This window comes from Osmerus eperlanus, chromosome 5 (assembly GCF_963692335.1).
Source record: "Osmerus eperlanus chromosome 5, fOsmEpe2.1, whole genome shotgun sequence".
Taxonomy (NCBI): Eukaryota; Metazoa; Chordata; class Actinopteri; order Osmeriformes; family Osmeridae; genus Osmerus; species Osmerus eperlanus.
This window is the reverse complement of record NC_085022.1, coordinates 4242932-4446854: the sequence shown is the minus strand read 5'-3', so window position 1 is coordinate 4446854 and position 203923 is coordinate 4242932. Positions and strand designations below refer to the sequence as shown.

The window sequence follows — 203923 nt, the reverse complement described above, 5'->3', positions numbered from 1 at the left end:
TTGCATAAGGTACATTGAAATCTGTTCTGTTAACCCTTGTGTTATCTTCGGGTCATTCTGACCCATCAGTCATTGTGACTCACCGTCGTATTGCGACAAATTTACCTCCTACAAAAACAAAGTGAAGCATTTTCTTTTAACTGTTGGGCTGTCTCAGACCCCCCACATTGCAATGGTTAAAAGACAATTATTTTTATTTGTTTTTGTATTGGGTAAAATTGGGTAAACACAACGGTGGTTCGTTATGAACCTTTGGGTCATGTGACCCGAAGGCAGCACAAGGGTTAAGATATTTTGTTTAAAACACTAAAACTGAAAATTAATTATTGAGCTGACGAGTTGGTTAATGTTGAGACATTATAAAGAAAAATACAAAACCCCTAACAGTTATAATTATGTTGGGTTAAGTATCTACCATTATTGCAGTTTGATTGATTTTAGGTAATTCTTCTCGGAAAATTGTCGCCAGGTTGTTTGGTCGATTATTCAATGTTGAAATTGATAGTGTTGTAATCATTTTAATGGTGAATATAACAAAAATGGCCTACACTGCACAGTCTATTATAACACATTGAGAATCTTCTCAATAAGATATGGGGTGAAATTACATTGTCATTTAGCAGACGCTCTTATCCAGAGCGACTTACAGTAAGTACAGGGACATTCCACCGGGGCAAGTAGGGTGAAGTGCATTGCCCAAGGACACAACGTCATTTGGCACATCCGGAACCGAACCAGCAACCTTCTGATTACTAGCCCGATTCCCTAACCGCTCAGCCACCTGACTCCCAGACAAATTATTATATGTACTGGATGGCTAAAACATAGTTACCTTAAACAATAGCTTATATATCCAGAATACAATGTCCTTTGTCTTGGTATGCAATTATGAAAATATAATGAACAAAATACTGTATAGCCTACTGTTAAATATTTCTAATGGGTTTCAAATTGGCATCAGTTTAGATTATTAGTTGACTATTGTGAGAGGATGAGCATAAGTATGAACCCATTTGTTTATGGTTACTATTCTGCTCTTCGGTAACAGCTCTACTTTAGGGGTGCAGAACTAACTTGTGGGATTGACTGAGGGAAGGATCCCAGCTGACAGTGAGATGTCTCAGGAAACACAGGCCCATTAAAAAGTACTACTACAAGAGAGGAATGGGACATTTTTATAATAAAGTTCAACAAAATTTTGACGAGAAAAATAGTTCCTTTAATAAAAACTTTCACATGAGCCAGACAAAACAAAACCTGAGTTTCATTCAAGTAGAGTTAACATCAGGAGGAACTACAATGCAGTTCAAATAAAAAAAGAATAGATTAGATCTAAGGTCCTGCTAGAAAACCATGAATGGATTCACCAACCCAGGTGTATATCATGGATTCTGTTTGTGTAAATTAAGAGGTTCCATTCTACTGAGGTAGAGGTCATGTTCCAATGTCTCACAGGTTTAATCAAACCATATTTGCTCTCATCTCTGATACATCAGCTCGGCATATAGGACAGGTGGTGCTTTCCTGAAAATAAAAGACAATTATATAATAATTATTATTTTGATAATTATAATGATTTAGGCATTTTAAATCACTATTACCAGTACATATTCAAAAGTTTGTCCCACGTAAACAATATAAAATTAATTTCAACTTTTAAAAAACACTTGATTGAACTGCATTAGAACACTGCATCTATGGAAGCTTTTTGTAATAGCTCGATCAACTATGTTTATACTTCAAAAAGCCTATATCAAATATCAAATCACAATAACTCTTGCACCATCATCCGTTCAAAGAACTGATCAGAACTACCTTTAACCAGCGGTCTATGCACTGCACATGGTAGTCATGAAGACAGGGCAGCATCCTTAGCTCCTCCCCTTCTGTGTAGTCTGAGAAACAGATTTGACACCTGCAACAAAAGAGGAACTTCACTGACTGCTGGGGGTAAGGGCTGTAGAAGCAGGCCTCTAAACGCCTCTAGTTCTATGCAATGGAATGCCTGTTAGTATACAGCCAGACCCTGAAATGGAGCATGACACAGTTTTGCTAAACTTTAACCTGCTAAGGGAAATACACCCTGTTTGGGGGAATACTGCAGAGACAAAGGAGGAGGAAGCTAGACGAAATGCAGTGCGCTGAACATATCAACATGTGACTGCTGCTCTGAGACTCACTGGGTCTTTCCGGCACTGTGTGCTGGGTTGTAGGTCTTGGTTGGCAGACTCTCCAGTTCTCTCCTACTCAGGGAGCTCTTGCCCACCACTGCACCCTGATGTTCCTCAAAGGCCAGGAGAGCCTGAAGAATAAGATGAACACACTATTATTAACACATCCACATCCAAAACACCATTCAACTTCTTGTAACTCACAAATAGGCTGACACAAAAGCTCATTTGTACCTCATAGTCGTCTCCGATATTATTTAAGGGTTCAAACACGGCGAGATGAGGACGTTCATTTCTGGGACGCGAGCGACCACGGGAGCGACCTCTTCCTGTGCGGCGGCCCACTCCGTCTTAGAACCAAACACATCATTAGAGACACAGTCTCCTTCAGAGACGCCGAGAACCAGACAGACACCCGCACGACTCATTCCTAAACATTGTGCTAAACAGTCATGTGTGTATTGCGGTGTTAATGTTCACCCACCGAATCCGGCTAAAAAGGGAGAAAAAGCAGCCTGGTTCGCTGCGGTGGCCCACGGAGACATCCAGCCCAATGCAAAGTGAGGATCATACTAAGGGAGAGGCAGAAAAGCTTGAGAACCAGATTCCTCACATACTGACGCTGTACATACAAAGTAAACATTTGGCTCCCAAATTGACAGCAGGCACATCATGGTTATTGCCATTTTACATTCCCTTTGATATTTCTGAATGCGTATGGCTTGATCACGACTTTACTAGCTGAGATGGAGTGCGTTGTGAAGGGTCCAACCTGTCACAAGTAGACCAAGCAGTGGCAGAATTCTCCACTCTACCCTTTAATGAGAATCCTATGAACTCCTGGAATCTAATTAAGTTTGTCTAATTAAACCTGGGACCTGCTCAACCCTTGAGCTATGCCCATCTTAATGTATTGTCTTGAATGCATACAAATGCAATAGTAGCCTTGTGTTGTTTAAAATAAAATGCACAAGGTGGTGTTTTTTGAAGGTGGGAGACAGGCGTCAGGCTGTCAGATAGTCAAGCAACGGTACACTGCTGAACTCTTATTAGACCTACCGAATAGTTGTGATGGTGAAGTTGGGGTCTTAGGGAGTTGACAGCCTCCTGTCTGCTTTGCTGTTGCTGCTCCTCTCGGTCAAACTGCTCCTTTAGAAAGTGAGAAAAACCAACGTCTAGAGTTAATGAAATTTGCTTGGATATGCTTCGTAACGAATGATTGGTTAAGTGATGAGTGAGAGAAGTGATGGCACCTACTAACAATAAGGCGTTTCCCTACCTGGAGACTTCGGGCAAAAGCCTCATCTTCCTTCAGCTGCACAGACTGCACCATAGCCTGGATGATGACATCATTGTTGTCATCATCGCTGATGACTATCTCCTCATGCTTGGCCAGCTGCTCCTGAGCTGGTGGGGCGATACAAAGTGATGGTGAAGGGACATCAGCGAGATCACTCACGCTCTAGCTTACTAATTCACGATGAATTATGCATTTCGACAATCACACCCACGAAGGTTCACTTGCAAGCTGCTTCTACAGGTTCTGGTTCACTCTTTGCCTCCACTAGGTATAGTTTCAATTGAATCACTGAGTATTTCATAAATATAAATTTCATATATAATCTGCTTTATACTATATATAAGTGTTTTTTTTTGCTGTGTACATCATGAAATAAAGATTTCTGATGGTGGCATATGTTAATTGTGGTATCAATAAAATGTATGATTGTTGACACAAAGTGATTGTGTTAGGTTACCCTGGATTTGAACCATCCTCCTAAAATGTAACTCTTAACATGGCCTGCAGTTAACTAAAAACAGCTTCAAATAAAACTCAACATCAACCAAGACCAGGAATCAATGCTATCACCAGGTTATTGTCCTAACAGCCACTTACTTGTGGGAAACGCAAGTTTCTTGGGATTCCTGAGTCTGTTCTTCCCTGTGGATAGGGCTGATGTGGAGTGAGTGTTGTCTTCAGTGGATGAACGTGCCTGGGAGCTGGATTCAGTCGAGTTAGCAGAGCTGGAGTTAGCTTGCTTCGAGGTCCGTTTCCTCCCTCGACAGTGCCTTGGTTCCACTGTAGGACCCACCATGGGCTCTTGAGTGTTACAGTAAAACCCTTCCCCTGCCATCACCCCCTCCGAGGCTGCGACCGAGCCAAGAGAGGACGGGAACGACATGAATGAGGAGGGTAGTGGACGAGGTGGCTCCAGCCAAGTTGCCTGTGAAAAGTCTGTTTCCAATAGAGATGACGCAGGTATAAATCCATTGGTTCTCCAAGAAGTAGGATTGGTCTCACCTCTCAAGCTAGTGGCTGGTACTGAAAGTTTCCTGCGTTTGGAAAAATGAGTGCTAGGGGTAACATGCGTGTTCCCAAAAGACGGAGGGCTCAGGAGAGAAACCTGGCAAGTAGAGAGAAAACCAACAGTTATGCTATGCTTTAACATAGTTATGATTAGATATGCGGGTATCCCTAATGTACTTTACACAATGTAAGGACTTTACAGTGGCAGTGTTTTCAGCTCCGTTGTAAAGGTGTCTCCTGCGATAGCACTGAGGGCTGCAAGAGACAGCAGAAAATAATTAGGAATCTATGACAGAACATTAAGCAGACTACTGAAATCTACAGTACACAACAACAAAAGAGTTAACATGGCTATACTGTACCTCGGTGTCTCATAGATTATGAAAGAGGAGTTGTTGGGGTTGCGACCAGGACTGACCATGTCGCCATACAGCAACTCGTTTTCTCCCAGGACAACCGCTGTGTTGAGGGGTCCAGGGGTGTCTGGTTCCGCCATGTCCCAGGGTGGGCTGCTGGGCTCAGAGTTCTCCAGTTTACGATCCATTGCCACCAACACCTGTACAACACCTGGCTGCGCAATAAAAACGATCGCATTCATAAGAAAATCGCAATTTGAAAATAAATGTGCGATTTCCAAACCCCATAAAAAAATATTTTTTCCAAAAGAAACAACAATCTACAACACAATATTTGTATTTTTGATCAATTTTCCTGCAATGTCACAATTTTTGTCTGAAAGCAACAACAACAACAGGGGGTCTACCAAGATAGTAAAAACAGCAGTCGAATTTCTTCGAGTAGTTATCCGGTTTCCGGTCTTTCGAACATCTTTCCTTGACAGACTACAGATGAAAAATTGCCATTTGGCTAAGACGGTTTACCTCTTGGCATTTACAGCAATATCTTTTAATTGGCACTGTCCCTGTTAGCTCTAAATAAACCAATATAAATTATTAATTAAAACTGGTTGTTTTATATGGCATGCGAAGCATTGTTTGTATAGTAGATTAGCTTATATTGCTAATATGGCTTTCCACACTAGATAATACAAATTGGGTTATGCAATAAACCCTCATCAGATGTACTATTGTCTTAGCTAGCAGTTTATCCCCACAAACAGCTCACTAGCTAAGAGCTAACAATAATCAACTAGCTGCAGTACTGAATCACTAGCTAGCTATTTAACTGACTAGTAGCCAGCTAAAATACCACATGTGCTAAACAAGCCCCACAAGCATCAGAAAGAGTATAGTGCTAAATTAACTCGAACGTACCTAATGCTGAATACAGAACATTTTTATATTTGTAACGACTTTAAAATGTACGTAAAACTACTACCATGAAGCAAGAGCCAATAAGGGTTTTCTTCTTCCTTCTTCGAAATAGACGAATAATACACCGCCACCTATTGTGCCGGAGTGTCTGGGCCGTCACTGCCTACCTACATTATGCCCTACTCCACAACAACCTCTATCGGACCCCATCCCACCTCCCTGATCTTCTCAACAAACCTCTCCCAGTTTAAGTCATACAACTTACATAGCAACAAAACCCTGCACCTCCTCCATCCACCTCCACCCCACAATTATGGCCACCATCTCTGCGGTGTAAAGTGCCATGTCTTTACTCAGCCTTACTGGAATGCACATCCAAAGTTCCAGTATCCACACCCTTGCACCCACCCTTCCACCAATATACACACATACAACTGCACATATGAGTAAATCCTCCTCTCCACATACTCCTCCACCCCTCGTGTTACCCCATATTCACCTTCCCATCCCTTCCTCCTGTCAATCAGCCATATTTCCAAACGGCCGGTTTGGATTTCGTGTTTCAAGTTTTTTTTATTGTCAGGTGCACATTACAACACAAGGTCAGACTGGGCACTGAAATTCTTGGGACAAGACAACGCAAGCAACCTGGCATAACATAACATATAAGTACTAAGAACATAGATTACATCTATGATAAGCTAAAATAGATTTATGGCTGATGAAACAGCCATTGGGGCAGGTGACCTCTAGCCCTACCACCCTACTGCACACACTCCACCACCTTCTCCCCAGTAACCCATCTAAAAGCCTTCACCCCACTTTCTCTGTAGATAATACACTGTGCACCATCAACAAATCAAGCTGGTGTTATTGTAATTCACTTTATTATGTTCTTCTGAGGTAGATGTCGGAAGCTAAACTTAATGCAGCATCCCAAATAAACACACACAAACAATCCAATAAAAATGCACAAATCTGAGGATAATGGTCTTGGAGAAGTCTCTTTTCTCCCTGCGAAAGAAAACAATTCAAGTTAAATGTCCAATAGATTCAAAACTGTAAGGTTAGAGTTAGTTTTACCTACAAGCTGGTCCATTATCCACGTCCAGCCCCAGTCTGCAACACCTCTGTCCCCATGGAGGGCTGCCCCAGGCCTGGGGGGCTGGGAGGGGGGCTGGGGCACTCTACACGGGGATCCACTGCATCATCTAAAGACACAAACACCATGGCAGGATAAGATGGCTCTAACAACAGAGTTAGCAATAGAGCTCTCCTCTCAACTCCTCAGTAGAGAGGAGAGCAGTTAGGGGCCATTTGGAATGTGTCATCTCCACCCGGGGACGTAGCTAAGGAGACAAGACAGTGCTTTCTTTAGCATTAATGACATTAGGATCCCTGCTGGATTTGTGCTTATATTGGTATCGTTAAATAATGCTTTATGAATTGGATTGCTAGTAGTGTTAACCCCAACACAGCATTTATAGTCGATGCAGGTTTTGAGATAAACAGCCAGTCGGTATTTCAGTAAAGCTCATAGTTAAAAGTCCATAGCAGCGAGTACTAGTGATGGGCATTCCGGCTCTTTTTCGTGAGCCGGCTCGTATGGCTCAGCTCACCAAAAAGAGCCGTCTCTTTTGGCTCCCGAACGGCTCTTTAAAAAATACATGTTTTAACTATGAATTTGACTATGATGGGTGTGAAAACAATTTGAATTAAATTATTAAATGAAATCATACTCGACCGTAACCACATATCTTTAAAAATGCATTGATTTGTCATGGCTCTCCTCCGAGTTTTGACTGGCCCTCCCTCATGCAGGATTGACAGGAACAGAATGTGAGGATGATCGTGTGCGCCTTTAAGCCTACAAGTATTTTTTTGTTGTTCTTTGAATTAGTCAATTATTTTAAATACAATTAAAATTCATTATTTCATAATCATTTAGTTTTTATAGGCTGTATTAATCTATTAAAAATAGAGTCGGCTCTTCAGATATGCGAGCCAGCTCCCGACGTTCACCTTCAAGAGCCGGCTCTTAGATACGGATCGTTCGCGAACGACCCATCACTAGCGAGTACATGTGAGAGCCTGTTCACGATCAACTTGCCCATCTCTCTCATTTCCAATGAGAGTATCAATTAAGAGTGTATTGATATAACCGTGTTTGCTTTTCTCAGGGCTACCTACACTATCCAGCAGTAGCAGCAGTAGAACAGAAGAGAAAGAGCAGTGGTAGTAACCTGGCAGTAGAACCTAGTATGTCCAGCAGAGGGTGTTTAAATGACAGGACTGTGGTGGATATGTAGAGTTAATGCAGCCGCACTCACCTGAGTCTATCACCTGTCTTTCCATAAGCTGTCTGGTCTTTCTCAGTTTATACTCCAAGAACTGCTGCTCTGTAAACGCACACACGTACACATTTAGTACCCACACACATGAACGAAAACACACACACACACACAGATGGAAAGACACAAATGAAACAGACCTACTCTGTGCCGTCTCTCTCTCTCCTTGCCCAGCTCATCATTAAGGTTGTCCACCTCCCTTCTCTGCAGTTTAAGCTGGTTGAGTTCACAAACAAACACACACACACACACACACACAGGACACAGTCAACAGGTGATACCACTGAGGCAATTAGTGGGCCGCTTAGTCTTGATTAGATTAGAGTTGCTTAGAGTTAGTCCAGGGGTGAAAGTTGTATGTTGTGCCTGACCTGCTCCCTGAGGGTCTTGACTTCCCTGACCAGCCTGGCAACACACACAGCCTGCTGCTGGTAGGCTTCTAGAGCTGTGTTCTTCCTGACACACACACAGCAGACACAACACACACCACAGGGCAAACATGAGTCTCTGTGAACAGTGGGTGAACGGGTAGTCACTGGCGGAGATAGCGGAGGAACTATGCCCGGCAGCGTGTGGACATGAATGTGTCGCATTCTTGTATTGTTGGGGAGGGTGTTGTGCTGGTTCAGACTCACGCCTGCTCCACCTCTCTCTCCAGCTCTGGCAGGACCAGGGAGAATCCTGGGCTACGACTCTCAGACTCTGCATGGGGGGGGGCAGGGGGCAGGGGGAGGGGGGGGCAGGGGGGGACGATTTTTCCAAATTTTTAACACAATAAAACTGGCTTGTGAGGCAAAAGGACCCAGAATGATAACTCAATTACTAGAACCATATACCAAATTTGTAATATTACTAACAAACATGACCGTAAACACCCTAATTTGAACTGAAATGTGCTGTGTTCAAATGAGCGGTGTAGCTGGTCCTGAAGAGTGTATGTGTGTGTGTGTGTGTGTCTGTGTGTGTGTGTGTGAGAGCAGGTAGACCACCTGTGTAGTACGGCGGCAGGTAGCTCATCAGCGTGGTGTTGGTCCATTCATCCCTCACCTCCCTGAAGAACGGCAATGTTTGACACACTTGAAAAATGTCCTCCACACCGTTGTGCTCACGTCACACACGCGATGAGGTTGGTGCGTGTGTGATGTACTGTGGTGTAATGCGCAGGGTTAGGGCGGCGTGCGTGTGTGTGTGTATTACCTGAACTTGTCGTTAAGAAGGGCGTCGTCGGAGAGGCCGCAGCTGGCGAAGAATTCGACGGCGTCCGAGTCGGCGTGCGCCAGGAAGGCGTTGTGGGGAGGGCACACCATCTGGGTCTTCAGCAGCTGGGGACAAACAGAGAGAGGACACCACATGTCAACCTGTCCCCTCCTAACACAGGGGACGGAGAAGGAGGGGGCTGGTGGGAGGAGGACACCCTCACACCCAGCTCTGGGGATCGTCGGCTCTGCCAGCGTTTGGTCTGACCAGCAGGGGGCGCCAGGACGACAGCATCCAGGGCCGTGGCTCAGCCTCCAGTCAGACACACCCTAGCCGCTAATCACAGGCGCCGCGCAGCACACGGACCAGGCCTGTGGTCACATGCTCATTTCCATCAGGCAGGCCTAACCTCTAATATGCTGTCCTTCTGAAAGGTCCTCTAACTAGTGGATCGCTCAGTTGTTTTCTTTTTCATCTCAGTTATTTCCGACAAACCAGTAAAGATTGCTTTACTCTAAGCAAAGGATGGGAGGACACAGATAGGAGCCGGCTCGGAGGTACCTCAGGCCTGTGCGTGTGTGCATGCATGGGCTTGTGTGTATGGGCGTGTCTGCGTGTGTGTGTGTGTTTGCGAGTGTGTGTTGTGAGCACAGTTGCGTGTGAGCCGAGAGGTACCTCGATGATGTAACGTCCCACGCCGCAGTTCCTGTAGCGTTTTCTGGTCGCCATTAAGGACAGCTGCAGCACCTTGTCTCCTGAAGCCCTGGAAGACACGGCAGCATCTCTTCATCATCATCATCATCACCTTCATCATCACCTTCATCATCATCACCTTCATCACCTTCAACATCATCGACTTCATCATCATCACCTCGCAACCTTGCGTCAGCACTGTCATCTACCCTATCTGTGGTCACACACATCCAACACTGTATTTGTAATCCACTGATGGCTATTAATCGTGTATTTCAATCACTGAATGCCATACACTGTGACTTAGCCTTTGGGATCTGCTGACTGCGAATGTAGCTGAGTCACCCATGATTACTGCCAGTAATGCAGTACGTTCTACTGTAAGACTGTAGATCAACTTCAGCTGTTGGCAAAGGGGTGGTTGTAGAGAGGCAGAAGGAGGCATAACACTGTACCTTTCTGGATATCTAAACTAAGCTGACTGTGTTCCCCTGTATTTCCCCAGTGAGCCATGGTACCAGAATACACAAACAGAGAAGCAACAGCCATGGAGCCGGTCTGGAGGCTCCCGTAGTCAGCTGGAGCTGAGCTGGCAGAGAGGTGGTGGAGAGAAGAGAGAGAGAAGAGGCAGAGAAGGGGGAGAGAAGAGGGAGAGAAGAGGGAGAGAAGGGGGAGAGAGCTGAGGGAGAGCTGAGGGAGAGGCGGGGGGAGATGAGGGAGAGGGGGGGAGAGAAGAAGGAGAGGCGGGGGGGAGACGGGAGAGAGGTGGGGGAGCCTTGGGCGGGGCAGGGGTGAGGGAAGGGGTACTCCTGCTCTCTCATTAGGAAGCAATTACATTTCTCCCTCAGAATCCACCCTAGAGCAGCTCAATCCAGAGCACACACACACACACAGCCCAGTGCAGCCCAAGTTCTCGGAGTCCAGCCCTGTTCTAGGAATAGCCTTCCCACAACGACAGACAGGATAAAGGGTGTGGGACACCGGCCACCAAGGGCGGAGCCGCACCCCGTACAGAGACTCTTAATGACAAGGCTGCTCTCAGTTTGAAGATATAAATAAGACCTATGTGCTGAGGTTTGATGATGGGAAGAGAGAGTTAGTATTAGTGTTGGACACACTGCGAAGTCAGTTCACTGAGCTAAAGGACTCACTGTGCTTCTGTTTGTCCCCCATGGCCAAGAATTTAAACTGGGCATCGCGCAGTTGTGCCAGTCCAGAGTGGCAAAGATGTGGCATGTAGAAAACATGGCAGCTTGCTCTGGTGCTAGTGTAAAGTAAACACGTGCCTTTTTGTGGGGAAACAAACTTCCAGGTGTTTCCAACACCACTGTTGACACAGGAGTGCAAATATTTACTAACAGAAAATGGGGGTGGGGGTGGGGGGGTCACTTCAGGTCTGCTTTACCTGGAGTGACCTTCAAGGCAAAAACCTGCTGCCCCAGATGTGCCACCCAGGTCACCATGACACCATGTCACCATGACACCCCATGATCCCTGACCTCTGTTCCAAACTCCTGAGTTTCCCTGGAGATTTCCAAGCGGTTCAGTGCAGGGCCAGCCCACCCAGAGAGCAATGGTCTGGTATGAAAGACTTGTAGAAAAATAAGGTGGACCTACCTAGACTAAAATTATTAGCATTCATGCATTTAGCAGACATCCAAAGCGTCCGAAACAAATAGTGCTTTTAGTGAGTTCAGCAGACAATCAAGGGCTACAAAGAGGGCCGTTCTAGAAGGTCACCTCTCTTTAAGGTCTGGAGAAGAGCTGCTGAACTGATATATGGGAGGCTAAACTACTTGGTTCTGAGCGACATCGTACATGAGCCTAGGTAATATACGATACACATACAGTATTTTCATACTCACATTTGCATTCATACTCATACAGTTCTGACACTGAGGGGGAGAAGATGGGAAGTAATCTCAGGACTCTGTCTCCAGTGACTGAGGGTTTTTTTTTACATCATACTATGGGGACCTGCACATTCCAGTGCCTTTACTGACCAAAACAATATAGTAGTTCTGCTCACATAAAATCCAAACCTTGATATATTCCACCTGGACTAAGCCCCCCCCCCCCCCCCCCCCACCACAGCTGTCACTCACAGGGTCTTCAGTTCGAACGTGGCGGCTGCTACGATGAGAGACTCCACCCCCACAGCGGCGGGCGGTATCTGCCGGTTGTCCTCGGGGTTGTCGCGGAGTGCCCGGCGTTGCAGCGTCTCGGACAGGAAGTCCTCCAGGCCCAGGCAGAAGACCTCCCATGCAGACCTAGGCTCCCAACAGGAAGTGACGGGAGCAACAGGAAGTGAGAGCCACGAGAGATATAGGACAAAGGTTTACAGGACAGAGCACACCAGAAGACGTCCTGAGCTGGGACTGAGAGAGAGCTGCCCCACTGTGAGAACAGCAACCACCAGATGGAACAACTGATGTGGACAGAGGCAAGCTGGTGAGATATTTATCAGATATATCCTGTCTGCATATTTGACCTTTGTCCTCTTAAATGCATTTGTTTGCCCCGGGTTCCTGTGCTATGTTCTGCTACATAACTCCATTACTACATGATGATGATATAAGCTACCCTGCAGACAGGCTAGGGAGCAGGACTGGGCCTTTCTCCTTTCCAGGAAATCAAGTTTTCTGAGCATCCCTACAAGTGGGTGGGGGAGACAGAAGAAGGAGAACGTGTGTAAACACAGAAAGAGGGAATCTGTAGCATACACTGAAAACCCTGATAAAGGGTTTAACTTCAAACTTTTGTGAAAAACTGATTACATCAAACTATTTCATTAATGATCTAATCTCTTAAGTAACTAATATTACAAATCTATTCATTGAATCAATGACTAGATTGTATAAATTATTATTTACTTAAAGAAATTGCTTGGATTACTTAAATAGTTTTATGTAATCAGTTTCCACAAAAGTTATGAGTATTGAGAATGTATTGGGTTTCTAGTGTGAAGGCATTTGGCTGACAGTTCTGAAAGCACTTGGCTAGCAGTGGTGGAGGTACTTGGAAGTGGATTTCCTCAAAGCCCCATTAATCTCATTACCTATAATAGAGTAGCTGGTGTGAGCCCTGGTCTGGCCTCGGGTTCACTCTGTCTTGTCTAATACTGTCACATCAACATGCAGTGGCACAGCCTTCCAGCTCCAAACACACACCAACACACGCACCTTGGAGCTTGAGAGAAGAGCTTCTCTCTGGTAAACCCTCTGTAATGTTACACTGCCAATAAACTCCAGCATCCAATCCTCTCAGTTTCTACGAGCCCATTGGGGCTTCCCTTCAGCCCAGTTGGCTGGGAGACTGATGGCCTAACAGTGAGAGCCCTAACCCTAGCCTTCTAAATGGATTGCCCCACACTGCATTAGTAATTCATGGACTTGATGGTCAATCACTCAAATAAATCAATGACTTTTCACAGCAGTGAAAAAAAGTATTTTGAAATGACTCAAATTGATCATAAATGATTAAAAAGCTGTTGATAATTAGGAAGATTCCAGTAAAGCCATTGTGATACATGCAAAACAAGGCAGATGGATCACAGAGCATTTGCACCAATAAAAATGTGTGACAACATTAGCAAAAATAGTAATAACTAATACTAATACTAATGTACATTTAGTCATTTAGCAGACGCTCTTATCCAGAGCGACTTACAGTATGTACAGGGACATTCCCCCCAAAGCAAGTAGGGTGAAGTGCCTTGCCCAAGGACACAACGTCATTTGACGCGGCCAGGAATCGAACCAATAACCATCTGATTAATAGCCCTATTCCCTAACCGCTCAGCCATCTGACCCCCTGAGGCCCCTGATGTACTGAGGCTCCAGAGTAAGATAGAGGAAGCTCTATCTTGATGACAAGTTTGGCTGTTACAGCATGTATAAAACAAACACACCTGACATTTTACAAATGTCATGCTCCGTCAGGCGTGTTTGAGGAGGCTGAAGTATTGTAGGCACAGCAGGTTATAGGAGTGTGGGTGGAGTAAAGTTCTAAATGTGTCTTCTATACCTGGGTGGGGTGGTTGCCTCCCCTTCCTCTCGCTCCTCAGAGCTCTCCTCAGAACTGTCTTCTGATTCGCTGAAGACCTGGGAGAAACTTCCCTCTCTGTTGCGTTTGACCAATGAGGGAAGGAGGGGGATCCCCGTCTCCCGTCGAGGGCTGGGGGGCGTCCTGCTTCTATACTCTTCTAGAACATCTGAGGGGACAGAGACAGTTATGATTCTATACTCTTCTAGAACATCTGAGGGGACAGATACAGTTATGATTATATATCCTTATAGAACATCTGAGGGGACAGAGACAGTTATGATTCCATACTCTTCTAGAACATCTGAGGGGACAGAGAAAGTTGTGATTCTATACTCTTCTAGAACATCTGAGGGGACAGAGACAGTTATGATTCTATACTCTTCTAGAACATCTGAGGGGACAGAGACAGTTATGATTCTATACTCTTCTAGAACATCTGAGGGGACAGAGACAGTTATGATTCTAGACTCCTTAGTGGGGTCGGGGCAGAGACAGTGTAAAAAAATAAGGGGAATGGAGAAATCCATCCGGAGCTGAATCCAAACTAAGATAGCGTTATCTCAGAATAAAATGCAATACAGAAACTATTAGGGCTATCTAATTGGATCGACTGTTTTCCTACTAATATCCATGCAGCGTGCAAACTGTGTACTGTCTAGGGTTGGTTAGGGTGGGTCAAGGTTAGGGTTGGTTCGGGTTATGGCTGGCTAGTGTTACTCCATACCTGCTGGCTGCCTCAGCAGGATGATAGTGTGGGCCCCGTGGCTGTTCACAGTGTCATGGACGTCCTGGGGCCCAACGTCAGGAAGAGACACATCAAACAGGGCCACCACAGCACGCAGGACATCTAGGTTATTTACCTGGGAGGCACACACCCAGACACACATCCACACACACGCACCCAGCCCACCGAACACACACCCATGCACATGTACACAACTATATTAGATGTACCAACAATAGGTATGCCAGATGAGATGGGGCAAGGCTGAGTTCCGAAAAGGAAATGAGACGTTAATGAGAACTTAAAATGGAGAACTTAAAATGGAGAACTTAAAAGAATGTGTATGGTGTGTTTATTTGAATGCATGTGTGCGTGTGTCCGAGTGAGGATCGATCTGTGTTAGCGGATGTGTGGTTTTATGTGTGAATGTGAGCATGCATTATCATTGAGTAATATACAATGAGAGTGCGGTCCAGACCAGTCACATCCTGAGAGCATGTGGAAAGAGATATTAAGCCTTTGTAAAAGCCTACTTAGCTGTTCCTGGAAAATAAAAAGTGACCCGTTATCACACCAGGATGCAGCCACATGCTCATGTGTCAGTGTTAGGTGTGCACAGTTCTACTGGCAACAGTACACTTCCAGATAACCATACTGCATATACAGAGTTTCTTTACAGTGGTGCTTTTACAGTGAATGTCTACAGGATTCACTGTATTTATTTATAGGACGAGAGCTCAGCGCCAGCAGTCCTGCCCACACACACATAAACACAATGACCACACTCACAAGCGCAGACATGGACTAAGAAAACACAGCAGTTCACAGTGTGCCATCCATGCACACTCACACACTCACTTTGGTACAGTATATGGACTAGATGATGACTATGATGACTACATGATACAAGCATGGTACAAGCATGATGCCTGAGCTCATTTGGGTTATGTTTTAATGTATTTTCGGTATATGTGTGTGTATGTGCGTGTGTGTGTGTCTGTCTGTGTGTGTCTGTGGTACCTGAGTGACCAGTTCAGGTGCATCTATGCTTCCCAGAAGCTCGTGGAAGTTAACTCGGAGGGGCTGGGCAGTAAAGTCAGTCCGGCTGCCATCAACTTTGGGATTAAAATGTACTGTGTGTAGACGGACGACACAACCATCCATGTTAGCAGGCTGGTCATTAAGTCCTGAAAAACAGTCACATCAAAGTTAGCTAGACACGTCTACACAAAACAGCACTCGTTACACTAGAGGCTAGTTAACTACCGTTGGATATCTAGTTTTGGAATGTCAATGGTTGAACTCCTTTAAGTTGTAATACGTATTCTGCAGACAGAATTCATGCCCAAATGTACGCCCAGCCCGATTCTCAATGAGTCACCTAGGCTAGCCACTGTAGAAAAAGTTAGAGCTAGCTATCTCCTGTACAGTACAGTACGGTGTATTGATGGTTGAGAGCGTATAGGTAGAGCTAGCTACTAAGTCTATGGCCACTAACTGATATGTTAATAGCAACGTTGCATTCTCAAGCTACAGTACAATAAACCTTCAAAGGAACAAAAGCTGTTCCAAGTAAATATTTTGTGGGTCTGTCTTACGTGCCGGTCACAATATTGGTTTTCCCCAGCTAGCTTTAAAACGGTTCACTTTCTGCACTTTACGAGAAGTGTATATAGTAACTATGGTAACAGTATTATCCCCTACCACTGGCCTTATGGGAAATGAGGTCCTATAATGGTCATTGTCAAGAACACATTTCGGCAGAGTAGGTTAGTTGTCGTTTGTCTTGATGTTAGAGTGAGATTTTTTTTTTTTACATATACACAACCTAGAAAGCTAGTCAAAATACAAGCACTTGTTAAGCTACTTGTCTTGTTACTACCCAGGGCCGGATTAACCCCCCCCCCTGTGTTTGATGTGATGCTAGTTACGGATGTCCAAAACTTATGCGATCGCGCGAAGCGCGCGAGCGACATTTTTGGGCCTTTATTTGAGCGCAAAATAGTTTTTTGAGCTTTATGTAAAATAAACATTTTACAAGCCGTTTTTCAATTGGTAAAATCTTGGCAGACAGTAGGTAAGAAAGTAACAGCTAGCTGGCGCAGTTACTTGTAAAATGCATAGATAATGTTTAACAGTAAAATCTCAATCTTTGTTTTTTTTGGGGGGGGGGCACCATCGTAACTTTTTGTGAGCATTTAAATAGGCTACATCTCTTGTTCTGCCTGTTTTGTAATATACGTGTCTAATATTTCTATACTAAAATAATATCGGTATTATAAGTATTATAACTATGATGATTTTTCAGTTGGCTATTTTTTGGTGCCCCCTCAGGAGTTGGTGCCCTACGCACAGCGCGTAGTGAGCGTTATGGGAGCGGCGGCACTGGCTACTACTAGACTACACAAACACTGTTTTTGACGTGATTTTAACATAACATTTTGATCGAACGAGTTGTAATAAAGTACTCACATTAAGGAAAGTTGGGACTGCGTTCATAACGTGATGTAACATTTTAGTTGACATTGTCCAGGGTCCCTTAGATGTCATGTGCCCCTGGGCAAGTGCCCAGTTGACCTAATGGTTAATCCGGCCCTGTTACTACCGCTTGCGAGTTCAGTTCAGTTGTAATGGTTCACAGACCCGGAGCTAACCATTGGTTCATCACTTTCTTCCATTCGATTGGCGGCGGTCGTTATGAAAAGGGAGTGGCATCGTAGCCTGCGAGCTGTGACGTCAATGGGAGCTGTTCAAAGTGTGGTGGTGCTGGAAGGCAACTCGTTCGCTTGCAGTCAGTAAGCGGCCATGAAGTGGCCTGTCGCGTGGATTTGAAGGGATCAAAGGCTATTATCACTTCGGAGGAGTAGAATACTGAAGACAATTCAAAGTGTACCGTACTCCACCTGTTTGAATTCCTAATCACGATTTCCATGAAGTAAGTGTTTTTTGTTGTTGTATTGAATAGCATCTCTCATCCAGTTGCGCGCGAAGAAACTGGGTTGGGTTAGTCAAAGAGAAGCAAATAGAGAAGCAAATATGGATTGATGAATTGCTTTGGAGCACCAGAAAATTATTTACATGGTTATGAACATTCATTGGAAATACAGTAGCGGATTGCGTCTAGCATTACTATTGTCTATCCCATGCCTAAGCTTATAGTGCCTCGCATATATGTAGGCTACTATGCCTGCTAGAAAGCCTATAATTTGACTGCCATTTGCATGAGACTCGAGGGATCGAATGATCAGAGACAGTAAAGATACTAATGTAGACTGCATGCGCGCACTGTGTGGCATAAAAAAGCTGCCAATTTACCATAAACGAAACAACTATTTCTCATACTCATTTGAGGAATACATTGCTGCAGCTCCAGATGTTTCTGTTCCCAGTATTATTGTGACGGGATCAACTCTGCTTGCAGCCTTGATGTGGCACAGTCGTTGACAGAGGTAGGATCGCTTCTTTGGAAATTCGGCGGCCGAAACTCACTTGGGTGGGTGGATAGAAGTAGTTTAGATCTATACAAGTATCTTCCTTAACTCTACCAATTTGAAATGAAAACAAACAGGGACACATTGTGTGATCCAGTAATTATTTCCGGAAGAGAGCCTTCAGATAATCACATTTCGCTCTCCTTATAGGATTCAACTATAGCCTACACACGGAAATAGAAATGTATCTATGCGAATGTGAAAGACTGACATTGTGTGCCACCCAACAGAATGCATTTTAATGCTATGGACAGAGAAGCGTCCATCAGAGGACCTGCTCTGGTGCTGTAGGTGTGGCTCCGCGGCTATGAACAAGCTGCTCTCTGCGATAGTCTCTGATCGCCTCTTTGGCTGACGTGGTGAAAAGGAGTCAGGGGCATAAAACTATCTATCTCTCTCTCTCTTCTTCTCCACCCTTCCTCTCTCTTTCTTAGAAAATAATGAAGTGGGTTGTTGGGGCTCAGGGGGCTGCAGTTCCAACATGACACCTGATAGCTGACAAGGATTCCGTTTCTTAACCTGTAGTGCTCTGTGTGTTCTTAGTAACTGTTTCTGTGGCGCTTGTCCTGGTGTAAGTAAGACCCCAGTTACTGTGATGATTAAAAACCAGCTTCAAAATATCCAGCGGTAGGTTTGTTTCACTGCTTACAGCCCAAGCTGGCATCATCCTGTCTCCTAACTGCTATGTAACTCATAGATGAAGACACAGCAATGCTCTGTCCCTCTGAGAGTGAGAGATGACACCTGGTGTGGCATTATTACTACCTGACTGCCAGTCATTCTGTTCCTTTAGCCAGAGCCTGCTCACTGTAATTAAGGCCAATGTCTAACGAAGGCCTTTAAGCTAAAGAGCAGCAATACAACAGCAGTGCGTACAAACACAGATAGCTGTATCTTCAGAAAGTCAGTCAGCCATGTTAGCTGGATGATGGTCTAGTTAAATGGTGATATTCTATTCCTAGTAAAATCCCTGGGATATTTCATTATTTCTTCTAGTCACACGGTTTTTACTCATTGAGTATTATCATTGTTTGTAAAATAAATAAATAATAATAACCTGACTGGCCAACTGGCTTTTCTGTGTTTATGCCAACACAATGTTTGGCCTTGAGGACTTAGATGCTGTAATTGGCTAGGCTATTCTTTACTCCTCTCGTCTTCCTCTTCACCGTTTTTTCCTCTTTTTCTTCCATTCTAACCATTTGTCTCGACTTTTTGCCTTATACAATATATTTCTGTCCATGTCTTTGTCTCTCAGTCTCCATCTTTCCAGTCTGTCACCCATCCTCCTCCTTCTCTCTCTTTCTCTGTGCCGTCTGTCTCCCTTCCTGTGTTTCTCCGCTCCCTCTGTCAGTGTTACCAGGGTGGAGCGTGAGGCTAGTCCACACTGCGACTAGTGTGCCTGAAACAATCTCTTTTTCTGTTCTCTTAGAAATTTAATATGTTTCATTTAGTCATTGAAACCACTGGGACACAGTCAGAGGGTGGCGACCTAGTGAGCCAGACTTGCTAAGTGCACCTCAGGTATTTGTACGAAAACATGTACTGTTTTGATTTCTTGCGCTTTCTCTGGATCCGGAGCTCGCCAAATATAATCCACAGTATAGTACTTTAATAGCATTGGAACACGCGCAAGTTTCAAGACATAAATTATAGAAAGTGTAGGGAAAAAGAACACGTGTCAAATGTGTTCTGTTGCTTTAAGCTCCACGTGAAGAACACCAGCAGACTGATTACTGTCCCTCTGTTGCCCGCAAATCTCAGACAAGATTTTCTATAGATTAAACCAACATTGTTCAGCGTCAGTCTGTTCGGTGTGTCTTGGGCATGGATGAACGTGTGTGTTCAGTGTGTGATCTTTGCGTGCCTGATGGTTCGCGCGCGTGTCTAGGAGAAAGAGGGGAAAGAGAGACGTAGTGACAGTAAGCAATTTAAAAAGGGGGAAAGAGACAAGGCACAGGAAAGGTTCAGCGAGGTGTGTGTGTGTGTGTCAGAGAGACAGGCAGACATACGGAGGCAGCGAGGGTCCTGGCTGCTGTTGGCAGGGTTGTGTGAACAGGCTGTGTGAACACAGAGAGATTATGTGTCCTCCACTGGTACAGGAGCAAAACATGGCCCTGTGATGGGGGAGGATTTGAGGTTTCGTTGAGTTAATCTTAGAGCCAGTCTACACGTATGTGTGTGGTACATGTCTGTGAGAGTGTGTGTGTCATGGTCCCGTTCATGTGTGTGTTTGCATGTTCGTGTGGGTTCACGTGTACGTGTTTGCCGGCTTGTGTATGTGTGTGCCTCCATGCATGTCTGTGTGTGTGCATCCATGTGTGCGTGTTTGTGTGTGTCACGGGCAGCCTTGATCAAGGGAGTCCTTCCTTGGCTCCTCCATGCCCTGTGTTCACCCATTCATTCACTCAACCACCCACACACACTGGCAGGTTTGACCCAGCCACAGCTTTGCTATGTCATTAGACAGAGTATGTTCCCCCGGCAGCCTTAGTCTGCATGTGCATGACTGTATGTGTAATTACAGTGCCGCATGGGTGGGTGAGTTGGGTGAGGTTGTGTGGTTGCGGTCATGCATGTGTGTACGTGTACAGTCTAAGTATTGATGGGTAAATGTATGTACATGGTTGTGTGTGTGTGCGAGTGTGTGTGTGTGCACTAGGGTGTGGCTTCATCCCTCTGGAAACACTCACATGCTCTCTCATTACCCTAGCCATGAGGCGACCTCAATAACCTGTCGTGTGTATGTGCGCGCACCAGCCATGCATGCGCGTTAAGGATGTGTGTACATTTGAGAACGTGTTTGTTTTGGTGTCTGTTTGTGATGTATGTGTGTGTGTGTGTGTTTCATTTTGCTCTCACCAGTAGCTAGTTAGAGGCTAAACAAGGCTGAACCCACGTGGCAGGCTGTGTTGTCCCATTAGCACTCAGACAGACTAAAGGCTGCATGAGGTCGTGACTGAACCTGCTGTCCCTCTGTCCTCCGTCCTGCCATGGGACCATGGCGAGCACTGCTGTCTTGCAGGCTTCCTGCTCTATCCCTCCACACATTGAGGTCATGTTCAGAAAATCCAGGTTTGGGCCCGATATGATGCTTTACTGACTGTGTTTGCACTCGTCGACGGTTTCCTTCCCCCTCTTGAACAAATGAAAGTCTCTCTTTTTTTGTACCTTCAATGTTTTCTTTTCCCTCATTTCTCTCCATTTCATTCTCTTTCTCTGTCAGGTTTGTCACATCCCAACCACTTACCTGTGTTTGCTGTCGCCTGAACTTTTGGCCGTTTCCTTGACAACCCCTACCTCACTCTCCAGACACACTGTGATCTGCCCTCCTCTCCATCTCTCCTCCTCTTGCCTCTCCTCCTCTTGCCTCTCCTCCTCTTGCCTCTCCTCCTCTCTATCTCTCCTCATCTCTATATCTTCCCCCCGCTTCTCTTCATCTCTTCTCTTCTCCGCTTAACACCTCTCTCTCTTTGTTCCAGAAGATCTCTTCTTCCTGGTATATACTTGTATATCAACCATATAGTCTCTAATGATTTATCAGTGGTACTTAGCTTGGTTGTTTTTGCAGTCTTGGTTTAGGTCTATCATACACGAGTGCATGTACATTATACCATGGCTTCTGTAAAGCTGCCTCCGTCAAACCTTCATCTTTTACATAAGCACTATCGGCTATTCTGTTCTGTTACTCCCTCTTCCACAGTGACGTGGCATTCAAACAAAGTGCATTGAGCTACGTTCTACTGTACCTTTGGTCTTTCAGGAACACTTTAAATTTCACTCCAGTCATTGTCAGCACTGTACTTCCGTACTGTACGTAAAGAGGTTGTTCCTGGCGGTGTGATGTTGACTGGAGTCGTTATGTTGTTGTGTTGTGTTGTTGTGGCAGTGAGACTGTTTGGACATGGTGTGATCAGCAGGAGGTGTTAACACGACAGATGTAGAACAAATCAATGACCGGAGCGATCTATATGTGTCTATAGAGCATACTGGGTTAAGAATCAGTCAGCCTCGCAAAACATGTTTGTTTTAGAGTTGTGTGTGTGTGTGTGTTCATGTATGTGTTTGCACTGTGTGTGCTTATATTGACATGTTAATGCACACTGAGTGACTAAATGTGGGAGGGGCAATGTTGTCAGGCTGGAGGCTGAAGAGAACACAACCAGAGGCTGGGCTGTGAGGCTGGGGTCAAAGTTCATCACTGTGGGAGAGGGGGAGGACAGTCAGAAAGGTCAGGTGTTCTGTGTGTGTGTGTGTGTGTGTGTGTGTTTGGATGCACAGTATGCGAGTGCACATGTGTAAGTGTGAGGGTTCATGTTTGTCCATGTGCTTCTCTGGATGTGTGTGTTGTGTGTGTGTGTGTTGATGTGCTTGTGTGTGCACGTGTGTGTGTTTGTGTGCACGTTTGTGAAAGGGGAAGGGAAGGCTGCATGTGTAACACACTGATATTGATTCAGTGTGATCTAAATGTAGGTATATTTAGTGCAAGGGCGATGTGTGTGTCCATTTGGGCGGCTCGCCACCAGCATGCTGGGTAAATCTGAGTCATCATCATAATCCCCCGATGACATGCCAGGCAGGACTTGCACAGCTGTACTTCTGCTATGTACGGCTCTGTATGTCTATTTCTCTGTTTCTCTCTGTCTCTCATTCGTGCTCTCTCTCGCACCATGTTGGAGAGGGATGCTGCCCGGAGAGCAGGTGACAGGAGAAGCTGATTGGGTTATGAGGCTGATTGCATTGTGGGTAATAGTGATGGCATTATCCGTTTCCTCTGACAGCATTAGAACTAAATTACGCCAGGAACAGATCCCACTGACTATAACGAGAGCGAGAGAGACAAGAGTGAGAGAGAGAGTGAGAGAGAGAGAGAGAGAGAGAGAGAGAGAGAGAGAGAGAGAGAGAGAGAGAGAGAGAGAGAGAGCATAATTGACAGCGAAAGAGGAAGGCAAAGAAAGAGAGGAAGAGGAAGCACACTTGGAAGAAACTGAGAGAGACAGACAGTGTCAAAAAGAAAAGAAAGGATGACCTATTCTGACCCAGTGTCCTACTAGGATGAGAACATTCCTGAACCAACCGAAACTAACCTGGGACACACAGACATTTACTTGGAGGCCAAAAGCAACAACACACAAAAAGATTGATCTTGAAATGAGTGCAGAATATTGAGAGATAGTGCTCATGCTGGACCGGACATCCTGGCTGGCCATAGGGCTCTGGGACAGTACTAAGACCTGCTGCTGTTGTAGGCTCAGATATACCTACTGTATGTCAGCCTCTATGTGTGTGTGTTAGGTGGGGAGAGCCAGACCCAGACACTGACAGGGCCACACTAGCACAGATCCTAAGTCAATGTGACTGGGTCACCATGACAACTGAAATTCCTTATGCCCGCTCTCTGGCTGGCAGGCTGGCTGGCTGACTGGCAGGCTGGCTGACTGGCTGGCTGGCTGGCTGAGTAGCTTACTGGCTAGATGGATGGTTGTGGAATAAAAGAAAGAAAGGACAGATGGAAAGGGGGAATTAACACAAAGTGAGAAAGAGATAATCACTAACAAGAACGTTATGCACAGGAGAGATTTCAAATCAGGAAGATGGAATACAAAGATGCCATAGAAAGAGAGAGAGAGAGAGAGATGTGGAGAGGGAGAGCAGGGATATGTAAAACTCACTATTTCACTTTTAGTCATACCGCTGTTCTCTAGGCCATCCGCTCAGCGCTGTGTTTGGGTGTGAAAAACAGAGAAAGAGTGTGCATGTGTACTGAATGTGTGTGTGTGTGTGCATTTGCCTGTGTAGTCATTACTCTCAATGCAGCGGTTTACGCTCACCTGTATTGTTCTTCATTAAAAAATTGAGGGGAAAAAAAGCCCTAAAACCAAAGGATGGAGCTCAATTGACCTTCTGGTTAACCAGATACTCACACAGAGTGCATCACTCACTAAGGCAACTCCTTAACCTCTTCAGCATGCACACACAGTCTTTCTCTCTCATGCGGACACACACACATGGCTGCACACGTACAACTAAGCTTTTGAACACATTAATTGTCATACATGCATGCATGCACTATGACACACATGCATGCACACACACACACATTGACCATTGTTAGACAGTATTGATTCTGTGGCAGAGGATGTTGTCGAAACAGATCTGGAGAGAATGTGACAGAAGAGCATCCAGTCTGACTAGACATTTCCTCCAAACCTGTCTGTTGGTCTGCAAGCCTGTCTGTCTCTCTGTCTGTCTGCCTGCCTGCCTGTTCACTAACCCTCACTCAGGCCTCGTCAGTGAGACAGGCCCAGCGTTATGGGCCTGGCTTCCTCAGCCTTGGACACAGCAACCCACCACAGGGCCGTAGACAAGATTCTTACTGACACCACTCTCGAAATGCACTGCGTGAATGTTTGTGCGCGTTTATGTGTGTGTGTTTGCACTCTTGGTTTGTCACAGTGAATTTACGTCTCTTAGTACGCTGGAGTGTTGGTCTATGAATTATTTGTAGAGATAGGTCTTGTCTAGACGAGATCTCTACAAGTCAGGAAAAAGTACTGTAAGCTTGTGCTGCGTGTATGGTATTTGAATGTCTGTTAGAAGCAGAATCAAATATGCAGACACACACTGTCAGGATTAAAGAGAGAAAGAAAGTCGCAGTTATAGAACACATTTTGGATTAAAGATATAGAAAACAACAGATAGAAAGAGGGACTCCAAGTGAATGAAAGTGAAAGAGAGTGGCAAAGGAGGCGCAGAGACAATATGGTTCATCACCCCGAAGGAAAACACAATGATCCTCTGTCTGTTCAGAGTGCAGGATTAGTACAGGCTGGAGAAACTCTCCCCCCCCACCCCCATCTGTCCTTCTGCAGGGTCAGGAGTCAGTCTGTCTGTCAGGGTTGGGGGGGGAATGATAGCGAGATGGAGAGATGGAGAGATGAGGTAGGAGAGGTGATTTGGATAGGTCGGACCTGACACCTGTCCCCCTTTTTTTTAAATTATCACTACTTCTCTGCTCTCTTTCTTCCTGTCTATCTCTTTCTGCTCGCTCTGTGCAATGTCACATGGTTTGGCCCATTGTCATTTAGTGAAATGCATTAAGCATATTACGTCTGATCATCAGATATTACTGGAAATTCAGGAGGCTGGTTCAGGCGGCTGGTTGTCAGGCTCAGGCTCTCTTTCACTGAGCACCAGAACATGATGAGGATCATCACTGGGGATTTCCCAGTCTATGTCCTCAACAGGAGGTTACCCTGGGAGGAGCCAGGGGAGGAGCCATGAGAGGAGCCAGGGAGCACAAGAGCCAATAACAGCACAATATCGGTTCACGTGACAGTGATGCCTTTGACAGGACCTTAACTTTGAAGATGACAATGCAGAGTGACTATTGACGAACATTAAACAGTCAAGTAGCAGTCACATGATCCCAACCATCTAGTATACTATATGCCAACACGTGAAACTGTCTTGCTGGCAGACAACATGTTACTCCCTCACTATGTCTTTCTGTTGCTCTCACTTCCTGTTTCTCTACATAGAGACAGGAAGTTTTGCTTGTGTTCACACCCATCTCTCTTTGTTCTCGGCAGATTCTGAGGCGGAGATGGAGGCTCCCACTGGCTCTTGACGGCCCATCACACAATGACGACCCCCATCAAGAGACTGTAGTACCTCTGTGGTCCTGTGGAGGGCAGCACTGCTGAGGGGAGGGGGGCGGGTGGGGTGAACCTCTCACACACAGAGGAGGAAATAGCCTCTGGGCGAAAGTGAAGACAAAGAGCACATCATGTAGTGTCATGTAGTGTTTCGCCATTCATGGGGGAGGGTGACAACATCATTTTTTTATTTTTTATTTTTGACATTTTCACATTGGCCTCCTACTCAGCAGTCAGAACAGAACGGTGGAGCGTGTGAGCGGTGTGGTTTGCGTGTGAGGTTACCATGGTCCTCCACAGCTCCCCCTACGGCAGCGGCCTCCTGTCCTTCCTGGACGGCCTCTCGTGGGCCATGGTGTTCCCCTCCTACTGGCTGCTGGACCGCCTGCTGGCGTCGTGCGTGGCCACCTCTCTGGAGAAGCGTCGGCGCTCCCAGGACCCCTGCTCCTTCCTGACGCTGTGCCTCCTGGTGTCGGCGCCTCTCTACCTGCTCCTGTTCTTGGCCTCGCTGCCCCTCGCCCTCCTGGGCTTCCTGTTGTGGGCGCCGCTGCAGGCGGTCAGGACGCCCTACCTCTACACACACTGCCGTCCAGACAAGCACCAGGCCGAGCAGGTGAGCAGCTGAAGGCCATACCGGTCTCTTTGGAGCTTTGGATTTGTGTGTAAAATTTCCACCAAAACGCCATTCTTTTGGTTTTTATGAGTGTTATAAAATGTGACATGGTGGTAAAAAAAGGTGTTTGTGTCAGTGACAGACCTGGGGTTTATTGATGAATATGCATGTCCACAACCTCACCACATATAAACAGACTGTAAATTGTTACTAATCCCGCTCACGCACGCCATATTCACTTGACTGTGTCGGGTACAGTGTCTGTTTGCCTGTGTGTGTTCTCTCCAAACTAGCAGCGACTAAAGCGATGTGTTGTGCTGTGGACAGGGCGGAGCCGGAGCCGGCCTCAGCGAATGGAGACCTCAGGGACGGAGTTTCTGCTTCGGCAGCGCCAACGTGTGCCTGCTGCCGGACTCGCTGGCTCGCTTCAACAACCTGTCCGACACCCAGCGACGAGCCCGCGAGGTGGGCCGGCGCATCCGCAGCGGCGCCAGCCGACCGCAGATCAAGATCTACATCGATTCGCCGACCAACACGTCCATCAGCGCCGCCTCCTTCTCCAGCCTCGCCACGGGCTTCCGACGCACCTCCTCCCTCGACCAGCGCCCCGAAAACACACCCTTCGCCGCAGAGGCCGAGCCCCAGCCTGACTGCCCTCTCCACCCTAATGGAGAGCAGGGCTCCGCAGACTGCCCCATCCACCCGCCAGGGGGGGCTCCTTCCCCCGACTGCCCTCTGCACTCTGGCGGCGCCGGGGATGATTCGGCAGACTGCCCCCTCCACTCTGTCGGGGGTCAGAACAGCTCAGACTGCCCCCTGCATCCCATCCCCAGCAGCGGGGTGCAGATCAGCATCAGTGCCCCTGAGCCGGACCCCCCCCTGGACGAGGAGGAGGAGGGGGGGAAACCCCCCGGGGGAGTCGAAGGGGGCGGGGACTCCTGCAGCATCAACAGCCGTACCGCCTCCCGGGAGTCCCTGACCCGTTTCCACGGCGACGGAGGCGGCACGGGGGCCGTGTCGTCCAACAACACCCTCTCCCACCGCACCTCCGTCTTCAAGCGGCCGACGGGACGCAAGCGGCGCCACGGCGAGGACGGATTCGATCACGAGATCTCGGCCTTTTTCCCCGCCAACCTGGATTTCCTGTGCTTGCAGGAAGTCTTTGACCACACTTCCACCTCCAGGCTGCGGAGCCAGCTTCACCGCTATTTCCCCTTCGTGCTGAGTGACGTGGGCAGCTACGGCTGGAGGCACTGCTGCTCGCACTTCAAGTTCCTGAACAGCGGCCTACTGTTGGCCAGTCGCTACCCAATCCTGGATGCCCATTATGAGTGCTATCCCAACGGGCGTGGAGAAGACGCCCTGGCTGCCAAGGGAGTGCTCTTCGCCAAGGTCAGCTCCTCATTATCTCTCTAATACAGACCCTGCTAGCAGACACCTTTTTTGCTCAGGACTTTCAGTTGATCCCACCCCCAGTGCTGACATCCAGGGTTTGCCACAGTGAACAGTCTCCAGACTGGGTTCCTACACACAGCTGCTCTCAGCAGTGTCTAAGTGGCTTCTCTGCTGTATAGGACAGAATTCTCGGAACAAAGAATTACGTTAAATTATTAAAAGCAGTGTTCGTTGTACTCTGTCTTTCTTTCTTTCTTTGTCACTTCCTTTCCCCCATTCTCTTTTTTTAATCTCCTCTATATGCATCTTTCCCTCTGCTTCTCTCTCTCTCTCTCTCTCTCTCTCTCTCTCTCTCTCTGTCTGTCTTTATCTCTCTCTTTTTGCAATTTAAGTTGAGGATATGAAAATGGCAAACAAAGGCTTCCTTTTCCTTCGGCTGATTTCGTCAGCCGAAGGAAAAGGAAGCTGCTATGAGTCTATGAGCTGCGTCTGAAATTCTACATTACTCCAGGGTAAAAGCAACAACCTCCACAGCCATGTGTGTGAGAGAGAGTGTGTGACGCGTGAGGGCAGAGTATTGTCAGGGTTAGCGTCCATTAATCCCCCCCTCTCGCCACTGTGTTCAGAGGCTGGTAGAGAGCCAAGACCTGCTGGGTCAACTCAGCACCTCCCGGCAACATGATGCCGATGTTGGATCAGCGTGTGTGTGTGCGCGCGCTGTATGTGTGTGGTGCGTGTGTGTCTGGAAGAAAACATTGATGAGAGGAGCTGTAGGGATGCTGGCAGGTCTGTGAACCACAGCGACACAGTGGGGCTCTCATCACAGTGCTGCTGGGGGGGTCAGTGTCTCACAGACATTAGAGATCAACACCCTGTTCTGGCCGTGTCACTGGGGAGAAACAGAGGGGGGAAGCGAAAGAGGAAGAAGAGAGACAGATAGGAGAGACAAAGCGAGAGACAAGGAGGGAAAGAGCAAGAGAGGGGAGATATGGGACTTTTGAGTGTGAGTATTAATTAAAAATGTTCCTCTGAAGAATGAGAAAGGCAGTAATTAAAGCTGTTCAGTCTCAATATTTATCTAGTGTATTATTATTTAACCATTGAGCGCATGGATGAAGGAGGGCTGTGGATATGGGGTGTGTGTGTGTCTGTGTGTGTGTGTACAGACGAGCACAGGGCATTAGTTAAACCCTGAGGACATAGACAGGATGTGCCTCTTGCCTCAATGACCTTTTAGGAGGGGTCAACCATTGGTTCATATGGCTTCCTGCTCTATGCAGTGGGACCCTGGTCTTTACTTTACTCTACTCTAAATGAACCCCGAGCATGATAGAGGCTTACATCTGTTAAGATTAGGGTACCATGGTAGGTATAGTTTACTGGGCAGTGTGTTTGGTTAGGCCAGCATGTTAGGGTTAGAGCTGAACGTCAGGATCAGAGCAGCATGTTAGGCTAGGGCAGCATGTTAAGGAATAGGTTACAGGGTAGGGTAGTGTGTTAGGGAATAGGTTACAGGGTAGGGTAGTGTGTTAGGGAATAGGTTACAGGGTAGGGTAGTGTGTTAGGGATATGTCACAGGGAAGAATGTTAGAGTTAGGGCAGCATGTTAATTTTATGCTGTCTTTATACTGTTTCTAACGTAACATTTACTTTATACCATAATATCCATAGAGCGATTTTCATTACCTTCATTTTAATGTTGTTTTTTAATGAGAACACGCACTGGAATACAAACACTAGACACACACACAACAACAATAACCAGTTGAGAGCCTGCTGAATCCCCTATGACTTGTTGCTGAGCCCCCACACCAACCCAAGCATGGCTAAGCCCCTAAAATATTCATACACCACGACCCAGGACAAGACGGAGAGCAGGGGAGAGAGGAGGAAACAAGGGCAGGGAGAGCGAGTTGAAAGGAGAGAAGGAGAGAGGGAAGGCGGAGAGAGAAATGAGTTGATCCTAGCTGGAGAAGGGGATAACGAAAACTGACAGGAGAAAGGGGGGATAATCAGAGGAAAGAAGGAAGCAGTTAATGGCTGACAGGGGCTCCAGTACAGCCCTCATGCCTGCAGTGTTGATATGGGAGCGGTGGATGACGTCTGATTCGCGGGCTTTATTACGGCCTCATTAAACGAATGCTGCTAATCTCAGATGAAAGAAAGTCACTGAATGTATGTTTTTAGAAGGGAATCCTAAATGTTAAGGTCTAGTTACTTGGACCAAGGCTGTATTGTGGTTTATCATTGGGGTACAGATTCTCTTGCCATGAGAGCAGTCCTGTGATTGGTCCAGCCTCTTGGTTTGAGTCTCTCCAGACTACGAGGAGGCAGTCTTGTCCTCTGTTACATTACTCCATCTCTCCTCTGTTCAGCCAGCACAGCCTTGATCCCCTGGTGGAGATAAATGGATCCGATAGCAGCAAAGTGCTCTGTCACCACACAGGTCTCTTGTAGCATTGTTACATCGTTCGGTTTCCATTACCCTTACTGTTCCATTAGAATCTGTTTAGGTAAACAAATGATCCACAACGTGGTGCGAGACAGGATCATATTGATTTCAACTGTGGGATGTGGTGACCAGATGTCTCTGCTTCCCCCCCCCCCCCTCTTCCATCTTTGTCTCCGTTCCCTGGTCTCTGCAGGTACAGGTGGGCACCTCTCACCAGGAGCAGAGGGTTGTGGGATATCTCACCTGTACCCACCTCCACGCCATCGAAGGTACATAGGGCCGTGAGCACCACTCCACAGTGTGTTGGTGCAGCGTGTTAATGTGTGTGTTTTGTGAATGCTGTTGTGAGTGGATGTTTTTTTTGGGGGGGTGGGTGTGCGACTGTAGTCAAACACCCCAACCAGCCTTCTCTGCCTGTAAGCAGCAGATGAGGAGACGCATGCACACTCCCGCACATCCCCGGTTCCCATGGCGACGCGCTCCCACTGTGTCTGGCGTCAGAGAGTCCTATTTAAAGCTGCCGGTCGCCGTGTCTCATTCTTCACCAAGACTGATCTCTCTGCTATTACTGGCTCCTCCCACACACCACAATCTGCTAGCATAGCTAATTATAGACCACAAGCTATTTCTAAATACACATCAAATATGGGGTGGAAAGGAGAGAGAGAGAGGAAGGGGGATGGCGTTGAAACTGGGGGAGAGACCTACTAATGCAAGGGATAATGAAGGACAATTCTTTGATGCAAGATTTTAATTGAAGGATTATCTCATCCTTCCTAGTGGAAGCCTTTATATATTTGTGTGTGTATACGTGTGTGTTTGTGTGGGATGGGGGGGCCTATAGGTGTGTGTGTGTGTGTCTACTGACCCCCAGAGAGCATGCCGTTGAACATGAGTTTGGGGAGCCTGTCTCCGGTCCTCTCGAGGCTGCAGCCACTGAAGCTGCTCTGTTTCCTTCCACCCCCTCCCCTTCTCCCCTCCCCCCTCCTCTGCACCCCCTCCCCTTCTCCCCTCCCCCCTCCTCTGCACCCCCTCCCCTTCTCCCCTCCCCCCTCCTCTGCACCCCCTCCCCCTCCCCCAGGAGATGCAGCTGTGCGCTGTGAGCAGTTGGACCTGCTCCTGGAGTGGGGGGAGGAGTTCCGCAAGGCAACGTCCCGACCCTCGGACGAGAAGGAAGACCAGGTGGCCTTTGATGTCGTCCTGGGTGACCTCAACTTCGACAACTGCTCCTCAGGTAACACTATCTGTTTGTGTGTGGTGTGCACGTGTGTGTGGTGTGCACGTGTGTGTGGTGTGCACGTGTGTGTGGTGAGCACATGTGTGTGTAGTGTGCACATGTGTGTGTGGTGTGCACGTGTGTGTGGTGTGCACATGTGTGTGGTGTGCACGTGTGTGTGGTGTGCACATGTGTGTGGTGAGCACATGTGTGTGTTGTGTGCACATGTGTGTGGTGTGCACATGTGTGTGGTGTGCACGTGTGTGTGGTGTGCACGTGTGTGCCGTGTCTGTATGTGATGGCCGTGTCACGTTTTGCTGTCGAGTGTATGCGTGTTCCTGATTGTACACATGCCTTTATTTGTCTGTGTGTTTGCACGTGCGTCTTTGTGCGCGTGTGTGCGTGCCTGTGTGTGCGTGTGTAGCGGTGCAGTCTGTGTATCTGGGTTGTGTTGCTGTGTTGCAGAGGACAAGCTGGAGCAGCAGCATGCACTCTTCACCCAGTACAAGGACCCCTGTCGCCAGGGGCCAGGGGAGGACAAGCCATGGGCGCTGGGTGAGTGTACACACACACACACACATACGCACACACTAACACACACACACATATGCTGTGACATTGTGGTGATGACACTTACAGGTTTGGGGCAGTTCTGGAGACTGGGGGATGGCGAAGGAGCTATCCTGGGTCTCTAAGCTGCTAAATTAGAAAGTTGCAAAGTCTGGCTCCACACTGTGAAGTGTAGACCTAAATATCCTTCAAAGATAGAGACACAGCACCAGGCCTGCTGACCGTTCACTGGGGAGGTATCTAGTTTGGGTCTGGACGTGGTTCTGAAGACCAGAGGAAGTTATTTAGGACACTGGTGCATGGAGACTCCAAAGTGAGGGTCAAAACAGGACAGGGAGACACAGGGAGGGTGTTTACAGTACAACAATTATTATAATATAGGATTACAGTATATTGTGTTATATTATATAGTTCTGTATTGTCATATTACATATAAATACATGCTGTATATATTATTTTGATATTGTGATAGTATGATATTTGCTGTGGTGTTATGATCAATTAAATGCCACAACATTATGGGGTTCTGAAAACATTATGCAACTCTGTGCTATGCTGTTTGATTCAGTGTGTGTGTGTCTGTGTGTGTGTTCAACAGGTACACTACTGGACCCCATCGGGCTTTATGATGAGGAGGTCAGCTCACCAGAGAGTTTACAGAAGTAAGGCAACTCTCGTTCAACAGGCTTCTTTCCCAAAGTATTACATACTGTACATGTGTCCAATTAATAAATATACACTTCCCTTACTTACTCTTACACACGCTAATCCTAACCCCACAGGATCTACACAAACCCTGTGTGGGTGTCTCTGTGTGCACATCTGTTCATGTTTTGTGTGTGTGTGTGTAGGGTGATGGAGAACGAGGAGGGCCGAAAGGAATACCTGGTGTTCCCCCCCAGTAAGAACCAGTGCCCCAGCCAGAAGGGCAGGAAGATCCCTCTGAAGGGCAACGGTCGCAGGATAGATTACATCCTGTACAAGGAGGACAGCCCGCAGCAGGACTGGAAAGTGGTACGATGCTCTTGTTGTTGTTGTTGTTGTTTCATCTGAGGGGAGATTCCGATTTGTGCCTCATCGGAGGAAAACCAAATGATGCGATTTGCATAGCTTCTGTAAGAGAGCGAATGATGAGGGGCAGAATGTTTCTTTGTCCTTCGCTCCCTTCCTCCCTCCCCCTTCTCTCTGTCTCTCTCTCTCTCTCTCTCTCTCTCTGTCTCTCTCTCTCTCTCTCACTCTCTCTCTTAGTTTGACTCTCCTCCTTATCACCTCTACTTCTCTGTTTTTCTTTCACTATTTCTGTTTCACCTGTTGTCCCACTCTCAAAGAGTGGAGCCGCGCTGCCACCCTGTGGTGAAACTAAACAATGCCACACGTTCTCAGGGGACGGTCCTAGGTGTTGTTAGCAGGACAGCTCTACTGAGTCACATTTGCTGAGTCACATGCAAATCATCTGTGCTATGTATCTATCCCCATGGGCTTAATGAATACTCTGCGGTCGATGTGTCGATGTGAGGCTGATGTATCTTTCCGTCGCCCCCTGCAGGACATAGAGGAGTTCAGCTTCATCTCGCAGCTGGCCGGCCTCACGGACCACCTGTCTGTGGCCATGCGCCTCGCAGTCTCTACAGGGGAGGAGGAGCCGTAGGGACCGCCACAGAGCCAGGGAACAGCACGAAGAGGGACAAAGGAGAGGAAGATAAAACGAGACTTTCATAAGGACTGAGCCCTAAATTACTCAAAGGAAAGAAAGGATGGATGGATTCATAGATGGATGGATGGACACATACACACACACCCATAGTCCTAGTTGGACACACACCGCCAGGCCACTGTCCATCCCCATCCTTCCTGCTGGACTGGATGCTCCCAGATGATTCAGCCCTACTGTCGGTCCACCGGAATTATTACTTCTCGTTCGTAAGCCTTAGTTGATGATATTTAGATGTTTCTGCCTGTCAAGGACTGTTATCCACGTTCATAACTACGGCTGGAGAGGTTTCCTTTGAGGATTGTAGTGTGCTATGACTAGCAAACTATCTATTTACTTATCTCTGGCCCTTTGTTTGAGTCTGCTAAGCCCTTTTCTCTGTGTCTGTGTCTGTCTGTCTGTCTGTCTGTGTCTGTCTGCCTATCTGTCTGTGTCTGTCTGTCTGCCTATCTGTCTGTCTGTCTGTCTGTGTCTGTCTGTCTGTGTCTGTCTGTCTGTCTTTCTGTCTGCCTATCTGTCTGTGTCTGTCTGTGTGTGTGTCTGTGTTTGTCTGTCTGTCAGTATGAGTTTGCTGAACCCGCTTGTCTGTGTGTGTTTCTGTCGGTCTGTCTATCCGTCTGTCTGTCCGTCACTGTACGTAACGTTCCCTCACCCTAACCAACCCTCAACGCTAAGGATCAGAACAGGGGAGCATTGGAGACGTCCTACATTCCAGCTGTGAGCCCCGTCCAACCACTCTCTCTACGTTTCATCTTCCTTGCTCAATCCCAGGAACCTCAGCTAAAGTGTCTTTTTTCTAAAGTCTTTCTAACAGCTTTCTATGGCGACTGTGCCATCTTTGTAGGGAGTTTCAAGCCCCTGTGTTTAATACATTTGTAAATGGAGGTTATTGTTTAAAAGTACGGTATCGTGTTCAGAGGGAGATTTTCTTTCAGGTGCACACCGCTCTCTGGTTGGTCGGTAAAGCGGAACAGTGAGGAACTCTTGATATGAATGGAGAAAAATATGTTAGAATGGATTGGGGGGAAGTGGAATGGGAGGGGTTCTGCATGGGGGGGTCAGAATAAAATCCCTAGAGGAGGGGGGAGTCCTTCTAAAAAGAAAGCCCTGTCTTTGGTGCAAGAAGCATGTCCCCCTGATACAAATTTTTATGCTGCCAATGCAATGTTTCTGCATGTGTACTACCACCCTGCCAAGAATCTCCAACACAAAAACACACTCAGTGTGTACACAGCACACACGTCACACACACACACACACTAACAAGCTTACACACTCACCACCCCACAGTTGGTTGCCTGGTAACTGTGAACTCCTCCTTACTCACCTGTTCTAACAATATAATATTGACACAGTTGCTGGTCGTCTCCAGGAGTATAGGTTAAATACGCATGTGCGTGTGTTTGCGTGTATAAGCACGCGTATGATGAGATCCAAATGAGATCCATTCACTCCAGTTTAGCATGGGGCAGTATTTGCTGACGAATTTGCAGTTACTCCTCCCCCCTTGGTCGCGTCCATTACAAAGGCGCATGTTTACATGACATTGGTTTCAGGTCTGGGGGGGTGTGGGGTGGGGAGGGGGTGTGGGGTGGGGTGGGGGTGGGAGAAGGGGTGTGAGAGGGTCTGGTCAGAATATATCTTCTTTACTTTGTATGTTTGTATGCCCTCACTGCTGGTGTTTCAGCTCATACATCTGACAACGGCTAGCTTTTATACTCACTCTGTGAATCCTATTATTATTATTATCACTATTATTATTATTATTATTATTACTATAAGTAGCAGTGGGAGTATTGATGTTATTGGTAAGGTTTATATTAGCGCCCATAACTCATCAATCTGATTTTTGTTTTTTAGGAAGCACAGAACCTCAAACACGGACCCTTTGTTGTGGTCTGAGCCCGTTTCTCTGCCTGCCCTGTACACTGAGCCTGGGAGTCGTGATCTGGTGTGGGTCAGGGGTCAGGGGAGGGGGAAGTGCAGTAGCTGCATGTGGTTTGTAATGAATCTGCTTCATGGCTTCTGGTCTCCCCACAGGCACCACCTCGCCATATTTCTATTTTTATTTCTATTTTTTTTCTAACAATTTTGTTTAAAAAAATGTCATCTTCTTAGTTTACTATTTTCTTATTTGATTTGGGCATGGGGAATGCTGCTTTGGGGTAGTTTAGATTACTGAGTAATGTGAGAGGGTAAGTGTCTTTCTCTTTTTAAGCTTCTTTCAATTGCTTATTTTCTGCTTTTTAAAAAGAATTTCCCTCTTTGAATTACTGGGTGTTTGTGTTGTTATTTGTGTTCTACGTTTTTGGGTTCGAGTATCGAGTCAGAATCACTTCTCACACTGCCAAGACTGAACAGACTGGAGCACAGAGGGGTGTGTGGTTATTTTCAATATTGTTAGGCAGAAATAAAACCTACAGTATTGGCAGATCAGAGTGTACACTGAGCCACAAAGAAAATGATCTGTTAATCCTAAAAAAACTAAAACAGAAGTGAAACTTTTGGGTGATTTCCTTTTCAAAGATGACCTTCTGATGTAGCCTAATGGGAGGGGGGGTAGAAACAAATTTAGTAAAACACCAGACAGTCCCTTCATGAAGGTCAAATGCACTGTTATTAACATACGAACAACAAAAAATAACACGCTGAACCTTCATCTTGTATTTTAAAAAGACAGAAATAAAGAAAACATGATCAAACTGACATTCCTACCAATGACAAACGTGTGCTAGGATGTCTGTTTTAACGTACAAAGTGTCAGTTGACTCAAATATTTTTTCTGCTGAAAGAGTTTCGGTTCGAAGAACCCTTCAATCAGAACCTCTTGTTGACTACAACACGTAGACAGGATTCATTGTATCTTAAGATGAAAATACACAAAGTCATACTTCAACACCTTGGCCCTCGAGAGAGACAGACCATTTCTGGATGTGGACGGCCCGACACTGCTTCCCCTGTTCTCCTTCACCATCATCGAAACACCAAATGAGGGAGACTTCTGTCAAAGGAAATTTAGGTGGTGTGATGAAAGAAAACATGTGGTCAGTTAGGAACTATGAAAGGATATTAGGACCACAAAGCTAACACATTCAATCACTAAATGTAACTTAGAACCTCTAGGCTGTCAAAAAAAGCCCCAAGCCTCGACTTCCTCATTCTGCTGTTCTAAACTGGATTCTGTGGAAGGTGTTTGCAGTATAAAAATGTATCTGCAGAACTGTGAAAAAGGGGAAGTGAAAAATTACCTCATCATAGTGGGAGAAACACATGAACACATGAACGAGACTCGCCCACTGGTAAGCCCCCGCAATTGTCAGAATAGTGAAGATGACGAATTACCAGCCCTTTGGCCGGGGAGCCCCCTTCTCTTGTTTTCTGGTATATATGCAGCTGCAGTGCCAGGGCACTCACACACAGCAGGGAACCTGACAGACAGACAGACTACCAACCGGTCTCCAGCCATACCTTGACCTCCAGCCATACCTTGACCTCCAGCCATACCTTGACCTCCAGCCATACCTTGACCTCCAGCCATACCTTGACCTCCAGCCATACCTTGACCTCCAGCCATACCTTGACCTCCAGCCATACCTTGACCTCCAGCCATACCTTGACCTCCAGCATGTCTGCTTCTCGCCTCTCTCTGCTGCCTGTGCTCTTCCTGCTGATGGGGGCCATCACACTGAGCCAAGGTAGGAACCAGGGAGGGAGGGAGGGAGGGAGGGAGGGAGGGAGGGAGGGAGGGAGGGAGGGAGGGAGGGAGGGAGGGAGGGAGGGAGGGAGGGAGGGAGGGAGGGAGGGAGGGAGGGAGGGAGGGAGGGAGGGAGAAACAGAGAGAGATTGAGATAAAAGGAGGGAGAGTCAGTGGGGGGGGGGGCAGAGAACAAGGGAGCAAGAGAGGAGGGAGAGAGCGGGGTATAGATTTAAGAGAAGAAACTTAAAAAGAGATCCTGAGAAAGGTAAATCAAAGAGGGGGGAGAGAGCGCGAAAGAGGAAGAGAGAGACAGAAAAAGGGAGAGGAGAGGAGGAAGACAGAGAAAGAGGGAGAGAGAGTGGTAAGGCCTAAAGAGAAGAAACACAAAAGAGACTCAGCGAGACATTATAATCCTATTGTGCAGGCGTGTTTCTCGTTTGGATGTGTGTAAACGTGTGAATGAATCCACCTGCTTGTCATAACGAGTGCCTCTTTGTGTGTGTTTGTAGGGCTCCGTATGAATGCACCTAGGAAGTGCTGCTTCAGCTTCATCAACAGTCAGCCCAAACATCCAGTGGTCAGCTTCACCAGGACCAGCCAACACTGCTCCACCCCTGCCGTGCTGTAAGGATGTGTGTGTGTGTGTGTGTGACCCTCTGTACATATTCTGTTCCTGTGAAAGGCAGTATTGTCTCAAGTTCATGTTTGTGTGTGAATATACAATGTTCTGATTGGATTCTCGCAATTCTAAGTGCATTCTGATGCATCCCTCCCCTTTTGTCAGGCTGAAGATAAAAACTGGTCGCCAACTGTGTGCCCGCCCATCTGACAGTTGGGTGGTGAAGACCATCAGCTTCCTGGACAACAAGAACACTGGGGTCGAGACACCCCTCCAGTAACCATGGCAGCACCATTGGAGGGTACTGACACCCAGTGTCACCGTGGGACAGATAAGCTAATCGACATACATGACTATATAATGCTGAAAATATTGTATGTATTTACCTCTGAACAGCAGATTGTAATTTGACTTTTGGATATTCATTTGTTGTTGTTTTCTTTAATAATTTTGCAGAACCCTAACCTCATGACTGTAAACATGACATATACTTTACAAATGACCTTAATTATCTTACTAGATTCTTCTGAATTAATTATATACTTAATGTTTCACTGGCTCGTAATTGATCGAATCAAAGATGTGTGTTCAAATACAATAAAAAAGTGCATAACTGTTCATGTCAACTTTTTTTTGCAATATTGGTCTACACGTGTAGTACAGAGTCACCGCCACTAGAGAACGCAGAAATACCACTTACAGCCAGCCTTACAGAAAACATTCAACATAATCTACCATTTCGTAAAACAGCAATAGAATACAACTCTGTCCAAGTGATCAATGTCTTCTGATTTTTTTTTGTTTTGACCATGATGAATCTTCGCAAAACGCGTGAGGTTCAAAACAGCACGGTATGGATTTTAGACGACAAGACTGATGTTGAACGACAAAGCATCGCCGTCGAATGGTGTATGACATCACTATTAGAGGCAGATTCTTTTCATTCCCTGGGCCAATGGGAGTGCAGTTCCACCGGACGAAACCTTTGCCTTTCGAGACTGCTAGCTTACGCTGTAGCATTTTTCTCCGCTCGTGTAAGCGTAATTCCGTGCTAAAGTCAATGTTATTACCACCTACCCAAATTAATTCATTTGGGCCCACGAAAAGGCACGGCGGTTCTGTATCGGTACATAGAGCTTGACCCGCTCTTACATCTGTTGAAGAGAGACGTGTTTTAGAGGCAGCGTGTTCAGTTCCGCCGCGTTAGGACATCTTTTTATGCCTAATCTACTCGGCGCCTAGGTGGGTGGTGTGACGGTACAATGATCGAGCGACCAGAATCTGCTGTTTCCAGCATTGCAGTAAGTAGTATTCTCTTTATGCCACATGAAAGTAGCATCACTTGTTAATACTGGTGCAGTACGTAATTCACTCCGTCAATGTTGCCTGTTTATTACTCATTACTCATGCGACATTATCAATGTTGACATCGCTGGCGTTTTTAACTGCAAATGAATTGCCTTGGCTCGCGGCATTACAAGATTCATTGATATCCCTCGCTCATGACTGCAGGGACAGTGTGTAGCCTAGACCAACACGTAGATTATCTTCCAACGTGCTCTGTCTCCTGGGTTCTTGTTTACAGTGCAGTCTCATTTGTGTGGTGAATCAACGGTGTTAAGACATTATTTTGACGTTGTAGCTAATAGTTTGTGCGGTACATTATTATAGCGAACGATGAGATTCTAATAAACCTGCCACAGGGGACACATCTGTAATTACACCCTTATGACATCCCAGTACATTTAAATAACCTAAATTCGTTCTCACACTGACCGATCAAACTGAGTCGGCCTGGCATGACAGCTAGAACCGTTCATGGTCCCCCCAACCGGCCGTGGGCTTGGATGGAGAGGCATAGTAATCGCCTGCCGGGAAGACTCAACCCACAGCGTAACTTGGCCTACTCTAGGGAATTAGTGTGTACATCATCCAGTTCTCTATGACACAGTCCATACTCATCCCAATTTTACGCAACTTTTTGCGTGTTTTGTCTTTTCTAATATTTAAAGATCATCCTATATCTGGGGCTTTTTAAATCAAGGCTTAAGCAATCTGTCTTTGATGTGGTGTAAGGTACAGTACTTTATGCAAATGACCCAAATAAGTCATTGAATGAGTGGTGGAGGAGAATAGTGTTTCTGCTGCAGAGAAGAAACCTTCCTTCATTGGAATGCAGATGATGTCACCACCAGGCCTTCTTCCCCTCCACTAACCCTGTGACGGGGGAGGGGCCTGTGACGGAGGAGGGGCCTGTGACGGGGGGAGGGGTTAAAGAGCCATGCATGGACTTCAGCTGCTCCTTCTCTATCACCGTCCCTCTTGCTACAGACATAACACACACAGTCAGCAGACAGGCTAGGCTAGTTAGCAGACAGACAGATGGATAGGACAACAGACAGACTTGCTGACTGGTTGACACAGACAAGACGGACAGTCCATCAACCAAGCAGGGACACGGAGGATGGTACGTTACTGTAGGGTCAACTAGAGTAGCTCGACCTGCTCACAGAATGAACTACGTAAACAGCGAGATATCGATATTGGATCGATTCGTGTTGTACCAGTTGGATCCATCAATGACGTAAGTTTGGGGCTGTAGCAAATTGCTAAGGGCCCCATTCAGCTGGATTGGTGGGATGACATCATTGTCACATGTGGACACACACCAGTTCTATGAAATCTGTGATGTCTAGCCCCAGACACAGGTCAAGCCACACTGGTTTCATGTTGAGTAATGTGGATGATGATTGGACAAAGAGATTAGAGGCCAAGCTCCTGACTGGTCTATGAACAAGAGATACGATTTATGACAAAACCTATGAGATAAGACAGGATCTTATGAGATAAGATACTATAGCCGACATCCCTATTCAAGTCTGTAGAGCTGCTAAGGGTTGAATGGTTTCCTCCTGTCTCTCCAGGGTTAGGGTTGAGAGCTGCCCTCCCCTATCTCCCCTCCTTCTCCCCTTCCCTCCTCTCCCCTCTTCCCCTATGCATCCATCCATCCCTCTCTCCCCTATCCATCCCCCTCTCCTCTCTTCCTCTCTTCCTCTGTCCATCCTCCTCTCTTCCCCTATCCATCCTCTCCTCTCTTCCCCTATCCATCATCCCCTCCTCCTCTCAGCTCTAGTTCTGACCTTTCCATTGAGGCACGCATGAGGGAACCGCACAGTGGAGTACAGCAGCGTTAGAGCCAGGAGAACAATCAATTGTGTTTGCTCTGCGTAGCGTGCATGACAGCGTCTGTCCACACTGGTGCAGGGAGAGGGGGATGAGATGAGAGGAAACAGAGAGAAAGAGGGAGACATGGAGAAGTACGACACAAGGAAGGAGAATGGCCAGCTTGGCAACGCTCTAGCCGTCATCTGGTGTGAGCTACACTGTCTCCATGACGACGTTTCTCAGATGATGGATATGATGGATATGATCCAACATGTAAATATATTTACATGTTACAGAGTAGCCTGTTGATCCTTCCTCTCTTTCTAAACCATCCTGTTGATATGTCCCTCATCTTTCTTCCAGACCCTGCTAGTCCACCTTCTCCCTCTCTCACCCTAGTTCCCCTGCTAGTCCACCTTCTCCCTCTCTCACCCTAGTCCCCCTGCTAGTTTCTCTCTTCTCTCTCTCGCCATCTCTCTCCCTAGCCCTCCTCTGTGGCTCCCTTCTGTACTGCTGCTGGTCATAGCAGCGTTGAAAACATCCTCTTTGGCACTGTGTGGGCTTGTGCGTGGATGTGGATGGGAATGTGTAGCCGATACGTGTGTTGTCTATTTGTGGTGTGTTGCCAAGATTTCAGAGTAACTTTGTGTGTGCTTGTGTGTGTGTGTGTGTGTGCTTGTGTGTGTGTGTGTGTATTTTCTTTCAGCAGAGGAATCTGGAGGGTTATGTCGGCTTCGCCAACCTCCCCAATCAGGTTTACCGGAAGTCTGTCAAGAGGGGCTTTGAGTTCACTCTCATGGTTGTTGGTAAGTCACTCTCTTGCTGGTTGTATCACTAATGTCTGGAATGTTGCTGATTACAGATTGTTTGAAATATTACTTTTTTTCTGGGATTTTCTCATTGGTGGCAGTAAAACTTAAAAACTGTCTGTCTGAATGCTGTCTGAATGAACGATGAATCTCATTCTCTTGTCATCTCCTACTGCTCCCTATATTGATGTATTGAGCCATGATCTCTCTATGAGGTGGATGGCTGCGTAGATACTGTGGATTTTTCTAGCAGGGCTGCCAAGCTTTCCATGAAAGTGTGTTTGTCTGTTTGTGTTGCTGCCAGCAAAGCGCACACACACACACGCACACACATGCACACACACAAGCACACAAAAGAATCCGACCAGCTTGTATCCACATATACCCTGTCAGTGGTTTTGAATTTCCTGTTTGGTAAACTTGACACTGTGAAAGCGAGCAGGGAGAGAGAGAGATGTGGGCGTGCAGGAGTGGGAGCAGGGAAGAGCGATAGATGGGGAGAGAGAGCGAGCAGGATTCACACTCAACTGGAATCTGCTTCAGCCCTCTAACTTCTAAGCCCCCTCTCTCTCTCTCTTTCTCACTCTCCGTCACTCTTGGTCACTCTCTCTCCCTCGTTCTCTCCCTCTCCCTTTCTTTTGCTCATTCTTGTGTCTTGGCTCAAACTTGTACTCCTTAGCAGAGCCAAACTTCCCACGTCCAAACACCCATCCAACAGTCTGATGCTCACTGATAATATGGGAGCGTGTTACTAACCCTGGCCTCCCTCTTTCTAAGTCTTTTCATTACGCTATGTTTATAGAGGATTTTAGGAAGGTTTCTCTTTATCTGTGTGTGTTTATGTAAACAGTGTTTCTGTGAGTGTGAACAGTGGTTTGTGTGGGGGTGTGTTTGTGTGCACTGTACAGTATATGCGTGCGTGCTGAGGTTGTAGCGTGTCACCGTAGGCAGTTGTGTGTGTGTGTGTGTGTGTTTAGAGGGTTTCGGTGTTCCTGTTTAAGGGACAGCCAATCAGATGTCTTGTTGTAGCCGGGTTACGGCGAATTGTCCATTCTATTCTGCTGTCACTCCAAGAGATGTACACTGCAGTGCCCATGGGGCTCTTTCCAGCTCGGCATTCTGGGAGGAAAGGAGACGTTTCCTGTCCATGGGTCCAGCTGGCAGAGTTTGTGTGTGTGTGTGTGTTTGAGACAATCTGACAGGCTTAGTGGTTAGCTCCTTGCTTGCTGAGTGTGCGAGAGAGGAGGCAAACTAGGCAGGGTAATCTCTGGGATTAACTGTTTACTGTGGCTCAGTCTCAAACTAGGCTCTGCTGCCCCATTCTCCTCTCACAGCACACTCTCACTCGGCCCCTTCTCTGTTCCGTGCACACTCTCTTCTTCCTTGACCCTTTCTCTCTTACACAGACGCTCTCCCAGCTGCAGTGCTGCCTGTGTACAGAGCTGAAAGTTTTGTGTACAGAGAATGATCCCGAATCATGTGCTATAAACAGAGGAGTAGTGACAGGGATATGTGGATTGTCTGCAGACAAGGACAGGTGCTTATTAATAGAATAGTTGCGAGTTTTAGCACTTTCTGCGTCTGTGCTACATGTCCTTTGTGAGATTATTTCCTTTTTTAAATTTCATGTCATATCAATGTACACGTATGTTATGAAACAGGGTTCTAGACCAAAAACCCTGCCCCAGGTCCTTAAGAGTGGTTCTAGAAGAGACAATGCTGTCCTAGATCTTTCTGAAACATTGGGGTTGTGGAACACCAATGCTGTTTGCTTGTTCAGAAATATCTCAGAATAAATCTCCGGGTGATTGTTAGTGGAGATGTAAGACCAGTCAGAGGCCTCTGTAAGCTCTTTCAGCAAATCAGCCTGTCTTGTCAGTCTAGGAAAATGACAGTATTTCCCAAAGCCTCTGTCAGTCCCCCTGAGGCAGGAGCCACAGCAGGGACATGTTTTTGCTGTGTGTGTATCTCTTTGTGTATGTGTGACTGTGTGTGCGTATCTCTGTGTGTATGTGTGACTGTGCTAACTGAATAACATAACCACAGAACCTACCCAGCGTGCTAACAACATAACCCAACCAGCTTGCTAACTGGACCGCACAGTCTCTTCTGGGATCACTTTAGTCATCTGGAGGCCTCATTTTAGACTTGCGTGATTACAAACCATACATCCTCTTTCCAGCCGTCTTTACCCTTTAGCATACAGTGTGGGTATATCTCTGTGTGTGTGTCTGTGCGTGTGTGTCTGTGTGTGTGTGTGTGCGCATGTGCTTGTGTGCGTTTTTGTACTCATGTGGCCTTTTACCCTGCTCTTAACAATCCCCTTTGTCCTAAACAAGACCACTCACTCACTACTGCAGTTAGTCCACCTGAAAGACCCCTACTCACATCTCTCTCTCTCTCTCTCTCTCTCTCTCTCTCTCTCTCTCTCTCTCTCTCTCTCTCTCTCTCTCTCTCTCTCTCTCTCTCTCTCTCTCTCCCCCTCTATTTCCTTCTTAGTCTTGATTTCTCCCTACCTCTCTCTCTCTCTCTCCCCCTCTATTTCCTTCTTAGTCTTGATTTCTCCCTACCTCTCTCTCTCTCCCCCACCTCCCCTCCCCCTGTATGCTATCCAGATGTCTCATTTCACACTACTGTGGCTCTAGTCCCACATGTCTATTAAAAAGTGTTTGTGTTTGGCAGTGGAAAAGAGCCAGAGGGGTCAGACAGTGCTCCTGCACAGGCTCACTAGCCTGGTGGATGTAGGTGAGGAGTGGCGTGGCAGTGTGTGAGGCTTCTAGGTGCGTTTACGATTCGTCTAGCTGTGTCTGTGATGGTTGTAGGGGGGTGTGTGTGATGATTGTAGGTGTGTGTGTGGTTCGTCTAGTTGTGTGTGTGTGATGGTTCTTGGTTAGGTGTGTGTGTGTGTTGGGATATCTGGGGCCAGCTGCTACACAGAGGTAATTTCTGTCCATTAGCTTGTTGACAGGAAGAGAGAGGGGAGATAAAAGACAAGAATGTCAAGAATCTTCTGAGAAACCCACCCTGTCTGTGTCTCTGCCTGTCTGTCTCTCTGCCCGTCTCTCCGCCTGTCTTGTCACTCTGTTGGCCTGTCTGCCTGCCTGTCTGTTTCGCTGCCTGTCTTTCTGTCTCCCTCTCTGTCTGTCTCTTTCTCTGTCTGTCTCCCTCTGTGTCTGTCTTTCTGTTTGTCTCTCTGCCTGTTTTCCTGTCTACCCGTCTGTGTGCCTGTCTGTCTGTGTGCCTGTCTGTGTGCCTGTCTGTCTGTCTTTCTGGGGGAGAAGTTACGTAGGAAGAGAGACGAATGGAAAGAGGGGGAATCAAGCCAAAGATAAGGTGTCTGTCCATCCATTTATTTAGCTATCCCTCCATCTCTCCCCGCAGTGGTTGGTTTGTGGGGGATATAAAGCTGCTGTTCCAGGATCATGTGGAACCAATATCTAATTAAAACTGAGAGGAGGACAGCTAATTGGGGCACATCATCCCTCAGGGAGAGCCAGAAAGAAACTGGGAGAGAGAGAGCTGGAGAGAGATACAGAGAGGGATAGAGATGGAGAGAGATACAGAGAGGGATAGAGATGGAGAGAGAGGGAGAGAGAGGGAGAGAGAGAAAGCAAGAGAAAAAAATAATGTTTGTGTGTGGTATGTGTATTTTTCGAGATCTGACCAACATCCTTAAATGGATATATCACAGATAGTCATTCTTATTTCTATGGTAACTGGTAACTACAGTCTGGTGAAGTTGCGTGTGCGTGTGTGTCCTCTGACAGGCGCTGTTTACCCAGCAGCCAGTGGGAGGGGTTCATACATCAGTGTTAGACCTGACATGTGACCCTAACCTTAACCCTTGACCCTTAACAACACCCCACTACTGAAACAGACGACCAAAGAGGGAGGGAGACGGGGAGGGAGTGGGAGGAGCTATACCTGTCTGTCTGCTCGGTAGGTGTAGACTAGTATGATAGGTGGAGAATGAGGTCGCCCCCTGCAGGCCTAGTGGTGATAGTGCTGGTCTGGATGGAGGCAATACTGCCAGGACAACTAGACAACTACACAACTCTACCTCCCCATATATGTCCCCCTCCTTCCATCCATCCCTCTGTGCCTCCCTCTCGTCCCTCCCCCGAATCAAGTCTTGAGCCAGATGCTCTCCTATTATTCACAGCAACGTGTGTTTTTGTTAGGTCAGTGCGCTACTGTGTGTGTGCGTGCGTGCGTGCAGTTGAGTTTGAGGTTTTTGAGTCATATTTAAAAGGGAAAGCAGGGACAGAAAGGGGCAGAGACAGGAAGAGCAAGAGGGGCACAGAGAGAGAGAGAGAGAGAGAGAGAGAGAGAGAGAGAGGGAGGGAGGGAGAGGGAGGGTGAGAGAGATATAGAGAGAGGGAGAGAGAGATATAGAGAGAGGGAGAGAGATATAGAGAGGGAGAGAGAGATATAGAGAGAGGGAGAGAGATATAGAGAGGGAGGGAGGGAGGGAGGGAGAGAGGAGAGAGAGAGAGAGAGAGAGAGAGAGAGAGAGAGAGAGAGAGAGAGAGAGAGAGAGAGAGAGAGAGAGAGAGAGAGAGAGGTAATGGAAGGATGAAAAGGAAACGAAGTGAAAGCCTTTTCTCTTTCTCTGGCAAATGAGCCTCTGACCTTTCTCCCTGATGAAGCGGTGAATCATTTTGATTTCCTCTTCTGCTGCTCTCACTAAGACATTAAGGGTGGGGGTGTGTGTGGGGGGTGGGTGTTGGGGGCTCCTCCAGTCACTGTGTTAAGGTTATGGTAGTTGTGGTTTCCCGAGGGACATGTGTGTATGTGTGTGTCTCCCCCTTTAGGTGAGTCTGGCCTGGGAAAGTCCACCCTCATCAACTCCCTGTTCCTGACCGACCTGTACTCCAAGGACTACCCTGGACCCTCCCAGCGCATCAAGAAGACTGTGCAGGTACCATCGCTGGCCAGCGGCTGGCTTCCCTCTCTGCATCTCCCCCAGAGCTCTTCCCAAACAACCTCCCTGTCCACACAAACACTGGTTTATACAAACCCCTCCATATGTCCACTCTGGCCCCTGTTTCTCCCCCATCTCTCCCCATCCCAAACTCAATTACAGCCTCCCTCCCTCCACCTCCTCCATTCCTCCTCCCTCTCTTTTCATCCCCCTCTTCCTCATCCCCCTCCATTATGGATTGCACCCCCAGGCAGAGGCCACAAAGAGCTCAGCATGCAGCCTTCAGGCCTAAGCAAACAAACTCGCTAACCGCAGCAGACTGTCACACAAAGACCAGGCCAGAGCCAACGATCCCAGAGACCCAGGCCTGAGGGAGGGAGGGAGGGAGGGGGAGAGAGAGGCCACGGAGGGCTTTTTTCTTTTGTCCATATAAGGGCTTGATAAACAGAAGAGGGACAGATTGAAGAGCTTGCATCTGGAGGACCAGTCAGAAGGAGGGGGAGGAGGGGGGGGGAGGGTTGTGTCTGTGGTTGAGATTGAGGGAGGGTGGCGGAACAGTGTCGGGGGGCGGGGGGTGTGTGTCAGAGAGGGACAGACTGGTGCGTGTGGTTGAGGGCGTGGTAGGGAGGTGTGTTTGGCATGTGGACGCGATGGAAAGAGCCGGGGAAGGAACAGCAGGGAAGATAAGGGGGAAGGAGGACAAGGGAAAGACGGTGGGCTGAAAGGGGAGGAGGCATGTGGAAAGGTGACAGTGAAGGGGAGAGAGGAGGAAGAAGGGGTGACTGAGATGGGAGGAGTTGGAGAATGGGAGGATAGGGAAGAGGAGGAGGCCATGGTTTAGGAGGGGGATGGAGGGAGGAGAGGAGAGGGAGGAAGACGCCATGGTTTTAGGAGGAGGATGGAGGACGGAGAGGAGAGGGAGGAGGAGGGTCCCTGGGTCAGGGTTCTGAGGGGTCAATAGGAGGTCAGGAATGTTCCCATGAAACTCAACACCCCGCAGCCACTTTCCCACCAAATGCTGGGCCCAGTCGCAGCCTAAACACGACTACAACGTCCAGTGTTCATTCTGCTGGAGAAAAGCCCAGTTGGTCACACTGAGGGTGCCGATATATTATCATGGTAACCATGGGAATCATCAAATTCTCGGGAATTTGAAAGTGAAAGACATAATATACACATTGACTGAGTACGGGATTTTACAGTATTTGTCTGCATTGAAGTGATGATGTTTATCTAAATGTGAATGTGTGTGCGTGTGTTGACAGTCGAGAGCAAAATGGTGTTGTCTGATTTCAGATGAGGAGACAAGAGGCAGGGAACAATATTTACATTCAGGAACAATCTATTTTGTTTGTAAAACGGCCACATTCCCTAAACTCCCCATTTCACTCAGTTGACGGGTAGACATTTTTGAGGTTTTCTGCCACCGTTTTTGTCACCAAAACGGTTCAAAAAGCGGTGCTGGTTATGCTCAGAAATAACACACACACGCCTGCACACAAGCACGCATATGCCAAGCACATGCGCAAGGAAAGTATGCAGAGTGCATGTTGGGTGTATAATTTGTTTGAAAGTTTGAAAGTAAAAACAGAGTATATAAGGGGTTAGGGAGGCAGAGGAATGTGCTAGTGAGAGGCAGCCTTGAACGAGGTCATCCCAGAATAACTGTCCATGTGAAACTAGCTAGCAGCCCTGCTCCTCCTGCCGCAGGACATGATGCATCTCACTGGCCTGACCTGTGAAGACACACACACCACATTGCAGTGTATTGTGTGTTATGGCAGCTGAATACACACACATACTGTATAAACGCACATGCACACACACACAGGAATATCCTGCATTAACGTTCCCTGAAAAAGTTCCAGCGAACTGTGTGTGTGTGTGTGCTGGGCATGCGTACTTGTGAATGTAGGTGCTGTGTAAGAAGTCTGTGTGTGTGTGTGTGTGTGTGTGTGTCACTCCAGGTGGAACAGTCCAAGGTGTTGGTAAAGGAGGGGGGGGTGCAGCTCACTCTTACCATCGTCGATACTCCAGGTTTTGGTGACGCCGTGGACAACAGCAACTGGTGAGTCGTGTTGTGATGTTATGCCCTGTGTTGGCATAACATTCCATAGACAGTCGGTACACGGCTGGAGTGGGCCGTGTCTGAATCTCTGCTTCTCTCTCTCTCACCTTCTCTTCTGCCCTCTCTCCTGCATCCCCGATCCGTCTCTCTCTCCTCTTCTCTGTATCCCCCCCTGACCCTTTTCTTACCCCTTCTTACGTTTTGCCTCCCCTCCTTTCCTCCACTCACTCTTCTCCTCTCCTCCTCCTCACTGTTTCTCAGCTGGCAACCTGTCATCAACTACATTGACAGTAAGTGTGAGGACTTCCTGAATGCTGAGTCCAGGGTGAACCGCAGGTTGATGCCTGACAACAGGGTGCACTGCTGCCTGTACTTCATCGCCCCCTCTGGACATGGGTAAGGTGGAGCTCTTGTAGATCCTGCCTTCGTTTTTCTTTTTCTTCTTCCAACAACGTATCTATCAAAACATCTGCCCCTACTTCCCTCCATCCATCCCTCCATTCCTTTCTCCATCCATCCCTCCATTCCTTTCTCCATCCATCCCTCCATTCCTTTCTCCATCCATCCCTCCATTCCTTTCTCCATCCATCCCTCCATTCCTTTCTCCCTTCATCCCTCCATTCTTTTCTCCATCCATCCCTCCATTCCTTTCTCCATCCATCCCTCCATTCCTTTCTCCATCCATCCCTCCATTTCTTTCTTCATCCATCCCTCCATTCCTTTCTCCATCCATCCCTCCATTCCTTTCTCCTTCCATCCCTCCATTTCATTCTCCCTTCATCCCTCCATTCCTTTCTCCATCCATCCCTCCATTCCTTTCTCCATCCATCCCTCCATTCCTTTCTCCATCCATCCCTCCATTCCTTTCTCCCTTCATCCCTCCATTCTTTTCTCCATCCATCCCTCCATTCCTTTCTCCATCCATCCCTCCATTCCTTTCTCCATCCATCCCTCTTTCTTTCTTCATCCATCCCTCCATTCCTTTCTCCATCCATTCCTCCATTTCTTTCTCCCTTCATCCATCCATCCCTCCATTCCTTTCTCCATCCATCCCTCCATTCCTTTCTCTATCCATCCCTCCATTCCTTTCTCCATCCATCCCTCCATTCTTTTCTCCATCCATCCCTCCATTCTTTTCTCCATACATCCCTCCATTCTTTTCTCCATCCACCCCTGTTCTGTTTATTGCGATACCCTTTAGCCCTATAAGGGCTAATCATCCAGGGCTAGAACAATTAACAAATACACACATGTATGACATATATATATACAGATTACAGATCCATTCCTTTCTACATCCATCCCTGTGTACCTCCATACTTCCTCTATACATCCATCCACCTGTTGCTGATCTTAGTATTGCATAATGTACGTTTGGGTCTGTAAGTCTGTTTCAGTGCCTTTCCGTTTGTGGCCTGCCCAAACCTGTGACTCACATAGCAAGCTCGTGTCTGAGCGTGAGCCAGAAATGAAAGTACGTGTTCACATGTTGGAGGAAGAGTGAGTGAGAGGACAAATTCTTTTTTTCTTTCATCTAATCCACCTAATCAAGTGAGAGAGAGAAAAAAGGAATAGAGATAATAAAATCCCCCAAAAACTGGCAGAGATAAAGAGAGCTAGATGAAGGTGTGCAGTGTTGTGACCCAGCAGATTACATAACGCCCAGTAGACTGAGCACGCTCTGTGGAGGCAGGGATGGGGCTAGTAAGTAGCTCACTCTCACCATCACAGAGCCAGCCAATCAAAAGACAGGATGCAGCTCACCGAGTGTCCCTGACATCAAAATGTCTGGATTCTAGAACATTCTCATTGATTCCTCAGTTCTAGATCGTCACCATTGATGCTTGGATTCTAATATACCAATGTAATGCCTGCTCTTTAGAAATGTCCTTCCATATACACCAGTGTAGCAAATTATCTTGACTCAAATGATTTTATATTTTAAATTAAGACACGGATCAAACTACTCTTATGAATAAGATTTGATCATATGTTGATAATAACTTTTGAAGGGACAAACAATCTCTACAAACATACACACACACACACACACACAACCACAACACACATACCCTGTGTGACCTGGGAACAGCTGGATGTTTGACATTGTCTGCATTCTTGTAATACACAGCCCTCCTTCTCTGATAATTCACACACACGCGCACACACAAACACACACACACGCGTACACATACACCTCCAGGCAGTCCGCCGAGCCTTCCTCTTGCCCGTGCCTGGACAGAGTTCTCTCTCTACGGACGTGGGGGTGGAGAAAAGCCCCTTTGTTTTCTGATAGCTCATCAGACCCACAGCAAAGACATCCTACAGCATCAATAAGAACGACACACCATGACTTCATTAGCACTGGTCCTCAGAGACAGAGAGAAGAGACTTCCATTGTCTCAGGCTCTGCACCTTTGGGTTTCGTCTTGGGAGACATCTGCGGGTGACTTGATGAACTGCGCCTCCTCGTACTTAACATTCGGAACGTCTTTGTCTCAGTAATAAGCCCACTAAGAAATAACCCTAGTAGTCAGAATGTATTTGAAACGTTGTGGGGTTTGTATTGTGTGTAATATTTCTCTATCCCACTAATAGAGGATTGATGTTTGATGGCATTTACCAACATTTACGTTGTCTTCATCAGTTAGTAGTCAGTTAGTTGTGGTTTTTACAGTTTGTGTGTGTCTGTCTGTGTGTGTGTGCCTCTGATAGGTTGAAGCCTCTGGATATAGAGTTCATGAAGAGGCTCCATGACAAGGTCAACGTCATCCCTCTCATTGCCAAGGCAGACACACTCACCCCTGAGGAGTGCCAGCTATTTAAGAAACAGGTCAGTGTCTGGTGTGTGTGTGTGTGTGTGCTTTGGGGGGGTCTGTGCGTGTATATGTAGGTAGGATAGTGTGTTTGTCAGTGGGGAGGGAGGGGCTATGCATTTGGGTGCTTGTGCCTATTTGTGAATGTAATAGTTGTTGCTTTGTCCTGGTCTCCCCAGATCATGAAGGAGATCCAGGAACACAAGATCAAAATCTATGAGTTTCCTGACACGGAGGATGACGAGGACAGCAAGCTCATCCGCAAGATCAAGGTACATCACGGTAGAGTGGAGCAGAGTGCAGCAGAGCAGAGCACCGTCGGGTAGAATCAAGCAGGCGAAAGTAGAGTTGAATAGAACACAGTAGAGCCCGGTAGTTGAACAGAACATAGTGTAGCCAGGTAGGACTCAGTATAGCAGAGTGGAGCAGCTTATGTAACTACACTGTGCATCAATATTGTGCATCAATCTTGATCACACCAATCACAATGATGAGGAGATGGAGAGATAGAGGGCAGTGACAGCTAGTCTATAGAGGCACAGTTACATCACATATTGTTCCATGCTCCAGCCCATGTTTGTTATTTAACTCCCTATTGGTCGATACCAGCTCATTACTAACCTTGTGTCCTGTTCTGCACCGTACGTGATGCTGTGTTGCGTCAACGTGTTTCTGTCATGATGCGTTGCATCCAATTAGTCCGAAATATAGAATGTCTCCTGGATCACTTCTGACTGACAGTCCAAAACCTGAGGGATAGTCCAATCGGAAGTGCATCAATGTGTCTTCCTGTTCCTTTTGCGACGTCACGTCCTTTTCCTGTTGTGATGTCACGTCCTGTTCTGTTGCAGGAGCGGATGCCCCTGGCAGTTGTAGGCAGCAACGTGGTGATCGAGGTCAACGGCAGGAAGGTCAGAGGTCGGCAGTACCCCTGGGGCGTGGCTGAAGGTAGGCTGAACGGCTGGGGCATGGTGGCGTTTGATTGGTGGGCCGGGACTGTGGTTGTTACTGGTGTTGTTGTTGAGATTGCCAGTTATTAACATCACAACACCTGTGGGTGGAGCATGGCTTCTTGGTCAGGATCCAGAAACACGGGGCATGTTTTTTTTTCTTCAAGCACTCTTCGCTCTCTCCCCCTCACACACGCACACACACACGCACGCATATACATTCTCCATGTAGTGTGTGTTACACACTGACAGGGATTCTGGAAAAGGGTGATGTACAGGGTGTGGCGTGGGTATTGTAGTTGTTCGGGCAGAAAGCACTCCACCACCCCCAGTGACATCAGAGAGAGAGACTGTGTCACCCTCCTCTCACCATTGGATTGTTGTTGATGTTGATGTTGTTTTCCACTAAGTTTTCTTTTGTTTTAGTCCTCTTCTGAGAGTCAATTTTTATTTCATTCTCAATTGCTCTGTGGTTGACCGTTTACCAGTCTTTCAATTTTTCATTCTTTTTCTCTCTTTTTTATCCTTTCTTCCTGTCTATTCTTTTCCATGACTGACAGAGGGCATTTTTGGTAAACAAAACCATCTTTCACTTTTTTCTCCTCCTCTCCTTCTGACCCTCCTCTCCACCTTTCTGTTGCCATGGCATCATTATGCATTCAGAGTGGCACTCCACAGAACTGGGTCCTAAAGTATCACTATTGCCCTTGCTTTAGTTTAGCTACACTAAAATCATGTCACTCAGACTCTATTGGAACTAACAGAGTCATCTTACAAGCCAGAGACCCGCCCGTCTCAGGGTATCCAAGACAAGTTAAATCCTACAAGCAAATCATCTGTATATTGAAAGTATTTTAGATACTTTTGGACCCTAGTTAAGTGCTATTACTACTTGATGTACGAACCTAGGGGCTACACTACTGCTGAGATAGACATACACCAGTACACTCCTAATATGCTGATATGGAGACAAACACAGTCTACTAGTCTACACTCTACTACTACCCAACCTCATTGGAGGTGCTTCTCTTAAGAGCAGTTTTATTAGTCCGGTGTGAACACCAGCGCCGGCACACCAGGGCAGCTTATCAGCCAATCACAGAGCCTGATGGTGTGAGGTGTACTAGTGCATTTACATTGTCATTTAGCAGACGCTCTTATCCAGAGCGACTTATAGTAAGTTCAGGTACATTCCCCCCGAGGCAAGATTGGGTGAAGTGCCTTGCCCAAGGACACAACGTCATGGCCGAGAATCGAACTGGCAACCTTAAGATTACTAGCCCGATTCCCTAACCGCTCAGCCATCTGACACAGTACAGGTACAGGACGGACTTCACCCAACTTTCTGAAATCCAGAGCTGGGCCACGCTGCTGTAACTCCTGCTCACACTTGAGGTTGTTCACCTCCTTGTTAGTCTCAGTAATCATCAGCCGTTAAAAACCCGATGACATGGTAAGGGTGGGATACAGTCCAAGAACATGGATGAAAAACAATGTACTCGCATACCAGGTTTCTCAGACGCACACACAAACACACTCACACACTAACACACGCTGTGTGTCCACACCATGGTACCACTATGCTGATGTAACCCTGCTAGTAGCTCTAGCAGTCTGTCTGGGAACACCTGATTGCCAGGCTATCTGATTTGATGGTCTAGTTGTATCAAAACACTGTTCAATCACTGTTTGAGTAGTGTACCATTCAGACCAGGAGGCATCAGGAGTTTTTAGCCAATCAGCAAAGACCATACTCTGCTATGTCGTGTTCCTATTTACCTGTGACCCCCAACGACCCCTCACCTCCCCACCCCACCCCTCCATTACTGCTCACATAGCGCCCCCTAGTGGAACTTCATCAACAAGTCATATAACCCCAAGCCATCACTCAGTAATCACTCAGAGTGGACACAGGTTAAAAGGCAAGATTAGCCCATTAGTCTGGGCAAGAACTGGGCCAGACCTGGGTCTGTGGCTCACTGGTACCCTAACCCATCCCCCCATCAGGACTCGCTCAGGTAGGTGACTAAGACGTGATTGGCCAGACACGCCGGGGGGCCAGTAAGGGGGGGCGGGGCTACTGCATGAATGTCATAAAAGTAAGGAGCATTCCTGAGTGGCTCACCATGATGGACTGCCAGTTGTGATGACAGGTTGTGCTGTCCAATAGAGAAGTATCATGTCAGTCATGCATACAGTACGACCACCACCACCACCCCACCCTATACAGTATGACCACCACTACCACTCCATTACAGTGTGCTGCTGACCTGCGATCCTATAAAAGCAACATACTGCGTCTCTGCAGACCTTTTCCAGAATCCCATAAAATCATCAAACCATACCTGTGTTGATAAAGTAGAGAGACTTCAGTCATCATCTACCCATGCCGGGGGTCAAGCACTTAGCTAACCATGCGACCTGTTTGGCTGGAGTGTGGTAAGGCATGTGTTGTGTCTGCGGTACGATGGTTCTGGGTGTGTATGTTTGTGTACTGTAATCAATAATGGGATGTGACATACCTGTCTCACCTGCTGCATGTCTGTGTGTGAATAGCCCACTGTAACAACCCCCCAGCTGTGATTATACAGCACAGCAGTAGAGCCCTTTAGCTTCACAAGATAACACAGTCATTTGATCTACAGGCTGCTCTCTTAGTGGTTGAACCCCATGGTATCATTACATGGTCACCTTCCTGTAGTCGTGCCTTTATTCCATCTTTAGTTTCAGTCATGAGGATGATGAGTGTGATGTCGCACGCCACTGAGAGATTCTGAGTGTGTCTGTCTCTTCCTTCCAGTGGAGAACGGAGAGCATTGTGACTTCACCGTGCTACGGAACATGCTGATCAGGTGTGTGTCTGAGGGGGTTGTGTGTGTGTGTGTGTGAGGGGGTTGTGTGTGTGTGTGAGGGTGTTGTCTGTGTGTGAGGGGGTTGTGTGTGTGTGTTTGTATGGGGGGGATGTGTGTGTGTGAGGGGGTTGTGTGTGTGTGTGTGTGTGTGTGTGTGTGTGTGTATGAGGGGGTTGTGTGTGTGTGTGTGAGGGGGTTGTGTGTGTGTGTGTACGAGGGGGTTGTGTGTTTGTGTGAGGGGGTTGTGTGTGTGAGGGGTTTGTGTGTGTGTGTGTGTGTGTGTGTGTCTGCACCGTTGTGTTTGCACTTGTGTGGGTATTCTCTTTTTTTCCTAAGGAAAGGTATTTTAGAAACCATTTGTGACCTTCTGTACTGAGTTTGTCCCTGTTGTCCTCCCCTAGGACCCACATGCAGGACCTGAAGGACGTGACCAACAATGTCCACTATGAAAACTATCGCAGCAGGAAGCTGGCAGCCGTCACCTGCAACGGAGTGGACACCACCAAGACCAAGGGCCAGCTCACCAAGTATGAGGCCCCTTATCAGTACTTCAGCCCTATACGTCCTATAAGGAGTGGTGACAAACGAAAAGCAGAGGCCCTGAACTGTATACTAGACTAGAACATAGGCCCTTAGGATACCTATATAACATTAGCCCATAGGAACCTTCAATGTACTGGATGTGACAGGTATCTCCAACCACGCCTTTGGGAAGGAAAGTCTTCTTAAGTCTGTGAGCTTCCGTCTCATCAATGCTTGAAGTCTCCTGACCTCTGACCCCTGGCCCACAGGAGCCCCTTGGCCCAGATGGAGGAGGAGCGGAGGGAGCACGTGATGAAGATGAAGAAGATGGAGACGGAGATGGAGCAGGTGTTTGAGATGAAAGTTAAGGAGAAGAAGCAAAAACTGAAGGACTCCGAGGCTGAGGTACGTGACCAGGCTGCCGTGAGTGCGTCCAGGCTGCCGTGTGTGCGTTTGCGTGTGTGTGGGTCGAGAAAGACAGAGAGTTTCAGACGTGTGTGTGTGTGTGCCTGTGTCAATTTCTGGTCATGACCCTGCCCCCGTCTCTCTCCACCTTCCCGTGTCTCCAGCTGGAGCGTCGTCATGAGCAGATGAAGAAGAACCTGGAGGCCCAGTACAAGGAGCTGGAGGAGAAGAGACGGCAGCATGGGGAGGAGAGGTCCAACTGGGAAGCCCAGCAGAAGATCCTGGAACAGCAGAAGTTGGATGCCTCCAAGTGCGTTACCCATTAAACCGCTCCTACTGGAGACTACTCTACCATACCAACTAGGCTATGCAACGTTGTTGTTTATTTTGCGACATTGAACGTCAATAGCTACTTCCGAAACTTTTGTTGTTTTAATGTTATCCACACATATCCTCACGAACATTACTTTCTTTTTTCTTTCTCTCACTTTCTCTTTTGCTGCCCCCTCCTCTCTCTCTCTCTCTCTCTCCTCCTCTAGGACCATGGAAAAGAACAAGAAGAAAGGAAAAATATTTTAAATGTTCAAACTGTTCTTACAATTTAACACAAGAAACTTATTTTACATCCCTTTTGATGCTCACGTGATTTGTGACCCTCAAACCACACACACACACACACACCAAGACATTCCATAGCAACATTCCAGATGGATGCTCCTGTCATACTCTTACACACCACATACCCACAAACATACATACACACACATCCCTCAAAGCAGGGCTTATCTGCCAAAACTGTTAGATTTTGTGTGGAATGCATGTGTTGGTCATGAATAATCTTTAGTATTCTGGACAACGAGGAACCTGTGTCCCTCTGAGCTGTGGATTAGTTCACATGGCAGGTACCATGCTTAGCCATCCTCTACACTTAGTATGTACTACTGTAACTGTCTCCTCGCTAGTACACTTAATATGTACTACTTGCCGTCTGTCCTTGCTAGTACACTTAGTAGCTACCTACTCTGCCTGAGGGCGATTCAGCTTCTCATCTGTTTGTTCCTGGAAAGATACCTCTCACCTTTTGATTATTCATTCTAACACTCCATGGTGACAGGCATGTGCAACATATAATCACAGACATGCACGCAGGAACATTCCCCAGTACACCTGGATAGTGTGTTGTAAACAGGAGTGTGGACAGTACATGTGTTTGGAAGTGGAATTCACAGTACGTTCTGCAGGTTAAGAAGAGTATGTGTCAGGTTGGAATGTGTTAGAGACAGGAAGAGAAGGATGGAAAAATGGCCGTGAGAGGACAGTTGAAAGCCAGGTATTCAACAAGAGATGACCGGTTTGTGTGTGTTTAATGTGCGTGTCTGTGCATGTGTGTGTAACATTAAACCGTGTGTTTGAGGTCATAGACTTTGCCTGATGATGCAATTCGCACCAAGTTTCCATTATTTGTGCTCTATAGAAAACACACAAAACAAAGCTAACATCAACATTGTCATTCTGGAAACACATACTGAAGCTGATCTTCCTGTTCCTCTTTGAATATATGGTTTATTTAGCAAATTGCGTCAATTCTTTTTTCTTTTTTGATATGACTGGTGGTGATGATGATGATGATGATGATGAAGATTATGTTTTATATTGTGAAATTGTGGATGACCCTAACCCTAACAAAGCCCTTTTACCTGTCTGTGTTGGGAGCCTCGTAGGAAGCAGAGGTCATTCTGACCTTGGGCTAGTCTCTTACCACTAACCCAGGCTCTCTCTACTTAAATCCTACAAGTGTCCACTCTGAGGGGTAGTACGTACTGTGATTGGTGCTACACTGCATTGCTCACCGTTCATATGCTGTTCTTTGACCCTCAGAAGGGCACAGGAAGAAGAACTCGGTTTTGGAAGGGCCCCTCAATCTGCACCTGACTGTGTGACCCCTAACCCTTACCTTTCCACAATACATCGTGTTTTCTTATATGATGACGTGTATGGATGGATAAAGAGCTCAGATCCATATTTAAAACTGTTAGTGGGATTGTTCAGTGGTGCTGGTTCATAGAATCCATTATTTTAGCATTGGTCCCCTAGAGTCTTACAAGATGCACTCTAATTGAATGCAAAAGGGACACACAAACTATTCAATCATTCACACACAAGTCTGTAATCTCACTACAGAACATGTGGTCACTACATACACATCTTGCAATTCATCTAATGCTTTTATACAGTTCATTGCACATGGTGAATCACATGAAGTGGTTTCTTGATATACGCCATAATCTATGTGTTAACTTAATGTTAACTTCCACATCTCTCACCCTATACCATACCTCGCAAAGACATTCCAGTAAACATTCAGACACACGCAATTACCTATGCCAAGAGTATATTTTCTCAGGACCGCTCTCCTATTAGGTTTTTCCTGAATCATAAGGTAGACTATGCCCCCCCTCCACAGTCTCTGTATGGTTCCTCTACCCTACACAGTCTGTCTGGTTCCTCTACCCTACACAGTCTGTCTGGTTCCTCTACCCTACACAGTCTGTCTGGTTCCTCTACCCTACACAATCTGTCTGGTTCCTCTACCCTACACAGTCTGTCTGGTTCCTCTACCCTACACAGTCTGTCTGGTTCCTCTACCCTACACAGTCTCTGTATGGTTCCTCTACCCTACACAGTCTGTCTGGTTCCTCTACCCTACACAGTCTGTCTGGTTCCTCTACCCTACACAGTCTGTCTGGTTCCTCTACCCTACACAGTCTGTCTGGTCCCTCTACCCTACACAGTCTGTCTGGTTCCTCTACCCTACACAATCTGTCTGGTTCCTCTACCCTACACAGTCTGTCTGGTTCCTCTACCCTACACAGTCTCTGTATGGTTCCTCTACCCTACACAGTCTGTATGGTTCCTTTACCCTACACAGTCTGTATGGTTCCTCTACCCTACACAGTCTGTCTGGTTCCTCTACCCTACACAGTCTGTATGGTTCCTCTACCCTACACAGTCTCTCACTGAGACGCTCCCTCGGTCTGTTTTACCCTCTCTTCTCCAGAACCTCCTAGTGAACTCGATGTGACATTAGAAGTTGTTTTTTATTGTCGTTTTCTTTTATTTGTACTCTGTTTTCAGCTTTATGCTGTTCTTCATTTTATTATCATCTGTTCTCTCTATCTAACTGTACATTATTAATATTAAAGTTGAGAAGATTATGCTTCAAGACAAATGTGTGCTCCCTATCTTTGGAATCCTAATTCCACATAGATTTCACATGAACAATGTCAGTACAATTGCAGGTGTATTGTATCAGACATATCTCTTAGTAATCAATTATTAATGGAAATTCTTTATTACAATTAAATACATTGTTATTATAGCACTGTTAAATCAAAGGGTAAACAAATGACAATTGATGATGAAGAACATAGATACGTTTGGAATGAAAAGGTAGCCATGAACAGTATTTGCCTTATTACATACATTATAATGTAAATAACTTTAAAGTTCCTTCTTGACTCTCAACTCGACTGATTTTGTAAAAAGATATGTTAGAATCAGGACCATGATTGATGAGTTTAGCCATGCATGTGTAATTAACTATAGAGTAAAAAAAGAAGGGGGGGGGGGGGGGGGTTATGTTTAGTTACTCTTTAAGGCACTTTTATAAAACACCGTAAGCAGGGCCAAGCAAATAGTCTTCTTAGTGGCAACATTAATCCTTAAACAACAAAGACAATAGAAACACTCGTTGGAAAACAAAATTAATGTTTTGTTTTAACGGAGACCAGACATTTTTCTAACATGATTTCAGAATAGATTTTGTCCAATAGTAGGCCATGTATCAGGGGTGTAGCAACAAGGGGGCCTGGGTGGAATAGGCTCCCTCCTTTACATGTCCAGACCCGCAAGATTTCTGATTTCTTACAATAAAAAATCTATTAAATTGCGGACTTGTTGAGATATAGATTAATAAAAAGTATTTCCGGTTTTGTGAGTTCCCCTTCAGAATAATAGTATGGCCTGAGATATGCAATTTTTAGAATTTGCTGGCGTACTCTGAGCATGTTCAAAATTAAAATAACTGGCTATATTCAACATGTGAACAACAACATACTTTAATAGAATTAATAACTTTGTGCCAACCTAATGTTATTAACATGAGCCGTTTACATATGAAAAGCCAAACTATAGTTTGGCTTTTCATAAAAACATAAAAGCATTTTGGGCAAATGAGGTCTGCATATGAACCGCCCCAATATAAGCAGTAGAATTGAGAAATATAGGTTACTTAGTTAACGTTGCAGTTACGGACTGGCAACGTCACAAAATTACGTTGCTAGGAGGTCGCGGTTACGGACTGGCAACGTCGGGAAATGACGTTGCTAGGAGGTCGCGGTTACAGACTGGCAACGTCGGAAAATTACGTTGCTAGGAGGTCGCGGTTACGGACTGGCAACGTCGGAAAATGACGTTGCTAGGAGGTCGCGGTTACAGACTGGCAACGTCGGAAAAATAACGTTGCCACGACGTCGCGGTTACGGACTGGCAACGTCACAAGATTACGTTGCGGTTACGTTCTGGCGTCCCACAGATGCACGGTCCCGCAACGTCGCCAAAGACGTTGCGGCAACGTATGTTTGGTCATCGAGTGACGTTGCGGCAACGTAAGGGCAACGTAACTGTGTTAGCTGGGTAACTCTTGTGCCCTCCAACTGTGGGTCATACCTATGTACATACAAATATCATACTTTTGATACCTTATTCGTCTGCACAGACCTTTGCTTTGCCTTCTCAGCATTAGTGACATTTTTGACTCAGGAGAGGGTGAAAGGAGCCGTACTATGTTGTAGCTTCCACTCATTCAGGGACACTGTTTTTTATAACCTTGTAGTACTAGGTTGATGAACGTTTATAATGTTGATAAACGTACCAATAGCATTACTTTCCTCCTTCAGACAAACGTACTTTTGTCCTGTGACATTTTATTTTGAAAGCTAGATCAACCGGAAACGACAGTCCTTATTGACTCTAGGTTCAACTGCGCTCAACCCGCTGAAATTCAAAGTTTGACGGGAAAGGGAGCGGTGTCAAAATACCACGGTATGCTTTCCTTACTTGTCTTTAAAGACAGTTTTTACGTGTAGCTAATTGTATCAAGTAACTCACCGACTATCTGAACTACCGTTCTGTTGAGGTAGTAGAAAACAAGTTGCTTACAGTATACCGACAGCGATGGAATGAAATACTCCATTGACTAGCAAGCTAACTTACTGTTAGCGCTAGTTTTGAGATAGCTAGACTAGCTAACTAGCTACTAGTAGGCTAGTCTTGCTAGAAAGTGACATTTTCAAAGAAAATTTGGGTCGTTTTACTCAACTCTACTGAGCGAAAGTACAGTAGGTAAATACAGTTATTTTGATCATCCTGGCTGGGGCTGATGCCAAGTAATATTCAAATTATTAATTAATCTGGTCAGTTAGGCTAGCTAGCCTTGTCTACATGTATGGGCGTACGTTTATGTGTTTATTTATACTGTGTGCTAACGTTATTTTAAAATATAGTAGCTAACATTACCGTGAGCTGAGGAAATTGTTATTTCGTGACAGCAACTCTCACGCTGTTAATATGGATGTGGACGACAGCACAGGGACATCAGGTCCCTTAAAGAGACAAAGAGAACCATTCTCCGATATCGAGGAAAATGTGCCCATATCTGGTGAGTGTGCTGACCTTTGACTCTGATCGTATGTTTGTCATGACATTGCATGTTTGTTTAGAGAGCTGTTTTTGCTGAACACACATATGCAACCAAACTCTCATGAAATGGTCTTGTCTTGGTGTGTGTTTGTATGTCAGACGGGAAAGATGAGCAGAAACGAAGACGCCTGGAGTCGTCCAGCCAGGAAAACTGGAGTCCCAAGCCATCATCTCTGGGCCGGTCCCTGGAACTGGAGGTCAAACCAGACACCCCTGCCCTACCGTCTGTCCGGCAGCTCATCCAGAGGCGTGAAGGTATTGATAATGTTTTAAATCTATTAAATGATTACATGGAAATATAGAAACTTGATTATGAGGAATTTGATCAAATATGGAAATTTGAGAAACTCAAAACTACTAGTCTTCCTAGAGAGGACAGGAGGATGGACAGTCAGTATAACAGAGAACTTTTTTCTGTAGGAATGCCCCCGCTGGCCCAGAGGTTCCTGTCTGATCCTGGTTACCAGGTGACGTCCTTCGCCCTCCTCACTGGTAAGCTGGAGGCTCTTTGCCTTCTCACTGAAGTAAAACCTTCCTTATCGACGCAAAATTTTCAAACTGTGATTCATCCTATTTGTAATATCTCAATTAGATGATTGTTTTGCCTCCTGTGCAGCGCTTTGGTCATCCATGGATCTTTTTAAACATGGTTCTTTACTTAATCAATAAAATTGAATAACAGCTCCACAAAGTCTTCAGTACAGGATGCCTCTTTCTCAGCCCAACTACTCCAAATGCATTGAAGGTTAGGATAAGGGAAAGAGTTGTTTGTTTTGTCTACCCAGGCAGGGAGGAGTTACAGGCGACCGGCAGCCACCAGTCCATCCCACGGCCATCTTACACCCCCCGTAACCGATCCAGCCTCGTCAGTACACATTCCACCCAACCCATTCTGTAGCCTACTATTCTCCTGTCTGATCTGCCTGCGTGTTCGGCTGCAGAGCTACAGTAACTGGTTTGACTGTCCAGCAGGAAGACTGCAAGGCTGGGACCAATCAGGTGAATGATGGCAGCTTCACCGAAGTGGCTGTCCCTGCGCAGTCCCCTAAGGATGGAAGCCTGGACCACACAGGTGAGATTTATCCCCTAAAGAGTTTATATATTTATTTTAATTTTAAGGATGGGGCAACCTCCTGTAGGTTTCCGCTCCAATCCCAATTGTAAATGACTTAATTTATCTTAATAACCAATATATCGTTAGAGTTTGAAAACCTAGAACATAGAGAATCTACCGGACAATGTTTCTCCAGGAACAGGGTTTTAATACCCCTGATGTTGAACAGAGCTACCTATCTTTATGAGCCTGTGACTGTCCAACAGGTGAGGGGAATATCGAGGGAGGGGAATATCTATATTGTTGAATGCTTTATTTTTATGTAATTTTTTAAATTATTTGTTGCCCCTTGTGCAGCGCTTGGTCATCCATGGTTCTTTTTAAACATGCTCTATGAATACATATTGATCGATTAACAGCTACATAAAGTCTTCAGTAGAGGATGCATCTTTCTCAGGCCATCTACTTCAAATGCATTGAAGGTTAGGATAAGGGAAAGAGTCGCTTGTTTTGTCTACCCAGGCAGGGAGGAGTTACAAGCGACCGGCAGCCACCAGTCCGTCCCACGGCCATCTAACAGCTGCCCCCGTAACCGATCCAGCCTCGTCATTGACATGCATCAGAAACTGCAGAGCAGCGTGACTCCCAGCTCCAAGCAAGCCTCTCGCATACGCCAGGTCTGTTACCAGGGGGGTGATCACTTGGCAACCTGGGAGAGTACATATCGTAAGAGATCAGATAGTTCACTAAGGGGATATTCCACCGATTAGGAGTAGCCTGTTCATACAAGCCCTGAGCTTCATTCATGCAGAGGTCTTTACTCCAGTCAAATGGAGTTAGTTTTACATCTATATATACAATGCATACCAAAGTGCCAATGGAAATCGATTCTTAAGATTCCTGTGAAGTTTAAACGTACGTTTCCATCCCCGACCAATCAGGAGAGGGAGGAGGAGCTCCGCCTCCTAAGGTCCCAGCCAATCAGTGATAATGCCTGGCTGAAGAGAAGCTACTCTGACTCCTCTCTAGCTAAGGTAAGTTTCGTGTTGCTCCTCTCGACTGCAGTTATGTTTCTCTCCAAAGGTTTTCAGTAGATCCCATATTCGGACCCTGAACACCCCTCAAACTTGTCCTTATCTAACTTTAGGTGCGGTTAGTTTACAGCAGGTTTCTGCCTGATGGGCAGGGTGGCTATTTTAAGACTGTTTATGTCCCAGTTAAACCAAGGGAAAGTATGCTAGAGCAGTGGTTCTCAATCCTGGTCCTCGGGACCCCCTGCCCTGCATGTTAGATGTTTCCCTGCTCCAAGACACCTGATTCAAATAAATGGTCGTTATCAGGCTTGGATAACGACCATTCATTTGAATCAGGTGTGTTGGACTGGGCTAGAGACCTACATCCACTCTCCCACCACCTTTTAAATCCTCCCAGGTGGGTACCTCCCACTCCACCCCATCCTTCAGCTGGTTGGTTGGGAGGGGCAAGATGCATCTATGGCCTCCACTACAGCCCAGTGACGTGAGTCTAGGTTTACCCAAGAATGAGTGCACTCACTGGGGCTGGGGTCACCCAGGAATGAGGGCACTCACTGGGGCTGGGTCACCCAGGAATGAGGGCACTCACTGGGGCTGGGTCACCCAAAAATGAGGGCACTCACTGGGGCTGGGGTCACCCAGGAATGAGGACATATATCGGGGTGGGTCACCCAGGAATGAGGGCATATATCGGGGTGGGTCACCCAGGAATGAGGGCATATATCGGGGTGGGTCACCCAGGAATGAGGGCACATATCGGGGTGCGTCACCCAGGAATGAGGGCATATATCGGGGTGGGTCACCCAGGAATGAGGGCACATATTGGGGTGGGTTACCCAGGAATGAGGGCACATATTGGGGTGGGTCACCCAGGAATGAGGACACTCAAAGGAGTTCCAGGTGGTGCCATCTATAGTCGAAACTGGTCTATGATGCTTTAGTTCTTCCAGTCCGTTTTGTCCGGATCACTGGGGTGTCACATGCCAGGCAGGTGCACTGTCATGATACTGTCACATGCCAGGCAGGTGCACTGTCATGATACTGTCACATGCCAGGCAGGTGCACTGTCATGATACTGTCACATGCCAGGCAGGTGCACTGTCATGATACTGTCACATGCCAGGCAGGTGCACTGTCATGATACTGTCACATGCCAGGCAGATGCACTGTCATGATACTGTCACATGCCAGGCAGGTGCACTGTCATGATACTGTCACATGCCAGGCAGGGTTCACCGTTTGGGGTTTTACTTCATAATATCATGTACTGTAGATGCACTCATAACTCCTAAAGACACATTCCACCCAACGCATTCTGTACCCTACTATGCGCCTGTCCCCTCTGCCTGCGTGTTTGGCAGCAGAGCTACAGTAACTGGTTTGACTGTCCAGCAGGAAGACTGCAAGGCTGGGACCAGTCATGTGAATGACGGCAGCTTCACCGCAGTGGCTGTCCCTACGCAGTCCCCTGATGGAGTGGAGGATGGAAGCCTGGACAACACAGGTGAGATTTATCCCCTAAATCGTTTTTTTAAGGGGGTGGGCAACCTCCCGCAGGTTTCCGCTCCAATCCCAATTGTAAATGACTTAATTTATCTTAATAACCAATATATCGTTAGAGTTTGAAAACCTAGAACGTAGAGAATCTACCGGACAATGTTTCTCCAGGAACAGGGTTTTAATACCCCTGATGTTGAACAGAGCTACCTATCTTTATGAGCCTCTGACTGTCCAACAGGTGAGGGGAGAACATCTTCAGCTCAGATGATTCATGCCTCTGTTCCAGAGGCAGTGCTAGTTGAGACAGACACTTCACCGATCCACCAGCGGGGGGCAGCAGAGACAGAGAGCTTAGTGGAAGTGAAGGCCACCACAGCTGGTGAGATCCAGGGTGAAGTTGATGCTTGTTCAGAGGCAGAACAGAAAGAGGCAGAGCCGGTAACCTCAGATACAGACCATGGAGACCTGGTGCTGCATGCTACGGAGCAGGCAGGAGAGACCCCCAGCAGTGAGGAGCAGGCAGGAGAGACCCCCAGCAGTGAGGAGCAGGCAGGAGAGACCCCCAGCAGTGAGGAGCAGTCAGGAGAGACCCCCAACAGTGAGGAGCAGGCAGGAGAGACCCCCAGCAGTGAGGAGCAGGCAGGAGCGACCCCCAGCAGTGAGGAGCAGGCAGGAGAGACCCCCAGCAGTGAGGAGCAGGCAGGAGAGACCCCCAGCAGTGAGGAGCAGGCAGGAGAGACCCCCAGCAGTGAGGAGCAGGCAGGAGAGACTCTTAGCAGTGAGGAGCAGCCAGGAGAGACCCCCAACAGTGAGGAGCAGGCAGGAGAGACTCTTAGCAGTGAGGAGCAGCCAGGAGAGACCCCCAACAGTGAGGAGCAGGCAGGAGAGACTCCTAGCAGTGAGGAGCAGGAGGACATGATTAAAGAGCAGACAGGAGAGGCTCCTAGCAGTGAGGAGCAGGAGGACATGTTGGAGGAGCGGGCAGGAGAGACCCCTAGCAGCCAAGAACAGGATGAGGAGACAGGAGAGGCCCCCAGAGAGGAGGAGCAGATAGCGGAGGTCCAGTCAGTGAGCAGCAGTCTGAAGAAGGTGGGGTTTGTCCTGGAGCCAGAGCTCATCAATGACTCTGCGGTGCAGTCTGAGCCGGACTCCTCTTACGACTCCTCTAGGGAAGATGCTATGTCAGGTGAGACTGCAGGTGTGGGTCAGGCCATGGTGGGCAGCAGCTAGCTCGGCAGGGGGGTTCACCAGTACGGTCATTCACACATGGGCACAGGTTAGGCATGGACGTGTTGGGTGAAACCACTTGGGCATGGTTAAGATTATAATTGGTGTGCGTCGACTTTCAGTTTCTCAGTGGGGTGGTTGTGGGCACTTGTTTGCACTGGTGTCACCATTTCTCTCAAATCAACCGTTGGCAGTGGCAAATAATGGCTTTTGTGTCGGCCTCTACGTGTGACAATCCCTATCTACTGTCTAGTTGTGCTCTTACCGGTTTGGAAGGCCAGGTAAGCTCCGCCCCCCCGGTTGTGTGATGGTAACCGAGGGGGGTGTGGTTCGTCCCCAGATTTCAGCTCCCACGATGAGACCAACACGGCTGAGATGATCGACCAGATGTTTGAGGAGGTGCTGGAGATGGCCACAGGCGGCTGTCAGGAGGATCACGACAGCGGCATAGCAGCCGGCTCTACAGAGAAGGACGTGAGGGAACCCCTGCCTGATGAGGAGGAGGAGGAGGGAGAGGAGGGAGAGGAGGAGGAGGAGGAGGAGGAGGAGGAGAGAAGGGATGTGGACACCAGTGGAGATGATCTGACCTTCCCTCCTAGTGGGATCCTCTCACCCCTCGGCAAGTCTGTGGAGGCTGTGGTCACTCCCATGGTGAGCGCTGGTGGTAGTCCACCTAGCCGACACGCATTGTACTCTGGCCATTGGGCTGTTTGTGGATGTCTAATGCAAGCGACGTGGTCTCTCCACAGAGACTGGCTGCCAGCCAGCTGTCCAATCCTGCCTCGCTGCTGTTGACCCCTAAGGAGCAGACCACCCCACCTCCAGATACTGCTCCTCTCTACAGGTTAGTCACACTTCTGCCGCCCAACCCTATCCTTCTAGATGCCGGTCATGACAGCGTTTCTAAATATTTTACAGCATCGACGCCTACCGCACCCAGAGTCAGAGCACCAAGCCGGACATTGTAATTGTGACTCCAGGGGTACAGAGGCAGAACCCAGACAAGACCCAGACCAAGCCATCTATCAACACTAAGGAAAGAATCCTGGTGGGTACCAGGACTGAACTGGATGTGTGTCTGCGTGCTGGTGGTGGTGTTGACTAGAGCAGTGGGCATATTCATGATCAGCAGATTCACTAATAGTGGTGAAGTGTGTTGTGTGTGTGTGTGTGTGTGCGACTACAGTGGATTATTTTGATGATTACGATTTAACCTTCTTACCTTCTATTTCCTGCCTTGTGTGGCTCTGCCATGTGATTGGCCAGGCTCTAAACGAGGAGGCGGGGAAGTTGCAGACTGTGATCAGCCAGACGCTGCAGGCTCTGGGCTGCTGTACGGACGAGGTGCACGGGAGGGGCTCCCTGGAGGAAGCAGAGGCCGAGAAACTTCTATTGGTCTCCTGTACGCACACCTCACCCTCTCATACTACCCACACACCTCACCCTCTCATACTACCCACACACCTCACTCTCTCATACTACCCACACACACCTCACCCTCTCATACTACCCACACACACCTCACCCTCTCATACTACCCACACACCTCAACCTCTCATACTACCAACACACCTCACTCTCTCATACTACCCACACACCTCACCCTCTCATACTACCCACACACCTCACTCTCTCATACTACCCACACACACCTCACCCTCTCATACTACCCACACACCTCACCCTCATACGACCCACACACACCTCACCCTCTCATACGACCCACACACACCTCACCCTCTCATACGACCCACACACACCTCACCCTCTCATACGACCCACACACACCTCACCCTCTCATACTAGCCACACACCCCTCACCCTCCACTCCTCCCCAGGTGAGAAGAGGACAGCTCTCCTGGCGGAGGTTGCTCGACTGAAGGAATCGAGTTCTGAGGTGCCCAGGGCCGGAGGTGGTGATGTGGACTCCATTACCCAGGTTCCCTGTAGGGGCACGGTCAGCATCAGCAGCGTCCAGCTCCCCCTCAAGGTGGAGTTTGTGTGCTCCGCCCGGAACCGCACAGGTAGCTGCTGACCTACCTGATGTGTCTCTCTGCTGGACTCATGTATCTCACTGCTGCTGGTCAGCATGTCTCTGACTCCTGTCTCCTTTCTAAGGCCGGCCCAGCCACTTCTTCTTTGTCCTGATTCGCTATGGAGCCTGTGACATCGTTGCAACACCATTGGCCACGGCAGCTAATGCCATGAACGGTGACACCATCTCCTTCTCCACCTCCATCACCCTGTAAGTCGTTGTGCCCCCCCCCTCCCCAAACTCCAGTCAGACCTGAAATTAAGCTGTTGACTAGTATTTAGTGTTTTGGAGCATGTTTTGTATGTGTTAGTAATGTTTAATTGAGTCGTCATAGCAGTGTGTTGGCATGCTGTCATCAGTCCCTAAACACCATGTTTACCTGACTGACTGTGTTCATATGCATTCCAGGAAGGACATTCGCTCAAACTTTGAGATAGATGTGGAAGTCTACAGCCTGGTGAGAGAAACAGTTATAATCTCCAGTACTGCTACTAGTTCAACTGGTGTTCTAGAGGCAGTGAGAGGGTTACCTGTCATGCTGTGGATGTAAAGTACATGCCGATGTTCTAATGTTTGACCATGTCCTCTTCAGTCTCATACATCTGGGAACGCCTGTCCTGTGGAGCGAAGCACTGCCAAGTCACGAGTAAGCATATTCCCTAGTGCTGTCAGTTAAACGCGTTATTTACGGTGTTAGCGCAAACCCATTTTAACGGCGGAAACAAATTTTATCGCAAGATTAACGTTCTTTTTGGCCTTGCAAACTTTGTCGTATCACATGCTGTTGCAACAACCAGTGACGTTAGAAAAACTACAACACCACACCGGATCTAGCTAGACCGGAAACAGAACAACAGGCACGCCGCACACACTTGGGCTTGCGAGCCGGCTAAAGAGTAGTAGGCTAACGTTACGTTTTGAGTGGATGGCGAGCGCAAGACGCCAAAATGGATGCCAATAAGATTCTGAATGGAAAGTTTAATTGTAAAAAGTTGCCAAATGGTTCCATTGACAAGACCAAAGTGATCTGTGTGTTTTGTCGTTGTGAACTAAGCTATCATCGCAGCACGTCCAGTCTGAAATACCACTTGATGGCCAAGCACACAGCTGATGCCAATTCTCCGCCTCCTCGTCAATAAAAAAAAAAAAACATTTGCACTAAGCAATCCGATCCACTTTTCCAAGTTGATAAGAGCATTAAAATGAGAAAAAATTATGGGACAAAAAGAAATCAAGGGACATTTAGAATAGATAAAAATGTGCGATTAATTGCAATTTAATCGCGAGTTAACTATGACATTAAGCGATTAATCGCGATTAAATATTTTTATCGTTTGACATCACTAATATCCACTGGATGCTCCAGATAGATTTATAAATATATATACACATATACACACACACACTACTAAACACTATATATGCTCCAGATACTGTATATACACTAACATAAAGTATACTCTGACAAGGATTAGATGATCTGATACTTTGTGATTGCACCTAACGAGGGTCATCTGTCTCCTCAGGTCACCCCGAGGAAGTTACTGAACACCTTCTCAGTAAGTGTGTTTTTGTCTCGCCCTGGTGGCGTTGTGTTAGTAGTGATCATCTCTTGAGAATGGACTACTTGACTGTCTTTATGACGAAATAACTGTTTTCCTTTTTAGAAGTCCAACCACAGCGGGCCATGTAAGTGCACTGCCGCTCGTTTCCATCTTTCCATGATTTAGCTTTCAATAACTGGTTGAATGGTTCAATTCCTTCCAGCTGTCATAGTTCAAATGTACCTGCTTGAACAGAACATGATCTCCTCTCCTGTCTCATCCAGCCTCCGGGCTGCCCGCCAGGAGCGCTCGACGCTCCAGTAACTTCAGTCTGGTTGGCTCCCACAAGATCACCCTGGACTCCCTGGGCCAGAACAAGTTCCCCCTGGACAAGGTGCTGGTCTGCCCCCCCCCCCCCGGAACCTGCTCTGCGTACCTGACCTTCAGGGTGGGCGCACCAGGGTTACCCTGTCCCCCCGACTCCTGCCTGAAACTTGACCTTGACACGCACTCTCATTCACTCCTTTACTCACTCACTCCTTCACTCACTCCTTAACTCACTCCTTAACTCACTCACTATTTTACTCACTCACTCCTTAACTCACTCACTCCTTAACTCACTCACTCCTTAACTCACTCACTCCTTAACTCACTCACTCCTTAACTCACTCACTCCTTAACTCACTCACTCCTTCACTCACTCACTCCTTCACTCACTCACTCCTTCACTCACTCACTATTTTAATCACTCACTCCTTAACTCACTCACTCCTTCACTCACTCACTATTTTACTCACTCACTCCTTAACTCACTCAATCCTTAACTCACTCACTCCTTAACTCACTCACTCCTTTACTCAGTCTGGTCTGGAGGAAAGCACAGTGACCAGATTATGACGATCCCTGGGTTTAACCGTTTTTCACACAGTGTGTTAAAGTTTCCACCTGGGTGGGGTCACTGGTGATGTAATTTGTGTCACCCTCCTTTCTCTCTCTCTCTCTCTCTCTTCCCCTCCCCACCCCCCTCTCTTGTTTCTCAGATGAAGTTTGAAGGCAAAATCCGGAAGCTTCTGGGAGATGAGTTTCAGGAAAAGGTTTCACTTTCACTCACTGTCACCACCTCCACTTATCTCCTCTCACTCACTGTTTAGGGAGGACTGGCATGCAGCTGTGAGCACGTTGCCCTAATATGTGGAGCTTGATGAAGTTGCATGCTCGTGTGTGTGTGTGTCCATCCTTCCCTGTGCCCAGGTTCCCTTCCTGTCTCCTCTGGAGGGAAGCATTTACCTGCGTCTGGACAGCGAGGGGCACTCCAACGTCCAGCACCAAGGCTTCTTGGTCAGTCCCCTCTCCTAACCTTCCATCCTCACACACTTAAGTCAACCACTTACACTGTTACTTTCTCTCTCCGACTAGACCATGTTCGAGGTGGTGAATGAGTTTGGGGCGTGGCACCGCCGGTTCTTTGTCTTGAAAGGCGGCCACATGTTCTACTGGAACCACCCCAACGACCAGGGCAGCAAGGTGGGCACAGGCCACAGCCTGAACCCCCCTGTTCGATCAGATCTGGATGTCTACCTTGAGCTCGGTATTAAAGACAATACTGTGTGTTCGGACACCGACTCTGCTCTTGCCTCCCTCCCCATCTCTTCTGCTCCTCCTCCTTCCCCATCTCTACTGCTCCTTCTCCTTCCCCATCTCTACTGCTCCTCCCCTCCTCCTCCCTCCCCATCTCTTCTGCTCCTCCTCCTTCCCCATCTCTTCTGCTCCTCCTCTCCTCCTCCCTCCCCATCTCTTCTGCTCCTCCTCCTTCCCCATCTCTACTGCTCCTCCCCTCCTCCTCCCTCCCCATCTCTTCTGCTCCTCCTCCTTCCCCATCTCTTCTGCTCCTCCTCTCCTCCTCCCTCCCCATCTCTTCTGCTCCTCCTCCTTCCCCATCTCTTCTGCTCCTCCCTCCCCATCTCTTCTGCTCCTCCTCCTTCCCCATCTCTACTGCTCCTCCCCTCCTCCTCCCTCCCCATCTCTTCTGCTCCTCCTCCCTCCCCATCTCTTCTGTTCCTCATCTCCTCCCCATCTCTTCTGTTCCTCCTCCCTCCCCATCTCTTCTGTTCCTCCTCTCCTCCCTCTCTCCTGTCTTGGCCTCCCAGGTAGCAGAGGGCAGCATCTCCCTGTCCAGCTCCTCCAGCCAGAGTGTGAAGCCCGTCAACAGGGACTCCTGTGCCCGACCTTTCACCTTTGAACTGGTCAGCAACATCCAGACCCAGCAACAGGACGGCCACAGATCTCTGGCCAAGTAAGCGCAGCCTTGTTTCGTCTCATTCAGGTGTTCTACGAAAGCTTCCTTTCTGATGGACCACCATTTATTATACAAATAATAATAATACTGTCTGGAAACAGACAAGAGAATTCCTGTGTTTTTCGTCATATCCTTTACAAGTGCAGGCATGGACACAGACTGTACAACATGATCTCCTTCCATCCACTCATCAGTGTGTCCTCCTCCCCTGGTCGGCAGGTGCTGGTTCTGTGCGGACACGCGGCAGGAGCGGGACGAGTGGATGAACAAGCTGAACCAGGTTCTGCTGGACATTCATACCTGGAGCCACACCAACAGACAGGCCAAGAACCCTGCTTCTAGCTCGGAGAAGATGAGGGAGAGCATTCTCTAGTCCAGTGACGCCCACTTCACCCATACGCAATACCGCGCTTTATCGCCTATACAGTGATTATAGTTGGGAGTTTTTGATTTGAGGTAATCTGCCTTTTTGTTATGGGTAATTAACCTAACCTTTATGATCGAGTTTTGATTTCTCTTGAGGCTTAAATTGGAACAATGTTAGATTATATATAAAAGTATACAGGACTATAATATTCTTTCTTGGTTTTGAACTGGTTATTTGAATGTATACTCACCATGTGCCAACAGAATGTAAGCTAGAGCGACACTAACATGACTAACGCAGAAACAGGGTTCAGATAAACACTAAGTCTACAGCCTCTGTCATATAAGAGTTCAATTTAAAAACAGAGGCTATGACAGATAACAAATTCAACCTGTTTGGATGACTAGCACATGGACATCGTTAGTAAGAGGACTGCAAGTCCGGGAGGGGGGCAGGTTGAAAATATGGACTGTATTTTCTGGTGTTCCCATCTCTCAAGTGCCCCCAGTAGTCTTTAGTTGTATAGGGTCAAGACGATGGGAAGGGGGTAACCCTGGCCCAGCCCTTGACGCCTGGGATAGCAATGGCAAGGATGTATAAGGGACCTTAATAGATTCAGATAGTCTGAAATCTGTTCTTAATTAAGCCTAGCCCTGAGGCAGTCTTGCCTCGAGGCAGCGCTGCCTCGGGCACCTGCAGACGGTGAAGATGAAGGAGCCGCTGTGTAAAGTCTTCCTTGTATTTACTGGTGTTCTTTTCAATGTTATTGACTGTACTTCTGCCATATCCTTTCTCTGTATGTGTGTGTGCGTGTACATTTATATGGATGTTATTCATGTATATTCTATGCACTTGATATAAGGTACTAAGTAATAAGTAGAGAATAAAATGGCTATAACACAAATGGCACATCATAAACAAATGATTTTGATTCCTACTGTTCAGTCCTACATAAGTATTCCCTCACCCAGCGATTATTTATTCCATATATGGCAGAGCTGAAAGCAACATCACCTCATGAAAAAGCAGGAGGCTGTGTGAGATAAGTACATGGCTTAATGGATCTGAGTGAAAACCAGGAAGTGGGCCCAGGTCAGGAATGTCAGACAGGAAGTCCTCCCTGTGTTTGGTTGTGGCTATAAATACACTTCCTGTTCCCGGGAGTTTCTTGGGGACGGGGTGGGGTACCGTGTGAGGCTCAAGGTGATGACAACGTGGGTGTGGCCAGGATCACAGCTGTCACTGGCCAGTGGCTCATGGTTATGGCATTCTAGAACAATCAGGATGTGAGTGTTGTGGGTGTTCTACATTTATCAGACTATAGAACAGTTGTAAAACAGTTTTTGGTACTCAAAACAGCCAGCCTGGGAGTGTTCAATCTAGAACAATAAAACAGTCATTCATATTCTAGGACTCGGCCCCAGGGTCTTCAGAACAGACTCACTGTGTCCTCTTTGACTCCCAGCTGTGTTTGGCATCCTATAGCACCAACACCTATCAGGCTGAGTTATGGACTCCTCCACAAAGACAAGCCACTGAGGGCTCTGGGAGACACCAGGGTGTTTGTCCTGGGCCACTGAACCCAGCGCAGAGAGCTCTGGGAAACGAAAGTTGGCTCGGGAGGGGAAAAGGGTGGGGGTGGAATTGTGAAACGTCTTAGAACCCTGCAGCTGTGGAAGATCAGAGAACCTCCGTTACTCTCGCGTTCCTTAGCCTTTTCTCAACAGTGGTACAACCTTTACCCAATGTATTCTCTTTTGTTTAATGACCTATTACCCACATTTTTGTTTTTCAAGAACTGGCTACAAAACTATTTAGCAATACAGCTGTTGTCGATATTTTCGCCCAGCAAGCAAAATAATGGGTCAATAAAGGTAGCTTGGTCAACAACTCATTGGAGACTTAGATCGAAGTAATGATTTTGTGTGCGTGTGTGTTCAACATTGTAGACCATTTTAAGTAGATGGTATGCGTATTAGCATCAGTCCAAAAAAAGTCCCCAGTTAGCCTCTGGGACATTAAACCAGACCAGATCTCCCATATTTCTCTCCTCTCTGGGAAACCTCTTTCCTCAGCTCAGATGGGACTGCCCTCCTGTTCCTGTTCCTCGTACCCTCCTCTTACAGGCTCCCCCCTTTCCTGCTCCCCTTATGCCATACCCATTCCTCCCTCATTGTTGCCCTCCCCCCTTAATTTCCCACTATTCCCAGCCCTCCATGCCTTTACTGCCCTCCCCCTTTCCCTCTAGCCCTCCCCCTGCTCCCCCCCTTCCTGGCGGCCCCTGAGAAGAGGATGTGTCTGGGAGTGTGTGTGTGCGTGTGTGTGAGAGAGAGGAAGGCTGTCAGTAGAATGGATATGTGCCCTCTGTCCTCCACCCTTTCTCCTCTCTTTCTCTCCCTCCATCTCCTGCCTTCATCCCCCCTCTCTCAGTGGTGTGCCTCTGGCCATCTGGGCAGGGTTAACTCGGTGGCGGACAGGCGGACGAACAAACGGAGCGCTGACACTGTGCTTAAATGTCCGACGGGTGCCAGAATGGTGGTGAGCAACCTGAAGGTAAGAGACAGACGCCTGTACACACACACACACAGACACGCACACACTGCAGCACACACACACACGCTGCAGTCAGATATTACATGCCTCGTTCACTCACTTTGGTTTTCTCAACTTAGAAAATAATGTGCCGTTCCAGCTAACAGTTTGCTAACCAACAACCCAGCCCGATCATAATGGAGTTGAAATGTGAAGGCAGGATTGTGTGTTTACCTCCTCTGGCCCAGCCTCTGCTGAGAGAAGGGTTGTCAGCATCCAGAGATGTCTTGATGAGTGCCACAAGGCTCATTACTGTGTCTGTGTGGTGGCTGTGTGGCATGCTGCATACTTAGGCTCATTCTGCAGTGGAGCCTCATGGGTTTATTGTTGTGAGAAACTGCTGATGTCAAGAGGGGTCCTCTTACATTTTAATGATTGAGAGAGACTTCGGAGTCCCATGACCACCATTGAGACAGAGCTTGTTTGAGAGTTGTTTGTCTAATGGGCACTTAAACTCTCTCTTTCTCTCTCACACACACACACACACACACAGCATTGCTACATTGATTCATCACACACTTATGCAAGTTCCGAACATTCCTATCTATGTAGACTGAGAAACAGTCGGACTGCCTGTTGAACTAAATGAACTGAACGAATGCTTGACAGACGCAGCGGCCCCGGTGGAGGTGTGGCCGGAGGTGCAGCGGGCGGAGTGTCTGGCCCGTGGGGCGGCCTTGAAGTGGGCCTCGGGGGTGTTCTGTCGCCCGGAGCACCTCGAGAGGCTGGCCCAGTACCGCAAGAGGGAAAGCCAGAGAACAACCTCCATACACTCCAGACTCAAGGTACCCTGTCACTATGTAAATACATGCACACACATACAACACAACACACAACATTTTGAACACTGCAAGGTGTGTGTGTAGTCGGTAGTCCAGTCGTATCTGGAGGGGGTCGGCTGGGGTCTGGAGCAGCTGAGAGAGGCGAAGGCGGACCTCAAGGAGGTGGCTCACACCTTGCGGAAGACCAGGTCAGAGTCCAGCGGGAACGCAGAGGCGGTGAAGGTTCTGGAGAAGCTCAAAGACCTGTCCGTCAATCACTGTCAGCTCCTGGCTGCCGTGAGCAACCTGCCTCGCCTCTACGCCGGTGAGGCCAGATGTTGTTGTTCGGTCTGCATCCTTTCAAAACATGCTGGAGAAGCCTTGAACTGACACAGCCCTTCCTGATCTCCTCCCCAACCTTCTCTGTCCTTCTCCCTCCCCCTCCCCCTTTCTCCCTACTCCCCCTTCTTCCTTTCTCTACCTTCCCCCTTCCCCTCCCCCGCCCTCCCCAGTACGGGGCATGGTGCTGGAGACGGAGAGGCTGGTGGAGTCTCGGAGGCTGCTGGAGGCCCACAGCCGGCTGATGGAGCTGGAGTGCTGGCAGGACGACGTGCTGTGGCAGCTCCAGGAGGCTGGCTCCTCAGGGGGGGCAGCGTCTGGGCTCAGTGCCCAGGACGAGGAGCTGGTCAGGGCCTATTTCTCAGGAGTGGGCCGCCTGGTGGAGGCTCTGGGTAAGGAGACGGAGAAGGAGGAGAAAGGAGAAGGAGTTTTCAAAACATCTTGATGATGCAGCTGAAAGAATGAAATGAAAAGACTGTTTTTTCAAGGGTGATTAGTGACCAGGTCTTTCGTGGTTCTGCTGGGTCCCAGGTAAGGAACTGTGGGCAGTGGTGAGCAGTGGACTGGCTCTGGCACGCCAGAACCCCACTCCCTTTGTCTCTGCCGTTCGTATCGTGGAAAGAGAGGAGGCCCTGGACCACATGTTACTGGCGGAGAGAGGAAGTGGTAGTGGGGCTCACGGCAGACCCCTCCCGCCTGGGCGGCCGCGCTGCTGGAGAGATTGCTTTTTTCAGGTAACGGCAGTGAGGGGGATGGGGGGGGGGGGGGTTGGGGGCTGCTAAACCAGTTGTTACCTGGTCAAAGTTGTATGACATTCCCATCGCCCCTGTCTGACCTCAGGTGCTGGAGGAGGCGGTCTCCGCGCGCTTCCGGAACATGTCCTACCTGCACACTCGCGGGCCGGGCCTGGCGGGCCACTTGTCCGCCCTCCAGCACGGCATTGTGGGGGACTTGGGCACGGTCCGTCACCTCCTGGAGCACTGCGTGCCGCCACGGTACCAGCTGACGCGGGCGTACCTGCGGGCGTGTCACCACTGCCTTCAGCAGCACCTGGCACAGGTCAGCGGATGGGAGCTGGAGAGTGGGGAGATCTTTGCTGTGCTCAACTGGGTCCTGCACATCTACAACAGGTTAGTAATGTAGAGCAGAGTAGTGTAGAGCAGAGTAGAGCAGAGCAGGTCAAGTAGAGTAAAGAAGAGTAGAGTAGGGCTGGGTAGGGTGGGGTACATCAGATCAGAAAAGGCTGTTCAAACAATAGATACAATAGAATGGAAAACCGTTTTGTTCATCCAATTTCAACTGTGTGTGTGTGTGTGTGTGTATGTGTGTGTGTGTGTATGTGTGTTGGAAGTCCTGAGATGATGGGCCACCCAGATCTGGTGTGTGAGGTGGAGAACCTGGAGCCTCTTATCTCCCCAGAGGGGCTGGAGCAACTCCAGAACAAATATGTCCATAGTGTCCGGGTAAGAGGCCCTGCCTGCCTGCCTGCCTGCCTGTCTGACTAGCCTGCCTGCCTGTCTGCCGGTCTGACTACACCCTGCCTGCCTGCCTGTCTGTGTGCCTGTCTGTCGGACTATACCCTGCCTGCCTGCCTGTCTGCCTGCACCCTGTCTGCCTGCACCCTGTCTGCCTGTCTGTCTGTCTGCCTACTCGTATTCATCCTGTCTAAAGGGAATGTGTGTGTGTTCCAGAAGAGTGTGTCTGAGTGGATGCACAAGGCTCTGGAGGTGGAGCTAACAGACTGGAAGAGAGACCAGGAGCCAGACATAGACCACGAGGGTTTCTACCACACCAGCCTGCCCACCATCATCACACAGGTGTGCACACACACAGACACACATGCACCCGCAGAATACGAATCTGAGTATTAATCATGGCGCGTGTGACGGTCAGATGCTGGAGGAGAATGCTCGGGTGGCCCTGATGATCAGTGAAGCACTGAGAGATCAGACTGTCCAGATGGGGCTCTACGAGATGGAGAACCTTCTCAACAGGTGCGTCCCTCTAGTCTCTCCCGTCACTCTCACTCCAGCCCTGTCTTCCTCCCGCTCCGTTTCTCTTTCACTCGGTCTCCCTCCATCTCTCTCTCGTCACCCTCGGTCTCTCCCTGTGTTTGCAGGTTCCGCGAGGCTCTGGTGGAGTTTGGGAAGGAGCATCGCAGAGACCAGAACTCCAACAAAAACAAGCTCTACCTCCATTATCTTCTGGCTTCAATAAGCAACTGTATTATCCTCAAGTGAGATGGGGTGGGGCGTGTGTGCGTGTGCGTGCATGTGTGTGCAGATCGGTTTGCATGAGCCCATGTGTATGATTAGAACTGACCTCCCTCTCCCTCTCCCCCTCCGCCCTCCCTCTCCCTCTCCCTCTCCCTCTCCCTCTCCCTCTCCCTCTCCCTCTGCCTCTGCCTCTGCCTCTCTCTCTCCCTCTGCCTCTGTCTCTCCCTCTGCCTCTCTCTCTCCCTCTGCCTTTGCCTCTCCCTCTGCCTCTTCCTCTCCCCCTCTCCTTCTTCCTCTCCCCCTCCTCCCTCCCTCTCCCTCCCCCAGGACCTCCACAGAGCTCCTTCAGCAGCAGCAGTCTCCCCGCTCAGCAGGGCGTTTCTCCCGGACGCCCCCCAACCCGCTAGCGGCTCTGGAGCGGGCGGTGCGGCGAGCCTGCCGGCTGGTGATGGAGCAGCTGATGCTGGAGCTGCAGCCAGCCCTGCAGGGGGTGCTGTCACGTCCTTGGCTGGCTCAGGAGGACACCCTGCCCCAGCTCAGCCCTGTCCTGGAGAGGCACTTTGAGCTGTACAGATGCGTACGTCCCCCCTGCAGAGAGGTGAGAGCAGCATCTATCCCTCTGTCTATTTACCTGTCCATCCGTGAAAATAACATATCACAGTTTCCGTGTGGTCATGGTTTCTGTGTGGTCATGGTTCCTATGTGTGGTCATGGTTCCTGTGTGTGGTCATGGTTTCTGTGTGTTGTCATGGTTTCTGTGTGGTCATGGTTCCTGTGTGTGGTCATGGTTTCTGTGTGTTGTCATGGTTTCTGTGTGGTCATGGTTCCTGTGTGTGGTCATGGTTTCTGTGTGGTCATGGTTCCTGTGTGTGGTCATGGTTTCTGTGTGGTCATGGTTCCTGTGTGTGGTCATGGTTCCTGTGTGTGGTCATGGTTTCTGTGTGGTCATGGTTCCTGTGTGTGGTCATGGTTCCTGTGTGTGGTTGTCATGTGTGTGTTGTTTGTGTCTGTAGCGCCTCCTGGAGGAGAGCCAGAGGCTGGCTGTGGTGGAATATGTCCGGGTCTTCATGCAGAAGAGGTTAGTGTGCCGGAGCTCCGAGGAGAGGCAGAAGCTGGCTCAGCGCATCAGTCTGGACGCACAGCACCTCCGAGACATGTTCCAGAGACTGGTGAGGATGGGATTAACACCTGGGGGCAGCGAACAAGGACCCACACTTTGTTTTGTACGTTCACACTGATGGGTGTCTGTGTGCGCCTGGACCCATGTTCAGGAATGTGAGGGGTTGGTGGCGGAGGTGAATCCCACGGCCCTGCTGCCTGTCCTGGCTGACTTCATCCGACTCAAGGACCCCAGCATGCTGAGTCTGGAGGTGTCAGGCCTGGTGGCCAAGTACCCTGATATCAGGTCCATATACCACTGTACAGTTAAACAGTAGCCTCAATACTATAAACGTGCTACATACACTATAATCCCCTCTAAATCATGTAGGAAAATAAACATGTCATTCTGTTTATATGTACACAAAAGCTGTTTGTAGATGTATGACAGATGTCAGTATATGAGTGTGAATCCTTGTGTGTGTGTGTGTGTGTGTGTCAGTGAGGAGCATGTGTCGGTGCTTCTGGATGTACGAGGGGATGTGTCCAGGGACGTGAGAGGGACGGTTCTGGACCTGCTGGAGCAGAGCGCCCCGCCTCTCCCTCCTGGCTACAGGCCCATCTTCACAGAGATCCTGGTGCCGCCCTCCATGCCCTTCTGCCTGCCCACAGCCAAGTGTGCCTGACTGGGTCGGACTGAGGCACGAAAGCATCGATTTCAACTTTGAAAAACACTTTTTCATGGGCTTTGTAGTACAAACCAGGCTGTTGAGTCAAACGTGAGATTGTTGCTCCTGAATCGGACAGTATTATTTCGAGTTCTTTATGGAACTTCTCAGACTAGGCTTCATCTCTCTATGGGAAACCAGTCCCTCAGTGTGAATGAATAGTTCTGGAACTGGATTATTTAGTTAAAGCAAAATGGGATGTACATTTATGTCAGTGGCTAGGTCACACTGTAAGTAATCTGGAATAGCTTCAGACTATCTCCTGATTCACCAAGTGTGATTTTTTTTAACATTATGTGTAATTGTGTTTATATTCAGAGCAATGTACAATATAAAATAAATAAAAGTGACACGTATATGGTTGCATTCTGAATTCTTATTCGCATTAATGCAAACTAAAAAGAAAAGGTTAAAGAGTATGACTTTGCATCACGTGACTCCAAACCTGTGACGTATTGGGGAAAAACATGTCTGCCCTCATGGAAGCAATGCCGCTTTAAGCCAGTGTCGTATCGAGCAGGGACATAAGTGTAAAACGTCTAGAATTCAATTAAATTACAGAACCAAAAAGGCTGTTTCCAATTCATTTCAGTCTTCCGACGCTATGAAGACTTTTTGTGGCAGAGCCAACCCCACCACTGGTGCACTGGACTGGGTGGAGGAGAGTGAGGAATACGACTACCACCAAGAGATAGCGAGGTACCAATGCTGCTAGCCAGCTTGATTACCAGTCTGTTCCATGTATGAAACAACCACTAATGTAACATTGTGTCTTGTCCTAGTGGAGTACGAGTGTAGCGTTGTGCCTTTTACCACCGTGTGTATATCAGTGTATAGCAAGCCTATATACTATTGAAGCCCCGGTCTTGACAGCGTGAGTACTGATGGCCACCTGTGGCGAGGTTGTGAGCCAGTAGGTTGTCATCACTGGATTTGTGTCTCTCAGGTCCTGCTATGCCGATATGCTGCACGACCATGACAGGGTGAGTTTTGAAACTAGACGTATCGCACTTGATTTAGGCTAACCCAGTCCCAAGCGCAAACATGAAATAACAAAACAACTCATTGACTTTTAACCCTGTTGCTAATGATTGTCAGAATGAGAAGTACTACCAGGGCATCCGGGCAGCGGTTGGCAGGGTGAAGGCTAGAGGTGAGAGGGTGATCGTTTTGGACATTGGCACAGGGACGGGCCTTCTCTCCATGATGGCTCTCACTGCTGGGGCAGACCTGTGCTATGCTGTGGAGGTAAGCAGTGCTGTACTGAATTAGTATCTGTTACTCTAAATGCTCTAACTGCTAAATGACTAAATGACTACTCAGCTCAACTCTGCAGTACCAGCTTTCCTTGAGTAGGACTGTAACTGATATTCTACACAAGCTCAAGCAGAGGAACATTTGAGGAGACTGTATATCTGTGGGAGAGGTGCCGGTCTGTCTGTCTATCTGTCCATCCGTCTGTCCGTCCGTCTGTTCGTCTGTGTTTGCCTGCATACCTGTCTGTCTGTTCTTGCTGAGGTGCTGATGGAGGAATGTGGAAACACTGTAGAACGGAAAAACACTGTCCTTTTTGTCTACTGCTGGGGATGTATTCCACGTGTCACAAGACACTGAGTTTGCTGACGTTTGTCCGACGACCCTGAAGGTCTTCAAGCCCATGGCAGAGGCAGCCCAGCGCATCGTGGAGAAGAACGGCTTCTCAGACCGGATCAAGATCATCAACAAGCATTCCACTGAGGTGACCGTGGGTCCAGGTCAGTAACGGGATGAAGCGACCTCACAAACCCACCCATGCAGAAATACTGCCACAAGCATCCATGCGTACATTGTTTCACAAGCACACTCGCTGATGTTCAGTGTGTTTGGTGGGATTGCAGATGGAGACATGCTGACCAGAGCCAACATCCTAGTCACAGAGCTGTTTGACACCGAGCTGATAGGAGAAGGGGCCCTGCCAAGTTATGAGCATGCCCACATCCACCTGGTCCAGGTGTGTGTATGTGTGCGCGCGCACTTATAATAGCACTTGAATCCAAATACTAATGTAAGGATGCAGTGTCTGTATATGTGTTGAAGACAGAACAAAAGAGAGGCTGTGATAGCCAGCAGTATAACCTCTGTTCCGGCCTCTAGGACGGCTGTGAGGCTGTGATAGCCAGCAGTATAACCTCTGTTCCGGCCTCTAGGACGGCTGTGAGGCTGTGATAGCCAGCAGTATAACCTCTGTTCCGGCCTCTAGGACGGCTGTGAGGCTGTGATAGCCAGCAGTATAACCTCTGTTCCGGCCTCGAGGACGGTTGTGAGGCTGTGATAGCCAGCAGTATAACCTCTGTTCCGGCCTCTAGGACGGATGTGAGGCTGTGATAGCCAGCAGTATAACCTCTGTTCCGGCCTCTAGGACGGCTGTGAGGCTGTGATAGCCAGCAGTATAACCTCTGTTCCGGCCTCGAGGATGGCTGTGAGGCTGTGATAGCCAGCAGTATAACCTCTGTTCCGGCCTCGAGGACGGCTGTGAGGCTGTGATAGCCAGCAGTATAACCTCTGTTCCGGCCTCGAGGACGGCTGTGAGGCTGTGATAGCCAGCAGTATAACATCTGTTCCGGCCTCTAGGACGGCTGTGAGGCTGTGATAGCCAGCAGTATAACCTCTGTTCCGGCCTCGAGGACGGCTGTGAGGCTGTGATAGCCAGCAGTATAACATCTGTTCCGGCCTCTAGGACGGCTGTGAGGCTGTGATAGCCAGCAGTATAACCTCTGTTCCGGCCTCGAGGACGGCTGTGAGGCTGTGATAGCCAGCAGTATAACATCTGTTCCGGCCTCTAGGACGGCTGTGAGGCTGTGATAGCCAGCAGTATAACCTCTGTTCCGGCCTCGAGGACGGCTGTGAGGCTGTGATAGCCAGCAGTATAACATCTGTTCCGGCCTCTAGGACGGCTGTGAGGCTGTGATAGCCAGCAGTATAACATCTGTTCCGGCCTCTAGGACGGCTGTGAGGCTGTGCCCCACCGGGCCACCGTCTACGCCCAGCTGGTGGAGTCAGAGCTGCTGTGGAGCTGGGCGCAGCTGCAGCCTCTACAGGTGGGGGGCGCCAGGCTGCTGCCCCCTCCGGAGGTGGCACGCTGTGCCGGAGCGCACTCTGTCTGCGACATCCAGCTCAGCCAGGTGGAGCCACACAGCTTCACCCCCCTGGGACCGCTCTGCACCATGTTCACGTGAGTTACACACACACACACACACACACTGACCTCTCTGTACCATGTTCACGTGAGTTACACACACACACACACACACACTGACCTCTCTGTACCATGTTCACGTGAGTTACACACACACACACACACACACTGACCTCTCTGAACCATGTTCACGTGAGTTACACACACACACACACACACACACACACACTGACCTCTCTGTACCATGTTCACGTGAGTTACACTCACACACACACACACACTGACCTCTGTACCATGTTCACGTGAGTTACACACACACACACACACACTGACCTCTCTGTACCATGTTCACGTGAGTTACACTCACACACACACACACACACTGACCTCTCTGTACCATGTTCACGTGAGTTACACACACACACACACACACACTGACCACTCTGCACCATGTTCACGTGAGTTACACACACACACACACACACACTGACCGCTCTGCACCATGTTCACGTGAGTTACACACACACACACACACACTGACCACTCTGCACCATGTTCACGTGAGTTACACACACACACACACACACACTGACTGCTCTGCACCATGTTCACGTGAGTTACACACACACACACACACACACACACACACTGACCGCTCTGCACCATGTTCACGTGAGTTACACACACACACACACACACTGACCGCTCTGCACCATGTTCACGTGAGTTACACACACACACTGACCGCTCTGCACCATGTTCACGTGAGTTACACACACACACACACACACACACTGACCGCTCTGCACCATGTTCACGTGAGTTACACACACACACACACACTGACCTCTGTACCATGTTCACATGAGTTACACACACACACACACTGACCGCTCTGCACCATGTTCACGTGAGTTACACACACACACACACACACACACTGACCGCTCTGCACCATGTTCACGTGAGTTACACACACACACACACACACACACTGACCGCTCTGCACCATGTTCACGTGAGTTACACACACACACACACACACACTGACCGCTCTGCACCATGTTCACGTGAGTTACACACACACACACACACTGACCGCTCTGCACCATGTTCACGTGAGTTACACACACACACTGACCGCTCTGCACCATGTTCACGTGAGTTACACACACACACTGACCGCTCTGCACCATGTTCACGTGAGTTACACACACACACACACACTGACCGCTCTGCACCATGTTCACGTGAGTTACACACACACACACACACAGATCTCTGTACCATGTTCACATGAGTTACACACACACACACACTGACCGCTCTGCACCATGTTCACGTGAGTTACACACACACACACACACACACACTGACCGCTCTGCACCAAATTCTTGGGAGTTACACACAAACACACACACTGACCTCTTTGCACCAAGTTCTTGTTAGACACACACACACATGGACACCCTCTGATGCCCTCTCCATGGCCTCCCTCAGTGTGGACTTCAGTAAGCCAGTGAGCAGCGCCCCTCAGAACCACTCCTCCGGCTTCCCAGCCCAGTCCAGCGGCCGGGCCCAGGTGGTGCTGTCCTGGTGGGACATCGACATGGACCCCAACGGAACCATCGTGTGCTCCATGGCACCGAGCTGGACCTACCCAGAACCCCGCTCCGCTCCAGTGAGTACAGGCCTGGCCTCCTGTAAAGACACTTTACTAAAACTAGAGTTTACCACGACAGCCATCAGATCATGAAGTAAATACACTCGCCATCCGCGATAGGAAAGAAATATCCTCAGAGAAAAAGAATGAGAAGGAGGTTGAGCTGAGTGGTGATTATTGATTACTGATTGGTTGAATGTGGCATGTGGACAGTGGCGGGATCACTGGATGCAGAGCGTGTACTTCCTCCCTGCAGAGAGGACGGTGGTGCAGGGGGAGGAGCTTAGCCTCACCGTCTCCCACGACGACTACAGCCTGTGGTACAGCCTGGACTCAGCCAGGTGAGCGATTCTTTTCCACAGTGGCTTTATTGTACGTGCAATACGTACATGCATCCTGAATTCTACATCTGAAAATTCTGCGTTCGACGCAAATGGTTATTGTTGTGTGCGTTGTGTTCCTGCTGCCTCGGTGGTCATGGGTGTGTTTTGTTTTTGTAGCCAATCAGGAAACAGGGTTGAGGCCCCTCCCTGTCGCCCGTGCTGCACCTGCCAGGCTCACTTGGTTTGGACACGCCCACGCTTCGGAGAGCTCAACGACAAGCACAGAACAGAGAGCTACGTCGCCGCTCTGCGCTCAGTGAGTGTTATGGGATGGAAGTGGGCATTGGTCGATCACCTTCGTGAAGAGAGTCATGGGTGTTGTTTATTTACAGAATCTAATCATATTGATGGTACTGACATCCTGGTTACAGCAGACATGCTGGAGTAACGGGAGGGGTTCTGACTGTTGCAGGTTGTAAACGCAGACAGTGTATGTGTAGGAGTCAGCGATGGGAGTCTGCTCCCAGTGTTGGCTCACATGCTGGGGCCTAAGAAGGTACAGTCCCCTCTCTGCTCTCTTTAACTCTGGAATCAGCCGTTCTCTGATTTGGGATTGTCTGTGATTGTTTCCAATGTCCAAATATTCGATCAAGACCATAAAGTGAACTCTCTTTGTCTGTGTCCATGCAGGTGTTCAGTTTGGAAAATTCTAGAATGTCAAAGCAGGTCATTGAACAGGTGAGTGGAGAGGAAGGCACACTATCTTTAGCATCCCTCAGTCTCCCAAGCCCACACTCCCAAACGATTCTCTCTCCAGAAGTGTGGCCTTGATGTAGTGACGGAGGTATTTCCTCAGGTTTTGGACGCCAACTCCCTGAGGGGAAAGGTCCAGGTTTTGGGCATCCGAGCTGACCAGCTGTCCAGTTCTGACCTGGGAGGAGAGCAGGTACCAGAGAACTGCTGACTAACCACTTGACTGATCAAATACAGCAGCTGAAGAGGTTCCACCATAAGGAGGAGTCAGTCATATCCCACAACAGCTGATGTCCTATCTGTCGTGTAGATTTCAGTTCTGATGGGGGAGCCCTACTTCAGCACCAGCCTGCTACCCTGGCACTCCCTGTTCTTCTGGTACTGTCGCACCTCCCTGGCAGGCCTGCTGCGGCCCGGCGCCACCATCCTGCCCAGCTCTGCCACCCTCTGGATGCTCGCTGTGGAGTTCGAGGTGGGATGGCCCAACAGAGAGGAATAGTCCTAATAGATGAAAGACATTTTACAGAGCTTGTTTCAGTTGAGTCTTCATTCTCTCCTCCTCCTCCTCCCCCAGGACCTGTGGAGAATACGAGCTCCCTGCGGAACATGCGAAGGCTTTGATGTTGGCCCCATGGACGACATGGTTCAGGTGACATCACCGGCCTCATTTCCCTCATACGATCTTCACTCTTTCACCCTGCGTTGCACAGTGAAAACACGCTTCTTTCCCCTGCCAGTCTCAACCCGTTTTCTCTCTCTTCCCTCTCTCTCTCTCAGCGCTCGATGGATTTCCGAGAGTCTCGTGAAGCAGAGCCTCACCCTCTGTGGGAGTACCCCTGCCGTGCCCTGACCACACCCATGCCTGTCATGACCTTTGACTTCACACAGTGTGTTCCCCAGCAGCCAATCACCAGCCAAGGATCCGTTCAACTTAAGAGGTAGTTCAAACACGCTTTGCCTCAAATTGTTGGGGTGAAATCAGACACACACTGTGTTATAGGTATGCTGTGGTGTGCCTGGAATGAAAGGTTTTACTCTGTTGTTTCCAGCTCATTGTCTGACTCTCTGTTTCTCACTTTCCAGGAGCGGTCGTTGCCATGGCGTTGCCCTGTGGATGGAATTCCAGCTGACTGATGACATCACAGTCAGCATGGGCCTGACGGGACCAGTCGGTGACCAGGTGAACATCCTATCCTAGGCTTTTAAGGATTTGAACATCCTTAAAATAATCCTTTTGTTGCTAATTACATATAGTTTGGAGCATCCTCTTTGAGCTATGTACAGTCTTTATTTGGACTGAAAACCCCTTTAACGGAGACTCTCCAACTCCCTCTTACTGTAGGATTTTGTTTGGGATATCGGCAGTCATGACTGACAACACGTTTGAACCTCTCCTCTTCCTCTGTAGGGTGAATGTCAGTGGAGTCTCCACCGCAGACAGGCTGTGTATTTCTTTAGGACCCCCCAGGAGAGCTCAGGGGATGGGCGCTCCTCACTGACCCCCCTGGAGAGCTCAGGGGATGGGCGCTCCTCACTGACCCCCCTGGAGAGCTCAGGGGATGCACGCTCTTCACTGACCCCCCTGGAGAGCTCAGGGGACGGGCGCTCCTCACTGACCCCCCTGGAGAGCTCAGGGGACGGGCGCTCCTCACTGACCTACAGCTTCACCTTCCAGCCCAGTCTAGGAGACATCAAGATGGACTTGGAGCTGCAGTGATCCAGTGCATCTGAAGAACTTACCTGAACTGTCTGAGGTTAACTCAGTCCTTCATGCCTCCCTGTCAGTACCCCACTGAAGGAGATCATTCCCTTGTTCACACCATGTTCTCTAGGCTAGCAGAAAGCAAGGCTAGGAAGCAAGTAAACAAGGAAAGGTGTTTGTGCGGGGAGGATCTGAAGACAAGGATAGCTGTGTACAGGATCAAAAACTACACAATGTTATGACTCAAGGACAAGTCAAATACTTCTAAAGAACGTTAGACAGTTTTTATTTTATTATTGTTGACCTCTAAATTATCATTCTCATCTTGACCTGTGTGTTTGTACATCTTTTTTTGGCTGTGTGTCAGAAACTGAGATGGGGAAAAAAAGTTTCTTTAAATCCAACTGACCTGCTAGTGTCATACCCCGATTAAATGGAATTTTCTGGAAAGAAGTGTCATTCCTGTATTCAAATGAAACTTCTCTCAAAATACTGACATTGATTAACTTTATTTTTAAATTCTATACAGAAGTAAATAACATACAATTTGTGAACTGACAGGCATAAATTACTTGCACCTGTCCATTAAATCAGATGGCAACTTGGAAAAATAAATCAAAATCCTTATTGAATATATACAACATGGTATTAAGAACATGTTCTGACTCTTCAAGGAGGCTCTTCCTCTAATTTATTACAATTATTACAACTTTATTGGTATCTTACAATCAGCCAAGGGACAGTGCTATCCTCTTTTTGCCCCCGGTGCATGAAACGGGGTTCCCCTGACTACGGTGTTTCTTAGGGGGGGATGGAATGCAGTCATAAAAAAATGAGGCAGGGGGTGATCTTAAGCGTCCGCTAGTTTGGTGTTGTCCAATAGAATCTTCTCACCAGGTTTGAAAGCGGGCATCCCCAGGTATGGGCAGCTGGCACAGCGGAAAGCATCGCCTAGGTAACACTGGAGAAGGGGGGGGGGGGGGAAGGGGCATAGCTGGTAAGGCTTGTCTGCACCCAAACAGAACAGAGACTGGAGATACACAACTCAGCCTTCCAAACACACACCCCAAGCAGGCCTGTCAAAGCAGAATCATATGAAGAAACATGGACTGATGTGTGATGGTGTCGTTGGTCTGAACACTCACACTTCCACAAGCAGACTTGGGCTGGGGGGTTTTCTGTCCTCCTTGGCTTTCCCCCTCCAACTCCTCAGCAAGACCACAGGTGCTGAACAGAGAGAGTCACATCAACAAAGTCTCTCCGTGAGAATGTGGCAGAGATCCCACAGTATTGCCGTAAAAAAAAGACCCCCTCATTACGCCAGCTTTGTTTTGTTTACACTGAGCCAAACAAAGGCTGCATTATGCCATCCTGTGTGTGATTTTAGATAGCATGCCAGTATTCTGGAATCAAGTGTGATGCTTGCATCTAGTGTGTGGTCCTGTCATGCTGTCCTTGTTGTTCTCTCCCTTTTATAGACGTAGATTCGTCTCTGTGACTACCTTCCCTGAGAGATTAATACCCGTACAACACGTATGACACCCCCCCCCCCCACACATTGTGTTTTTGTACCTTTTATGCTGTATTTTAGACTTTAGAACTGTGTCATAGTGGCGCAACATTCCCACCTTGAACAGGCTGTGTACAGAAGGCTTCAGTCTCACCAGTTCTTGCAGGCCTTCTTCTTCTTGGTGGTCCCGTCACCACATGAGGGGGCCTTGAGGGAGGTGGGGTCTGGCTTCTTTAGGTCGTCTGCGTCTAACAAATCATCAGAATCCACCAGTTCCTGGATCAGGGAAAAGACAGGATGAGATCAAACAGAAATATAGCCAACTCAACTACATTTGGTCATCTTGTACGAGTCACAAGCAAGGGGCCATACATAAACACACACACACACACTCACCACATCATCATCATTCATGTCGTTGGCAGACAGGGTCCACATCTTTGCAGCATTGGGGTCCAGAGCAGGTTTTTCTACTGAAACACAAACATGACTAAATGACTAAATGTAAACAAGAATAGACAAATAAACAATGGATAGTCATATCAATGCACGGACAGAGGTTCAACATAGTCAAAGGACAGTGGAGCATAAACATCCTCTATATAGAGCATCTGAGAGGAAAAGAGCAAGCAGTACCACCTACCTGGTTTTGGGGTCTTTTTGCCAAAGGACAGCTTGAGCTGGCTGGAGGAGCCCACCTCGAAGTTGGGTTTGGATGCGGACATGCGGACTCTAGAGAGAGTGTTTCCCTCAAACCCAGTGGCTGTTCTCAAGGCAGACACGGCCCCTAAACTCAAAGGGCCCGAGCTCACCTGAAAAAAAAAGACAGAAATCAACCATGTACTTTACTGATCCACCAGACCTGTACTGGTAATAGACCCTCTACAGAGACACACCTCAGTCACAGACATCAGGCCAGACAGCTTCAGTGCTGACATCAGCTTCTCGACCGTCCTCACACTCTGGCCTTCACTTCCTAAGAGGAGGGGTCATAGTTCAAACTTGGGATTAGTCTGGCTGATCGTGAGGGATGTAACTAGGTACGAGACATGCTTTGATGCTGATTTTAGATTTTTCAGTCATGCGCTGAGTCCTCCCTGTCTTTATCCATCTCACCTGTGACTGGTTCCTCCAGGATCAGTCTGCCCCCAGGTTTAATGACTCTGGCCATCTCTGCCAGTGCCTCTGAACTGTGGACGGACGAGCCGTCAGGCAGCAGACCAGACAGGACCCAGTCATAACTGGACGCTGGATGGGAGGCTGGAGGGAAGTTGGAACATGTGTAAGCTGCAGACAGGTGTTGAAAAAACTAAACCCAAGAACCCCATGGGATGTTACACTTACACATCATCAGTCTCTCCGTGTTCTCTAGTGCCAACTTGCCCCCAGATCCCACCATGGCCCTCAGGTTCCCTGCCAGGTCCTTCAGGGTCTCTGGGGACGACGTTTGGGCCCACACCAGCAGCACACCGTCTCCTGCTTTGATGCCAATGTCTGCCATGGCTACTGCAAACAGCACAACATTATAAGGTATATAGTCTGATTCCATTAGCACGTAGTACATGAATACACCTTCTACAGTAGCAGGGGAGAAAGGAGACGCACATTTTAACAGCCTTTAGTAAAGTACGCTATCACGTAAGAGTTCACATAAGACCAACAACGACGGAGCAGCACAGTCCGCTGCGCAGCTGATTACACCCGTCACATGAGCTGTAAGGGAAACAAACTGAACATGATCTTGTTGTACCCCGTCTTTTAGCTTTAAGTATAAAATATGTTGCATGGAATCTCTCTGGTGTATTGTTTTATTAGGAAGCTGAGTGTGTAACACAAATGAGTGCTCATTTAAACACCCTAGGCAACAATAGGGTGGTGAATTGTCTTGACTACAATACCGGCGAATAGCTAAAAAGGAAATTAGATCATTTCAGATAAATATTACAGCCAATAACACTTGAGGCAGAAATAGTTCAGTCTCACCTTTTGTTTATCGTACAGAATCGTCTATACGTATGTTAAAACAGCTTGCTAACGTGTTGTTATCTCTCGGCGTGTGTTCCCTTCTCGCTTGCTTTTTACTACTGGGCTAGTATGTATGATGACACAAAGACGAGTGGCCTAGTTAGCTAGGCTAGCAAACTAGCGTGAGCTAACGACGGCAACGTAGTTGTGTGACGCAGTGAGGAGAAATAGCAACGATGATGACAATAAATGTATAAATAATCCACACACCGCGCGACTAACACTAATTTGCAGACATGTCGATTTCCAAACTTTCTACAGGTTGATGCAATATGTAGAGCTACCTTAGCTACAACAACTAGCCTAGGCTACCGGATGCGTCATCAATGTGCGGCGAGTTACGGAAAGCCTAGAGGCAAGACGTAGAGATACTAGACCCTTGAAATAACGTAAATGTAACGATGACGTGTTGTAAAACAATATAACTGGGGAACACTACAACACATTACAGTTTTAAAACACCAGAAACATTAACAGATAGGCTACACTACAACATTATATTAGGGACTGAAGACTCGAACGTGACTGTAGTTAGCTTGGAACGCACTCACGATTTCAGTGTCGCATGAAATCCTACGCTGAATTGGTGTCTAAAAAAACCCTTCTTTAGCTACTAGTGCAAGTTGTTATGGCGGCGCTGCTAAGAGGACTTCGAGCAGTGGGAGTCCTGCGGGGGCTCAGCCGCGGTAAGCCATAAGATCGTTTGTCGAAGGTACAGGTTTGCCTTGTTTATGGTTTAGCTAGCTTAATGCTGTCGCCACTAATCTTATCTAGTCTCGGGCTTTCTTGCCACAGCTTACCAACCTAGCCCACCAATGTCACTTGTCAAAGAAGGTGATCATGAAGGACAGAAATATTAGGTAACATAACGTTGCCTCGTTGCAAGCAAGTATTACACTTACTTTCCAAACTAAACGTGGCCATAGCGGAGAGATCTCTGTTAGAGCTCGTCCACCTTTACACCAAGAACCAAGGCATAGATCGGGGGTGCGTCCTCCTAGAATGTCAGTTTCAGAGCCTGTTGGTGTTTACTTTCAAGCATGTAGTCTGTGTGTGCGCGTTCAGCAGGCTTCCGTGCCTTTTTGTCAAACTAACGATCCTAACCCTAATAACGTACTTTTTATTTAACTATGATTATGGTACACCTTATTTAATCAATCAAAAACAAGTCACTATAATAGTTCCATACAGCCTGAAAGGCCATTAAGTCAGGGAACAACAGTGACATTCATATTTATCTACACCTACCTTATACTCTGGTGATGTCCCCTCAGTTGTGGTTCCGACAGCCCCCACTGTAAGTCCTCAAATCACTGGCCTGAGAGGTTTCCACTGTGCTGCCCTGCGGAGGCTCCCGGAGGACTCCAAGTCTGACAAAGACCCTGCTTCCTCCACCTCCACCTCCTTCCATGAGCACTACCAGGCTAGTCACGCAGAGCAGGAGCCCGGCACCACTTCTTCACAGGAAGCCCCAGGGTCTGACCCTGTCTCTGAAGAGCCTCCCCAGCCCAACACCAGGTCAGGACAGGGTCATGGCATGCTGACACTGCACATTGATACAACCCAATAAGTAATAATTTGATTATTACCCTATTTGTGTTTACCAGGATAAAGAACACACATTTTTTGCCACTACAACAGTAAATGTTTAATGCTGTAAAGTAATGTGACTTGATTCATGACCCCTAAGCAACTCAGAACCAGAAAGAAGGGTCTAATGGCCCAACTTGATGCTATTGGATGTCTCTGTGTTTGGCGGTGGCTGTGCAGCTACGCAGATCAGAGCGGAGAGCACAGTGAGGAGTATGAAACTGAGGAGCAGCTGCAGGCGCGAGTCCTCACTGCGGCGCTGGAGTTTGTCCCACTACATGGCTGGTCGATGGAGGCCATTGCTGCAGGGGCTGAGGTGTGTGTGTGTGTGTGTGTGTGTGTTTGTTGGTGCACCACATGTGATCTCATGGAAATCCATATTGTTAAAAGTGTGTTTTTGCCTTAACTAGACCATAGGCCTGTCCTCTGCTTCTACTGGGATGTTCCACAACGGGGCAGGAGACCTGGTCCTCCACTTCATCTCTCAGTGTAATGCACAGCTGACAGAGATACTAGCTGAGCAACATAACCAGGTCCAGCTTGGCCATGCAGAGTACGTACAGTACATGACACACACTCCCTCTCTCTCTTTCAAATTTCAAAAGCTTGGTTTGGTGTGGGATTTGTAAAAATAAACGAAATGGTGATTTGGGTTTGAATGCACATACTAGATTCAAAGATTGTATTTGTCACATACATGATTATACATGGTACAATATGCAGTGACGTGTACCTGCAACCATTTAAATTAAATGAAAATAAAATAAAAGGAGACTAAAAAGAGACTGTATAAAAATAAAATAGTGAACACACAGAAGTATTTTAATGCTTGGAGTTGAGCAGACATGACCTGAAGGAAGAAAGTCCTTCAGGTACTTTGTGCTTATGTTGTAAATCTCTTGCAGGCCAAAGAAAACTGCAGAATTTCTTAGAGATGCTTTAGAAACCAGATTGAGAATGCTGGCCCCATATATTGAGACATGGCCACAGGTACAGTATATTGCTCACAACATACATGTTAGCCAGCTAATAAATGAGTGACCTCTTCTCTTTGTGTGTGTGTGTGTATGAATACAACAATTACTAAAAATGATATATTTAAAAGTCTCTGTAAGCTTTTTACCAGCTAAATTCACCAGTTCGTACTTCATTCAGAAGTACAGTATCTCCAGTTTGCCACTATATCCATTAAGTTTTTCATCAACCAGACACAGTAATGAAAATATTGCTTTCTTATACTCATATGTTAACATTTCAGTAAAAAGTGCGTCTTTTTCTGTCCGTCTCTCCAGGCAATGAGCATCTTGCTGCTCCCCCACAACATCCCAGACAGTCTGAAGCACCTCTCCACCCTGGTGGATGACATGTGGTACTATGCTGGAGACCGCTCCACAGACGTGAGTGGGTCCTCTCTGCCTTCAAACCCCTCCCCTCTCTTCCTCTCCCCCTTTCGTCCACAAGTCAACAACATCAGGCCTGCCTCGGCAAAGGTTTTCACTCACTCGCTCACAATCTCTCTCTCCTTGTCAGAAATGCTCTACCCTAACCATTTAACTATGGTGTTGTTACACAGTTTTCCCTTTGTACCTTTCGTATTGATTAGCCATTGTTCCATGGGTTTCCTCAATCTTTCTCCTTGTCTCAGTTGAACTGGTACACAAAACGTGCCGCTCTGACTGGGATCTATAACACCACAGAGCTGGTGATGGTGCAAGACTCCTCTCCTGACTTCCAGGACACCTGGAACTTCCTCGACAACCGCATCCAGGATGTAGTCAACATGGCCAGCACAGCCAAACAGGTATCTAATGGGGAAATATCTGTCTTTTACTCAAAATAACTGAAATAATATTGATAACCTTTTTTGTCTCACTTTTTTAATACTTTTTCTGAGTTGTATGTCCATATTTAATTGATTGCCCTGTAGGTGAAGTCTACTGGTGAAGCCATGGTGCAGGGGCTTATGGGAGCTGCAGTGACGGTGAGTGGTCCTATTGTAGGTCGCAGGGCTCAGTGCTTCTCTGATTAGCAAAATACTGTACATCTTAGGGGCTATTATCTTGATCTTTGGTCTTGTTTTTACATCCATGTTCAAAATTGGATTTCCATGTACTGTCTTTAAAAATTTACTGTCAAGTGTCAATGTAATGAGTAACCTGCGTGTCAACTGTCATTAAATGTCAAGTTTAAGTTGTTTTCTGATTCTAAATGCATCCAAATCTGAAGTATATTTTACTCCTGTGCTTAGCTGAAAAATCTAACCGGAGTTAACCAGAGACGATGAACTAACATGGATCTGTCTATCCCACCATCCCCCCTCCTCCATCCCTTCTCTCTGTGGGACACTCCATAAAGCCTAGCTTCTCTGAGCCAGCCACATAGGCATGTCTCTGTGATACTATAAGGGTTGGTGTTGTCTAGGCCTCTCCTTACTTGGCCACTGAGCCAGATGTCTGATCTGTGCATATGACAATGAGTGGTTTTCTGTGAGGCTTCACTTGACTAAAGTTTGAAACGGTTTTCCCTCACATCCACTCCTAGCCCAGATTCTCCTGTTGTATGAAATGATACATAAATGTGCTTTGTGCATTGTTTTTGACATGTTTCCAATTCATAAACTGTTCCTAAATAAACAGATTAATTACTGATCAATTGTTGGACATTTCATTATTGTTATTATTATTATACAGGAAATATCAATTACTTTTCCTAATAGATAATTGCGTAATACTTTCTTGTCTTGAACCGAGGCTTTTATTGTGAAAAACATTGTGAGGCAATGTATGACTCGGATATGAAAAAAGAAACCGCCCAGTTCATCCACATGGCCAATCACTGATCTCATTTAACATTTTTGTCCAATGAATATCTTCGTAGGCTCTAGGCCTTCAAACCTTGAATCTTACATGGCTCATCTTTTATCCAACCTAGAGGTGATGCAAGCAAGACCGCGAACCAACGTTATTGTAAATTGCATGTTTTGTTTTGAGCCATGCCGTATGCCAACCAGCCAACCGTGAAGATCACAGAATTGTCTGACGAAAATGTCAAATTTGTAATTGAAAACACTGACCTGGCGTAAGAATTCACATATATAATTTTTTGCAGCTCTATGTTCAGCTAGTCTAGCTGTTTGAATACTGTCCGTAGCTAGCTCAATCGTTGGGGTTAGCTAGCAAGGCTAATAGCTGCTAGACTGTCATTTACGGTAACATTACGATAGCTAGCACTAGTTTTTAAATAGAATATTGGGCTACAGTGTCCAAAGTACAGGTAAATGTTACAGTTTGTACTGTTATTATATAAGTTTAACGGTCATGATTTTTGTGCGCAAAGAAGAGCAGGTGAGACAACTGACTGGGACCTGAACTTGTGCTACCTGCGCTGTATGGATGGATATTCCTAGCCACCCAAACAGTGCTGCATTCAGACTCATTTTAATTTATTAGTTGGCTCGTTTTTTTGACCCTCAAGATATTCAGTTTCTAGCTAAGTGGTCCGATTACCAACTAGGTAGCTGACTGGAATCAATGCATAGAACTTAAGGCATACGGCGTGTATTCTGATGTTATTAAATGTCCCACCTTTTCCTTGGATTAAAAAGCAGCATAAGATTGATTGTCCCGTTAATTTGTCTGGGTGATTTTACAGGGTTGCCAATTCTATTCGCCGTGTCTTTATGTCGGAAGTTGCCACAATAGGTAAGACCTTCACAATTCTCACACCTTTTGAATTCACACACTGAAACAAGTCATCAACTATATTCAACTTCCTGCATGAATCTTGTCTCAGCTATAGATTGGATTCAGATTGATGCTAATTCTTCTGTGCTCCATGATGAGTTTATTGCACACAGAGTGGGTATGTATTATTACTTCACAGTGATATAAAACCTCAGTACCCTCAAAAACATCCAGGAAGACCTAGTTCTGAAATGGTGTTCTCACCCAGATTTTATGTGTTCTCACTTTCAGGGCTCATCCCCCTCACTAGTGATGACATTGTGGACAAGATGCAGTACTCCAGAGTGAGTACTCACTTGATGAACAGTTCCATCGTTCTCACACTTAAACACACCCTCTCTGCTTCATTTAATTCTCTCACACACTGAAAGTCAATAACTCCACCAGACCTGCATTAAAGAAAACATAATGACAACCCTTCCTCCCAGGACTGTACCTGTGACGACTTCTGTCCAGAGTGCTCTGTGGAGCTGACACTGGACGTCCGCTGCACTGAGGACCAGACCCGCCATGTCACCTCCCGGGACTTGCTTTCCAACAACCCCAGAGTCATCCCAGTGAGTGGGCTACCTTCCACAGGGGGGGAACAGGGCTGACAGCCAGCCTAGAGTAGTGCAGACATTTACATGTAATCATTTAGCAGACGCTCTTATCCAGAGCGACTTACAGAAAGTACAGGGACATTCCCCCCGAGGCAAGTAGGGTGAAGTGCCTTGCCCAAGGACACAACGTCATTATGCACGGCCGATTCCCTAACCGCTCAGCCACCTGACTCCCCAGACAGACATGGATCTCCTTAACCCTTGTGCTGCCTTCGGGTCCCATGACCCAAAGGTTCATAACGAACCATCGTTGTGTTTACCCAATTTTACCCAATACAAAAACAAATGAAAATCATTTTCTTTTAACCTTTGCAATGTGGGGGGTCTGAGACAGCCCAACGGTTAAAAGAAAATGCTTCACTTTGTTTTTGTATGCGGTAAAGTTGTCGCAATACGACGGTGGGTCACAATGACTGATGGGTCAGAATGACCCGAAGATAACACAAGGGTTAAAAAGAATAACTTTTCAAGACAATGACGGACTTGAGTATTTTACTGTGTTCAGGTGACCTCAAGGAGTCGAGATAATGATCCGAATGACTACGTGGAACAGGACGGTAAGTCAAGCTTCATTGCTGGTTCCTTATCCAGTATTTAGTTGAGTCTTACACTTCACTGCCTGTCACTGACTGACGTCACTTTGTCCCATGCTAACCCTTTCTGTTGTCAGACATAATCCTGGTGAAGCTTCGGAAGGGCCAGGAGCTACGTCTCAGAGCCTACGCTAAGAAGGGCTTCGGCAAGGAGCATGCCAAATGGAACCCCACAGCAGGGGTGTCCTTTGAGTATGACCCTGACAATGCACTGAGACACACCGTGTTCCCACGACCCGAGGAGTGGTACGGCCCCGTTTGAATGATGTCTGCTTGAGCAGTGACATTAGCCAGAGTCACTGACCATAGTTTCCAGGGTTTAGAGTGTTCTATGCATAAACTTCCCCATACCTGACTGGAGCTGTCGTCTGTCTTAGGCCCAAGAGTGAGTACTCAGAGATCGAGGAGGACGAGGTGGAGGCGCCGTATGATCCAAACGGCAAGCCAGAGAGGTGAGTATCAGTCAGTGTGCTGCTGATACATTGTGTCTTCAATCAGCATGAGAGTCTCACGTAACACTGGAAATCAGAGCAGGATCCCTACATCTACATGCACCGTATCTGAAGAATACGTCTTTGGCCTCTGTCCGTCTGTCCCATGCTGCTGTCGGCAGGTTCTACTACAACGTGGAGTCGTGCGGCTCGCTGCGGCCGGAGACCATCGTCATGTCGGCGCTGGCCGTGCTGAAGAAGAAGCTGAGCGACTTGCAGACGCAGCTGAGCCACGAGATCCAGAGTGACGTGCTCACCATCAACTAGCACCAGACCCAGAGTGACGTGCTCACCATCAACTAGCACCAGACCCAGTGACGTGCTCACCATCAACTAGCACCAGACCCAGTGACGTGCTCACCATCAACTAGCACCAGACCCAGTGACGTGCTCACCATCAACTAGCACCAGACCCAGAGTGACGTGCTCACCATCAACTAGCACCAGACCCAGAGTGACGTGCTCACCATCAACTAGCACCAGACCCAGTGACGTGCTCACCATCAACTAGCACCAGACCCAGAGTGACGTGCTCACCATCAACTAGCACCAGACCCAGTGACGTGCTCACCATCAACTAGCACCAGACCCAGAGTGACGTGCTCACCATCAACTAGCACCAGACCCAGAGTGACGTGCTCACCATCAACTAGCACCAGACCCAGAGTGACCTGCTCACCATCAACTAGCACCAGACCCAGAGTGACCTGCTCACCATCAACTAGCACTAGACCCATGTCCAACTCACCTCCACTTACTTCATGATATCCAACAAGACTGGACAGTGCTTGATGGATCTGGGTCTACATTGCTACAGTACAGTCACATGATGACACTCTCTACTAGCCTATGTAGTTCTGGAAAAAATTTAACAATATTTGTAGGTCATGCATTCTGGTTGTAGCTGCACCTGTAAAAGCATGTTTATACAGGTCCATTGCTCTCATGTGTTTACCATCCTGTTTTAGTCTTTGGGACAATGCTTTTTTAATAGTTTATTTTGTGTATAAAAATGAATGTTTTTTTTACAATAAATCAATATAATTCAGTTTTCTTTTTTTAAACCAGTGGCTGAAAGCATGTAACAATGAACCATGACCACTTTTATCCAAAGGTTACCATTAAAGGCTGGGCCACGTTGGCAATATTGACCGAAGAGATTGAGTCCGGTCACGACAATGTTCAATTCTAGTAGCATAAGCACAAAACATTCGCACTCGTCTTGCGTGTGGATGTCAGGATGGAGGAATTCACTCTAGTTTGATCATTCGTCCTCCAAGCCGGAGTGTCAGCTATATCGGAACAGACATAGAAAGGGCCGGGTCGAGACCACCAAAGAAGGTCTTTTAATATTACCGTGATGAACATCTATTCAAGCGTATTTACAACGACAGCAGTATCGACCATCCTTAACCGTAATGAGTCACCCGTGGTCAGTTTCTGCACCGTAAATATTTCTGACTGAGGTAAGGAAAATCATGTGTAGTGTGCAGTCAATATCCAGAAAACTCGTTTACTTTCATTCAGAGATGGTTTCATTCATCCATAAACGTTTCGTCCATTCCCCCTGCTGTTTATATACTCAAATCCAAAGTTATACAATCAAAATGTATTTTCTTTGATTAGCCATAGGCTTTTTAAGCAAATTGTTGGCAGATATATGGACTGATAGATGACTCGGTTCATCGTTATTCTGAGTCTCATCTAGGAGGCGATATTGGCGCATTGAATATCTGTACATCACCTTGGAAGTGTCTTTGTGGAACCGAAGACTATCAATGTTAAGCCACGAATGCGGGCGTATACCGGTGGACATTATTACATGAACATACATACTATATTATCATTCATTAAGTACGTGATGAGATGATGAGATGTCCTTCATGGGAAAGCATTTTCCTCAAAATTCTTTTGTGTGTTTGTAATGTGCAGGTGATGACCTTGCTGCACGGAGGCAGGCTGACATGTCTGGAATAGACCACCCTCAAATCTCTTCCTCCCCCTCCTCACCAGAGACCGAAGATGATGAAGCACACCTCTTCTACCACAGTAACACCAGCTGTGACCCTGACATCTCTGAACATCACTCAGCTATGGACATGCTCTGGTACTGTCCCACACTTATACAGCCACAAGTACAACCAGTGTTCTAAATCGGACCCTTTCACTACACCGAGATAAGACACATGACTGGATGGATGGAATAAATATACAGTCAGAGAAGGGGGAAGGTGGTTGGTGGTTTAGACGCGTGTGAACATGAGACTGACTACTGTCGTATGACTCTAGCTGCCATAGTGTCCAGGACTCCCTGCTGAGCTCCAGCAGCTGCTTCACCAACTACAGAGGCATCCTCAACTGGATCATCATCCTCTTGGTAGGTCTCTCTCTCTCCCCCCCCCCCCCCTCTCTCTCTCCCCCCCCCCTCTCTCCCTCTCTCTCTTTCCCTCTCTCTAGCTCTCCCTCCCTATCTCTCTCTCCCTCTATCATTGGGAGTCAGATGGCTGAGCGGTTTAGGGAGTCTGGCTATAAATCAGAAGGTTGCTGGTTCGATTCCAGGCCGTGCAAAATGACGTTGTGTCCTTGGGCAAGGCACTTCACCCTACTTGCCTTGGGGGGAATGTCCCTGTACTTACTGTAAGTCGCTCTGGATAGGAGCGTGTGCTAAATGACTAAATGTAAATGTATCTCTCTCTCTCTCTCTCTCTCTCTCTCTGTAACACCTGTGTGTTTTTCAGATCCTGACTCACGCCCATCTCTTCCTGGAGAACTTTATACAGTGAGTAGGAGACCCCTTCCCCAACCTATGTAAACACACACAGATGCATATGTAACCTGTTTTCCCCCCTCATCAATCTTTACTGACTAGACATGGTTTCCTGATTGACCTGAGGAAGGTATTGGAGCACCTCATGCAGGACAACTACAACTGGCCATCTGTCAACCTCATACTGGGTGGGTGAGGCTTAGACACCACCACTGTATATATATAAAAACCCAAACAGGGAATACGACATTGGTCTTCTTCCCCAGGTTTAGATAAAGACAAGTCTCCCCCCCCCCGTCTCATCTCTTTCTTCCCTGTTTCCTGCATCCTCTCAACTGCAGCTGCTAACATGTTTGCGATCACAGCTTTGCTACTGGAACGGAGACTGCAGAAGGTGAGATCATTTTTTATTTCCACCCCTGGCCTACACAAATACACCTTCCCAACCCTATCCTCCACAAACACGCTTCGAACCCTATCCCACACAAACACATTCCTAACCCTACCCCATACAAGGCAAGCATTAGGTGTATGATTCTTCGACAGGGTGGGCTGTCCTCCAGCACAGGCCACTGGCTGCACCTGGCAAACCTGGGACTGCTGGCTCTCTTTCCTTCCCTTGTAATTCTTTATGACAGCTCAATATCCACAGGTGCTTTAAATACTTGAATATCTCTCTCATACATACACACACACACACACACACAGTAACTTACCTTTGAATTTTCTGGAGGGCTGCTGTTCATCCTTTGAAAGGTAACCTATGTGTCCGCTAGGGGGCGCGTTCTTCTCTCTGTGGAGCTACATCACACTGGGTCTCAAGCTGTACTCCTACCAGGAAACCAACAGATGGTACCGCCAGGAGCATGTGATCTGTTCAGGTCTGTCTGATGAGGACCTGGGCTACAGCACACTCTCTTACCCCTTTAGAGGTTATTGATATAACAGAGCAGTTTGCCTAATAAAGAATCCAGTTTCACGAATGGTTCTGTAGAGCGTATTTAGCTATCTTTTAAGTGTTCTGATTACTATAAAATGTTAACCTGTTTGATATCTGCTGATGACTTGATCTCGTTCATTTCAGAAATGACTCTTTTCTGTTTTTATTTATTTTTAGGAATGGAAAAGAGTAGCATACTGTTGACAGAGGAACACCCGGAACACCTAACAATTAAACGTGAGAACAGTTATTATTGTCTGTATATTATACAGTATTTATGGTTTATATGTGTTATGGTGTCTGTTTAAAACAGGTTCCTGTACCTAATATGCTTAATGCTGTCTGTAACATTTTACTTCCTGTCAGACCTGTACTACTTCCTTCTGGCGCCTACTCTATGCTACCAGAGAGAGTTCCCCTCCACCTCTCGGGTCCGCATCAACATCCTGTTGCATAGGTTGATGGAGATGGTGAGACCAGATTTGACATAAGCAGGCCTCTTCACTACCTGCAGCATCTTGCTTTACCATCCCAGAGAGTGTTGCTTTATTTATCATTTAATTATGAAGCGAGTTATTGACAGTTATTGGGAAGTCTTTCAGACCATAAACATTCAAACATACAAAACAGATAAAGCATTTTTTTTTTTTTTACTAAAATAAAACCAGACACATTACCCAGGTAGCTTCCTGAAATTGCTGTTCCAGGTTGAATCGATGTGTTAACTGTACAAGCAGCTTCTCCATGGTAACAGCATGTCCTTCCAGGTGCTCCTGGTGCAGATCATGGTGGGAATCGTCCAACAGGTAATGTGTACGTCAAGCTGTTACATTATGATGTATGTGTTTTGTTGATAGTCAAAGCCACATGCCACACATTTGTAGTCTATTTATTTGTATTCATTCTGAATATTTGAGTGTATTTGTGTATCCCCCAGTGGGTGACACCCCTTTTCCAGCAGTCAGAAAACTATTTCTCTGTGAGTGAACCATATTAAACATGTCTTCTTCACACTGAAAGTCAGTGCACACAAAATAAATATAAACCCAACTTTCTCCACACAATTTAAACAAATTTCCTTTCTACAGAATATGGACCTCACCGGTCAGGTTGGAATGTTGGTGGGGCTTGTGGTAAGGGTGTTATATGTTAGTGTGTTCTCTTGTCTGTACTTAGTGTTCTCTAAAAAAGAGACGGTAACCATGGTAACAGTCCAATTTCATTGACAGGCCCCTACGCATTTCCTGTGGCTCCTATTCTTCTTCCTGTTCACTCACTCCTACTTGAATTTCTGCGCTGAACTGTTATGCTTTGGGGACCGCAAGTTCTATGGGGATTGGTGGTCAGTGACATTCCTGCATACCCTCAGATTGCATCTGTCCACTTGTATGTGGCTTTGAAGATTAATGCCCTCTATTCCGTTGCAGGAATGCTCAAACACTGGCTAGTTTCTGGAGAAACTGGATTCTCCCTTTTGAAAAATGGAAAAACAGGTACAAGTGACTCTCCAATAGGCCTAGTCTACCACAGTATCTAAAAGAGGTTTCACATCCAGTATGTCTTTTCCGCCGTCACTCACTTTATTTTGTTTTTTTCCTCTCTTTTTTCTTCTGAATGACTTTGTCTCTATCACACATATGAAGACATCTGTACACGCCACTGCTGAGGCACAAGGTGTCTCCCAAGCAGGCAGAGTTACTGGTGTTCCTGCTGGCTGCTGCCTTGTGTGAGGTAGGATTAGAAACATACAGTCTAGAAACATATTTGTATATAGAGACATGTTCGTACATAGAAACATATCTGCATGTATTTGGACAGTGGTGGGACAGGATTGGAGGGATGTACATGTGACTGAAACCAGCACAGAATGATTTGAGATCTGTTCGTTTGAATGTTTCCTGACACTAAAGTGAATGCAGAGACTAAACTAGAAAAAGCCCCAAAGGTGAACCCAGAAATGCATGGAGAAGGTTCTGATTGATGTTTCCTTCTGTGACTCACAGTATATGGTGGCTCTGCCACTGCACAACTGTCGTCTGTGGATCTTCCTCACGATGGTCTTTGAGGTGAGGCACAGTTAGCCGACATAGTGGGTAATGATTCTTTTAATTAGGAGCTTCCACATGAACATTCCACATGACAAATATGACTAATATATGTTTGTGGTAGTGTCAAGATCTATTTCATATCTGTCCCTCTCTCCTGATAGCTCCTGGTATCTGTCTGCCTGGGACGATATTTTAGGGGAAACTATGGCAACGGCATGGTATGGCTTTGCCTGTTACTGGGCCCTCCTCTTGCTGTGATGACCTATTTCCATGACAACTACGTCAGTCATCATCACTATCACCATCATCATCATCATGTCGGTCAGTGTCGTCCAGGGCTGCCTGCAGCCATTGCCACGTGAACAGACCTCTTCCACATGGCAAGGGTGTGTCCATGATAGACCATACACAAGCCCAGTTATTAGTCTAATAATAGAATGTTGTTCAGCCAACGCACTGGGATTGATAAATTGTTAACTCCACTAATTGGGTTTCGTTTGTAATGGGGTATATTATTATATTATATATTATTATTATTATTTCTTTATTCCGGACACACAAAAAATGGTCCATAGCACAATACAAAACATAACAAAAGACAGACAAATACAAGATAAAACACATACAATAAGAAATGACTACAACAGTCAGAGTATACATAGTATTCGACTTGTAACATTTTTCGAAATTAATGTCATGGTTTAGACAATGATGTATGTGAATAATGTATATTTTATATATTTTATGATGTATTAAAAACAGTCAATTAGAATTCAAATATTGTGTATTGTTGATGTTATTGATAATTTGCACTATATATTTGATTATTTCATGTTGATTCATTTGAAAAAAAAAAGATTTGTTTCTAGAAAACGATTTCAATAAACTGATATATATCTGAAATAATCTTTTTATCCACAATTCATTGCGTTACGACTACTGAGAATCACGTGACAGTGTCATTGAGGCGGAAATGAAAGTTAACTAGCGATACCAGTGGACCACAGCTGAAAAAGGTATGGGGGGGAAATATAGGGAATGTGTCAATGTCATAAAATATAATATGATGGGATGTGTGCCGTGTCTTCAACTGTATCCCTTTATATAGGTCTGTTTACAACGTTAAGGATCATTATCAGTATGTCCTTTTAAAGCCCTCAAACCTATAGCCTAGCTTAGCATCAGCTGGTAAAATTCTCCGTCTTCCGTGTTTGTTTTTGTGCGCAGCCAATGGGTATTTAATAAAGCGGAGAACAAAGTATTTGGTGTTTGATCAGTAAAGATCGGTCAGCATTTCCTATGCTAACAGGATAACTGTATAATTATATAGCTACCAAAATATAGTCAGCGACCTGCATCAGAATAATGTGCCTCTTCGCGGCGCAGCTTCAAAAATGTTTATTATCACCTTCATAAGCTCCATATAGCTACCTAGCAAGTAGCATTAGCGGTACAAGCTAAATAGCGCTTATCTTTAAAATGTTGATTGTTTGCCTAACTACTTACATAGTCCCACCAAAATATTAGAGCTGTGCAAATTGCCAATTTATATTTTCAGCCAAGCCATCATTAAATATGAAAAGGAACTAGCCAGATAGAAAAACGGACGATGTTGTCGAAGACATGCAAATAGCTTTGCAGGCAAGATGTGTTTAGTCTAATCAGACCACCAGGTTGCATCTTTAGGGACAAATGTTATGCATCCAGTATTTATTCAAAAACTAACAATTGGAATTACCGGTCAAGTTAACAATGATAAAGGTCAGCGTTGTCCATCGTAGCAGATTACGATGTATTTTGTAAAGTGACCTAGTCATGGTCCAAGCTAGTCCTTCTTAGTAGTCTTTAGTGCAAATTTCGAATAAGTACTGATAAAATCAGTTATGTTAGATTCCTCAATGTCTGACTTAGTGCAAATGTCGAATAAGTACTGATAAAATCAGTTATGTTAGATTCCTCAATGTCTGTCTGTCTCAGGCTGTGATGTCATGGCAGCTGCCAGTGTGACCAGACCTGGCCATAGCCAGACCACAGAGAAGTCCCAGTTGACCTTGAAAGGTAATAAACCATTTAAAAACTTCAATCCCACTGATCTCTGTGTAAGCACTTCTATCTGCCTCCCTTTCCTTCCTCCTGTGCATCATTTTAGTTGTCTCTCTATGTAACTCTTTGTCTCTCTATTATATCTAGATATTATCCTGTGGGTCTTCACTTCATCCTAGACCTGATGTACCTGTTTGTAGCAGTAAAAAAAAAAATGCTGAACTGGATGATGAGATTAATTGCTAGTGAGAGCCTACAGGAAGCTAGTTCTCCAGGAACATGGTTGAGCGGCCATGATAAACACAAACGTTCTTATTCCCCAGGTGTCAATTAGAGGGCGCTGTTTATATACGCTCGTGGTCCAACTCGGATTCAAAGAAGACGCTTGGGCTATCTGTCCATGTCTTACCACAGGTACATGTGTCTATTGTGTGCCCATCACGCGTGACCCTCCTATCCTCTCTGCCCCAGTGGTCTCAGCTAAGCCACAGTCTCCCAAGCTGCCCAGTCGTCACTCCAGACTCAGCTCGTTCGTGGAGGTGACGGCAGATGGCCTGACCAGTGAGACCAAGAAAACAGGAAAACGCAGCGGGCACCTGGAGTTGCAGTGGAACGAGGACCTTACCCTGTGAGCACAGCCTACACGGCTCCACCGCTTCCTACTGCGTTATGACTGAGTGTGTGTGCCTGTGTAGCTGACTGTCTTATGTACCGCTGGGCTGCGCAGGAACGTGACTCCTCAGAGCCGTCTGGACCTGAAGCTGTGGAGCTGCCACACACTGAGGAAGGAACTGCTGGGCAGCGCAACCATTGACCTCCTGGACACCCTCAGGACACATCACGGCAAGAGTAAGGACACAAACGCACACAAACACACCCTCTCAGGACACATCACGGCAAGAGTAAGGACACAAACACACACCCTGGGGACACGCTACAGCAAGAGTAAGGACACAAACACACACCCTGGGGACACGCTACAGCAAGAGTAAGGACACAAACACACCCTCTCAGGACACATCACAGCAAGAGTAAGGACACAAACACACACCCTGGGGACACGCTACAGCAAGAGTAAGGACACAAACACACCCTCTCAGGACACATCACAGCAAGAGTAAGGACACAAACACACACCCTGAGGACACTACGGCAAGAGTAGGACACAAACACACACCCTGAGGACACATCACGGCCCTGACTGAACTGCTAAGGCCACCTTGCGTCACCAAGTGCTCTGATAAACTCACACCGACTGATTCCCTTCTCAAATAGTCCTAGACATATTCATGTGACACAGTTACCTGACTTGGTAACACCCCAGTTAGAGTCCAGAGGCGGTACAGGACTGGTACAGGACTGACCCACCTGGCAGATAAACTAGATTCCTGTGTCTCACAAGGGATCGTTTCATTTATGTTGTTTATTTTCTTTTTTCTTGTCAATATAGGAAATAAGGAAGGAGACGTTCTGATATTTGTATGAAATGGCAACACATTTCTATTTAGTCTAGACTTTTATTTTAAGTTTTCAGTGTTACTGTCCCAAATCTGTATTTTTCTTTCTCCTCTCAACTTTCTTCCTCCTCCCTGCTCTGTCCTCCTCCCATCCCTCCCTCCTTTGCTCTGCCCCCCTCTCCCTGCAGTGGAGAATCTGCAGCTCAGTCTGGTCTTGCAGACAGAGAACAAAGGCTCGGTTGTAGCGGGAGGCGAGCTCAACGTCTGTCTGGACGGCATGGCTGTTGATCTGGGATCTCTGCCCAATGGCAGCACGGCAACAGACAGTGAGTCCCGCCTCACAGCACTCGCACTCACTCTTACACTCATACCTACACACACTAATACACACACACACCCATAGACACACTTTCATACGGACACACACACACTTATACACAGAGACACACTTCTACATGAGTACATACACACACTATGTAAGTCAATGGGGAGACAGGCACATCCGTCCATGCACACGCTCACTAACACACATACACACATACTACCTCATACCACTTTCTTGACAAGCTAGTTTTTTTACGCAAACAGAAACACTATAGAGATCCATGTTTTTTTTTTGCCACTGTACTATATTCTGTATACACTGCCAATATTGCTTTTTGGTCACTTGTGTGTGTCTCTAGGCTCCACCCATGTGAAATATGTTGGTCTTATTTGGGAAAACCAAGAGGTTGTTCTTTGTGACTTTACCATGAAGTTGCTAGCTAACATAACATTTTTGTGCGCTGCACTGTTTCTTGTTTGTACCTGTAGTTCTCAAGGGGAGAAGCCTCACATTACCTTATAAGTGGGCGGTTAACATATGTGTCTATAATGAATAACAACCTTGAGCTGGTTCAGTGCTGGCCGACAGCTTCCTGCCTCATCTGTGTTTGGCCCTCCACACTGGGCCTTTCATGCCACAGAACCTCAGTGTGTCACTGTGAATGGACACAGCCCAAGCCAGGGCTGGGCCTTTGCTTCTGCTGCAGAAGTGTGGGTGGGTGCATGCGTGTGTGCATATCAGTATGAAGGTGTGTATTGTACTTTACAATAAACACGGCCTGCAAAGTCTCCAGTACAGTCCCTGAGCACACGTTCCTGCAGACACATACACACACACACGCACCTCTCACCCCCCTACAAACACATGCTCCTCCCCCAACACACAGTCAATCCTGCTCCCAGAGTAGACCATGCTCATGTGTAATTTCTTTCTCAGAATTGTGTAATTGAGTCGTTTCTCTCGGCTCCCAGGGACAATCGGCCCCTGTGATCAGAGACTGGGTGGGGTGGGGGGGGGGGGTGGGGTTTCCTCCCCCCACAAGCAGGGTCCGGGTGGGGAAGGGGGGTGGGGGGTTGGGGTGGGATATGAATATGTGCTTTCTGCAGATTTGGTGTGTGTGTTGGTCTTCATGTGTCTGCGTTGTTTACAGTAAGGAGGGGGTCAGTGAATAGAGGTATTTAGTGTGGCCTATGGAAGCCAGGTTTAATGGGGTTGTGTGTGTGTGTGCCCACAAATGTGTGCATGCGCTTGTCGTGTGTGTGTGTCTGCCTGTGTGTGTGCCCGCAAGTTTGTATGCCCGCATGTATGTGTGCATGCGTTGTGCTCATGTTGTGTGTGTGTGTGTGTTTGCGGGTGTTCTGTGTGGTTGTGTGCAAGGGATGCGCGCGTGTGTTTGGATAGAGTGTATAAAGGTTGGAGTGTGCCGCTCCAAGGGAAGGTGTGTTAAGGCCCTCTGTGTTCCTCTAAAGGCCCTTCTGTTAGCTAACGTTTTCCCTCATATCCCCTGGCTCTCCTTCTGACACACACTGCCACAGCACACACACACACACACACCCAATGCCGCAACACATTAACTTCCCTTATGCACACACACACACTTTCCCCAATAAACAGACCTTTGTGCTGCGAGGCAGAAAAACAGATCCAGACAGAGCTCACCTTGACACACATATAGACCAACATGGATAAACACATGTGCTTGTATCCATGTTCACACACACACACACATCACAGTAGTCAGAGCACATAAAATCAACATAGGATGCATGTGAGAGTCATTTTAAGTTGGTTAACCATATGGAAATATTGCAAAATAATGTTTTCGGGACTCCAAACTGTTAGAAGGGGTGGGCGGCAGAGTATTTGTGCATAAGGTGGGGGATTCTCAAAATGTACTGGGTCTTAATGGTACACAAGGCCTGTGCCATTTTGGCGCAACCTGATAAAGTACATTTTCAGTAAACGGGAGGCAAAAAATGTACCGTCGAGATCTTCTCCAACTCACTCGGTGACTTAGCAAGCACGCTAACACAAACAAACTCGGGCCTGTCTCCTCATGTCTGCTAGTCAGGAAGAAGGCTAGCTAGGCGTGCAAGCCGACGACAGCAGCTTAGACTGATGTCATTAGAGAATGAGCTCTGGGGAGTATGACACAATGCTTAGTCCTGTGACGGGGTGTTTATTTGGCCTGGCCCCACAAGCAGGCCTTTCATACAGGGGAGATAGGACTGGTCCCTGTAATGGCCGCCATGCTGGCTGGCTCTCACTCACTACCTCTGCATTAGGAGATCTATAAACACCACGGCTGTTTGAAGCTGTCATGGTCTGAGTGTGTATCACACATGCAGGCTGATCGCTCCCGTGAATGCGTGTGTGGATGTGTTTGACTAAGTATGTGCGTGTGTGTATGTTGGAGAAATAATGAAAAGCATGTTAGGGGTCTGTGGTTTCAGACCAGTGAAATGAAGCCAGTCCCACATTCAAAGCACGTAGCCATACAGACCCAGTGTATACGGGGGCCCACGGTGGAGCCCTACAGTAAAGAGGCAGACATTGTTCTGCTTTCTGGTCGCTTTTTCCTCTCCGCGCTGGAAATGGAAGACAAAGCATTGTTATTAAGCTTTGGTTGCTGTGGCAGAAATGGAAGGATTTACTCTTGGCATATGTTGATCCAAGTCGAGTCCTGCCTTATTAATATCCTGCATTAGAATGTCATAGTTCACATAGTTCATCGATGTTGATTTTGGTATTGCGGTCTTGGAGGCCTGTCTGTTGTCCCCATGTCCTGTACTTTGACCAGGAAGAAAATTCTTTCCTTTCTGTATACCAGCTTTCTTTTCTCTGTCTTCTCTGTGTTCATGGATTTAGCTCTCTCTATTTTGATGGTTAGGCATTAGGGGTGGGGGAAAAATCGATTTGATTTGAATTGCGATTCAGTCTTCTAGCGATTCATATCGATTCACAAATGTCAAAAATTGATATATTTTTTTAAAATAACAATGAGTTTACTAAACTGCAAGAAAAACTATATAATTCAAGGTTTTGATGGATTGGGTTTTTTCTTCAACAACTGCCTATCACAGTCAAATAGAAACAGGTAACACTAAACAGCAAACTGGAATGAAATGTAAGCATTTATTGAATCGAAATTTGATTACAAATCTAATTTAATCGAATCGTGACACCAAGAATCGATACAAATCGAATCGTGAGGTAACAAAAGATTCCCACCCCTATTAGGCATTATCTTTTGTTGTTAGGTGTACGAGTGTGTGCGCGCTTGTGTGTTTTTGTGCTTGTTTGCCCGTGTTGGGTCAGTGTGTGGTATTGATGTATGTTCTCATGTTAACAGAGATGCTGCAGTCGGATCGGCCTGACCTGAGGAGAACCCAGAGTGAGGAGACCCCCAGCGCTGCTGGTCCCCGTGGCAGGTAGACTCACTGTGTCTCTCTCTCACACACTGTGTGTGTGTATAAATCGGTCAAGCTAGCCTTTTCAGGGTGTCATGTTCTGTTAGTCTGTGGAGATGACCTGTAGGTCCTGGTGTTCAACAACTCTGTCCATCTGCCTCCCAGAAGAGAGGGACCACAGAGGGGGTCCAGGGAAGGCTATAGGAGCGCTGGATCCTGTGTTGTTGCCTCTGTAGTCTCCCATGACGGGAGTCATGTTCCCATCCCCTTCGCCACACACACACACACACACAATGTCTCTGTTCCGTTCTGCATGTTTCTCTTTCAGTGTTTTTCAGAAGGGTCCTCTTGGTTTTCCATTGATAGCTCTCCAAGCTTGAATCAGCAGAGGTCCGGGGGGGGGGGGGCAGAAACCAACATATTTTTATTGTATAAAAGTACTAGTCAGAAGCACAGCTATATTTAGCACTAGGAAAATATGAACGTGTTATTAGAGGAAAAGGAGCTTGCACAATGTAACGTGTGTGTGTGTGTGTGTGTGTGTGAGGGGGGTGACACACTGATGTCCACTCATATGACTCATTAACTTCTCCATGTTTCTCTCTTTCTCTCTCTCTGTCTGCCTGTCTCTCTCTCTGCCTGTCTCTCTGTCTGTCTGTCTGCCTGTCTATCTGTCTGTCTCTCTCTCTCTCTGTCTGCCTGTCTCTCTCTCTCTCTCTCTCTCTCTGCCTGTCTGCTGTGGCCAGGACTCACAGACACTCCCCCGGGGGCTCCAGGGGGGGCTCCCTGACTAACGGGGATCTGACTGAGGACCAGAGCCCAGGGTCCTCAGGACGGCATCGCTCGTCCAAGAACTCCCACAGCAGCCCCGGAAGTGCAGGTACACACACACACACAGACACACACACACACGCATAGACACACATGCAAAATTTCAGTCAAAAACAACATAACAGCAAATGTCTTTTTTTTTTCTATAAATATAACAGTATTGTATTAAAACATAAGCCATCAACCTTCCAATATTCAAATGTCAAATATATAACCCGTTTTCTTATGATTCTTTGCATACTGTTTTGTGGCCAATCATGTCTCTCCATGACCCGCCCTTGTCAGGTATAGTGGAACTGACAGCCAATGGAATGGAGAACGGCCAAGGCGACCCCAGCCATCACCCCCCTCCTCCTCCAGCCTGCCCAGCGTTGCTCCCCGCCGTCCCCAGCAGCAGCCCCCCTCCTGGGCCGGACGCCTCCGGGCCTGCCCCCCCCCCTCCCGCCGCAGATGCAGGCCCTGCTGGAGCCAACCCAGACCAGCCCAACGCCCCCACGGAGCCCCCCACAGAGTCTCTGCCGGCTGGGTAAGAGGGGATGGGGGTAGGTTAGGGGGAGGAGGGAGTGCTGGGGACGTGAAAGGGTTTGACCATGTTTCTGGGGTCATTGGAACTGACTCTTTCTCTCCGTTCTCTACCTCCCTTGTCTTTCTCTCTATTATCCCCATGTCTCCCCTCTCTGTCTCACCATGTCTCCCCCTCTGTCTCCCCATGTCTCCCCCTCTGTCTCACCATGTCTCCCCCTCTGTCTCACCATGTCTCCCCTCTCTGTCTCACCATGTCTCTATCTCTGTCTCACCATGTCTCCCCCTCTGTCTCACCATGTCTCCCCCTCTGTCTCCCCATGTCTCCCCCTCTGTCTCACCATGTCTCCCCCCTCTGTCTCACCATGTCTCCCCATGTCTCCCCTCTCTGTCTCACCATGTCTCTATCTCTGTCTCACCATGTCTCCCCCTCTGTCTCACCATGTCTCCCCCTCTGTCTCCCCATGTCTCCCCCTCTGTCTCCCCATGTCTCCCCCCTCTGTCTCACCATGTCTCCCCTCTCTATCTCCCATGTCTCCCCTCTCTGTCTCCCCCTCTGTCTCCCCATGTCTCCCCTCTCTATCTCCCATGTCTCCCCCTCTGTCTCACCATGTCTCCCCCCTCTGTCTCACCATGTCTCCCCCCTCTGTCTCACCATGTCTCCCCTCTCTATCTCCCATGTCTCCCCCTCTGTCTCACCATGTCTCCCCTCTCTGTCTCACCATGTCTCCCCATGTCTCCCCTCTCTATCTCCCATGTCTCCCCTCTCTATCTCCCATGTCTCCCCTCTCTGTCTCACCATGTCTCCCCCTCTGTCTCCCTCTGTCTCCCCCTCTGTCTCACCATGTCTCCCCCCTCTGTCTCACCATGTCTCCCCCTCTGTCTCACCATGTCTCCCTCTCTGTCTCACCATGTCTCCCCCCTTTGTCTCACCATGTCTCCCCCTCTGTCTCACCATGTCTCCCCTCTGTCTCACCATGTCTTCCTCTCTGTCTCACCATGTCTCCCCCCTCTGTCTCACCATGTCTCCCCCCTCTGTCTCACCATGTCTCCCCCCTCTGTCTCACCACGTCTCCTCTCTGTCTCACCATGTCTCCCCCCTCTGTCTCCCCATGTCTCCCCCTCTGTCTCCCCATGTTTCCCCCTCTTTCTCACCATGTCTCCCCCCTCTGTCTCACCATGTCTCCCCCTCTGTCTCACCATGTCTCCCCTCTCTGTCTCACCATGTCTCCCCTCTGTCTCACCATGTCTCCCCCTCTGTCTCACCATGTCTCCCCTCTCTATCTCCCATGTCTCCCTCTCTGTCTCACCATGTCTCCCTCTCTGTCTCACCATGTCTCACCATGTCTCCCCCTCTGTCTCACCATGTCTCCCCCTCTGTCTCACCATGTCTCCCCTCTCTGTCCCACCATGTCTCCCCATGTCTCCCCCTCTGTCTCACCATGTCTCCCCCCTCTGTCTCACCATGTCTCACCATGTCTCCCCCTCTGTCTCTCCATGTCTCCCCTCTCTGTCTCACCATGTCTCCCTCTCTGTCTCACCATGTCTCCCCTCTCTGTCTCACCATGTCTCACCATGTCTCCCCCTCTGTCTCACCATGTCTCCCTCTCTGTCTCCCTCTCCAGCTGGGAGCAGCGTGTGCTGCCTCACGGCAGGCTGTACTATGTGGACCACAACACCAAGACTACCACCTGGGAGAGACCGCTGCCTCCTGGGTCAGTCTCCCTGCAACCCTGTCAGTCTCCTGTGGGAGTGTGTGTGTGTGGGAGTGTGTGTGCATGGTGATGAGTATATTTTTGTCGTTAAGCATGTGTTTTACACCAGCTGAGATCTATAACAGGTTGTGAACTGCTTACTTCTCATTGTGTTGTGTTTTGTCCGGATCCAGTCTCTCATGTACGCTAACTGTTCTCATGTCTCTCATGTAGGCTAACTGTTCTCATGTCTCATGTAGGCTAACTGTTCTCAAGTCTCTCATGTAGGCTAACTGTTCTCAAGTCTCTCATGTAGGCTAACTGTTCTCAAGTCTCTCATGTAGGCTAACTGTTCTCATGTCTCATGTAGGCTAACTGTTCTCATGTCTCATGTAGGCTAACTGTTCTCATGTCTCATGTCGGCTAACTGTTCTCAAGTCTCTCATGTAGGCTAACTGTTCTCAAGTCTCTCATGTAGGCTAACTGTTCTCAAGTCTCTCATGTAGGCTAACTGTTCTCAAGTCTCTCATGTAGGCTAACTGTTCTCATGTAGGCTAACGGTTCTCAAGTCTCTCATGTATGATAACTGTTCTCATGTCTCATGTAGGCTAACTATTCTCAAGTCTCTCATGTAGGCTAACTGTTCTCATGTCTCTCATGTAGGCTAACTGTTCTCAAGTCTCTCATGTATGCTAACTGTTCTCATGTCTCTCATGTAGGCTAACTGTTCTCAAGTCTCTCATGTAGGCTAACTGTTCTCAAGTCTCTCATGTAGGCTGACTGTTCTCAAGTCTCTCATGTAGGCTAACTGTTCTCAAGTCTCTCATGTAGGCTAACTGTTCTCATGTCTCTCATGTATGCTAACTGTTCTCATGTCTCTCATGTAGGCTAACTGAAGCCAAGTCTTTTATGGCATTTTTATTTCTGTGATTATTTATTGATTGGGCGCTTGCTCCGGGAAAGGAGTCTGTTTTTAGGGAAAGGTCACCCCCACCCCCACCTCACTTTTTCCACTGGGGGGGAAGGGGCTGGAGGAGAACAAAAGTTCTTTCTTACACACATATGGAGTCCTACATATAAACGAACACTGCTGGCTGGCTGGTCCACTGACTGGTTGGTTGGCTGGCTAAGCTAGTATAGTCACAGCAACAAGTACATTGTACAAGTAATCTACTCCAGTTGGTAAACATCAGTTGGTGTACTTTTATAAAGAGTTTGATGTTGTAAGACACGTGACTGGACGTTCTCTGTTCTGACTGGACATTCTTTGTTTAGACGCTCTCTGTCTGCCAGGTTCCAGGCCTGGGAGCTGGATCTGGACTTAGTTAGCCTCTTATGGGGTCTGACACTACACAGATGAAACACCGTGTGTGTTGTGGAGACAGAATCTGTGACTGTGAATTAATGTGCCCTGATTCTCAGTGTTGCACTGTTCTCACCTTCTGTGTGTGTGTGTGTGTGTGTCTGTGGGTGTGTGTGTGTGTGTGGACGGAAGTCTTTACTGTTTTCTCTACTAGATTCTGTCCTGGTTGAGTCAGTGATATGAGAATAGCAGCAGGCAGCATGAATAACACCACTGCCGCACAGGGAATTCTCCACTGTTGTTCTACTGGGGGTCTGTTGATCTTTTGTGTGTGTGTGTGGTGTGGGGTGTGTGTGTTGTGTGTGTGTGTGTGGTGGGCGTGGTGGGCGTGTGTGTGTGTGTGTGTGCGCAGTCCACCTCCTCTCCACCACAGATCCATCAGTACAGCTATGAGGCGTGAGCCACACGACAGACATGACAGTGCAGGTTTCTGCAGGTCCACGGTCTGGATACACAGGCATCCATTCACCATGGGCATCCATTCACCATGGGCATCCATTCACCATGGGCATCCATTCACCATGGGCATCCATTCACCATGGGCATCCATTCACCATGGGCATCCATTCACCATGGGCATCCATTCACCATGGGCATCCATTCACCATGGGCACCCATTCACCATGGGCATCCATTCACCATGGGCATCCATTCACCATGGGCATCCATTCACCATGGGCATCCATTCACCATGGGCATCCATTCACCATGGGCATCCATTCACCATGGGCATCCATTCAGCATGGGCATCCATTCACCATGGGCATCCATTCACCATGGGCATCCATTCACCATGGGCATCCATTCAGCATGGGCATCCATTCACCATGGGCTACGAACGCATCGCTCCATTTATGTTGGTTGGTTCGAATGTGGATCACTCATCTCTCTCTCTCTCTCTCTCTATGACTCCATCTCTCTCTCCACCCCTCACCCCCCCCCCCCCCTCCCTCTCGCTCCCTCCATCCGTCGCTCCCCAGCTGGGAGAAGCGCGTGGATCAGAGAGGCAGGTTCTACTACGTGGACCACAACACCAGAACCACCACCTGGCAGCGTCCCACGGCCGAGTCGGTGCGGAACTACGAGCAGTGGCAGAGCCAGCGGAACCAGCTGCAAGGGGCCATGCACCAGTTCAGCCAGCGCTTCCTCTACCAGGTACACCCCTCCCTCTCCTGCCTCCTCTCCCCTCCCCCCTGCCTACCTGCACACAGACACCTACACGCGCACATACACACCTACGCACACGTGTAAACACAGACACACACACACAAACCGAACGCCTTGTGTGGATGTGGTCAGTAGGGGTTACCAGGGTTGCCACTACAGGAGCAGGTCGTGTCATCTGAGACCGTCTCTCAGTACTTTTCCACTGCAGCAGTACAGCAGGGAGCAAGGCTGCGAAGCTCCAGCAGTAAACCACCACATAGCCCTATTAAAGCTGTCCTCTCTGCCCTGAGCCCCTGCACTCCTACATACTCTTACTCTCCACCCCCCCACCCCCCACACCACCAATTGTCTGCAGTTGATAACAGGATGCTGTACCGTGCCTCTGAAAGCCTCTGGTCCAGTGTGTGTATGATTGTGTGTGTGCTCTCACTGAGCTGCAATGTGAAGGTGAGGTGCCACATTTCTGTCTCACCACATGACAATGAGCGGGGTCAGGGGGCGCACCTTTCAAACAGACGGTGGCTTCTCAGCCGGCTCCTCCTCTCTCTCACTCTCACTCACTGTCTCTCTCTCTGTCTCTCTCTCTCTCACTCTCTCTGTCTCTCACTCACTCACTCTGTCTCTCTCACTCTCTCTCTCTTTCCGTCTCTCTCTCTCACTCTCTCTCTCTCACACGCACACACACGGTCTCACTCTCAAACACGCGTATGCATGCACACTCCTATAAATGTTGAAATGAGCAACGATGCCCCCAGATGTTGACATGTAGCAGCTGAACAATGTTCCACAGTGGAACAACATGGGCTGTGTGAGAGGGTCTGGGTGTGTTTCGCCAGTAATTGCATATCGTTAGGAACCCCTGAGAGAGCAGTCTCACAGCCATTAAGGGTAATTTCCGGCTCCTTCTCTCCCTCATGCTCCCACCTCTCTCTTTGCCTCCTCCCACCATCACCCCTCCTCTCTCTGTTCCCTTCTGCCCATTCTCTTAAACGGGCGCAAGCACCCCATTGGACTAAGTCCTGTGATGCAGGACATGCGCATGCACTAAGACGCGCACATGAACACATTCAAGCTAACACTGAAACATTGATTTTCATATTTCATTGCAACTTAGTTTTGTAGAGCCATATTACTACCATATTGTTTCTACCCTGATTTCTCTTTTTGACCCACCTCCCCTTCCTTATTTTCCCTTCCACCGCCCTCCCCCCCGCCCTCCCTTGCCCTCCACCTTCTTCTGGAGTGGGTAGAGAGCTTCTTGGCCAGGGCAAGGAGCAGATGATGTCATGACATTATTTTATTTTATAATTATTTTTTTTAACCTTTTTTAGTCACAGAGACCCAGAAGGGTGGGTCCTGTGCATTGATTGGTTGCTGATCTGGTGACACACACTCACACAAGCGGACACACACACCCATGCACACACACTTACACTCAGTCATGCCCTTTTACTTCCATGATGCGCTGTTCTTCCTCTCCATCATGTTTCTGGTTTCACGGCTCAATTCGTGGCACCAAGTATTCTGGGAAACGGTGTACTGACTGCTACCAAAATACCACTGATTAGTGTCGTGATAAACGGCATTACATCATAGGTGAGTGATTGACAGGTTTGTGGCATAGTATGCTTCAGTAAGTGTAGTATGTATCGGTGTAGTGTGCTTCAGATGGTGTAGTGAGTAAAGGTTATGTAGTTCTGTAAAAGGTGGTTCTACACCAGCCTGTCTGGTGTGATTGACTAGGTAATGATTTAATGGCCACTCGGCATGGCCTACATAATGACCACACACACACACACTCACACACTAAACCAACATCATAGACCAGGTATTAACTGCTTACAAACATCTCTAGTGTTTCCACACAGGGTAATATATGTATGTATACACACACAGCCACGCTTTCACACAGTAACACACACACACACACTAACTTTTAAACACAGGCAAGCACATTGAATTTGTATTTGCCATACACATGTTCTGTTTCTGTGACACAAACGTGCACACACACACACACACTCACTCACTCACTTACTCACTCTGGTCCTCTGTGTATGCACAGGCTGAGTAAACTCCAGTGTTTCCATGGTGGGGGTGAATAAAGGTGCTTTTGTCAGACGGGGGGGGGGGGGGGGTGCAGGCAGGCAGTCTGGAACAGCCATGAATGTTCCCTCAGTGTGTTCAGACATCACGCCTCCCTGGCTACTTTCACAGCCACGCTAGAAGAAGGGAGGGCCCTCCAGGATAAGGGTGGGGTGGGTGGGGGTGCCAGGCCAGGCCAGGCCAGGGCGGGGGGAGACTGACAAGGGGTGGGGCATTGGACCTGCCAGTGATCTCATTGGAACAGCCTGTTTTTTTTATTTTTTTTATATATATATATATATATTTTTTTTTAGAACATATCCTCCTACAGAGGCTGTAGTTTTTGGAAGGCATACAGGCGGCCCGCATGCCCATCGCTCAGTCCACTGGTCGCCTCGCTACAGAGAGCACCCTCGTTTGCCCCTCCGCTGGCGTCTCTCTCCTCCTCTACGGCTCCCCGCCCGCCACACTGGCCCGGCTCAGACGCTTCTTGTAGCTTTCAGTGTTTTCTTTTCTCTTTTTTATCCTCTGTTTGGTTTTGGTGTTTTCCCCCCTCCTCCTCCTCCGGGTCACACGGCAACGAGAGCTGATGAAGGGGCTGTGCCGGAGCACAGAGGAGCCTCTCCCGCTGTGGCAGCCGGGGGAGGCGGCGGTGCGGAGGGGGGAGAGGAGCGCAGGCCGGCGGGAAGGTCCACGGCGGAGGGCGAAGGCCGACGCGTCCTAATGGATCTGTACTCTCTGTCTCCTTCTCCCCCCAGCCCACTGGAGCGCCCGTGGAAAATGACCCTCTGGGAGCTCTGCCTCCAGGCTGGGGTGAGTACACACACACACCTACACACACAACGATAGGAGTGTGTCAGGGTTAGGATCTTGAGCTATTTGTCTCTATCTAACTCCAAGCATGTGTGTCTTCTCTGGAGAGGACTGATGGTAGTCAACTTCAGCTTCCACGCAGCCCTAACACACCTTTTTAAAATGCGCACCCAGGGTTTGTCAGATCAGGAGATTGATGTGGTTAACTGTACACACCTGTTTGTGTGTATGGTTACTTTGATGACCAACGTGGTTGGTTTGTAATCAGGTTTGTCAGTGTTGAGTGAAAACGGGTATGCACACCTACACATAGACACACACACACACGTATACACACACAAACCAGGACCTGGAGTCTGCTTCCTGTGTGTGTCTGTGTGTCATTTTTCTGTGAGAGGCTAGCTGGTCTGTCAGTGGACAAGACATAATCTGGGTTAGTTACAGAACCAGCAGTGCCTGTTTCCAGTTTTGTTCATTGCTAGAATGTATATCAATTGTATCTATAAGTCATTCTTATATTATTGTAAATAACCCTGCAGATATATTCCCAAACACACTAATGTGAATTAGTGTGTCTGATTCACTAATGTGAATCAGACACCTATACACACAAACACACACACACACACACACTAACACACACACAAAGGGCATCATTGACAACAATGGATCTGATATATTCCCTTATTCACAAAGTTAACACATGGATCCACACCAGACAGCATACTTCCCTACTTTGAACCATGATGCCTTTTCAACATGCTGTGGTAGCTCCAGCATATCACAGGCTTCAGTTTGGTTTCTACGTATTTTTCTCTTTCATTTGCGGTCGTTCTGGAGAAAGGGAGAAACGGAGGGAGGGAGGGAAAGAGAGCGATAGAGGTGCTTTCATTGAAAGAAACAGTTTTACAAGAGAAGCAAATGGTTGAAGGAAGCGCGGGAACAGGGAGGTAAAGAAGGGGTGGATGGAGGGAGGGAGGGTAGGGGAGAGGGGGGGAGGGAAGGAGGGTAGGGGGGAGGGAGGGATGGAGGAAGGGGGGAAGTAAGGGTTGCAACGTGAGCTACTGTTCCTGCTCCCTCCGCACACCCCTGTTAATGAGAACAAGATGTCAGAGAGAGAGATATTGGGGGAGGAAAGAGAGATGGCGGAGGGGAGACTGAGGTCGTGGAGGGAGAGATGGGGGGGGAGAGTTTAGAGGAGAGAACTTAGGTTTTATTTGTCAGCGTTTTTGCTCCTCATTTTTTTTTTCATCCTAGAGTTTCACCACAGTCTTGTTCGGTTGTGTAGAGATCTGATGTTCCTGTAGCCAGGCCTGGGGAGAGGACACCAGGCCTGGGGAGAGGACACCAGGCCTGGGGAGAGGACACCAGGCCTGGGGAGAGGACACCAGGCCTGGGGAGAGGACACCAGGCCTGGGGAGAGGACACCAGGCCTGGGGAGAGGACACCAGGCCTGGGGAGAGGACACCAGGCCTGGGGAGAGGACACCAGGCCTGGGGAGAGGACACCAGGCCTGGGGAGAGGACACCAGGCCTGGGGAGAGGACACCAGGCCTGGGGAGAGGACACCAGGCCTGGGGAGAGGACACCAGGCCTGGGGAGAGGGCACCAGGCCTGGGGAGAGGGCACCAGGCCTGGGGAGAGGGCACCAGGCCTGGGGAGAGGACACCAGGCCTGGGGAGAGGACACCAGGCCTGGGGAGAGGGCACCAGGCCTGGGGAGAGGGCACCAGGCCTGGGGAGAGGGCACCAGGCCTGGGGAGAGGGTACCAGGCCTGGGGAGAGGGCAACAGGCCTGGGGAGAAGGCACCAGGCCTGGGGAGAGGGTACCAGGCCTGGGGAGAGGGCAACAGGCCTGGGGAGAAGGCACCAGGCCTGGGGAGAGGGCACCAGGCCTGGGGAGAGGGCACCAGGCCTGGGGAGAGGGCACCAGGCCTGGGGAGAGGGCACCAGGCCTGGGGAGAGGGCACCAGGCCTGGGGAGAGGGCACCAGGCCTGGGGAGAGGGCACCAGGCCTGGGGAGAGGACACCAGGCCTGGGGAGAGGGCACCAGGCCTGGGGAGAGGACACCAGGCCTGGGGAGAGGGCACCAGGCCTGGGGAGAGGGCACCAGGCCTGGGGAGAGGGCACCAGGCCTGGGGAGAGGACACCAGTGTGTGATCCTGCTCTGTTAGAGACCGCATACGGCTGCTGCTGGGAAGATAAATTAGTCAGCAGATTGTTCCTCACTCCTCGCTCTGCTGCCAGGCCTACACACACACACACACACAAACGTACACACCCGCACACGCCAACGCCCACACACTGCAGAGGCCAGATGAAGAGGTTGAGGCTGAGGTGATCCTGGTATTTTGGAACAAGCTGGAGAGAAATGCCACACGGACCCGTTAGTTTTCAATCAGCGTTGCCAGATTCACCCACCCTGTCCCTCCCCGCCCCCCCCTCTCCCTCCTCCTCTTGTCTCCTCCATGGTAGACGGCACAGAAATCTCAAATCCACACACTCCGGGAGCAGTAGTCATGTGTGTCGTTGTCTGTCCGGCACGTACGGCCAGTTGACGCCTATCTCTCTCCTGTCCGGGGCGAGCGTCTGTGCGGTCCTAACTAGGCGTCTCGTTTACCTCCTCCTACAGAGAAAAGGCAGGACAACGGCAGAGTGTATTTTGTCAACCACAACACGCGAACCACGCAATGGGAAGATCCAAGAACCCAAGGGTGAGCCTCTCTCTGTTCTTAATCCTGTGTGCGTGCGTGCGTGCGTGCCGTATGACATCACATGTGGCTGGACGCTGTCATACATTGCTCATTTCTGGTGGCGTCCAAGGGCCCAATTCTTCAACCACACACACACACACACACACACACACACACACACACACACACACTCTGTGTGGCTGAGGCAGACAGTGTGTCTCTCTTCTGACTGAATAGAAGGCTTAGAAACCCCACAGACGATCAAGACGGCTGGTTTGGAGAAAGATCTGATCATCGTGCTGATCCCCCCCGTCAGGTGAACCCATTCACCCGTAAGAGCACTCCCTTTGCCCAGGGCAGGTCCACCCGCTCTGCGAGGAATTCCTCGCGTCCTTTCACTCATGTTTACCATTCTCCTCAACCTCCCCTTATCTCCCTCCCCCTCCAATGCCTTCCTCTCTTCCTCTGCCTTTTTCCCTCCCCAATGCCCATCTCCACCCACCCACTCAGCCACCCACCCACCCATCCTGTCTCCCTAAGCCCAGAAGGCAGCGAGGGGCCAGGCTAAGCTAGTCCTCACACACACACTCGTATCTTACTGCCCCGCTCTTAGCGTTCAGATACGACACCAGGAAAGGACAGAGCTCCACAGTTCCAGGCGCTTACCGCGTGCGCTCGTTTCCGCTCAGCACGCAGCGCATGGACAAATAGTTAGGATGTCCACTCATGGAGCTGCCGTGCGACTTTCAGGCAACAAAAAAAGAATCAAGCGGACCTCTCCTAGTTTGGAGGGAGAAAACGAAAACGACACAGAAGCCCTTCAGCCTAGTCAGGAAGAGCAGGGGTCTGGGGTCAGGGCTGTGGTAGGGGGGCAGGGGACGGGGGTGGGGGTGGTGGGGGTCAGACACGTGTGCCTAGTCTGGGGACGAGCCCCCTGGGGGGCGCTGCTCACTGCCCTCTCCCTGTTTCAGGATGATCCAGGAACCCCCCCTGCCCCCAGGCTGGGAGATGAAGTACACCGCCGAGGGAGTCCCATATTTTGTGGATCACAACTCACGCACCACCAGCTTTAAAGACCCGCGTCCCGGGTTTGAGGCAGGGTAAATATCTCCACCCAGACAGACCAGACAGACAGACAGACAGACCATGATCAAATCCATCTCATTAAACCTTTACTTGAACATTTGGTCGCCCCAGTGAGCCCTGCGTCACCACAGATGAGGTCATCATTGATGAGGTCATGTGTATTGTGGTAGGAGGGGTTGACGTATGTGATCATGTGACATACACAGCAGACCCAGCAAACCAGGAAGTCCAGCCTTGATTTCTCTCTTTTTTTTCTTTTTTTTATCCAGACTTATTTTGGTGAGGGGTTTGAAAAGAATCACACACACTTCTGCAAGCCGACACACTCCTCTCCCTGAAAGCACACTTGAATCCTTCTTCCTTATATAGTCAAGTCAGAAAGATGGATACTATAACAAGTATCCAGGCAAAAGGGTATTTTCCTGAAGCTATTTGTGTGTGTGTGTGTGTGTGTGTGTGTGTGTGTGTGTGTGTGTGTGTGTGTGGGGGGGGGGGGAGTTCTCACAGGTCATACTGATATAATGTTATATTTTCAGTGGAGTGATCATGGAGGGTTTGAAACTGGCTGACATGTTTTGTATCAGGCTTCAGTCCCTATGAGTCTACGTACTGATGCTGTGGTCTCTTCTTCCTGAGCCAAACCAACTAGAGCCAGGCACTGGACGCTTCATTCTAGTCTCTCTCTCTTCACCTCATGTCTCTCTCTCTCTCTGTTTCTCTGTCTTACTCTCTCTCTTCTCCCCACGTCTTTTTCTCTCTCTCTCACTCTCTCTGCTTCTCGACCTCTCTCCTTTTTGTTTTTAGTCTCTGAGCTATCCATTTTCTCCTCTCCTTCTTTCTCTCTACCTCTGGGCCTCTCGGTTTCTTTTTTTGCTGACGAGGCACATATACTGTGTGTATGTCTGTGTGTGTGCAGTGGTGGGATTGTACTAACACAGCTGCACACCCAGGCTTACCTCCTTGTCTTGGCCCAGTTCTTTAACCGTTTTACGTCACATCTGACCACTTCCCATAGAACACCACTCAAGTCCTCACTGTGCTGCTCCTCACCGCACTGGGGTTCAGCTCCGCACTGGGGCTCCGTGCTGGGGCACGGCTCAGCTCCGCGCTGGAGCTCAGCTCAGCTCCGCGCTGGGGAACGGCCCAGCTCCGCAATGGGGATCGGCTCAGCTCCGCGCTGGGGCTCAGCTCCGCCCTGGGGCTCAGCTCCGCCCTGGGGCTCAGCTCCGCGCTGGGGCTCAGCTCCGCGCTGGGGCTCAGCTCCGCGCTGGGGCTCAGCTCCGCGCTGGGGCTCAGCTCCGCACTGGGGCTCAGCTCCGCGCTGGGGCTCAGCTCCGCCCTGGGACTCAGCTATTGCTGATGCAGCGTAACACAATGTTCTGTCTTTCCCTCCCTTTCTGTGTGTGTGTAGGTCAAGGCAGGGTGGATCCCCAGGCGCCTACGATCGCAGCTTCAGGTGGAAATACCACCAGTTCCGTTTCCTGTGCCACGTAAGTTCTGCCTGCGTTTGCGTCGCCACACGACTGTAGAAGTCCGTCAGTCTCTTCTCTACACACACTTCTGAACTGCTTTTATACACTGTTGTACACGGTGTTGACGGAGTGTGTTGTCTCTGCAGTCCAACGCCTTGCCCAGTCATGTGAAGATCTCAGTCTCCAGACAGACACTGTTTGAGGACTCCTTTCAGCAGGTGACACCAACCACATGACTCCACCTCTCCATTAAGTCGAATAAGCTCTGTTTGTAGGTTTCAATATTCGAATTAGCAACCGAAAGTCGTATATGGGGTTGTTGCTCAACTTGTGTGTGTGTGTGTTCTTTTCTGACAGATTATGAATGTGAAGGCATACGATCTGCGCAGGAGACTTTATATCATCATGCGAGGGGAGGAGGGGCTTGATTATGGCGGCATAGCCAGGTAAGTCCTGCCTCTCCCCTGCCTGCGTCGCGTCATCACTGCCCCCCTCTCCCTGGCTCCCTTCCCCCTCTCCACTGCCCCCCTCTCCCCTGCCCCCCTCTCCCTTGCCCCCCTGGCCCCCTGGTCCCCTCTCCCCTGGTGTCTTCAGTGGTGCTGCTGTAATGTTGTGATGTTGAATCCACAGTGTGTCATGCTCCTCTTGGTGTTGGTGTCGGCAATGGGGAAATCCTCGTTCACCCCCTCATCCCTCTCCATCCTCTCTCTCCCCTCCCTCCCCCCCCACGTGTCCTCCGCCTGGTCTGGTGTGTGTCTGAGTGTGTCTCTGTCTCCAGTGTCGTGCCAGTGGTTTTACCCTATGGTAGGTTACGTCATGCTGTTCTACCACAGGGTAGAACCACGGACGCGATGCTGGGAGGTGTCTGCGTCACCCCCGGTAACGGCCCCCTGGTGCAACCCCTTCGCCCCCGGGTCGGGGGGTATTGGTGGTTGGGCTTCATCCTCTGTGTACACTCCACACTGTGCCTTGTGTCTGGTCACATGTCTCTATGTGTGTTCGGGAGGGTGGGGAGTTGGGATATGTGTGCTTGTTTGTGTGTTTGTTTGTGTGTCTGTGTGTGAGTAGTTGGGTTAGGGTTGGATGTCTGCTTTTTTGCCTGTAACTGATGTGTAGATTCTATTGGGTGTATTCATGTGCTTGTTTGGTTTTATATGTTAAATGAGGATAATCAATTGTCATTGTCAAGTATCTTGTACCAATGTCTGGCTGTATTTATGTTCTTTCATATTGATTAGGAATCCCTTAAATATCCAGTCTCTATTGTTGATTAGTCATGTCTATTTCTCTAGATTAGTAATGTCTGTTCTCTGATTCTCCAGGGAATGGTTCTTCCTGTTGTCCCATGAGGTTCTGAACCCCATGTACTGTCTGTTTGAATACGCCGGCAAGAACAACTACTGCCTCCAGATTAACCCCGCCTCCTCCATCAATCCTGACCATCTCACATACTTCCGCTTCATTGGACGCTTTATCGCCATGGTGAGCTTCATTTCAAGTTCTGGAGAGTGTCGTTCAGTATGGCCACACTCACACAAGGTACTCCTGGAATGGGTCGAGCTTTCTGCTAGAAGGAATGTATCTGGTTTTCAAACAGCAGGATTGACAGGAGTGACCTGCTGCTAATGAAGGTTATTAGTTGGTGTGTATTTACATTCTACATGGATCTCTAAGAGACCGCTGGGTATGTAGGTACTGTGTGTGAAGAGATCTCTTCTACTGAGACACCCGCCTTCCCCCTCCTCCCTACCTCTCTCCTTGCCAAGCCTAACTCTCTCTGGGACAATATCCAGAAGCTAGAGGCCCCAAAACCAACAGCCCCTGCACCCCCTCAGAAAATGATCTCACTGCCCCACCCATCCCACACCAGCCAACCAGGGCCTATATTTAGTCTTAAAATGTAGTCAACTAACTCCCCTTACACAGACGAATGTCTTTCTCTCACACTCCTCTCTTCGACTTATACTCACTATTGGGTGACTTATACTCACTATTGGGTCCATGGGTCGACTTATACTCACTATTGGGTCCATGGGTCGACTTATCCTCACTATTGGGTCCATGGGTCGACTTATCCTCACTATTGGGTCCATGGGTCGACTTACACTCACTATTGGGTTCATGGGTCGACTTATACTCACTATTGGGTCCATGGGTCGACTTATACTCACTATTGGGTCCATGGGTCGACTTATCCTCACTATTGGGTCCATGGGTCGACTTATCTTCACTATTGGGTCCATGGGTCGACTTATCCTCACTCTTTGTTCCATATACTTTTCCTCTAATGCCTCATACTGCCCTCTCCCTCCCTTGTGAGGTGACTGAGCAGGTTCAGTCAGAACCGCAGAGGCAGCGGAGTCTCTGAGACAGAGGCAACAGGCTTTGAGGTGGAGGCATCAGTCTCAGACAGGCAGCAGAGTCACCAACAGAGGCAGCAGAGGCAGCAGTGTGTTAGGCAGAGGCATCAGAGTCTCAGACAGAGGCAGCAGAGTCTCAGACAGAGGCAGCAGAGTCTCAGACAGGGGCAGCAGAGTCTCAGACAGAGGCAGCAGAGTCTCAGACTAGGGCAGCAGAGTCTCAGACTAGGGCAGCAGAGCGTCAGACAGAGGCAGCAGTGCGTCAGACAGAGGCAGCAGTGCGTCAGACAGAGGCAGCAGTGCGTCAGACAGAGGCAGCAGTGCGTCAGACAGAGGCAGCAGTGCGTCAGACAGAGGCAGCAGTGCGTCAGACAGAGGCAGCAGTGCGTCAGACAGAGGCAGCAGAGTCTCAGACAGAGGCAGCAGAGTCTCAGACAGAGGCAGCAGAGTCTCAGACAGAGGCAGCAGAGTGTCAGACAGAGGCAGCAGAGTCTCAGACAGAGGCAGCAGTGTGTCAGGGTCCAACAACAACACAGACCCTCTCTTCTGAGTGACTCACAGTCTGAACACTCCAGCTTGGTCTACGCAGGATATGACAAACTCTGTGTGGGTGTGTCTGTTTTAATGTCTTTTTTTTGTTGACTTTTCTGTTAGTCTTGCACTGTGTGGTCTTTAGAGAGCTGTTCCTAATCAGCTACATAGGTACTGACAAGGGCTCTGGTCCGGTTCTGTTGACAGGCTCTGTACCATGGCAAGTTTATCGACACAGGCTTCACTCTGCCCTTCTATAAACGCATGCTGAACAAGAAGCCCACTCTTAAGGACCTGGAGTCCATCGACCCAGAGTTCTACAACTCCATCATGTGGGTCAAGTAAGTATGACAGCAGATCACATCTCTACACTGTATGTGCGTGTCGGAGGGAGTATCAGTGTGTGTGTGTCTGAGCATCACGCATGCGCGGTGTTCATTGACAAAGCGCGTGTGTTTGCGAAGACGCATGTCGACCGAGCGCGTGTCCGTGTGCCTAGGGAGAACAGCCTGGAGGAGTGCGGCGTGGAGCTGTATTTTGCCCAGGACATGGAGATCCTGGGCAAGGTGTCCACGCACCAGCTGAAGGACGACGGGGAGGACGAGCTGGTGACCCAGGACAACAAGGACGAGTACATCAGGTACCCTCCTCTCTCTGCCGCGCCTGTTTGTCCCATCCACTCCCCCACTTTAGGCTCTCAGTGCATAATAATAAGGGGGAATAATAAGGAAATGCCCCCCTCCCCCCACAGCCTGCTGACTGACTGGCGCTTCACACGAGGGGTGGAGGAGCAGACCAAAGCTTTCCTGGACGGCTTCAACGAGGTGGTGCCCCTGGAGTGGCTTCGCTATTTCGACGAGAAGGAGCTGGAGGTGAGTTCGGAGGTCTGGGTCGAAGGTTAGGGGGGTCCGAGGTGAGCTTTGTTTATCGACCCATGGGTTGGGTTGGCGTGTTGGCTCTCGCTTCACCCTCTACTTTCCTCCTCCTCTGCTCCAGCTGATGCTGTGTGGGATGCAGGAGATTGACCTGAGTGACTGGCAGAAGAACACTATCTACAGACACTACACTAAGAACAGCAAGCAGATCCACTGGTTCTGGCAGGTGTGTGAGGGTGTGGGACCCACAATATGTGGGACGTGTGTTTGTGTGTGTGTGTGCCGAGGACTGATCTGTGTGTGTGTGTCTCCTCAGGTAGTGAAGGAGATGGACAATGAGAAAAGGATTCGTCTCCTCCAGTTCGTCACAGGGACCTGTCGCCTGCCTGTAGGCGGCTTTGCTGAGCTGATAGGTAATTCATAACGCTTCATTCAACTAACCTTAACTTACCCTTAATCTGCTGTTCTCTACTTTATGCACTCATTGTGTGTCGCTTTGGATATGCCAACTAACCAAACTATATCTCTTCCTCTTTTTTCTTCTCTCATTCTGCTTCTCCTCACCCCACCACCTCCTCCCCTCCCTCCTTCTCCTCCTCTCTTCACCACAGGGAGCAATGGACCCCAGAAGTTCTGTATAGACAAGGTGGGGAAGGAGACATGGCTTCCAAGAAGCCACACCTGGTGAGACCCTCTAGCCCCGCCCCTTCCACACTCAGCCCCTCCCCATCCACACCCAGCAGACCTCTAGCCCTCCCCATCCACACCCAGCAGACCTCTAGCCCTCCCCATCCACACCCAGCAGACCTCTAGCCCTCCCCATCCACACCCAGCAGACCTTTAGCCCTCCCCATCCACACCCAGCAGACCTCTAGCCCTCCCCATCCACACCCAGCAGACCTCTAGCCCTCCCCATCCACACCCAGCAGACCTCTAGCCCTCCCCATCCACACCCAGCAGACCTTTAGCCCTCCCCATCCACACCCAGCAGACCTCTAGCCCTCCCCATCCACACCCAGCAGACCTCTAGCCCTCCCCATCCACACCCAGCAGACCTCTAGCCCTCCCCATCCACACCCAGCAGACCTCTAGCCCTCCCCATCCACACCCAGCAGACCTCTAGCCCTCCCAATCCACAGCCAGCAGACCTCTAGCCCTCCCCATCCACACCCAGCAGACCTCTAGCCCTCCCCATCCACACCCAGCAGACCTCTAGCCCTCCCCATCCACACCGAGCAGCGTCACCGTGGGACGATTCTGTCTGCCAAGTCCGAGCTGTGCACCTGAACTCTACCTGTTGTGTCTCCCTCTGTCCCAGCTTCAACCGTCTGGACCTGCCTCCCTACAGGAGCCTGGAGCAGCTCCGAGAGAAGCTGCTGTTTGCCATTGAGGAGACGGAGGGGTTCGGACAGGAATAAGGGAGAGAGAAGAGAGTGGGGGTTTCCAGTTAGGAGTGAGGGAAGAGTCATTTATGCAGACAGGTTATTTTTTTCTCCCCCTATTTCTTTTTGTTAATCACAGTGAATAATATGAACTCTCCCGTCATCTGTCCTTCTGAATCTTGAATCTCCTGCTGCAGACAGGGGGCTATTTCTCTTCATAGCAGGCCAGGGTGGGGTGGGGTGGGGACTCTTGTTCCAGCTTAGCACAGACACAGCTGATTCAGCCACAATCCTGATTCGGGACCCTGCTTGTAGTCAAATCAAACCATTCAATATTTTACTAAATGTGGTCAAATTCCTGTTTTACTCAGATTCTCTTCTCGAAAATCCTGTTCTAATCATGGCACAGAGACTTGTCATTATTTGGGTGCGTTGCGTGTGTGTGCGTGTACGTGCGTGCGCGTGTGTGTGTGTGGGGGGCCAGCTGCTCCATCATGTCTCCAGGACTGTAACTCAAGAGACCTGCAGCTGAGGCTGGGAGAGGGATGAAAGGGAACAAAGTGTGTGTGTGTGTGTGTGTGTGTGTGCGTGTGCGTGCGTGCGTGGGGCCAGCTGCTCCATCATGTCTCCAGGACTGTAACTCAAGAGACCTGCAGCTGAGGCTGGGAGAGGGATGAAAGGGAACAAAGTGTGTGTGTGTATGTGTGCATACGTGTTGGGGTGGGGGGTCGTTAGTGTGCAAGTGCACTTGAGTGTGATGGTGTGGTCGCAACAGCTAAGTATTATGTTCACCCAGAATCTCGCCTATTACATGGCACGCAGCAGAAACAGAGAACAGGACACAACTTCAGTAATAAAAAATCACCTGCAAATTGCAAGGACAGCACAGCTACAGCAAATATATCATATCTGTCGAAGAGAAATGAACATTTTAAGATGAATGATAAGACGTGAGTGAGTGAGTGAGAGGAGCAGTTTCAGTAACTTGTATCCTCTGGAACAGAGGCTAGAATGATGAGATGTGATGATTATTTTCTTTTTTGTTAATAGTGAAATTCAGCTGTTTTCCTGTACATAGCTCAAATAAATGAGACTCCAATCTTGAAAAAATGAGTTGTTTTTTTTCCTGTGTTTTAGTCTAAGTACTCATTTCAACCCATACCTCTTTCAGAGACAGAAAATTCATTGTGAGAAAAAGCATTTCATCATTTGGCCAGTTAATGTATGTTTAATAAAACAACACCAGGTAAAGTTATGCCCTTTATCAAGACAGGATTCTGAAGGCTTCCCGAGTCCCACAAAGAAAACCTGTTAGGCCATGCCTTACATTCAGTTCCGTTGACGAGCTCCAATGGCCTCTGGTGTCAGCAACATAATTTGGACATCGGTGATTCGGCTAGAGAGCATCGAGATGAGAATGCTCTCAGTAACACTTTATGCTCTATGCAGCATGACCTATGATTTAACCTTATGGTAATAAAGCAGCGTGGAGGCACTTTGACGCCGTCTATGAAGTCTGATTCCTATGTCCTAAAGTCTGACAGAATAACAGGATTGCAAGGACATCCATAAGTGAATGGGCACAATCGTTAAAAAGGTTATGGGTGAAACAAAAAGGTAGACTTGTATTTTGAAGATAAAGGTTAGATGCAAGGTTTCCCGTTTGGAGTGTTAAGTAGTAACGCTAATATGCCATAAAACGGGCAACTTTTTCATAGTTTCAAGTTGTCATGATAAGTAAAAGGCTATGTAGAGCAAGAATTGCATGTATAAATGTTCATTCATAGTCTTAACAGAGTTTGTATGTTTGCAGACCTAATGAGGTTTACGACTGTGCACGTGTACATAATATATGAGTGATGTTCAGATGATTACCATCTGTCCACGTACATAAAGTACAAAAATCCTGGAGACGGGGGGGCTGCTGGTGTTTCTGATTGGCTGGTAGGTGGCATTAACTCCAGGCTATATAATTCAAGACGAGACAGCGCTCAACTCTGCAGAAAAACTTTTCTCCGTATTCCTGTGCTTCATCCATTAATTGTATATAGCAGGACAAATTAAGCCTTAATTCAAGGTGTTACGCGAGAGCATGAGTCTCAAGGCGGATGCGTGAGAGCCCTGTTACATACTGTCAGACTTTTGGCAGGAATCTGACTCCGACCCTACCCCTCCCTGACCCTCAGTTATTCTTTACATTCAACGGAGGGTAGCCTACTGGGTGGAGTAGATTTAAAAAAAATCTAAATACATATAATATATTTACAATTATAGTAAACAGCAATCAGATTGATTTATAGCGGGCTTTTATTTTGACGTTCCAAATAAACTGACCCGGAAGATTTCCGATTGAGAATGTAGTTGAAACTAGCCCGCTCACTAGAACGTGGGAACTAACAAACGATGGGGATGTGGACACCTGATGAAATTGCTCTTCTATGCTACGACCATTTCAACGCGTTACCCAAGAGAGGAAAGCCTGACCCGGGAAGGGAGTGGACCTTGCTAGCCGCTGTAGTCAAAGTGACCGTGTCCCCTTGCCATTCCACGGGTTAGGACTTTACCATGGATTTCATGGGTTTACGCCATTGCTAACCTACCTTGGGGCACAAACAAATTGTCATAAACATCATAGTCATTTGTTCGAGTTGATAACGATTACAATACGGTCCTTTCTCCCTCACAGCTAAAAAAGAGGTGGTGTCTCTGGGAACTGGTACCAAATGTATCGGGCGTTCAGCTATGAGATCAAAGGGTTTGCATCTTCTCAGTGCCTATACACACCAAGGCGCAGAATCAGAACTTCGAATAAATCCTAATTACCAACATGGGCACTGGGTACCTGTTATCGCACGTCTCATTTTCACCCTAATCTCTGACTTCCCCCTCAGGAGATGTGCTGAATGACAGCCATGCAGAGGTGATTGCCAGACGGGGCTGTGTTAGGTGAGAGGATGTGTCTAGCTCATTCTTTCCTCCCTGTCGGTCTGTGGTTGTCTTTAGATGCCTGCCTTCATGTGCGTCCTTGTCTGCCTGCGTGTCTCCATGCATGTTAATGTTAACACCTCAACCACATGCAGTATAGCCTCGAACGGGGCCTGTCTTTGCAGTATAGCCTCTAACCTTAAGATCCTGTTGTACCACTGTCTCGTGATAAAACAGCATCCACAAACTTCACTTTTTGTTGTAATGTAATATGGCCAGGACACTCTTGAAAAAGAGATGTTATATATGTGTGTGTATATACAGTATAATCGCACATAGTACAGTGCAATACTCTATGTGCACTATTAGAATTGTATGTTGCTTTGGAGAAAAGCATCTGCTAAGTTAGTCAAATGTAAGTGAAAACATAATGTAACGAGCCGTGTCTGTCCAGGTACCTGACGGAGCAGCTGCGCAGGGCTGCGTGTGGCGAGGGCAGCTCTGTGTTCACTCATGCAGGCGAGGGCAGCTCTGTGTTCACTCATGCAGGCGAGGGCAGCTGGAGGCTCCTTCCTGGGGTGTCTTTCCTCTTCTTCACCAGTCACACTCCCTGTGAGTCAGTGTTGATGGAGGACGATCAGTACAGGCTACCTTCGTGTTGGATGCATGCATGCAGTACATACATACACCACACCTGCATTCAATCTTACAGACACTGTTACTGTATTTTACAACTAGTATGTTTATGTGTGCTATGTGCTGAATGCTGGTGTTTGTGTTCAGGTGGAGATGCCTCTATCATTCCCATGATGACTGACAGTCAATCCCAACCCTGCCCACCAATCACAACAGACGACCCCTCTAAAGTAACCAATCAGGTCTCAGAAGGAGGAGCTCTGAAACGCAGAAACGAGGAGCAGGGCGAGAGAACCAAAAAGCTCCCACGATTAGAGGTTGAGGCGGTAGACAAGGTCGAGAGCGGTGTGGGACGTGCTGTCTCGGAACAGCGAGAGCAGCGAGACGTTTCCATGGTAAATCAGCTACCCCAGCCTGCCAGCGCCGAGGCCCCAGTGGGCCCAGACATCCATCGGACTGGGGCCAAGTGTGTCCCTGGAGGCCCGGCAGACCCCCTCCAGCCTGGGGCTGGGTACCACCTCACGGGGGGCCTCCGGGTGAAGCCTGGTCGGGGAGAGCCCACCCTGTCTCTCTCCTGCAGTGACAAGTTAGCTCGCTGGACGGTGCTGGGGTTCCAGGGCGCACTTCTCACCCACTATCTGCAGGGGGCGCTGTACTTCAGTGCTGTGGTGGTAGGGAGTTGTCCTTATAGTTCTGAGGCCATGCACCGAGCCTTGGTGACCAGGTGAGACTCTGACCTCGCAGTAGGCTGGAGGTGGTACAATAATTAGTTTTGAATACATTTTTATGCATTTCTGTTTACCGGGATGGATATGGTGTAGAGTGACAGGAAATATAGGGTAGAGAGATGGGGGAGGATGTGTAGGGAATGGCTCGGACTGGAATCGAACCCAGGGGAGTGGAGTCCTTTGCATTTTCCCATACTGCTGTCATTCCTCCAAGGCAGCTAGGAGCAGTGGTCAGCCATATCAATGGCGACCCGCAGGCCAAGTGCTCTGCTCACCCATGTCTAGGCCACCCACCGTGGTACGCACTCTCACCCGGTGAGCCCCCTGGAGGTAGCACAATACTGAGAGAGTGGAAAGAGAAAGAGAAAGAAACCAGAAGTCAGAGTGAAACCGTAGTAACCCTTGATGTTAACACAGACATTTGACCATCCATAGGTGCAATTACAACTATCCCAAACCGAGACAGTTATGCATGTGTACCGTTTTTAGAGAGCTGGGGTTGTTAGGGTGATGTCCTCCTGTGCTGTGTAGGTGTTCCATGGTGACCGGCCTGCCTGAGGGCTTCAGCTTCCAGCCTCCAGAGCTGCAGCAGTCCAGCCTGGAGTTCCCTCACAGCCAGGCCCTGACAAAGAGCAGCCACCTGGCTACACAGGGCCACATCTCTCCCTGTGGAGCTGGTGGGTGTAGCAGTCAGGTGTGTGTGTGTGTGAGTGTATGTGTGTGAGTGAGTGAGAGGGTTTGGCATTGTGAGGGAGGAATATGTATTTTGTCTTCTTATTGTCCCACCCTTATATATGTGATGATGCTGCTCATTCTCACTGAATCCTCAGTAAATGTTGCCTTTGTTGTCCATGGTTCTGCTCTATAGCTGTTTCAGCTGCAACGCTAATGGACCTAACAATGCCAGCTCTGTCTATAATCCTGTCTCGCTGTCCCCTTCGCCTTCATTCTCACGCACGTTTCACTCACTCTCTTTCTCTCCTATCTTTCCCAGCTATAAGTTGGTGTCTTGTCCAGGACCAGCCACTAGATGTCACTGCTAATGGTTATAAACATGGTGTCACCAAGAAGGCTCTGGGCACTATCAAAGCTAGGTATCACCTACCAAACACTGTCGAAGCTAGCATAACACATAGAACACAGTTGTGATCAGGCTCACAGACTTTGCAGCTCCACAGAGACCCTGATCCACTGCTCTGGCCACCTGCAGGTCTTTGATCTCTAAGCTGGAACTTTTTCACTCCTTCCTGGCTCTTCAGGCTGCAACCCAACTGCTCCAACTCCCACCTACCCTCAGGTACGTGTGTGTGTGTGTGTGTGAGAGACAGTGAGTGAATGATGATCTGTTCTTACGGTAACAGACCCCCCTCTGTTCCTTGTGTCACCTGTTAACCTGATCCTGCCTTGCTTCTCCCCCTGCCTCCCCCTGCCTCCGTGCCTTCTACCTACCTCCCTGTCTTCTGCCTCCGGCCTCCCTCGCTGCCCCCCTGCTTCCTACCCCCCTGACCCCCTTTCACAGAGTGACTGGGCTAAATCTCTTGGTGTAAAGATGAGCAGCAGTGTTTATGACACTTGAATGTTTTCATTGTGTTTGTGAGGGATAAGTTAAAGTGTGTAAGTTACAGTAACGTGTATTGTTCATCAGCTTGAGTGTGCTCTCATTCCCACATCAGAATAGCTTAAGTTACAAGTCTATTCAACCCATAGATTATATAGATCCTGATTTACTGTAAATGTTCACAAACACGCATGGACACGCACTGTCCATTCTGCAGTCACATGGTTAGCCACATGTAGCCCTACAGGCCTACACCCTAGGCACAAGGTCTGTACCAAACGTCTAACGCCTAAACACCTAAACCCTAAGACTGAGCTGAGAAGGAGATTCTGTACATGGGGATATACTACCAGACAGATATGAGTTCTCATTCCGCACTGCGTTTGTCGCCATTGTTACTTTGTTTTCTGAACCATGTGCAGAGGGAAGGGACTCCAGACATACTGGGACTATAAGCAGGCCGCGGGTTCCTACCAGGCAGCCTGGCACCTGCTCCGCTGTCAGGCCTTCCCTCTGTGGCCCCGTAGTGACCGCAACCTGCTGATGTTCAACTGAAATCAACTCTGACCACAGCGACCGCAACCTGCTGCTGTTAAACTGAAAACACATGTTCTGCCGCCCAGGAAGGACAGCTGCTTGTCTTAGCTGGCCCTGCTCGGGCCTGGATGAGACGGATCGTCGTGTTGAGGATCTTTTCTGTACCCAGGGCTTACAGTAGTGCAAGTATGCGAGGGCCTGAGGATGGTACCCAGAGCAAGCTGGTCAGCTGTTGTGACTGTGAGAGTTAGAATGCCAGAATGTGATAAGATCCCATCTGAACAATGGTGTCACTGTTGGTCTGGCTCACATGGGGAGACTAGCCTATCAGCATGTACTCACTACTGAACAGCTTTGGGCATGTATGTGGCATGACCACTGCTCAGGATAGCATATTACATATTCTGTACAGATTCTTGTGCTGCATGCATCAATAAGTCAATAAAGAAATAGATTTATAGTTTTTATTGGTTCGGTCATCCAGCTACCTTACCTTCTGAAGTATTGAAAATTCTCCATAAATAATTTTAAAAGATATTATTGTAAACAGATCAAACAACATATTTATGTATACCATTTATGCAACTGATTTATTAAACTGTATTAATACTCAGACATTTAACCTGAAAGTACTGTAATCAAATGTACAATCTATATGACAACATGACAAAGGGTGTAATAATAGCCCGAAGCATCCATAACATGGTCAGTCTGAAGAAGCTCTAAAACATAATTTTCTATATGGTACAATCAAGCTTGTCTTAAAAAGAGGAGGGGGGTGATTAGGTTGTTAGACGGTGCGTGTTGATATAGGTTGGCCTGGAGCTGTGCAGGGTGTCTAGCATCCAAAGGTGTTTTCTCCACTGTACGCCACGTACAGGAAGCCATCCTCGTCCCTCTCCTTCTCGTACAGTTGCCCCATGGTTAGGCTACAAAACACGTCATGTACAAAGCAGACGTTCACTGTCCATTTTCCAGAACACAGACATGCATACATCTGCTCTCAATCTTACACACAAATGAACACGCATTTGATACAGATGCACATGTGACCCAGAAAACCAAACCTTTGGTATCCACATACGTAACTGGACACTAGGAAGTAAGTTTCATCAGTGTGAAAGGAGTCACGCTAATCCTCCACTCACACTCTCCACCAATCACAGCATTGCCCATCTACACCCCAATCACAATGGCCTCACACACAACCAATCATATGAATTCACCGTCTGATGGCTTATCTGCCATTGTTTGAACACAAAGAAAAAAATTATCTGTAAATTCTTTACTCAAGGTTTCCATTTACAATGTGCCAACAATACACATTCCGTAGTTGGAAACCTTGATGATTCTGTAAGACAATCTTTCACAGCTCTGGTAAACACTATAGAGAATCTATTACTACATTATGTGGATTGTATTTCATGGCCTTTTTAACTACTCCTGTGCGCCAAGTACGTGTTCTAACAATGGCAGATAAGCCATCAGACAGTGAATTCATATGACTGAATGTGTGTGAGGCCAATGTGATTGGGCTTTGTAGATGAATAATGCTGTGATTGGTGGAGAGTGTAAGTGGAGGAGGATTAGCGTGACTATGCCCCCTTTCACACTCATGAAACTTACTTCCTAGTGTCCAGTTACACAAATCCACTGCAGGGGTAGTAGTATGACTGGGACAGTGATGAGAACACTATGCTGAGGTACACCCTAGACCAGTCTCACCTGGACTGTGGGACCGTCTTGTCCACAAAGAGGAATATGGCCTTCTCTGAGGGCAACTGGATACGTTTCCTGATGATCCACATGAACTGGGCGACAGTGATGTCCGAGGGGACCAAGTACTTCCTCTTATCAATATCTACTATCTGAGAGCCGGAGACCTTCTCCACTATCACCTGAAACATTTGACAGACATTAATACACAGACAGACACTGACACACAGACTAGAATTTAACAAAGTCTCACACACACACACTAAGCCCAATGTATATAGTCTTTATTTGATAAGGTCCCCAGTCTGAATAACGTTCTTGCTAGTTGACATACAGTATAGTATGTGTGTACATACACTCATGTATGTATAGGGAGTGTATACATACGCTCATGTGTGTATAGCGTAGAGAAAATGTGGGCTTCCGTCAGGATCGGTTTCTGTCTTTTCATCAACATCAGTTGTCCCACTGGGCAGGTGAAGACAGATCCCTCAACAGGGATCACTTTCCTGGGCTTTTATGGCCACACAAAGGTCCCTGACTACCACACAGAAAGCCCTGTCATTCTGAGGTCAGTACTACCTAGCAGCCACGTGACTGCCTCACAGGCGTGCCAAGCTGGTGCCCTCGCTGGCTAGACAGTGGTGGAAGTTCTGTATCAGTCAGTGGAACCTTTGTCCTCACGGATGACAGGAAAACAATCAACCCCCATCACTAGGATGGCATTGAATGTACTTTTCTCTACCTATTAGCATAGGTAAGCATCCCGCACCTTTCCTCTATTGTCGACACGTCTCACATCCTCCCAACCTAAATCCTCTCCCTGTAGGTTACTCCCCTCAATACATACAGCACATCAATACAGCCTACGCAAATAGACACTGACTACCACTTCATCAATGTCACTCTGCCAGTCCGCCTACCTGTGTGCCTGTCTGCCTCTATCGTATCTACGTTCCGATCTGTCACTTACCGGAACTCTATCAGGATACTTGTTTCTTATTTTGGCAGACTCCAAACATCTGTGTTCTGAGAAAGGAGGAGGAATGACACAGGGTGAGAGGAAGAACAAGTCAATCCTACTTTTACAAAACCCTACCCTACATTTGCCATCTCCTGCCTTTACATACAGTACATGACTTGGATAACAACTTACTGGAAAACAGTCAGGGATCTACCCAGCCCATTGGTCGGGCCTGAAAATCCACCCTAGTCACATACTGTGGCCACCCAATACAGTAATGCAGTCTTCAGTATAGGCTACAGAGGAATACAAAGTACACTTTCTTCTTTGTTTTACACACATGCTCTTATGCCTATTCTTAACCCTTGTGTTATCTTCGGGTCATTCTGACCCATCAGTCATTGTGACCCACCGTCGTATTGCGACAAATTTACCTCATACAAAAACAAAGTGAAGCATTTTCTTTTAACTGTCGGGCTGTCTCAGACCCCCCACATTGGAATGGTTAAAGGAAAATTATTTGTATTTGTTTTTGTATTGGGTAAAATTGGGTAAACACAACGATGGTTCGTTATGAACCTTTGGGTCATGTGACCCGAAGGCAGCATGAGGGTTAACCACCACCAATCAAAAATATATCATAAATCCAAACTCCTTCAGTTACCACTGTGACAGACTCTGAGGTGAAAAGAGGAGTTCTGTTTCAAAGTGGGTTTTTAGCAGGGCAATGGAGAGCTGGTGCCTGTCTTCTGATGTTTTTAGTGTCATCATCCTCCCAGCTCCACACCAATAAGGATAAGGTTCTCCTGGGAGGTTCTCTCCAAAGTGCAGCCAGTCTTCATTAGCCCAGATAACGGCTCTAATTTAAGGTCTATCTGTGCAGGCAAAGCCCTACACCGGGGACAGTGGGGCAAATGTACAATGTGAACATGAACGGTTGTTAATAATTGGAACTGTCACAATGCTATGATAAAGTCATCGATAAGACATTGGTGATGTTGAACCCAGTAAATGTGTGTTTGAGGTGTTGGGGATCTCTGAGTTAGCTCTACTTGCACACTTGCTAAGATATTAGCTCTACATGCCCTTCCCAGGTTCATGCAATTGTAACCAGTGGGACTCGCATATCCCAGAGCAAGCCATTGTATAGTAATCAATAAAAACAATGGTGCTTGCAGAAGCTGAAGGACCGCACAACCAAACTTGCGCATGCAGTTATAAGGAGGGAAGATGGAGGCCTAGCAGTGAAGCCTGACAGAGAAAATATGTGAATTAGCTACAGGTAAGGATGCACGCCAGCAATAAATATGTGACATAACAATTAAAACCCCTTTACCGAGGGAATGGTCCTCTTTAAACATCCATTTCATTTTTGCTGATACGAGCACGCAATGGCGTGATGCTGAAAGGAAGATTTGAACTTGAAAATAAAAGCAGTAGATCTAACTGTTTATCTAATGTAGAAAATACAACAAAACAACGCGTCGACAATATACAGGCAAAGGCGTCGGATGTCCGTCTATCCAAAGAATGTGATGTCACTGCGATCGAATCCTCCACCCTTTAGCCTAAACGAAATACTTGTCCGTTCCTTTTTTACAAAGGTAAAAACAGAAGATCAATGTAATCATATGCTTTTAGACCGATCATATACTTCGCTATCTATTTAGTGGAGTGGGTAGGTTCTCTTATCAGAGGAAGCGGTGAAGGAGAGATGCTCTGGTCGTACCACTTTGAGGCACACGCGGGGGAACCAATGTTCTATTTGGGCGACAGCGATTTGTTGCCATATAACCGGAGCCATAGAAAAGTCTGCATGGCTCTCCATAAACCCAGCTGCAGCCATGGTAACCTCCAGACGCTAAGCTACCGGAAGTAGCTACTAACCGCCCAGAAAGGGTAGCATGACTTCGGCGAGTATCTGAAGATAGTACTAGGTCGCTATCTTTGTACTTCGTCTCATTGGTGGCCAAATTAAAAGCTATTGCAAGTCCAAATGTGGTTCTATACCTTTTCAGTTTTTGATCTGTGTTTGGATTTATTTCAGTTTGTAGCCAGCCTTCTGCAGGAATCTGTTTGCACTCCTAGCTTTTAGCTAGCTAATTTTAGCTGCATGCTGTATATAGGCAAGAGCTTGAGTGCCATTGCCAACTTAAAAAGATAGAAAGCCACCTGGGTGTGGAAAAAAATACGTTTTCTACTCATCTTCTTGTTATGGCGTTTTATGAAGTATATTCTCATCCGGCTTTAATTCGCTACAAAACGAGCGTTTGTACAAAAGCCACGCTGTTCATCGTTATTGTTTTGTGCCTCACATACATCCCACCCCTGCTGGTTGCATACAGGAGTCAAGGTAATCGCGACTCTAGACTAACTCACTCAGCTCTTGTTGTTGTTGCTATGTTTGGCTTCGCTCATTCCTAGACATGTTCATGATGATTATAGTTTTTTAAATCGTTGTTGACAAAGTGCATAGCCTTGTGTTTCCTTCCTTGTCTGTTATGTAACTAGCCCATACTGATATGAAGCTATCTATCTATTACAATATTTCCTGATCTCGTTTAGGATTCTGGGTAAAGAGGAGCACCTACGAGGAGCAGCCTGTTGTGCGGTTCCAGTACCAGACTCTCCTGGTAGCAGCCACCAGCACCAGTGGAGACTACGTGGCATGGAGCACATTTCCTAACTTCAACAACCTGCAGGGGGCAAACCTCAGGATTCCATCTGTGTCTGTAAGGACCCTTTATGACTCCTCCCCCAGAGAGGATCCTTGTACTGTGACTCCTTTACTGGACTGGAGACTTTGTGTTTGTTTATTATATGCAGGTGCGGGAGGAGGATGTGAACCAGGATGGGAAGCTGGACCGCTTGAGTTTCCAACTGCAGCTTCCTCTGAAGGCCCAGGAGCAGGTCTACAGTGTCCAGCTCCTCCTCACCTTTTCCTACCAGCTGTTTGTATGTACTCTTCCTCCATCCCTCTCTCCTCACTCCTCCACCCCTGTCTCCTGCTCCCTCACAGTCCTCTCTTCCGCCTCCCTGGATCCCTTTGACCTGCTTCCCTCCTTCCTTCTGTCTTCCTCTACTACTCCTACCAGTTACGGCCTTTACCATCACTGTCACTCGCCCTTCCTTTTTATCTTTGACCTCTTTCTCTCACCTCTCTCTGCTCTCATCTCTCTCTCTCCTTCTCTCAACCTCCCCTCGTGTGTCTCTCGCTCTCCTCTTCCCCACATCTCTCTCTCCTGTAATTCCAGAGGATGTCTACGGTGGTGATGCAGTCTCTTGCCTATGTCCAGTACTCTTCCTCCGTCCCTGGCTCTCAGCTCTTCATTAGTGGAGACCTGCGTCTGCAGCAGAAGACCCCCCTGCCCCACCGCGGACGCTATACAGTGTACAATGTGAGGACATATTATGGGCCTTTTTGTATATGTCAAAATCCTTACATCCTTATTTATTTTAAGTCTCAGGCACACACACACACCCTATGTACACACACATACAGATATATTTACACGCAATACATTATTTTAACTGTCATTCTCTGTAACAGGACAAGACAAGCAAATAGTGTCAATCCCACAGTACCAATATTAGTAATATTCTGGCCTCCATGCCTAGCTCTCAATGTTCTCAAGTCATACATGATTTGGTTTTACATAACTGTTCTGCATTCTGTTTATTTTGCAGGTGTCCGTAGTCGATGGGTCCAGTCCCTTTGCAAGCACATATAATCTGGTCAACATTATTGGCTCGTATCAAGAAAGAAATTGTAAGATGTGTATTGTCTGAAAAGTATAGACTGCTCAGTGTTGTCTGATGTTGTCAGCATAGTCATGCCCTTTTAGTGATCTATGTCATGGTTAATAAAGGTACTAACTGGGGTCCTCTCCCTCCATATCAACACTATAACCGGATCTGAAAGGACTGGACGTGAGGATTTATGTCCGAATGGACAGAATCATAATGTCCACTGCTGATGTCCCTCTTTCTTCCAGTGACCACGGTCCTGTCTGTCCCTAGTCCAGTCTGGACCATAGGACGAGCTGCAGGCGCTCCCTTTCACATCAACGCTGAGATCCGCTACCCTGTGGAGGTCATCAGATATCCTTTTGTTTGTGTGTGTCTGTGTCAGCAGGATTAATCTGCTCAACCTTAATGACAACTGCACAATTGTGCACACATGCAACAATGAAGATGCTGTCTTCAGTATTTTACTTCAGTTTCGTTGTTTGATTAGCTAATGCCAAAAACCATCACTCACTTCTTTTCAAACAAAATTTCCAGCATCCTGTAGGTGATTATAGCTGTGTGTACACAGAAAAACCAGAACATTTAGTAGTTTTTTTTAAATTAAAGTTAACTTTAAGAAAAGTCCCTGCAGACTTTAAGGGCCTGTCTAAAGGAGAGACAACAATGAAATGATGAGGAACTGGGAGAGATAATCCTGTAGCACGCACAGGGAAAATGACATGGATGAACGTAGAGCGCATGAAAAACCGGATCAGTGTTTCTTTAACATGGATCCCCCACCTATCGTCCCGGGTTCTGGGAGACCATCAAGCTCGCCTGGATCCAGTACGTCAGTGTGCTGCTTATTTTCCTCTGGGTCTTCAGCCACGTCCAGACATTTGTCTTCCAGAACCAGGTGCTTCCGACCGTGGTTGTCCCTCTCCTAAAGCCACACAACTCTTGATCCTCCGAATGGACTTTTAAATTCTCTGAGACGGCCCGCCCAACCATCTGCTCGGCCTGACAGTCACACAGACGTGGTACACACTCACATGGTAATTGTAATGTTTCCTATAATCCTTTCTGTGTTTCTTTAATAAAGCGTTGAGGCCAACTTTGTATGGGGAAAGGACTTACAGTTACAGTTGCTAGTAGTGTCAATGAGGTTCTGATTTATCAAACGGGCCAGCACCCCTGATACAGACTCACACAGGTCCTTCGACAAACCTTACTGTTGACATCTATCTAGACTCCTCCGAGTTCACAAACAGATTTGAATATGCGTACACACAGCGCAACTTCAACTTGCTGATTTGACAGTGGGACAGACCTAAATCCTTACAGAGTTGGCGAGAATGTGCATCTAAATCTGTGAGGTTGAAGATTAAGAATGGGGGTCTTAGTCAAGTCTTCTATAGCCTACTCTTTGGTGCAGTAACTGAAGATGGCTGAGTCCAAAGCAAAGACAGCGAGTCAAACTGGCGGCAATCTATTTTGTCATTATTTTATGTCGAAATGCTTTTCCAAACAATGTCAATCGCGGCACGGCACTTCGTTGGATTATAAAAAGGTCACCTACGAAAGATTAACTTTGCAGAGTGCCCTTTTTCTTGAGTTGATTGTGGGAAACTAACCCCATTGTAATTTTTACACACACACAGTTTCCTGGCATTATTATGCTGCGTTGCATTTGAGATAAGATATTCCTTTATTCGTCCCACAATGGGGAAATTCGGGCATTGCAGCAGAAAAGTGGACAGAAGTATACAGAGACATTTACAAAGTTAGTACAAGACATAATTAAAAAAAAAAAAAGATATAAAAAAGTTAACACAAGTTGCATATGGAGACCAAATATAAATATTGCACAGTAGTTATTGCACTTTAAGTTTGTCCATTAATTATTTACAGTGGTTGAGTCCTGTGTGTACTATTTAGAGCAGTGCTGATTGTATAGTCTGACAGCAGCAGGAAGGAAGGACCTGGGTTCCGCTCCTTCACGCACTTATAGGAGGTGAGAAACTGAGACACAAATATAAAGAATTGCACAAATAAACAGTCAAACTACATCTACAGTTGATATGCAGTCCTGCTATCTTGGCAATCCGTGGTTCCATGTGGCACAGGGAAGCAACCGCAACCTTCCGGTCCCGGACCCGTTCGTCGTAAGGGTTGAAGCTAAGTTAATCAATTGTCCCTTTAGCCCGTTAACATTAGCGAGATGAGTGAGAACAGCAAATATCGGTTCGTCAACGACTATCGCATTAGCTCATTCTGCCAGCCCAGGCAGTCAACTGTCACCCACAAAAATGTGTCAAACTGACACACATTTTTTTTAACCTTTATGTTACCAGGGAGCAAGATTATGAGCTTGCAATACCAAATTATGGATAGAGGTGACCTCCACAACACATTAATTGTTGTCAGCAAGGTATTTTAGCCTGAGGTCTGCCCATGTGCTTTCTTGTCTTAGGAAACTTTCTGAAGGAATAGAGGTGAGTTCTTAAACTTGAAGGAAAAACTAACTGTTCTAAGCTGTCGCTCTAATGGACCAGAAAACTGAACAGCCACACAGGATACAGGTCTTACTTCAACAGGAACCGGCTGTATCCTTTGCCAAAATGGATGATTCTGGAATATATTTTGGCTGAGTCATAATTTCCTTTTTACCTTCATCTGACTGGCCTAAATTGGACCAGTGTGTTATGCTTGTCTATGTTGGACCATTGCGTTAAATTATACATGAATCTTTAAAGCCCATTTTCAAATGACATTCTCAGAAATAAGTTGTGCGTAACACAGAAGGCTATGGGTTGCCTAGAGTCCCCATTTTACATAGAGCATATACATATATATATACACACACAATATACGGTGGTTTTGAGGTCCAGCCTGCCATGTGACCATCCGAACTGGTCTCATCGCTTGAGTTTAGCGAATCCAGGGATCTGAAACCTTAAGAATAAAAGTCCCGATTTAATTTATTACACACTTTGAATTTCGGAATCGTGAATCAGAAACACTTTTTGTTGAAAAACAAAACAAAAAAACTGTCAGGGCTAAGATAAAGTTAAAGAAAAACAGGGACAAATATTAGACCAGATCACAATGCATGGCCTTTTTTGTTTATTATCCTAGTTAAAACGATATAAATGTTGATTGATTTGGATCATATTAATAGGCTACAGCATCAATCAGTTATAATATGGCAGATGTGTCCCACCTATATGACAAGCATTTTAAAGACACATGACGTCATTCTCTTTTACTCACTTTTATTTTAAACTTAATAAAAGTGGAAGGGTAGGCTACCTTATTGGGTATTATTATTATTATTACGGGAGTCAGGTGGCTGAGCGGTTAGGAAAGCGGGCCAGTAATCTGAAGGTTGCCAGTTCGATTCCCGGCTGTGACAAATGACGTTGTGTCCTTGGGCAAGGCACTTCACCCTACTTGCCTCGGGGAGAATGTCCCTGTACTTACTGTAAGTCGGTCTGGATAAGAGTGTCTACTAAATGTAAATGTTATTGCAATAAATGAGGGGCAATAAATTTGACGACAGCTTATCATGGAAATGTTTACTTCAACAAAACAAGAAGTTACTATAAACCTAAGATAATAAAATATATTATAGTTCCCTTTTAGAATCATCTCAATACAGACTGATCTCACTTTCATCAGATCATACAAAAATGCCCTTTGAACCCAATTTCTGATTACACTAAAATGATAAAAGTGAGACTATATTCTGAGAAGGGGGACTGTGTATACTTCAGTAGCCTACAGGTTTATAGTGACAACTTCTATTTTTGTGGTGGTAAAAAGTGTTGGAATAAAACACTAAAATTCAAGCAGATAGGCTACGTCCCCCATTGAGAGAAGGCGTTCGTATAGATTTGGTAGGACCTTTATTTTGGAAATCTGAAAAGCCTTGGCACTGGCATCACTGTACCTCTCAAGACCACTTCTTATTACGCATAGGATAGCGTATAATGGTCAGAGTTTTCGATTTGTTATTTTGAGAGTTCTCCACAGTCACTTGCGGTGTCGTCGCCTGGCAACACAGAGACTAAGGTAAGGGCATTCCTAGAACTAAAAGGAAACCAACCCTTCTCTACCCCAGGACCCTCCGAGCTGGCGAGATTTCTCAGTCCCAAGCCCCCTGCATCTCGTTTAGTCTCTGTGAAACTCGACCACTGTCGGTTCTTCTGTTGGTTATTTGTATATAGATGTTGACAACGTTATCACTTTTACATTTCTTTGGAATCAATCGGAACACTAAAGACAACTTTGCGCACCTGTTGAACATAGCCTATTGCGCATATTAAATTGACATTTTTAATAGAGCAAGGGGGAAAGTTTGTTCCTTGGGCTTTCAATTAAAGCCAATTTCCGTTCTTTATTGGCAAAATAGGCTACATTTAATTAATATAGTCCTTGTATTGATGGATTTGAATGATAGGTTCCTAATATTGGGATTTGGCAGGTGGGGGATCTTATGTTTAAGTGTATCTTTTTTGTGTAAACGTAGGCTAAGTAGTAGCGTACAAGCGGTTTACGTTACTTTTGGAATTATCCTTGTAGCGGACGTTTTTATCCAAAGCGACGTTGGACACATAGGGTTGCCACCTTTTATTAAGCTAGTGAAAAACCGGTGTTGTGTCCCTACTGGTTTCCGAACTAACTGGTTTCCCAGCGGTGCGTGCACCTATCAGTCTGCCTCTATCACCAGATTCATCACAAATTCACAAACATATTACTGGCTATTTTCAAGTCGGATCTCATATTTGCTGCGGCGAATATGAAAGTATAAGCTGCGTACGCACTACATTACCATTAACGACAAAATAAATGTAGACAAAATAAAACATTTGCAGGCTCGCATGAAGTGGGATTCGATCGCACTAGAGCAAAACACGTAATACACCAAAGGCCATTGCTTTACACCACAAGCTATTCTAGCTCATGGAAATTAATTTTAATTTCCATTAATTTAATTTATTTATTTCCATGAGCTAGAATAGCTCGTGGTGTAAAGCAATCCCAGGAAAGAATATACGTTTTCCGGGACAGTCGGTCAAAAAAGAAAACAATCCAGTAACCCGAGGCCACAGTGTTTGAATATCAAGCAGATGGAGTAGGCTAGTGTATTAATTTGAAAGTTCCAGACTAAAATACTATAACTAATGGACACACGTAAAGTGCAAACTACTGTGCAATATTTATATTTGTTTATTTATATTTGGTCTCCATATGCAACTGGTGTTATCTTTTTTTATATATTTTTTATAATATCTCGTACTTTGTACATTTCCCCATTGTGGGACGAATAAAGGTATATCTTATCTTATAATAGGAGCCTTATTCTGTTTTACCAATGAAAATATAGGCTACTGTCAGGTTCCATGCTTTCAACTTCTCTCTACACCCGATGTTTAGTTATAGCAGTTTGATTGATATAGGCTATCAACCCTTATCAAATTACCCATATAAATGTTATTTAAATCTCTGTTCTTTCTCTTAAACACACTAACAATGTAAAACCTGTAACCGTAGCCGCAGCTTCTTGTTTTTTCTTTTCTCTGTGCCTGTGTGTTCTTTGTGCCTGTCTGTGTTAGTCCATCTGTGTAGATCTTTCCACATTCCTAGCCGTCTGTTTGTATCTCTTCTCCTCTTCGTCTTCTCTACACTTTTGGTAGTAACACACACTGTAGTAAAACACGCGCAGTCACACTGTGGAAGCACACACACACTGCCACGCCCCCTCCCCTATAGTGTTAGGTCAGGGGGATTTTGCAGTTGGACCATTTGGACAGTTTCAGCAGATGTTGCAGTAGCCTGGTCTAGTCTGGCTTGGATTGCTTCGTGCATTGGGTACATTATGTTCCCAAGGTCACAAATCAGCAATTGTTTCTCATTTTTAGTATTTGAATGTAGTTTCTACTGCACAACATGCACTCTTATTACGTTTGTAATGGAATTCTATAGCGAAGAGCTGTACATGATTGACAGGATGATTTGAGGTCCATTCTGAAATAGGATCGTTGTCCTGCAATGTTTAGACAAGGCTTGCCCGTTGGCCATTTTAACTGTTATGAAATCAAAACTTCATTTCAAAGTCGCTTGTTCTGGGACACAGATTCAGCTAGAGAGTACAAAGAGAACACCCTGAACTGCATTTAGAAGTAATGACACAACCCCAGCTTATTGGATGCTATCCAGCGGGGTTCTGCAACCTGTAAATCAGATGATCTCTCTCCAGCAAGTTTCCTATATGTGCTGCTTTTCTATAGGAGCACCGCTGGAGCACACATGTTTTCCATTATCTGACTAACATGCCTGTTCTCTCCCTCCTTTTCTTCTCTCTCCTTCTCCACCGAAACACTCCCAGACTCCAGAACCAGGCCAGGATAGAGACCCAGAAAGAAAGGGAGAGTGAGGGGAAAGACCCAGGACCAAAAGACTCCAGCACACCCATAGAGACAGTGTGATCTGGAGGCCATGTCACGTTGCAGACTGACCCCTCCAGTCCTGCTGCTCTTAGTGGTCCTGCAGGGGGCTGCAGTGCTCCTGCTGTTCGGCTGGTACGTCCAGATCATCCCCTGCGGCCCCCGCCCCGAACAGGGCAAGGTGCACGTCCTCCTGCTGTCATCATGGCGATCGGGCTCGTCCTTTCTGGGCGAAGTGTTCAGCCAGAACCCGTCTGTGTTCTACTTGATGGAGCCCGCCTGGCACGTGTGGACCACGCTGAAGAGGCCTGGCGCCAGGGCCCTGCGCATGGCCGTCAGGGACCTGCTCCGCAGCATCTTCCAGTGCGACATGTCGACCTTGGACGCCTACATGCCTGAGCAGCACAGCCTCTCCTCCATCTTCATGTGGAGCCACAGCCGGGCCCTCTGCTCCCCGCCCTCCTGCCCCCTCACCCCCAGGCACCTGTTCAGCAACGAGACCGCCTGCCGCAAGCACTGCATCTCCGCCGGCGGCCTGCAGAAGGCGGCCGACGCCTGCCAGACCTACAGCCACGTGGTCCTGAAGGAGGTCCGTTTCTTCGAGCTGGAGTCTCTCTACCCGCTGCTGCAGGACCCCACCCTCGACCTGCGCATCATCCACCTGATCCGGGACCCGCGGGCCGTGGCCCGGTCCAGGGAGCAGGCAGCCAACGCCCTGAGTCAAGACAATGCCCTGGTGCTGGAGCAGGGAGACTGTGAGGGTAAGAGGACGGGCAAGGACCCAGACGCCAAAGAGCTGTATGCCGTCATGCAGGAGGTGTGTCGGAGCCACGTGAGAATCCATGAGACGGCGGTGCTCAAGCCGCCGGACTTCCTGCGCGGACGCTACAAGATGGTCCGCTACGAGGACATGGTGCGCAACCCACTGCAGGAGATCAACAAAATGTACCAGTTTGTGGGCTTGGAGATGACAGAGAAGCTGCAGGAGTGGATCTACAGGGTTACCCACGGCAAGGGCAAGGGCACCCAGAAGGAGGCGTTCCAGATCACGTCCCGGAACGCGGCGGACGTGTCGCAGGCCTGGCGATCGTCGCTGGCCCACAGCAAGGTGAAGCGTATCCAGGAAGTGTGCAAGGGCGCCATGTCCATGCTTGGATACAGGATGGTCGACACCGAGAACGAGCAGAAGAAGCTGGATGTTGATCTCCTGTTGGCACGGGAACAGTACCATTTCAGCTGGCAAACATCCAAAACAGAAACCACAGACATGAACTGAAACCAGAGATGTGTTGTGGGGTGTGACTTTCGGTTAAGAAATAATTTTGAATCTGTGGCTTTATCGCTTATATTATATACGGCTCATAGCTCAAAGGTACCTCTTTGTAAATCACTGATAACAGCCCGTCCAGAAGAAGCCATCTGGTGACCTGAAGGGATCAAAGTTAAGGCAAAGTATTTCATTTGCACAGCTTACACAAGGTAACACTCGGCAATTACATTCTTGAGTTAGTTATACATAAAACCTCTCAAATTAAAACAAAAACGACACTGAGTGTAAACTAGAATGTAAAAACTTTAAACTAGGATATAAACAATTTGTTAGAGTAAACTAGAAAGTACAAAACCTATTTAACTAGAACCTCCACATTGAATATATGTGTATATACACACATAAGACAAAAAAGGACAGATTTCAACATACAATGAACAGAAACGGGATGTGTCACTGTGTTTCTGAAAGTGTAGTGGCTATAGCAAATGTGAAGTAGTGATGGTGTGAGGTGACTGTTATTTGTTAAGGCATCTTATGGCCTGCGGGTAAAAGCTGTTCTTTAGCGTTTAGTCCGAGCTTGATACTCCAGAACGTCTACTACGACCCCCAGTCTGTGATGCAGCCACAGGGAATACTCTCAATGGTACTCAATCTGTAGAAGTTGGGGAGGATGCCTGTGGCCAGCCAAACTCCTTGAGCTTCCGTTTTGTTGAAGTGCTGCTTGTGTCGGTGTGGAGCGACCAGGTGAAGTTGCTGTAGATGAGGACCCAGAGGAACATAAAACTGGAGACTCCACCTCTGCTCTATTTACGTGTTAAGGGGTGTAGACCCTTCAGTAGTTTCAACCAGCAACTTCCTGTAGTCCGCCGCTCCCTTTTTGCTGACTTTGAGAGAGAGAGGTTGAGTTCTCACCGCCGCTCTCGTTTTGCTCACATTGAGAGAGAGAGAGGTTGTTTTCTCACCGCGTTTCCTCCCATCTTCGTTAGAGGTGTGGTGTCATCAGCTCGTTTCAGGGTGGTGTTGGTGCTAGGTAAACAGGGATGACCTCACATGCCTGCGGGGCTCCTGTGCTTAAGGTGAGGGTGGAAGATGTTAGGCTGCCTATTTTCCTCACCAGTGGTCGCTCAGTCAGAAAGTCTAGGATCCAGATGCACACTTCCTGGAGCACCGAGCTAAAGACCAGTATTATCTGGGAGTGAATGCTTGATAATAAATTGGATCTTGATCAGATTCTTATTTATTTATAAAGGGTTTAAGTGTTTGATTGTTTGACCTTAGATTAATAATTGGTTAATTATATATGTGTATACACACTAAATTAATATTTAATTTTGTTGGTTTTCTAATCAGGTACTTCAGTCTTTGAGTTGTTTTACTTTGCATTACAGTTGCATCAGAGTAACAGGGGGTGTGTCCGTATATTTCAAAATGATGAAGTGTAAACTTCATTTATGATATTCACTTCCTGTCCATGGTTGCACTGCTGTTACTGTTTAACTAAATAATTTGGCATATGGGGAAACAGGGGATTTCTTTGTTTAACTCACACCTCAGTTTAATATTGAACTAGTAATAATACATTTCACAATACACTTTGGCTACTAGTGCAGTGCCTTTATGGGGCGAGCAAGCAATACAATGCCTTTCAAAATGTGATCATCTAAGATTTTTACATGTTTATTTTTCATTCTTCCTCCACCACATGATTGTGTAAATGGCTGAGTATAACTGAATGAATAAGGCCTTCTTCGCCACATGAACCTTTTTTGATTTAAATGCATTGAGCAGTAATTTTAGGAACTACTTGTTTCTTTATTAATCCTACTTCAATAAATACTTTATCCAGTTTTCTCTCAAATTGAAGTTTTGAAGTAGTTTGTTGTAATTTAAACACTAACTAGAGAGGGTACAATTTCTGGGGAAATTGTAGGGTGTGCTTGCTTGCGTCGGTTGCACAGGGGTCCGTTTTTGAATGACATTTTTACAACTGATATTTCTGTATATTTTATATAAAAATGCATACTTATTATTTATAAAGATTACATAGATTTAAAAGCTTTTTTTTTTGCTGCTCATTTACAACTGAAAATACGAGTGAAGTGTAGAATGAAATAGATGTCTTCTCATTTCCCCTGCAAGAGGCAGCCTCATCGTTGAATCAAAACGAATACATTTGGCAGACCGGTGTAAAAATTGACCTAATCTCTATGACTTAAACGTCCTTTTAAGTTTTTCCCTTCTCGTGATATTTTAAGGAATTTAGTCTACTCATATTGCATTCATTCATGAATAAAGAACCCCCTTTGAAGATTATTCTACGACGTTACCGGCAGTAGAAGATGGAATCGCGATTCAAACAGTACCATCTGCTAACTGAAATTATGCCCCCAAAAACGTAAATAAGCTTGACATTTATTTAGTGGAAAATCGCTTTCATAAAAAGCTCAGTGGTAGCGATCATTGTCAGTAACAACGCCAAGTGCGATATAGCCCTGTGTGGAGAAGCTGCCCCGGTACTACGGTACAGTACTAGACCGCATGACCTCAACTTTCTTACTATGATTGCCTCAATGCACTTCATTAAGACATACAACAGAACTGAAAGCGTCATTTAGGTGGGGGGAGGGAGGGTTGGGGCGTGGAGTGTTACTTGTACGGGTGTGATTGATACCGTCTGGCACTTTTGGCCTTGTTTGAACACACACTGGAGCCCCGTCTTGTAATGTTTCTAATATATATTAAAGAAACTTAATATATATTAAAGAAACTTGGGTTCATCAAAGATTTATTAACTAAGTAGCAACTAGCAAACGCGGTCAACATGTGCCTTCAGTTTGGTGTGTGTGTCTTCTACTAAAGAACCTGCTGCCATGTCGTCAAGATTGTAGGCCTGCAGATCACAGGAACATTTTTTTTAAAGCTAGTCGTTGCTGCCCTCTGGTGTTCGCAAGTAATAACACCCCCAATAGTTTCACATTTTTCCCCCTCTCTCTCTTTTTCACTTGTGCCAGTATGCATAATACGGCCGATCAAACAAACGAGTAAATGGCTCGTAATAAAATTTGTGTTATATGTTTATTCCGTTATTCCAAAATAAAACAAAACAATGGATACCACGCATTTCCCCATCATCTGGTTCTGACTTCCGAAATGGACAAATCGATATTACGAGCCTATTTTTTTTATCTTTTGCAGATATCAGCATAAAGGATATGGAATAAAACAACAATTAATGGCTCGTTATACCATTTGTGTTATATGGTTATTTCATTATTCCAAAAAAAACGAAACAACCAAAAACAAGCCGTTATACTTAAATGTGTGTTCGACTTACTAAAGTGACAAAACGATATTACGGCCCTATTTTGCGTTTGTCAACACGGGTTGCAAAATAGAAAAACCAATGGCCACAAGGTACACGGACCATGATATTCGACAAGGTTGTATTCCTGTGAACTGACGGAACTGAATGAAACGAAACGTTGTGGCGACCCCTAACGGAGGCAGCCGAAAGAGGACGTAGGCTATGCCCGTGAACTGATAACCTCTACAAAGGAAAAAGGCTAGACGAAAAAGTGAGATGGAAGTTACTGCTTTCTTTTAAATTTGGCTGAGTAGGCTATAACTTGTCTACTGAGATCCGCTTAGATAACCCACCAGTTGTGATTACTAATTTGAACATCTACTGAAAATCAAGTTAGTAAGTAGGCTTACCTATTACAAGAACCTACTACATCTAGTCCACGAGACTGTCTTATTTAGTAGACTATTTTCCACATTGATTGTTTTTTGGGGATCATTTCTGGTTGGTGACGATGCTCCTGCGCGAGCCAGGGGCGGAGCACAGAAGATGCTCTGCAGTAGAGCTGTCGTTGGAGAACTGGACGTATAAACCTGCGTTTGAACACCTGGCTTTGTAAATAAATTGCTTCAACATTGAAATATGACCAATATAGCGGTGCCAACGGGTGGTGGTTGAAGATTCTCAACAAGTTTCTCTATTTCCCCCTGTCACTACTCCTATCGGATAGCAGTTGCCAGGATTGCGCCACTCGGGGTATGCTGTAGGTTGCCTCCTTCTCCCGCCTCCTCGCCGCTGATTGACATTCCTGCAGATCAAAGATTGCTTTCATTCGCTGTTATGGAAACTCACAGCTGCGGCAGTTGAGTCGGCGTCCTGTTGAGAGGGAAACGGAACCGAGGTAGCCACACAGTTATCTCGATGGCTACGGAGGGTTCGATGTGAAGAATGGGCTCAGCGGTACCGCAGCTATGGCCAGATCAACAAACAGAAGCGTCAGTGAAGAGGATTCAAGAGTGTCCGCTCCCACGGATCGGGTAGAGGCGCGGGACCTGACCGACCCACGGGAACTGTCTCTGGAGGAGGTGCTGAAATCCTACGAGCAGCCCATAAACGAGGAGCAGGCTTGGGCCGTATGCTACCAGTGCTGCAGAGCCCTGAGGGTGCCGCACCCGGTCACGGTGACCGGCGGAGTTTACCGGGTGAAGGATCCGTCCTCTATCCTCCTCCTCAGAGACGGGACGGTTTGTCTACAGCAGGAGACGAGTACCAACGGTATAGCTCTTTAAAAAAAATCTCTGCAACTTTCACCTGCATCAAAACACACATGCACAAACTTATTAGTAGACTAACTCACAGGCCTGTGTGTCCTAGTCTAAATTATTTTGAGAAAGCTGTAGTCCTATTCATTCACACGTATTGTTTTGAACAACGTCTTCTTAAAGCGCTCATTTGTCGTACTACCTCCATGCACGCAAACGACTTGGTGTAGCCTATAGCCTACCGGTAAATTATCAATTATTTACACCATGCATATTCGCTCCAGTATAATACCTTATCAGGCTGTATTCCTAAAGACGCCACGTTGTACATAATCAGAATAGGTTGGCCTCGCAGTATAATGCAGCTATCTAATCTCTTTCCCGTCAATAACACCGGCATGCTGACTGCTTTCCAGCAGGACGACTAGGGAGTTACTGTCAGTGGTAATGATTACCTGTGACGTTGCGTTGCTCAAAGCACCATTCGATAGTAGAAGCAGAGGCCGAAAATGATAATTTGTTACATCAGAAACCTATTTCACAGAACGTTGCTAAGTGAAAGGTATTAACCGTCAGTCATGCTCCTTGTGACTCTGAGAGACCGTCAGGGATAAAGACAACTCTGGCTCGATGATTTCTTGTTAACTTCGTCAGGTGGGATCAGGACTAGGAAGTGATGGTTGTAATTGGAGAGATTCATTACAAGATTCATATAATTATTTGACCCCAGATGTGCATCTGGATATGGGTTGAGGTCGGTGAACCAGAACCAAGCATTTGTTGTGTATACAGAATGCCACACTGGCTGACTTTACAATCTATCAGGTTGTGTGCAGCCAGGCGGAAGTTTTATACTAATGTTAAATGTTTGTTTCATGGTGATGGGACCTTGGCTCAGCCTTTGATGAGCCCCTGTACTGTAAGTCTGTAGGGTGGTGGGCCTGTGTTCATTTTGTTGTTTGTTGGAAGTGGAGGTGATTCTGTGTATGAGTCATGTGTATGGGGGGTGTGTTTAGTTTAACGTTGGTGTGTGAGGTCAGCATTAACAGCAGCATCAGCACATCATCGCCCTCTGTCCTCTCTTTGCCTCATTCCTTCCAAGCTTCTGTTTCCCCTCTCCCTCCTCCATCATCTCTGTCCTGAACTCCCCCTCCCTCCCGTCTCTCTCACTCTGTGTTCCTTTAAAGTTCAAGTGTCCCCTCTCCTCTAACCTGTTTTCATGACAACCAATGGAGAGGTTCAACTTTGGACAGAGTGAGGAGTGGATCACTACACAGAGACTCAACCTCCGAGCCTGAAGTCACCTGATTGCTGAGGGGGCGGGTCCTGAGGGGGCGGGGCATGTGACTGGCCACACAGTTACTGTGAACAAGCTGTCCAGCATCTTGACTGACCCTTATGGGATGTAATTTTAGACCCCAATCCCCAACTCCACCCCACCCTGAGGTCTTCAAAGAGCTCCACAAGTGTGTGTGATTGTGTGTGTGTAGGAGAAATGGAAATAGAGTGGAAAATAATGTATAAGAGAGAGGAATAAAGTAGAGAGAGTCCTTTGTACCTGGTCCAGTTGGGCAGGCTCTGTGAATGTGGTCTTTCTTCACCCCCCCTCCCCTCCCCTTCCCTCCCCCCCCTCCCCCCCTCCCCTCTGTCTGTGTCTCTCTGTCTCTGGTTCCTGAGAGCTGCTGAATGGGGAGTTTCTGGCCTCCCGGGTGTCATTACTGACATCTGAGCTAGGCGCTTCTCTCTCTGTCTGTCCATGCAAACACACACACACACACAAATACACACACACACACACACACAGAGACACAATGATAGGTTACCTGAGTAGCCAACCGAAAATGAGCTATATGAATGGAATCAAAAAGGGATCCTGGTGGGGGAGGCGCTAACGCACCCCACTCAACAGTTTGACAACAAAATGGTACCGTAGCACTGACAGTAACTCATATTCTGTAGCCGGGACAAATACATATTGAGGGAGTCAGGTGGCTGAGCGGTTAGGGAATCGGGGTTGCTGGTTCGATCTCCGGCTCTGCCAAATGACGTTGTGTCCTTGGGCAAGGCACTTCACCCTACTTGCCTCGGGGAGAATGTCCCTGTACTTACTGTAAGTCGCTCTGGATAAGAGCGTCTGCTAAATGACTAAATGTAAATGTAATGTAAACTTGCCATTGTCTATTTTGTGGTTTTAGGATGCTGTCTTCTTTTCTTTTAACTACACAAACCAACAAACACACACACACATATCTTATTCAGACCTAAACTGTGACATACTGTAGCTATATGTGAACTGAAATTGTTGTTATTGTGTGTGTCCATGATGTCATACTCTGGGTGTCTATAGATGACCAGGACAGGCCCCCCCTCCCTCCTATGGCAGAGAGCAAGGTAAGCCGCCCTGCAAGCCAAATCAAACACACCCAACGTCCCTAAAAGGAAACAAGCACCGTTTCTAACAAACCCCCGGTGGATTTTGTTTTGACCTCTCTCTCGGACCAGCTGGTGCAGTCCCTGGGCGTGGCCATCTACCGGGCCCTGGACTGGGGGCTGGACGAGAGCGAGGAGCGCGAGCTAAGTCCCCAGTTGGAGCGGCTCATCGAGCGCATGGCCGCCGGTAACCAAGGCCAGGAGGCCGAAGCCTCCCCCGCCAACGCCACCACAGACGAGGGCTACAGCGGACAAGAAGAGGAGGAGGAGGAGGGAGAGGAGGGAGGAGAGGAGGGGGCGATGCAGAGGCCTGTGTGTTCCTACCGCCAGGTGATGGCGCTGTGTGCGTCCCGGCTGGCCCACCCGCCCCAGGCTCCGGAGCACTACCAGGCCGTGTGCAGAGCTCTGTTCCTGGAGACGCTGGAGCTGCAGACCTTCCTCACCAAGATCAGAGACGCCAAGGAGGTGCTGCTGTCATCTACCCACAACCAGGCTGTCATATCCAGCTACACACACAGTCATATCCAGCTACACACACACAGTCATATCCAGCTACACACACACAGTCATATCCAGCTACACACACACAGTCATATCCAGCTACACACACACAGTCATATCCAGCTACACACACACAGTCATATCCAGCTACACACACACAGTCATATCCAGCTACACACACACAGTCATATCCAGCTACAGACACACAGTCCTATCCATCTACACACACACAGTCATATCCAGCTACAGACACACAGTCCTATCCATCTACAGAGACAGACTCAGGCATAATCACTTGCTGACTGATTGGTTGATTGACTGATTTTGTCTCCAGATGCTGAAGAAGATCAGAAAAGAGGAACCTCTGGAGGACAAGTCCACGTCAGAGCTGGACGCACTCAAACACACAGACTGGGTGAGGCTGTGTGTGTGTGCGTGTGTGTTATGTGAGTTTTGGAGGATTCTGAATATGTTCTTCGTTTGTTTGAGGAAGGTAGTGGCTATGGACTGTATGTCTATCAGCTTAACCATTGACAATTGTAAATATCTCTGACAGAGCAGTTATTTGTGTTCTCATATTATCATTTGTGTGTGTATGTATGCGTGCGTGTGAGTGTCTGTTTGTGTGTGCATGTGTATATGTGCATGCATGTATGCATATGTGTGTGTGTGTGTGTGGCAGGCCCGTCTGTGGGTGCAGCTGATGAAGGAGCTGAGACAAGGCGTGAAGCTGAAGAAGGTGCAGGAACAGCCCTTCAACCCTCTGCCCTCAGAGTTCAGCCTCACTCCCTTCGAGATGCTCATGCAGGACATCCGAACACGCAAGTTCCAGCTACGCAAGGTCATGGTGAGACCTCTGACCAACACGTTTAAAGGAGGTCCAGACAAAGTCCCTCAGAAAAAACACTCATTGCCATCTATTGCTCTCCATCTCTCTCTGTCTCCCTCCCCCTCTCTCTCTCCCTCTCTCTCTCTCTCTCTCTCTCTCTCTCTCTCTCTCTCTCTCTCTCTCTCTCTGCAGGTGGATGGTGACATTCCCACACAGGTGAAGAGAAACGCCCATGAGCTCATTCTGGACTTCATCAGGTCTCGTCCTCCTCTTAAACCAGTGAGTGTCCATCAATCTGTCACTGACACTATCATTTGTTGCTGTATCCGTCAATATTATTACAAAGATGTGTGTGTGACCAGGTGTCGGAGCGCAGTCTGCCTCCTCCCCCCCAGAGGCAGGAGTCTCTTCATGAGCGCGTCCTAGCTGGGATCAAACAGGAGCGCAAACTGAGGCCTGTCAGTCTGCCCAGCTCTCAGAGACGTAAGCAAACTCCCAGGCTCTCTGAAACACACCAAGCAAACTCCCAACTCCCAGGCTCTCTGAAACACACCAAGCAAACTCCCAGGCTCTCTGAAACACACCAAACAAACTCCCAGGCTCTCTGAAACACACCAAACAAACTCCCAGGCTCTCTGAAACACACCAAACAAACTCCCAGGCTCTCTGAAACACACCAAACAAACTCCCAAGCTCTCTGAAACACACCAAGCAAACTTACAGACTCTCTGAATCACACCAAGCAAACTTGCAGACTCTGAAACAGTGGACTCTAGGATAGCCTGACATCGCCAGACCAATTAGCAAAGGCATATTAGTCTGAAACCCCTCAGTTAATTTTCAATATTCAAAGGGGCGTTATCAAAACGCACCGACCAAAATGCCTCTGGAAGCAATTATACAGAATTGGATAGATATCAATCAGAGCAATCGTATTAAACCCTGCCCCATATCAGATAAACAGTTGTGATTGGGCCGGCACTTTTCATGCCAGTGGAAAATCTATTTGAATGGGGGGGTGGTCAGACACATCTGCCAGTGCGAATGAACCATTAGCTCGCAGATTGGTCTGGTTGCTAGGCTAGATCTCGGAACAGTTACTTGGAACAGGATGACATGGAAGCACTTCCATGAATACTGTTGTTGTTCTCTTTCCCCCCCAGCGTTTGGCTCTCTGCCCTGTCTGGTTTACACCTGTCCATGTGACATCAAATCTACTTCCTGCATTGACCTGTCAGTCGCAGACTTGGGGCCCCGCCCTCCCTCCCGTCCACGTGTCCTGCTCAAAGCTCCTACTCTGGCTGAGATGGAGGAGATGAACATATTTGAGGTGAGGGCTTGTTCTGACTGGATGGACTACAGCCTATGAACTTGGGGTAGATGTTGCTAAGTGTAACCCACAGAATATGACAATAGAAACAGTAGACAATAGTTGTGTTCTCCTCCCCCTGCCAGGAGGAGGAGTCTCCAGGCAGCGGGGAGCTTCGTCGCGCCGAGAGCTCTCCAACGCCGATCAAACGAGACCGCTCGTTTTCCGAACACGACCTGGCTGAGCTGAGGGGCGAAATGCTGCCCTCGCTGTCAGACTCCGCCCACCTGGCCGCCGTCGTCCTGCGTGGGGGGGAGAGGCCGCGCTCACACACGTTGTCGGGGGCCGGCCCACCCCCCACCCACAGAGGTCAGCACTGGCCACACTCCCCTCCAAACACAAATGTACCTGTCTTAGTCAGTGACACTGACTGTAATTCCGGTTCTGACCAGCAGAGGGAGACATACACTGCAGGGTTTTTGTTGAAGCTTCTCTGATCTGATGCTCTGGTCCCCGTTCTTATGAAAATGTCTATTCGCTAAAGGTGTTGCTGTTAGTATTAGCTACAGGAATACTGCCCCCTGTGTACAGGTGTTATGGATCACTGAGGGACAGGATGGCTTGCTGAGTAGCTGAACGATTCGGAACTAGACAAACCCTTTAACCATTCCTCTTAACCTCTTTATGTAGGAGAGGCATTTTGAGGCCTGTCGTTATGACACAATTAACTGGGTGATAGATTTACATTTACATTTAGTCATTTAGCAGACGCTCTTATCCAGAGCGACTTACAGTAAGTACAGGGACATTCCCCTGAGGAAAGTAGGGTGAAGTGCCTTGCCCAAGGACACAACATCAGTTGGCATGACCGGGAATCGAACTGGCAACCTTCGGATTACTAGCCCGATTCCCTCACCGCTCAGCCACCTGACTCCCCGCTAGATATATAGATACTGAGATAAACAGCCTATCATATGACCATTCCACATCATGTAGTTTTGTCTGCTGACAGCCATCTCATAGTAATGGGATGCTCACTTTGAAGATAGTCTCCACTATTGTGTAACAGAAAGTCAACGTCATGTGTGGGGATGGACTCTACTCTACTTCTGGAGATACGAGGCTCACTGCTAGATGCCAGTCAAACACTGAGGGGACCAAGCAGTTTGAGATCAGAGAAAACACATACTAATTTAGTACCCACTTTGTACTAAATCCTATGTACCTGTTCTGTGTCTCTATCCCTCCCTCCCTCTCTCTGCCAGCCTCTCTGCCAGTAGCAGGGTGGGTCCCCCCGTCTCCTGCCCGCTGTTCGCTCAGCTCTGTTGATGAGGTTACAGAGAACACAGAGGCTGGCTCCACCTCCCAAACAGACAGGAAGCTCCTGTGGATGGTGAGACACCTGTCACCTCCACCTACCTGCCCCCTCACCTCCACCTACCTGCCCCACTCACCTCCACCTACCTGCCCATTCACCTCCACCCACCTGCCCATTCACCTCCACCCACCTGCCCCCTCACCTCCACCCACCTGCCCCCTCACCTCCACCTACCTTCCCCACTCACCTCCACCTACCTGCCCCCTCACCTCCACCCACCTGCCCCCTCACCTCCACCCACCTGCCCCACTCACCTCCACCTACCTGCCCCCTTACCTCCACCCACCTGCCCCCTCACCTCCACCCACCTGCCCCCTCACCTCCACCCACCTGCCCACTCACCTCCACCTACCTTCCCCACTCACCTCCACCCACCTGCCCCCTCACCTCCACCCACCTGCCCCCTCACCTCCACCTACCTTCCCCACTCACCTCCACCCACCTGCCCCCTTACCTCCACCCACCTGCCCCACTCACCTCCACCTACCTGCCCCCTTACCTCCACCCACCTGCCCCCTCACCTCCACCTACCTGCCCCCTCACCTCCACCCACCTGCCCCACTAACCTCCACCCACCTGCACACTCACCTCCACCCACCTGCCCCACTCACCTCCACCCACCTGCCCCCTCACCCACCTGCCCACTCACCTCCACCCACCTGCCCCCTCACCCACCTGCACACTCACCTCCACCCACCTGCCCACTCACCACTCTGATGATTCACCTCCTTGCTCCGTGTGTTTAGGAGGAGTTCAGTCACCCAGTGGAGAGTCTAGCCTTAACGGTTGATGAGGTCATCAACGTGCGCCGTGTGCTGGTGAAAGCGGAGATGGAGAAGTACCTGCCGAGTAAAGAGCTCTATAACAATCTGAAGAGAGGCAAGGTACTGAGGCCACCCTGTCTTCATCCTGTCCTCTCAGGTCTGCACTTGTGAAGGCCATTATGATGAGCTCTCTGTGTGTGTGTGTGTGTGTCTGTGTGTTCGCAGGTATGCTGCTGCTGTAGAGTCAAGTTCCCCCTCTTCTCTTGGCCCTCCAACTGCTTGCTCTGTAGAAGGTGAGACAGATTAGCATGGTCATCGTGTAGTTCCATCTCTGCTCCTGTGCTGAGGTCATCCCTGTTCACATTGCAGCTTCACTCATCTGTTCCTCTGGTTTCTCTCCAGGTGTGTGTGTGGATCCTGCAGTGCTAAGGTACTGTACTGTGTCCTTGTACCGTACACATACTAAATCTACTGGATGTGGCCTAAATGCCTTATGACAATGTCACAGTTTGATTTTATTCTGCTTTTTAATTCTGTCAATGATCTTGATTTGTGCTTCAGTGGACAGGCCATGTGGATGTGTGGTTCTGTGCTCCGTAGGTTTGAGGTTCTGGGCTGTGAGGGTTTGTTTGTGTGTGTGTGTGTGTGCAAAAGACTTGTTCTGTTCTGAACCTTGGCGTGTTTTCGGAGATGCTGGGCAGTGTGGGTTTTGTGGTTTTGTGTTTTTTGAGTATGCATATGTGATGCTTCTGAACTTCTGTGGTTTTGTGTTCGAGTTTGTGGTTGTTCAGTGTGTGCGTGTTCTACTCTGTACCCGTAGTGTGTGTATTGTACTTTGTACCGTGATGGAATGCGTGCTCGTGGGGAGGGGGCTAGGGGGCTAGGAGGCCGACCAAATCTCCGTCCAATGTTTCAGTGTGTCACCGCTTCTCTCCAGATGAAAATCCCCTCGAAGAAGATGGCCCACATACCGGTATACACACTCGGTTTCCACAGCAGCCCCAAGAACCACGGCCGCAGGAGCGAGGTGTACAAGTGAGTCACCATCTCTGTCACTATCACGCACTGTATAGACACAACCGGATATACATATCTATTTTCCAGTTCCCAGCAACTGTAGTATTGATTTCATCGTTGATGCGAGGTGAGGCGGGCTTATTTCCTTTGTCACATGTCAAATAAATACAGTGTCGTGCTCCTCTTCAGATCTCTGCGCAGCCTATCCCGTCGCTCGGTAGAGGAGGAGTTCCCACACCTGTACGCCCACGGCTGCAGCCTGAGGGACGTCTGCGCCGACTGCACCAAATTTGTCGCCGACGTCATTTCCTCGAGTCGGCGGAGCCTGGACATCCTAAACAACACGCCCAAGAGGGAGAACGCCACCCCCAGGCCACACCCCCAGCCACACCCACCGTCCTCCTCGTCATCTTCATCACCACAGCCAATCAGCGTGAAGAGAAAGACCAAATGAATGACCCGACTGTTGGTTTACACCCCCCACTCCACCCCCGTCTGCGCTAGTCCTGCTCCAGACACCCCCCCCCACCCCACCCACCCACCTGCCCACTAGCCTGCAAGTGCCCCCCCACCCTCCACCCCCACCCCCAGCTGAAGTGCTTGTTAAAGGTTGTCCTGCCCACACTTCCTGTGTGTACAGGAGGAAGTGGGTTCAGGGCAAACCACATGTCTGCCTTATCACGCCTCCGACAACACTCACCGATGCACACCTGAGATTGAGAGAGAGAGAGAGAGAGAGAGAGAGAGAGAGAGAGGGGAGAGAGAGAGAGATATGACAGGGAAAAAGGGTCGAGGAGGCCAAATGAAGGAGGAGGCGAGAGAGGAGATGAAAAGCAGAGACGAAGGGAGGAGATGAGAGAGAGAGAACACACAGGCGCCCCGCTGAGCGTTACAAGATAACTCCCCTTGTAGCTCCCTAGCTGCCTTGCCCTAGATAGGTTCACTGTATGAATGTAGTTCTTGTTTATAACACCACAATAATAGACTCAAGGTGGAGTAAAACCCTAACACGGTAGAAACCCCTGGACACGTATGAAAGGTACATCATGACTTTGAAATGTGCTCGGAATGGGCTCTGTCCTTATATGGCATGCTGTTCCAGCTCTGACTGTCTGAATGTAACTTGGTCCAAGAGTGGCCTTGCTTGTTCTGTTGTGGCCCAGAAGAGAGGTGGTTTTCCTTGGGAATGGCAGGTCTGTCAATACCCCACTGGACAGGGGCCCAGACCGGAGGACCAGGGCCCAGAAGGGAGGTTAACCACAGGATGAGCCCCTCCTCCTGCCTCTGTAATATCTGTTGTGGATGACACACAGTAAACCTCGACTGCAATAAATTGATGTGCAAACACCAAGATCCTCGTGTGTACTGAGTGATTCTGTACAGAGACGGGATCTGGAGGAGACATGGTTAGGGTAGCCTCACATAACAGTAAAACATGAAATAGGATTATGATTGACAGAATGATACTGATTAGACATCGATCCTTCTCATAGTACATTATATTGGTTTAATTAATTATACATTTTGTATAATTGTCAAAGTTTTCTTGCATATTTTCCTATGTGTCCTCCTTTGCAAATATTTAAAAAATACTAGAAACCGTGCTGCGACTGTACATGCAACCCCTGGTACACTCCCATGCAGCTGTTGACACTGACAGACCACCCCAGCGGCCTTTAACGCCGCCTTTCTCATGAATAAGTAATCTCAACAGACATTCATTGGTTGTTTCCGGCATCCGGCTCTGAGTTTACTCCAAAAGCCAGTCAACTCTGCCCTGCTCGTTCAGCTGAACAGTACTCTCAACAATCCAGTCTATCACGGGCAGTGGTTTCCTTTCCCTCTATTTGGATCCGTTTTTACTGTCCTCAGTTTCCCGCAATCTGTGCGTAAGTGGGTGTGTCGATATAGTGCAGGGCTCGTACGCACTTTGAAAAAGAAGAAACAGTTTAGCATGAGTTTAGTCTGAAACCCGCACCGGAGAAGGCTACCAGGATGGCTGTCTGGACCAGAGCGGACAAAAACGGGCAACTGGACCTTTTGCTCCGGGACCGTTGGATCCGAGTTTCGGCCGAATTGACTCGCGAGACTCTAACGTTAACCGCAGAGTTGGACATAAGTGGACAAGGGAACAACTTGGATTACAACTCTCCAGGAGGCCTAAGAAATGGAGTGTCTAACGGAAACGATCCCGGGCTTGCTTCGGGAAACTCGAACCGCGGTCAACTCCTGAACCAAGAGCAGCAACCGAACAACGGTGGTCGAGGGCGCAGCGGTAGTGGGGGCATTAACCGGGGTCATTACGACGGGAACTACGGTTTAAATAGTCCGGGTTCTGGCAAGTATGCTCGTGATAATGGTACGAACTCTGACTTTGGTAGCCCCGGATCCAGTTACGGCAGTCCTGGGTCCAGTTTTAGTTCGAGACATGGCGAAGTTTCCATCAATTCAGAATCTGGCACAGAGGCAGTGCGTAAAGTTCGAGTGGTCAAACAGGAGTCCGGCGGCTTGGGAATCAGCATCAAAGGGGGCCGAGAAAACCGAATGCCCATCCTCATATCCAAGATCTTTCCCGGACTGGCAGCAGACCAGAGTCGCGCTCTCAGGGTCGGCGATGCTATCCTGTCCGTCAACGGGAACGACCTGAGGGAGGCTACGCATGATCTGGCGGTGCAGGCGCTTAAAAAGGCCGGAAAGGAGGTTACGCTTGAGGGTAAGATTGAGAACGCAACAGCGGGGATTTGTCAAGGCCAGGTTATACATTACCGACAACCACCTACGCTTCGATTTTGTTTCTCTTATCAAACTAGTTCTCAGAAATAGTATTAGACACAACGCGTTGCCATATCAGCATTACAGTGCAGTTTCTCACATTGAAGGACATGTCGACAGAAAAGCATGTTGACCAAGCTAAAGGAAGGTTTTTAGGTAGACGGATATGTCAGCATGGTGAACTTTCTAGACGTCAGGACTTTCCCAGACGCGACAAACTTGCCCGTCAGTCATACTGAAGCAACAAAGTGTCATCTCATCAGTGCATATCAGTAGAAGCTCGAGGGCTTTGATCAGCACTATCAACTATCAGAGGTGGAATGTATTTATGTTGTGTAACGAGTCCTCGGATTCTCAGCGCTCTGCCACTGTTGATGTGCTTTTTGAACGGGGGCGGGATCAGCTATATCAACAACGCTATCATATCAGTAAACAGGAAAGTGACCGCAGTATTACAAGCCGTTGTATCATGGAGGTCTAGATAAGGCCTCATTGCATACGCTAAGTGATTGAGTGTGGTTGTCATTGATGTGAATGTGCACTTTAGTGTTTGGCCCCTATCTAGGAAACCTGTGAGGGTGTGCACATGCACTGTGTGGTTAATGTTCCGGAATGGAACCTGGAACAAACAGAGTAAGATCGAGGGAGTTTAGTCTTTTGGTGTGGTAGGCAGTTGCTCTCACTTGAGCTTGTCAAATGAGGTATCTCTGTTGCCTCCAAAAAAATGCAAGATGTCATATTATTAAAACAACCCTTAATACATCCATCCCTCTTTTCAGCTGTCATCTAACCATCCATCATTATATCCACCACTCCACCCCACTCTTGTTTAGACATTGTAAGCGGTGAAGTAGAGTGGATGATGTAAGTTCTCCTCATGCTCCAACCTGGGACCCTCGAATGCAGGAATGTCCCAGGGCGCTGTCACTGTTTGTCAGCCTGTCGGATAGTTGAGTTGTGGTGTTTGTGAACGGAGCAGCCTCCCCAGGCCTAACCAGGGTTTGTCAGAATGAGCTTTGTGTTTCCAGACCACTGTGGCATGTACACTAAACATTAACAACACATTTTCTGGTGATTAGCTGCCTGACCTGCCTGACCCCAGGTTGGCTCCACAGCCAGGGCCCAGGCCTGGGGGGGAAGGAGAGGAGGGGCTCCTGTCCAGACCTGATCCACATTCTGGTCAAATCCTGGCTTCTAACTAGGACCAAGATCTGGTCTGACATTACCATGTGCATTCATATAGTATGTAGCATATACTGTTGTTTTAGTCAATATCACAACTAGCTTAACCCTTGTGTTCTCTTCGGGTCATTGTGACCCCCCCCCTCACGTGTTGCGGCAACTTTACCTCATACAATAATAAAGTGAAGCATTTTCTTTTAATCGTCGGGCTATCTCACACCCCCCACAGCGCAAAGGTTAAAAGAAAATGCTTTTTGTTTGTTTTCGTATTGGGTAAAGTTGTTGCAGCACAATGATGGGTCGTTGTGAACCTTCGGGTCATTGTGACCCGAAGGCAGCACAAGGGTTACTCTTCATGAGTGTCCATCATCCCCATTTGCTGGGCGGCAAACACGCGTACGCCAAACTATGGCACATATGTTAATAACACCTGTCATTGGAGCCATGCTGTTGTCAGACTGAGTTTGCACGGTCATCTGTTTCTCCCGGAGGAGCCTATTGTCTTGTTGAATAAAGGATTGGAAATGGCACACACAGACAAAGAGGCCATTGATAATAAAAAATGGGGACAGCCCTGATTGAGGACGAGTTTTTCTGTTGTTCCCCTGCCAGAGCTGCCCACAGAACACGGCACCGTCCTCCTCCTCACAATGTGACATGAGTCTGAACATCTTCAAATAGGCCACGCTGTCTGAGTTCAGACGCCAGCAGTGTCCTCTCTGAGGTTTGGAATCATGGACTGGAGTTGCACTGCACTGTTACTGGAGTTGAAACAGACTCTCTCTCTTTCTGCTTTCTGGCAGACTTTGTGTGTGTGTGTGTGTATGTGTGTGTTGAAACAGATGGATGTCCAGTCCAGTAGTAGAGCACCAGGGCAGCAGCACATGGTGTGTATAAGAACAAAAGGACCACACATAAACATGGTCTCTGCATGGACGTGTTGTATGATTCAGGTCACAGTTAGCCGGGGAGGGGGGGGGGCAAGTGTTTTTGTGTTTGTAGAGAAACTGCAGAGGGACTTTTCATGCATGGGAGTTAGATAGAGTGAAGGCATGCCGAGTGGGTCTTTTAAGAGTGAGAGAGTGTACTTGTTTGTGTGTGTGTGTGTGTGTGTGTGTAAGAGAGAGAGAGAGAATGTTCATGTGTGTGGAGCCTCAGTGGAGTTGTGTGGAGTAGGACAAGCCCCCCTCCCCCTCCTGTACTCCTCTCAGCCCATGTGAGGAGTCAGACACACTGTTCTCATTAGGACTCTGGCAGCCCTAGTCGAGTGGGACGGGGGACGGGACAGAGAACTAAGGGAATAAGCAAATAGTAAGGGAGAAAGTGTGTGTGTGTGTGTGTGTGTGTGGGGGGGGGGGGGGGGGTGGACTGGAAGGGATGGAGAGGGAAGGAAATAGAAAGTGGAGAGAGTGTGGTAGGGAGAGGGAATAAGGAGGGGATGGGGCGAGACAGTTGGAGACGAGGTTTGGGAGGTTGGGGCTGGACAAACCACAGGGGGATTTCTGGTTAGTAGAAAAACAGCGGTTTGACTGACTGGCTGGCTAGCTGGTTGGTTAGATAACTGGCTTGCTGGCTGACTGACTCATTGGCTGACTGGCTGTCTGGCTTGCTAGCTTATTTGATTGGCTGTCTGGCTTGCTATCTTATTTGACTGCCTGTTTTAGCCTCTTGGCTGTGGGCACAGGGCTATACAGGGAAAAAGACAAGCTTGCTATGTCGGATGGTACCTCATGGGAATACACACACACACACACACACACACACACACACACACACACACACACACACACACACTGACTGTCCTTAGTGTGCTGGCCTAATTAAAAGCAGAAGTGGAACTGAGTGACATTTCTGTCAGGTCTAATGAGATCTTTAAACAGGGTAGAGGAGAGGACATAAGAGGAGAACTCAGCATATTTTGTGATTTAACACATAAGGAGATACTCATTTATGTAACACGCTCAAACTCAAAAACACAGAGGCAGAGATATTCATGGTCACTGTTGGTATGAGCTCTGTAGTTGGTAGGGTCTTGAAATGAGGTTCCTTAACTTGGCCAACTGCCCCACCACAACCCTAACCCTGCTTCTCTCTTACACACACACACACACACACACACACACGCGCACACACACACACTCTTTCTCTCTAGCAGCCGATCAGACCAGCTACTTTTACAACCTTAATCCCAGCCTACATCCAATAATGACCTCATCCTTCAGCTCTACGGATCCAATGTTTTACTCAGAGTAGAGGGACCCAAAGGAGTGTCACACACACACACACGAAAACACTAACAGACATATTCAAACACGTACACATTCTTATGAACACACACATCATCATGCACACACACTAGTAAGTATTAGCAGAAGTGTGACTGTGCATTTCAGAGAGTGAGGGAGGGAAATGGAAAGAAGATGTTGATTTGTGGTAGAGGAATGGAGGGTTGGGTTCTTGGAGGAATGGGGGGTAATGGTGCCTGGACCAAATCTGGCACCAGAATCCATTATTCTAGTTTAAATAATTATTCTACAAACAGCCAATCAGACAAGCTCTCTCTCCAAGCTTTCACTGTGACTCTTTCTCTCATTGCTCACAGCTACAGTGTACTTCTTCCAATTACACCCTTTGAAGACTTGTATTATACTATAGTTGGAACTGTTTCAACACCCCAGTAAGAAATCTGATTGGTCAGGAGGGAACAGGTTAGCTGCAATGTAGCCACAGTGATAGTTAATCACCCGGTGTTGCGTGTCCCTTGCTGTAGCCTGTTCCTGATGGAGCAGGCCAATACTTCACGATGCCTCCCTCTAATAGTTGTGTGACCGTGTGTGTGTGTGTGTCACAGTGAAGTACATCCGGGAGGTGTCTCCACTGTTCAAGAAGCCGTCCCTGGTGGCGGACCTGCCGTGGGACGGCGTGCGTCCTCAGTCGCCTAGCTACAGCGGCAGCGAAGACTCTGGCTCGCCCAAGCACATCTCGGCCAAAGACAGGAAGGTCATCAGCCTGAAGATGTGCTTCATCAGCCGTAACCTCACCATGCCTGACCTGGAGAACAGGTGTGTGTGTGTGTGTGTGTGTGTGTGTGTGTGTGTGGGGAGGGACTGTTAAGGTGTTGAGATGCTATACTTCCCTGATAGCTAGTTACGATCTGTGTATGGATGCCAGTTCCTGTCGTCCTGTCTTACAATTGAGCAGAGTGTGTTGTGTTAATGTGTCGGTTTGGATCCTGCTGTGTCGTCCAGGCTGCTGGAGCTTCATTCCCCAGACGGGCAGCACACGATGGTCCTGCGCTGCAAGGACGGGCCCAGTGCCAGCTCCTGGTTCAGTACCATCCACACCAACATAGCTGCCTTGCTGCCCCAGACACTGGCCCACATCAACGCCTACCTGAGCGCCTCGGGAACCTCACACCCCCACCTCAAACACATAGGCTGGCTGGCAGAGCAGGTACCACATACTCACACTAGAGATGGGTTGGGGGGGGGGAATCGATTCAGTTACGAATCGCAATTCTTGTGTGTGACGATTTTAAAAATCGCCACGCTGCCTCCCAAATCGATATTTTGTCTGTAGCCTACTTTTATTTATTTTATTCAAGGCGGGAAAAAACTTTGCAGTTCATAATCCTACAGATAGTGCAATTTCCTTCCGGCTAGAAGAGCACCTTCACACGTAGCTAGGTAAGAATACAAAGCCTAACATGTTGGACAGCAAATATGTCAGACGTTAATCCCGAGATTCATGCTGCACCTCAACAGTTTAAATCGCACGTCTGGAAGAACTTTGGCTTTCATAACTAAGGAAAGTTAGATATGAGCAATGCTGTCTACAAACTATGCCACGGAAAGAAAGTATCGTGGTAATGCCACCAACATACGTGCCCATATCACTCGACACCATCCTGAGTTATCAGACAAAACAGCGGAGGAAGCCAAACCTGCTAGCAGCAAACAACGAACGCTGGATACATGTTTCAGGAAGCTCCCTAACAGTTCAGAAAAGGCTAATCGCATAACAGAATCAATCTCTCATTTTATATGCAAAGACCTTCGTCCTTATAGTGTGGTCGAAAATACAGGTTTTTGTAACATGATACTTTAGAGCCGAGATACACTCTACTGCAGGGGACGTCGTTACTGCCCCAGAGGAGCAACCTCACCCCAGAGCATGTTGACAAGATCTTGTTTTTGCACAAGAATCTAAACATACCCAAGCACTAGCTATGCATAGCCTACATGCAAACAACAGTGAAACATAGCCTTCCTTTTGTTCATTTCAAAGTTTATATTTTAAATACATTTATATTTCATTTACCTTTTATTTATTGTTTAAAAGTAGCCTAAGTGGCATACATTTCTTAATCTGTCAGTTTGTGTGCAGTTGACAGGGGCTATACAATAGTAGGGCACATTTTTATTTATTTTCTATTTTGGCTGCCCTGCAGTCATTAAGTTAATGTTAAGATTTAGGAATTAAAACTTGAAATAAAACTTGGACAGCTGTAAGAGAATTTGAATGTTGTATTTGAATGTATGATTCAACTGTTTTTCATGGTCCAGTGTTTTAAATCGCAAGAAATTGTAATATCGAATCACAATACTTACAGAATCGCAATACCCACAGAATCGCAATATATATCGTATTGCCCCATAAGTATTGTGATAGTATCGTATCGGGAGATCCCTGATTCTCGTCCATAACACACACACATAAGACACACAAGACAGAGCTATGGTAGAGATGCTATATAGTCACTGATTATGTATTGTGTGCGTCAGTGTGTAGCTGCTATATGTGTCAAGACCTTATCATGTATGGAGGTGTGTGCAAGGGTATGTTTGGTATATTTAGTAGTTGCCGCGGTATGGTATGACAGGAAGCACTTTGTCACATCAAACCAGAAGTTTCCATCCACATTGGTGCATGCCCACCCCCTACCCCCTCCCACACACACACACACACACACACACATTTAAGTGTTGCTTATCTCCTATAGGTCCAGCTGGATGGTGGCCGTCACCAGTTTCGCCCTGTTGTCATGGCGCTGACAGAGAAAGACATCCTGCTGTTTGAGTCAGTGCCATGGAGCCGTGAAGCCTGGTCCACACCTCTGCTTACTCACCCTCTACTAGCTACTAGGTACCTCTGTCTCTGTGTCTCTCTCTCTAACTCCCCCTCTGTGTCCATCCCCCCACCCCTCTCTCCTCTCTCTCTCTCCCTGACCCTGTTTGTCATTTCCCTGTCTTTCCTTCCCAGACTGGTCCACTCTGGCAGTGCCCGCAGCGCCCCTGCCCAGGGGGCAGAGTTGGTGTTTGCCACGCGGACGGGTACGGGGCGTGGCATCGAGTCCCATGTGTTCCGAGTGGAGACCACCTGGGACCTGTCGTCATGGACGCGGGCGCTGGTGCAGGGCGGGCACGCCGCTGCAGAACTTATCAAAGAGGTGTCCATCGGTGAGTACGTGCGTGTCAACTCTGTCTCTGTACACTGCATGCTGGTTCGAATCGAGTTTTTTTGTGTCTTTGTGAATGTTTGTGGTTCGTGGTTCCCTGTCCCAAGATGGCGTTTTGTCCATTATCCAGGAAGCTGGGGCAGAATAATAGGGTACCAGAGAAGATCAGAAGTTAATGACAGTGTAGCAAAGAAGAAGAGAATTGAAGCAGATGTTGAAACAGCTCAGCCAGAATGTCAAATGTTTCCACTGAAGAGAACAATAGTTGGCTGCTAGAATACCACTGGAAACACTCTTTTCCTTCCTCTCTCCTGCTGTTAAACTGACTCGCTCTTTCTGCTGTGTAAATCACAAACGTTACATTCAGACACCTGGAAGTGCTTCAGTAAAAGAAACGGCAGTCGCACGCTCTTTAAGGGTCTTAAAATGAGGTGCCATGTCTTGGCCCACTGCCCCACCTCAACACAAGCTATTTTATGTTTGTTTGTGTGTGTGTGTGTGTGTGTGTGTGTGTGTGTCAGGTTGTATGTTGAACAGGCAGGATGTCCGGCTGACTCTGCACTATGAGAAGGGCTTCACTGTGACGCGGGAGCCCCCTGACCCTCCAGGGGGCGCTGTGCTCTACAGATACCCCTTCGAGAAGCTCAAGTTGTCTGCCGATGACGGGATACGAAACCTCTATCTGGACTTCGGGGGTCCGGAGGGAGAGATGGTGAGCAGTGTGACTGGTGCCCAGGGTGTAGCTGTGTGGGCTCTGTACAGGCAGAGCCAGATGACAAGACACCTCAGTAGATGTGGTCATGACAGAACCTAAGCTTCCTTGACTCCATAAGTTACAATAGCTCTTGTCCCCTCTCTCTCTCTCTCTCTCTCTCTCTCTCTCTCTCTCTCTCTCTCTCTCTCTCTCTCTCTCTCTCTCTTTCTCTTTCTCTTTCTCTTTCTCTTTCTCTCTCTCTCTTTCTCTCCCTCTGTCTCTGCCTGTCTCACTCTTCATCCTCCAGGTGTTCGATTTGCATTCCGGGCCGAAGCCTATTGTGTTTGTGCTCCATTCGTTCCTGTCTGCCAAGCTGACCCGTCTGGGCCTGCTGACCTGAAGCAGGACCCAGGAGCCCCGTCCAGAGATCCTCCCTCCTCTACTGGGCCTTCACAGCCTTCCGGTCTCTCTTTGTGTACTTTGCTATTATAAGATGGATGACTGAGTTTAAGAGGAACTAGTAACTGTTAACTGTGTGTTGACTTTGGGCACTGAACTGACATGGAGTGTAGCAGCCTGAGTGGATGATGAAGTATGCATGTGTAAAGTGTGTGTTTGTGTTGGCTTGATAGTGTGCCTGTTGCCTAAAAGACCAATTGTTTAGTACAATATCCCAAATGACTGTTATAATCAGGATTGCCAACTGTGCCTTTTTACGTGTAGTCAAGAAAGCTTTTCTTCTTTTCATTTGTTGTAAGTGTTGTAAGATTCCAAGCAGAGTAAGCTTTTAAGATGCACAGCAATAGTATTACTTTTATACTGTAACCCTGATATTTTAGTATTGGTTAGTTAGTACATTTGTATGTATCATTGGGACCGTTTCCAAGACACAGTGTGAACCTCAGTTTGGAACTGCAGAAAAGACTTCATCTGTGTTGAGGAATACTAGCCCACCATGTTTATAATGTCCTCTTGACTGTATGAACTTTTAAGTGTATTAGACCATTTCTAAATGACAGCCTAACACCTGTCCCACCCCCTTATGTAATTTCTATATGACATATATGACATAAGTCACCCTTATGCTACCTGTCACTCTGCACACTTAGTTAGCCCCCCTAGCCTTCTACCGTGGCCTGGGTCAGGGAGGGTTTCTCTGGAGATCTCTAAAGGGCGGACCACTTCTGACCATTCCTTGTGATGCATTACAGACGCACACAGCCTGAGTCTGACGTGACGTACAGGTCACGTGGCAAGTTGTCTAAAGGTAGAGTTACCTCCTGAGTAACCATCTGACTGGGTGACCTCAGCGTCCTGTACGCTTCCCTTCAGACTAAGGTCCATCATGATGTTGGTGATGGACTAGAATGATGATGATGATGATGATAATCATGTTCCATGAATACAGTAGAGGGATCAATCCTGCAGTTGTGTTATTCCAGTTCCTAGTCCAATGTTTTTCCTGTGTATACCTGTGTCTTTACCAGAGATTCCACCGATGCTCTGGCTGTTAGCCTAAAAGTCCAGCCTTCCAGTTTACCCATGAATGTATCTCTGAACAAATTACAGTTTCAAGCTGTTGGTTAAACCCTTTTGTATTACTCTGATCTTCAAACATGTTTAGCTTCCAATGTGACTGTTTCCTATGCAAAGCAATGCTTTTACTCCAAGAAAGGGTTATTGAACCAAAGTTTTGTATCTGTGGCAGCTTAATGCGTTGTACACAATCGCAGAGAAAGCATAGGAGAGCATGCTGTTACAACATGTTACATGCACAACTATGGTAGACTCTACGCCTGCACTCTGATATATACAGTATGTAATGTATAATAATAATTATGTTATAACCTCAAATGTAAATATATAGCCTATACAAATAAATTGCTCCCAAGACAAAATTGCTACCAGAATTTGTGTGCTTTTAGCTTTTTATTTTTTCAGTAATTGTGTTTTTTCAAAGATTATGGGATCATAAGGGCCAATAGTATTTTGCATCTGTAGAAAATTCTTGCCCATATTTGATACCATAAATATATGCTTCAAATCGCTGAAGAGATGGTAGCGGAACTAGAACTGTATCCAACGACGTTCACGCTAGAGGGCGACATTCTCTATAGTACTTTGCCAAAGACGCAGTCTCTTGTGTTGTTGCTAGCTTAGTAGGATTGGTGAGCCGAGTAAAAGCTGTCACCTAGCTAGCAGCGAGCTAGCATCCCTTCTTTGTCATGTCAAGAGCAGCCACCCCTGTTGAGACACTGTACAGTTAGCGAGCATATATCAAAACTCATATCTGAAGAAGAACTCAAATATAGCTAATTTGGGTGGATTTCCGAAGAGTGAGATGAAATGACAACGTCAACGTTACAGGTAAGTTAGCTTGTAAGCTGACAAGCGAGCTAGTGCTAGCTAAATGTAACTGCAAGCAACGATACTATAAGTAAACAACCACCACGCTAGCACAAACAGTTAAACTACTGTGTTGTAATTTGGCAACGGAATTAGTCACACTGTCGACGCTTTGTTTAGGGTAGCTAGCTCAAGTTAGCTAACGTTGGTTAGGGATTGGCGTGGATCTACAAATTGGCAAGCTAGCGGAAAATATTGTAGATACTGCTAGGTAGTCGAGCTAGCTAGCTTTTTAACTATTGGTGAGCTTGCGTCTCAGCATGCTGGACAGAGAGCTAGCTTGTTTATCTAATGTTTCTGATTTCAGCTGCCTGAATGTCTTTGAATATTATTCTGGTTTCTTGATAGCATATAATTGTGTAGTAGACTCATTCACTATCATTTCTCTCCTCACTCCTTCCTTCCATCATTCACTAACAGAAAGCGATCGATCTTGTGACCAAAGCCACAGAGGAAGACAAGGCAAAGAACTATGAGGAGGCATTGCGCCTATATCAGCATGCAGTGGAATACTTCCTTCATGCAATTAAGTGTGAGTAATCGAAACATCAACATCGTCTCTGGGACCACCAGAACTCACACATAGTCAGGACAGCTGTGTTCTTGGAGGCAAAGCCTAGGTAGGTTCTTAAGGGTAGACAGTTCCTAAGTTATTTCTGTATTAAGGTCTGGGCAGTCAGGTTACATCTAGTTATACATGTTCAGCTACAAGCTTACCAGGAACCAAGCTTAGAGAGAGGCTAACAAGGAGCCAGAAGTGATGTGGTCTCCTGGTGTTCATTCGTAGACGAGGCTCACAGCGACAAGGCCAAGGAGAGCATACGAGGGAAGTGTATGCAATACCTGGACCGGGCAGAGAAGCTGAAAGACTACCTGAAGAACAAAGAGAAACAAGGAAAGAAGCCCGTCAAGGAAGCACAGAGCAATGACAAGTGAGTAGGAAGGAAGCACAGAGCAATGACAAGTGAGTAGTAAGGGCGACTCCTCCATCGAAACATCAGGAGCTGAAGACAAGCCGGTGACTGCAGGTGACGAGAGCTTGAAGAGCGATAACTGGTAACTGGTATGTTGTGTGTGTGTGTGTGTGTTTGTGTTCTCCCCAGGAGTGACAGTGACAGTGAGGGGGAAAACCCAGAGAGGAAGAAGCTACAGGAGCAGCTGATGGGTGTGTATTATATATATGTTTGTGTTGTGTATGTGTCTACCATCTGCCTGTGTATGTGTTTGATTCTGTAAGGGAAGGTTGGTATGATTTGTGAGAGTAAATACTACTTCTGTATGCACAGCTGAACTTTTAAAGGAGTTGGGTACTGAGGCTCTGTTGCCCCCAAACGCCCCCCCTTCTCTCGTGTTTAGGGGCCATTGTGATGGAGAAGCCCAATGTGAGGTGGAACGATGTGGCGGGGCTGGAGGGGGCCAAGGAGGCTCTGAAGGAAGCTGTCATCCTACCCATCAAGTTCCCCCACCTCTTCACAGGTGAGCTGCTCTATCTCTTCCCCTTTCCCTCTCAATATCTCCAAACCTTTCTCTGTCCCAAGCATCCTGAATGCTTCCATTCAAATCAACCCCCCCCCCCCCCGTTCCTTTGTCATCCTCTCACACACAAAATATATGTCCCTCTCCCACCCCATCCTTCCCTGCGTCTGGTTGCAGGTAAACGTACTCCTTGGCGTGGGATTTTACTGTTTGGTCCCCCAGGAACGGGGAAGTCCTACCTGGCCAAGGCTGTCGCCACCGAGGCCAACAACTCCACCTTCTTCTCTGTTTCCTCTTCTGACCTCATGTCCAAGTGGCTGGGAGAGAGTGAGAAGTGAGTGTTTGGTTTCAGACGGTGTCTGTTTCCTAGTCATAAGCAAAGCTGGGGTTCTGTTTGCTCTCTGCGGTTACATGTCTCTAGCTTTGTCTCTTCAATGCCTTCTCTCTCTCCTCCCTCCCCCTGTCTCCTCTCCCCCCCTCTTCTCCTACCCCCCCCCCCCCCCCCCGCCTGTCTTCCAGACTGGTGAAGAACCTGTTTGACCTCGCACGGCAGCACAAGCCCTCCATCATCTTCATCGATGAGGTGGACTCCCTGTGTGGCTCCAGGAACGAGAATGAGAGTGAGGCCGCACGCAGGATCAAGACAGAGTTCCTGGTCCAGATGCAGGGTGAGCGCCACTACTGCCCCCTAGGGGAAATTCCCAGAGATACTAGGTAGCTCCTAATGGAAAACACCATGTGAAATCATCACTGTTTACTGTTGTCTGATTGACAGGTGTGGGCAACAACAATGACGGGATACTCGTGTTAGGCGCCACCAACATCCCCTGGGTCCTGGACGCAGCCATCCGCAGAAGGTCAGAGGTCATTTAGGGGTTTGTGAAGCTCAGTAAGAGGGTTATCTGATAAGAAAATGAATTGTCTAAAACAACCTGATCTCTGGGTTGCTAGGTTTGAGAAGCGTATCTACATCCCCCTCCCAGAGGAACCTGCGCGGTCCCAGATGTTCCGTCTCCACCTGGGCAACACGCCGCACAGCCTGAGTGACGCTGACCTGCGGCAGCTCGCCTTTAAGACAGACGGCTACTCCGGCGCTGACATTAGCGTCATCGTGCGAGATGCCCTCATGCAGCCAGTCAGGAAGGTGCAGTCTGCCACACACTTCAAAAAGGTAACTACAGTACCCATAATGCAGCATGTTCAGTACTCTGCAGCGGTGTAACAACGGGCATGTGACTACACAGTAAAAAGGTTACCTTCTTAGACGAATGGATTTAATAGTGTGTGTGTGTGGCACTGTGGCGCTTGTCAGGCTTAGCTCCACTCCACCTGTGGTCCTGCCCCTCCCCCCCAGTTGATTCCTGGCTTTCACCAACACGCACTGTCCTCCAGGTTCGTGGCCCGTCTCGTAGCAACAACACGATGACGGTGGATGACCTCCTGACCCCATGTTCCCCTGGCGATCCCGCTGCCATAGAGATGACGTGGATGGACGTGCCTAGCGACAAGTTGCTGGAGCCCATCGTGTGCATGGTGAGACGTATGAATTGTGCTAACAAGTCTAGGTGCCCCTGCTCTGTAGTGGCTGGTCTCACCAGGTGTTTGTCTCTCCTCCTCCCTGCCAGTCTGATATGCTGCGCTCCCTGTCCACCACCAGACCAACGGTCAACACTGAGGACCTGTTCAAGGTCAAGAAGTTCACAGATGACTTTGGACAAGAGGGCTGAGACACGCCCCCTCCAACCCCCCCCCCCCCCCCCCCCCTCTGGTCTCTCTCTCTCTCTCCCCCCCCTGCAAGAGTTCCTGTCAAACAAGTAGCTACTTCCATGGTGGTTTTCAACTAACCTGCATCGGCAAGAACTACCAAGTGTTTTAACGTCAAGCATTTTCTCCCTCCCACTACACGGCCCGAGGTGGACTGCGAGGACATGGGAGCCGTGCATGTCTTTGCCATCCTGCACTTTGTTCAGTATTCAGAAAAGAAAGCGGTACTGAAGATCTTAGGAGGAAAAAAGTTTACAAAAAAAAACTTTTGTTCAATTGTTTCCCTAAGTATGTGTTTTTTTTATTTTGTCTTATCACAAATGTCTGTTACTAATCTTTTAATTTACCAGTTGCTAAACTACTGACTAGTGTATTGACTGATTTGTTGAATGCTCTCCATAACTTTCATGGGGTCCCCAGTGTCACATGCCGTTTAATTGAACACTATTTATGACTATTTATTATTTCCTTAATATCTCCTTTTGCGGTCAGGATCTGTTTTGTAACTGTGAGATGGACAGGCTACAGAAGTTTGTTTGACAGTTGTAGTATTCCTCTTGACGTTAAGCTAGCTCCAGTGACTGGGCGTGAAGGACCTCAGAGCCCTGTCCTGTTGCAGTGTTGAAGAGTCTATACCTTGCTGTCTCAGCGCTGTCGTCATGGAGACTGACCATAGTCATAGTGTTGTGGTGGTTGGGGGGGCCCTATTTTGCCTAACTCGTCTAATTTATTCTCTGAAGAGACAAACTTATTCACTGAGAAGACTACAGTGGATTTTATTGTCATGGTTCTTCTAAAGAGGAAAATGTATGTTTATAAGCAGTAGTGTTTTTTCCTCAATTCTAGGTACAGTATTACATTTAATTTGTCTAATTTATTTGACTGAGCACCAGCACCATAGGGCCCACTGCCAGTCCACAGTAGATAAGTTGTGTCAGTCTAGTTGGTCATGTTCATGTCCCAGATAGGATGCCGTATCTATGGTAAACAAGCTGCCCTCTGACCTATTAAAAACACTACATTTGAACTGAACATGAACTGAGTGTGATGTCATCACTTATGAGATGAGTCTGTGCCTCAGCATTTCTCGTAGGACACTTGACCAATCACAGACAGGCATTTCAAATAGCTTTTAATAAAACTAAAAACTGAAGTTACAATATCAAAGTGTTTCCAAGTGATAAAAAAAAGCCCAGTTACAGTATATAAATCTAACACCATACCGGTCACACAAATGTACTTTTGTAAATGTACTGCATAGTTTAAGGCTCATCTTTAGCAAAACTGCAATGTTAGACATTTAGCATTAAGGAACCAAGAGAAGCTGAAAACTAGGCAGTTTAATACTACAGTAGCATGACACTTCAGGACACTGTGATCGTCATACTGACCGCCGAGTCGGCATTCACAACCATCATTCCAAGCATGCAGCATGTCTCCTCACTGCACCTGTGACTGTGTTACACTTCTGTTCCAGCACTTCAGAATTGCCCTCCAGAAATCCATCCAGTCAGCTGCTCTGACAATATCAAACTTTGCTGCGCTTTGATTGGCTGTCTGCCGAAGGCGCGGCCCTCTTGTTGCGGTGGTGAGGGAAGGTGGGCATCAGCTCAGGCTCACAAGCTGCAGAAGACAGAGGACAAACTTCAGCACGGCCCAGAAACAGCAGAGTAATGGAGGTCCTGTGCTGGGCGGGTGGAGGATCAAGCTCTTAGCCCCTCTACCATCCATACAGGAATGAACGATAAAAGGGATGTTATCGTTCATTAATGGGATGTATCCTACAGAGTTTTAAAGGATGGAGTCAATTCCAACTATACAGACAAACCCCATAGTCGACTTTTGACCTTTGACCTAGTCCACCATTGAACCTTGAACTTACGTAAAGGTTTCTCCTTGAAGTAGGAGCTTTCCAGGCAGTCCTTAGCCGTGGCCCTGGGAGAGACAACACATCAGAGAAGGAGGTGGTCATGGATGTGTCCACAAAGAATGATCAATAAAGTTTGAATCTTGACTCTTGCCTGGGGGTTAACAAGGTGGAGGTACCTGCGCTGGGGATTAACAAGGAGGAGGTACCTGCGCTGGGGGTTAACAAGGAGGAGGTACCTGCGCTGGGGGTTAACAAGGAGGAGGTACCTGCGCTGGGGGTTAACAAGGAGGAGGTACCTGCGCTGGGGGTTAACCAGGAGGAGGTACCTGCGCTGGGGGTTAACAAGGAGGAGGTACCTGCGCTGGGGGTTAACAAGGTGGAGGTACCTGCGCTGGGGGTTAACAAGGAGGAGGTACCTGCGCTGGGGGTTAACAAGGAGGAGGTACCTGCGCTGGGGGTTAACAAGGAGGAGGTACCTGCGCTGGGGGGTTAACAAGGAGGAGGTACCTGCGCTGGGGGTTAACAAGGAGGAGGTACCTGCGCTGGGGGTTAACAAGGTGGAGGTACCTGCGCTGGGGGTTAACAAGGTGGAGGTACCTGCGCTGAGGGTTAACAAGGTGGAGGTACCTGCGCTGGGGGTTAACAAGGAGGAGGTACCTGCGCTGGGGGTTAACAAGGTGGAGGTACCTGCGCTGAGGGTTGTACATGAAGAGCTGGTTGAGAAGGCGCAGACCTGCGTCAGACAGCCAGGTGAATTTATTCTTCAGGTTGTTGTACGGCTGCTTTCGTAGGCTGTACTGGCCCACCAGAGGGAGCCGGGAGAAGCCCTGGACAAACAGAGGGGCAGAGCTACATAGGGCTGCACGGGTAAGCGAAATAAAGTCACCCTGGACAGTGAACAGGCAGACTGGACTCCTTTACAGGCTTGATACTTAGGAGGGGGTAAAAGCAGGAGGTAAAGCCAGCCAGGTCTTACAGGCCAGATGTTTTCATTGGGTGTGCCCAGCAGCTGTACGATGAGGTCCACTTGTTGGATCTCCGAGCCGGCGGGAAGAAGAGGCTTGTGGGCCAGCAGCTCTGCCAGGATGCAGCCCACCGCCCTGAGAAGAAACACACACACTGTCTGAACACACTGTCTGAACACAGTACCATCACATACACACTGTCTGAACACAGTACCATCACATACACACTGTCTGAACACAGTACCATCACATACACACTGAATGAACGTAAGTACATCACACCAGCTGTGTTTATACACAGGAATACCTGGTGGTTTATGAGTTGTAAAACACGCCCATACTCACAATGTAACCGGATTATAACAGTGTTTAACAGAGAAACAGGGTTTAAATGCTGCCTTCTCACCACATGTCCAGAGCAGTGGTCTGGGTCTTAGTCCCGAGGAGGACTTCTGGAGCTCTGTACCTGGTGGTAGGGGGACAGCGGCTTAGGAGTGAGAGACCGACAGAGCTGCAAACATAGGCTAGCTGTTATAGGTATTTCTGGGAGGATTCGAGAGGGGGTGACCTAGGGCGAGAGGAGGACAGGAGGACAGGAGGACACTCACCACAAGGTCACCACCTTGGGAGTCATGGGCTGGAGGGGGATACCGTAGACGCGGGCCAGACCGAAGTCCGCTGTGTGGGATGGGGTGGGGGTGCCATTAGTCGGACCCACACAAGACCAGACATCTCCCTCTCATACTGCAGCCTTAACATCACAGACACACCGGCTCACAATGGCTTCCTCGGGTCCTAAACAGTCTGGCTGACAAACAGGTGCCTCTCCAAAATGTTGAGGTCCAACTGACACCTAACCCTGGCTAATGCCCGGTACTCTCTGTTCTGGCAGTAGATGTACCTGGCAGCCTTGTGTCCAGATTAAAAACAGTAGTCAAGCCATGGACGGTCAGACAGGCTTAAGTTTTCCTACTACTGCATCTTAACTCTGATCTCAGACGACAAGGCCTCTTAATTCTGGAAGGCAGATGGCACCTTGAAACGCACCAACTACTCCTCCCAGTCTGCCTCAACAAGCCTATTTTGAACTAAAGGAATAAGATCAAAGCTTTAATCCACGATCGATCAGAGCAGGTGAAGACGACAACGATAATAACGATGATAACGATGATGATGATGATAACTCACCTATCTTCACACAGCCCTTGTCTGTCATTAGCAGATTGGACACCTTCAGGTCCCTGTGACAAACGCGATTATTTGGTGTTAATCCGACTGGACACACTCACATCAGTCCACCAAGTACCTTAGGGTCATTACTGGTATCACAGTAATGCTTCAAAGAACGGCATCTTATCTTCTCTAAATACTGATGTCAATAATAGACAAGACTGTCGTGATGGAGCTACTGATGAACCTATTCCCATGTTACTGACCGGTGTAGGATGAAGTTGAGGTGAAGATAGTCTAGGCCTCTCAGCAACTGTAGGACGATACACTTCACCTGGGGGAGTGAGGGAGGTGGGTTGCCGATCACAGTTTAAACACCAAGGACGACAGAGAAGCTTACATCTACAACCAGTCCTCCTGTCCAGCCTACCTGGGCTTCAGAGAAGGGAGTCTGCATGTTCTCCAGGAGACTGGCCAGGTCTTGCTCACAGTAGCTCATCACTAGGAACAGGCTGGAGAGACACACAGAGAGTGTGTACTGTGTAGCATATTACAGGGTGAGAGTGTGTACTGTGTAGCATACTACAGGGTGAGAGTGTGTACTGTGTAGCATACTACAGGGTGAGAGTGTGTACAGTGTAGCATACTACAGGGTGAGAGTGTGTACAGTGTAGCATATTACAGGGTGAGAGTGTGTACTGTGTAGCATACTACAGGGTGAGAGTGTGTACTGTGTAGCATACTACAGGGTGAGAGTGTGTACAGTGTAGCATACTACAGGGTGAGTGTGTACAGTGTAGCATACTACAGGGTGAGAGTGTGTACTGTGTAGAATACTACAGGGTGAGAGTGTGTACTGTGTAGCATACTACAGGGTGAGTGTGTACTGTGTAGCATACTACAGGGTGAGAGTGTGTACTATGTAGCATACTACAGGGTGAGAGTGTGTACTGTGTAGCATACTACAGGGTGAGAGTGTGTACTGGGTAGCATACTACAGGGTGAGAGTGTGTACAGTGTAGCATACAACAGGGTGAGAGTGTGTACTGTGTAGCATACTACAGGGTGAGAGTGTGTACTGTGTAGCATACTACAGGGTGAGAGTGTGTACAGTGTAGCATACAACAGGGTGAGAGTGTGTACTGTGTAGCATACTACAGGGTGAGAGTGTGTACTGTGTAGCATATTACAGGGTGAGAGTGTGTACTGTGTAGCATACTACAGGGTGAGAGTGTGTACAGTGTAGCATACAACAGGGTGAGAGTGTGTACTGTGTAGCATACTACAGGGTGAGAGTGTGTACAGTGTAGCATACAACAGGGTGAGAGTGTGTACTGTGTAGCATACTGCATGTGTGTAGTCTGTCATCTACCTCTCCAGGTGGCTGCCCACCACCACCTCCTTCAGCTCCACGATGTTGGGGTGTCTCAAACGCAGCAGCAGAGTAATCTCCCTCAGACTGCTGATTGGAATCCCTGGAGACACAAGCAGGTAGCATGTCAGACAGACAGGCAGGCAGCACATCAGACTGACAGGTAGCATGTCAGACAGACAGGTTTCTCATCCGACAGACAGGTAGCATGTCAAACAGACAGGCAGGCAGCACATCAGACTGACAGGTAGCATGTCAGACAGACAGACAGCATGTCAGACAGGCAGGCAGGCAGCACATCAGACAGACAGGTAGCATGTTAGACAAACAGGTGTCTCATCAGACAGACAGGTAGCATGTCAGACAGGCAGGCAGGTAGCACATCAGACAGACAGGTGTCTCATCAGACAGATAGGTAGCACATCAGACAGACAGGTGTCGCATCAGACAGACAGTACCATCTTTCTCCTTGTCCATCCGAACCTTCTTCAGGGCCACAATTTCATCTGACCTTGTATCCCGAGCCCTGTCTGCAAACAGGGGGATACGTACATGGGTTTTTTCCCAAATGGGTTTCATGTTCTATATAACTCTACAAGGGGTTTAATTACAGCAGATCAACTTACACACAATTCCATATGTTCCTTCCCCAATTCGGTTCAGCTTTTCAAATTCCTTCACGCTTCTGCAGTTACCAAGCTAAAATATACACATCAATTGAAACAAATGAGGACAATCCAGTCCGGTACACATTCGTGAGACTGCACAAATAGGAGTCAAAGCATCCTACTGACGTCCATAGTCAAATATGTGTCTTACACGCAATCTGGTTCTTGTTCTTGTCTAAATTTGTTAGTAAGCTTACTAAAGAGTTAGTTCCACTAGATCACAATGCCAACCGTAACACACGTGGGTTACTATAGGCCATGTAGCTAACTGACCAAGATCACTTGCGAGCAACCCATATAGCCATCTGGAAAGACAGTGTGTTTTGATCCATGTGGTGTGATTACTCACCCGGTCTTTTTGTGGTACAGTGAACGTTCTTTTGTTCTTGATTGACTTTAGCTTGATGGGGTCCGGTTCTGAATCCCCGGTGGCGGTGTCCATCTCTGTGTGTAGTTCCACTACAAGCCCTACATCCAAGCGTACTTTAAATGCTGTTAACGCTCCACTCAGCTATGGTAGGCTAGCTAACTAAATACAAGACATACTAGTCTAACACACGTCTTTCCTTGCCATCTGGGTGGCCAACCACGAGTTTTCCCGGGGTTTGAGCTGCGTAGTACACTCCGTCATTGTGGTTCACCCCATTAGATAGACCCTAAATCAATAGACAGATCAATTATAATCACATTTTAAACTCAGTCCTCAAATGTTTATTTAAATTTGTACTTTTAGGTACATGTGATCAGTAAGGGTCAGCAAATGCAAAAAGCAGTAACTAAATAAAGGCCATAGTCTAGATACAATGATAGCTCTTTGACCTACACAAACTGCTTATTAGGCTATGGTTTATCTATCACATGTCATGGTATTCCATGTATGTAAATGTCACTTTTCAGAAGCAATATCACAAAGAGTTTACAGTTGGCCTACCTAAACATAGATGTAAACCCCAATAAATAAACTAAACCCTAAAAGAGGGGAAACAGCTTCTGGCATTCCTTTAGACCACACCTTTACATGGATGTCTAGGCCTTGCTGCTGATGGGTTTTTGTCCCACAACGATGGGCACTGAGGTGGGCCTTCTCTCTTTGGCAGCGTCTGCGATGGTGATGGTGGGTGGAGGGGTGTTGAGGTCCTCCTTGGAAGGAGCAGTGATGAAAATGGCTGGTGGATGGGGCCTAGAGCCACACCCCACCGAGAACTCGCTGCTGGAGACTGGTGGCAGGGTGGCTGGCACTGAGGTAGAAGCACAATACATTATTTATTATGAGGGGCTCAATGTTTAGGATCAGTGGACTGAACAGTTGATTGTTTTTTGTTGTTGTTTATTAGTTGAGCATCAATAGTTACTTTGTATCATCTATGAGTTGGGGGTGGGAGGTCGATTCTATCACATATATCAAGAATGTGACAAATATGAATTGCTAAGTAGCACAATGAGGAAATAAAACAGATGCATGATATTGGTGCTGGATATGTTGTTGCCATAACACTTTCAAATGAAAGATTCTTGAAGATTACACGTGTAAAAAGCCTCTGAAATTCCTAGATAGCCTAAATCATGGTTTCAACTGTCTCATGGAAGGTTCAGCAGGCTACAAAGAAATGCTTTCTCTGTGAATGGAAATGAGAGATCCTCACACAAGCAAAGGCACCTTTAAATTGGATTGGGCTAATTTCTATAAGAGTGTTAGAGCCAGTGACAAGCTCTTCGTTCAGAGGAACAATGAGGATTAACTGAGTAGATGTGCTCAGGCTACCTCATGTGCTTAGCTGACGAGAACTACATGTACACTATAAACAGATCCCTACTACATGTACAATATAACAAATACTGGAGACGTTTGGTTATTTTTGTCTTTATAACTTTGGCAAACTAACCAAATGTCTGCTTGACTTCACAAATGTTTTACTTAAATCTCTAGTAAAGTGTTAAAGCAAGGACAATATGCTGTGGAATGATATATACACAAAAAACTGTGACAGTAATATACACATAACAGTTAGAGTGCATATTGTGAACATTTGAAATGAAATGAATCAATAAATTGTAAAGGATATACAATTAACATTATTTCCACACTTTCATAACGTAACATTTTCTCTACTTACCTTTTTCTGCTTGCTGGCTTGCTGCAGACCCCATCAGACCTTGGTCAGCACAGTCCAAACATTTCCATGTGTGGGGACCAAGGCAATGTGTGACTCACCTGTCCTGTCTATAAGGCACTCATGCACACTCCAATCCACCTTCTACAAGTCCCTGTCTGCTTGTGTTTGCTTCTCTCTTTCTCTCTCTCTCTTTCTCTCTCTCTCTCTTTTTCTCTCCAGGATTCACAGTGGCAGGTTTAGGTTTTGCACAGGAATCATGAAAGACTCAAGACACCTTTATTGTGTGATCTGTTGTTCATTTTAAATTCATGCATGTTTAGTTATTTTGTCCTTTTGGATATGGTTAGGGTCATTTACGTGTTATTGGATGTCCATCCTTCTTTAACTTAAAATTGGCACTTACATTTACATTTAGTAGACGCTTTTATCCAAAGCGACTACCAAGAGAGAGCTTTACAAAAGAGCATAGGTCACTGATCATAACAATGAGATAGCCCCAAACATTGCGAGCAGCCAAAACATGAAGCATACATTGTGGAAAACCAAATAAGTGCCAAAGCGAAGAACCATGGGGGGGGGGGGGGGGTGTAAGGCTGGACTTAAACAACACAAAATAATAAAGGTGTGTTCCAATTCTAAATCAGCTCATCAACAGATCGACCGCAAGGGGTTAATTTTTCTAACAGGAGAAACATTTACCATGTGACCTTCAATATGGTTGCCTCTGGAGAACTTCAACCCAGCTTCAACAACGAAAACCTCTCTCACGTGACTGTTCAGAACCAGGAAATGAAAATAGCAAAAACGGAATATCAACAACTATAACAAGTGGCTCACCGGGCAATCGGAAATACCTATTTTGTCTGATTTGGCGTAATATAAGGACAAGGAGACATGGACGGTAAGTGGCGACCAGCCATATATTCGAATAAGTAGTCAAGTTGAATCCGGTTTGCCTTTACAGTGGCCTATTTAGCATACCGCTGCGTAAATGGTAACACTGCTAGCCTAGTAGTGTGGCACGGAAAATAGAGCTAGCTAGCGAGCGAGCTTCGTCAGTTTCTTAATTGGTTAGCTGGTTAGATAACTTGTTTACTCAAAATGATGCTCTAACGCCCCCAGTAATGTAATAAAATGTGGGTATAACTAAGTTACCACTGTCAATATGTAATTGCTAACTACAGAGTTAGATAGCTAACGTTAGCTAGCTAGTGTTTTACAACTTAATGTAAGTTCTCATTCTCTACATACTGTACTGCATTAACAATCTAGAACATTTATTGAACTATAGCTATGATATTAAGTCACACAGCAATTTGACAACCATAGATCGGTGTTGGGGTCTGATGTCTAAGTGGTTGCAAGTTCTCCCACAGTTTAATTTCTCTTTGTCATTATTGGGTGTGACATGCCTCAGTTTACTTTAACCCTAGTCTCTCTTTCTGCATTTTTCTCCAGACACACTCTTCCAACTGAAGGTGGGTGAACTAAGATGTATTGTGTCAGTGGGGTGTACCCTAATGAGCTTCACAGCTGATCTAACTGATGTGTTTCTCTCTTCTGCAGTTCACATCAAAACAGCTTGAGAAATTAGCCAAAAAGGCAGAAAAAGATTCCAAGTCAGAACAGGCCAAAGTTAAAAAGGTGAGTGAAGGGAACCCTCTACTAAACTGGTGTAGTCTGAAATGTTTGTGTTGTCACACTAACGCAGTAACTGGGAAACTCTAAAGAGACTTTAGATCAGGGTGTGGCTGTGTCAGCCCATATCATAACAGTACCCAATTAATCTGTTCCCAAGTCAAATTCACAATTGTTCAACCTACAAGTTGGTAAGACATGAGTCACACACTAGTCATATCAGTGCTAATGTAATTTGAGCTATAGGAGAGGGTTGAGGGGAAGGCCACTCAAAGCACATCAAGTGTACTTAGTCAAACTTCAACCAGTAGAGGGCAGTGGAGTGTTAAACAATGCATCACTGTTTCCATACTGTTATAGTATAATTATAATCTAAATATGATCTTTTTTACGTTGTACTTGTTACATTTCAACCATGTTACATTTGTCGTATTTTGACCATGACCTCCATCTTTCCAATGCCCAGGCTCTCCAGCAGAAGAATGTAGAGTGTGCCAGGGTGTATGCAGAAAATGCCATCCGCAAGAAGAACGAGGGCCTTAACTGGTTGCGCATGTCGTCTCGCGTCGACGCCGTGGCCTCCAAGGTCCAGACGGCAGTCACCATGAAATCGGTGAGCTTCTCTTCTGAAAATATAATGATTTACTCTCACAGACTGATTTCAATAAGGGATCAGCCATAAATGTTTTTGAATCACAGAAAGAGAAGTATAATATGGGGATTTAAAATAAGGAATAACATTTTTTAACATAACATTTAATAACATCTTTGTGGTCCTGTTTGCCTGTGTTGCTAGGTGACTAAGAACATGGCTCAGGTGACTAAGGCTCTGGATAAGGCTCTGGGGTCCATGGACCTCCAGAAGGTTTCTGCTGTCATGGACAAGTTCGAGACACAGGTCCAGAATCTGGACGTCCACACCTCGGTGAGTCAGTGGCACTTGTGTGTGTGTGTATGTGTGTGAGAACTATGTATATATTTTTGTATGTGTACTGTACAGTACATATCAGTTGTGGTCAGTCTTCCATTATCAATGCCTCTCCAGGTGATGGAGGACTCCATGAGCTCTGCGACCACGCTGACCACACCCCAGGACCAGGTGGATGACCTGATCGTCCAGATAGCAGAGGAAAGCGGTCTGGAGGTGATGGACCAGCTCAGCCAGCTGCCGGCCGGGGCCTCCTCTCTGGGGGAGGCCTCCTCCTCCTCTCGGGCCCAGGACAAGGAGGACCAGCTCTCACGCAGGTACCAACCCCATCAACCCAGAGGCTGAATCATTAAAGAACCAAACTGTTGCCATGTTGCATAAACAAAAATCTAGATAAAGATATACATTGATCAGTGGTGGTCGTTTGAACTCTGGCCCTCCATACATTTTTGTCGTCTGATTACTGATGAGGTGCTTGTCTATCTTGGGATTGAATGCTGTGTGCTTGACCTAACATGGAACACTCAAAAAATACTGGAGTTGTATTTCGTGTTGTTGTATAACGTGTATTGTTACTTGATACACGTGATCAATAAATCACATGCCAGTATGTGTAAGGTCTACTACTGCACAGTGACAAGCTGTCACATGACAGGATATAGCTGAATGGCTTATTACTGCTTCCTTCCTGACACCTGTTTCCTTGTTGACCCCAAGCAAGTATTCTACAGGCAAAAGAAGCAGGCCTCTGCTCTCCCGCTCTTATTCAAACTCTGGTCCTCCATTGCAGGCTGGCTGCGTTGCGGAACTGAAGCCACGGTGTTTGTCCTGGAGGAGGGCTGGCAGGCTGACAGCTGCTGGGGAGCAGACAGGCGGAGTGGGGTGGTTCTGTTGAACAGTTCATACAGTGAGGACTTAATGAGCCTATTGATTTCCATCCCCGAGTCTATTTATACCCCCACACACACTCTCACACGCAGCCACTCTGGATATAACACCTGAGAGGGCTTGTGTCTCTCTCTCTCTCTCTCTCTCTCTCTCTCTCTCTATTGATCCCCACCTTTCATTTTTGGTCTCAACCCATGATTGTCTCTCTACCTCCCTTTCTCACCACCTTTCACGGCTCTGTTCCACGGCTCTGTTCCACAACTACCAATTATTTTTTATTTTGTTCCCCCATTTGTCCTGTACTGTCTCTCTGTCTTTTAATCCCAGACTGTTTGCTCGTATCTTGTGTACAAAAAGAAAAAAACCTGTTTTACAGAATGTACAAAAACGTATAATGGTTAAATAGATACATTTGGTTTTCTATATGAATGACTGTCTGCTTTGATGGTGGTGGTTTCCTGTAGCAAGAGAGGGGACACAGCTGGAGGTATAAAGGACAGTGGTCATGTCCCTTTGTTGTGGTGAAACACCCCTAATACTGTAGTACCCATAAACAACACTAACAGACATGGTCATTTTGACTCATAATCACAAGACTCCCTGTAGTCTCCTCCCCTCATGAGCGTCATTTTAGAAAATATCAACATTTGTTTTTTATAGAATATGGGCAAAGCCTCACTCATAAAGCATACATTTCTCTAGAGCACACATTTTCTCAATTATTATTTTTTTGTTCTCATTATTATTTGTTGGTTTAAAGCTGTTGTTTTTATCGTTTTTGCTGCCTTTGTTGGTTTGCTGTTGAACATGTACGCCTTACTGGGATGCAGGTGCTTGCCTGGATGCTCTCCTTAGTGCCTGAGTCAGATACAGTCATAGGAGAACAGTAGTCATGGGCTCTTATATATCTACACAGACGATGATGTGTTGCTATAGAAACAAGGATATCCATTTTCCTCCCTGTCCCTGCCACACATACATCATGATGGACAGGGGGTGTTCCCAACAGTCAGACAAAGTTATGGTGATGTTGGACTAACGCTCCTGGATACTGGTCTGGGATCAGTTTGATCCGCTGGAAAACGGGTGATTTTCCCAGTGGAAGCTGGTCCTAGACCTGTGTGTAGGGTCAGCTTACATCACCTTGGAGGATGGTTTTCCTTTCATGTGCAATGAGGAGGGATATTTCTATTCAGTCATGAAAACTTTTCAGCGCTTTTGTTTTTGTATATTTATCTTGTCAAAATAAAAGCCCTCTGCTATAAATGTTTTGCTCCGCCGTGCTTGTCTCACATTCTCCTGCAGATTCATGTGTTCGTTCATGTGCATGTTTCCAAGCAGATTTCACACAGGTTTCATTGTACACACATGCAGCTAAGTGTAATGATCGGACTCAGGAGAAGTGGTAGCGATCCAAGTGCGGCCTTTTAATGGTAGTACAGAGTAGTCAGACAGGCACAGGTTGTCAACAGGCAGGGGTCGTTATCTCCAGGGGTCGTTATCTCCGTTTCTAGAAAATCCAAAGGGAAGAGCAGAAGAATGGTCGAGGCAAAAACAAAGGTTCGGTACACATAAATCTCTTAAATAAGTAACGCTCGGTATTGCAGGTAATACCTAACTAACAAGACTTCGCAGTGAAGAAACAGGCTAAGCTGGTATATATAGAGCGAACATCTAATCAGGCAAATGAGGTGCAGGTGTGTGTTGAGGAATGTCAAAACTCTGGTGACAGTGATCTGGGAAGGGGAGCCACCACTGTCACACTAAGACAGCCCTCAATCAGCTCCTCTCTGTTTGTGTTTGGCTACTGTTGATCTTGTCAACCTTCACCTCACACTAGGAGATTCTTCAAAGGTAGAACATCTCATATTAGTGGTGAAAAATGCATTTCACTAAAATATACACTGAGGCATGTTACCGCATTGGAACAACACATTGCTGTACCAACACTGTAGTTACTAGTTAGTCCACTCACTGATCTTTGTACAAAGTAGTGTGTTATTTTGTATGTGAGAACATTGTTTTTTCTTCTTTTGGAGTGATACTGAATACACCCAACAGGCTGCCTCCCAGGGCAGATAAACTGTTACTCTGTTAAATATCACACACAGGTGTGTTTTCACACAGAACATCAAGTTCTGGGAAGCATGGAGGCAGTTTGACTAGGTCTTAGCAGGACATGGACAACACAGCACAATAGATAACAGTGAGCTGAACATAGGTCTCTAGCTAAGGAATGTTGACTGAAATAGGAACCCTTGACCTTTAACAAAGCAAATCACATGCTACCTTTACAGCCATGTTATTGACTAGCATGGCCTCAATCTGCTGAGAGAATGCCTCTCTACAAATGGCAGTTCAAATTTCACTATTGTGTTTGTTGTGTATAACACGACAGAAATGCGAAACTGGATCCAAGTGCAATCTGTGTTCGGTTAAATCTTTGAGTCAGCTCATCATGGAAACAGATAATCTGACAAACAGCCACCTTTGCGGAAATAGTTTTGTTCCTGTTGAGACACGACTGACGTAGAAGTCACTGATGTTAATTCTATGCTTTTCTGAATAGGCCTCAATATACGGTGGTGTGTTGTAGCCAGCCAGACATCAAACAACAAGAACTGGGACAAATTAGCCTTTCCAGACCCTCTGGCGAACAACCCACGCAAACATGCAGACCAGGTGTTCTACTCTCTTTCTCCCCCCTCTTTCTCAGTCGCACAAACAAAGCAGCGGTTTCTTGCCCAAGAGTCTTGTGCAATATTCTTATACTAGCCACAAACGTGAAGCTTTAGAGTGCTAAACTATAAGGCTACTGCATTCCTCCTTCAATCTGAATTTGTATTTTGCTGCACTGCTTTCATTTTCATTCCGTTTTCCCAAAAGACACATTTTATTCATCGTCTACCATTTTGCGTTAGTCAGCATGACCGCCTGTATATTTTTCATAGCCAATGTGTCCCCCATGAAAACTAGACCGAGGTGTTCCCTGCATTGGCCATCGCACGAGAAACGCAGCCCCCGCGAGGAAGACCTCCCCCTCTAATAGATTTTTCGCACATGACGTTGGTGCTTATTTGGCGCGGGACGTACAGAGTTAACACTCTGCCTTGCTATGATTGGATTAGAGAGGGGTTTAGAGAGTCAGAGGGGAGAAGCAAGCAGGAGAAACGGCGATGGTGATGTTGACAGCTGCCATCAACCGTAGAGATATTAAAACTGGATAAAAGGAGGCGACGGTTTACTGAGGAAGACATTTTTTCTTAGCATTTCAGACGAAATCGTGAGTCGTATAAAAAGGACGGTATATGAATATGTCGTATATAAATAGTCGTCCATAAACATGACGGTCCTTTTTTGCAGGGGACTGAAGCGCTCTATTCCGGTTGGGTGGGGTGATGTTTAAGTTCCGGTATAAACTGAGTGAAATGGGCACCAAACGGAACGTGGACCCGGCTGCCGACGCAGATACTATATCTGGGGATATGAGAAGTTTAATCGCACACAGGGCGGCGGTGTAGACCAGTTGGGGAGGTCGCAGGCGGTGGAGAAGTGTGTATATGTGGCGCCCCTCTGCCCCCTGTCCGTCAGAACGATGAGGAAGCTATTTGCATTCTGTTGTCTCTTTCTTATTACCGGAGAAGCAGACCGGTCGACGGCGGGCAGGTCCCTAACGAACAGCAACAACAACAACACAAACGGGACGGCCGACAGCAGTAGAAGGTATATAGAAATCGGGGACGGATCTTCGCAGGAATTTGAGTTTCCCGAAAACACTAAGGGCGTGATTGTAATCTCAAGTCAATACCGGAGCTCCGCCGCGAGCAGGAAGGGTCGCGAGAGCTGGAAGCAGACGGTGAAAGTCCGGTCGCTAGACCCCGAGGTTCTCTCCATCCTGAATGTTACCGACAGTGGACACGCTGGGTCAGTAAAGAGTTACATTATTAGTATACGGTCCGGTTTACCAGGTCGAGCTCAGTTGCTTATCCAGCTTCTGGACTTTGACCAGGACTCAGTACCGGTACTGATCGAGGAAAGGACAGACTACTCTATCAGGGTGGCGCCCGGCAACGATGATCCGGCCACTCGGCTCCTGCAGTCGGGTGGTCTGTCCCACTTCTCGGAGAACCCTGTGTTGTTCGCTTTGCTGCCCTTGATCTTCATCAACAAGTGTGCCTTCGGGTGCAAGGTGGAGGTGGAGGTTCTCCGGGGCCTCCTGAAGAGGCCTGTGCCTCTGCTCCTGGGTGTGGCCGGCCAGTTCCTGGTCATGCCGCTGTACGCGTACAGTCTGTCCCGTCTCACCTACCTGCCCAAGGCCCTCTCGCTGGGCCTGGTCATCACCTGCTCTGCCCCCGGCGGTGGCGGAGGCTACCTCTACAGCCTGCTGCTGGGGGGAGACGTGACACTCGCCATCTCCATGACGCTGGTCTCCACAGTAGTGGCGGCGGCAGCCATGCCACTGTCGTCCGCTCTGTACGGCCACCTGCTGGGTGTCCATGCCGCGCTCCACGTGCCCTTCGTCAAGATCCTGGGCACCCTTCTCTTCATCGCCATCCCCATCTCGCTGGGCATGCTGGTGAAGCTGCGCCTGCCCGGCCTCACCCGCGTCCTGCTCGCCCTCATACGCCCCTTCAGCTTCGTGCTCATTGTGGGCGGGATCTTCATGGCGTACCAGATGGGAGCGTCCATCCTGGCCAACGTCAAGCCCCAGATCGTGGCGGCCGGGGTGACGGTGCCCATGTTTGGGCTGGCGCTAGGTCTGTTGATGGCGAAAGCGGCAGGGTTGGCGGTGCCACAGAGGAAGACGGTCAGCATCGAGATCGGGGTTCAGAACAGCCTCCTGGCGCTAGCCGTCATGCAGCTATCGTTCCGCCGCGCCGAGGCGGACTTTGCGTCCCAGGCACCGTTTATTGTGGCACTCAGCAGCACCACAGAGATGCTCCTAATTGTCCTTGGACACTTCGCACACCGCAGGTTCTGCAGGGTAGAAGGCCCAAGGACTGATACCAGACCGGACCTGGGCCAATAACCTAGACCAGTAGTGTCTGAAGTGTGTTTCATTCGCGTAAGAGTCTGTGCCTGTTCCATGGATTTGGGTTGGTACAGTTAATGACCCCAACCCAAGTCCTTGCAACAGTATTTGTAAACTTGACCGAGGTCTGTACTCGATTGTAGTCCCTTGATAGTTGTTGTTCTGACTGACTCTGTGTGCCCTGAGGAGGCGAGACCGGCCTCACGGAAGGGGCTGCCAATCACACCAGAACCAGTCGAGGGACAAGACAAATCACAGCGACACTGTACAGGACAGTGAATGGACATTCTTGTTTTTTTTCTTTTATTCTTTCTCGAAACCAAAGGCCTTTTTATCTCCCCCCCTCCCCCGCCCCCATTTCTTTACATTCTTTTTCAATCAGATTGTACTGAGGTACTTACTGTAAATAAGAATATTAAGAAGAGAAATACCTATAAAGAAAAGATATTTTTCTACCAGATTTTTTTTCTAATTGAAATGATTGATTTGTATAATGTTTACAAGAGGTATATGTGTAGGAATGGGAATGATATGAAAAAAAAACACAAAAAAAAGAATATTTGTTGAATGGGAATTTATGGTATCTGGAAAGTATTGCTACTGATTGTGTTTCCTGGATTCAAAAGTGGTTGTCTAAGAATCCACGTACTTGAATAAAAAGATAAATGAAAAAGAAATAAAGCATTTATAAAAGCATCATTGGAAAGTGTCAGAAAGAATGCATTTGAAATAGAAGACAGAATGCCAAACACTAATGTGGCCATGCTGCTTACTCTGAGAACTTTGACATTTGCATATTTTTACATGTCAAGCTATAGTATTTTCATGTGTGTGTATAGGTGTGTCAAAGTTATAATGCATTTAGTGTGGCAGGCAAATTGATATCCCTTTGCATTGATAATTTCATAATTTCCATAGTTAATTCCCCTCCCCCAAAGGAAAAAGGTCTACTGTTTATTGAACTTGGAGACTGAGAATGCGGCCACTGTGCCAACATGGGAGAAAGTGTTCTTTGTGTCCAGAACAGAAAAGACGTTGCAGTAAAGACCACAGAAGAAGGTGTTGTTAAGTACCCATCCAAATTTGAATGAAAAGACAAGTATGTTAAATTAGGCTTTGAAATTGTGAGAAAATCAGCAGTCTGCTTGATACTGGGATGGTGTGTCGCCTGAAGGAGCTGAAGCTCCGCCCCCTCGAATGTATTGAATTTAGCAACAACAATGAATACAATATCAATTTTTGGGAGTTCATTAATTTGCTGTGACACTGCAATATTTGAGTAGATGTAAGTACAATTCTATAAAAAATTCAACACATAAAAAAAACATTAGCAAGCATCTCTGCTTTGCAATTCTCACTAACTAAATCTACAATCAGTGTATTAAGACGAGTTGATCCTCTGGATTGCATAGATTACAGAGTGAAACCAGACCATGCTTCCTCTCTCTTGCCTCTTTACACACAGACTCTGCTCCGGAGACCCCTGCAGCCCAACACTATCTGGGGGGTCCAAACAGTTTCTGCAGTGCTAAAAAATAATAATAATGCAGAGAGTGTCCTTGCCCATTCAGAAACAGGAGTCAGACTTCAGGTCTTTATGAAGGGTGCAGGGACAGAACTGGAGAGACAGCTCTTGGGTACAGCATGTCCACTGCTTTAGAGGTTGACAGGTGAGGGCCCGATTAACGAGTGGCAGCATCTGCAATGTTGTTTTCACTTTCAGTGCTGCAATTTAGGTGACACAATAGGAAAGTCCCTGAAATATTCATGAAACAGATGGGACTAAATATTAATGAGGTCCTTGCTCCCCTTTTGTGTTCTGCCGCAGTGTTGGCTGAGAATTCCCAGAAATAGGCCTACCTGAAGTACGGAATCCCCGGGAACTGGTTACATCATAATTCTGAGGGGTTCCATGCTGATTGTAGGCTTAAATTTGACAATTGAAAATTTCCGCTTTGACATTAATGTTTGACACATTATGAGATTTATAAAACAACAAATGCATTTAGCAACTTCATTAAGAGATTATCAGGTCTTTCTGTGCAGGAGCTGTTTACCTGGGGACCCTTTGTGGCTGGAGTGGAGGAGGTGGGGAGTGGGGTCTTAAGTCCCCACATTACCACAGTCACACTATCAGCCCAAAAAACATATTATAAACTTGTTTACTAAAAAACAACAGCATTTGTCTCAGTAAGAAGACAGTCACATCAGAGGTTGATGATTTTTGCTGGTGCAGACACTCACTACCATCCCAGAGAGTGACAGTGTAGCTCTAATCGACCGGCAGGTGCTATTTACCTTTGGTGGATCGATGGTGAACATAAACACCTGGCCCCAGACAGACAAGGCAGAGGGAGAGGGATAGGGAGACAGTCAAAGAGAGGGAGGGAGAGGGAGGGGGAGAGGGAGGGAGAGAGAGAGAGAGAGAGAGAGAGAGAGAGAGAGAGAGAGAGAGAGAGAGAGAGAGAGAGAGAGAGAGAGAGAGAGAGAGAGAGAGAGAGAGAGAGGGAGAGAGGGAGGGAGGGAGCGAGGAAGGTAATTTTAGCCTAGCCTTGCAAGTCTTGCTATGTATTGATCTGTTTGTCCCGTTTCATAGTAGGGACAGTATAGTTGTGCTGTTTAGATGGACCTTTTCTGGTTTGTGACATGCCAATAATCAACGTCTATAATTAGAAAAACGTTCTCAGGTGCTGTTTTCGAGTATCAGTTATTGTAAATTAGGGCCGATGAGAATAGATCATCACAAATAAGAAAGCGAGGTGAAGTTAGTTTCATATTCGACATTCAACATTCGTCTCACATTCGGGAAACGCTAGTTTGCAGCGTCGGGTTAGGGACCGTGTTTAAACTACCCATACCATTTTGAAAAAGGATGACCTTTATAATATTTTTATGAATATAAATATAAAACCTCAAACAGCCACCAGAGTATTCTAACAATGTCTGGTATACTTACACAGCCTTTACTTTTTCAATACTTTTTCAAACTTGTGTCAAAAAATCTCAAATATACACTGGATTATTCTAATAAAGTCTGGCATACTTCCACACTCTTTGATTTTTCAATTAAATTTCAAACAAAATTCAAATAAATCGCTAATCTCTGAAAATAGCATGAAATCCACGCTAATCTTAATAACTTTTTCAGAATTGTGATAAAAAATCTCAAATTGACACCAGATTACTCTAATCATCCCTGGCCTACTTCCACACCCTTTACATTTTCAATAAAGGTTTTAACAAAATTCAAATAAATTGCTAATCTCGGAAAATAGCATGAAATCCTCAATAAATTTAATAACTTTTTCATAATTTTGATAAAAAATCTCAAATATTCTCCAGATTATTCTAATTATGTCTGGCCTACTTCCACACCCTTTACTTTTTCAATTATGTTTAAAAAAAACGATAGAAAATCGCTAATCTCTGACAAGAGCATGAAAGCCTCACTAATTTTATAAACTTTTTCAAAATTGGATTGAAAAACCTCAAACTGACACCAAATTATTCTGTAAATATCTGGTCTACTTCCACACCCTTTACTTTTTCAATCATTTTTTTTAAAGAAAGAAATTGCTAATCTATGAAAAATTCTGACCAATGGCCACACAGCTGCAGGTTAACCAGGAGCTCGTCTTTGGTTTGATTGTGACAGGATAACCAACGTGTATTTGCACACCAATATGTTTTCCACCATATGCATCACAGGACAGCCAGGGAGATGGACAGGAAGGGACCAGGGACCAGGGACCAGGGACGGACCACAACTCTGTGTGGTCCGTCATAGGATACCAAAGTACACTTGGGGATTTTTTGACACAATTTTTCTTAATCTTTCTCGCTAATCTTAATAACCAAATTATTAAGATTAGCGAGAATTTCATGCTATTTTCAGAGATTAGCAATTTTATATCATTTTTTTTAAACGTAATTGAGAAGGTAAAGGGTGTAGAAGTAGGTCAGACACTATTAGAATCTGGTGTATATCTGAGATTTTTCAGTACAATTTGAAAAAATTATTAGGATTAGTGAGAATTTCATGGTATATTCAGAGATTAGCAATTTTCTATCATTTTGTTTGAAACTTAATTGAAAAGGTAAAGGGTGTGGAAGTAGGTCAGACACTATTAGAATCTGGTGTATATCTGAGATTTTTCAGTACAATTTTGAAAGAATTATTAGGATTAGTGAGAAGTTCATGGTATATTCAGAGATTAGCAATTTTCTATCATTTTGTTTGAAACTTAATTGAAAAGGTAAAGGGTGTGGAAGTAAGACAGACTTTATTAGAATAATCAGGTGTATATCTGAGATTTTCTGACATAATTTTGAAAAAGTTATTAAGATCGGTGAGGATTTCATGCTATTTTCAGAGATCAGCAATTTTCTATCATTTTGTTTGAAACTTAATTGAAAATGTAAAGGGTGTGGAAATTGGTCACAGATTATTAGAATAATCTGGTTTATATCTGAGATTTTTCAGTACAATTTTGAAAAGGTTATTAAGATTAGCGAGGATTAAGCTATTTTCAGAGATTAGTTATTTTCTATAATTTTGTTTGAAACTTAATTAAAAAAGTAAAGGCTGTGGAAGTATACCCGACATTGTTAGAATACTCTGGTGTCCGTTTGAGGTTTTATATTAATAAAAATATTATAAAAGTCATACTTTTTCTAACGTGTATGGGTAGTTTTTACCCGGTCCCTAACGCGACGCTGCAAAGTAGCGTCTTCCGAAAGTGAGACGAATGTCGAATGTCGAATATGAAACAGTAGCGGTTAGAACCGAAACTGTACTGTAGCGAGTGTTACGTGACAGTGGAGCGAGTGGTACGTGACAGTAGCTAGTGGTACATGCCAGTGCCTTCACTGGCACGTGACAGTGGCTAGTGGTACGTTCCGGTGCCTCCACTGGTACGTGACAGTAGCTAGTGGTAGGGATGGGACGTATGACACTGACGCATCGATGCTTGTGTCGCAAAACCAATACGCACAGTTTCGAAAAAGTGTTTTGGAGCTTGTATCAAATTACGAAACCACGTGATAGATGACGTTTAATGCTTCAAACGTCACAAACTGGTTCGAAGTTTTGCCGCTCTTCTGAACCAGAGCCATAGAAGGAACGAAGCCACCGCTTCTTGTTAAAGACAAATCTCACATTGCCAGAGAAGCAGCACCAGGCATCGCTCGAGTTTCTTCCATCAGTCATTATTATTTAGCCAAATCCGTATTGTAATAATTATAAATCCGTGCACTTGAGTGTTGTGTTATTTTATTGAAATGAAACGTAACATGATAGGACTAGGTAGGTCTATACAGTGCCCAGAAAACAAATGTTGATGATTCGTCAACATTGTCAACAGTAATAATAATTAGTAAAAAATAAAGTCCTTCCAGTTCACAATAGGCCTACATATCACAAATGTTAAGAATAAGAACAAATCTGTGTAATCTAGTTTAATTGATATAAAAACCGTATCGTATAAACTCCGTCCACCCGTTTCAAAAGGTAACGGCTTTTTCGGTGGTGTAGCTGGTTAAAGCGTTGTACGACAACGTATTGATAATGCGAGGCTGGTTACCCGAGTTCGCGCCCCAGTGCAGGGAGCCTCGGAAGATATTCTTTAACTTTTACTTTTTTTTATATGACGCTGTTCATTTTCAATGCGCCGATAGTTCGGCTCTTTGGGCCGGCACAATCCGGAAGAAACCACCAAAGCTTCACAAAGCATCGTTCGCCCATCCATAGCTAGTGGTACATGCCAGTGCCTCTACTGGCACCTAGTGGTACGTGCCAGTGGAGCTAGTGGTACGTGACAGTAGCTAGTGGTACATGCCAGAGCCTCCGCTGGTACATGACAGTAGCTAGTGGTACGTGACAGAGCCTCCACTGGTACATGACAGTTACTGTTCTGTTGATAGTGGTATGCAAGTGTGTCGTGGCAGTTGCATTGGGTGTCTTGCAGCTTTTGTTTACTGTCGTGTAACTGCCCTGCACTGCAGCGGAGCGGGCGGCGCGTGGCGTTGGCTTCCAATTCATTTTCAATGAAACCAGGCGTTGACGCTCGCGTAGGACATTGTGGGAAGGCGAGCGGAGCGGAGCGTTGCAAGTTGGATTTTCTCAACTTTATGTAAATGAGGAGCGTGAAAACGCTAGCGTTGGCCAATCGGATTGTTTTCTTGTTTCTTGTAACGTAGCAACCTTTGGTCATGATAAACATTTCTAGGTTTCACAATTTCAAGATGGAGGAGAAACTTTTCGTATGCACACCCAGTTCTGTTCAGAACAAAGTTACTAATGTGACGAGCCTGAATTTAAAGATTACATTAAACTAATAATGCATGGTGCATGGTTGCCGATGTCGTCATTGTTCCTAGTGTGTTTTTATAGCCTACTTTTAAATTCAGTCTCGTCACATTACGTGACTGTTCTGTGCCATTGCTAGCCCAGCCTACAAACGACTGGTTGAGTGACCGGTGGCGTAACATGTATTCTACTGTAATCTTGCACTAGTAAAATCTTGCACTTACATAAATGTTGTGTAAAAGTGGTATTTTGATCGATATTGTGAGTACATGAACCCAAATCTGCCCCCAAAAAACGCTGCAGTGTGAACGCACTGTTATAGCCAACAATGAGCGGCCGCGACATCCACGGTTTCCGCAGGCCGCCACACATACTTAAACAATTCTATTCTAAAATGGCCGCGGGGCAGTTACATGACAGTAAACAAAAGCTGCAAGACACCCAGTGCAACTGCCACGAGACACTTGCATACCACTATCAACAGAACAGTAACTGTCATGTACCAGTGGAGGCGCTGTCACGTACCACTAGCTAGTACTGTCATGTACCAGCGGAGGCACTGGCATGTACCACTAGCTACTGTCACGTACCAGTGGAGGCACTGGCACGTACCACTAGCCACTGTCACGTGC

The 203923-nt window shown here is 47.4% G+C and overlaps 23 protein-coding genes and 1 long non-coding RNA gene across 43 annotated transcripts; 19 read left to right on the top strand and 5 right to left on the bottom strand.

Annotated features, from left to right (window-relative positions):
- Window positions 1-1160: 1160 nt before the first annotated feature.
- si:ch211-59o9.10 (uncharacterized protein LOC561841 homolog) lies at window positions 1161-5860 on the bottom strand. Of its 2 annotated transcripts, none has more exons than XM_062461257.1 (11): window positions 5750-5860; window positions 4842-5050; window positions 4680-4734; window positions 4069-4576; window positions 3451-3578; window positions 3231-3320; window positions 2656-2743; window positions 2406-2521; window positions 2181-2302; window positions 1816-1915; window positions 1161-1524 (listed from the first exon to the last, which is right to left on the bottom strand). In XM_062461257.1, the coding sequence occupies exons 2-11, from the start codon at window positions 5021-5023 to the stop codon at window positions 1462-1464; spliced, it is 1452 nt and encodes a 483-aa protein (XP_062317241.1). In that variant the 5' UTR covers window positions 5024-5050; window positions 5750-5860; the 3' UTR covers window positions 1161-1461. The 2 variants fall into 2 exon arrangements, with proteins under 2 accessions (XP_062317241.1, XP_062317242.1); XM_062461258.1 differs by having other exon boundaries at window positions 5754-5807.
- A 721-nt stretch (window positions 5861-6581) lies between these two features.
- On the bottom strand, window positions 6582-16577 carry si:dkeyp-50b9.1 (uncharacterized). 3 transcript variants are annotated; one of them, XM_062462861.1, is made up of 14 exons: window positions 16470-16577; window positions 15786-15952; window positions 14766-14901; window positions 14021-14207; window positions 12100-12264; window positions 9977-10064; window positions 9302-9426; window positions 9094-9155; window positions 8740-8806; window positions 8476-8560; window positions 8245-8320; window positions 8084-8152; window positions 6841-6964; window positions 6582-6767 (listed from the first exon to the last, which is right to left on the bottom strand). In XM_062462861.1, exons 2-13 carry the CDS (start codon window positions 15927-15929, stop codon window positions 6852-6854), a joined length of 1317 nt encoding a protein of 438 aa, XP_062318845.1. In that variant the 5' UTR covers window positions 15930-15952; window positions 16470-16577; the 3' UTR covers window positions 6582-6767; window positions 6841-6851. The 3 variants fall into 3 exon arrangements, with proteins under 3 accessions (XP_062318845.1, XP_062318846.1, XP_062318847.1); XM_062462862.1 differs by lacking the exon at window positions 16470-16577 and adding an exon at window positions 16364-16433 and having other exon boundaries at window positions 6583-6767; XM_062462863.1 differs by lacking the exon at window positions 6582-6767 and having other exon boundaries at window positions 8249-8320.
- Window positions 16578-26077: 9500 nt separating this feature from the next.
- On the top strand, window positions 26078-34783 carry smpd3 (sphingomyelin phosphodiesterase 3). The gene is made up of 8 exons (XM_062461256.1): window positions 26078-26527; window positions 26855-27919; window positions 30568-30643; window positions 31456-31608; window positions 32056-32145; window positions 32759-32822; window positions 33012-33174; window positions 33707-34783. The coding sequence occupies exons 1-8, from the start codon at window positions 26201-26203 to the stop codon at window positions 33806-33808; spliced, it is 2040 nt and encodes a 679-aa protein (XP_062317240.1). The 5' UTR covers window positions 26078-26200; the 3' UTR covers window positions 33809-34783.
- A 2259-nt stretch (window positions 34784-37042) lies between these two features.
- On the top strand, window positions 37043-38799 carry LOC134020915 (C-C motif chemokine 3-like). Its single transcript, XM_062461254.1, has 3 exons — window positions 37043-37566; window positions 38078-38192; window positions 38353-38799. The coding sequence occupies exons 1-3, from the start codon at window positions 37497-37499 to the stop codon at window positions 38465-38467; spliced, it is 300 nt and encodes a 99-aa protein (XP_062317238.1). The 5' UTR covers window positions 37043-37496; the 3' UTR covers window positions 38468-38799.
- Window positions 38800-39150: 351 nt separating this feature from the next.
- LOC134020914 (septin-7-like) lies at window positions 39151-58273 on the top strand. Of its 2 annotated transcripts, none has more exons than XM_062461252.1 (13): window positions 39151-39488; window positions 42059-42158; window positions 46976-47082; window positions 49053-49153; window positions 49415-49549; window positions 51869-51986; window positions 52149-52241; window positions 52821-52917; window positions 55720-55771; window positions 56173-56298; window positions 56563-56698; window positions 56863-57008; window positions 57238-58273. In XM_062461252.1, the coding sequence occupies exons 1-13, from the start codon at window positions 39450-39452 to the stop codon at window positions 57275-57277; spliced, it is 1290 nt and encodes a 429-aa protein (XP_062317236.1). In that variant the 5' UTR covers window positions 39151-39449; the 3' UTR covers window positions 57278-58273. The 2 variants fall into 2 exon arrangements, with proteins under 2 accessions (XP_062317236.1, XP_062317237.1); XM_062461253.1 differs by having other exon boundaries at window positions 39152-39488; window positions 42062-42158.
- A 902-nt stretch (window positions 58274-59175) lies between these two features.
- On the top strand, window positions 59176-59927 carry LOC134020916 (uncharacterized). The gene is made up of 2 exons (XR_009930457.1): window positions 59176-59581; window positions 59721-59927. It is a non-coding gene; the product is annotated as an uncharacterized LOC134020916 (long non-coding RNA).
- A 1697-nt stretch (window positions 59928-61624) lies between these two features.
- anln2 (anillin, actin binding protein 2) lies at window positions 61625-74431 on the top strand. 8 transcript variants are annotated; one of them, XM_062461246.1, is made up of 27 exons: window positions 61625-61801; window positions 62308-62417; window positions 62558-62713; window positions 62879-62950; window positions 63244-63323; window positions 63431-63530; window positions 64035-64189; window positions 64454-64546; window positions 64944-65030; window positions 65939-66050; window positions 66285-67232; window positions 67614-67924; window positions 68023-68117; window positions 68192-68321; window positions 68540-68675; window positions 69112-69297; window positions 69392-69518; window positions 69717-69765; window positions 69901-69954; window positions 70835-70867; window positions 70976-70997; window positions 71137-71246; window positions 71893-71946; window positions 72104-72190; window positions 72269-72376; window positions 73000-73145; window positions 73368-74431. In XM_062461246.1, the coding sequence occupies exons 2-27, from the start codon at window positions 62327-62329 to the stop codon at window positions 73519-73521; spliced, it is 3696 nt and encodes a 1231-aa protein (XP_062317230.1). In that variant the 5' UTR covers window positions 61625-61801; window positions 62308-62326; the 3' UTR covers window positions 73522-74431. The 8 variants fall into 8 exon arrangements, with proteins under 8 accessions (XP_062317230.1, XP_062317228.1, XP_062317229.1 ...); XM_062461244.1 differs by having other exon boundaries at window positions 63428-63530; XM_062461245.1 differs by having other exon boundaries at window positions 61626-61801; window positions 63428-63530; window positions 65942-66050.
- A 1380-nt stretch (window positions 74432-75811) lies between these two features.
- exoc3l1 (exocyst complex component 3-like 1) lies at window positions 75812-81597 on the top strand. The gene is made up of 14 exons (XM_062461243.1): window positions 75812-76068; window positions 76717-76892; window positions 76974-77193; window positions 77381-77599; window positions 77739-77941; window positions 78048-78337; window positions 78559-78670; window positions 78899-79024; window positions 79101-79201; window positions 79327-79443; window positions 79751-80021; window positions 80437-80592; window positions 80695-80828; window positions 81024-81597. The coding sequence occupies exons 1-14, from the start codon at window positions 76029-76031 to the stop codon at window positions 81205-81207; spliced, it is 2349 nt and encodes a 782-aa protein (XP_062317227.1). The 5' UTR covers window positions 75812-76028; the 3' UTR covers window positions 81208-81597.
- Window positions 81598-81707: 110 nt separating this feature from the next.
- On the top strand, window positions 81708-89194 carry prmt7 (protein arginine methyltransferase 7). The gene is made up of 17 exons (XM_062461237.1): window positions 81708-81948; window positions 82196-82232; window positions 82348-82497; window positions 82895-83003; window positions 83127-83239; window positions 84231-84460; window positions 85925-86105; window positions 86301-86428; window positions 86588-86726; window positions 86883-86966; window positions 87101-87148; window positions 87267-87356; window positions 87474-87635; window positions 87738-87812; window positions 87941-88101; window positions 88247-88343; window positions 88572-89194. The coding sequence occupies exons 1-17, from the start codon at window positions 81854-81856 to the stop codon at window positions 88878-88880; spliced, it is 2208 nt and encodes a 735-aa protein (XP_062317221.1). The 5' UTR covers window positions 81708-81853; the 3' UTR covers window positions 88881-89194.
- A 164-nt stretch (window positions 89195-89358) lies between these two features.
- On the bottom strand, window positions 89359-92899 carry ciapin1 (cytokine induced apoptosis inhibitor 1). 2 transcript variants are annotated; one of them, XM_062461242.1, is made up of 9 exons: window positions 92359-92899; window positions 91720-91878; window positions 91492-91635; window positions 91272-91351; window positions 91019-91187; window positions 90772-90848; window positions 90530-90651; window positions 90011-90092; window positions 89359-89826 (listed from the first exon to the last, which is right to left on the bottom strand). In XM_062461242.1, exons 2-9 carry the CDS (start codon window positions 91874-91876, stop codon window positions 89716-89718), a joined length of 942 nt encoding a protein of 313 aa, XP_062317226.1. In that variant the 5' UTR covers window positions 91877-91878; window positions 92359-92899; the 3' UTR covers window positions 89359-89715. The 2 variants fall into 2 exon arrangements, with proteins under 2 accessions (XP_062317226.1, XP_062317224.1); XM_062461240.1 differs by having other exon boundaries at window positions 91720-91881; window positions 92359-92897.
- On the top strand, window positions 92819-96642 carry coq9 (coenzyme Q9 homolog (S. cerevisiae)). Of its 2 annotated transcripts, none has more exons than XM_062461238.1 (9): window positions 92819-93086; window positions 93675-93918; window positions 94171-94306; window positions 94401-94543; window positions 94896-94980; window positions 95283-95480; window positions 95636-95791; window positions 95918-95971; window positions 96239-96642. In XM_062461238.1, the coding sequence occupies exons 1-9, from the start codon at window positions 93029-93031 to the stop codon at window positions 96272-96274; spliced, it is 1110 nt and encodes a 369-aa protein (XP_062317222.1). In that variant the 5' UTR covers window positions 92819-93028; the 3' UTR covers window positions 96275-96642. The 2 variants fall into 2 exon arrangements, with proteins under 2 accessions (XP_062317222.1, XP_062317223.1); XM_062461239.1 differs by having other exon boundaries at window positions 92828-93086; window positions 95283-95387.
- Window positions 96643-96879: 237 nt separating this feature from the next.
- Window positions 96880-100468, top strand: polr2c (RNA polymerase II subunit C). The gene is made up of 9 exons (XM_062461236.1): window positions 96880-97068; window positions 97642-97691; window positions 97783-97851; window positions 97965-98017; window positions 98162-98290; window positions 98841-98892; window positions 99006-99174; window positions 99306-99380; window positions 99542-100468. The coding sequence occupies exons 1-9, from the start codon at window positions 96983-96985 to the stop codon at window positions 99684-99686; spliced, it is 828 nt and encodes a 275-aa protein (XP_062317220.1). The 5' UTR covers window positions 96880-96982; the 3' UTR covers window positions 99687-100468.
- Window positions 100469-101366: 898 nt separating this feature from the next.
- Window positions 101367-106046, top strand: LOC134021757 (diacylglycerol O-acyltransferase 1-like). Its single transcript, XM_062462860.1, has 17 exons — window positions 101367-101526; window positions 101709-101796; window positions 102158-102198; window positions 102289-102374; window positions 102528-102580; window positions 102733-102838; window positions 102963-103067; window positions 103304-103363; window positions 103493-103596; window positions 103894-103932; window positions 104064-104105; window positions 104215-104259; window positions 104356-104468; window positions 104554-104619; window positions 104770-104857; window positions 105130-105192; window positions 105336-106046. The coding sequence occupies exons 1-17, from the start codon at window positions 101384-101386 to the stop codon at window positions 105534-105536; spliced, it is 1443 nt and encodes a 480-aa protein (XP_062318844.1). The 5' UTR covers window positions 101367-101383; the 3' UTR covers window positions 105537-106046.
- A 57-nt stretch (window positions 106047-106103) lies between these two features.
- wwp2 (WW domain containing E3 ubiquitin protein ligase 2) lies at window positions 106104-132391 on the top strand. Of its 5 annotated transcripts, XR_009930456.1 has the most exons (25): window positions 106120-106190; window positions 107152-107232; window positions 107689-107845; window positions 107945-108066; window positions 108863-109000; window positions 112352-112430; window positions 113156-113289; window positions 113526-113766; window positions 115388-115477; window positions 117800-117974; window positions 120830-120884; window positions 123515-123596; window positions 124547-124675; window positions 126073-126151; window positions 126280-126351; window positions 126491-126579; window positions 127456-127615; window positions 129232-129365; window positions 129524-129664; window positions 129776-129896; window positions 130021-130125; window positions 130216-130312; window positions 130511-130583; window positions 131218-131727; window positions 131834-132391. XR_009930456.1 is itself a non-coding variant. In XM_062461233.1 (24 exons), exons 2-24 carry the CDS (start codon window positions 107163-107165, stop codon window positions 131315-131317), a joined length of 2643 nt encoding a protein of 880 aa, XP_062317217.1. In that variant the 5' UTR covers window positions 106104-106190; window positions 107127-107162; the 3' UTR covers window positions 131318-132391. The 5 variants fall into 5 exon arrangements, 4 of the variants coding, with proteins under 4 accessions (XP_062317217.1, XP_062317216.1, XP_062317218.1 ...); XM_062461233.1 differs by having other exon boundaries at window positions 106104-106190; window positions 107127-107232; window positions 131218-132391; XM_062461232.1 differs by having other exon boundaries at window positions 131218-132391.
- A 1212-nt stretch (window positions 132392-133603) lies between these two features.
- Window positions 133604-138171, top strand: adat1 (adenosine deaminase tRNA specific 1). Its single transcript, XM_062461228.1, has 9 exons — window positions 133604-133832; window positions 133968-134036; window positions 134173-134227; window positions 134661-134818; window positions 134990-135566; window positions 136102-136247; window positions 136565-136664; window positions 136781-136867; window positions 137551-138171. The coding sequence occupies exons 1-9, from the start codon at window positions 133685-133687 to the stop codon at window positions 137681-137683; spliced, it is 1473 nt and encodes a 490-aa protein (XP_062317212.1). The 5' UTR covers window positions 133604-133684; the 3' UTR covers window positions 137684-138171.
- Window positions 138172-138207: 36 nt separating this feature from the next.
- gabarapl2 (GABA(A) receptor-associated protein like 2) lies at window positions 138208-142033 on the bottom strand. 2 transcript variants are annotated; one of them, XM_062461231.1, is made up of 5 exons: window positions 141842-141860; window positions 141682-141747; window positions 140355-140410; window positions 139391-139563; window positions 138208-138594 (listed from the first exon to the last, which is right to left on the bottom strand). In XM_062461231.1, the coding sequence occupies exons 2-5, from the start codon at window positions 141713-141715 to the stop codon at window positions 138504-138506; spliced, it is 354 nt and encodes a 117-aa protein (XP_062317215.1). In that variant the 5' UTR covers window positions 141716-141747; window positions 141842-141860; the 3' UTR covers window positions 138208-138503. The 2 variants fall into 2 exon arrangements, with proteins under 2 accessions (XP_062317215.1, XP_062317214.1); XM_062461230.1 differs by having other exon boundaries at window positions 138215-138594; window positions 141682-142033.
- A 50-nt stretch (window positions 142034-142083) lies between these two features.
- Window positions 142084-145188, top strand: tmem231 (transmembrane protein 231). Its single transcript, XM_062461229.1, has 7 exons — window positions 142084-142698; window positions 142911-143077; window positions 143172-143300; window positions 143600-143743; window positions 144033-144114; window positions 144341-144446; window positions 144876-145188. Exons 1-7 carry the CDS (start codon window positions 142560-142562, stop codon window positions 145036-145038), a joined length of 930 nt encoding a protein of 309 aa, XP_062317213.1. The 5' UTR covers window positions 142084-142559; the 3' UTR covers window positions 145039-145188.
- A 5387-nt stretch (window positions 145189-150575) lies between these two features.
- chst6 (carbohydrate sulfotransferase 6) lies at window positions 150576-151799 on the top strand. Its single transcript, XM_062460771.1, has one exon. It carries the CDS (start codon window positions 150576-150578, stop codon window positions 151797-151799), a length of 1224 nt encoding a protein of 407 aa, XP_062316755.1.
- A 3821-nt stretch (window positions 151800-155620) lies between these two features.
- On the top strand, window positions 155621-165831 carry spire2 (spire-type actin nucleation factor 2). Its single transcript, XM_062461227.1, has 15 exons — window positions 155621-156372; window positions 158707-158750; window positions 158862-159254; window positions 159625-159705; window positions 159973-160137; window positions 160312-160398; window positions 160482-160602; window positions 161283-161449; window positions 161575-161797; window positions 162694-162821; window positions 163553-163690; window positions 163796-163863; window positions 163973-164000; window positions 164508-164605; window positions 164777-165831. The coding sequence occupies exons 1-15, from the start codon at window positions 156069-156071 to the stop codon at window positions 165039-165041; spliced, it is 2310 nt and encodes a 769-aa protein (XP_062317211.1). The 5' UTR covers window positions 155621-156068; the 3' UTR covers window positions 165042-165831.
- Window positions 165832-166341: 510 nt separating this feature from the next.
- Window positions 166342-176594, top strand: sntb2 (syntrophin, beta 2). The gene is made up of 7 exons (XM_062461226.1): window positions 166342-167300; window positions 171393-171603; window positions 171790-171994; window positions 173544-173686; window positions 173804-174000; window positions 174521-174711; window positions 175001-176594. Exons 1-7 carry the CDS (start codon window positions 166583-166585, stop codon window positions 175091-175093), a joined length of 1758 nt encoding a protein of 585 aa, XP_062317210.1. The 5' UTR covers window positions 166342-166582; the 3' UTR covers window positions 175094-176594.
- A 228-nt stretch (window positions 176595-176822) lies between these two features.
- vps4a (vacuolar protein sorting 4 homolog A) lies at window positions 176823-181371 on the top strand. The gene is made up of 11 exons (XM_062461221.1): window positions 176823-177060; window positions 177520-177631; window positions 177887-178031; window positions 178203-178264; window positions 178456-178575; window positions 178753-178909; window positions 179095-179243; window positions 179351-179432; window positions 179527-179746; window positions 179968-180108; window positions 180201-181371. Exons 1-11 carry the CDS (start codon window positions 177040-177042, stop codon window positions 180300-180302), a joined length of 1311 nt encoding a protein of 436 aa, XP_062317205.1. The 5' UTR covers window positions 176823-177039; the 3' UTR covers window positions 180303-181371.
- Window positions 181372-181454: 83 nt separating this feature from the next.
- cdk10 (cyclin dependent kinase 10) lies at window positions 181455-187624 on the bottom strand. Of its 2 annotated transcripts, none has more exons than XM_062461223.1 (14): window positions 187397-187624; window positions 186734-187040; window positions 186343-186415; window positions 186175-186246; window positions 185717-185819; window positions 184775-184856; window positions 184611-184678; window positions 184363-184415; window positions 183783-183852; window positions 183581-183640; window positions 183186-183309; window positions 182897-183036; window positions 182222-182274; window positions 181455-181962 (listed from the first exon to the last, which is right to left on the bottom strand). In XM_062461223.1, exons 2-14 carry the CDS (start codon window positions 186824-186826, stop codon window positions 181868-181870), a joined length of 1086 nt encoding a protein of 361 aa, XP_062317207.1. In that variant the 5' UTR covers window positions 186827-187040; window positions 187397-187624; the 3' UTR covers window positions 181455-181867. The 2 variants fall into 2 exon arrangements, with proteins under 2 accessions (XP_062317207.1, XP_062317208.1); XM_062461224.1 differs by lacking the exon at window positions 187397-187624 and adding an exon at window positions 187316-187331.
- A 1546-nt stretch (window positions 187625-189170) lies between these two features.
- On the top strand, window positions 189171-193218 carry chmp1a (charged multivesicular body protein 1A). The gene is made up of 7 exons (XM_062461225.1): window positions 189171-189399; window positions 189957-189976; window positions 190065-190142; window positions 190603-190749; window positions 190933-191061; window positions 191182-191381; window positions 191855-193218. The coding sequence occupies exons 1-7, from the start codon at window positions 189393-189395 to the stop codon at window positions 191874-191876; spliced, it is 603 nt and encodes a 200-aa protein (XP_062317209.1). The 5' UTR covers window positions 189171-189392; the 3' UTR covers window positions 191877-193218.
- Window positions 193219-195084: 1866 nt separating this feature from the next.
- On the top strand, window positions 195085-197683 carry slc10a3 (solute carrier family 10 member 3). Its single transcript, XM_062461220.1, has one exon. The coding sequence runs from the start codon at window positions 195548-195550 to the stop codon at window positions 196979-196981; it is 1434 nt and encodes a 477-aa protein (XP_062317204.1). The 5' UTR covers window positions 195085-195547; the 3' UTR covers window positions 196982-197683.
- The last annotated feature ends 6240 nt before the right edge of the window (window positions 197684-203923 follow it).

Excerpts from the sequence above, each read along its gene's own strand:
- si:ch211-59o9.10 (XM_062461257.1), bottom strand. The coding sequence starts at position 5,023 with ATGGATCGTAAACTGGAGAACTCTGAGCCCAGCAGCCCACCCTGGGAC. Across the intron at positions 3,579-4,068 it reads GAAACTTGCGTTTCCCACAA|CTCAGGAGCAGCTGGCCAAG; the intron begins GTAAGTGGCTGT and ends TCGCCCCACCAG. Across the intron at positions 1,916-2,180 it reads CACAGTGCCGGAAAGACCCA|GTGTCAAATCTGTTTCTCAG; the intron begins GTGAGTCTCAGA and ends CTTTTGTTGCAG.
- si:dkeyp-50b9.1 (XM_062462861.1), bottom strand. The coding sequence starts at position 15,929 with ATGGATGGTTGTGTCGTCCGTCTACACACAGTACATTTTAATCCCAAA. Across the intron at positions 10,065-12,099 it reads ACGTTCGAACTGAAGACCCT|GGCTTCAGGAGACAAGGTGC; the intron begins GTGAGTGACAGC and ends CGTGTCTTCCAG. Across the intron at positions 8,561-8,739 it reads GAGAGAGAGGTGGAGCAGGC|GAAGAACACAGCTCTAGAAG; the intron begins GTGAGTCTGAAC and ends TGTGTGTGTCAG.
- smpd3 (XM_062461256.1), top strand. The coding sequence starts at position 26,201 with ATGGTCCTCCACAGCTCCCCCTACGGCAGCGGCCTCCTGTCCTTCCTG. Across the intron at positions 26,528-26,854 it reads ACAAGCACCAGGCCGAGCAG|GGCGGAGCCGGAGCCGGCCT; the intron begins GTGAGCAGCTGA and ends TGCTGTGGACAG. Across the intron at positions 30,644-31,455 it reads CCACCTCCACGCCATCGAAG|GAGATGCAGCTGTGCGCTGT; the intron begins GTACATAGGGCC and ends CCCCTCCCCCAG.
- LOC134020915 (XM_062461254.1), top strand. The coding sequence starts at position 37,497 with ATGTCTGCTTCTCGCCTCTCTCTGCTGCCTGTGCTCTTCCTGCTGATG. Across the intron at positions 37,567-38,077 it reads GGCCATCACACTGAGCCAAG|GGCTCCGTATGAATGCACCT; the intron begins GTAGGAACCAGG and ends GTGTGTTTGTAG. Across the intron at positions 38,193-38,352 it reads TGCTCCACCCCTGCCGTGCT|GCTGAAGATAAAAACTGGTC; the intron begins GTAAGGATGTGT and ends CCCTTTTGTCAG.
- LOC134020914 (XM_062461252.1), top strand. The coding sequence starts at position 39,450 with ATGATCGAGCGACCAGAATCTGCTGTTTCCAGCATTGCA. Across the intron at positions 52,918-55,719 it reads CCCCTGGGGCGTGGCTGAAG|TGGAGAACGGAGAGCATTGT; the intron begins GTAGGCTGAACG and ends TCTTCCTTCCAG. Across the intron at positions 56,699-56,862 it reads TGAAGGACTCCGAGGCTGAG|CTGGAGCGTCGTCATGAGCA; the intron begins GTACGTGACCAG and ends CCGTGTCTCCAG.
- anln2 (XM_062461244.1), top strand. The coding sequence starts at position 62,327 with ATGGATGTGGACGACAGCACAGGGACATCAGGTCCCTTAAAGAGACAA. Across the intron at positions 62,951-63,243 it reads GTCCTTCGCCCTCCTCACTG|GCAGGGAGGAGTTACAGGCG; the intron begins GTAAGCTGGAGG and ends TTGTCTACCCAG. Across the intron at positions 71,947-72,103 it reads GAGATGAGTTTCAGGAAAAG|GTTCCCTTCCTGTCTCCTCT; the intron begins GTTTCACTTTCA and ends CCCTGTGCCCAG.
- exoc3l1 (XM_062461243.1), top strand. The coding sequence starts at position 76,029 with ATGTCCGACGGGTGCCAGAATGGTGGTGAGCAACCTGAAG. Across the intron at positions 76,069-76,716 it reads TGGTGGTGAGCAACCTGAAG|ACGCAGCGGCCCCGGTGGAG; the intron begins GTAAGAGACAGA and ends AATGCTTGACAG. Across the intron at positions 77,194-77,380 it reads CCTGCCTCGCCTCTACGCCG|TACGGGGCATGGTGCTGGAG; the intron begins GTGAGGCCAGAT and ends CGCCCTCCCCAG.
- prmt7 (XM_062461237.1), top strand. The coding sequence starts at position 81,854 with ATGAAGACTTTTTGTGGCAGAGCCAACCCCACCACTGGTGCACTGGAC. Across the intron at positions 83,004-83,126 it reads TGAGGTGACCGTGGGTCCAG|ATGGAGACATGCTGACCAGA; the intron begins GTCAGTAACGGG and ends GTGGGATTGCAG. Across the intron at positions 88,102-88,246 it reads GGATCCGTTCAACTTAAGAG|GAGCGGTCGTTGCCATGGCG; the intron begins GTAGTTCAAACA and ends CTCACTTTCCAG.
- ciapin1 (XM_062461242.1), bottom strand. The coding sequence starts at position 91,876 with ATGGCAGACATTGGCATCAAAGCAGGAGACGGTGTGCTGCTGGTGTGG. Across the intron at positions 91,352-91,491 it reads CCTGGAGGAACCAGTCACAG|GAAGTGAAGGCCAGAGTGTG; the intron begins GTGAGATGGATA and ends CCCTCCTCTTAG. Across the intron at positions 90,652-90,771 it reads ACATGAATGATGATGATGTG|GAACTGGTGGATTCTGATGA; the intron begins GTGAGTGTGTGT and ends TCCCTGATCCAG.
- coq9 (XM_062461238.1), top strand. The coding sequence starts at position 93,029 with ATGGCGGCGCTGCTAAGAGGACTTCGAGCAGTGGGAGTCCTGCGGGGG. Across the intron at positions 94,981-95,282 it reads ATATTGAGACATGGCCACAG|GCAATGAGCATCTTGCTGCT; the intron begins GTACAGTATATT and ends CCGTCTCTCCAG. Across the intron at positions 95,481-95,635 it reads TCAGGCCTGCCTCGGCAAAG|TTGAACTGGTACACAAAACG; the intron begins GTTTTCACTCAC and ends TCCTTGTCTCAG.
- polr2c (XM_062461236.1), top strand. The coding sequence starts at position 96,983 with ATGCCGTATGCCAACCAGCCAACCGTGAAGATCACAGAATTGTCTGAC. Across the intron at positions 97,692-97,782 it reads GTCGGAAGTTGCCACAATAG|CTATAGATTGGATTCAGATT; the intron begins GTAAGACCTTCA and ends ATCTTGTCTCAG. Across the intron at positions 98,018-98,161 it reads ACAAGATGCAGTACTCCAGA|GACTGTACCTGTGACGACTT; the intron begins GTGAGTACTCAC and ends CCTTCCTCCCAG.
- LOC134021757 (XM_062462860.1), top strand. The coding sequence starts at position 101,384 with ATGTCTGGAATAGACCACCCTCAAATCTCTTCCTCCCCCTCCTCACCA. Across the intron at positions 103,364-103,492 it reads GGAACACCTAACAATTAAAC|ACCTGTACTACTTCCTTCTG; the intron begins GTGAGAACAGTT and ends ACTTCCTGTCAG. Across the intron at positions 105,193-105,335 it reads TCCTCACGATGGTCTTTGAG|CTCCTGGTATCTGTCTGCCT; the intron begins GTGAGGCACAGT and ends CTCTCCTGATAG.
- wwp2 (XM_062461233.1), top strand. The coding sequence starts at position 107,163 with ATGGCAGCTGCCAGTGTGACCAGACCTGGCCATAGCCAGACCACAGAG. Across the intron at positions 112,431-113,155 it reads GCTGCTGGTCCCCGTGGCAG|GACTCACAGACACTCCCCCG; the intron begins GTAGACTCACTG and ends TGCTGTGGCCAG. Across the intron at positions 113,290-113,525 it reads CAGCAGCCCCGGAAGTGCAG|GTATAGTGGAACTGACAGCC; the intron begins GTACACACACAC and ends CGCCCTTGTCAG.
- adat1 (XM_062461228.1), top strand. The coding sequence starts at position 133,685 with ATGGGGATGTGGACACCTGATGAAATTGCTCTTCTATGCTACGACCAT. Across the intron at positions 134,228-134,660 it reads GCCAGACGGGGCTGTGTTAG|GTACCTGACGGAGCAGCTGC; the intron begins GTGAGAGGATGT and ends GTGTCTGTCCAG. Across the intron at positions 135,567-136,101 it reads CACCGAGCCTTGGTGACCAG|GTGTTCCATGGTGACCGGCC; the intron begins GTGAGACTCTGA and ends TGTGCTGTGTAG.
- gabarapl2 (XM_062461230.1), bottom strand. The coding sequence starts at position 141,715 with ATGAAATGGATGTTTAAAGAGGACCATTCCCTCG. Across the intron at positions 139,564-140,354 it reads AGTATCCTGATAGAGTTCCG|GTGATAGTGGAGAAGGTCTC; the intron begins GTAAGTGACAGA and ends CAAATGTTTCAG. Across the intron at positions 138,595-139,390 it reads AAGACGGTCCCACAGTCCAG|CCTAACCATGGGGCAACTGT; the intron begins GTGAGACTGGTC and ends CGTGTTTTGTAG.
- tmem231 (XM_062461229.1), top strand. The coding sequence starts at position 142,560 with ATGGCGTTTTATGAAGTATATTCTCATCCGGCTTTAATTCGCTACAAA. Across the intron at positions 143,078-143,171 it reads TCAGGATTCCATCTGTGTCT|GTGCGGGAGGAGGATGTGAA; the intron begins GTAAGGACCCTT and ends TATTATATGCAG. Across the intron at positions 144,447-144,875 it reads TACCCTGTGGAGGTCATCAG|CTATCGTCCCGGGTTCTGGG; the intron begins ATATCCTTTTGT and ends TGGATCCCCCAC.
- chst6 (XM_062460771.1), top strand. The coding sequence starts at position 150,576 with ATGTCACGTTGCAGACTGACCCCTCCAGTCCTGCTGCTCTTAGTGGTC.
- spire2 (XM_062461227.1), top strand. The coding sequence starts at position 156,069 with ATGGCCAGATCAACAAACAGAAGCGTCAGTGAAGAGGATTCAAGAGTG. Across the intron at positions 159,255-159,624 it reads AGATCAGAGACGCCAAGGAG|ATGCTGAAGAAGATCAGAAA; the intron begins GTGCTGCTGTCA and ends TTTTGTCTCCAG. Across the intron at positions 164,606-164,776 it reads CGCAGGAGCGAGGTGTACAA|ATCTCTGCGCAGCCTATCCC; the intron begins GTGAGTCACCAT and ends GCTCCTCTTCAG.
- sntb2 (XM_062461226.1), top strand. The coding sequence starts at position 166,583 with ATGGCTGTCTGGACCAGAGCGGACAAAAACGGGCAACTGGACCTTTTG. Across the intron at positions 171,995-173,543 it reads TAGGCTGGCTGGCAGAGCAG|GTCCAGCTGGATGGTGGCCG; the intron begins GTACCACATACT and ends TATCTCCTATAG. Across the intron at positions 173,687-173,803 it reads CACCCTCTACTAGCTACTAG|ACTGGTCCACTCTGGCAGTG; the intron begins GTACCTCTGTCT and ends TTTCCTTCCCAG.
- vps4a (XM_062461221.1), top strand. The coding sequence starts at position 177,040 with ATGACAACGTCAACGTTACAG. Across the intron at positions 178,032-178,202 it reads GAAGCACAGAGCAATGACAA|GAGTGACAGTGACAGTGAGG; the intron begins GTGAGTAGGAAG and ends TGTTCTCCCCAG. Across the intron at positions 178,265-178,455 it reads GCTACAGGAGCAGCTGATGG|GGGCCATTGTGATGGAGAAG; the intron begins GTGTGTATTATA and ends TCTCGTGTTTAG.
- cdk10 (XM_062461223.1), bottom strand. The coding sequence starts at position 186,826 with ATGGACACCGCCACCGGGGATTCAGAACCGGACCCCATCAAGCTAAAG. Across the intron at positions 184,857-185,716 it reads GTGGGCAGCCACCTGGAGAG|CCTGTTCCTAGTGATGAGCT; the intron begins GTAGATGACAGA and ends GTGTCTCTCCAG. Across the intron at positions 184,416-184,610 it reads CTCAACTTCATCCTACACCG|GGACCTGAAGGTGTCCAATC; the intron begins GTCAGTAACATG and ends CGTTTGTCACAG.
- chmp1a (XM_062461225.1), top strand. Across the intron at positions 189,977-190,064 it reads ACACACTCTTCCAACTGAAG|TTCACATCAAAACAGCTTGA; the intron begins GTGGGTGAACTA and ends TCTCTTCTGCAG. Across the intron at positions 190,143-190,602 it reads AACAGGCCAAAGTTAAAAAG|GCTCTCCAGCAGAAGAATGT; the intron begins GTGAGTGAAGGG and ends TCCAATGCCCAG.
- slc10a3 (XM_062461220.1), top strand. The coding sequence starts at position 195,548 with ATGAGGAAGCTATTTGCATTCTGTTGTCTCTTTCTTATTACCGGAGAA.